This window comes from Vanellus vanellus (genome assembly GCF_965231255.1).
Source record: "Vanellus vanellus genome assembly, chromosome: 12".
Classification (NCBI taxonomy): Eukaryota; Metazoa; Chordata; class Aves; order Charadriiformes; family Charadriidae; genus Vanellus; species Vanellus vanellus.
In genome coordinates this window covers 22,360,268-22,633,121 of record NC_138917.1, presented here as the reverse complement: position 1 = coordinate 22,633,121, position 272,854 = coordinate 22,360,268, and the positions used below count along the sequence as shown (strand labels likewise).

General features: G+C 56.6%; 19 protein-coding genes and 1 long non-coding RNA gene across 27 annotated transcripts in view; 12 read left to right on the top strand and 8 right to left on the bottom strand.

The window, feature by feature from the left end:
- MATCAP1 (microtubule associated tyrosine carboxypeptidase 1) overlaps nucleotides 1-3,736 on the bottom strand; it is a gene marked incomplete at its 5' end in the record, with an annotated part of 14,309 nt that extends 10,573 nt beyond the window's left edge. Inside the window, one exon of the mRNA XM_082489407.1 lies at nucleotides 3,263-3,736. Coding sequence (XP_082345533.1) covers nucleotides 3,263-3,736 — 474 coding nt within the window. The remainder of the gene's footprint in view (nucleotides 1-3,262) is intronic.
- Nucleotides 3,737-4,989: 1,253 nt separating this feature from the next.
- LCAT (lecithin-cholesterol acyltransferase) lies at nucleotides 4,990-28,091 on the bottom strand (the record flags this gene model as incomplete). Its single annotated transcript, XM_082489648.1, has 11 exons — nucleotides 4,990-6,124; nucleotides 7,549-7,773; nucleotides 8,052-8,147; nucleotides 8,488-8,603; nucleotides 9,058-9,214; nucleotides 12,362-12,550; nucleotides 23,740-23,882; nucleotides 24,657-24,742; nucleotides 25,468-25,724; nucleotides 26,681-26,821; nucleotides 28,037-28,091. 11 exons carry the CDS (start codon nucleotides 28,089-28,091, stop codon nucleotides 5,502-5,504), a joined length of 2,088 nt encoding a protein of 695 aa, XP_082345774.1. The 3' UTR covers nucleotides 4,990-5,501.
- A 1,254-nt stretch (nucleotides 28,092-29,345) lies between these two features.
- Nucleotides 29,346-31,784, bottom strand: LOC309676628 (C-signal-like; the record flags this gene model as incomplete). Its single annotated transcript, XM_082489229.1, has 6 exons — nucleotides 29,346-29,459; nucleotides 29,724-29,843; nucleotides 30,191-30,349; nucleotides 30,821-31,008; nucleotides 31,248-31,299; nucleotides 31,638-31,784. The coding sequence occupies 6 exons, from the start codon at nucleotides 31,782-31,784 to the stop codon at nucleotides 29,346-29,348; spliced, it is 780 nt and encodes a 259-aa protein (XP_082345355.1).
- Nucleotides 31,785-32,781: 997 nt separating this feature from the next.
- Nucleotides 32,782-34,986, top strand: LOC309676981 (C-signal-like; the record flags this gene model as incomplete). Its single annotated transcript, XM_082489647.1, has 4 exons — nucleotides 32,782-32,814; nucleotides 33,048-33,206; nucleotides 34,451-34,561; nucleotides 34,873-34,986. 4 exons carry the CDS (start codon nucleotides 32,782-32,784, stop codon nucleotides 34,984-34,986), a joined length of 417 nt encoding a protein of 138 aa, XP_082345773.1.
- Nucleotides 34,987-35,643: 657 nt separating this feature from the next.
- LOC309676627 (C-signal-like) lies at nucleotides 35,644-37,720 on the bottom strand (the record flags this gene model as incomplete). Its single annotated transcript, XM_082489228.1, has 6 exons — nucleotides 35,644-35,843; nucleotides 36,139-36,258; nucleotides 36,383-36,541; nucleotides 36,819-37,006; nucleotides 37,184-37,235; nucleotides 37,574-37,720. 6 exons carry the CDS (start codon nucleotides 37,718-37,720, stop codon nucleotides 35,730-35,732), a joined length of 780 nt encoding a protein of 259 aa, XP_082345354.1. The 3' UTR covers nucleotides 35,644-35,729.
- A 7,583-nt stretch (nucleotides 37,721-45,303) lies between these two features.
- On the top strand, nucleotides 45,304-51,804 carry LOC309676625 (C-signal-like). Of its 2 annotated transcripts, XM_082489225.1 has the most exons (6): nucleotides 45,304-45,457; nucleotides 48,404-48,455; nucleotides 49,325-49,515; nucleotides 49,857-50,015; nucleotides 50,724-50,834; nucleotides 51,535-51,804. In XM_082489225.1, the coding sequence occupies exons 1-6, from the start codon at nucleotides 45,311-45,313 to the stop codon at nucleotides 51,646-51,648; spliced, it is 774 nt and encodes a 257-aa protein (XP_082345351.1). In that variant the 5' UTR covers nucleotides 45,304-45,310; the 3' UTR covers nucleotides 51,649-51,804. The 2 variants fall into 2 exon arrangements, with proteins under 2 accessions (XP_082345351.1, XP_082345352.1); XM_082489226.1 differs by lacking the exon at nucleotides 48,404-48,455.
- A 4,318-nt stretch (nucleotides 51,805-56,122) lies between these two features.
- Nucleotides 56,123-57,525, top strand: LOC309676631. The gene is made up of 3 exons (XR_014269607.1): nucleotides 56,123-56,237; nucleotides 57,014-57,247; nucleotides 57,348-57,525. It is a non-coding gene; the product is annotated as an uncharacterized lncRNA (long non-coding RNA).
- A 7,784-nt stretch (nucleotides 57,526-65,309) lies between these two features.
- On the top strand, nucleotides 65,310-89,615 carry RIPOR1 (RHO family interacting cell polarization regulator 1). Of its 5 annotated transcripts, XM_082489218.1 has the most exons (23): nucleotides 70,474-70,617; nucleotides 76,463-76,589; nucleotides 78,899-79,048; nucleotides 79,364-79,442; nucleotides 79,742-79,765; nucleotides 80,276-80,329; nucleotides 80,438-80,590; nucleotides 80,677-80,740; nucleotides 80,819-80,862; nucleotides 81,092-81,217; nucleotides 81,419-81,567; nucleotides 81,798-81,927; nucleotides 83,083-83,895; nucleotides 84,862-85,001; nucleotides 85,359-85,533; nucleotides 85,699-85,834; nucleotides 85,981-86,142; nucleotides 86,266-86,424; nucleotides 86,784-86,980; nucleotides 87,077-87,160; nucleotides 87,451-87,541; nucleotides 87,776-87,839; nucleotides 88,591-89,615. In XM_082489218.1, exons 1-22 carry the CDS (start codon nucleotides 70,599-70,601, stop codon nucleotides 87,796-87,798), a joined length of 3,099 nt encoding a protein of 1,032 aa, XP_082345344.1. In that variant the 5' UTR covers nucleotides 70,474-70,598; the 3' UTR covers nucleotides 87,799-87,839; nucleotides 88,591-89,615. The 5 variants fall into 5 exon arrangements, with proteins under 5 accessions (XP_082345343.1, XP_082345344.1, XP_082345342.1 ...); XM_082489217.1 differs by lacking the exons at nucleotides 70,474-70,617; nucleotides 87,776-87,839 and adding an exon at nucleotides 65,310-65,339; XM_082489216.1 differs by lacking the exon at nucleotides 87,776-87,839.
- Nucleotides 89,616-96,786: 7,171 nt separating this feature from the next.
- Nucleotides 96,787-135,005, top strand: CTCF (CCCTC-binding factor). 2 transcript variants are annotated; one of them, XM_082489222.1, is made up of 11 exons: nucleotides 96,787-96,858; nucleotides 120,535-121,327; nucleotides 121,996-122,166; nucleotides 123,568-123,701; nucleotides 125,165-125,285; nucleotides 126,120-126,269; nucleotides 127,641-127,801; nucleotides 128,224-128,406; nucleotides 128,856-128,991; nucleotides 132,278-132,445; nucleotides 133,380-135,005. In XM_082489222.1, the coding sequence occupies exons 2-11, from the start codon at nucleotides 120,547-120,549 to the stop codon at nucleotides 133,559-133,561; spliced, it is 2,187 nt and encodes a 728-aa protein (XP_082345348.1). In that variant the 5' UTR covers nucleotides 96,787-96,858; nucleotides 120,535-120,546; the 3' UTR covers nucleotides 133,562-135,005. The 2 variants fall into 2 exon arrangements, with proteins under 2 accessions (XP_082345348.1, XP_082345349.1); XM_082489223.1 differs by having other exon boundaries at nucleotides 96,796-96,858; nucleotides 120,538-121,327.
- A 6,327-nt stretch (nucleotides 135,006-141,332) lies between these two features.
- On the top strand, nucleotides 141,333-164,663 carry CARMIL2 (capping protein regulator and myosin 1 linker 2; the record flags this gene model as incomplete). Its single annotated transcript, XM_082489214.1, has 39 exons — nucleotides 141,333-141,372; nucleotides 142,626-142,717; nucleotides 142,849-142,899; nucleotides 143,158-143,217; nucleotides 144,316-144,437; nucleotides 144,706-144,803; nucleotides 145,408-145,478; nucleotides 146,096-146,169; nucleotides 147,114-147,189; nucleotides 147,266-147,354; nucleotides 147,710-148,017; nucleotides 148,256-148,365; nucleotides 148,720-148,797; nucleotides 149,154-149,230; nucleotides 149,327-149,431; nucleotides 149,673-149,742; nucleotides 149,934-150,015; nucleotides 151,992-152,088; nucleotides 152,376-152,433; nucleotides 152,963-153,135; nucleotides 153,380-153,448; nucleotides 154,121-154,214; nucleotides 154,298-154,393; nucleotides 154,853-154,981; nucleotides 155,938-156,051; nucleotides 156,190-156,365; nucleotides 156,547-156,634; nucleotides 157,097-157,213; nucleotides 157,742-157,808; nucleotides 158,949-159,223; nucleotides 161,265-161,368; nucleotides 161,806-162,214; nucleotides 162,408-162,527; nucleotides 162,859-162,895; nucleotides 163,056-163,124; nucleotides 163,394-163,678; nucleotides 163,871-163,978; nucleotides 164,274-164,384; nucleotides 164,488-164,663. The coding sequence occupies 39 exons, from the start codon at nucleotides 141,333-141,335 to the stop codon at nucleotides 164,661-164,663; spliced, it is 4,575 nt and encodes a 1,524-aa protein (XP_082345340.1).
- A 691-nt stretch (nucleotides 164,664-165,354) lies between these two features.
- On the bottom strand, nucleotides 165,355-174,075 carry ACD (ACD shelterin complex subunit and telomerase recruitment factor; the record flags this gene model as incomplete). Its single annotated transcript, XM_082489646.1, has 14 exons — nucleotides 165,355-165,942; nucleotides 166,113-166,189; nucleotides 166,586-167,286; nucleotides 167,537-167,635; nucleotides 168,208-168,288; nucleotides 168,420-168,507; nucleotides 168,701-168,864; nucleotides 169,538-169,572; nucleotides 170,155-170,199; nucleotides 170,396-170,475; nucleotides 171,045-171,135; nucleotides 171,667-171,791; nucleotides 172,640-172,769; nucleotides 173,972-174,075. 14 exons carry the CDS (start codon nucleotides 174,073-174,075, stop codon nucleotides 165,879-165,881), a joined length of 1,884 nt encoding a protein of 627 aa, XP_082345772.1. The 3' UTR covers nucleotides 165,355-165,878.
- A 2,053-nt stretch (nucleotides 174,076-176,128) lies between these two features.
- Nucleotides 176,129-178,451, top strand: LOC309676626 (C-signal-like; the record flags this gene model as incomplete). Its single annotated transcript, XM_082489227.1, has 6 exons — nucleotides 176,129-176,275; nucleotides 176,614-176,665; nucleotides 176,905-177,092; nucleotides 177,442-177,600; nucleotides 177,837-177,956; nucleotides 178,252-178,451. 6 exons carry the CDS (start codon nucleotides 176,129-176,131, stop codon nucleotides 178,363-178,365), a joined length of 780 nt encoding a protein of 259 aa, XP_082345353.1. The 3' UTR covers nucleotides 178,366-178,451.
- A 664-nt stretch (nucleotides 178,452-179,115) lies between these two features.
- On the bottom strand, nucleotides 179,116-184,818 carry LOC309676629 (C-signal-like; the record flags this gene model as incomplete). The annotated part of the gene is made up of 6 exons (XM_082489230.1): nucleotides 184,550-184,818; nucleotides 183,977-184,028; nucleotides 180,396-180,583; nucleotides 179,880-180,038; nucleotides 179,542-179,652; nucleotides 179,116-179,229 (listed from the first exon to the last, which is right to left on the bottom strand). Exons 1-6 carry the CDS (start codon nucleotides 184,691-184,693, stop codon nucleotides 179,116-179,118), a joined length of 768 nt encoding a protein of 255 aa, XP_082345356.1. The 5' UTR covers nucleotides 184,694-184,818.
- A 3,832-nt stretch (nucleotides 184,819-188,650) lies between these two features.
- AARS1 (alanyl-tRNA synthetase 1) lies at nucleotides 188,651-204,939 on the top strand. 2 transcript variants are annotated; one of them, XM_082489220.1, is made up of 20 exons: nucleotides 188,651-188,855; nucleotides 189,498-189,686; nucleotides 190,338-190,483; nucleotides 191,545-191,736; nucleotides 192,165-192,309; nucleotides 193,574-193,719; nucleotides 194,315-194,423; nucleotides 194,521-194,671; nucleotides 195,060-195,184; nucleotides 195,807-195,951; nucleotides 196,613-196,791; nucleotides 197,321-197,434; nucleotides 198,956-199,162; nucleotides 199,816-200,000; nucleotides 200,426-200,534; nucleotides 201,042-201,155; nucleotides 201,426-201,545; nucleotides 202,066-202,152; nucleotides 203,539-203,652; nucleotides 204,657-204,939. In XM_082489220.1, exons 1-20 carry the CDS (start codon nucleotides 188,712-188,714, stop codon nucleotides 204,840-204,842), a joined length of 2,907 nt encoding a protein of 968 aa, XP_082345346.1. In that variant the 5' UTR covers nucleotides 188,651-188,711; the 3' UTR covers nucleotides 204,843-204,939. The 2 variants fall into 2 exon arrangements, with proteins under 2 accessions (XP_082345346.1, XP_082345347.1); XM_082489221.1 differs by lacking the exons at nucleotides 201,426-201,545; nucleotides 202,066-202,152; nucleotides 203,539-203,652; nucleotides 204,657-204,939 and having other exon boundaries at nucleotides 200,980-201,091.
- Nucleotides 204,940-204,994: 55 nt separating this feature from the next.
- Nucleotides 204,995-206,719, top strand: EXOSC6 (exosome component 6). Its single transcript, XM_082489167.1, has one exon. It carries the CDS (start codon nucleotides 205,068-205,070, stop codon nucleotides 205,911-205,913), a length of 846 nt encoding a protein of 281 aa, XP_082345293.1. The 5' UTR covers nucleotides 204,995-205,067; the 3' UTR covers nucleotides 205,914-206,719.
- A 1,487-nt stretch (nucleotides 206,720-208,206) lies between these two features.
- Nucleotides 208,207-214,262, bottom strand: LOC309676901 (RNA-binding Raly-like protein; the record flags this gene model as incomplete). The annotated part of the gene is made up of 7 exons (XM_082489554.1): nucleotides 208,207-208,245; nucleotides 208,467-208,648; nucleotides 208,862-208,975; nucleotides 209,309-209,460; nucleotides 209,759-209,809; nucleotides 211,827-211,905; nucleotides 214,226-214,262. 7 exons carry the CDS (start codon nucleotides 214,260-214,262, stop codon nucleotides 208,207-208,209), a joined length of 654 nt encoding a protein of 217 aa, XP_082345680.1.
- A 1,844-nt stretch (nucleotides 214,263-216,106) lies between these two features.
- On the bottom strand, nucleotides 216,107-221,536 carry LOC309676865 (C-type lectin domain family 18 member A-like; the record flags this gene model as incomplete). The annotated part of the gene is made up of 12 exons (XM_082489516.1): nucleotides 216,107-216,144; nucleotides 216,308-216,399; nucleotides 216,500-216,596; nucleotides 216,675-216,804; nucleotides 216,951-217,057; nucleotides 217,198-217,290; nucleotides 217,781-217,888; nucleotides 217,987-218,108; nucleotides 218,532-218,629; nucleotides 218,708-218,932; nucleotides 220,300-220,391; nucleotides 221,437-221,536. 12 exons carry the CDS (start codon nucleotides 221,534-221,536, stop codon nucleotides 216,107-216,109), a joined length of 1,302 nt encoding a protein of 433 aa, XP_082345642.1.
- Nucleotides 221,537-223,592: 2,056 nt separating this feature from the next.
- Nucleotides 223,593-226,966, top strand: LOC309676979 (fibulin-7-like; the record flags this gene model as incomplete). Its single annotated transcript, XM_082489645.1, has 8 exons — nucleotides 223,593-223,661; nucleotides 224,089-224,245; nucleotides 224,411-224,581; nucleotides 224,775-224,900; nucleotides 225,057-225,179; nucleotides 225,291-225,428; nucleotides 225,519-225,657; nucleotides 226,606-226,966. The coding sequence occupies 8 exons, from the start codon at nucleotides 223,593-223,595 to the stop codon at nucleotides 226,964-226,966; spliced, it is 1,284 nt and encodes a 427-aa protein (XP_082345771.1).
- Nucleotides 226,967-231,798: 4,832 nt separating this feature from the next.
- ZDHHC1 (zDHHC palmitoyltransferase 1) lies at nucleotides 231,799-248,955 on the top strand (the record flags this gene model as incomplete). The annotated part of the gene is made up of 10 exons (XM_082489444.1): nucleotides 231,799-232,017; nucleotides 234,373-234,548; nucleotides 235,164-235,265; nucleotides 236,100-236,224; nucleotides 236,565-236,723; nucleotides 240,170-240,282; nucleotides 246,029-246,114; nucleotides 246,714-246,807; nucleotides 247,759-247,867; nucleotides 248,234-248,955. 10 exons carry the CDS (start codon nucleotides 231,799-231,801, stop codon nucleotides 248,767-248,769), a joined length of 1,719 nt encoding a protein of 572 aa, XP_082345570.1. The 3' UTR covers nucleotides 248,770-248,955.
- Nucleotides 248,956-256,978: 8,023 nt separating this feature from the next.
- Nucleotides 256,979-261,587, top strand: TPPP3 (tubulin polymerization promoting protein family member 3). The gene is made up of 4 exons (XM_082489264.1): nucleotides 256,979-257,077; nucleotides 258,836-259,027; nucleotides 260,155-260,308; nucleotides 260,531-261,587. The coding sequence occupies exons 2-4, from the start codon at nucleotides 258,840-258,842 to the stop codon at nucleotides 260,717-260,719; spliced, it is 531 nt and encodes a 176-aa protein (XP_082345390.1). The 5' UTR covers nucleotides 256,979-257,077; nucleotides 258,836-258,839; the 3' UTR covers nucleotides 260,720-261,587.
- Nucleotides 261,588-272,854: the final 11,267 nt, after the last annotated feature.

Sequence of the window (272,854 nt, the reverse complement as noted above, 5' to 3'; positions counted from 1 at the left end):
TCCCCTGAGGTCCCATCCCCTAAGCTCACCCTGAAGAGGAGGTCCCATCCCCTAAGCTCACCCTGAAGAGGAGGTCCTGTCCCCTAAGGTCTGCCTGCCGAGGACGTCCCAGCCCCTAAAGTTCCGTTCCCTAAGGTCTCCCTGCTGAGGAGGTCCCGTCCCCTAAGGTCACCTGGGATCAGGAGATGGGTGCTCATTGCCAGTACAAGCGCTCAAACCATCCAACACCCCACAGAGGAGCCTCGTGGGCTGCCTCCGGTGAGCAGCCTCCCCTACACCAACAGAAGGTCCTGATTTTTCCACCCCTGAACAAGTTTTCTCCACTCAGCTGGTTTATATCCTCCACTCACTTATTGTGTCATTCCAGGAGAAGTCATGCAGGGCTTTTGTGTTGTTGTTTTGGTTTTTTTTGTTGTTGTTGTTGTTGTTTGTTTTGTTTGCTGAACCATCAGGACAATTTTTGCAGCACCGCAAGGAACCTCCCGTTGACAGCGGCAGAAAAAGGACTGTTTTTCCTCCCAACCTCTGCTCAACCACTTGCTCTCTCCTCCCAGGGGACCCAAAGCACCGAGCCAAGAGAAACCCAGCGCAGCTGGTGCCCAGGAGCAAGGCGACCAAACAGCACGCTCCCCGCCGACCTCCAGCACCCGCCCCGGCGAGCAAAATTCCTAAAATACCAAGTTTAGTTTCCTGCGAGGCCGCTGAGCATCCCCCGGCCAACCCGAAATCACGCGCCCACCATATGCCGAGGGATAACAAACCCTCCAGCCCCAGCTCCCTGCGGATGCTGCTGGCGTTCCCGCGACAAGCCGGGCGACGTCACCGGTGCGATGAGCCTCCACGGGGGCTGGAAGAATCCTTCTGGGTTTATTATTTCAATTTTCTGTTAAAATGATTAATGCAGATTTTAAAAAAGAAAAGCAGTTTAGAGCTGATAGCTGGCAAGGAAAAAAAAAAAGTTGCCCAAAATGAGGCTGGAAAGAGGTTACTGCAGGGCACGGGCAGAGGAGAGTGTTCACACTGGTTACGAACACTTGATTTCATTCATGCAAAGCAACGCGCAGAGGGAAATAATCTCAATTATTCATCTTTTACTATGTCGTGAGCCAACTGTGCCAAAAGAGAAAGCAAAGGAGGGAAACAGCTCTGAACAACTCATTTTACGGCTTTACTCGGAGAATGAAAAGCGCTTAAACGCAGGAAGAAAACACGGAGAAGCTGGCGAGGTCTCTACAGGAGTCAGACTGTCTCCCCTGCAACAGCATCGCTGGCACCAGTTTATCTGGGGCAGAGGTACTGGAAACGCCTAAGCGCTTAGAAAGCTGTTTACAGAACGAGCCTGAATCAGCGGGATAATAAATCAGGCAGAGATATAGGAATTAATGCGAGAAGAAGTAAACATTCAAAACCCAATACATAAAGCGGTGCAGAAGTTGTTATTCGGAACACCGGACACAAGCTCCCAGCTCGGAGGCGTAAAGAGACGCCCCTGGTGCGCACGTCTGAATTTAAGATAAGAGTTTTCCTGTCCTCGGATGCCGCTACAAAGGGTCCATGTGGCCGAAAGGATGCTCTGGCCCGAGGTGGGATGCCCAGTCCGAGGAGCAAACCGGTTTTGGGGCATCGCTGGGCGCCCGGCTCCGAACCCAGAGCAAAGGGAGGGAGCGGCTCTGTTCCTGCCCTGTTCCTGCCCATTCCCTCCTGCTCCAACGGCCGGGCGCTGGTCACTCACTGCCGTCCACACATCGTTATTCCCTGCGGCAGAGATGGGAATATTTCAGCCGCGTGTGAGCAATGGAAGCGGTTCAGTCAAAATAGCGACTGCCTTAAAGTGGAGTCTACACCAACTATCATCATTCCTGGCCACGCTCGGTGATGTGTTAAGGATGCTGCCACGCAAGAGGACCTTTAGGCCTTCCAGAAAACAAACCAGACTCGGTCATTCAGGCTAAGGACCACTTCCTGTGCGGTCACCCACGCTCTCTGTCTCCTTGTCTGCTATTTCTATGGCAACAAGGGCAAAACCTAATAGCAAGGGTGGACCAGACAACCCCTGAGGTCCCTTCACAGAATGGTAGGTGTTGGAAGGGACCTCTGGAGATCATCTAGTCCAACCCCCCTGCCAGAGCAGGGTCACCTAGAGCAGGATGGACAGGACCACATCCAGGTGGGTTTTAAACATTTCTGGAGAAGGAGACTGCACCGCCTCTCCGGGCAGCCTGTGCCAGTGCTCTGCCACCCGCACAGGAAAGAAGTTCCTCCTCATGTTGAGATGGAATTTCCCATGTTCCAGTTTGTGCCCACTGCCCCTTGTCCTGTCGCTGGGCACCACTGAAAAGAGTCTGGCCCCATCCTCTTGCCACCTGCCCTTTAGCATTGATGAGATCCCCTCTCACCCTTCTCTTCTCCAGGCCGAACAGCCCCAGGGCTCGCAGCCTGTCCTCCGGTCCCTCGATCATCTTCCAACCCGGTATTCTATGAAGGGGTCCCTGATGGAGCCCCAGCTCCCGACCACCACCGTGCGGCCATCAGCAATGACCAGTTTGATGCTGGTAGCATCAGCCGGCACCAGTATGACCATCAACCACAGAGAAGGCGCTATTCCTGCAGGCAGGGCAGGTAACTACAGAAGAGTTTAAGAAATCACAGGGTGAGCGTGCTGAAGGCGGGAGAGAAAAGATGTCGAGCAGAGCAAGATGGGGCAGCAGAATCACAGAATGGTTTAGGTTGGAAGGGACCTTGAAGACCACCCAGTTCCACCCCCTGCCCTGGGCAGGGACACCTCCCACCAGCCCAGGTTGCTCCAAGCCCCGTCCAACCTGGCCTTGAACACCTCCAGGGATGGGGCAGCCACAGCTTCTCCGGGCAACCCAAAGCTGGGAAGGAAAACAGGGCTGCCCGGTTTCACGTGGACCGTGGACCAGCTCTTGGCCAGTGTCACCACGGAGCGGTCCCACCGTGATACATCCCGTTGGCACCAGGCAGGTGACACCGCCCTACATGAGGACACCCACACCTTCACACCGGGAGGGAGCAGGGCCATTGTTCTTCACCCTCCTCCTCTTCTTCATCCTCCTCCTCCCCCCCCCCCCCGCAGCATCCCTCCCCGCAATCCCCGCGATGCTCATCCCCCGCCCGGGCGGGCGGCAGTACCGGTAGGTAACCGGGGGTACCGGCAGGGAACCGGGGACACCGGGAGCGATGCTCACACCCCACCTCCTCCCTCCTCCCCACCCCTCCGCCCCCCGGTGCCCCGCCTCACCTGCGCCACGAAGCGATCGGAGGCGGCCCCGTATTTATCCAGCACGGCGGCGGGCACCGGCTCGGCGTACTCGAACTGAGGGTCGTAGGCGAAGCTGGCGCGGAAGAACCGCTCCCGTTCCGCCTCTACGTTGCGGGGCCGCAGGGCCACCAGCAGGCAGGGGCTCCGCCGCTCCTCCCCTCCGCTGCCGCCGCCGGTGCCGCCGCCGCCGCTCCCCCCCCGCCCCCGCGCGATGTGTGGCAGGGAGGCGGCGGCGCGCATCCCCCCCCCGCTTTCCCTCCGCCGCATTCCGGTGCCGGTTTCCGACAGGCGCCGGGCGCCCCGCCGGCAACGGGGCGCGGAGCCCGGTGGCGGCGGCGGGGCGGACGGGGATGGGCAGGGGCAGAGCGACGGGCCATGGCGGTGGGGCAGGCGCGGGGCGGCGCTGGCCCCCAGCCCTCCGGTCGCCGCCGCCGCCCCCGGGTCCAGCACCATGGCCTCCAGCGCGGCGGCGGCGGCGGCGGCACGTGGGTTACGCCGGGCCGACCCCCCCCCCCCCCACCGCGCCGCCGCCCCGAGCACGCGCCGCGCCCCCGCCAATCGGCGCCGCGCCCGGCGCGCCCGGAGCCAATGGGAGAGGAGGGTTTGGGGAGAGTCCCTCCCCGCCCCGCCCCGCCCCGCGCGGAGCCTGCGCTTGCCCGCGGTGCGGAGCGGAGGGGAGCGGCGGCGGGGCTGTCCCGAATGGGGGTCGCCATCCCCGGCTGTGTCGCCAACCCCAGAAGTGTCACCGGCCCCGGTGGCATCGCCAACCTCATTTGCATCCCCAGTCCCGGCTGTGTCACCGGTCCCGGTTGTGTCACCGGTCCCAGATATGGCACCGGTCCCAGTTGTATCACCACCCCAGTTGCATCCCCAGCCCCAACCGCATCCCCAGCCCCGGCTGTGTCAGCAGCACCAGTTGCATCGCCAGCCCCGGCTGTGTCACTGACCCCAGTTGTGTCGCCAGTCCCAGTTGCATCACAAGCCCTTGGCTGCTTTGCTGCCCCAGTTGCATTGCTGCCCCAGTTGTGCCTCCAGCACCAGTTGCATTGCCATCCCCAGCTATGTCACTGACCCTGGTTGCGTCGCCAGTCCCAGTTGCATCACCAACCCCATTTGCATTGCCAGCCCTGGCTGCATTGTCAGCCCCAGTTGTATTGCGACCCCAGTTGCATCGCAAGCCCTGTTTGCATCACCAGCCCCACTTGCATCGCCATACCAGGCCATGTCACCAACTCTGGTTGCGTCGGCAGTCCCAGTTGCATCACCAGTGCCATTTGCATCACCAAGCCTGGTTACATCGCCATCCCAGTTGCTTTGCCAGCCCCAGTTGCATCACCAAGATGGCTGCATCGCCAGCCCTGGTGGCATCACCAACCCTGGTTGTGTCACCAGTCCCAGTTGCATTGTCATCCCAGTCATGTTGCCCACCCCAGTCACATTGCCAGCCCTGGTTGCATCTCCAGCCCTCATCGTGCCACCAGCCCCAGCCCCATTGTCACCCCCGTCGTGTTGCCAGCCCTAACCATGTCACCAAGCCCAGTTGCATCGCCAACCCTGGTGGCATCGCAGAGCACGTGCCTTTTCCCAAAGCCCTGTCTGCTGGCTGCCGCCTCCGTTTTGGGTTGGGGTTGGCTTTACCAACCCGGCGCGCAAGGACCAGGCAGGCTCAGCGCTCGGAAGCAAAGTGGGTTTATTATTTCGTAAATCTGCTGATTTTGAGTCGGTCTTGCCCGAGGAGCCTAGCTCACCGCCTGCACGCTGGCGGCTGGCAGAGGTGCTCTTGCAAGCCATACCTGCCGTGCCACCCCCCGTGCCACCCCCCGTGCCGCCCCCGGTAAGTCAGAGCCCGCACTCGTTACTCCGTCCCAAGCGAGCAGAGGCTGCGGCACCGCAGGCTCCACAGCCTCTTGAAGTGCCTAAACCTGGTGGCTTGCTAGCGACGAGGGCTTGTGCGTACGCCGTAATTCGCAAGTGTGATGTTAATGAGCTGGCAGTGCGGTTAATTATCCACCCGCTAGTGGGAAGTGACAAGCCTCTGAAGTATAATTAATCGCCATTCCCGAAAGAAAAACCAATCAGCGTGGAAGTGGGTGCCAGCCCATCCACCTCAGCTGGTCTTGCTCCTTTTCCTTCCAAAACTCAGCTCCGAGTCCTTTGCTCCCCTGCATGGCAGCTCGTGGTGGCTACCAGCATGGAGGGAAGCTGGCCCTCATTCCTTTCAGTTCTTTTTCGGCTCCTTAAGGACCTTCTTTCCAGGTAGGATCTTCCCCCTCTTCCCTGCCTCTGGGCTGGACCTCATCTGCCCTGGCTCCCCCTGCTCCTGTGGGCTCCCCAGCAAGATTTCGTTGATGGAACTGAGCGTCAGGTTGCTGAAGACCATGTTGAGGTGGTCGACGCCTGGCAGCTCCTGGACGTGCACCTTCTGCTTTTGCTGGTCGCGCCACCGCTTGCACAACTCCAGACTGCGCGTGTTGACGGAGTCGTCCCCGTCACCATAAATCATGTCCACAGGGTCCTCGTAAGGGAAATGCTCGTCATATATGTAAGTCTCCACGGTGGGGTAGCCTGTGCCATAGAGGCAATAAATGTCCACCCCAGGAGGAGGTAAGCCCTTCAGCAAGTCCTTCATATCCTCCCACATGTACCAGCCATCCTCCAAGTTGACGTCGGTGAAAAAGCGTTTGTAGTCCCGGTAGGTGTAATTGTAGGAGGGCGTGGAGATGAAAACGTGGGTCTCAGGCCAGGCCAGCCTCGTCGGGAACATCCAAGGGCTGGTGGTGGTCATGCGCTGCTCTTCACGCAGCTTGATGTTGGACATGAGCGGGATGCCATGGTTGTCACCTGCAGGACATACAGGAGATCATCAGAAACAGCACCGAAACGTACCCTCGCACATGGTGCCCCTTGGGTGGCTGTGCTGGGATCAGCCCATCCATCAGTGACTCACAGCTGTCTCTGGAGTATGGGTCCACCTCAGATCTTCCCCTGCTTACCCCTGCCCTGCCCATGACCGTATACACGTCCTCTCCTCACCCTTCTGGCTGCAGATATCCAGAGCAACCTTCCAAAATTCTCTCTGGCATAACATCTCTAACTGCTAGGAAGGGCTGAGTGTAGACAAATCTGGATGTGTGACGGCCCTGACCAACCAAGCCTTGGACTTTCCCTGCAACCCCAGCACCTCCACGCCTGCCTGCAGGGACAGGAATGAGCTGAGCCTGATGAGGGTGCTGATAACGGGTGGCCAACCTGCATGCATGCTACAAGCCTCAGCACTTTTGGTGTGTCTGGAGGCCTAAGACCATGCAATGACCTCAGATTACCTTAAAAACGTCTCTGGCCCTCGTGGCAACAGAGAAAAACATGAGGAGATGACTTAAGGGTGATGCAAGGGGCCAGATGTCAAAATCTTCAAGCACATGATTTTAATTCCATGCATTTTTGGAGGCTCAGCTTGTGACTTGTTGGTATTCTGGGCTGTCAGCATTAGGCAAGTGATTGTGGCTTTCTGGGCTGCAAAGAGACTAAAGAGGAACTGGGTGAAGGGAGACTAAAGCCTGAAGATGGCAAAGCTTATGGGGGATGGGCTTGGAGATGTGGGGAGATCCAAGAAAGTGGTGCAGGGGGGCGTGAGCGTCCCTCAGGTGGCCTCCATGTCCTGTGCTGCAGAAGGGCTGCACCGTTTGGAGTGAAGGTCCAGCAACCTGCATGGATGGAGGTGGTGCAGGTATCTGGGCAGGTGGTGAGAAAGGGGTGAGAATGCCCCAAAACTCCTTCTCTGGCCCCAAGATTTTTGGCTGAGCCCTTTTCTTCCTCAAGATGGGTGTTTCGGCTTTCCAGGAGCACCTCTAGTCCAGGAATTGACCTTGGGGCATGGTGCAGGCTGTCTGTCGAGAGCTGGTGCGGAGGAAGGGGGATGGCCAGGCTGCAGGTGGACCCTTCTGACAGAGGTTTTCCAGACACACAAAGCCACCAGCCCCAATCACAGAAACCAGAGGAAGCTCCATGGCATGCCCTGGGCTACCCTCTTGCTACAGGGCTGTGGCAGGAACATCTGCGGTCCTTTCTGCACCGCGGGATGCAGTGGGATGCAGCGGGATGCAGCAGTATCAGCACCACAGCATAAGCGCTGCCTCCACGGACCCCTCAGCCACCTGTCCCTCACCTCTTCCACCACCGTGGCCTTTCCCTACCCACCACCCCCCTTCCATTTCTGCAGGAGGGAAAGAAAGCAAAGAGGTGGCTGCACACAAGGAGTCACCCACCAGACGCCAGGATACGCAGGGGCTTGACGGACCCTCCCCAGGGGGCACCTAGAGAGATGAAACCCCCAATGTACTGATCCTTCCAGGCTTGTGTCTGCTGTAGCAAGAAGTAGAGGACGTTCAGGTTGCCCATGCTGTGCGCGATGAGGAAGACGCGTCGCTGGTACTCATCGTGCATCTCCTCGATCAGTGCCTTCAGGTTCTGGAAATACGTGGGCTGCTCCTCTGTGGACAAGAGGGGCATCAACTCTTGGCCACCTCAGTCATGGCCACAGGGCTCCAAGGCTGACCCTAGGAACCCTGGGTAGAGAGCGGTGTAGGCACAGGGGCCACAAGTGCCACCATGCAATCCCATGAGAGCACCACGAATGGCCGAGCACCCACCGTCATGGGCAGCCCTCCCTGTCCAGGGGTTCCTCCACACCAGCCAGCTCACCCAGCCCGTGAGAGTCATCCTGCTTCCCTCCCTCCATGGGTGGCCTGGCCACAAACCCCAAACTTACGAGGCCCGACCCTCCAGTCATAGGGTGCTGCCCGAACAGTCTGGTCCCTCACGTAGCCGTTGTTCACTAGGTTCTGCACCAGGGTGTGCATGTAACCTACGAGCAGAGAGAATAGGTGGGAATTAGGTCTGTTGTCTTCTCCTGTCAACCTTTATCCATCCTGGTCCTGGTCATGGACAAAATGTTCCCTAGTGGGTCTTGCAGCTTGGTGGCTCCAGCCAGAGGTAGCATCTTCATGCATCCCTTATGCTGGGGTTGAGGATGGGGTGGTCTCTGCTGACTCTTGAAAGGACCGTGTCCTTCAGGCCCATGTCCTTCACTCCCAGGTCACCTGGGCTCTCTGAAGAATGGGTCCCCTCTGGAGAAACAGAGACCCCTCTCCACTTGCAGGGAGCCCATGGGATCCCCGGAAACCCTGCACCTCTCCTCCTCTCACCTGCCAGCTTGCTCTGATCCAGGTATTCCACGGAATAGGTCTTGCCGAAGCCAGGCACGCGGATGTGCACCCCCGGGGCATTGGACATTTTCCGAGAGGTTCGGTTGTACACCACCCTGTGGGGACGGGACAAAAAGTAGCAGGAGAACTATATTCCCAAGGGATGGGGTGGAGGTGACTCGGGTGGCAGCTTGGACCCGGGCGGCTGTTTCCAAGCCTTGTGTGATTGGGGAGGTGGACTGGTGCCAAGCTGGTGTCCACGCCGATTGCCCAGCGTCTCGGGGCAGGAGGCCCTGACGGAGCGGGCTGTGGCGTCCCCCTCACCCTGCGGGCCCCGGGCAGGGTGGCAGCATCTCCAGTGGGTGCTGAGGACGGTCCGACTGGGCACAAGCACATGGTGGGGACATGGGAAGGGGACGGGCGCTCGGAGCAGGAGCCAGCCAGCTGTGTTCCCAAACAGTCCCGTGGTTCTCCACGTGGGCTAGGTTGTGGCCGGGGGGGAGGAGAGCAGAGGGAAGTCCCTGGTAGGTCATTTCCCCGGGGAGCTTCCGAGGCAGGGGTGAGCGGTACCTGGTGTTATCGATCCAGCAGTCAACTCCCACTGGCAGGAAGGTGTTGAGGTTGAGCCAGATGGTGAAATAGTCCTCCGTTTTGCGGTAGCACATCCAGTTCACCACGTCCGGCTTGTCCAGCTTTGCTTCCAGCTGGTTCCCAAGACACCCGGGCACTGGCGGCACCGCAGAGGGAGAGCAGAGCCAGTTACAGACCCCGTCCCACCGGCCCAGTGCTTCTCCCAGCCCCCCAAGCAGGGCTTTCCTGGGGCTGCCCAACTGGGGGACGCTTGGGGACCTGCTGGAGCAGCATCCCTGGAGAACAGCCTGCTCCGCACTGGAGCGAGGATGCTCAGAGCCGGGATGGAAACGGCACTAAATACGCATCCTCGGGGACCCCTCGAGCTGCATTTCCCATGGGGTGACCCCCCAGAGCTGCCACCCTCGGCCCAGAGCTGCCACCCTTGGCCCAAACCTGTCACCCTTGGCCCAAACCTGCCACCCTGGGCCCAAACCTGTCACCCTCGGCCCAAACCTGTCACCCTTGGCCCAAACCTATCACCCTTGGCCCAAACCTGCCACCCTTGGCCCAAACCTGCCACCCTTGGCCCAAACCTGCCACCCTCGGCCCAAACCTGCCAGTCCCCACCAGCACGAAGCATCCCGGATTATTCCCCACGCCTGCCCGGCTTTCCATCCGCCTTTCCTCGCTGCAGCCTGGGGGAAGGGGTCAGTGCTGCTCGGGGCTGTCCGACCCTACCGCACCCCCCCGGCACTTTGTCCTGGGGTAGCAGGACAGCTTGGGGAAGCACGGAGTCCCCGGGGAGGTGAAAGTCATCCCGGTGCTGGCTCCCGAGGCCCACACGCTGTTTTCCTGAACTTTAAACCCTCCGCGCAGGCTGAACAAGGTCTCTGAACTGGTTCGGCACCAAGCGGGACCGTACCCTGCGGGAATTCAGCGTAAATAGCCCCTACGGTAAACACAGCGTGGTTTTAAGTAAGTTCAAACTCTGCCATGCGTGACCTGGGCTCCCTTGATGGAGGGCGACCATCACCGGGGGGTTTGGGCTGCCTATAGAAGCTTCACTGTGGTTCCTGGTAGGGATGGGACACCCATCCCGGTGCCACCCCCATATATGTGCCTGTGCCAGGGGTAGACACAATGGAGAGTGTTCCCAGCCAGTGTGCCGGAGCCAAGAACCAGCTCCTGCTGCCAGCGCTGACCCCGAGGGCGAAGACAAGAGGTGAAAGGACTGCAGGGGACAGAGGCTGGTGGGATGGGATCACTGGGTGATGAATCCCATGCCCTCAGTGTGTCTGAAGACTGGCTGGAGACACATGGCTGGGGATGGCGTGGACCTTCAATGCTGCTGCAGGCACTGGTTGCCACGTGGCTTGTTGCATATCCCATGCGAGCTGATTTGCCCAACGACACCACGAGCTGCTTGGTGGCCTAAAGTCCCTATAGATGCCTGCCCTGTGCTGCTTTGGGACCTGGAGACAGGCTGTGTGGTGGCTGTGGGACCCCACAAGCACTGCGGGGTGGGAGCCATGCTGCCTGGCGCGGGGGCTGAAGGATGCAGGCAAGGAGCATCTTTGACCTGAGAGGGATGTGCCCTATTTCCCCTGGTCTTCACCAGCCTCAGGTGTCCCTGCACCCCAGGGTCCATGGGCACAGGTGTTTGGGGGAGCCACAGCACTGTCCCCATCACAGGGTGCGAGGGCAGCCTGGCCTGGAGATGCTCTACCCCCATCCCACCCACCATGGCCCCCAGTTCCCGCGTCACAGCCAGGGGCACGGCTGCAGCCTCCCAAAGCCTCGTCCCATCGGAGGGGTGAAGGAGATGTAGCAGTTGCCTCCCTCAACCTGCTTCACAGCTCCCTCACCTCTGTGGCATCTCCCCAGGGATACAGGGAGGGTCTAATCCTGCCTCTAAAGCACCAAGTTGGGGATCAGGCCATCCAGTGGACGCGGCTGTAGGAGCGCCCAGGCAGGGAGCGGGCAGAGAGGACCTCCCCGGGCAGCGAGAAGAACGGGACCACAGGTGGTTCTGATGACTCCTCAGGGTGTACAGCCAGCACCCAGCCCCCGGCACGCAGCCCTGAGCTCTGCCTCCCCTTCCAGAGGACATTAGGTAATTATTAAGGGAGTTCCTGTTGGGGCAGAGGGGTTATCAGCGGTCCCAAGGGCACTGGGGGTTTCCGGGACACCCGGCCCAGGGGGATGGGTTACGTGTGGATGCTGAGCCCGCATGAGGCAGCCGGACCCAGCTGGGGACAGGACAGGGGCTGAGGCTGGTACCGGGGGCACAGGGAGATGCTCCGACCATCATGGGTTGTCCTGAGAAGAAGCAACTGGTGACGGCCACCCAAGTCACCAGCACGGCCAAGCAGGACCTGCCCCAGGGCACCGAAGCTCTGGATACCATCCTCTGCTCTCTGATCCTTCCGGGAAGGGATTTTGTTGGGTCAGCCCTCGGCACTGCAGCAGGGATGTTCTGCTTTTTCTCTTCTCTTTTTAAAGGGGAAACTCAGTGTGATTCAAGAAAAAGGAGGAGGAACCCCACCGTGCTCAGCAGAGGTTTCATGGCAAAACCCTAGCTGGAGTCCCCAGCGGTGGCACAGGAGCAAGGGAAGGCAGAGCCGTGCAGGATGGAGGTACCAGCTGGTGGCTGCTGCTCCCACCTCCCCGAGGTGATGCCCAAACCTCTCCTTTCAATCTCCTGGAGCACCTCTGCCTGCCGCCTCGCCCTCCTCCACGCCATCCCCCAGGCAGGGTGGGATGCCAGATGGACACCCTTCTGCAGCTGCAGAGGGTGACTTAACCGTCGCCAGGGAGCGGCAGAAGACATGGGATGGGGTGGCCTTTGGGGGACCAAGGGGTGGCAGATGCTGGCCCACTGCACCGGCAGCAGCAGCTGTGGGAAGCGGCAGATGAGGACGTGCTGCAGCCCCCGTCCCTCTGCCAGATTCCCCCTTCCCCCAGAACCGAGCAAGCCCTAAAACAAACATCCTCTAGTCCAGCTGTGGGATTTTGGAGCCCCATTTGCTTTCTGGGGTGCCCATTTTCCTCCCTCCCCCCCCCCCCCCCCCCAGCTCCAGACAGCTGTGGCCGGGCATGGCCAGCCCTGCATCCCCAACCCAGCGGATGGGAGGAGACCTGGGAGCCGTGTGTCACCCCCCCCCTTTGGTGGCTCAAGCTCCAGACTGCAAAGGGCCACTGGAGCCAAAAGCCACCGAGCTGCCAGCAGCGTGTCACCCCAACCTCACCACCGGCTCCGTCGGTTGCCCACCCGTACCCGGCGTGGTGCCCATGACCTTACCGAGTACCACGGGCGGCGTGCTGTTGGTCGGGGGAGCTTCTGGGGTGGTGGTGGGTGGAAAGAGGACGTTGAAGAGCCAGAACTGGGACGTGGGCTGCAGGAGCAGCGACAGCGTCAGCAACGCCACCCCGCCGCCGCCGCCACCACCGCTGCTCCCCATGGCAAACTCGGCCGGGATCCTCCGGACGTCTCCAAGCAAAACAGCCTTTTATATTTTTGACGCAGGTCCAGCCAAGAGGCACCCGGGCCGCAGGGGAGGGGAGAGCTGCAAGGGGCTGGCCGTGATGGGGAGGAGGGACGGGGAGGGCCGAAGGACTGGCCGTGCGGCCATGCCAAGGCAGCCCAGCGGTGCCCAGGGGCTCTCCGCGCCTCGAGAGCCCTGCCTGGGGGTACCGGCGGAGCGGGCACGGCGTTCCAGCAGCTTCCCCGGTGCACTGGAGTCCCTCCGCTGTGCGCTGGGGTTGTGGATGCCGCACACTTCCCCCCACACCCCGCTTCCCCGGGGTAACCCCGCGGGGCTGCCCGGGGGGGTGCCAGCAGCCTGCCCGCTCCCCGCCGGGGTGGCCGCAGCATCTCTCCCTTCCTCCTGCCCTTGGCATGGGGTGGGGGGGCATTGGTGCTGCTGAGGCGGCCAGGCGGACCCCAAACCTCTGGGAGAAGGCATCGGGGCTGGGACGGGCAAGGACACATGTGGGCAGCTCCTTGTGCCACGTGGCAGCAGCACGACCCCCCCAGTGCCACCCCGGGCACTGCCCCTGCCCTGTGTCCCCCTGCCCCAATGCAGCATCCCCCCCCCCCACCAGCAGGTGCTCGTCCCCAAGGGGATGCAGCATCCCCCTGACAGGCACCAGAGGACCTTGCAGCTCCCGGCCACCGTGGGCTCCATGTCCCCATAGGTGTCCCTTTGGCACCAGCCTCATCTGGGGGGAGCCCCCACAGCCCCCAACCTGCACGGGGCAGGGGTCCAGGTAGCCCTGCCTGCACCGGGGACCCTCGGGGACGGGGAGCCACCCAGGGGAAGGCAGGGTGACCCGGGCCAGCAGCGCCTGGAGAGGCACGGGGTGGAAGGGACCAGGGTGCAGGGCGACTCTCCCCAGTGCCCCTTCCCCAGGAGAGGGGAGCTGATCCCTCCCCGGGTCCCCCTCCGGCCACCCGTCCGTGCTCAGCCCCCCCTGGGGCACTAATAGGGAGCTGCTGGCAGGTCCCCAGGGACCCTGGGGCACAGTCCAGCCCCAGGGGGGGGAAGAAGAGGGTGACATCTTCAGGTGGGCTTTTTTCAGTGGTTTTCGTGATGCACAGCCGCGGTGCCTGCTCTGGAGGGGTATCCATGCTGCTTCTTGGAAGGAGGGTGTTACGAAGCCATGTGAGGATGCAGGAATGGACTCTAGGTGCCCACGCAACCCTCACCTATGTCCTCGGGAGACTCCATCCCCCTGGCACAGCCAGTCTCCTGGTGTCCCCAAGCCTTGCTCTGCCCAAGGAAAGCCTCACCAGCCCCGCAAGCGAGGGCTGGACAAACGGACCGTGCAGACGAGGAGGTCGGATCCGGGGTGTGGGGGCTCCCCATCCCATCTCAGGGGTCAGCATCACCCTTGGGCTGAGCTCGGTGGCACCAGCTGAGCGCGCGGGGCGCAGGGGAGGATCTGGGGACGCACCTCCATCACGTTCCCCTCGGTGGAGAGAAATCTGGGGACACCCCTGGGGCGAGAAAGCAGCGATGAGAAATCTCTGCTCGCCCCGAGTCCTGCCCCGTCCTCTGCCTTCGCCAGGCTCTCTGCCCTGCAGCCCCTCGCTGGGCAGCCCCTCGCTTGGGGGGTGTCTACTTACCCCAGGGCTTCTTCTGGCATAATTTAACTTTTCTCCTTAAAATCACTGCTCTTGGCTTGCAGCCTGGTACGCTGAGCCCAGCGGTGCTGCCTGCACGGGGTCGGAGCCGCAGGTAAGAGGATATGTTCTCGCCGCTCCGGTCTGCCTTGAGGGCCATGTGCCTGGGGAGGGGCTGCAGGATGGGGGAAATCAGGATGTTTGTTTTTTTTAATTTTTATAATGCGCTAGCAGAAAGTCAGCAGGAAGGGCTGTTGGAGTGGCCAGAGGCAAGCGTGTGAGAGGTGAGTGGTGGTGGAGAGGAACCCAACTGCTCATGGGCTTGCTCCAGCCTTCCCAGTGTGCTCCAGCCTTCCCAGTGGGGCAATGGGCCAGTGCACGGCAGTGCGGAGCAGGGGGATGCTGCGGGGGGACTTCAGGCTCGCCTTTTAATCCTCTGGGTGCAAATCCTTCCTACCCAGCATCTTCTCTGGAGCTGCTGCCTCCCATCTCCTCTTGCTCTGCGAGGAAGGGAGGACGGCAGGCAGCCTTTCCAAGGAGGCTTTCCTTCCAGCTTGGCCAGGAAAGGAATAAAGAGGTCCAGCAGAGTGGGTTGACTTCAGAAAAGTCATATTGTTGAAGGGAAGATGTCGTCTTCCTCCCAGGGAAGAGCGAGTTGGGTTTTGTCTATGTGGGGCTGGTGGGGTGGGTTCCCCGTGGAGCAGAACGAGGAGGAAAGGCACGGGAGAAGGAAGGGTGGCCTTGGGGAGGCCCCCCACCCCTGAGCTTGTCGCCCCCTCCTAGGGCACGGGGTTATGGTTTGAGGAACCCATAACAATTAATTGGTGTTTAGAGAATTATTCTCTCACCCCATGACCCCTCCCCACCTGGGTAGGGGAATCGGGGTGAAACAAGGAAATCTGAGGGTTGAAATATGAACAGATTTAATAGAGTAATATTGAATAATCAACATTAATAATAATAAAGAACCAATCTTGATGCTGATGCCAATATAAAATTTGCAAGGATCACCCGTAGAAGCCGTGCGCTCCCCGCAGTGACAGCCCATGTGGGGCCCTGCGAGCGCTGCGGCTGCGGGAGGAAGGGAAGGGCTGAGGGCTCCGGCACGGGGGCGAGGAGCTCTCAGGGTGGCAGTCATCACGGGAGAGAGAGAACTCCTCAGCAAACTTCCTAATTTACAGTGAATGTGCCGTTCATGGTATGAAATAACCCTGTTGGGCAGCGTGGGTCAAGCGCTCAGATCTCGCGCAGAGCACTGACCACGACACGGCCACAGCCGCCCCTCTCCTCCGGCCGTGTTCCCCCGCGGGGAGCGGTGGGGGACAGTGGGGGGTTGGCGGCCGCCCCCACAGCCCCTGCTCACTCTCCCCGCTGGCGCATCCCAGCGGCACCGGCACCTTCCCGGGGCACATTGCCACGCCGGGCTCGGTGCCCCGCTGGGCGGCCAGTCCGGCCCGTGGGCAGGAGCCGGTGCTGAGCCCAGGGTGTGCAGGCAGCGTGGCTGAGCCGGCCGAGGAGCCATCACTGGGCTCCGGAAAGGCTGGTCCACAGCCCACCGCTGCTGGGATATGATGTTCTGCTGCTGGATTATGATTTTCCCAGGCTGATGGGGCTGTACTCCTCCTCCTCCTCCTCACTCGGGCTTTTGGCCATCCCTGGGGGACAGACCTGTTGTTTGTGCATCACCCCCCACCTCGGTGACCCCATCCTCCCCCCAGGAGAGGTGCCAGGGCAGGGTGGAGGTCCTGGTGGTGGTCCTCCTCCTGGGAGAATGCCCTCAGGTGTGGTGTCCTTGTTGGGACAGTGTGGGGGTGGAAGAGGTGAAAGTGAACCCCCTTATTGTCCCTCTGGTGAGACAGTGAAGTGGGGTCCTTAGTGGACATGCTGAACATCCCCCAAGCCCCTAAACATGAGCCTGGATAGCTCAGCTGGGAGAGCATCAGACTTTTAATCTGAGGGTCCAGGGTTCAAGCCCCTGTTCAGGCGATGGATTTATCCTTTAGGAGCCCGAAGGCAGGTTGGGCACTTTCTCTAGGACAAGTCCCTCTCTGGGACAGCTGAGATAGGAATGTCAGAAGCAAGGGACTGTCTCCCCCTGCTGCCTTCCTCACTGCAAAGGTGTTCAAGTGCCTACAACAACCGCCTTCCAGCAGGTCCCTCAGAGGTTGGGTTCCTGGCTGGCACTTGCCTTTTTTTTTCTACATGATGATGATGAAGTGGCTGGAGCATCTCTCCTGGGAGGGAAGCCAGGCTCTTCTCAGCGCTGCACTCGAACGTCAGCAGACGCTGTTTTACTGTGAAGGTGACTGAGCACTGGCACAGGTTGCCCAGGGAGGTTGCGGAGTCTCCATCAGTGGAGGTATTCAGAAGCGGTCTGGTCTCTGGGTGGCCCCGCTTGAGCAGAGGGTTGGACCAGATGACCTTCAGAGGTGCCTCTGACCTCAGCCAGGCTGTGAGTCTGTTGCCTGTCATCCCAAACCCACTCCAACCAAAGCAGAGCCCCGTGTTGGTTTAAAGGAAGATGGTTCATGCGAGAGCAGAGGCTGCGGGGACCCATGGGGCCACCACGTTGCTTCAGCCAAGCCCTGAATTGTACTGTGTAGCTGTATCTACACTTCAGGTTACCTTTCTTTTAGCAGAAAATTGAGTCATTTTGGATGAAAAATATCCCCTTTGAGATTTTGATATTTTTTCAACCCGAACATACATCAGTTACTCAGGCACAGTGCATTATTCTCCAGATAAGCTTAATGGCCTTATACCCCAAAATGACTTTCAGGGGCATGAAAACAAGAGGGATGGAGAAATTATGTATTTCCTTGTGTTTCTGCTTCTGAGCTGTGTAGGAGTGTTCTTCTTAGAAAAGACTTAACTGGAAAGTAAAATTACTGAAAAGAAAATTGGTTCTGTTCTACCTCAAACCAGGACAGAGAGTTACTGCCGTTGCTGAAGGACAACTTCTGTAGCTGTTTTTCTTCTCTTTCTTCTGTATTATCTTTAGAAGGGAAAATGCTTTCTGAGTTTTCTCGGAGTAAAGAAATACGCGTTTTCAGTGAAAGAGTAAATGAAGATCGGAGCAGTGTGAAGCTGTGCAAGTAGCGCGCTGCAAATCCTAAAGGGAAACGCGCAACGAATTTTTGCTCTCTGTTTCTTGCTATGGATAAGGTATGAAAGAGAAGTAATTTATTTTATTTTATGCAATGAAAATGCCTCCCTCTCCCTTTCCCGCACACAAGCCCTGCGGCCCCCTGAGCCAATCTGCCGGGGCGCTGGAAGCCTTCTGCTGCTTTCAGTTATCCCCGTGGTGGTGAATAAATCGAGACCCACTCCTTGGGTAGCGTCTTCTTCACCAGCCGAGCCCCGAATGTGACCTCTGCGATACACTATGCCGCTCATGGCAATTTCATTTTTGAAAGCTGCCGTCCAGACTGAGTTCTGCACAGCTGTCAGGAGAGGGCACCAAGACCAAACAGACAGGGTGTCTCCGTGGTCTCATGGCTCCCAAAGAGTAAAGGCAACAGTTTAAAAGGCTTCCTCAAGCTGAAGCACCTCCTGGTGGACCCCAAAGATCTCCACCTGTTTCTTGGTGCCCATGAGACCTCCGGTTCCCAGACCTGCAGTGTGTCATTGTCATCCCTCAGCGCTGGATGGGTTTTGCCTCTGCTGTAACAGCATCCCTGGAGGTGCTGCAGCCAAAATCCTGTTCCCCAGGAGCCGGGAGCGCCAGCAGCAGGTCTTCGGCAGCTTGACCTTCCTTCTTCTTCAGGTGGTCACTCTGGCAAGTCCTTCCCACCCCGGAGGGCAGGAGGGAGCTCTCTTGGCTCTCCGGAGCTGAGCCTGGGGCAGCAAGCTGCTGCCTCCCACCTCTTCTCACTCTGTTGGGCGGCCACGGTGTCTTCTGGTCCTCTTTTTGCAAAACCGGGAGGGAGGGTGAGGGAGAGGTGGGAAGCTGGGTGATTTCTTCAAAATTCTCAAGCTTTGCCTGGAAAACAGAGAATCTGGAGTGGTTTCCCAGAAGTGTCACTGCAGCCCCACCGCAGGGACCCCGCGCAGTGACTTGCAGGAGGGAAAATCATTGTAGGCGCGAGCCCAGTCGCTCTTAGGGGCACAGAGCACCGCAGAGCTCATGGCTCCCTCCTACGGCACAGCATCTTTGCGAACCAGCTCCCTTGCAGATGCCCCCCTCCCATCTTCAGCCGGGCTTTTCCGTGCGCCAGGCGACTGGCAAAAAAGCCTTGCTGTGACTCGGATTCGAACCGAGGTTGCTGCGGCCACAACGCAGAGTACTGACCACTATACGATCACAGCAGAAGATGTCCTGCCACACGCCGGGACCGCGGGGAGGAGAGTTCCTGCACCATCCCCACCTCTGGAACGGGGCAGCCGGCACGGCCTGGCGAAACAAAACCACGCTGTTTTATTAAGGCGGCTACGAATGGACTCGGCTGCTGCTGCTCGGAGCTTCAACAACCTGGAAAGGGGCCCTAAATTGTGCAAAACGCTGGCAATGCAGGGACAGCATCCAGGGACCGAGGCTGCTGCGAAGGACGGCGCTGTTGGGGGGATATCGTGCCACGGAGGCATCACGCAAGCGGGGGCATCATGCTATAATGCGGCGAATTTAGAGTTATAATAGTTTTAGCTAAGTCTGAGTTATATAAGAGGTACATAATTAAGCAATTTTATGGCATAGTAAGTGTGTGATACGACACGTTTGTGGCAATCCTGTTTGAAATACAACAATTGGCACATGGATCTCCATGGGGAACTGAGTGATGCTGTGGGCAGAGAGGTCCGGGTAACCTGGCGTGTTCCCAGGGCCTCTCATCCAACATCCCCGGGGTCCCACTGCCACCTCGGTCACACGTGGTCCCTGCAGAGAAATCCTTCCCTGGCAGCGTCGCTCAGGGAAGCCCCGGGCAGGTGGCACAGTTGGGCTGAACCTCCCGCCTGGGTGCTCCTCGGTGTGGGTTCTTGTCCCCCAGGCTCATGTCTCCGGCGTTTGTGCTGACACTGAGCTCTGCCTTTCAGCCCTTGGTTTTCACCCTAAACCACCCCTCCAGCTGCTTCTGTGACACTTTTAATCCTCCTCCATCCCGTGTTTGCCCTCTGGTAGCCCAGTTGCTGTGGGGTGTTGGTCAGTGTTGCTTAATTTTTCCTCCTTTAGGCTTTTTCTTCCTGCCTGGTTTGGGGAGAAAACTTAATTTTCTATCCTTTTAGCTTCTTTTTGACTAGGTCTGCACCACAGAGGCGTGAGCAGGTGTTACAAGGTGGCCCAGAGTGGAAACTGGCCAACAGAGATGGATCCAACACCAGTCTGACCCCCTCTTCTTTCACACCCCCATGGGGGCTTTCTCCCCCATTGGGCACACAAAAATGGCCTCAGATCTGGTGAGTTTGGTCTCCCAGAGCCATCTCTCCCTGCCTTTATCTCCTCTGCTGATGCTCACAGGCTCTCCAAACACCCCAGGTGCCCAGACAGGGACATCAGAATGGTCCCGTGTGCCTTTGAACCACCCTCTGCCAAGGTGGAGGGCACAGTTGAGGGTCCTGTGTTCTTCATCCATATATTAAAACACAACCTCTGTATTCATTATGGATGAAAGAATCCTCTCCATGTCCGCCCCCACCAATTTTATGACTCCGAAAGGGTGCTTTGGTGACTCCACATCTGCTTTTGGTGTTTCTGGCCCTGGCGCAGGTTGGGCTCAGTGCTGGTGGAGAGGGAAGGGCTTGGTGGGGGTGAGATCTCCCTGCTCCACGTCCTGGGCAGCCCACAGCCCCCCGGGTACCACCCCACTGCCTCCTCCACCCCATCCCTCCATGCACCACAGGGTACGCTGTGGGTGATCCCTGGTGTCCCCAAGCTCTGCATGGACCCCAGGGCCCCCATGTGCCCATCGGGTCCCTCACCCCACTCCATCAACCCCGTGGTGAGTCCCAGAGCTCCCATGGGCATCTCTGCTCAGCCTGGAGCTCCCAGTGCCACCATGAGCCCCATGGAAGTATACATAGTGCCAGGAGCCCATCTTGGGTCCACACACGAGCTCGGAACGCAGCCACCCAAAAGACAGATGGAGACCGGATTTAATAGGAGTGTAGAAGAGACAGAGACGGGGGGGGCTTCCATGCCTGGGAGGGCTCAGGACCATGTTTACAGACATATTCACGTGTCGTCTGTTCTGCCAGAAATCCAGATACCTTTCCCTTGGATCCTGGAGAGTCATCTGCTTCCCAATGCTGCGGCGTTAAGGAGGAAGAGTTTGGTTTTATCGCCCAGGGACGAGGGCGCAGAAATGGTACAGGCTTAGTTCAGGCTGGATATTATGGGATCTGCTTCCTCTGGCATTCCCATACTTTCTATGATGGGACATAGGTCCTTGTGTTCGAGGCAACGACAAGGTCCCACGTGCAGGCAGTGAGCCAGGGGATAGGTTGGGCAATGGATGAGACTTTGGACCAAATGGGCATCAACCCACAGGGCAAAGCATCTCAGTATCTAGTTAGAAAGCACCGGAGGAATCCTTATCTCTTTGGAACCCCACAACTTTTGGGTCCCACCTAAAAGTCCTACTGGAGTGCCCAACAGCTGGCCCTTGGATGGTGGGGTACCTCATCCCGGGTGCCAACCTCCCAAGCCTGCTGCTGCGCTCCCATAAGAGGTGCCAGCGAGAGACCCTCTTTCCCTGGGTGCTCCTGGTTGTGGAGGGAAGGGCGCTGCAGGGGATGGGGAGACACCATCCATAGCTGGAGAGATTTACCAGAATAACCGATTCTCTTCGTAACTGCTCTGCCGATTCAGCTCTACTCTCCTGCTCCACTCTTCCCGACGCATGTGGTAAGTCTCCAAGAGCTGCAGGGTGTAGTTCGCTCGCACGGAAAGCTGACTGCAAGGCAAAAGTCTCTCTCACCTTCTGGCTGAGACCCTCCTACCTCCCCCAGCCTTCAACTTGGAGGCAGCATGGCGTTGCCTGGCATCAGGGTCTAAGCCAGGTCACGGGGAAGGGGAGGATGCTGTACCCAGCCCCAGAGCTCAGGAGTTGGAGTTCTTCATGCCTCGGACAGCTGCTGCTGCTCAAGTTTCCCAGGCTGAGGTTGGTGGAGATGTTCAGTTTGGGTAGGCCCTGTGGACTCTCCGGCTTCCTCTTCACCATGGCTCTTTGCAGGAAGGTCCTTTCCTCTTTCCCAGTCGGTGGCAGTGGTGAGTGGGGCCAAATCTCTGTCAGTGTTTCATGGGACCACTCAGCCTGTATTGGTACAAGAGGATGGTTGCTAGGAGGCTTCTCACCTCCCTCAGGTGCTCTGAACATTCAGCAGTGGAGATGCCAGCAGCTACAGGGTCCGTGGAGCCATCCAGCATGGTCTGCTCCACCCTCAGAAACCCCCATGAGACAAACTGCCCCGGGCAGGGACCTGCAGCTGTAGCAGAGGAACCGGGAGAATGACTCCAGCACAGCCCTCTGGAAGAAGGGGGACATCAGTTCCCTGCTGGCCCCACACTCTCATGCTGATATCACTTGTGAGGACGTAAATGAGAGGAAGGAATGCCCATTTTTCAGAGCTGGAACCATGAGATGAAATACTCCAGCAGGTCAGAGCACATCACCGAACCAGAAAGATGGCTTGGTTGGAGGAGTTGAAGGCCCTGAGGGCACCAAGAGCCCTCAATGACCGTGTCCAGCGTCCCCTGCCACCACCCCCCACATCCCATTTCAGCCCCTGCCAGATCTGATCCAGACTGTGACCTGTGGACTGGTTTCCTGGTACGACGGGGAGGTCCTCTTCTCGTTTCTCAAAATGGGAAGTGCGGTTTGAGGTCTGACACGGAGAGTTTGCTTGTGCTTGCTGTCCTTTTCCACCACCAAGTTCTCCTGAATTCTTGGCAGAAAGCTGAAAATACCCAAGAGAGTGAGCTGGTGTGAGTACGGGATGAGGATGCCCTCCACCTTGTGCTCATGAGTAGCTCAGTGCCAGCCTCTGCAGCAAACTGCAGTTCTGCTGGAGATTTAAGTGTATTTGGCTACTTGGTTTCATGTCAACAGTGGAGGAAGAAAACCTTGAATTGTAGCACTCACATGAGCTGTATCACCCGTATGTGGTCCCTGTCTTGAGGGAACAAAGAGAACAACAGTGACTTTTGCAATAACCAGAGTCTGGAGGGATCATGACCCTCCTCCTGCAAACGGCACTGTGGTGGTCACACACTAACGGCTGTGTTTTGGGGACACAGGACAGTGCAGGAGAAGGAGGAAGTGTTTGAGGGAGAGAAACAATGCTGGCGATTAGCTCTCTCTGACACTCCTCTGGCCCCTGACCACCAGATCTGGAATTAAATCAGAGTCTTCCTGTTGACTGAATCCAAGGTAGGAAACAGTGAACACAGACACTGCTCTGTCTTGCTAGGGGAAGATGTTAGAATCATAGAATCACAGAATGGTTTGGGTTGGAAGGGACCTTAAAGACCATCCAGTCCCACCCCCCTGCCCTGGGCCGGGACACCTCCCCCCAGCCCAGGTTGCTCCAAGCCCCGTCCAACCTGGCCTTGAACACCTCCAGGGATGGGGCAGCCACAGCTTCTGGGGGCACCCTGCGCCAGGGGCTCACCACCCTCATTGTGAAAATTTTTTTCCTAATATCTCATCTAAATCTCCCCTCTTCCAGTTTGAAGCCATTCCCCCTCATCTGATCAGGTGTTTTGACTTTCTTATTTTTTTTAAAAACAGCATCTTTTACACTGAAATGAGAGGAGGTTCATAGACTTCAAAAAAGAAGGAGAAAAATTTCCTCTGTTTCTGGAGTAATTCTTCACACAAACACCAGTCACCATGACAAATCTAAACAATCCTTCAGAGACAATGCCAACACTGCATACAAAGGGAACAACTCATTCAAGAAACCCAGGACCACAGGGTCACCCTCATCCATTTCTCCATGAGGCTCACCTGCCGGGTGACCTTCTTCCTTTGCCTTTCCGCCCTTTTCCTTTCTTGGGGCCAGATAGTGTGGACGGAGACAGGGACCATCTTTCTTGAGAACGGAGACGTTCAGTAGGACGACTCTCTGGAACTATACAAGACTCTTCAGAAAGCATCTTTGGACCTATTTAACAAGAATGACAGGCGGATCAGCTCCAGCATCTGATAAAACCACCCAGTTCCCTGGATGCCATCATCTCAAAGAGGTCTCCCTCTCTAGGAGGTCTTTGGCACAGCTTAGCAGCCTGTTAAAAGTCATCTCCAGACAATGTTTCTCCTCACATTCAGGTGCATAGGATCTGCAGGGGAGGTAGATCCCTCCACCCTTGGCAGCTCAAGGCAAAGCTTCCTAAAATGAAGGAGCAGCTTGCAATACGTACCAGGGTACAGAGCCCTGGGGGAAAGTGTGTTGCCATGAGGTCTTCTTCTGTGAGGCACAAGAGACACAGCCTTCACTCCCAGGGCACCACAGTTTGTCCTAATCTTCAGCGACCTACTGCTGAGGTCTAAAGGAACGCCCACACTCAAGCATCCCCCACCACACAAACACTCTTTCTCACAAGTCGTATGTGACATTACCATCAGTCTCAATTTGCTTATCACCCTCTTCTTCCTCCTTTTCCTTTTCTTCCTCCTCTACCTCCCTGCCTTCGGTGGCCTTCAGAGGTTCTACAGAGGGACATTCCAGGACTTCTTTCTCAGGGGGAAGCATAAAATCAAACCTGGAAATGAGAAGATGCCAGATGAGAAAAAGGGCCACCACATTCCCTTTGCATCTTCCATTAACAATGCATTCATGAAGAGACTTGAGAAGGTCTCTCAAGGCTGCTGCTTTCTAAAGCAGAACATGCAACGTCCTTGAGAACCCTGTTAGGAAACAGAGTGACACAGTCAAGACCTCCATGGCTTGGGAGCACACAAGAGGTCCCATCAGTCTGCTCCAGGTCTTCCTAATCCTAAGTCTGAAAAATTTGACTCTCTCACTGAAAACCATCTCTCATCTCCTCTTCCTATTCACAGACATGGAGAACAGGCTACTCTACCCAACTGGCCAAGGTTGGTGTGAAAGTCTTACTCTGCCCTGCAGCTCCCTTGCAGACCCTCTCAGGCTCATGTCAGGACATCTGTAATGCATAACCGTGATCCGCATGGCCATTAAGGCCACTACTGGGCAGTCCCAGCTCAGGTCAGAGCTCTGAAGAACCCTACTCAAGCACAGGAGGGGAAATCACTCCTCCTGTCCCCCAGGGACTCAGGAAACAGGCATTTAGGGGCACTTGGGGCCCTCAAGTCTCACCAAAGGCGAGGCTATGTCACAAATTTAGGACTTGTATGAATCTGGTACCCACTCAGGGACGCTTTTCCTGTATACTCCATGTGCAGGAAATTCTGGGATCTTTCCATTTTGAAATTGCACCCAAAAGAAAGAGATGAATCAGGGGAAAACTTATGGAAAATATTGCCTGTGTTCCTCAACCAACAAGAAATGAACGTACCGTGGCAATACAAAGACACCTCCAGGACCCACACGAAAATCAGGACTTTCTCTGCCTGATACCACCAGATGTCTCCTCTCTGGGGTCTAAAACAGAGACAGAGATATGTGAGAGCACTCCAGGGACATTTATACCTTGTTTATAAAGTCTTTCTTCTGTTCAGAGAAGACATGGCCGCTTGGATGTCCTATAACAAAGGGTTTTTTTGGCTAATATGCCTCCTCAGCTTTTCAGGCAGAAACTGCACGGCTCAGAGTTGACAAGGAGCAATAACATTGGCACGTGTCGCCCCACGCAAGCTGCAGTCTTTCAGGTGCACAACAGGAATATGGGGAACTGAAGCTGCTGCACCTGCTGCCCCAGCATCCCAAATGTGGTCCATGAAGTTGATTCAAAAGCAGCAAGGTCAACCCATGGCTGTCAACACGCAGGAAAATGAAACCTTGGCTTTCTATGAGGGGTGAAGTAGAATGGGATGTGCAGTTGGCATGTCCCCATGTGTTGGACTCTTTCTCTAGTCAGTATCTACTTTTGAACACATCAAAGCCTCACCATTATCATTTCTAGGACAGACGGTGGGATGCTGGACTAGGAAGAGCCTTGATCTAACTCTAGGTGACTCTTCCTGGACTCTCCTACACCAGCTGGACCGCTGCATAGGAGAGCAGGACACTACAGAGTTAGCCCTGCTGTAGACCATGACCTCCCCAGTGGCCGTGAAGGTCCAGAAAGGCCACCAGAAATCAGTTCAGTCATCCTTTGACAGGTGTCCAGAAGGATGAGTTGTGGCACAGGGAAGGGATTAACTTACACTGAGAAGGGCTTCCAGCAGCTTTTCAGAGCCAACCACAGTGAGGAGAAAGTCATCAAAAAATCTCATAGTGACTTCCCTGCTTCGTATGGAAAGAATGCCGATGGCTTTGAAGATAAAGTCTGTGTCCTGTCTTTTAGAGGTGGCCCGAAAGAATGATGTCACGGTCTCGTATACACAACATTGCACCGTTGTAAAAGGTAGTTGGGCACAGGCGGAGAGATCCTCGCACCTCAGAGGGACGACTGTTACATCCGCTAGAGAACAGAAAAAGGGGAACAGTCACCTCTGTGGCAGGACAGCCTAGGCTCCAAGAAGGTGTCAGCAGCTTCAGGCAGGACATTGCTCCAGCACAGTCTGTTGAATCCCATGCTAGTGTCTTCTAAGAGTGCCTGGGGGGTGAACACTGTGTGGGAAGGGAGGCGTGTGCAGATCCCACAATGAAGTCCATGGTTCTTGCCCACAAGCGTGCCCACACCCAGTGAGCTCCAGCTAAGTCTCTGCCAGACTCATGGAGAAGCAATGGAGGAGCAAAATGCAAGGACCCCACAGCAGCATACTTCTGTCTCCCTGCCCCTCGTACCCATGCACCCACTTGATGTTTCAACCACATGGAAGGTGGGGTTATGTGATAGAGAAGAACCCCTCCAAACACAGGCCCAAGCTCTTTCTGCCCCATAGTGTCATTCATGTCACGCTGCACCTGCACTGACCAGAATTCATGGCATATTTGGCCATCCACGAGTCCTTCCACAAACTCTCATCCCCATCTTTGGTTCTGGTCTATCTACACATGACTCTTACCCACTTTGCTCCAGAAGGAGCTTGTAAGAGTCAGCAGGAACTCTGGCCTCTGCCCTTACAAGTAGATGTGCAGCGCGATAAAGATGAGCTTTGTCTCGGTCTCATTAGGAAAAGCAGCTCCAATAAATTACAGTCTAAAAGCAGCAGTCCTAATACTGCGTAACCGTGAATGGCATGGAACCAAATGGGAAAGCAATTAAAGAAGAGATCCTCTAGCTGAATGCTTGTCATCAAAAAAGGACACTCAAAAGGTCTTTCTAAGAAATTGCTCCTTGATGGCCTGTTCTGTTTGAACAAGCAGAGGTTGTTCTCAGGACGTATTTAGGCATTCAGTCACACCTTAACAGCGGTTAGCATGTGCCTCAAGGGTGGTGCAAGGGCAGGCAAAGGTTTTAATTCGTCTTCTTACCAGGAACATCTTCTTCAGCGTAGCTGAGGTTGCATTCATCTGCAACCACCTTGGACATATGAAACACGGGTCTCCGAAAAATCGAAACCTCACTGTTCATGGTGCATGTGTTGTCTTTAAGAACATAGAATGTCCCGATTCCTAACAGTTGGACACCCTGAGAACAGTGGGGGTAAAAACAAGGAACAATTGTAAGTATCCAATGACTTGTCAGAGCACGGAGATGCTGCCTCGTGCCTTGCCCACCCCGAGCCTACAAAGGCCAAGGTGGGACACTGAGGAAGCTTTGGAGAAAAAACACATACTCCAGGTCTTTTTTGCTCTTTCTCCTCTGCTCTGCCTGAGAAAGCGATTGGGAAAAGTGGCAGCAGAGTCGACATACCTCCCCTAGCTATAACGGGAGGTGTTTCCAACAGGGATGAACCCTTAAAGAGGTGCCAGGTTATGGTCTTCCCATTCTGGCAGTGGAGCTAAGAGAAGGCCCAGAAAGTGTTTAACACTTTCTTCTACTTCATCTGGACTTTCATTTTTATTGCAGGTGCCAGAGAAGTTGATCTGTGCCATGTTTGTTGACAGCAGTGTCCCCCTGGGTGACCGTTTCCACTTCCAGAGTGGAGAAGCGATGGCACTCGATGGCACAGTGTTGTCCGGACAGGGCAAGTCCTCAGGGTTTCACGAAAGGAAGAAGATGATGCGAGACTCACCCTATCCTGTGCCAAGTGCTGTCTAATGCGTTCAGACACGCTATCCCAAATCATAAGGATCTCTGGAAAGCAAGTGAAAGGTGTGTCACGATCCAAATCAGCAAGTTCACAACCCTTCAGCACACTCTTACCCAGGGAGCTGATGAGTGCGATTGAACGTATTGCCACGCCAATTAAGAACATGTAAGGTGCTCCACATGACAGGAGATGTAGGAAATTGGGAATAGATGTCCACACCAGTGAGAGGATGGTGTGGTGCCCACAGAGGGCCGGGAGGTTCAGCAGACCCCCATGTATCTCCCCTGCAGGGACCGCTGTCCACCCTCTCTGTGCTCATCAACTCCGCACGGCCACCGTGGCTGGGAGCTCCGGGCAGGCAATCCCCTCTGCAAGGCAAGTGGCCACCCTTGGTGCCAGGGGCTTTGACCTGGGGAGCGGGCAGCAGGGCAGGGGCAGAGGAAGGTCCTCAGGAAGAGGACCTAGGAGTCCTGGCTGCCAGACTGATCCTGAACCAGGAAGGGAAGAAGAGACAGGGCTCCTGTTGCACCCACCAGCCCTGTCCAGCCCTCCCCAAAAGCCCCTGTGTTTCCACAGCTACTTTCACAGCTAAAATTGTCTACAATGTCCAGGAACTAACTCCTGCAAGCCTCACCATCAGAGGTGAGATTCTTGAGCGTTGGAAACTCATCTGGCCTCAGGTTTTCCATCTTTGTCCCCCCCTCCCTCTGGGTTAACTCCTGTAGCAGGAGGGTGAGAAGGAAACATCTCCTTCACAATCTCCACCTCCTTCTTTGACTTCACCCAAGCATCTCCAGCATCTCCAGCTCCATCCTGGCATGGAATGTCCCATTGTGACCCCAGGCTGTGTCACAGAGGGGCTGCAAGGGCTCCTCTGATTCCCCCTTAGCCTCCCGCAGATCCTGCCAGGTTTTGCCCTACAAGAGGGAGGGGAGGTGCAGTGGGTGTTGTGGGGTGCTATTCCCGCCTCACTGCCCACTCCCCAAGGAGAACAGAGGGCCACTAAGAGCCGTGGGGGATGTCCCCCGATGGGGGCTCACCTTGTTCACTCCAGATGCTCTGGTTAGCTCGTCGGTCCGAATTAGAGAGGCTGTGCCACCACGGCTGGTGTGGGGCTGAGCACGCAGCAACATTCCGGTTCCTGGGATACAGACAAGGCTTGGAGACCGACACACACAGCCCATTCCTGGGATTCCAGTGAGGCTCAGGGACCATGTTATGGAATTTTCCTTCATGTGAGAGAGCAGCTGGAGTACATGGAGCTCTGCCTGGGGATGGACAACGAGCCAGCTGCGAGCTTGTGTATCAGGGTCAAGAAGAAGACTGGGATGGGTGTCATTGTAGTGGGTGTCTGCTGTAGGCTGCCTGATCAGGAGGAACACGTGCATGAGGCCTTCTACAGACAGCTAGAAGTAGTCTCATGTTTGCAGGTCCTGGTCTCCACGGGGTATTTTAACCACCCTGATATCTGCTGGAGGGACAACTCAGCAGCGCATAGGCAACACAGGAGGTTCCCAGAGAGCATTGGTGATAACTTCCTGGCACATGGGACACAGGAGCCAACGAGGAGCAGTGATCTGCTGGCCCTTGTACCTACAAACAAGGAAAGCTTCACTGGGAGGGGTGCCTGATGCGTTGGATGGTTGTGGTGCCATTCAGAGGGAGAGCTGTGGCATGGGCCCCTCTGTGTTCCCAGGGACCAAAGGCCGCCAGTCAGAGGCGATCAGACATTCTGACCAACCTAGCTCAATTATACGCAGAAATAAGTCTGAGAAGTTCTCTCAAAGTACTAGTGAAGACTCTCACAGTGATAGTTCAAAGGAGACCAAGAGGAAGGCTCAAACAACACCACTACTTGCTTACAGAAACAAATTTATTAAGACACAGACACAACTTGGTGCAGCAGCAAAAGGGACCTGCTGTCAGGATCCTGGACTGGTGTCTCACCAGGGCATAACCTTCCCCTCCCAGTCCAGGAAGGTCCCCGTCTCTTTCTCAGAGAGAGAGGAGAGCACCTTCAGCATCCCTCGCACACTCTCATCCACCGTCAAAAGGGGCTGCAGGGGCAGAAGGAGAAAACAGAGCCACATGTCAGAGGCCTGTCTAAGGTCTGCCCTGGAGCAGATCATTGATCAGGGCTTGGGGCTCTCTGAAAGGCCACCACAGGGCAAGGAGAGTTCCTCGTCTCTCATCTCCTTCCCTAATGTGCCTCCAGCTCAGGGTATCAATCAAAGAGCTCCCCCAGAGCCCAGCATGTCTGGGACTGTTCAATCCACAGCGTTCCCAAATAAAGATGTTCTTCCAGACCTTACCTCTCTTACCTTTTCTGATCCTGAGCTCCCCATGTCGGTTCGCACCCAGCCGGGGTGGAGAGCAACGCAGAGGATGCCATGTGTCCGGTACCCCAGGGACTGGCACTTGGTCAGCATGTTCAGAGCAGCCTGTGGGGAGACAGGGCAGGGACGGCGGTGGGAGGGGAAGGGTGGCTGCGAGGGGACACATCCAGACCCCGTGGCAGGGGCAGGGCAGGTGGAGCCAGCTCCCCAGGGCACACGGCGCTGCTGCACTATGCCCGTGCAGACGCCCAGCCCAGCCGAGGGCCCGTCCCGGCATGTCCCTCTGAGGTGGCACCTGGGGTCAGGCACAGGAATGTGCTGTGTGAGGGACCCAGAGACTGACGGGAGCTCAGGCACAGCTCAGAGAGGCACAGGGACTCACAGGGAGCTTGGAAGGAGATTGTTTGGAGACGAAAATGCCTGGTCTCACACCCGGCAGAGTGTGGCTGTACCTTGCTGCAGCGATATGAGACAACGTGTCCATAATTCCATAAAAAGACTTCCTCAATTGAGCCTGCCGTGCTGGACATATTGACGATGGCTGCCTTGCTGCAGCTCAGTGCCGAGCCCGGGCTCCCCTGGGCAGCCTTCTTCAGCAAGGGCAGGAACGCCTGCGAGGAGAGAAGAAGAGGGAGAGGGAGAAGGAGAAGGAGAGGGAGAGGGAGAGGGAGAGGGAGAGGAAGAGGGAGAGGGAGAGGGAGAGGGAGAGGGAGAGGGAGAGGGAGAGGGAGAGGGAGAGGGAGAGGGAGAGGGAGAGGGAGAGGGAGAGGGAGAGGGAGAGGGAGAGGGAGAGGGAGAAGGAGAGGGAGAGGGAGAGGAGAGGAAATAGGGGTGTGCACAGAGGTAGCACAGGGGAGAGGACCAGCTCATTCCACAGCAGGTGACGTTGGCACCAGCACCAGAGCATCCTCCCTCCTCTTCCCACCGCCACGACCCACCAGGCTCCAGCTCCTGAGCTCCAGCCCACGGCTCCATGAGCTTCTCACTGAGTGAGAGCCCATCGGCACTGGAGTGGAGTCAGGACCCTCTGCCACTGTCCCTTCACATCCCCGGGGTCAGCCCAGCTCAGGTGAGGGTCTCACCTGGCTCATCAGCAGGGGCCCAACCGTGTTGGTGGTGTAAATCTGGGTCATGTTCTCCAGTGTCTCATTATCCAGAGAGTTCATCTTGGCGATTCCAGCGTTGTTGATGAGGAGGTTCAGCCCCGAGCCCCCCAGCTGCTCCCCGACTCTGGCTGCGGCCGCCTTGATGCTGGCGGGATCAGTGACTTCTGCAGAGCCGACACAGTGGAGGTCAGCGTCCCCATGGTGGCTTGGTGTCCCCTGTGTCCCCCCAGGGACATGCCCTCGGGGCTGGCTGTGAGCAGGAGGGACGGCAGCGCTCGGTGTCCCCGCAGGCACCAGCCCGTCGGCACAGCTCCCTCCCGGCACGGGGCACCCCGGGTGTGCGCAGCACCCAGACACGCACCGGGGGAACCGGGGCGAGGGACCCCCACCTGGGGGCACCTACCGAGCGCAATGATGACCAGGTTGGGGTGCTTGGAGGCCAAATTCTGTAACTCCTGCAAGAGAGGCACCGCGTGGGCACGGCGAGGCAGGAGGGGCAGCCCAGAGGCAAAGCCCGTGCGGCTGCGGCTCCGTCCCTGCACGGCCGCACGCCCAGCACCCTGCTCCGGCCGCCCCGCTCCTCTCGGACGGGGCTCCGTGCCTCCCGCACGCGCCACGTGCCACTGTCCCCTCCGCACACGCCAGGCACAGCGGGTCCCACAGCTGTCCCTGTGCCGCGGGTGCCCGGCTGCAGCTCCAGCCCTTTGCAACCCCCTCCCTGCTCCAACCTGCCGCCCCAGCACCGAGCGCTCCCGGCCCCAGCACAACCCGCCGCGTCCCAGCCCAGCCTCACCTGCGCCCGCTGTCCCTTGGGGTCCCGACAACCTGCAAAGACCCACTTGGGTGGGTTTGGCATCACCAGGAAATGCCGGACAAGCCCCAGGCCGATTCCCCGGTTGGCCCCCGTCACCAGGACAGAGCAGACGCGAAGCTCTCCCATATCGCTTCTCCTCCCGCTGCTCCCGTTTGTGGTGTTTGCTCAACTCCTTAATGCTGCTTTATAGCGTGTTCCACGGCCACCCCACCCACTCGGGGCTTGAACAAACTCTTGGCTCCAGGTACAACCTCTCCAGCTCTTCGAACTCCAGGACACAGCTCCTGGCTGGGAGCCAGCCCTCCTTACCAAAGGGCAAAAGTGACTTGGCTTTTTCAGGCAAACTCGGCTGACCTCGGGAAACCTGGCCCTATATTCCAGGAGGTCCTGGCCAGCCTGGCCGGGAGAAGCTGTTGTGGTTGCGGAGGGAGGGAGCAGCATGTGGCAGGGATGTGGGGTGTCCCATGGCTCAGCTGGGCTTGACAGCTTCAGAAGACGGTCTTTCCACATCGTACCCATATAACTCTGGAAACAGGCAGGACTTATCCCCCTTCCCCGGGTCCCATGAGCCACGTTGTGCCTCACATGGCCCCGAGCAGATGCTCTCTGACTCGCTCTTGCCTCTTCCTAGCCAATGCCCATTCACCGGTTGTCCTATGAAAGACCCTTGGAACGGAGCAAACCTGGCATTGTCTGCTGGCAGAAGGCAGTGGACCTGCGTGGCCTGCACATCACGTCTCCACTGTCCATGCACTCTGTCCCTTGGGGTGCTGCCTCACCATGCACTGAGCTCAGTGGCTGCTCTCATGCTGGGGCCATCGCTGCTGTCAGGACCTCCGCTCTCTGCCTTCCCACTTTGCAAATTAACTCAAGGTATTGTGCCTCCCTTTGGCGGCTCTTCTCATGCTTGTTTGGGGAAGGATAAAAGTTTAGGGTTTTGCCCAAAAGCTTGAGTGAGTATACCCAGCCCCAGGCGTCTCTGAAGGTTGTGTGGTCTCATCTGAAGGGACAAGGCCTGAAGCTCCTTGTCAGCAAGACAAGCGTCAGTTCAGGTGGCCTGCTGCCATCTGTGCCCTCACTACAGACAGTGTCACCTCAGCCGGGTGCGTTCTCGCTCTCTCGAATGAGACAGACTGATGGAGACAAGCCCAGGACCGTGGGTCTCCTCTGCCCACACAGAGCTCAGCTCAGCCCCAGCATCTCCCATGCTTCGCTCCTCCTTGGCTGGAGCTCCTGCCCTGGGGAAGGGAAAGGCTGGAGCCCAGCTGGTCCCTGGGGTGTCCTCCCCGTCCCCTGCCCTTCTGCCAGGGGTGTCTGTCCAGCTGCTCAGGCTGTCCTAAAGCCCGAGGTTCGTCACGTATTAACCGAGCGTCGGTGTCTGTGCGTCAGGAATTTCTGCTGCTGCTGGAGAAGGCAGCAAAGGGCGCGGGGAAGGAGGGGCTGAGCTGCAGCAGGGCCGCGGTCATCAACATCTCCACCCAACTGGGGTCCATTCGGCTGTGCCTGAGGGTGCTGGAGGCGCCCATGTACCCGTACCGTGCCAGCAAGGTGAGGTGCCAGGGGAGGTGCTGGGGGTGCTCTGCTGGACACCGTGCCAGTGGAAGGGAGCCCATGGGGACACCCACCTTGGACTGAGCCTTTCAGGCAGGTTGTGCCGATGCTTTACCCTGGGGCAAAGTCCATTTCCCACCTCCACAGCCATTTTCTGGCTGGGAAATGTCCCCGCTCCTGCCCACCCATGCCCTGGATCATGCTGGCATGGCGGTGCCTCTTCCAGGCTGCCCAGAACATGGTGACGAGGTGCATGGCTGCGGAGCTCCGAGACAAGGGCATCTTGTGCGCGGTCATCCATCCTGTCTGGGTGAAAACCGACATGGGGACGGAGAAGGTACTGGGCTGTGCAGGGAAGGGTCAGCAGGACTGGGTCCCCTCACTGTACCCCCAGCTGTCCTCCCTCTCCAGGCAGGCAGGGGCACTTGGTCCTGGAGGCCCAGGATCGGGTCTGAAGCCTGCATCCCTGTGGACGTGGGGCTGGAGGCTCCGGAGCTGCCCAGGGGCAGGGAGGGGGACCACGGGCCATGGCAGCCCTGCCAACACTGGATCCAGGAAGGCATGGAGAAGAACATCACAGCAGCCTGGGGATGTGTCAGTGTGCGGCCAGGCCTCCTGGGCCCCCAGCTGTCCCCATGGGGAGTGCGGTCACCCGGAAAAGCGTCACATCCCCACACCCCCACAGCCCCAACGGCCTGTGGCCCCTCAGCCCGGGGCTGGGCCAGGAGCCCTTCCCCTCCCTCCCACCAGCTGTGCAGCCATGCTGGGCCCGTGCCTGGCCCCTCTCTGGAGGCCGCTGCTTTCCCGCCTGAGCCTCCAACCCTCCCTGGGGAGCCGGGACCACCCTAGGGCCAGGGCTCCTCCAGGCCTCCAGGGCCGCTCCCTGGCAACCCTGTCCTGGGTCAGGTGGGCTGAGGAGAGAGCAGGAGGGGACGGGAGGAGGCGGCCATGACAGGCAGGCCCCAGCCAAGCCCAGCACCCGCTCCCTATGTGCTGTGTGTCTGTCTGTCCAGCCTGCGACCCCGCGTCCCCCGACTGAGAAGGTCCCGCAGCCGGTCCCTGCGACCCCCAGCCCCTCAGGCACCCCGGCCGCAGAGGTGTCTGCATGGACCTGGGGGTGCCTTGCAGTGGGGAGAGGGGTTCTGCCCTGGCTCCTCCACAGCCATTTTCTGGCTGGGAAATGTCCCCCCTCCTGCCCACCCGTGCCCTGGGTCATGCTGGCACAGTGGTGCCTCTTCCAGGCTGCCCAGAACATGGTGACGAGGTGCATGGCTGCGGAGCTCCAAGATGAGGGCATCTTGTGTGCGGCCATCCATCCTGGCTGGGTGAAAACCGACATGGGGACGGAGAAGGTACTGGGCTGTGCAGGGAAGGGTCAGCAGGACCCCCGCTGTAACCCCAGGCCTTGGGGAGGGCAGGGGCACTTGGGGCAGGGGATGGTGTGTGACGCTGTGGCTGGCAGGACCATCTCCTGGGGCAGAGCCGGCAGCGGGCTGCAACGTGCCAAGCGCACGGGGCGGCCGGCCCTGTCCCCCTTGCCTGGCGTGGAGAGCAGGGGGCGGCAGTAAGGAAAAACACCCCTGTGAGCACCGTGGGCGCTGCTCCCCGGGCCCTGCACCCTGTGGCCCATGGCAGCGACGCTGCGCCTCGTCCTCCTCTGCAGGCGCCGCTGACGGTGGAGCACAGCGTGCGGGGCATCCTGACTGTGCTGGCCAGCCTCTCGCAGGACACCTCCGGCGCCTTCCTCGACTGGGAAGGGAACAGCCTGCCCTGGTGATGGACAGACGGATGGACAGACGACGGCGCCTCTCACCCATGCAGCAGCCTCCCCCCTCGCTGGTGCACCCCTCCGCATGGTCACCCCGCTCACCGTCCACCCGCCCTGGGCTGCCAGGAGAGGGGAAGGGCACGGGGAGCCGTGTCTCTCCCCATCCCCATCCCGCATGCGGCCCTGCAGCCCCCCTGTACCCCCGACTCCGTAAACGCTGGGAGCTGACGCCTCTCTGCTCCCTCTCTGCACTCACAGCCTCGAACCCCCCTGGCTGAGCCTGGCACCTGCTCCCCACGTGCTGTGTGTCCGTCTGTCCCGCCTGCCACCCCACGTCCCCTGATTGAGGGGAGAGGGCAGCCGGTCCCTGCGCCCCCCAGCCCCTCGGGCACCCCGGGTTGGGCACAGCCCTGGGGGTGCCCCGCAGCCGGCAGGGGGAACGCCAGCCCTGCGGGTGGTTGGGAGATCCCTCTCCTCCTGGGAGAGGGGCTCTGCCCCGGCTCCGGTGCCTCCCAGAGGGGCCATCTCCGGAGGACAGTCACGGTGCCACAGCACCCACGGGCTGTCACATGTGGGGAGCCAGTGACAGCCGTGGGTGGGCGGGCGGGCAGCTGCGGGCACGGCCACAGCCCGGGATAAGGAGTGGGGCCACGCAGCAGAGCCGGGGGCTCTCGGCCAGGGGTTTATTGAGGCTGTGGGGCTAGTGGGAGCCACGGCACAGGGCCCCCCTGGCAGGAGGCCAGGCTGGCGTCTCACCAGGGCACGACCTTGCCTTCCCAGTCCAGGAAGGTGCCCGTGTCCTTCTCGGAGAGGGAGGAGAGCACCTTCAGCATCCCTCGCACGCTGGCCTCCACCGTCACGGGGGGCTGTGGGGAGAGGGGGAGAGGCAGCCTGTGCCCGAGGGCGGGCGAAGGGCTGCCCCGCAGCAGCTGGGGCCAGGGCGAGGAGCTGCCGGAGGGCCCGGGAAAGCCGCCGGCCCTGGGCCAAGGGGCCAAGCATGGAGACGAGGGGCCGGGGGCAGACGGCACGCAGGGCCAGGGCAGGGGCAGCTGCCCGGGCAGGGATGGGGCAGGCAGGGAGGTGGTGGTCGGGGGCAGAGGGCTGCGACTGCCTCCCCTGGGAAATGAGCCCAGGATGGACCCGCCACGGGGAAATACCTACTGTGTGTCCGGCTGCGCTCCCCATGTCGGTTTGCACCCAGCCGGGGTGGAGAGCAACGCAGAGGATGCCATGTTCCCGGTACCCCAGGGACTGGCACTTGGTCAGCATGTTCAGAGCAGCCTGTGGGGAGACAGGGCAGGGACGGCGGTGGGAGCGGAAGGGTGGCTGCGAGGGGAGCATCCAGATCCCACGGCAGGGACAAGGCTGGGAAAGCAAATCTGTCCCCAGCATGGCATGGCTGTACCTTGCTGCAGCGATATGAGACAACTGGCATCAGATCCCAAACGGCGGGAGAAGTGATGGAGCCTCCAATGCTGGACATGTTGACGATGGCTGCCTTGCTGCAGCTCAGCGCCAAGCCTGGGCTCCCCTGGGCAGCCTTCTTCAGCAAGGGCAGGAACGCCTGCGAGGAGAAAGAGGAGTCAGGGGCACACACAGAGGTGGCACAGGGGAGAGGACCAAGTTCGTTCTGGGGTAATGTTGGCAACAGCACCGGAGCATCCTCCCTCCTCTTCCCAATGCCACAGCCCACCAGGCTCCAGCTCCTGAGCTCCATCCAGCCCACGGCTCCGTGAGCTTCTCACTGAGTGAGAGCCCATCGGCACCAGAATGGAATCAGAACCCTCTGCCACCGTCCCTTCACGTCCCCGGAGTCAGCCCAGCTCAGGTGAGGGTCTCACCTGGCCCATCAGCAGTGGCCCAACCGTGTTGGTGGTGTAAATCTGGGTCATGTCCTCCAGCGTCTCAGTATCCAGAGAGTTCATTTTGGCGATTCCAGCGTTGTTGATGAGGAGGTTCAGCCCTGAGCCCCCCAGCTGCTCCCCGACTCTGGCTGCGGCCTCTTTGATGCTGGCGGGGTCGGAGACTTCTGCAGAGCCGACAAAATAGAGGTCAGCATCCCCATGGTGGTTTGGAGTCCCCTGTGTCCCCCCAGGGATGTGCCCTTGGACATGCTCTCCCGGCACGGGGCTCCCGTGGTGTGCGCAGCGCCCGGGCACACACTGGGGAAACTGAGGCAAGGGACCCCCCACCTGGGGACACCTACCGAGCGCAATGATGACCAGGTTGGGGTGCTTGGAGGCCAAATTCTGTAACTCCTGCAAGAGAGGCACCGCGTGGGCACGGCGAGGCAGGAGGGGCAGCCCAGAGGCAAAGCCCATGTGGCTGCGGCTCCGTCCCTGCACGGCCACACGCCCAGCACCCTGCTCCGGCCGCCCCGCTCCCCTCGGACGGGGCTCCGTGCCTCCCGCACGCGCCACGTGCCACTGTCCCCTCCGCACACGCCAGGCACAGCGGGTCCCACAGCTGTCCCTGTGCCGCGGGTGCCCGGCTGCAGCTCCAGCCCTTTGCAACCCCCTCCCTGCTCCAACCTGCCGCCCCAGCACCGAGCGCTCCCGGCCCCAGCACAACCCGCCGCGTCCCAGCCCAGCCTCACCTGCGCCCGCTGTCCCTTGGGGTCCCGACAACCTGCAAAGACCCACTTGGGTGGGTTTGGCATCTCCAGGAAATGCTGGACAAGCCCCAGGCCGATTCCCCGGTTGGCCCCCGTCACCAGGACAGAGCAGACGCGAAGCTCTCCCATATCGCTTCTCCTCCCGCTGCTCCCGTTTGTGGTGTTTGCTCAACTCCCTAATGCTGCTTTATAGCGTGTTCCACGGCCACCCCACCCACTCGGGGCTTGAACAAACTCTTGGCTCCAGGTACAACCTCTCCAGCTCTTCGAACTCCAGGACACAGCTCCTGGCTGGGAGCCAGCCCTCCTTACCAAAGGGCAAAAGTGACTTGGCTTTTTCAGGCAAACTCGGCTGACCTCGGGAAACCTGGCCCCATAATCCAGGAGGTCCCGGCCAGCCTGGCCGGGAGAAGCTGTTGTGGTTGCGGAGGGAGGGAGCAGCATGTGGCAGGGATGTGGGGTGTCCCATGGCTCAGGTGGGCTTGACAGCTTCACGAGCATCCTGAAGGCTAGATGGGTTTTCCACATTGTACCAGGTCTTGCCTCACATGGCCCCGAGCAGATGTTCTCTGCCTTGGTCTTGCCTCTTCCAAGCCAATGCCCATTCAGTAGTAGCCCCACGGAAGTCCTGTGGAGTGGAGCAACCCCAGCATGGCCTGCTGGCAGAAGGCAGTGGATCTGCATGGCCTGCACATCATGTCTCTGCTGGTTATGCACTCCGTCCCTTTGGATGCAGTCCTATATTGAGTGTTCCCTCTGCCCACAGCCACGGAGGACTCTGGTGCCTGGAACGTTCTCCTGCAAAGAGAAACGTGTGGGTCAAAGCCCCAATCTCCACATCGCTCATTGAAGTGGGGCACAGACAGTTCTGTGCTCTCACCTGTGAAGCCCAGTGCTGTCCACTACCTCAAATGAGGCATTACGGATCTGCAGGGCTGGCACGGACGTGCGTGCACATCATGTGCTCCTGCTTCACTGCTAAGTGAAGCCGTATCCCCCGAAACCTCTTGTCAACCGCTTGCTTTCAGGCGCTGAGTCCCGGAGCCATTGCACAGGCTGCTGGGCATCAGTGGAGACACTGACACTGCTGATGTGTTGTCTTCTCGCCCGGGATGTCTTGGCAGTGGTGTTAACCAGAGATGCTTCCTCCCAGCTGCAGTGCCCAGCGAGTCCTTGTGCTCCAGCAGCAGCTGCTTTCCTCCTCCCCGGTCCTCTCTGCCGGGGCTCGGCTGGCAGACACCGGGAGGGAGGCAGGTCCTCCCTGCAGCCCTGAGATGCTCCTGCCCATGGCACCTTCCCCAAAACCAGTCAGGGGGAACGCGGCTTGGGGTACCGATGCCCGTTTGGTGCACATGTGCCGTAACGATGGCACAGTGGTCCAGCTGTGCCATCCTTAGTCCCTCAGTTGCTTCTGATTTGGTCCTGCTCTGAGACTGCAGCACCTTCACCCTCATACCCCCACTGCGTCCACCTTCCCCTCAAAAACAAAACTACTTCAGAGTACGGATGTGCCAAAGTTTGGTCCCGGGGAGCCCTCTGCACCTCAGGCCAGTCACACAGCCACCACATTGCCACCAAAACAGGCAGTCCTTCCCTGCCTCAACTCCCCATCTCATATTTGGGCAGCCGACTCGAGGGCTCCATCACGGACCTGACCCGTGCCCTGGCGTGGAGGGGGAGGATGCTGCCACCAGCCCCACAGCAGGCAGGGATGAAGCCCTGTTACGCTGGCAGCATCCACTGTGCCTCTTCTGCGTCTGACATGGTGTGACGCAGCTGTAAGAGGCATCCAGCCTTCCACCCCTACCTGCCTTCATCAGGCTCTGCCCCACATCAGGGCTCGGGCGGTCACAGGGCAGGCGTGAGGTTTCCGTCAAATCAGCACAGACCTCATCTACATCTGGACATCATGACCTTGAGAAATATTCTCATTGGTAGCCATCTTCTTTCTGTTGCGTTAAAATACGTTAAATATGGTAAAATATGTTTAAAATTAATTGCATGTATATAAAGCACGTTCCTTTTCCAAAAGACACATTTAGCAAATTGCAGTGTTCTAAGGACTTTTTTTTTTTTTTTTTTGCAAGTCGAGACACGCCACAAATCACAAAATCTCCGCTTTGTTTTTGCTAAGCTCTTAACACAGAAAATTGCGGTTTCTGCTGTGGTGGTGGTGAAATATCCTCCCCGTGTACCTGTTTGAGAGACAACTGAGTATTGCACATCCCATCGCAGCGTCGCAGCGTGAGATACTGCATCCCTTCAATACGCCTGTTCCGCCGGCCGGACCTGAAGCGCACATCTCTCTCCAGCTCTAAGGGGCTTTTGTAATTCCCCCTGAACCCGGGAACACGCAGGTTGGCGACAGCCTCGGCCTTTCCTCCTCTCCCGCAGCCAGCTTTGCCAGCAAGATGTCCATTTGTTTTCATGTCCTCAGAGTAAAATTTACCATTTTGTTGGCGTAAATCCTGAGGCGAAGCCCAGAGCACGTGACAGAAACGCACGCAAACACACTGGGCTTCCTGGCATGGCAAACGGCAAATAATCTTTGTCGGCAGGCGAGAGCCAATGTTTCCTCCTCTGGACCCTGTGGAAAACGTTCCCTGCTAACGGATTTGTTTAGTTCCTCTGTAAGACTTTTACAATATCAGCATGTTGAGCACTCACACATTTCGTTCACTTGGACAACCTCATGGCAACCAAGATTGGGGTTTTATCCTTCTCCTTTCTACTGCCTGGAGCTTTTCTTTCGTGGCAATGTCCCAGTTTGGGTCCTGGAGTACTTTCTGCACCAGCATCCCATGAACCGCCCTTGCTCCCGTGGCCATCTGGCGCTGCGCTGTCCACCTTTTAGGGGAGATAGTCCTCCGCGGGAAGGTGACAGCGGCAATCGGCTCCCGCGCTCCTGCGCACCTGCAGCTTGTACTTGGGAGCCGATGGCAGACCTTCCCTCTTCCCCCTTCCTCGACCCTGCCAAGTCTCAGCCTCTCCTTCAGCTCTGCGCATTTCATTTTTTCCCATTTTCTCTCCCGAGGCCCATCAGACCTCTTTCTGATCCTCCACACTGGGTCGAGACACTTCTTTTGCCTTGCGAATCCCTCCCGCTTACCAGCAGGACAAAGCTCTGGGTCTTCCAGCCACCTGTCTCAGACCGAGGTCTCACCGAGGAACCTGACAATTCTCAGCACACCTCCCAGACCGGCTTTCAGGCTCTGATAGGTCATTTCTACAGCCTTTTCTATATTTTTAGTTTTTAATGACCACAGGCCACAGCTATACTTACCGATTATGCCATTTGCACAAGAGCTCTGCTCCTCCAAACAGCCTCTCAAGGTTTTCTTCTTCTAGGCAGAGGACGAGGCCGTCACCGTCACCGTCTGTCAGAAACCCCCCGTGGCGCCTCAGAACCAGACGGCGTCAGAAGCAAAAAAAATTAACCTTTTAAATCCCCTCTTTTTGCTGTGTCACCACATTTTCGTAGCCCTGTTGCGGAGTCGTAACTTTATGATGTTGACTTTGCTCTGGGGCCCTACGCTGCATCGTTGAGCGTTAAGAGTTTAAACAAGTCTCGCTTCTCCAGGAGTCAGAGTTCAACCTGATGCGAAGAGGCGGAGGAGAAAGCAACCAGCCATGCCTGGCTTCAAGCTACTGCTGTCCCCGAGCCTCCAAAAGGGACCTCGGGCCACCTCCCGGGAAGAGATTTGAATGGTTCTTCTGCTCTGAAACATTCTTGCATGGTCTAAACCTCCAGATGAGCATGCAGGTCCTTGTGTACACCACTCTCTCATAACCCTCAGACAGCTGTATTTCACATCTGGATGCTTTCCACCTCACCGCACCAGGAAGGCTCAGAGACAGCGTTCCGAGACGCAGTCACGCCTCCTCCACTGGCCGTCGCTGAAAGCTCAGGTGGGCTCACGCTCACCTAAGATGTTTGCACAAAGGGCAACCACGGTGCTGCTTACAGAAATATTGAGCAACGCGCTTTTCTCTGCTAGCAGGGGGAATGGGGGTGTGGCACAATTAACCTTAGTACATTTAATCTACTGTGTAAGTGAGAATAAACTTACTATTTTTTATCAAGCCTATTTCCTCCAAGGTGTATTCAGGGCTGCTTCGGGCCATATTAGTCACTTGCTGAAAAATCAATAGATAGTGATGAAGGAACCGCTAATCCAGGGGTGGGGTGGGACCTACCCAGCCCTGTAACTGCTTCTGTGTGAAGCTGGGCAGGTCACGTTCCCCCTCCGTGACTCATTTTCTTTTTGGCTGGAGGGGACCAGTGACACCCCCTTGCGAAGGGATGGCGTAGGAACTGCGGGTGAGAGCCTGAGCTCAAACGCAGCTCCCAGGTGAGGTGAGGAGGTCTCAAGCAAGGCTTCTCCTGGGCCTTTTTCATAGCTTTGCTGTTTTCCCAGCAGGCGGTTCCAGGTGAGAACCGCGGTGTCTCAGAGCTGGCCTTGAGCCCAGGCACCCAAACCGCTGGCAGTGTGGGAAGCAGATGGAAAGCACACAGGACCCTGGCATAGCGAACGGTGTCTTAATGTGAGAAGAAACCAAGGCTGAGGTGGGTCCCCAAGCAGCTTCTGCCCAGTGCAAGGGATGGCTGAGAGAGTTGGAGGCGTTCAGCCTGGAGAACAGAAGGTTCCAAGGAGACCTTAGAGCCCCTTCCAGTGCCTAAAGGGAGTGCCCCCAGGAGAGCTGGGGAGGGACTCTGGATCAGGGAGGGGAGCCATGGGATGAGGGGGAACGGTTTTAAACTGGAAGGAGGGAAACATAGATTAGATATTAGGAAAAAAAAAAAATCACGCTGAGGGTGGTGAGCCCCCGGCGCAGGTTGCCCAGAGAAGCTGTGGCTGCCCCATCCCTGGAGGTGTTCAAGGCCAGGTTGGACGGGGCTTGGAGCAACCTGGGCTGGTGGGAGGTGTCCCTGCCCAGGGCAGGGGGGTGGAACTGGATGATCTTCCAGGTCCCTTCCAACCCAAAACATTCTGTGATTCTATGATTTACAGGGTGAAGTAGTTGGCTGCTGGTCAATAGTATAGGCAAGACAGATGTCTTCGTTTTAGCTTTAGTATCTTGTTCTGTACTTTGGTTATCTTGCATTTTTGGGCTTCGAAATCACCTTTTGAAATAATTTTCCCAGGCATCTTCACTCCCCTGTACGGGACCCAAGAGCCTTCCAGCTTGCAGGGTCACCACAGGGTGTGAGCCCGGCTGCTCCTCAGTCAACCCCAACCAAAGCACAGCTGGGGGCCAAGTGTGTCCGTCACAGCAGGACACCAGTGCCCACCAAGGTTAGGGGGGATGTGAGGGCAGCAAGCCAGCAAACAGGTGGAAAACGCTCATATTTATATGCTCAAGCACTCCAAAATTCGGTAATACCAGAATCTGGTTTACCAGGCAGCAGGAAGTTACCAAGCTGTAGAGAAAATAAACCAATTGGTTTTGTTTACGTGCAGCATTTCTGGTTGTATTTCTCTTTATTACCTGCTGGAAGCCTCCCAACATTTAATTAACAAGGTTTTCAAAACAACTTATAATCCCCTGTTATGTTGACGGGGAACTGAAGCACAAAAGTGGGTCAAGCGATGTCCACGTTGGGAAGGATTCAATTACAGCTGCTTAGAGCCGGCCTTTTCTCACGGTTCACATTTATATTCGGCACAGGCTCCTGTTGACTTCAGCTGGGGCTGCACGTTAACTGTTTCTGCCCAGCAGATCCCAGGAGATCCCTCTATCCAAAGCTTTTTGGAACAAACACCTCGGAACAGTTCATTAATATAGTTTGCCTGCGGGATCTGTGTGGAACAGGCGGCCAAAACCCCACTCCTCGGTGTGATTCACTAGGATGGTTTGTGTCCTTATTTTCTACTTATCTGCCAATCTTTGCAATGGATAGAGCAGCACTCCTGGTGATGAGTAGCCTAATTAATGGCCTGAGCACAGAACAAGGCAGAAAAAGGAGAATGGGACCTTTAATCCAAATATATGCTATGAGGATGTTTTCCGCTTTTCAGTATTTATTGGCATAATCAAAGATTTATTTCTATTAAATTCCAGATTCTCTATTGTTGTTCAAAAGGAAAAGGTCCTCAAAGCATTTTTACGTCCCAAGGCAAACTGGGGAGCAGAGGCTCGGATGTGTATTTGAGCTGCAGCGGAGCGGGACAAAGTTAGCACAAATCACCTCATGCTATCACCAGGTTGATATCATTGTTTATTTTCTGATTTATTCATCTGTATCGGAGATGTTTTGTCTAGTGTTTGACAAACAAGGAAAAAAATAAACGACAGAAATAATTATGCTCATATAAATCAGAGCTGCTCAGTCATTACTTCTACTGTTGAGCTCCTGGTTGTGCGCTCACCATAATGGGATTTTAATGTCATTTGTGCATCTGGTTTTCCATATAAGAGCTGAAAATATGACATCAACACCCACCTTTGGGCTGGCAGCAGAGCTGGTATCTGCAGGTTCCCTCTAGACACAGTCCTCCAGCTGACGCTGATGGTCTCTTTTTTGTTTTTCCTCTTCCCTTATGCCCCGTTTTCCCATCCCTAGATGCCACCAAACCTTTTCCTTGCTTTACTCCTTTCCACACCTTTGGTCCAGCTGTTGAACCAGGTACCTGATGCTTATCAACAAAAGCAACACGAAAATTCCCCACAAACACCTCCATACACTCATAGAATGGTTTGGGTTGGAAGGGACCTTAAAGACCCTTGAAGTCCCACCCCCCCCGCCCTGGGCAGGGGGGGTGGGACACCTCCCACCAGCCCAGGTTGCTCCAAGCCCCGTCCAGCCTGGCCTTGAACACCTCCAGGGATGGGGCAGCCACAGCTTCTCTGGCCAACCTGCGCCAGGGGCTCACCACCGTCACAGGGAAAAATTTCTTCCTTATATCTAAATCTCCCCTCTTCCAGTTTGAAGCATTCCCCCTCTTCCAGTTTGAAGCCATTCCCCCTCATCCTATCACTACATGCCCTTGGAAAAAGTCCCTCTCCAGCTCTCCTGGAGCCCCTTTAGGCACTGGAAAGGGCTCTGAGGTCTCTCTGGAGCCTTCTCTTCTCCAGGTTGAACCCCCCAACTCTCCCAGCCTGTCTTCCCAGCAGAGGGGCTCCAGCCCTTGCAGCATCTCCAGGGCCTCCTCTGGAGCTCCGTGTCCATCCCCACACTGCAGCCCACGTACCCAATTTCTCGTGTCTGACCATCACGGAGAGAGCCACAACCCGTGTGTTTCTGGGCGGGCAATAAAAACAGCTGGGAAGAGGGATTTGGTACCTCCCTGAGATATTGGGTCAACGCTGGCATTTAGGGGGTCTCCCTCCCCCTTCCCCCCCCCCCCCCCCCCCATGTAGGGGAAAAATTGGATTGCTGTGCCAAAGATGCTGAGGACACCACCCCAGAAATGCAGTAACCCTTCTCCCCTGCACCCCAACCTTGGAATGAGGTGGGGGTTCCCTCCCTCCCCGGGGCACATCGCTCCGGGAACGGTCCCTCCTCCTCGGGGGGGATACGGGGGCAGACGGGGGACCGCGGGATGGGGATGCGGTTGGTGTGTTTGCACCGAATATTGGATGGAAAGGGAAAAATACCCCCCCACACCGCCTCACCTCCCCCCTCGGTGACTGGGACAAGCTCCCCCCTCCAGCAGCCCGGGGTCGGGGAGGCGGTGCCGCACCGGTCCCGCCCCGCGGGTCCGGGGGAGGGCGGCGATGGCGGCGGTGCGAGCGCGGACGGTGCTGCTGACCGGTTCCAACCGCGGCATCGGGCTGGAGCTGGTGAAACAACTGCTGGGGGCACCCAGACCCCCAGCATGGATCTTCGCGACCTGCCGGGACCCCGAGGGGCCGCGGGCGCAGGTGGGTGCGGGGCGGGGGTGGCGGCAGCACCCATGGGTGCCGGCAGATGCCGTAAATACTGGCTGGGTTAGCTTCGTCCGCGTGAAAAAGGCGTCGCGGATGCAGGGAATGTCGTGTTGGTGCCGTGTCCTGCCCGGCGTGGAAGTGGGCTGAAGGTTGGCCGGTGCAGCGGGTGAAGAAGTGCCAAGGGCAAGTGGAAGGTCCTGCACGTGGGTCAGGACAACCCCCAGCTCGGCTCCAGGCTGGGGGTGGGGGGGGGGGTGGAATGGCTGGAGAGCAGCCCTGAGGAGGGGGGACCTGGGGGTGGTGGGGGATGAGAAGCTCAACACGACCCGCAGTGTGCGCCGGCAGCCCAGAAAGCCCCCGGCACCCCGGGCTGCATCCCCCGCAGCGTGGCCAGCAGGGCGAGGGGGGGATTGTGCCCCTCTGCTGCGCTCTGCTCTGGGGAGACCCCCCCCCGCAGCGCCGCCTCCAGCTCGGGGGGTGCCCACAGCAGAAGGACACGGACCTGTTGGAGCAGGGCCAGAGGAGGCCCCGGAGATGCTGGGAGGGCTGGAGCCCCTCTGCTGGGAGGACAGGCTGGGAGAGTTGGGGGGGTCAGCCTGGAGAAGAGAAGGCTCCGGGGAGACCTTTGAGCCCCTTCCAGTGCCTAAAGGGGCTCCAGGAGAGCTGGGGAGGGACTCTGGATCAGGCAGGGGAGCCACAGGACAAGGGGTGACAGTTTTACACGGAAAGAGGGCAGATTTAGATGAGATATGAGGAAGAAATTCTTTGCTGTGAAGGCGGTGAGCCCCTGGCTCAGGTTGCCCCCAGAAGCTGTGGCTGCCCCATCCCTGGAGGCGTTCAGGGCCAGGTTGGACGGGGCTTGGAGCAACCTGGGCTGGTGGGAGGTGTCCCTGCCCAGGGCAGGGGGGGTGGAATGAGATGGTCTTTAAGGTCCCTTCCAACCCAAAGCATTCTCTGATTCTATGAATAAGCCATGCTGCCCTTAAATCAGCGCTGCTGGGTTATTTGAGGCTGCGTTGGCTGCCCCCCAGCCGGCTCTCCCGTGCCAAGCCTTTGCCCGTGCACCGCCAACACAGCACCAGCTCACACACCGCGGGGTCTGAGCAGGGTTGGACTCAGTGGTTGTGGCTGGCCAAGCTGGTGGGAATTGCAGCAACACGGCTCTGACCACTTCTGCAACGTGTTACCAGTCTCTGCAGACTCTGGGTGTTCATTAACTGGTGGCCCATGGTGCTGTGGGATCTGCCTTCCGCTGCTTTCCGCTTCAGGAAAATGGGAGAGACTCTCACACGTGTTATCTCAGCAGGAAATCACAGGAGCGAAGCATCACCACCATGCTTCCAGCTTTCCTTAGGTCCAGCTTTGGTTTTCCTTCCACACTGAAACACCAGCGGGGAGACACGTGCTCCCTGACGGATCCTGGATCTGGTGCGTTTGTTTCCTGCATCTTCTCATAGCTTGGCTGTGTGCAGGGGTCATGCCTTAGGAAGTCCTTGAGATGCTTTTCGTGCGCTTGCTGCCGGCGTTATTCTGGCTCAGGAGTGATCCCAGTGCAGTGAGAATCCACCCTGCCACCAGCCCGGGGGTGCTCAGCTCCTCCTGCTGCTGGTGCCCAAACTGGTTGGGTCAAACCTCGCTCAGGTCTCTTATTTTTGCTCCGTTCTTCCCCCCCCCAACTTGCTGGACTCGGGCAATGATGAAATCGGAGGACTTTTTGCAGGGCTGGACTGGAGACAGTTCCCCCCCCAAGGTGGTCCATGCACATCGCTGTCAACCGTGGGATGCTGCTCTAAGCCTTCTCCACCTGTGGTAGGGTGAGGGCAGTGTCTTCAGGGTGTTGCTGCTGAAGTCCGTGACCACAAGAGACCAAGGGCAGAGTGACCCTCCATCAGGCTGGTGCCACATCGCTCCTCCTGCCCCTTTATGCCCCTTTGTGTTGGGGTGGGTGAGGCTGGACTCATGCTGGGATGATGTGAGGCTATAGAGACCAGCAGCTGGGCAAAACAGGGGTGGGGAGAAACATCTGTTGGCCATCACAAACCATTTAGATGGGTTTTCCATCATTTCCTGTGCCCAGGGATAACATGGGAACACGGGGCCTGGTGGGGAAGCTCAGAGGTAGCTGAAGGCGGACCACAGCCAGTGTCAGCAGCTCTCCTGTGCCATGTTGGTCCCCTCACAAGAAGTCACCAACTTGTGTTTCTCCTGTAGCATTCTCTGTGGGCTTGTTTGTAAGAGGTTTTTAGTTCTAAGAGCAATTATTTTGGACATGCTGAACAGGGTGTTTTGGTTTCTGTTGTTTAAAACCTGCTGTGGTTGAAGAAGGCTCAGAGCAAAGAGCTGCTAGGAACCGTGAAGTTGAACGTTTCCTTTTTGGAAAGAGCTTCTGAATCCTCCGTGTTTGGTGAAAATAATCGTTAAAAATGTGCAAAGTGGTTCTTTTCACTTGAGGGGATGAGACATAGTGTCCAGAGCAGAGTGGATCCTGGGATTGGGCTATTTGGATCCAGATGGCACTTCCCCAAGTCTGATGTTGGCACTCAGAGTCATTCCTCTTCCATCACACTTCCAGCAGCCTCTGGGAGACACTCCTGGCTGTGTCCCCAGCCAGTTTGCATCGTTTGCCGGGTGAGCTGGTCCTTAATTGTTTGCTGTCATCCTTTGCTGTGGCTCTAGCTGGGTTGTGCTTGTAGGCCCAGCAGCCTTTGAGAGAGTGGCCCCAGTATCTTGCAGTTGCGTCCGTCTCGCGCTCCAAGCACGTGCACGTTGCTTAGTGGAGCCTAGAAGAAGCCTGAGCGCCCAGGCAGGTCCCCAGTCCAGCCATTCACAAGTGCTGAGTAACGTCGGGAAGATGTTTCCCTCAGGGTGGACCATCTCTGGTGCCCCGGGATCATGCTTGGCATCACCTCATGCTGATTCTTTCCATGTCTCTCTTTGTAGGAGCTGAGAGATCTGGCATCCAAACACCCAAACCTGGTTCTTGTGAAGCTGGGTAGGTGCGTTCTGCTGCCGAGCTGGTAAATTTGTGGCTGCCGACCACACCTGCCCCATTTCTCCTTCCCTCCCTCCTTGCCTTCGGGCTCTACATAGGCATTCAGTTCTTCAAAGATGCTTCAAGTTCTGCTGTGAAAAGCACAGCTTCTCCAGAACTGTCTCAGCCCCAGTACCCCGTTCCCTGGAGCCTCCTTGCCCCATGGCCACAGGACCAGGAGGGTCTTGAGACCCATCCTGGGCAGGGTCAGCTCCCCGAGCTGAGTGGCCATGTCCTTGCTGTGCCACGCAGCTGAGCTGCCTTGATCCCAAGTCCCAGGCGAGACTGGGAGGGCTCCTACCAGAAGGCAGCGCCCGTGGAAACGCTTGTGGGGTCGGCCCAGAGCTTGAGCAGGAGTTGTGGGACCTTTCAGAGACATCCCCCAGCAGGTCCCAGCACAGCCACCGTGTGCATCATCTTCCCCCAAGACTGCCCTGGGTTCTCCAAGCTTCCTCAGGGGTGGACTTTGTCCACTAACAGGAGATGATGACTGCTGGTGCCTGACACAGCGTGGGAGTCAGAGCAGTGCTTGGCCACCACGGGGCTGTCCCCAGAGTGGCTTTGCCTGGTGGGCTGCCCCAGGGCAGAGGCCTTCAGCTGCTGGTGGTGGGGCAGCCTGTGCATGGCGAAGGAGGCAGTTTTGGGATGAGTTGGGGCTTGTGGGTGCTGAGGTGCTCTAAGCTGGTTGCACAGCACCATCTGGTGCCCACAGATGGAAGGCCACACAGGTCGCGATGCGTAGCTGTTCCTCAGCATCTTAACCTCCTTCTTCTCCCCAGGGCCCCGGGGTGGACCCCATAGCTCTCAAACCCTGTTCTCTTCCACTGCAGATGTTGCGAATCCCTCAGCTATTACCGACGCAGTGAAGATCGTGGAGGGGAAGCTGAACGGCACGGGCTTGAACCTGCTAATAAACAACGCTGGCATCTACACCCCGACGGCGTCGCTGGAGACGGTGGACGCTGAAGAGATGATAAGGACGTACAAGACCAATGCGGTGGGACCAATGCTGATGGCCCAGGTACGGATGAAGCTCTGGGGATGGAGTTTACCATGGAGGGGGAATTTAGCCCGGCTTGAGGGTAGCCTGGGCTGGTCGTGGTCATGATGGAGATCTCAGAGGGCTTTGCCAGGTTTCCCAGGGAGGGGAAGGGACAGTGCTAGGGCTGCAGTCCCAGTTCAAGCCCTCTGTAGCCCCTCTACGTTGCGCTGGGCTAACTGGGAGCAGGCAGGGCCACTGCAGCAAAACACCCGAGATTTCTTGGCTCGCTGCTGTTCCTCCTCATCCTCGCTGTTGTAAGCAGTTGCTGTAAGTGGGGCTGGCTCGAGGCACCGGCATCCCACAAGGTTGCTTCTCCCCAGGCTTTTCTGCCCCTGTTGAAGAAAGCTGCCCGGGAGAGCACAGAAAAGGGACTGAGTTGCAGCAAGGCAGCCGTCATCAACATCTCCACCATCATGGGGTCCATCGAGAAAACTCCTGAGTCCTTCTTCAAGCCTGTCATCTCCTACCGCTGCAGCAAGGTACGGAGATGGGGGACCTGCCTGCGCTCCTGAACTCGGTGGGAGTCAGAGCTGTCCCTTGTCAGGGCAGCACCTGAGATTGTGAGATGGAGGGACTTATCATAGAATCATAGTATGGTTTAGGTTGGAAGGGACCTGGAAGACCATCCAGTCCCACCCCCCTGCCCTGGGCAGGGACACCTCCCCCCAGCCCAGGTTGCTCCAAGCCCCGTCCAACCTGGCCTTGAACACCTCCAGGGATGGGGCAGCCACAGCTTCTCTGGCCAACCTGTGCCAGGGGCTCACCACCCTCACAGTGAAAAATTTCTTCCTAATATCCAATCTCAATTTACCTTCTTCCATGCTGAAGCCATTCCCCCTTGTCCTATCGCTACGTGCCCTTCTAAAAAGTCCCTCCCCGGCTCTCCTGGAGCCCCTTTAGGGACTGGAAGGCCGCAATGAGGTCTCCCCGGAGCCTCCTCTTCTCCAGGCTGAACAACCCCAACTCTCTCAGCCTGTCCTCATAGCAGAGGTGCTCCAGCCCTCTTATCCATGCTGATCACTGCCTGAGCTCCCTAGGCATCTCCATGCCCACCTAAGGCAGACACGCACCATCTCTTGAAGACCCGGCATCGCTTTTTCTCCCTTGCCATGAGGCAGCGATGGGAGGGTGACCCTACTGCGTGGAGCTTTCTACTGCCCATGGCTGATGCTTCCTTCCTCCCCCAGGCTGCCCTCAACATGCTCACCAAGTGCCAGGCTCTGACCTACGGAGAAGCCGGGATCCTCTGCGTGGCACTTCACCCCGGCTGGGTGAAAACCGACATGGGCAGCCAGGAGGTGGGTTTCGGATGAGCAGGTCGAGGAGGGGGATCCGTGCGCGGGACCCAAGCTTGCGAACTTGCAGTGGCCTGGGAGGTGACTCGGGTGGCCGGGATGGCTCTTGGAAGGAGGGGGTCCATGTGAGAATGAGTTGCCTCTTGGGCTGCAAGTTGCCCGTGTCAGTGCTGGGCCACTGCAGAACATGTTGGTGCTGCCTGGGAAGTAGCATCGGCATATATCCACGGCGAGCAGGAGGCCTGTTCGGGGGGAAAAAGGCTTTGGGCAGCCCGGAGATGTGCAGAGAACCTGAATCCAAGAGAGCGGGGAGGAGAGGAGCAGCACCATCCCACCCTGCACCCCCTTCCTCAGAGGGCTGCAGGTCCGCGAGGTCTCCGCTCACCCTGCGGGATCCCTGGTGCCTGCAACCCTGGAGTTTTGGGAAGGCTGCACACGGCATCCCGCTTGCAGCAGGGATCTTTGACGTGTCCTGTTGGTTTAAGCCCGTAGCTGGCATCCCAGCCCAAGCCACCTCCATCCGAGCCATCAGTGAGCACGCAGATACCCAACCGTCCTCCCACGTCACGGACCCGTCCCACCTCCCCTGGCTCTCTACTCGCTCTGGGTGGAAGGAGCCTCGCTGCCGGCGTGCCGGAGCTGAGTGGACGGCTGGGAGTGACAGTGGGGTCTCGGTCCTGCTCCTCACTTGTTCCCGTTGCAGGCTGACCTGACGGTGGACACAAGCGTGCGGGGGCTGCTCTCTGTACTGCCGAACCTCTCAGAGAAACACAGCGGGACCCTGCTCAACTGGGAAGGTAAAGCTATTCCTTGGTGACGGCTCTCTGGCCCTGCGAGGGACTCGCCGGGTGGCCTGGAGCACCGGGATGCTCAGCCCTCTGTGGTCTGCGAGGGACCTCCTCGGGGCTCCCCCGGGCGTGCAGGGCAGCCTGTGATCCCTGCCTTCACCTTGCTAATAAATAAAGTCAATTAGTACCTGTGCCTTCTCCCAGCTGCAGTGCCCCCGCCGAGACTCTCTCTGCTCCTGCAAAAACCAACCCGGCCTTCCAGTCCCCAAAGGGGCCTACAGGAAAGATGGAGACAAACTTTTTAGCAAGGCCTGTTGTGACGGGACGAGGGGTAACGGCTTTAAACTGAAAGAGGGGAGATTTAGACTGGATATAAGGAAGACATTTTTCCCTGTGCGGGTGGTGAGCCCCTGGCGCAGGTTGCCCAGAGAAGCTGTGGCTGCCCCATCCCTGGAGGTGTTCAAGGCCAGGTTGGACGGGGCTTGGGGCAACCTGGGCTGGTGGGAGGTGTCCCTGCCCAGGGTAGGGGGGTGGAACTGGATGATCTTCAAGGTCCCTTCCAACCCAAACTATTCTATTCATCTCTGAGCCAAAGGGAGGTCCCAAGGGGCCCGTAACCGGCCCAAAGCCCTGTTGTCCTCCCTGGCCGCTGAGTGTGCCCAGGTCTGACTGGTCTCTGCTGTGCTTCCACCCAAAGCATGGTGTCTTTGCTGCAGACTTCTCGGGGGAACTTTGTACGGGCCACGGTGTCCTTGGGAGCAACCTTGGGGCTGGAATGGGAGGACCAGTAGCACCATAGTCCCGTTCTGCAATCCCAGGCGGTCATCTCTTCCCATGCCCCAAACTGGGCATGGTACCCCTGGGTGGAGGAAATCTGGTCCCATGGGGGAGCACAGCATGGGAACGGCACTTCTGTGGGATGGAGAGGCTGAGAACCTTAATAAGGTGGGCCGGGCAGCCCCGGACTGCCTGAATTTGCCCACAAGGTGGTAACACCCCTAAAGAAAAGGACTTTGGGGTGGTGCTGGGTTATCTCAGGAGGGTTCTGCCCTATCTGGAAAGAGCTTCTCCTTGGGGAACATGGGGAAAAGGAGCCGGGTGCTTCTGCAAAACCAAGCCCAGTCTCAGGTGGGCAGAGGGACCTGGCTTGTGGGGGAGGCAAACCCACTGCTCCTGGTCTCAGAGGCCACCACCTCCTCTTTCTCATCTGGAGGATCAGCTGAAGCACCTCTGTCCCTCTGGATCTGGCCTTTTCTGGGGCTGTACCTCTCCCCTGGAGTGTGGGATCGCCCGGAAGCACCAGCCTTGCTGGGAATCTTGAGGCTTTGCATAGGAACACTGCCCCCCCCCCAGTTCCCAACTGGGAGCACGAATGCCGCCGTCCCCCCAACCTCAGGCATCACCCCCCCAGGCAGACAGACAGAGCATCGGGGCAGTCTACGGGGCTGGGGCCACCTCTGTGCCCCGCCGAGGCGAGCTGTGCCCCAACAAGCTCCAACGAGCCCTGGCACCCGCAGCCTGGGGTGAGTCACAGGCACCAGTGAGTTTTTCTTCCTCACCAGCTCCAGTTTCTCCCAAACCAGTGGCATTTTGGTAGCTGAGACTTTGGAGAAAGGGGGACAGCAGGGAGCGTATGCGACCTGGGTGCCAGCCTGGGCTTGGGGACAGAGTGCGGGTGGCTGGAGGTGGCAGCGCTGCCAGACCTTGTGAGCTTGAACCCCTGGCTCCTTGTACCTCCTTCTTGGGGGTGCCAAGCAGCCCAGGTGCCCAGCCAGGGATAGGAGGAGAGGCAAGATGCCCCTGTGAAGTTCAGGGGTGCTGGGAGCATCCCCAGATGGAGAAGGGGTCCCTTATTCCGCATAATGGACGGACAGGTCCTTTCTGGAGCAATTTTTCAGGAGTGGTCCCACCTGGGACCCACTTCTGTCCTGGAGCTGAGGCTCTGCTGCCCCATCCCTGGCATGGGGCTAATGCCAACCTCCACCTGTGCCAAGCCCCTGGGCTGTTTGGAGCTCCCTCTCTTCTCCGTGCCCGGGCTGACACGCACTTTTCCAAGCCCGTGCTCTGCTTCCCAAGGCCCTCGGGAGACGGCACCGCTGCGGGGAGCCATACCCACGCGAGGCACTCGCTGCCGCACGGGTGCTCCCTGACAGGGAGACGCTGCCCTTGGCTTTCTGCTGCCCCGGCTGAGGGCTGCTTCATCCTCGGGGAAGCTCTGAACCGTCTGGGCTCTTCCCGGCCACACGATTTCCCATGCAAACACTCGCTCGTTTTTGCTCTTTCCGTTCGGTGCCATGATGGCAGCAGGAGGAGAGAAACCTCTTGTGAGGAACGGCTGAGGGACAGGGGCATGGGTGAAGGGCCTGATCCTGCAGCTGTATGGCTGTGCTTAGCCCAGCGCTGGCTCAGAGACACGGCCAAGCCTCCACCGAATGCCCCTCCTGCCCCTTGGCAGAGGTTCTCCTGCCCCAGTTGCTCCACACAAGCCAGTTGGAGCCCACCAGTCACTGTGGGCTCGCTCCATGCCCATCTCTCTCCATGTTCCTCCCTTCTGCCCGATGCCACATGCTGGATCCTGGGGGATGAGCTATGCCAGGGATCCCACCACTACTTGCAGTGCCCCCCGTCATCACTGCCAACCCCATGAGATGGATGCAGATGCTCCCCTGCGAACATGGGGAGAAATAGGACCGCTGAAAGCTGGGACAAGCTCTATCGGCTTAGCTGATGGTCTGCAGTGCTGGTGACATGGGATGGTTGCCCACCTGCTGTGGCAGCAGGGTTTTGGCTGAGCTCAAGAGGTTCCCCGTGATCTTCTCTCTCCATCCCACTGGAAACTGGGACATCACAGCGTGGGCAGGTCACCTGGGACGTGGGTGGGCCTATGTGCTCCAGCTGTACCAAAGGTGATGGGAGGAGGAATGGGAAGCTCTCCAGGTGAAGTCCACTCTGGCTTTACTAGAAGCCCAGCTGCTGGGGATGAGAACAAACCTCGAGGGGCTGCTGGATGTTGAAGCACCATGAGCGTCAGCCCGTAGGAAGCCCAGTGCAATGGTCTTCCCTTCAGGTGCTGGGGCAGCGGGCTAACTGCCGTGCAGAGCTGAGTGGCAGCAGGTCGGTCGATCCCATTTTTCAAGCCAACGGGAGACTGGGGCAGGACGACCCAAGCTTAGACCTCTGCCACGGGGAATCACCCTTGGTGAGTGTTTTGCCACTGCAGGTGAGACCAGCTGCTCCCCAGGAGCCCATCCTTCCACCCGCCAAGACAAGGCTCGTCCCAGGGAGCACACGCTGGAGCTGAGCTACTGGGGACCGTGCCGGCTGTGGTAACTTGAAGGCCAAGGGATGCCTGAGCACCTTAAGGTGCTCCAGGGCACGTGTTCCTCAAGAAGCCTCAGTGTGGGGCCAGATGGGCAGGTCCCCCTGCTCAAATGCTTGCCAAGCAGTGTCGGCTTTTCCTTTGCACAAGTTCCGGGTGTTTGTCCTCAATGCAGCTGATTATCTCCCCATTTCCTCTCCTGCCTGATGTTTCCTGCCTGGCTCGCTCCCGTTGGCCAGCTTTGCCTTTTGTGTCAGGCTTATCTCCTGACTCTGGGCAACGTCAGACCTCAGCATCCTCCCTGCTCACCGTGGTGGCAACCAGCAGCCCTGTGTCCTTTCATTGAGCTGCAGCACAAGGAGACGCTTGAGCTCCGTCTGCCCATCTAGCAGCTCCTTGGGAGCACGGGCAAGCTGGGACAGAGCTAGGATGATTTGGGATCCGTCTGCTTTTAGCAGCTGATCCATCTCGATTCTGAAGCTGGAGGACAGGTGCCAACTGGACCAGCGCATTGCCGCAGGGGGCTGCTGGGTCTGGCAGTAGGGGAAATCTGGACAACCTTCACACAGGGGCTGCACAAGGGCACGGGGACACGTCTGGGGGCTTCCAGGGACCGTGGGTGGGGAGGTGGTCACCCAGAGCAGCTCAGACTGCCTCCACCAGCCCCTGTGGAGCCACAGTAGCGTCTGGGGGGCAAACATATCTCTAGTCTGAGGAGCCCAGCAGCTCTCCAGGCTCCAGGGTTTGACTTCAGTGGTGGGAAAGGCCCATATTTTCCAGGATCTTCCACCAGCTGCCTTCTTTCAGACCAACAGCCCCTGGCAAGGACTTGTTGCACCAGGAGCTGGGGTCAGGCAGGTCTGTGGGTCAGAACAGGAGTGGGGAGGACACGGGGGAGTCCTGGCAGGACTTGCCAGGATCAGGGCAAGACTCATTTTGAGATGCGACCTCCCATGCCCAAGTGGGGACAAACAGCAGCAGGCAGAGCCCCCGTGAAAGGCAAAGCCCGCTCCAGGAGGTCAAAAGAGGAGAGACTGGGAACGGAAAAGGGCTGCTCCTGTGACACAGATGGGGCTGCGGAGGTGGAGCAGCAGGCAGGAGGCAGGTCAGGAACACGAGGAAGCGCTGGGACATCAGCCAGTGCGGCCAGGGCGGGCAGCCGCAGCAGCTCCAGGTGCAGCAGATCTTGGCTGGCCAGGGAAGGACCAGGAGGAGAGGTAACCAGGACTTGAGGTACCTCAGCCAGGACCTGGAGATCCCCTCGGCAGGAGCCTTCTTCCAGCTCTTTGTTCACCCAAGGTGCGGACACTATCCGTGGCATGGGGGGGGGTCGGGGCAGCAGGATGGTTACGGTGGGGACATCTCCATGCCAGGTGGCACTGCGGTCCTGTGGCTCAGAGTCCCGGGTGACCATTCCCAGAGCCACCAGCGGTGGGGTAGACTGATGCTGGGAAGGCTGGATGGTCTGAGGACCTGCAGGTCTCTTGAGGGTGCAATGCCGGGAGGGTGCTGGAGCCCAGGGCTGCCATGAGGGTACCGACACCCAGCCTGGGTGCATGAGAAACGCAGCTCAGGAGGAAGCACATCCCGGTCCCTGCAGCACCAGGGCGGCCAAGGAAACCAAGTGGGGCCAGCAGATAACGCGCCGAGGCTTCCTCCGGCACACCGCAGCTGCAGGGCCGGGGTTGCTCCATCGCTATCTGGCCCTGCAGAGCTCCGTGCATCCCTTCTCCCTCGGTTGTATTATTGTTTAGCGGGGAGGAAGCAGCTCACCGAGTCCCACCTCAAGCTTTTAACCCGTTGCTGCCTGGTCTGCCGCTCTCCGCTCCCATCCAGAGCCGGGATGGCTCCACGGCTGCCCTGGGAGGATGGGTTGGTACCGGGAGCTTGCTGCAGGCTTTACCTCCCTGGGAACCAGCAGCACCCCCCAGCAGGTCTCCACTGAGCCATGTTGGCTCCTACAGTCACCCTTGCAAAGGGCGGACACTGGCATTGTCATCTCTCAGCATGGAGAGAAGGTCCCGAAGGCTTTAGGTGCCGATGATTCCCTCCTTGCTCTCTCTTCCCCCTTTTAGCTGGTCGGATCCTGCCCGGTGCATCCTCTGGAAGTCTCCCCGGGTCTGCTGGGGGAGCACCATGGAGGCAGCAGCTTTACCAGCTTCGCACAGATTTAACCCAAACACCTAATGAGCGGTTTGGAGGAAATCCGTCTTGGAGAAAAAAATTGCAGCGCTTCACCGGCTTCATTTGATGAGCCGGGGTTTAATTGGACCCCAGGGTCTCCGGAGGTGCTACCCGCCACCCCTTGGGTAAGTGGAAACCAGGCGGACATCTTGGCAACCTTCTCCAGATCACCTTCTCGTGCAACTGAACTCGGCCAAATTGTCCCCCCACCTTCTTGTCTGGCAGGGAGGGGACCTCAGTGTCCCGTCGGCACAGGCTGTGTCCTCCCTGACGATGACCACCGCGGGACACCTTTCCTGAGCATCGGTGTCCGTGCGGGAGCAGAGGTAGGTCACCCAGCCGCTGAGCCTGCCGGGGCAATGCAGAGATGCTCCACCCTGTCCTGCAAATACACCACATGCGTTTGACGTGCCCATCACACCCACCGGTGCCCCCTCTGCACCTCCAGCACAAACCAGCCCTGGGCCAGCCTGCTCCGTGCCCTGGGGTCCCGCCACAGGTGGAGCTTCCAAAAAAAACCCCGATGCCACCCGTTTGGGAGCCAAACTCAGCCCGGCAGCGTGCAGGGGTGGGTTGCAGCCGGGCGCTCGCCCTCCCTTCCCGCAGCTGAGCTCCTGCCGGTGCCTTTGCCCCCAGCGGTGCCCGTGAAAACGGGGTGACGCTGCCGGAGCGGGTCCTTGGCCGTAGGACCCCGTCCTGTCTCGAAGGGTCCTGCTGGGGGTTGGGTGCAGGTCAGCCTCTCCCTGCCCGGCCCCCGGCACCGGCCCTGCCTGAATTTCCAGCTGTGGCAGAACAAGTTCCCGGGAGGCTGCGCCCGCAGCTGGCACCGCGCCGAGCCGCCGGCGTGCCCGGCCGGTGCCGTGAGCGTGCCCGTGGCGGGGACTTTGGGGACAACGGATGGGGTTAAGCCACCCAGGGCACGCCATGGGCTTTGGGGGAACCCTCCTGCTGTTCTCAGGCTCAGCCCTGGAGCGGGATGGGGCTCACTGGAGGGGTCGTCCCCCCCTGCGCATCCCCCGCTGCTGTATCCCTCTGTCCCCAGCACGTCGTCACCCAAATGCATCTGTGCAAACGCAGCCAGTGGCACAGGGACTTCGGGGCTGTCCCTGGAGACGAGCGGGTACCCATGCCATCCTCTCCAACCGCGTGGTTTGTGTCCCGGGGATGCAGAGTGACACGGCCAGGGTGTCCACTCAGGTCCCAGCCCTGCTTCCCCGGAGCATCCTTCCCCCCTTGGTGGCTCTAAGGAGAGGGCTGAGCCCCGGTGATGGCAAGAACAAGGATCCAAATTCATTTGGATGAGCTGTCTCCCCAGCATCCCTCTCCTCGGAGCCAGGGAAGTGACGCTGGGGAGGAACTTGGCTCCTCTTGTTTGTTATTATGGGATAAAGTTACCCTTTAAAGCAGAGCCAGTGCTGTCAGGGCTGCATACCACCCGGGAACATCGCTCCTTCCCAACGGCTCCGACACACTTCTTGTTATGGTGCTCGCGCGGAGCCAGCCCGCTCCCAGCCCTGGGCACGGCGAGGGGGGGTCCAAAAAAGAGCCTCGAGGCTTTTTTCCCACCCCGGGAAAGTTGGAAGCAAAGGGAAAAGGCCTCTATCCAGAGAGGGAGAGCTCTCCTGGCTCTGGAATACCGTGGGGAAGAAGGGATGGAAAGCAAGGGCTGGGAGCAACAGAAGGGCAGGGGGACTGGGATGAGGTTGGGGTGCACTGGGGGTGTCTGCTGTCCCCCCCCCCCGGAGAAGGGCCAGGGATGCTGCCCTCACTGTGGCTCGGCTGGGGACCCTTCTGGAGGGAACAGACCGCTGGTGTGTGTCCCACACACACACACACACTGGGGAAACTGGGATGCGTGGGGCAGGGCGGTGGCGTGCGGCTGGCACCCATCTCGCCACCCCACGAGTCCGGTGCCAGCGCTTCGCGGGCGGGAAGAGGGCTGGCTTCTCCTTGGACCTCCAGCCTCTCTTCCCGCTGGTCCCGAAGCCAGGGGGACCCCTACTCTCCTGTGCGCTGCCACCCCAGGAGACACCCCACGGGTGTTGCAGACACGGGGGGGTTCCTCGGCGGCGCCCTGGCCGTCCGTCCCACCCCCTCTAGACCCTCTGGAAGGATCTGGAGGGGGGGGGGGGGTTTGCTTAGGGATTGACCTCCCCCCCGCCCCGCGCTGAGCCGTGACGTGCCGGCGGGGTGGAGGGGAAGGAAGCCAGGCCTGGTGGAGCCCAGCCAAGGAGAGCTTCCTGGCAGCCAGCTGCGGCCTCCAGCGCCTTCCGCGCCGCTGCAGATGGCTCCGCGCGGGGTGGAAAGCGGCGCGAGCCCCTTCGCCAGCCATTCCCCGGCCTCGCGCCGGTGGGGAGGCAAACGCCGGCCGGTGAGGCAGAGCCGGGGCCCCTGACACCGCCGCCCCGGCGGGATGTAGGAGGGGAGCCTGACTCATTCCCGGCGGGAGAATATGAGACTTGCAGATGTAAACAGAGCTGGCCCCGGCGCGCCAGGGCATGTGACGGATACAGGAGAGACCGGCTGGAGCCATGGCCCCGGGGCTGGTGGCATCGGCACATGTGCTGGAGGCATGTGAGAGGGAAGCTTGGCCCGCGGAGAGCCAGAATGGGTCGGCTCCCGCCCCGTCCTGAGGCTCAGGGGAGCATCGCTCCGGTGGGGAGGAGGCAACAGCATCCACGCTATGGGCATGGCTCCCTTCTGCTACCCCCGCCCCACCGGCGGCTTGGAGGAACCAGTTTTACCCCTGGTCTCCCTCCAGGGACACCCTTCCCAGCGGGGACCAATTTGGACCCGCAGCTCAGGACAGGCAGAAGGGGTGGAGGGTGAGGGCAAAGCTCCTGAGATGCCACCTCGTGGTGCTTCACGGAGCTCATGGTGTCAGGAGGTCTCCCTTGCACCTTCTCTTCTACAGGGATGGAGTGAGCATGGAAGGGCCAGGCTCGGGAGCACAGAGGCTCACGGGGTGCCTGTTCCCACCCCAGCAGCAGGGATCACTTGGAAACCTCCTGGTGGTCCGATGCGCTTTCCAGCCCGTGATTTTCCCCTTGGATTTATGTGCGCCTGGCTGTGGGCTCTGGGCTGGGAGAGTGGCAGGCCAGCGGGGACAGGAGGTGATTACAGCCACTTCCCAGCCTTGCTTACCCCGCGCAGCCGGTTTCATTTCCTTAATCCCCATCCCAGCATTTTCTTTGTTGTTTCCTTTGGAGAGGGGAGGGATCATTCTCTGAAGGCCGGTGCTTGCTGCAGGGACCGCTTTCACGCTCCGGGAGACCAACGTGGGTGCCCGCTGCATGCCCCGTGCGCGGAGCCGCGCTCTGCTTTTGGGTGCCGCTCACAAGGGGACCCCACCTTGGTGGTACCCGGGACCACCGTGGGGGCGGATCAGGGTACGCGTGGGGTCCCCTGCACTGCTCGGCGAAGACCATGTTTACGCGCGTTGGCAAAATTTGCAAATTCAGCCCTCGTGCTTCCAATTGCCTTTTCCTCTTGCATCCCCTACGGCACCGGCGTGCCCGGCCTGGGCCAGCTTCGGGGTAAGGTATTCCTGCCACAGCCAACTCCATGGGCTGAGCTTTACCCGGCGCGATGCCGAATCCTCAGGCTGCGGATGCCGCGCCGTGGTCCGGCCGTGCCGGGCCCCCCCCCCCCCAATCCGTGCCGCTGAGCTGGGCTGGTCGCTGGGCTTGCCCATGACCTCAGCTTTCCTGCTTCCAGTGCGTCGGACGGTCCCCGAGGGGCTGCAGGAATCGTGTGAATCATGAATATTTTTAGAGTGATTCCTCCGAGGTGTGGGTGAGACGGTTCCCACCGTGCCGAGGTGGGGACGGCTGCTCCATCGCAGGAGGTGATGTGGTCCCAGGGGAGCTGGGGTCGGGGTTGGAGGTGCTGCCCGCCACCTTCCCGGGGTGGAGAAGGGAATTAGGAGAGAGGACAGCTGGCTGGTGGCCGGAGACTCTCACTAGCCCATGGTGGCATCCATACCTCTTCTGCAGCTCCTTGCCCTCCTCGGCCCATGCTGGGGCTGAAGCCGATGCAGTCGCAGTCCGGATGTTGTGGCTTTGCTTCAAAGCCCAGATTTGGGGTCGCTGCTTGCCGGCCAGTGGGTCTGGGCGAGCTGACCCGCACCCAGCGCCGGCCAACACCGAACAGGTTTGTGGCCACTGCGGGGATGTCCTCACCTCCCTTCTCCCGGTCCCGCGGGCAGGCAAAACGCCGGGACAGGCAGCTCTGCCCCACGGAGAGGGACGGGCTGGGTCAGGGCTGCGCCCCAGACTGCAGCCGCTGCGCGCTGGCCCCGAGCGCGCCGGGGAAAGGTTTCCAACAGAGCTCAGAGGACCCGCTGGCACGGATTTTCCCCGCTGCCGGGCCAGTTCCCGAGCGCGGTCGGGGCCCCGGTGAGTCAGCTGGAGCGACGGCTCAGGCTGCTCACGCTGCAGCGAGCGCCGCCCTGCCTCCCTTAGCTTTTATCCCAGCTTGTGCACCCCAAAAATCTGCGCAGCTGGAGGGATGAGGAGCCCAGTGCTGGGATGCCGGGATGCCGGGATGCTCAGTCCCAAGCAGCCCGCCGCAGGGACGGTGGCAGGCTGCACCAAGCCCAGGCACTTTGGCTGCTCTCGGAGGTGATGTCCGGGCTCCAAGTGTGCTCAGCACTGCGTATGGCTGCGTCGGCACACAGTTTCGGAGCCGTGAAGCTCCGGCCTGTGCTTACTGCCTCGCTCCAACGCTGAGCAGGAATGCTGAGCACGCAGCAGCTCCAGGGCGGCCGTGGAGGGGAGGCAGGCGTGGAGCCAAGGGCTGGCCTGCTGCCCTCTGCGGAGAGGGGAGAGGACGACGTCGGCTCCAAGCCCAGCCTGCAGCGAGAAGAGCGATTTTGGGCAGAGACCCCGCGGCGCGGGGGTCCGCTGGCAGCTCAGTCCTTCCTCTGCGTGGCGGCGGGCAGCAGGTTGCTGAAGCTGCCAGGGAGAGGGCAACGTGCTTAGGGAAGGGGGGTCCTGGGTCACCAGGCTCCGGCACGGTGCCATCCTGCGCTGGGTGATGCCAGTGGGTGCTCCGACAGGGTGATCTCGGGCTCGGGGACTCCCGCCCGCGCCAGTACCTGGATTCCCAACGCAGGCAGGGACCGCCGGGAAGCCTCCTCCGGTGGCCTGGGTCCAGGATTATCCCTGTCCGTGGCTGGGAAGGTGGGCATCATCCCCACTTAAAACCAGGACGGGGGTTTTGGGGGGGCAAGCGGGTTGCTGCGGGGGCTCGGGGATGCCGAGCCTGCCCTCGCTTTTGTTTGCAAAGCTGGTCTGCGCCAAGCAGGCTCCCGGTGACCTAGAATAGCCGGTGCGGTGTGCCAGCCCTGGCAAAGGGAATGTTTAGCTCAACATACCCGGTCTGGCAGGGCGGGCGGGCGGGCGGCTGAAGGGAGGAGCGCTGCAGGCAGCCCTGGTGGCTCCAGTCTCCCCCTGATCCCCTCTCCCGCACGTCTGCAGGGTGACGGAGCGGCTCCCTGGCCGGCCAGCAGGCGGGCACGGCGTTTTACCTTGCAACGGTGGTGCATGGGTCAGCCAAACGTGGTGGTGTGGGTCAGTCTGCCTCCAGGCACCCCAAATCTTTATCAAGAGGGGGGGGTCAAACCCTGTTCCAGGCTTCCTGGAGAGGCGGTCAATTCCCCAAGCCTGGCAGTGCTTAAGAGGCGTTTGGGCAATGCCTTTAATGATATGCTTTGACTTTTGGTCAGCTCTGAAGTGATCAGGCAGTTGGTTGTTGTAGGTCCCTTCCAGCTGAAAATATTCCATTCCATTCCATTCCATTCCATTCCATTCCATTCCATTCCATTCTATCCTGTCCTATCCTATCCTATCCCATTCCATCCCATCCCATCCCATCCCATCCCATCCCATTCTGTTCCATTCCATCCTATCCTATCCTATCCTATCCTATCCTATCCTATCCTATCCTATCCTATCCTATCCCATCCCATCCCATCCCATCCCATCCCATCCCATTCTGTTCCATTCCATCCTATCCTATCCTATCCTATCCTATCCTATCCTATCCTATCCTATCCTATCCTATCCTATCCTATCCTATCCTATCCCATCCCATCCCATCCCATCCTATCCTATCCTATCCTATCCTACCCTATCCTATCCTATCCTATCCTACCCTACCCTATCCCATTCTGTTCCATTCCATTCCATTCCATTCCATTCCATTCCATCCCATCCCATCCCATCCCATTCCCACCTTGCTGCAAGGGAGCAGGTAGGACCAGCTTGGTGGTCTTCAGCTGAGGTGGCTGAGCCCAGGCAAGCTGTGGTGGGCAGTGGGCAGCCCGGCGAGCCAGGCTGGGGGCACGAGGAGGATCAGATGCACCCACACAGAGCCGGGGTGGGTGGGTGCTCCCACGTGCCCGCTTTGCCATGCCGTGCCGGTTCCGGCTGCAGACCGCGTCCCCATGGCCACCTTGGTGGTGTGGTCCAAGTGCTGAGCCAGAGTTGGTATCACTGGAAGGGCTGGGTGAGGGACACCAAAACGCCTCTGTGCACCAAGAGATTCCTTTGGGTGCTGCACAGGGTCAACATCCCCCGGCGTTTTTTTCGGGGGAGCCCTGGCAGGGATGTCGGCAGCATGTCTGCACGGGGCAAGTCCCGAGAGCTCAGCAGAGCACCTCTACTTGCACTTTGACCACCCACCCAACCTGCTAAGCGGGTTCCCCTGGCTAACCTCACCCCCCTGACCACGCAGCAGGATCTGGCTGCCCTTGGAGAGCTTTTGGGGGTGAGCAAAGTGGTGACACCTTGCTGGTGGGATCCAGCCCCCCCCCCCCCCCGGCTTGATCCACGTGGGATGCTGGATCAAGCGATGACAGTGTGGTACAGTGGTGCTGACCGTGCCAGGCGTGTGGTGGACCGTCCTGGTGTGACAGGAACCATAGAATCATGGAATCGTCTAGGTTGGAAGTGACCTTTAAGATCATCGAGTCCAACCATCAACCTAACACTCCCAAACCCACCACTAAACCAGTTCCCTCAGCACCACCACGTGGCGCTGGGACCTGGGTTGATTGATCAACCAGCTGGTTTGATGGATCCACACACCACTGCCTCTGCCTGTCCGTGTTGGCCCTTTGGTTTGGCGTTTCCCAGCTGTGTTGGCCCTTTGGTTTGGCGTTTCCCGGCTGTCCCCTCTCCCATCTTTGCATCGTTTCTCCTCCCACGGAACCAGGCCAGCCTGGGAGCTGGGACGCCCCGGTTCTCGCCGAGTGTCCTTGGCAAGAGTGCTCCGCTCCTCGGTGCAGCCCCAGGAGAACGTCAGTGGTGCAATGACTTCCTTGTCACTGATACTGCCCTACTCTGCTGAGCTCCGAAACTCGGCGACGGTCTAATTAGTGCTTTTGCATCGCAGGGCTGGCTGGAGTTGTCCCGTCCTTACGTGGAGGATGTCTCAGCGGGGCTGCAAAACCATCAGTCCCATTTAAAAGTGGGTCGATTCCATAGGATCTAGGCCAAGTTAGGAGAAAGATGAGTTGGGGAGAAAGGAGAGGAGCAGGGTGCATCGGGAGGGGGAGAGGGGGACGGATGCCCACCCAAGCCAGGCATGGTGCCAGGGAAGCGTAGCTCCATCCTACCCCTCCACCCGCAGCTCCGGGGATGCTCGGAGGTGTCCAGCTTTGGGATACGGACTGACAGGGCAGGGACAGCTGTGCCGCCCCAGGAGGAACCTGTCAGAGGTCGGGGTGGCACCTTAGCTGGGGACACCCTCCTCCGCTCCGTCCCTGTTGGAGGCTGGGGTGCTTTGCTGTCCCCTCAGGGTGCCACTGGGGACGGGCCCTTCTTTCCTCCAGGAAAGGTGATGGAAGAAGGGAGGGAGGTGGGCGGCAAAGCTCCTCTGCCACCGACTCACCGCGTAGCCTCGGTCATGTCACTTCACCCCGCCGCCACCGCCATCACCGCCACCGCCACCGCCGTGGCGGTGGCGGTGGCGGTGATGGCGGTGGCGGCGGGGTGGCTCCTCAAGGGAGGGGAGGGAAGGAGGGAGGGAGCTGCCGGCCGCCATTTCCTGCCGAAATCACATGGCTCCCGCGTTTCCATGGAGAGGGCCGGGGTGGGCGCTGCCAAGAAGGAGCCTGCCCCAACTCTTCCCCGCCGGCTCCCCCCCTCCATGGGAGCGGAACAAAGAGGGGATGAGCCCCGCTCCTCGCCTCCCCCGCTTCTCTTGGGACATGTGAGTGTCACCCGGGGAGGGGGGAACACAAAGGGGGGGGGGGACGGACGGACGGACGGACGACGTGTCGCCGTGTGCCACCCGCCGTCGGGGTGCGGTGGGGACGGGAGGGGGGGACCCGAATCGGGGGGTGACCCGGCTAAGGAACCGCCCCGGCTGAGGGGCTATCAGGGCGAGAAGCCACAAAGCCACCCGCTGTCGCCACCCTGGGATGCGTGGGCTCTTGGGTTTTAGGAGGCGGAGGGGGGGGGGGGGGTGTTGTCGTGCCTGCCCCGTGTCCCCCCCCCCCACCCTCCCGTGTCCCCCGTGGCCATGGGACACCGAGAGCTGTGGGTCCCGGAGGAGAGGCTGCACCCCCATCTTCCCCCCAACACCCCCCACCCCACCATCAGACCCCAGCAGGACCCCGGGGAGGGGTGGGAAGGGGGTGTCCCGGGGGACCTGGGTGCTCCATGTCAGCTGGGTGCTGCCTCCTCCTCCTCCTCCTCCTCCTCCTCCTCCTCCTCCTCCTCCTCCTGGGTGACGGAGGGGAGGAATGCTCTCGGAGGAATTAATGAGACAGATCTGGCTTTGTTGCTGGCCCCATCCTCCTATCTCCCAGCCCTCCCCTGCCTGCCAAGAAGTGCTTGGGAAGGCCTCGCACCATTAACTCCTTCCCCGCCACCCCAGGGCTCCCAAACGGCCTTAGTGGCTTTTACCCTCGCCAGGTTCCCAGAGGAGACTACTGAGGCCACCGAGAAGTCCTGCCCTTCCTACAAATCCCATTTATGGCCGAGGACCTATCTGGTGGCCGGCGGCTGAGGAGACGCCGTGCTGCGTCCCCCCCCCGGGCCGGGCTGGGGCGTAGGGCTATGACGCCGCGCAAAAGCAGGCAGCGCAGGGCTCGGTGCCGGCGGCATTGGCCGCTCCGGGTTGGCGGAGGTCCTCCATGCGGAGAGGAGCTGGTGGTGGGAACTGGTGCGGTGGCGGCCCCAGCGGAGGACACGACGCCACGGGGTCGAGCACGGGAACGCGGGAGGCGATGGGCAGGGCAGGGATGGGGGACGATGAGACGGGTGTTGGGGTGCAACCTGGGGGGGCATAACCGGGTGGTGGGGACAAGGAAGAGATGTTCTTCCCAAACTCTGCCTGAGGCTCCTGGCCAGCGCTCCGGCTTTGCCCAGGAATTTGCAGCCTGGTTTGCCGTGGGGTGCCCGAGGTGGGCATCGTCCAGTGCCCGCTGCTACGGCGAGAAGAGGTGGGCAGGGATGCGGGGGGATGTCCCCTGGGATGCCACCGTGTTTGTGGCCGAGGCTCGGTGGGCGCCTCGGAGCTCCTGCCGTGGCTCTGACTTAAAGGACGGGACCTGGGAGACCCGTGGTGGGCAGGGAGCTGGCATTTGGGGTCCCCAGGGGACGGCGAAGACAGACCGAGCGCTGGCTTTGCGTGGGTTGAGACCATTGCCGGGGCTGGGACGAGCTCCCCGCCTCGTGCTTTGGGGTTATTTATAGGGCTGCCATTTATATCGCTGCTATTTCTGCTGCCGTGTGGGGACGATGCGAGGAAGTGAAGGGGGGGGAAGAGCTTGAGCCTGCCCGGATGCGGGGTGCCCGGCCCCCTCCGGCAAGGGATGCTGCCGGCGGTGGCGGTGCCAGCCTGGCTGTGGGTAGAGCCTGGCTTGGCACAAGGGCTGCTCCTTCTCCAGCCCTCGGGGCATCGACCTGCAGGAAAAAAACTCTGCGTATGATCTGCGGAGTTGGGCTGCCGGGTTTTTTTCGGGGGCTGGCTTTGCCGGTTTCTGCAAAAAATAAAGTCAAGAGGGATCGGTTGTGGCACTGTGGTGGTGGTGACCACCAGCAGCTCTAAGGACGAGAGGAATGGCTCTTGCCTGGCCACAGGTCACTTGGTCACTCACCGTGGTTCTCCTTCAAGCCATGACGGTGGGTCTTCTGGCCAGAATTGTCACCTACTGCCACCTCCTAGGTCTCCCCCATGGCCAGGAGCTCGTTGGCCTCTCACCAGGCTGGTGCCTATGTGCTGGCACTCATCTCCCCAGCATCTTCTGGCCAGCAGTGCCTTCTGTTCGCCTGTGCCCTTTCATGCCATGTTTCCACCTGCAGTGACATTCCCTGTCACAAAAGAGTGTCCATGTCCAGGGAATGCTTGTCCTGGAACAGCCTGAAATAGCTTCTTCATCCCCTTGGCCTTTGGTGCTGGTGCCACCAGGGGCGCGTGCTCCTGGAGCAAGGTGGCTTCTCCAGGGGCTGGGTGATGCTGGGTGGGCACAGCTGGTGGTGCTGGGGCCAGCAGGGAGCAGCTGGGGAACCTCCCCGGGACTCAGTGGTGGCAGGACACGGGGTGTCTGGGGTACCAGTCCCGTATCCCACGGACGGCAGGGAAATGGGAACGTCCTCCTGGGGTGTCTGGATTTTTCTTCTGCCTGGCCATGGTTGTGATGTACACGCGTCTCCGCGCACGGCTGCCCACGGAGGGGTTTGTTAGCACCTCCGGCTGTTGTGGAGATGCTCGGGGCAGCTCCTCAGGCCTGGCGAGAGGAGGGCATGACAGGGGACGCCCCCAAAAAAGGTGTGCTTGGGGTGTTACACCCACATCCCCGCTGCCTGGCAGGGATGGAGGCAGCCGCCCTGGCTGGTGGCGCCGAGCCGGGATGGTGAGCATCCAGGGAAGTCCCCTGAGCTGGTCGGGGTGACCAGCGCCCCGCGGGGCCACGGGGGCCGTCCCCCTTCCCCACGCTTGCTCCCTGTCCCCGGCCAGGCCAGGGACGGAGATTCGTTTAACTCAATTACCGCCCAGGCCCTGGCGGTGTTGGCTGAGCTCGTGCCCTTCCTCTGCCCTCCCTTGGCGAGGTGTCCCCAAGCTGGCAAGCCCTGCTGAGCGCCGCGAGGTGCTCAGAGGAGATGTCGGACGCCACGTGCCCGTGAACTCCGCCGGCGTCCTCTGCCACCTTCTGCGTGCACGACCCCACCTCCTGCCCGCTCCCCGCCGCCATCTCCCCACGGCTGATGCCCAGGATGGTGCGGTGCCACGCGGCTTTGCCGGTGCTGCCCGCGTTACCGGCTGCCCCGCAGCCCTTCACGGGGCCGCAGGCAGGGTCACGGAGAGGCAGAGTCCCCCACGGGTGGCACAGCCTGGTCGTCACCCCTCTGGCAGGGAAGCCCGGCCGTCCCTTCGCTCTGCGTGGCACTGGGGAGCGCCTCTGCGGCGATTCCCGGCGGCTTTAACGTGGTTTTCTTGTTAACCTTTAATGAGAACAAACAAGCTGGCATGGGCCGTCGCTGCGGGCGCCTTGCCTGGCCGTGTGCCGGCCACCGGCTCCGCATGGCTGCCAGCGCGGCAGAGGCTTTGCGGAAGGCTGGTCGGTCCCAGAGCGGCGCTGGGAGCGACGCTTTCCCCCAGCGAGGGGTGACAAACCGGGTGGTGGTCCCCCTGCCCCCCACCCCCCCGGTGGTGACCCCCACCGGGGTCAGGACTCTGCCCATCGGTGGGGAGAGCCGTGGGGATGCGTCCCGTCCCGGCAAGGTAGGAGACATGGTCTTCCTTGCAAGTTCTTGAAGGTCGGGGTGGAGATGGGTCCCTGCGCACCGTGCCTTGTGGCGTGCGGGGCTGTTGGCTCCCCGCCGTGCCGGTGACACTGGCATGGAGGCTGCGGGCAGGTGGGTGACAAGATGTCTCCGTTTGCCAGTCCTGGAGTGTTTTTTCCCTGGGATGCTGCTCGCCGCCAGCCCGGTCTCACCAGCTCGTCCCCCGGCTGCTCTCCCAATAGGGCTGACACTGGGCACCCACCCGGGCACCCCGATGAGAGGGTGCCCTGGGACGCAGCGCTCTTTGGTGGCACCGCTGCAAGCCCCAGCTCGCCAAGCCTGGCTCTGGCTGGCTCCAGAGCCACGACCGTGGGTGCCCACGGTGGGGGAGCTGTGTCACCCTACGAGGAAACCCCAAACACTTCTCCCCCGCAGTGCACTGGCCCCATCCTGCTCAGGGACCAGCAAGGAGGGGAGCAGCTCTGGACTGGGGAAGCTGCCCCACAACTGGCTCACCCTCTAGGGAGGTGTCTGGCTCCCTGCGAGCACCCCCCACCCCAGGACTCTCCCCCAGTGTTTTTCCTCCCAAACCTGTCCTGACCTCCCTCTAAAAGCAGCAGCAAACAGGAAAGGAGCCTGGGAGGGAGGTGTCTTTTCCTGCTCCGGTGATGGTGACGTGGTGATGGCAGCCGGTCCCAGCCTGGATGGAGCTGGCTGCTCCAGCCTCCTCCCTCGGAGCTGGAGCGGGGGGTGCCAGGCTTGGGTGGCACCAGGACCCGTGCAGGGACCTACAGCGCTGGAGGGGGGGTGGGTGGGTGACATCTGTGCCACTGAGTCCCCCTGGTTGTTTAGGACATCCCTCTGCTTTCCACCAGGGAGTTGTGGGGCCGGGAGGTACCGCTGGCATTGGCCTGGAGGGCAGGTGGGTCTGTCACACTGCCCCGTGGGAGCAGGACCCCCCGGGGGGAGTGGGGCATCCTCGGTGCCCGTGTAGGAATGGCACCCAGTCTCTTTGGAGGGCCAGCCCCGCCGAGGCTTTGGAGACCCCGGCAGCACAAGCTGGGGACGTCTCAGCAAGGCAACCCTTTTTCCAGCGGCTCCTGGGTGTTGCGGGGCGCCCACGGGCACGCCACGGGCACGCGTGCCGCGGGAAGCCCACAGCAAAGCCCCGGCGGTTTGATATATCTATCTATCTATCTATATATATCAATATATATATATATATTTAAAAAAAAAAAAAAAGCACAATGCAGAAGTGAGCAGCAGGGCTGCCGGGACTGCTCCCCGCCGTGATGTGAGCATCGCCTCCCGCTCTGCCCATGGCTTTGTGCACCACGGTGACCTGCAGTGCGGTCCCCTCCCCTGTGCCTCAGTTTCCCCAGGGAGGCGGTTGGGGAGGGAATGGTGGGGACCGAGCCGTCCCGTCCCTGCTCCCGGCGCAGCCGGTGCTGGTGGGCTCCCCTCCTTCCCAGAAGGGATGGGCGTCCCTCTGTCCTCCTGTCCTCCTGTCCCCAGCCCTTGAGTCACGGCCGGGGCTGCGGCGCTGGGCAGTGATGTCAGCCCTCGGGCAGGGGAAGCGTGGGAGGAGACTGCTGCCCGGGGGGAACCCTCCGGGCCCCGGCCCCGCACACGGGCGAACAGACGGACAGACGGACGGACGGCATGAGAGAGCAAGAGCCTCCCGCGCCGCACGGGACGCTGACCCCAGCCCGAGGGGGACGTGCTGCCGCAGCCCGCCATGAACGGCAAACCAAAAGGTACCGAGCGCCGGCAGCACCGGGGCCCCCCGGGCAAACACCGTTAATTTGGGGACCCCCAAGTGGTTGAGGCTCCCGGGGTGACAGAGCCGGGCTTGCGGAGGGCTTTTTAGGGTGAGCGGCTTCCCTGGGAGGAGAGGTCTTGCAAGGGACACGGTTGTCACCGCGGCATGCGGTGATGGGGTGTTGGGACAGGACGGGGTGTGCGTGGCAGGATAGGACCCGCCGGCTGCCCAGCTTTGCCGTTGGCCGTGCTGAGACCCGGGCTCTGCATCTCGAGGCAGGAGAGGGGACACGGCTGCCCACCGCTCCTGGGCGATGCGCCCCAGATGTCCCAGCAGCATGGGTTTCCTTGGCAAACTGGTTTTCTCTCCATTGTACCCGCCACATCTTGTCTGCAGCCGTGCTAACGTGGACAAACGGACCTCAGGTCTGGGTTGGGCATCCTTAGTACGGTGGCCCCAGGGAATCTGGGCAGAAGAGGGGGTCCTGGGGCTGCTCTCGAGCACAGGGACCAAGTTGCCCAGGCAGGATTTGGGGGTGGGAGAAGCTACTGGTGCCCAGCAGAGCATCCCGGAGATGAGCAGGTAGGGGTGAAGGTGGCATGTGGGACCTTCGCAAGGTTATGCCCTCTTCAGGAGGATCCTTCCAGAGGATCTCAGCACCTCTGAGAGGGGTGACAGCCCACTCAGGAGCAGGGTCTGGTGCCCCTGGCCAGGCTGCGGTCCCATCTAGGAGGTCATAGAGGTGAGCTATGGCCCCCAGGTGTCCAAAGTCATGAGGATCCTGGCTGGGTGCTCGGTCTGCGTCTTTGGTGGTGGGGGACCCACTTCACTGGGACCGTGGTGGTCCTGGGCTGGTTCTCAGGAGCCATCCTAGAAAACAGGTTGTTCTTGAGCTCAGCCAGGCACTGGGAAACCCCCCGGCCCCAGCAGTGCCCACCTCCCTGGCTCCCAGTTTGGGGCTTTCATCCTCTTCTGGAGGTGAACTGGGATGGATGGCAGGGTGGGAGGCAGCGATCCCCCCCCGCGGCCGAGGGAGCCGGCCGTGAGTGTCTGCCTGCGCCGTGCCCTGCCCTGCCCTTCCTCGGGGATACTCCGCGGGGTAAATAAGCGCTTCCTCCAATTCTTCCCATTTGCAGCTCCTTCCCTTTCCTGCCGCCCTCCCACTCGGCTCGAGGAGCCAGCCGGCCTCCCGCGGCTGCCGGGGCGGATATACAGCCACCGTGTCCCCACCGCCACGGGGCCCAGAGCACCCAGCACCCATCCAGCCCCCTGCCCGCAGCACCCGAACTGCCGTCCCCTGCTCCTTATGGCCGGGAGTTTCTCTCCTGGGTGAGCCATGGGAAGCCGAGATGCTGTTCACTAACTCATCCAACTCCCCAAAAACTCCAATCCCCCTCCTTGCCCAGCAGGAGCGGCGTTTTGAGTGGGGGGTCCTGCCTGCTTGGAGAAGAGGCAGAGCATGGAGGAGGTGAGGGACGGAGGCGTCCCAGGCTCCCTGTGACCAAGGCAGCATGGCGTCGGTCCCCGGATGCTCCGGTCCTGTGTGCCGGGGAGGGACGAGGGGTGATGGGAGGGAAGAACTGCTCCAGCCCACGCTGGGAGCTGGCCAAGGGCCGGAAGGGGCCGCGGGGGGGGGGGTGTCAGGGGTACGCGTTTGGGTTAGGACAGCGGGGACGCAGCTGTGCAAACAAGGATAGAGCCGCTGGGCTGGAGGGAACCGCGCCAACGGGCCGAGTTCGCAGGCTCCCGAGGTCATCCCCGCCGTGCGCCCAAGGGTGCCGGGGCAGGGACGGGGCGGGGGGGTCGTCCCTCTGGCGGAGGGTGGCAGGCCCCCCCGCTTGCCATCGTGGGTGGGATGGACCGGCTCGCGGCCATCGTGCCCTGCCCTCGTTGGGTGACAGTGGGTCCCCCGCTGTGCCCGGGGGAGGTGGCCGCAGTGCCATCAGCGTGGGGACCCCCACCTGGGGACGCCCCTCGGGGGGGCTGTGGGTGCTGCTGGATGGTGGTGGGTGCTGCTCCCCGGGTTTGGGGGTGCTGGGTTGGCCACCCCAGGTACTGCTGGCCTCCAGTAACTGACATTACTGGAGATGGTGGTGGAGCACCCCCAGTTCCCAGGGCTGCGGGGCCAGGAGGGGTCGGGGGGAGCCAGTTTTGGGGCGTCACCGACCAGGGCAGCGTTGATAAACCCGCCGGAGCGACCTGAGGCTGGTGTCTGAGTGTCGGAAACAGAAACCAGCTGGGACCAACCCAGCCGGTCGGACTGCCCCCTCCGCCGCTCCGACCAGCATTCTTGGGATCCCAATCATCTCCAGAGCACCGGGGCGTCGAGAGAAGAGCGAGCCGGCGGCCGGGCTGGAGAGCCCCCGGGGTGGGCTCCAGCACCCCCCCGGCTGTGCCGTCTGCCCAGCTGCTCACATCTGGTGGCTCTGCCCTCTCGGCCACTGCCCACGGGCAGCGCTGGCCGGGGACGGACAGGCAGACGGAGTCCCAGGATTGCGTTTGCTACGACGGGAGAGCTGCGGGCGGTCTGCGGCGCAGGCACAGCAAGGTGAAAAGCTTGGTCGGGAGGTTGCTTCGTTAGCATCGAAGCTCTAATTAAGGGCGGGGGGCGGTGGGGCTGGCAGCGGCTGGACCTTTGGGGCAGGACCTTTGGGGCAGGACCTCTGTGGCTTCTTCTTGGGACAGGGAGGGATGTGCTTTGGGTTCAGCCGGTGGCAGGGACACGAGTGTGCCGGTGCTCTGCCCGGTGCCGTCCTCCCGGTAAGCCTGGCACGGGGCTCAGCATCCTGGGCGAGATGCCGTGGCCGGTGGCCCCTTCCAAGCGTGCCCCGGGCCGTGCTCTGCTTCGGTACCAGGTACCTCTTATCTCGGTAATGTCAGGAATGCACCACGCTGGGGCTTTTTCCTCCGCCCTGAGCCAAGCGTGCCAGGAGCGGAGACCCCACACCCTGCCTGCCCTGCCTCCCGCAGGCAGCGCTGCCCTCCGGCACCCGGCTGCCTGCCCGCCTGTGCCAGGCTCAAGCATCCTCGGGGATCCTGGGGCATGGGTCCTGCAGAGCGGTGGCACGGTGGTCCCCATCCTCGAAGGGGGTTTGGGGTCCTGGCACAAGAGCTGGGCTGCAGGGTGCCAGGCCTGGGGACGCGGGGTGCCACGGCAGACAGGCTGGCGCTGGCAGGACCTGGCAGTGCCCAGGGCCAGGCACTGGGCTGGCTGGCAGCTGCACCATCCCTTCGAGTCACGTCTGTGTACCCACCCTGCCGGCAATCTGGCCTCGCAGTGTGGTGCATCGCAAGGGGTGTTTGGGGGAGAGCCAGGTCCCTGGGCTGGAGCGCAGGGACGTGGTGCTGCCAGCAGCCACCAGCCATGGCACTGCTCCCTGTGCCAGTGCAGGAGCCTCAGGTGCCTCGGGGCACAACCCAGGCGGTGCAGGTGGCTGCTGGAGGCTGTGAGGGGTCCGGGTGAGTGGCTGGGGATCGCTCTGCCTCTCCTGGGACATTGTGCTGGGGCATTGGTCTCCCGTGGCACCTTCAGCATCCTTCCCCCCTGCAGTGCCCTCAGCATCCTTCTCCCCTGTGACACCCTCAGCATCCTTCTCCCCCTGTCATGCCCTCAGCATCCTTCTCCCCCTGTCATGCCCTCAGCATCCTTCTCCTCTTGCAACACCCTCAGCATTCTTTTCCCCCTGTGACACCTTCAGCAACCTTCTGCTCTTGCAATACCCTCAGCATCCTTCTCCCTCTGTGACACCCTCAGCATCCTTCTCCCTCTGTGACACCCTCAGCATCCTTCTCCCCTGCAGCACCCTCAGCATTCTTCTCCCCCTGTGACACCCTCAGCATCCTTCTCCCCTGCAGCACCCTCAGCATCCTTCTCCCCTGCGACACCCTTCTCCCCGGCACAGGCTCCCTCCTGGGTCACCCTCCTTAGAGCTCCCCCAGTGCCCCCAGATGGCAACATGGACCAGACAAGGATGGGCTGGCAGGGCCATGGTCACTTCTTAGGAGCTGTGACCTGCCCCACACGCGGAGGCCCCCATCGTAGGGGTGGTGGACGCTTTCCCTATAGATGAGCGGTGGTAACGCCCAGCTGGGGCAGCAAGCGCGGGTGCCATGGGCCTTGTGTGCTCAGTGGGGAGCAGATTAAAGAGCCCTGCGGAGGGTAATCTGCCCAGGCCTTGCAGGTCAGCTGGGCTGCCAGGGATTACAGCTCCTCCTAATGAGCTTAATTGGGACAGCGTTGTCCTGGAAACTGGAGGGACTGGCACCGAGATTACGCCGAGGCGGTGGGACCCACGGAGTGGCTCTGTTGTCCTGGGCTGGGACCTCAGTGCCGAGAGGGGACCAGATGGACCTGCTGCGTCCTGGCTCTGCTGGGATGGAGGTTATCGGCGGTGGCTGGCTTTGATTCCAAACAGCTCCGTCTCATCCTGAGCGCTGCGAATGCCTGGCCCCAGCCTGGCGTGCGGGGAGGTGATGGCATGGCTGTGGGGTGGCGGGGACCACAGTGCCGGGGAGATGCCCGCAGATGACCAAGCAGGTGCGTGCCACGTCGGGCTGGTTCGAGGCGGGTTCCCGGGCTGCGCCGTGCCGGAGGAAGGAGTGGGGATGGCGGTGAGGCGGTGGGAACCCCAGCCCTGTGCCATTCCTGGTGCTGCTGGGGCAGGAGGAAAGGCAGAGTACGCCCCTTAGGGAACGGGGAGGTGGTTCTGGCTGGGGTTAGCTTGGTCCCATCTGCCAGCCGGGGAAGCTGTGCATCCCTGAGGCGCTGCCTGGCTTTCCCTGGCAGGGTCCATGGCCACCGGGCACCGTGTGGGCTCATCCCTGGCAGCTCCTGGCTCCCCAGCCTGCGGCTCAGCTCTGGGGGCTGGTGGGGACAGTGGGACTGAGTTGGCATCAGCGGTGGCCGGGATGAAGCCGGAGCATCCAGCTGCCTGTGCCCTGCTCCTGCAGGTTGGTCTGCCCCCTGTGCCCAGCTGGCACTGGCGGGGGTGGCAGGGCCAGGAGGACCCCCGGGCTCCCCTGCTTTTGCCTTGTGCTGAGTCCCCAGCGATGTGGGATGGCAGCCGGGTAGGGGCCCCGAAACTCCGAAATCTGCTGTGTCCTGGCTGGCGTCGACTGCAATGGCTGCCACGGGTACAGGCAGTGGGTTTGGGGCTCCCAGCACCCCGTCTCTGGTGCTGCCAGGAGCAGAGGGCATGGCTGTGGCCACTGTGGGGCCGGACACGTGCTGGACTTTCCAGGGTCCGGCAGGGAATGGCTCGGCCTTTCCTTCCCCGACACAGAGCTCCCGGCAGAGCCGGGGACTTTCCAAAGCGCTTTGTTGTCCGTGGGTTTCCCTCCTGGTTGCTGGAGCGAGCGGAAGCGAGTGCGGAGACAGCGAAGGGCTGGGCGGCCAGGTCCGGCCCCGCGCCCTTCCTGCCCCCGCCATGGGGTGGCACGGGTGACAGCGGGCCAGGGGATGAGACGGGGCCAGGCTGGGGCACAGCGGAGGGTTTGCCATGGTCGTGTCCAGGAAGGGCCACCGTAGGCATTGGGCATCAGCCCCTTCCTTTGGCTGAGCTGGGACGTATCCGTCCGTCTGTCCCGGCTGAGTGCTCATGGTGTCCAGAGCTCTGCTGCACCCGGGGCAGAGCACCAACACCATCACTGGGGATACCTGCGTCCCCGGTGCCACTGGGAGGAGCATCTCTGGGCTGAGAGGGAGGGAAGGCTCCTAGCCCGTGGGTGTCGTAGCCACCTTGGCCCATGGGTGCCGTTGCCATCCCAGTCTCGGCGGCAGCTCTGCCTGCGTGTGTTTCCCTACCCTGCTGCTGGTGACCCCGCTCTCTCGTGCCCCCCAGGGAGGCCTTCCAGGTCACACTCGACGATGTCACTGTCTGTGCGCCCGCAGCGCCGAGTCCTCGTCACCAAGATCAATAGGAGCCAGTCCTTCGCCGGAGTGAACTCGACGGCCGACCGGCCCTTCAGGTAGGAGACGGGTGCTCACGCTGCTTGCCACAGGGGACAGGGATGAGGACAGGCTTGGGTGCGGTGGCGGGACCTGCTGTCCATCCCGAGGCACCTTCCCAACCCACTGTCCCTCCATCTCCCTCAGGGATCTTTGTGCTACCCAGGGGATGTCGCAGGGGGTGCTGAAGGGAGCATCGAGGTCAGAGGGGAGAGAGCCCATCACCCCAACCCCACAGCGGGTCATCGGTGACCACCCTGCAGCCCCGTGCCTGCTGCCACCAGAGCAGGGAGGGGGCAGGTGTAGTTCAGGCAGCTCTTAAGAGCTTCCCTGTGACCATCTCGTCCCACTTAATGGGTGCGGTGAAGGAGCTGGGGTGGCTTTGAAGCATTGTGTCTCGACGGCCTTTGACATCCTGCGGCAGTTGGTTTCGGGGTTTGAGGGCTGGCGTGAATCAGGGTTTCCTCCAGGTTCTTTCAAACCTGTTGCGGAAAGGTTTTTATTGGCTGCCCGTCAGCTGCGTGGCGAGGAGCAGCCATTCCCTACTCATCCCCTCTGGCCGCTGGCGATGTTATGGTCCCATCATAGCCTTCCTCCTCCTCTCTGCCGAACCTCACGGTGGTGAGAACCACCCCGTGCACTGCTCATCCCTGCCACCCTCCTCCGCACCGTCCCTAGCTCCTGGCTACCCTCGCACAGGTGGTTCTTGGGATGTGGGCATGCCATGCTCGGGCTTGGGCTTTGGGCTGCAGGACTTTAATGCTTTTAATCCCTTTTCCTAACACCCAGACAGGCTCCTTACCTCCCAGTCCACCCACTGGTGCCAGGGGAGAGACAGCACTCAGCCCAATGGCTGGGGAGAGCAGCGCCAAGCTGCCTTGCCAGGCTATGGTCACCTTCACTGGGTGGGCACAAGCCCAAGTAGAGCCTCCCCATGCCTGGGAGGAGACCTCCAGCCCTGCTCGGCTCTTGTCCCCAGGTCCCATCCAGCCTCTGGGCCAAGTGACATGCTCCAGGCCACCAGCACGTCATTGGACCTAGGGGTGCCAGAAGGGCTCGCTTGGGGACAGGGAAGAGGGAGGACTTTTGGATGCCCGCAGCCAAACAGCTGCTGGAGAGATGCTTGTGGGAGATGCCTCCAGGGGCTCTGGAGGATGGGAATAAGGAGGGATGATGGAAATCAAGCGCTTACCCGTCAAGCGCTTGGGAGGAGGCCAAGACATTCATTTCCCCCCCACCGATGATTCGGGGAAGTCTTTTGGCCACTCCTGCAAAGAGCGGCACAGGATGGGAGGTCCAACCCGGGGCTGGGAACCGAGGAGCCCATGGTGTCTTCTGGGCACCGGTGGCGTGACGATGCATTGGAAGGAGGAAGGGAAGAGCCGGTCTGAGCGGGGCGTTGCTCGCTGGGCTGGGGAACGACTCCCTTGCACAAGGCAGGAAGGGTGGTGTTTAGGTCCCGGGTGCTGGGTCGGTGTCCCTTCAGGTCAGCCGGAGGAGGTTCCCAAGGTGGTGGTGGGGCAGGTGGAAGCAACAGGCAGCCAGCAGCTCCACACGGTGGGTTTGGTGACATCTGGAGAGGCGTAGCATCAGTGCGGATGTCCCTGCCCCATGTTGCTCCTCTGCGTGATGGGGTGACAGGGCTGCTTGTCCCTAGGATGCTCTCGTGCTGCCACCCACTGGGATCTCTGCCTGTCCCTGGGAGCGCATGATGGCAAGGCACGATGGTGGCATGTGTCACCCTGCCACAGTGCCCAGGCCACAGGGTGAATCTCCATGCCCCTGGCAACCTGGGGTGCTGGGGATGGAGCAGAGCATAGCCCCTTTGGAGGGTGGCCAGGGCTGGAGATGTCCCCACAGGCACTCCAGGAACACAGCTTGGCTGCAGCTGGTGCCAGCTCCGTTTGCCTTTGCTCCCACCGACTGGCGTCTGGGACCCCCAGACCTCCACAGAGGCTACCCCACGGCCAGCCTCTTGGACACTGCTGGGTTGAGGTTACCTCCTTGGTCTTCTCCACCACCAGCTTTGTGGGTTTCTCCTTGTCTGGAAGCCAAAGGGGGGCAGCCAAATGCATCGAGGGGGCTGCAGGCACCTGGGGCAGGCAGTGCTGCTCATCCTCACGGCCCCATCTCGTCCGGCCCCGCTGGCCAGTTAGACTGGCTGCCAGGGAGTCCTGGGAGAGGCAGGCAGGTCTGGGCGGACCTGGCCTCCATCCCAGAGCTCCTTCTTGTCTCGAGACCTGGTGCCCGGCAGGCTGGGGCACCCAGGTGGACCCCGGTGCTGCGTGCTGACCCCGGCCAACCCGGGTTTGCCTGCGTCTCTCCACAGGAACCTCTCGCCCTTCACCCCCACCGTCTCCCGCAAGACTGGCTCCAGGGTCAGTAGGATGTTCTCAATGTCCCACAAATCCCCACCACCCAAGGTGCCTCAGCCCAACCGCCTGGACGAGGTGTACGAAGCTCTCAAGAAGGGCCTGACGTAAGTGTCGGGGCTCCCCATGGCTGGGTGGTTGGAGGCGAGGAACCCCCGAGGGACACGGGGACAGCTTGTCCTGTGACTTGGTCTCCGCTCTCACCAGGCAGGGACATGCCAGGTCTCCTGGGCACAGTCCCTCAGGGTCCTGGAGCTGCGTGGGGTTCTGCATCCCACCACGTCCCACGTAGAGGCACATGTGGGCTCCTGAGTGCTGGAGTGGGGATGTGGGGCTAGATGTGCTGGGTTGTGCGGGCTGTGGGTGGCAGGAGCCCTGGGCAAGGTGTCCCAGCCTGACCCAGCGGTGTGGTTGGCCCCCAGAGCCTACCTGGAGGTCCACCAGCTGGAACTGGAGAAGCTCAGCACCCAAATCCGTGAGTCCAAGAGGAATTCGCGCCTGGTGAGTGTTGCTGGGAAGAACCTTACGGGGGAGCGGTGCTTTGGGCAGGCGGCCGGGGTTGTGGGCATGGCTGGGGCAGCTCGTGGTCCATCTGTGCCACGGGGACATCAGGGGCCAGCCCGGGTTCTGGTGTTGGACTATGGGGCTCCTGTCCTACTGTCAGGCACTCCCCAGCCCTGGCTGGGTGCTGCATGTCCCCGCCGACGTGCTACGGGTGGTGGGTGTGCGATGTGCTGGGTCTCCTCGGTTGGGCAGAGCGGGCTTCGTGCTGCATCTTATCCCTCTCCTCTCTCCTCCAGGGCTTTCTCTACGATCTGGATAAGGTAAGCGGGATCAGTGCCCTGTCCCCCTTGCCTCCCCCAGGGAGAGCGCCAGGCATGTGCTCCTGCCAGCCCCTTTCTCGCCTCGCACCGCCCCGCTGCCTGTCCCCCCCTGCCCCCTTGCGCGGCAGAGTGTCTGCGGGGTGGGATCGGGGTCCTGCGGGCAGGGTAGGTCTGGGCAGGGGATGAAGCAGAGGCGCTTGTAGCCCGCTTCTTGCTAAAAAAAGCTGCGGTTGGGGACTGCTGAGCCTGGGTTAGCTCTGAGGTTGGGAGAGGGGCAACCCAGAGCCTGGCTTGTCTCCTGGGCGACCCTGTGGAGCAGGGGAGGCTGGAGGATGCTGCAGCACAGGGGTGGCCAGTCCAGCCGGCTGCCGCCCCGCAGCTCCCGGTCAGGACTGGTGGCCAGGATCCGTCCCAGCCGCAGCACGGGCACGCGGCAGGGCACATCCTGACCTGCGGCTCCTCTCCGGAGGGATTGGGCTGCCTCTCACGCCATCTCCTCTGCTTTTCCAGCAAGTGAAGTCGATCGAGCGCTTCCTGCGTCGCCTGGAGTTTCACGCTAGCAAGGTGAGAGCTGGGGACCGGGGTCATTTTGGAGCTCCCTCCGTGCCACGCTGGGACAGCCGTGCTGTCCCCTGCCCTGCCCCTCAGCACAGCTTGGGCCTGTCCTTCCAGATAGATGAGCTCTACGAGGCTTATTGCATCCAGCGGCGGCTCCGCGATGGAGCCCACAACATGGTCAAGGCTTACAGCACGGGCTCGCCGGGCAGCCGGGAGGCACGTGAGAGCCTGGCAGAGGCCAGCAAGGGCTACAAGGAGTACACGGAGGTGAGGCAGCTGGCTGGGGTGGGCTGGCAGGGTGCTGGGTCCCGCGGGTGGCTGCTGATGGGTGCTGTCTGTCCGTCTGTCTCCAGAACATGTGCCTGTTGGAGAACGAGCTGGAGAGCCAGCTGGGCGAGTTCCATGTCCGGATGAAAGGTAACGCGTCCCGCTCCGTCCCTGCCCTGCTGCCTGCCTGCCTGCTTCCTGCTGACGCCCCTCTGCCTTCTCTTGCAGGACTGGCAGGCTTTGCCCGGCTCTGTGCTGGTGACCAGTACGAGGTTGGTGGGACTTTGTGGGTTGGGATCTGCTCTTCTCCTGCCCTGTGGTCCTTGGGGTGCCTGGGGGGCGTAGGTGGGCGCTGGCGTGGAAGCATGTTGCAGGGTGGTGGTGGGTGGCGTGGGTCCCTGGCCATGCCCGGGGATGCATAGAGAGCACCCACCACCCCAGCACCCGCCACCATCCATCTCCTGGTCCATCTCCCCCATACCCACGCCTCCGTGTCCCCAGATTTTCATGAAGTACGGACGGCAGCGGTGGAAGCTGCGGGGGCGCATCGAGGTGAACAGCAAGCAGGTGTGGGACAGCGAGGAAATGGTTTTCTTGCCCCTCGTCACCGAGTTCCTCTCCATCAAGGTACAGTGCAGAAAGGGGCAAGGGGCAGTGTGGGCCAGCTACCACCTGGGCTTCCCTGCAGGACCTCACCTAAATCTCACTCTCACTGGGGTGGGAGGAGGCCATCTGGTGGTGGTGGCATCTTGGCACACAGCAGGAATGCACACAGCGTCCATGAAGTCCGTGGCTTCATCTTATCCTCTCCTCCCTCTCCTTCCCCAGGTGACGGAGCTAAAAAGCCTGGCCAACCATGTTGTGGTGGGCAACGTGTCCTGCGAGACCAAGGACCTCTTTGCGGCTCTGCCCCAGGTAGTGGCTGTGGATATCAATGACTTGGGCACCCTCAAACTCAGTCTGGAGGTGACCTGGAAGTGAGTACCCCAGCAGGCATTTCTGGTAGTGCATGGCATGGCTTGGGGACACCTGGCATGGTCTGGCAAGAGGTGGCCTGCCCTGGGGTCTCTCCCATCCCAAAACTGGGCTGTGTTATGGGAAGCCAGAACTGGACTGGATGGCGTCGTGGTGTCCTGCTTGCTGCAGAGCGGGGTTGAGACCCCCCTGGACTGGCACACGCCTCTCACCTCCTTGCTCTCCTCCCCAGCCCCTTCGACAAGGACGACCAGCCCTCAGCAGCCAGCACCGTCAACAAGGCCTCCACGGTCAACAAGAGGTTCTCCACCTACAACCAGAGCCCGCCTGACACGCCGTCCCTGCGGGAACAGGCTTTCTATGTAAGTGTGACACTGGACAGGGCTGCTTGGGTGGAGGGGGTCCATGCGGGGACGTGCCCAGGCTTGGGGATGGGGGTGGGCAGCTTTTCTCCAGCTGTACGGCCATGGCCCCCCGGTACCGGCACCTGCTCCTCCCGCACTCACAGCTCCTCTTCTCTCTGCCCAAGAGCCCGGGGCGGGCGGCCGACAAGCACGGTTGGTCCTTGCTGGACATCTTTCGGGAGACACTCTTCGAGAAGCTGTCTCAGAGCTGCTCCTGCGGCGACGTCTCCTCGGCCGAGCTCGGGAGATGGCCCCAGCAGGGCCGCGTAAGTGCGAGGGCTGGAGCCGGCCAGTAGCTTAGCCCAGCGGTGTGGCCGTCCCGCAGTAGCCGTAGCCGCTCCTTGTCTCCTACTCACTAGCCCTCGCTGATGCCCACGGGCCTCATCCTGCCAGGCTGGGGTCAGGGGAGACATTCCCCAAGCTTCGGGGGGGGCCTGGGCTGCCCGGGCCAGCCCCGCTCCTCCGTCCGTGCGCCCTCATGTGAGAGCTGGGCACTAGTGAGTAGAAGGCTTGTCCGTGTCCCTGCACTGGTGGCGTTGGTGTGCTGTGCTGTGGCGTTGGCGTGGTGCTGGTGGGATGGTGTTGAGGTGATGGTGCTGGTGTGACACTGCTGGCGTGGCACTGGCGTGATGCTGTCATGGTGCTGGTGTGACGCTAACATGGCCTTGGCGTGGCACTCGTTCAGTGACAGTGAACCACTGGCGGGATGGCCGGTGCTGCCCCCCCATGAGCTGGCGCCATCCTTGCAGACATGGCGGGTGGTGTCCTTGGCTCCATGTGTCACACCCCGTCGTGGCCAGGATGGAGCTGCCCGCCATGCCGGGGAGCTGCTGGCACCCCGGGACTCCGGGGCGTGCGTGGCTGGGCTGGAGCCGGACTCCCCCCGGCGTGGTGTGAGGTGCAGGGCTGGAAGGGGCAGCCATGGTCTGCCAGGTCCTCGCCGCTCGTCCTGCTGTGCCAGCAGAGCCATGGCGGTGTGGCAACCTCTGCCGAGGGTCGCAGTGGCCTCGGTGTCCTCGGGCTTGGCCGGATCCTGCCCCTGGTTGAAGGGAAGGCAGCCTGAGGAGCAGGAAGGTCTTGCCTGACACCATTTTCCTCCCCCTCCTCCCCCAGAACATGCTGCGGCGCCAGGAGGAGCTGGAGAACGGCACGGCCTGGTCCATCTCCTCCGAGTCCTCCGACGACTCCTCCAGCCCCCAACTCTCCGGCAGCGCCCGCCATGCCGCGCACAAGCCCATCGTGCAGCCCGAGGTGCAGGCCTCTGCCCCCGCCATCGAGATCTCCTTCTCCCATCAGCCGGAGGAGGCTGGAGCCGGGCCCGGGGCCGGTGGCATCAGCGTCCCCCCTACTGGGAGCCAGCCGGAGGAGCCGGCCAGCCGTAAGAAGGATGCGGTGGCCAACGGGCACGTGCCCTACTCCCGGACTCTGAGCCACATCAGCGAGGCCAGCGTGGATGCCACCATGGAGCCCAAGGCTGGGGAGAGCCCCTGGGAGCCCGCGCCCAGCCCGGAGGACACAGGGATGGGCGAGCGGGACGAAGACGCCCTCCCCGGCGCCTCGGTGGCAGCCACTGAGGCAGGGCAGGACAGGGCCACCGAGGCCAAGCCCCGCGCCGCCGTGGCGTGGGCCACCGCCTGCGAGGTGGAGGCCAGCGGGGCGGCGGCGGTGCAGAGCCAGGCACCGGCACAGGGCGGCTGCGGCACCGGGGTGACGGCGGCGCCGGCACAAACCCCCACAGAGGAGAGGCCCATCCCAGCCCCGCCGCTGGCTGCCGGCGTCCCCGAGGTGCCACGGGGGAAGGCGGTGGATTCGGGTCTGGAGGAGGCCATCGGCCTCCTGGGCTCGGCCTTGGATGACTATCGGGGGCAGTTCCCGGAGCTGCAGCCCCTCGAACGGGAGCTCAAGCGCCTGGAGGAGATGCTGCTGGTGAGGGGCTGCCAGCAGTGCCCGGGAACGGGGAGGGACAGGGCTGTCCCTGCTGGCAGTGCCCAGGGACGATGGGGATAGGGCCATCTTTTCTACCAGTGCCAAGGGACGGTGGGGACGGGGTTATCCCTGCTCACAGTGACGATGGGGATGGGGCCATCCCTCATGGCAGTGCCCCAGGACAATGGGGACAGGGCCATCTTTGCTAGCAGTGCCCAAGGACGATGGGGACAGGGCCGTCCCTGCTGGCAGTGCCCAGGGAAAAGGGCGATGGGGCCATCTTTGCTGGCAGTGCCCAGGGACGGTGGGGACAGGGTTATCCCTGCTCATAGTGGCCAGAGACGATGGGGACAGGGCCATCTTGGCTGGCAGTGCCCAGGGATGATGGGGACAGGGCCATCCCTGCTGGCAGTGCCCAGGGATGTGGGGATGTGTCTATCCCTCATGGCAGTGTCTCAGGACGATGGGGACAGGGCCATCCCTGATCGCAGTGCCCAAGGGTGTTGGGGATGGGGCTGTCGCTGCTGGCAGTGCCCAGGGACAGTGGGGACAGGGACGTTCTTGATGGCAGTGCCCAGGGATGATGAGGACAGGGCCATGCCAGCTTGCAGTGCCCAGAGATGATGGTGATGGGGCCATCCCTGCTCGCAGTGCCCAGGGATGAGGGTGGCAGGGCCATCCTAGCTGGCAGAGCCTGGCAACAAGGGGGACAGGATCATCCCTGCTAGCAGCGCCCAGAGATGACGGGGATGGGGCTTTCCTGGCTGGCAGTGCCCAGGGACAATGAGGATGAGGCCATCACTGATGGCAGTCCCTGGGGCCAAGGGTGACAGGTCCATCTCACCTGGCAGTGCCCTGGGACAAGGGGGATGGAGCCATGCCCAATGGCAATGCCCGGGGATGCAGGTGGCAGGGCTATTTTGGCTGGTGAGCCAGGATGTGACCCCGCCATGCCTTCCTCCACAGCAGAAGCAGGGCGTCTTCCTCAGCCGAGCCTCCAGCATCAGCCTGACGGTGGAGCACGCGCTGGAGAGCTTCAGCTTCCTCAACACCTCCGACATGGAGGACTCGGAGGGCTCTGAGGAAGAGCCTCTCCAAGATGAGAGGTGCACAGTGGGGCTCGCGGGACGGGGTGCGGGGCAGGATGCGGCCCTGGGGCAGTTGGGATGGGGGGTGCCCAGCTCTTCCTGGGTGCCCAAGCACCATCACAGCTCAGGGCAGGTCCAGGTCAAGAAGCAGCAGGATATGGCCCTTCTGGTGGCACAGTTCTACCCCGCATCTCTCCATGGGGGCTGGGTTGGGAGGCAGCCCCTATGCCCCTGTGCCCCTGGGACCTGGTCCTTCACCCAGCCCTGATGCCGTGATACTGTAGGTCCTACAAAAACTCTGTCCTGTGGGTGAAGAAGGGCTGGGTCCAATTTTCCTGTGCTGACCTGCTGCCTCGGTCTCTCCCTGACTTGCAGGAGGACTGGCAGACCCCGACGTGGCAGCAGAGCCCCCAGCGCTGGCGAGACGGGGGCAGACGACACCGGCATGTGCAGCGGCTCCGAGGCCAGCACCGACCCCTTAAGCACCGGCAACGAGTTCCTGGATAAGGCCCTGGTGCTTCACCTCAACAACTGCAACCGCCTGCTGCTGGTGAGGACAGGGGCTGGGACATGGTGGCAGGAGACGTCCTGGGGAGGGAAGCCCTGGGGGTGGGCTGTGGGTCTTCCCTCGAGGGGTGTCTTGCCACAGCATGGAGGCTGAGGTGTGGGCGGTGAGCTGCATCCCTGAGGTCCCCGGTATGGCCGTGCCTTGCAGAAACTGGGCACCTTCGGTCCCCTGCGGTGCCAGGAGATGTACGCCCTGGACAGGCTGATGCGGGAGGCGCAAGTGCTGGAGATCGTCTGCCAGCTGACGGAGGAGCGAGCGGGAGCAGCCAGCTCTGCCGCCGAAGGTAAAGGCACGCAGTCAAAGGGGACCGTCCATGCCACCCCAGGGGCTGTGCTGAGTTCGGTCCCCTCTCGCCAGCATGGCTGGGCAGCGTGGGGCTGTACCCGCCGCCGTGCCCCGGGGAGGTTTGACAGCACCCTGTCCCCGCAGTGGTGCAGTTTTCGACGCGGAAGGAGGGGGTGCTGCCCCTTTGGGACTGCTGCGTGGAGGTGCCCAATGTCTACACCTGTCCCGTGGAGCGGTTCCTGCAGGTGCTCAGCGCCCAATACGCAGCGCCCATCAGCGAGCGACACTCTGGCCTGGCCGATGCCGGTGAGCGGGTGCCCAGGGGTGTTCGGGGAGAGGGTCACCAGCCCCACTCGGTGACCATGAGCGGGGTGCCAGGAGCCCCGCAGAGGGGTGTCACGCACCCTGACCCCTGGCCCTTTCCCGCAGTGTGTGTGAAACTGGTGGAGGACGTGCTGAATCGGCGGCTGCCCCGGCGGCCCGGCAGCACCCAGGGCGAACAGGTCACCATCTTCCAGTACTGGAGCCACTTTGAGTCACTGGGCCCCCTGGTGCTCGACACCTACGTGATGGAGCTGGCAGAGGAAGGTGGGTGCTCTCCCACCCTCCCTAGACCCTGGCATGGGATGCAGGACCATCACCGTGGGGGGTCACCCTGTAGCACCGCTGTGATGCCCTGGAGCGTCCCCCAGAGGCTCAGCCATCCTTTAGGTGGGCAAGTAGGTCTGACCCAGGGTACAGCACGCTCCCGCGCTGCCTTCCTGAGCACTGTGGCTCCTTGCCGTAGGTCCCCAGCATCTTGGCTTGGGTGCCCCAGCAGCCCCATGTGCTGGCACCTTGCGTGGAGCCACCTCTGCCCGGCATGGGTGCAGGGTGCCCCGGGATGGGGTGTGTGGGCAGTGCCACTGGGCTCCCCGCACCTCAGCTCAGCCGGCGGTTCCCCGCAGCGCTGCTGGCGCAGAACCTCAACTCGGACGACCAGGACGTGGTGCTGCGTGCCCTGAAGCGCATGCCTGAGGGCCGCCTGAAGAAAGAAGGACTGAAGGCGCTGAGCCTGCTCCTCGTGGAGGGCAACAGCAAGGTGGTGAGCGCTGTGTCGGCCCAGCTCCGCAGCCTGGCAGAAAACCCCCGCTTCCGCCAACGGGTACGTGCCGGGCAAGCCGGGGACCCCGGGGGTGCTGCTCTCCAGCTCTGCATGGATGGTGGCACTGACCCCCGCCATGTGTCACCCCCCTCCCAGGCTCTCGTGTGCTACCTGGAGCAGCTGGAGGATGAGGAGGTGCAGACGCGCGTGGCAGGGTGCGCGGCGTTGGGCTGCTTGAAGGTGAGAGGGACGCGGGGAGGAGGCAGCAGAGCTATATCTTGCAGAGGAAGAGGAATCGCATGTGGCCGGCGAGTCTGGACACACCTGCACAACCTCCTGCTCCTGGGAGAATGGAGCTGGGGGTGTCCCAAATGTGCCGGAGAAGCGGGCAGGGACAGGGGAATGAGGAGGGAAGGGATGGGACGAGGAGCTTTCCTGCACTATGGGGCTGCAGTGCCCTGTGCTGCCGTCCCCTCCGGGCTGTGTCCCTGCTGCCAGCCGTACTCAACCCCTTGTCCCTTGTCCTGCAGGCCAAGGAGAGCATCGAGCAGCTGGTTTACCTGTGCCAAACCGACAAGGAGCCTGTGCGGGAGGCAGCCAAGCAGAGCCTGATGCTGTGTGGTGAGTGTCCCGCTGCTTCTCTCTGCTCTCTTCCCCACCCACCGCATCCCGAGTGGCATCTCCCAGTGCCGGCGGGAGAAAGGGGTCCTGGGGCTGGTGCCTGCCTACCCCGCGCACTCTGGCTCATCGTGCCCCAAGCTCTGCCGGGCAAGAGCAAGCGGGCAGCGGGCAGCGGGGGCCAGGAGTCCAGTGGCCACAGAGCACTAAGCCTGCTTGTTATTTATCATTTGCTAGATGGCACTGAGAGAACCATGTGAGTGGGTTTCTAGGCCTCCAGATCGCGGCAGCTGCTGCACAGGTTGGGACACGTGAGCCGTCCTCGTCCCCCCCTCACCCCGTCCCTGCTCCTGCCGCTTTGCTCACGAATGTCTCCGTCTTAGAGCCTGTCAGCCATGTCACGTTTTGGAGTCTGTGTGTCTTGGTTGTTCATAGAGCCCATCCCCGTGGCACCCCGGCACATGTAGACGCCTCGTGTCCCATGTCCCAGCAGATTGTCCATGTCACCACCTCTTGCTGGGGGATGGCCGCTGGGGGCAGATGTGCGTGCGGGGCTGCCAGGTGAAGATCTCAGAGCCAGCTTGTAGTGTGGATGTGTCCATCCCTCTGTGTGCCCCAGGGGTCCTGGGGAAGCCCTCGGGATCCCCATGCCAGTGCATGCAGATGTGCACAGCTGTTTGAGACGCCGGAGCCGGTGTCCTTGGCCCCTTTGGCCCGAGCTGGGCTGTCCCCAAGCCAGCACTCCCGCAGCCCAAACCGTGGGTGATCCCTGCCCCGTGTGGGCACGGGTACGGCAGGCAGCTGAAGAACAGGATTTGCAACATCTCCATCGGGAGCTCTCGGGGATTTTTGAGCCCAATCCCGACTGGGACCTGCCCAAGGGTGTGCTAAGGAGGACAAGAGAGGTCTCCACGCCATGGGCCGTAGCACACCAGCTCAGCTCTGGCAGGCCTTAGCCACGTTTGCCCGGAAAAGCCGGGGAAGGCAGCTGCAGATGAGCAGGAGACAGAACTTCTGCAGTTCAGTTTACTGACCGCGGCGTGTACTTGCAGGGGAAGACGGTAAATCAGCGCACCGGCGGCTGGAGGAGACCCTGGACAGCCTCCCGAGGATCTTTGCACCAGCCAGCATGGCCAGTACAGCTTTCTGAGTCGCCACGCAAACCCACCTGCCATCCCTTGAGGGCAAAGGCACCGCTGGGCCACCCGGGCTTGAATGGACTACGGCCGGCCGGGACCCGGCAGCTCCCCGCTCTCGGCAGCGCACCACAGTATTCCCCTCGCCGGGCAGCTCGCCATGCGCGGCCGCACACTGCCTTACGGAGCACCGCTTCCCCTGCCACCGGCCCCGCCGGGGTGCCACCTCTGCACCCCTGGGCTGGGGGGGGGATCTCGCTGCACATCCCACCCTCTGATTGCTATTTAAAATACACGGGGGGAGCCCAACCTTCCTGCCCCCCACCTCCCCTCCTCAGCGGCTCCAGCTGCTGGGACCGGAGCGGCAGGGAGACGTTCGGATTTCTCTGCCTCCTCTTGCCTTCCTCTTGCTCGTGGGCACGTGCCCTGTCCTGGAAGGACCTGCACTTTGGAAACCACACCGTTTCTTTCCAGGGGGCTGCGGGGACTGCTGCCCTTTTGCCACCTGGAGTGTCGTCCCCCCCCCTCAGGACTTAAATAAAGTGAAATATGAGATATTAATATATTCTGCTGGCGTTTCTTCTTTCCAGCTCCACATGCTCCTGTCCCTCCCTGGCCGTGGCTGTAGGGAGCGTAGCGAGATGTGGCCCCCCCCTCTCCCCCAGCCCAGAGCCTTTCCTGGTCCGCTGGGAAGTGCCATGGAGGGCAGGGGCAGGAGGAGCAACAGAGGGACAGACAGATGGACAGAAGCTGCCACCTTTGTTTTTTTTTTTTGTTGTTGTCATCGTTGTTTTATTTTATTTTTTATTTACAGATTTTTGCAGAAAAACAAAAGCAAAAAATTCTTTTCTATAATGTCTCTATAAATCTATATATAATGTAATTACAGAGAACAACTAATTTTGATTTTAAACCAGAAATAAAAACAAACCTTTACTGAGTGACAGTGTCGCCGTGCGGGTTTTTCTTCGGCCCCTGCTGCCCCGGGGGCGCAGGGTAAGCTGGGGGTGAGCGTAGCTGGAGGGTGGCAGGGAAGGGATGTCTCACGGGGCATAATTGTGATTTGTGGCATCGCTGAGGCTACACGGTGGGGTTGTCCGACCCAAGGAGCCACCAAAACCAGGGCTGCCCCAGGAACGCTGTCGCTGTTCCCGGGACAGCCCTGGTTTCTACTGTCTTCTGTACCTGTGGTGGGAACACACCACGGCGCCATTCCCCGGCCCATTCCCAGAGAGCCGGGGATGGAGGTTGCCCAGCTGAACCCGTCTTCGTAAAGATTTGGCACCTCTTGGTGCGGGTACCGTCACTGAGCCACAACGGATCAAAGAAAGACTCATGGAATAGTTGAGGTGGGAAGGGACCTTTGAAAATGCTCAAAGCAGGGTCAGCTTAAGCTCAGGGTCACACCTGGTTGGGTTTTGGGTATCTCCAAGGATGGAGATCATAAAATAGTTTGGGTTGGAACAGACCTTTAAAAGTCACAGAGACCAATCCCTCTGCCACGAGCAGGGACATCTTCAACTAGATCAGGTTGCTCAGAGCCCTGTCCAATCTGACCTTGAATGTTTCCAGGGATGGGGCATCTCCCACCTTTCTGGGCAACCTGGGCCAGTGTCTCACCACCCTTCCTTATATCTAATCTAAATCTTCCCTCTTTTAGTTTAAAACCATGACCCCTTGTCCTATCGCAACTCCTCTGGCCAACCTGTGCCAGTGCTTGACCATCCCCATGGAAAAAAAAGCTTTTCTGAAGTTTAACTCTAATCCCTGTACTTAAGTTTCAGTCTGGTGCATGGGGTACCACCCAGGAGCATCTTCTTTACCCCCCACCAAGTATTAATAGACAGGGAGAAGACACACACCCCCACCAGCCTTCATTTTTCCAAGCGTAACAGCCCTACCTCTCTCAGCCTCTTCTTATATGACAGCTGCTCCAATCCCTTAATCATCTTAGTGGCCCTTATGGTCCTGGGAGGGGAGTAGGTTAGAGCGGCAGCGGCAGGGACCCCCATGGCACAGCCCCGTGGCGTGGCCACCTGCGACGGAGCAGGCAGCCGTGACATGGGCACCGCCAGTGCTGGCGGAGTTGGGGATTTATGGTCCCCAGGCTGAGCAGGGTCCATCCACCAGCACTTCCCAGGTTTTCCGAGCAAGTCCCAGCAGGTTACAGCCTCCATGTCCTTCTTCCTCACAGGAGCAGAGCATTTTGGGCTGGCTCAGGCAGAATGCCACTCACAGCCGGACTTGCAGGGCACGGCCAGCACGCATGTCATGGTACGTGGGGTGTCCCGGATGGGGACACCGCCACAGCGTAACCACCTTTGGATGCAGTTTTATCTGCAGACAGGATTGCAGGAAGGGGGGAACCAAGGGACACTTTGCTGCATCACTGTTCGCTTAAGCCTTCCTCCACCTGCTTTGGGGGCTGGACAAGCCCCAGGAGGGAAGCAGTGTTTCTCCCAAAGCACCCCATCACACTCAGCTGTAGGTGGCGAGAGATATGGGTCCCAGCTGGCACATACAGCTGTGGACAAGAGCACCCGAGAGGTGGAAAGTGGCCCGGACATCTTAAACGGTTGGTTTGGTGCTCCAGTGGCCAGAGCCACTGCACTTGGATCACACCAACCCCATGCAGCGCTACAGGCTTGGGGCAGAGTGGCTGGAAAGTGGCGAAGGACCTGGGGGTGTTGGTCAACATCTGGCTGAATATGAGCCAGCAGTATGCCTGGGTGGCCAAGAAGGCCAACAGCATCCTGGCCTGTATCAGCCATAATGTGGCCAGCAGGACTGGGGCAGTGATCATCCCCCTGTGCTCGGCACCAGTGAGGCCCCACCTCCAGTGCTGTGTTCAGTTTTGGGCCCCTCACGACAAGAAAGACACTGAGGTGTCGGAGCGTGTCCAGAGAAGGGCTACAAAGCTGGTGAGGGGTCTGGAGCACATGTCTGAGGAGCGGCTGAGGGTCCTGGGGGCGTTCAGCCTGGGGAAAAGGAGGCTGAGGGGAGACCTTCTCGCTCTCTACAGCTCCCTGAAAGGAGGGGGTAGCGAGGGGGTGTCAGTCTCTTCTCCCAAGGAACAGGCGATGGGACAAGAGGAAATGGCCTCAAGTTGCACCAGGGGAGGTTTAGATTGGATATTAGGGAAAATTTCTTCACCAAAAGGGTTGTCAAGCAGTGGAAGAAGCTGCCCAGGGCAGTGATGGAGTCGCCATCCCTGGAGGGATTTAACAGAGGGGCAGACGTGGTGCTGAGGGACATGGGTTAGTGGTGGGTTTGGCAGTGTCAGGTTGATGGTTGGACTCGATGATCTTAAAGGTCCCTGCCAACGTAGATCATTCTATGATTCAATTCACTCACCTACGTGGGTGTCCTCCTTGCCCTGCCGAAACCCAACCCCATCCTGCAGCACAATCCCACCTTCCAAGAAAAGCTGCACCTTGGCTGTAGAGAGATGGAAGCAGGAAAGCAGCCTTCTGTCGGGGCAGGCAGGGAGCTGCAGGTCAGGACAAAATGACTCTGCTCCTGGAAACGCAAAGAATAATCTCATTATTTATGTGGCTTTAAAAGCATTTGGGAAAAAAAAAAAAAAAACCAGATTAATTTAGGAATCTATTGTCCAGCCCCTTGCTCTGAATGCTGGCATTGCCAAGGACCTCTGCCCCACGGACACTGTCCGGTCACCTGGAATTGCAGGATTGCCATTTTAAGTTGAATAAATTTAAAAAAAAAAAAAAAAAAAAAGTCTTGTTTTTTGGACAGCACTCACTTAAAACATTCCCTGCAATTTGCATCCTGCTTGGTTGTTTTTTTTTTTTTTCATTTGAGGGCTGGGGAGGAGCAGGACAACCATCACAAGGGCCAGTTGTTTGAGAGGAGGCAGGGGACCCAACTTTTCCCTCTGGGATTTAATGTCTCCTCCAACCCTTGTGCAGGAACCGCACCGCTTCAGGGGCTGAAGTCCCTCACAGCGCACGGGGACAGACGCAGCACCGCAGAGCACATTTTGCAGCAGCGGGTTTGCTATTTCAAAGGAGACAGCGTGCCAGCACCGCGTTTGTCAGCCAAATCTGTGTCAGCGCTTAAAGCATCTCCCTCTCGTACGGACGTGCTGGTGCTCAGCAGCTACTTGCTTTTCTGGTAGGAGCTGCAGCCCGTGGGAGGGTGTCTGTGTCGCGGTTACATCACCCACATGCTCTGGCTTTGGAAAGATGTTCCTTTTCCCCATTTACTGCTGTTCTCCTTTTAATTAAAGGGGTGCATATGGATTCTGGAGCGCTTGGAGGTACCGGTTTTCACCTGTGTTCTGAGGAGCTCCTGCAGATCATCAGCACAAAAAAACCTGACCAGCCAACGTACCCTCCTCTTGGACAGCATCAGGGCTGGTGTGGCTGCCCAGGCTGTGACACCAAGAGCACCCACCAGCCAGAATGACTCCAAGCAGATGCTGCCACTTCGGAGTGTCACAAGCTCCCATCTTCCCTCCTGGGTAAGAAATGACACAAGTCTTGACGCCAAGTCATTTTTAGGGAGTTGTAGTTTGGGAATCTTCGGTTTGAACCACCTCAAAGTTGGATCTCTTACTTTATTCCAGGATTGTATGAAATCTAAGGTATTCACTAGGGCACTCAGAAATTATTTGAACAGCTAAGTAGTCTGCGTTGAACCACAGCAAAGGAACAACGTCCTCATGATCATTGACATGTTCCTCGCAGGGCTGTCAGGCACATACGTACGGGCTTGTTCTCCTAGGACCACTCCTAGGGTGACAACTGGGGCCTCATTTCGTACAGAGACCAAAGTGTGCTCCAGGCAGTCTCCAAAACTTAATTTAGTGCTGGCGTTCAAACTCGTCTACTGTCTTCCTTGGAGCTGAGGGGTGGTGACTCCTTGCTCAGGGTTTGTACAGTGTGAGGGTGATGAAAGCACAGAGCTAGAAAGAGCAGGGAACGAGAAAGGTGAGCTCACCCAGGGCCTCAGCAAGGCGGTCAGGAGCTCCTCAACATCATGAGCTGTTCTGCTCATGGGCAAGGTGTCTCTGAGGAAAGGCCTCACTCAGGTGATTTTTCCAGAAGGAACATCTGCCTCCGGGTGTCTAATTTGGACAGGCTTGGAGGCTGATTTCCAGGAGCACCCACAAGGAGGAATGAAGCTGTGAGCTTGAATCCTCTGCAAATCAGCTCAAAGGTGCCTCCAAGTGAGAAACCCAAGATCAATAGCACACACTGACAGATGGTCTGGGACACTTCTGGCTGGAGAAGTCCAAGAATAGGTGTTTGCCAGGACAACTTCTGCTTCCTAAGCAGCGACATTCCTGCTACAAAAGCCAAGAGACCCTTTGTCATAGCAGGGCTACAAACACAAGGCAGAGGGACCATTAGCGCCCCTTTACTCCCAGCCCTGGGTGAGTATTTAAAGGAGCACAAGAAGCTATTTTACATACAGCCAGTGCTCCTCTCCATTTGGATTCGTGCCCTGAACTAAGTTTTGAGCTTGAAGCAGGATTCGTGACTACACACGAAAGTTAGGCCGTCCTCCCCAAAATGACAGCACAAGAACTGATGGTTTGACAGCTTAGAATAAGTGTAAACGACTGTTAAAAAATTCACGCTACAGAATCTTGTTCTCCAGAAATGTTCTTAGCAGATTCTTCATGCTTTACTGACTTGATTTCCTTTTACGACAAGGTTACCCGTGTAGTGGATGAAAGGAAGGCAGAGAATGTGAGGGTTTTTTGGATTTCAGCAAAGTTTTTGGTAGTCCAACAGAAGCTGGACTCGAAGATCCTCGTGGGTTCCTGCCAACTCGGGATATTCTGTTTCTATGATTCAGATTTCGCACACAATGAAGACCCCAGAGGTCATAGTTGTGGGCTATGCTCTGTCACCTCGTAATTAACAGTCACTTTTTGTCATTGCTTTGCAGGTAAATTTTCTCTCCTTCAGCCAAGCCTGAAGAAATAGAGCTACATTCTCAGGACTCAACACAGCTCGTCCCCTCTGGCTGCTCAGTAAGCTACGGTTCCCCCGCTGTAATGAATTAATGGACTCAGCTTGGTGTCATAATACTCAGAAGTTAACTCAGTCTGGGTTGTCAACAGCCCCGAAAGGAGTATGGGTGCTCAAAACGCTGCCCACAGCACTGCCACCGGTGTTCTGCTTCGTTGCGAGGATGGGGAGAGCAGGAGGAACCCATAACACAGCATCAGGAGCTGATCTTCTCCCTCTCCACCACCCCTCAGCCGAACTCCCTCCTGACAGAGCAACAGCGCGGCAGACCCTTCTCCTGCCCACCACACAGCTCAACGAGACATAAGCATTATTCAGTCTAGGATTTGAGGGCCCAGTTTACACACGTTAATGTACGCTCTGTTTGGCTGATGGTGGTGTCACTTGCTAAGCAGGTTGGGGCAAAGCTTGGGCTGTTGAACTGCTTTTCCTCTGCCCTGCAATGACAGCTCAAGAGGTGAAAATTTGGGGTAAGATTTTTACTATCTGTTTCAACAGTAGCGGCCTTATAACTCTTTAGTCCTACTAAAGCACGGGTTTGTGTTGAGGTTTCTTTACATTTAGTCCTCTCTCTGAATTCCCCTCCAGGGACTGATAGGTGAGTAAAAGGAGAAAAAAATGCAGCTCCCTTCTAATGCATCTTATTTTCAAACTATTAATATTTTAACCTATTACACTAGCTCCATTCCACATGTTTTTATGGTAAGAAAATACAAAGAGGATGCAGCATGAGCTCACAGAATTCTCCCCTCCTCTTAGCTCGCCTGTCAATCAGCTACGGGCCTGCACCAGCGCTGCTGGAGATGAGAAAGTATGTTAAACCCAGAAGATTCAGCAATACAGGAAACTGCAGAAAATGAAAGACCCGTGAGCCCCGGTGCTTGCGAATATAAATTCAGGCATCTCACGACGGGTGACATGGCTGTTTCCACCTTCCAGGGGCGGAAAGTCATGGTGCCTAACTCCTGATGGGCAGGATCCAACCTTGTTAACTCCCCTTGCTGAAATACCTGGCACCACATTCCCCATTCCTGCAGCGCTGAAGCTAACTTGATCAGTCTGCCCCACTCGATTACGAGCCTGGCACGCCCAAGGCCCTTTAAAACCACCAGGCAAATACCACCTAATCCCAGCAACTTGTTGGCATTATTAAAATCGCCCTACAACTTTCCTAGCGATTAATTCGCAACAGTATTGACTCCTCTTCCAGCTTAGGAAAAGCTTGGGTCGTTCAACCGGCGAGCCCCCCTCCTCAGCACAGAGGGAGGCATAAATTTCATGGAATCACGGAATTTTCAGCGTTGGAAGGGACCTCTAGAGATCATCTAGTCCAGCTCCCCTGCTAAAGCAGGATTGCCCAGAGCGCATTATCAGGACTTTCAGTGGGGACTTTGGCTTATTCTCTTCAGGAGCTCCTTCCACCGGACCCTCCTGCTCTGGGGAGTTTCGCTGAGGTAATAGGCGGGGCGGGGGGGGAAGAGTTTTAGCTTATATGAAGCTTAGGACAGGCGCGCAGAGCCACAGGCGGGGCAGGGGTGGGGGAGTGGGGGGGAATGTATGTGTTTGGGGGCGCCTGAGGCTCCGGGGTGCCCGTGACAGGGCAGTGGGCCCTCACAGCCATCGGGGCCAGGGAGGCAGAGGCAGGAGCCTTACTGGACTCCACACCCATCCCTCAAGCGATGCCCGCCCCACCGGGCTCCCTTGAGGGGAAGGTGGTGGTGGGGGGGGAAACGACGAGACGTGCTTCAGCCTCCCACCGCCCCCGCCGCCATCACCGGCCCCGCCCTCCGCGACGCGTGACGCACGCACGCACAGTCGCCCGCCCGCGTTTGAAGTTGGCGCGCGATCCGCGCTCCCCCCCACTACCCGCCCGCCTCTCCCAGCCTGCCCCGCGCGGCCGCTTCCCCGCGCGCCCTCCCTCCCTCCTCCCTCCACCCTCCCCCCCCCCCGCTCCGGCCGGCGGCCGCGGCAGCCGCGCTGGCGCATGCGCACTCCGCCCCGCCCGCCGCCATTTTGTGTCCGAAGCGACTGTGGAGCGATTAAACCGCGAGCGGGTGCTGGGCGGGAGCGGCGGCCGCGGCGGGGCGTGCGGGGCGCGGCGGCTCCGCGGGGCCCGTGGGCGGCGCGGGGCGGCGGCGGGAGCCCGGCGGCCGGAGCGAGGCCCGGCGGGGTGCGGGCGCAGGTAAGCGGTGGACGGGGGGTTTGCAGTCGCTTTCTCCGGCCTCTAGGTGTCACGATGGGGCTCCGGTTCGGCTGGGGCCCCGCAGCGGCCGCCGCCGGGGAAGCAGGGGGCTTTGTCTCCCTCTATCGTCCCCAGCGCGGCCGGCGCTCTGCCTGCCACCGCCGCCATTCCCCACAGCGCGGCGCTGGGCTGCGGGCTGGGCGGCGGCGGGAAGGGAGAGGCGGCTTTCGGCCCCCGCCGCCGAACCGCCGGCCCCGACTCCATTTTCTTTCCTTTGTCTCCTCCGCCGCGGCCACCGGGGCTGATTACCGCCCCCTCCCCGCCACGCGAGCCGCCGCCACCCCCCCACACCCCCCCCCGCCTTCCCTTCCCCTCCCGTCCCTTCCTCCTCCCCTCCCCCGCCTTCCCCGCCCCGCCGAGCCGGGCCCGCTCCGCTCCCCACCCGCCGCCGCTTCCCCCCCCCCACCCGCCCTCCCGCCGCCTTCCCCCACCGCCTTCGCGCGAACCTCTGCGGGGCTCGGCCCTCCTCCCGCTGCCTCCCTGCGTGTCCAGCCGGTTTCTTTGACCGTGGCGGCGACCGGCTGCGTCTGTATGTCCCGTTCACTTCCCCCCTCCCCCCCCCCCCCCCCTTGTCCTCTGCCGCCTCCCCGGCCCCGTCCTTGCTCCTGCCGGCCGCCGCCTCGCTGCGCTGCTGGCGTGTGCTGCGGAGTGAGAGGCGCTGCGAGGCGCAGAGCGGGACTCGAGCTCCCTCTGCAAGGCAGGCTGAGCAGCGCCATGCAGCACCGGGAGGCGGGCACGGCTGGGGGGCGCCCGCTCTCGCCGCGCTGCCCGGTCACCAACGCCCCCCCCCCCCCCCCCCCTCCCCCCCCCCCCCCCCTCACCCCCTCCTCCTCCTTCCCCCAACCTCACACCCCCCCCCCCCCATCGCCGCTCCCGGTGTGTCGTGTCCGTGTCCAGTTGCCCCCCCCCCTCCCCCCCCCGGTCCCCATCCCCTCCCCGGGGGCTGCCACCGAGCCGGCGACAAGTTGTGTCACTCGCTTCCGTTTCACCCAGGCCTCCCTCCTCAGCCTCGGGGATGGAGCACCCCACCGCAACCCCCGCGGGTTTTATTCCCTCCCTCGCATAGGTTTGAAGCACAACCGCCCCATTTTTTTAATTTTTTTTTTTTTTATTTTTCTTTTTTGTGATGCAGAAGAGGAAATCGCACGTGCCGTGCGTGCAAGCAGTTTGCGTTCGTGTTGTCTGCATCAACTTTAAATTCGCTTCGCTAGAAACATGTTCACGCCGTGTCTGGTTTGGCCCTGCCTTAGCTTTGCGAAATTATTTCGGCACAGGGGGTTTGTCACGTTGTACGCATCCTTTTCTGTGCGGTGTGATCCTCAGGACTTGCCTGCTGGTGAGAATGAGCTCGTTTTCCTGTTTGTGACTTCCTATTTTTTTTTACCCAGTCTCCCCCCCCCCCTTAAATAAATGCGTGGCTGTTCCTCACCTCCTGCCAGTTATTGAATCCTGGTAATAAACTCCAGAGATGTTATTAGAAGCATCTGAAATGCTGTTTACCATTTCCAGTATATATGGGTTTTTTTGTTTCAGTGGAGGAAGCGTGTAAATATTTTCTCATGTTCTCCAGTTTATTCTGCTTGTGCGGAGCCTGTTGAATTTGCAGGAGCCTGTTGGGTATAAGCTGTAGTTCTTACTTAACCATACCTAGCATTTTACTTTAGTATGGAAGACCTCATTAGTACTGAAGGAAGGAGAAATTTGAGCATAAGGGCAAAGCAGTGCTTTCTCCTTTTATTTTTTTTTTTTTTTAGGTTGCCAGATTTTTTTACTTCCATTTTGCTGTTCTTCTGGATGTATGGGGCTAGCTCAATTTTAATGTCCTCTGTACTTATAGTATGCATGAAGAAGGTTATTAGGATACACCAGCTGGCTTCATTAACGCTCTTGAAACTTTGTGGGATATTTTTAAGGAGTAACGTCTGAGCAAAAGGTGCAAAACTTGGGTTCCAGTAGCCTCAAGTGGCTCAACGAGGCTCATCCAGTTCGGACAGAGCTTGGGGAGCTGTCACTACAGCGTTAAGTTTGCTGGCAACTCGTGCCTGCAGCGTTACTGAGGGAAAGAGCTATTTCAAGAACTGCTTTTCGTATTAGCAGGCTGTATCTTGAATACGAACCGTAGTCAATTTGTGTGTATCGTTACCAGCTCTTGTGGCTGCAGGTTGATACCTGCCTGATGCGGTACCGTTGCCGTTGTCTTGAAAATGCCAGAAGCTGACCTGTGTTGTTCTTGTGATTATTCAGCGTTTACCTGAAAAAAATCTAATCATACGTGACTACTTATTTAGGAATTTCTGTATAGAGCCTTCTCTGGAACTTAATTTCTTCTCTTCCCCTTAGTACTTCATGTCCAAGAACTCCTGCTTTTCTAATGAAGATTTTTGGAAGTCAGATTTTGAGCATTACTCGGCTTATCTGCTCTCTCTGAGAAGAGCCAGCCTATTCCTTGCCCTTATCCCTCGTACTTTGGCAGATTCTTCGTCACTTGTGATGGCAAGCGGTGTTGAGCTCTGACCTCTGGATAGCTCTTTCTGGTCTGTCTGAACAGTTTTTTGTACATTAGCTATTTCGGATATATATATTGATTATATTTGCATAAAACCTCCCAGATTCATCCATCCTGGCACATCTCGCTTCTCTTACCTCTTCTTTGCCAGAGGGGGAATGCTTGAGGGAGTAGTAGAGCATTAGGATCACAAATATTGCTTTTTCCTGTGCTTGTACATGCTCTAGAAATACGTGTAATAAAAGAGAGCCACCCCTGCTACCTGCACATGTGAAGGCGCACACGGGCTTAACAGTGGAGCTGCAAGAAACCAAAGCTTTGACTCAGTAGTTGCTTTGTTTCTGTTAACTTACTGAACTGGACTGATTTGTTTGCTTAACTTTAAACCTCTGCTCATCCCTTTGGTTCTAGTTCATATGCCCAGTTCAGTCTTTGTTGTACTAAACTTTGAAATTTCAATACTGCTCTGCAGTGCGACGTGGTCTTAGAGATGCATGCGGATCCAGGAAATTTCCATTTTTTGTTCAAAGGGTATATTTGCTGGCCATAAAAATGGTTCAGTATGTGGCTTTTTTTTTTTTTTTTTCAGATTTTTTTCTGAAACTTAGAAAGAATCTTTGTCCTGTCCTCACTGTAACTGAAGATGTTGCTTTTTTTTTTTTTTTTTTGTACTGCAGGATATTTGAATTTAATTTAAAACACCCTGTTCCTGCTGCTCCTCCCACTCCTCTCCAACAATCCATCACTCTTCACGAATTAAATGAGATGCTTATTTTAGACAGATATTTGATAAGAAAACTAAATAGCTGCTCACCTGAGTGATCTCAGCACCTTCTGATTAAGAAAAATAACCTTGAAAAGAAGAGTAGAATAAACATGAGGTGGGTAGGGAGTTTTATGTTTCAGGCCATATTAACAACCGGGTAACTGAACATTGAACAACTCAATTTTGGTGTCTAATACAAATTAAAGCTAAAGTGAAATTTTCCTTGTTAGTATTACAAAAATTTGGAAACTGTCAAGTCTTAATATCTTTCCAATATGGTTCTTAACAGGTGAAAATACAGAAGTAGTAGAGAGGCAGCTGTCAAGAACGGTGTGGTTAATGTGCGTTACTTAGGGGAGAGCTGTGATAGAATAATTCTTTGGGAATTCATTCTTTAACTATACCTCCAGATGAAGCTGTGAGTCATAGATGTCTACAGTTGCATTTCCTATGTAAAGATTTGTTTTTAGAGACCTTTCAGTTCCAGCCCTCCCACTCTTTCCCTCTCAGCTACCTGAGGATTTCGGTGTGCTGTATGGAGTTGATAAGAGGTGAGGCCAGGTATGTTTAAAAGCATTTAAAAACACAAGAAGTGCTGTGATCAGTTAGGATGTGCTGACCAGGTAAGGCAGGGGAGGGCTACTGTACTGGTAGCAGTGAAGCAAGCTAGGCTACAGGGTGTTTTCTTTACACCCTGTAGTTCAGGTAGTGTGCCCAAATACGTATTGTTTTGTCAGTCAGCTCTCGGCGTCTGCCTAGAAACAAACCCATGGGGTTCCTAAAGGTTCATGGGTTCCACTGAAAAGCTTCACTCAAATGTAAAGGCTGAGTAAGGAGACTGTGAACTAAGTTCAGCTTATACTGAAAGTCTTGTTTTACCTCTCTTCTTTTTCTCCCCAGAATCTAAAAATTTCTGTTGACATCATTGAACTTGTCAAATTCTAACAAAACAGAAGCCAAATCACAGATTGTTTGGAGCATGAAATACACCTTTGTCTTTATTAATATGCATCATGATTAGAAGCTTGTATGTCTCAAACATCAGCAGGTAAAGTAGCTATCTGTAAAGTAGAGGAGAAAGTAGCTTGGTCCAACTGTGTAAAGAATATTGCTTGCCTTAATTGAGATGTCAAAGTAACCCTTATTCCCTCTTTCAGGTATTTAGAATTAGGTTGCTGTTCTGAAAGCTTCCGAAATTCCTCTCTGGTGTTTTTTGGTTTTGTTTAAAAAAAAAAAAAAAAAACCAACAACCAAACAAAGCAAACCAAAAGAGAAAAACAAACACCAGACAAAACATAAAACGCCAGCAAAGTACATTGGGAGGTGAGAGATGTTTGCCTTGGCCAGTGTATTTTATTTTTTTTTTCCCCTTTTAACACTGGAATATCCCTAGATGTAGTAATGGAGGAATATTGTCTAGCTGATGCACTTTGGAACACTAGGGAAATTCCAGGAGGTCGGAGAAGTGCTGATGTATCGATATTAAAAGGAGATGGAGTGGATGAACGTGGCAGCTAGTAATGTAGTGCTGTGCAGAGACACCTGCATACCTTGGGTAGCACTGCATGGTGTTAATACATATATAATTTACATTATTACCAGCTCTCCCATTTATTCTTAGTACAGAATTTAATTAACAAGGAGAGAAAAGGATGTTATTAATCCAAATAAATAAGGCTTTAAGGAAACTAGAGCTGTTAAATTTATTATTTGACTTTGTTAAAGGTATCTCTCTTGATGTTGAGGACCTTACAGAATATAAAATTTAGTGCTGAATGCCATTCAGTTCAGGAATAGTCCGGGGGTGTACAAGACTGAATAGTTTCCATGGATGTTCAGCAAAATGGTTGTCACACTCTGTTTTCATTACTGATTTTGTTGGTGCAAAATGTCTGTCGATTTAAAACTTCTGCAGGGTAAAGTTGTGGTTCATGCGAAGGCAAACAGCGCTAAGGCAGCCATCGTGATTGTCAGGTGAGGTAGATCCATTCAGATGTGTGTGCTAAGGCTGCTGCAGTAAAGCTGTACACCTGGGAACAAGGCAATCCAGCTGAATTTAAATCAAGGCACGTGGCATCCTAGAAAGCAGTGGTGGCTGAACTGCATTTTGGAGTCATAGTGGATAAACAGCTTAAACATGAGTTTCCAAGGTGATGCTGTGACAAAGAAGCTAATGTAATGCTCAAACGCATTAATGGAATGAGTAGAGATGCGTTTTTGCCTGTGTGGGGTGAAGTCATTACCAAAACACTGTGTATGGTTCTGGCATCGGCACTTAAAAAACAAACAAACAAAAAAATTACTGTCTGCAAGGGGATTAGTTTTCAGTTTGATAGAGAGCTAAGAAGTAATGCCATGCAATGAAGTGTTACGAGTTTACTGTGCAGCTTCTCGGCAAAATGGAGAGGTGACTTAATTAGTGTCCTCAGATATCTCCCTAGCAAGATAACAGTAGATATTAGTGAGCTTTTTCTAATCTTGCTGACAAACACAACAAGAATTTGTAGCCAGGTAAGTTCGAATTAAAAGACTAAGTTTTTCACAGTGAAGGTGATTAATCATTGGATTATGATATGAAGAGCAGTTGTGTATTTCTTCATTTCTTAATGTCTTTGAATCAAGATTGTGGAAAAAATTTGAAAAATGGCTTCAGCCAGCTGCAAGGTACTGAACTTCTTTTGTTTCATATACATTTAGAGAATAGTAATTTGTAGGAGGTCAGACTCGGTGATCAAATGAGAGGTGATCACGCTAAAGAGTAAAGATGGGAAGCAGCTCCTTCTTTCACCAGCTTCCTGCTTTCTGACCGGAGATAGGTTTAGGACTCTTCCTTAGAAATCTAGAACACGATGAAGCCAGTAAACTCTTCTGAACAGGAGAAAGTAAGCAGGTATCGATATACATCGGAGGTGTGTCAAAATAGTGTCCCATATATTTTAGTCCAAGTTTGTGACTAAAAAAAATCCTTATCTATGGCTGTAGCTGTAGTGAGCTGTTGGTAGGACAGATGTTTCTCCTCTGCTGCCAGGGCGTGCTGCTCGCTTGGGTTCAGCGTCCTGTCTACCAGGTAGCCCAAGGACCTTGGCAGTGGTACTGCTGCTGTTCCGCCAACCCCAAGCCTCTATCGCTAAAGGGGTTTTTCCTTCCCAGTTTGTATCGCGGGAAATGCTCAGTGAGGGTGAAGCAAAGTGATTTTTACTGAATCTGCTTCAAAAAATACAGCTTCATAACTTTTTTTTAATGTTAGCTAAAATTATTTATTGAATCATATTTTATATATTGCATTTATATGTATTGTGTGAAATTATTTTATATGCAGTGATCCTAGTATTAAAGTGGATGCTGAGTAAAATACTGAATTAATCAGGAAGGAAACTAGGGAGAGTAATAATGGTGTGGAAGAAGGAGTAAACAACACTTAATAATTTTGAGCTATGATAAATGCATCATGTGTGGAGACTTGACATCAGTGATTGACACTTTCTGAGCTCTCCAGGATGTTACAGTGAGTAGCCTGATGGTGGACTAAGCATGTCTAAGTGGAGATTCCTGAAAGCTCGAAGTCCTATTCATATATTACGTATCTTTAAAAGGTGGGAAGGGGGAACTGTAAGCTTGAGAACTCTCAGCTGCAGAGCTAACTTGCATGTAACCCACGTGCTGCTCTGGATGCTAATTTCAACAGAAGCACCTGATGCACGAGGTTGGCAATTCTGGTTTCCCCTGCCTGTTTGTAAGAAAGAAAACAGGGTCACTCTGCTGCTACCACTCATGTTCTTTGCAGAAATTCAGTCTGCGTCCAGAGTGGTTGCTGTTCTGTGGTGCAGTTCCTAGCACTCGCACAAGACCTTGCACAAACTTTTTAGGTAGATGCAGCAAGTTTTGTGGTGAGCCTGTAGCTCGTAGGAGGAAGAGATGTGGAACGTACCCCACGATTGATGGAAAACCTGTTTTGGTAAGAGACTGTGGAGACACTGCAGGTTCGGAAAGGGATCAGGAGATCCAAAGGCTGAGATCCCTAATCCTGTGGCTGGGTGCTGGAGTGAGGATGGTAAATCACAGACATGACGGATACTGCTCTCCCTGCACAGTGTTTCCTGCGTGAGCTTTTGGAGACAGGCCACTAGACTAGGCGGACACCGATCTGTCCTTGCAGGTTATTTTTTTTTTTATGTTAGTGTTGGAGAAAGGAATTTATCTTCCTTCTTTTCTTCCCAACCTATTGATAAAAGTTATACAAGTGAATTTACAGCTCTTGCTATGTTGGGAGTAATGCCAAAACATTTAGGGAGGTAAAAGCTATGGTTTCCTTGGAAAATCTAGTTGGCTTGCATCAGGACTGTTGTGACCTCATCTCCTTCCACTTGTGTGCTGGCAGTTGCGTCGCCAGGCAGTGAGTTGGTCAGCTGAATTTGCTTCCTGTATATATCCATCCAGACTTCCCCCCCCCTAAATAAAAAAAAAAAGGTGGGGGGCAACTAGATATAACTGGATGTGGTAAAAAACTGCAGCTCTGAGTTTGATTTAAGCCTTTGTGGAACTGTGCCTCAAAATGTTTTGGGGTAAGTAGAGGTAATTGACACCACAAGTACTGATGGCAGCACTTGGGTGTTTGTAAACATTTTTTTTTATTTATTTATTTATTCACTCTTTTGAAATAAACATACAGCAAAGTTTACTGCTCTAAAAGCAGTGTGAAGGGAATTGAATTCTGCCAGTGTTAAATGATGAAAGAGACGTCCTTGCTTTGGATTGGCTCCTGGAAGAGCTTTTCCACTGCTGTAGAACCAGTAGTGATTTTTGGCCAATTACTTCACCTTCTTGTGTGGTTTGTCTGTCTCCTTGTATTCGACTTGCAAAGCTGTTTCCTTGAAACCACCTCTAACATCCAGAGATTCAAAATGAAAGCAGGAAATGCTACTGAATTAAAAATATCGCCCTGGTTTGGCTTGTACATACTTGACATAAATGTAACAATACTACATTTTAAAACAGGAGCCTTCCACTATGTGCTAAACTGTTTGCAGTAGAGGTGTAATATAAACTTTAGTTTTGCCCTCCCAGTATGTACTGCGAGACAACCCTTTCGCTCTCCCTCACTTCAGGAGTTTTCAGATTACAGATTGGAAAAAAATCAAATATTGAAGGCTAGTAGTTTCACTCAAAGCTTGTCAGATTATTAAAACATTTTTTTCTTTTCTTTTCTTTTCTTTTTGGAGGATGGATGGAGTTAGTGTTATCCAGCATTCCTGCTGAGTATATATCTTACTGCCATTTCTGATCTTTGAAGAGAGATTTATCGCTTCCTGTGGCAATACTGAATACTCAAAAGGTACTCATTGATTACTTGATCCTTGCCTACCTTCCGTATTAATGCACCCCTCTCCTTCCTGCTCAGGAATCACTACTGTTGACTCCTACCTACTCCGAGTTCCTGGAGCATTATATGAGCCCAGAGTAGTTTATACTTGGCTCCTGTAGCATGTGTGGAAATAGTTTTGTCCTGTTGAAGCAGCTGCATCCTCTCCCTGTTCTACCAGCGTTTTGACCTACATGAAGAAGAATTTGGCAGCTTCCATGACAGTACGATGGAGCAGACTATCAAATATTCAGATGTCTGACTTGCCTGACGTGACATCTGTAATGTTTTTGGAGACATCTGCTTTGAGTGGCTTTTGCAAACAAATCCTTAGGGATGTTTTCTCCAGCTCCACCAAATTCAGAGAAGGGAGACCGCATTGAATGTTTGTCCTGCCCTGTTATGGGTCTGGCTCTTCCTGGTTAGCAGTACTTGATCCAGTGTAGTTGTTGGTCGGTATGATATTTTACCATTTGTTCTTGGCCCAGAGGTGCTTTTCAAAAAGGCAGTCCCATGTTGGCAGCCAGGGAGCCTTTTCAGCCACCTTCCAACACTCGAGATATAACCTCTTGTTAAGATTCTGGAGAAAAGAGTAGTCCTTGTTTATTCAAAGGCAAATTTCTCTTTTTTTATTAGTTTGGATTTGCTCATTGTGGTCCTAAGTTTTCTCCTGCAAATTAAAAATAAAACAACCAAACAAACTAAACAAAACAGTGAGGTCCCTTGTCAGTACTGCTTCCACCTTTTCTGTCAGAAGTTCACCTAGGAGCCTTGCCTGATGTCGGTCTTTGCACAGCCCTTCTTTGACTTCATGTCACGTGTGGGTTTGTGTCTCCTAAACAATGATAGACTAAGCCTGTGCTCTTCTAATGCTGTTCTCTTAAATTAAATACTAGGTGACTTTGTATATTCAGCACTCTGGAAGTGCAGGTCACTAGTAGATTGCCAAGAATGACTGTGCTTCTGCACATTAGCTAAAGAACTTGTCAGTGTTTGAGACTTGCAGAAGTGTTCCAGGTCCTGTAGAACTTGTGGGGAAGTGTGTGCTGAGACCAATAAATCTCTCCGTCCCAAGAGCATCATAGTTCTAACAGTATAGATGAATAAAACCTCGTTGTTTTTGTGTTTGAAGTTTAAGTATAGCCTTCATTTTATGTAGTGCCAGAGAATGGTAAAATAATTTGGGTCGGAAGGGACTTCTTGTGTGATAGCCTGGTTCAGCCCCTGGCTCAGTGCAGCGCCAGCTTTGAAGCTAGATGAGGTTGTTTAGGGTGGTATTTGGGAGATATTTTCAATAGCTGAAAGACTGGACTTTCTGCAGCATCCCACAGCAAACTGCTCCAATGTTTGACCCCTCTCATTGTAGCAGCTTGCCTGTTGTATCTTGGCCTTTTACTGTGTAGATTCATCTTCTCTTTACCCTCCTGTTAGGTAGTTGAAGGTGGCAGCAAGGTCCCCCCTTAGCCTTCGCACAGCTAACTGTGTCAGTCTGCTCCTGCAGGGCTTGTGCTTTGGCCATCTCATCATTTTGGCAGCCCTCTAATGGGCTCCTTCCGGTGTACGTCAGTGTATTAAGCTCAAAAATGGACTTGTGGAGCCCTTAAATTTCCAGCTTATCCCTGTTTTCCTTCGAGCTTATCAAACTTTGCCCATATGTCAAAGATCTGATGGGAATGTAAATTTAGGCAAAGTATTTTATGCCAGGAAAATATGCTGGTTACTGTAACAGAAGTAGGCTATCTTTCCGGTAAAGGAGGATAGGAGTGGCTTTTCGTCCCTCTGGGACATTACCATGGAGTGGATCAGAACAAGTGTGCCTTGCAATTTTGAAATATGCAACGCTGGGAAACTTTGCTCCTTGGGTTGTACGTGAGTAGGCTGATGTTCCTTGAGCGGTGTCCGAGCTGCTTACTTCAAAACTCCAGTAACCTGGTTCCTTATGGAGAGTCTATACCTTGTGAAAAGTGAGCGGTGATGGCTGTGCTTTGCATTAACCCACCATCAGTTGTAATCTACAGATATCCCTCTAAACTATTCTGAATTTGTGTTGTCTGTAGTGTGGAAAAGAACTACAGTTATTACTGGTTTGTTTCTCTTTTCCTCTACTAAGAGGCTGGGTACAATCTTTATTCTAAACAGATCTCTCCACTGTTAAGTCATTTGCCAGGCAGAAGATTGGGTTTTGAAAATTGGAAGAAAACTATTTCCCGTTTCAAAATTTCAGGAAGTTAGGACAAAAGAATAGCGGTAGATATGCTTCCATTCAGTTAGATGTGCTCTGTTGAAGGGTCCTGGTGTGTTTTGTCCGGTGATGAAACTTCTGAGATGATACAGTTCCACGTGGGGAGGTGTTTGGTTTGCATCTGAATGGAGAAGTCCTTCACTTAAGGCTTTCCTGTGTTAATTTACAAGTTTTTAAGGTTTAGGGAACAGCAGGCTTCTCCAGGGTTACAAGTCAGGAATAAAAACTCGGCTACTGTTTTATATGCCTACCAGCACCGTGTGTGAGCTCTCACCAGCACAGAACCTGGCAAGGATGCAGCTTGCGTCAGCAGTCTTAACATGCCCTTAGCAGTGGGGCGCACCCCACGTGTCCTCTGAGCATCCCCTTTTCTGGTCAGTGAGTGTATACAGCATAGGTGATTTTTACAGAATAAGCATTAAGTGAGGAGAGATCAATTCCAAATGCTTTTTTTAAAAGCTCGCTATCACTGAGCATCCACAGCTCCAACAAACTTCTTATCAGTGGCGCTCTTTGAAGCTGATAAGCAATTAAAAATAGGCTTGCCAAGGAAAAAACGCAGGCAGAACCCAGACTGGAGTGCCTTGTGCTAAATAAATGACGGTAGAATCAGGGAGAGGTGGGGAGGGGGGAGTACTTAAATTCAAAGGGCATAGAACTAGTGTGAAATTCAACACTGCTTGGCCTGCATCACTGAGTGCAGCAAGAACGTGTGCCTCGCTTGAGAATTACTCCTGTGGAGTCGCTTACTCTTCCCAGGGTTTTTAGCATGTATGCACACTGAGGACTGGAAAGGATTACAGATGAGAAATAACGTGCTGTCTTGTAAATATTGTAGTTCTGTATATGTGAATATTTTAAGCTCTTAATTGATTAGGGTAATGAAGCTAGCTTCACAACTCTTCAACAAGCTGAGGCTGCTCTTCCTCGCAGTAACGAGGTTAGAAGACTGTTAGAGCTGATTTTGGTACTTCGTTGATAGTGTTACTTGCTGCATTGACAGTATGTAACAGGTTATACTTGCTCTAATTTACGCCCCTTTAACAATAAAAACTGCTTGTGTGTTGTGATTTGGTATTGCACAGCATAGGAGGAAAAGGACATCTGAAGTAGGCATAACCAGCTCTAAAATGTCATATTGCACTCTTAATTTGACATGAGGCATAGAGAGTTTTAGGTTGTAAGAAGTGCATATGCTAAAGAGTGTGAGAAGAGGTAGAGGGAGGAATTTGTAAAAATGAGCTCATTCTTCCTAGTAAAAAGTATTAAAGCCGATTAAAATACTCTTTTTTGATAAGGGAAGGGGTCCTCAAGCAGTTATCGATGCTGCTGTTTTTAGAGGTGTGGGACTACTCATTTTCTGTTAAAGAAGCATTAAACATTCAAACAGTGCTTTTTTTCCCCCCCCTTCTCTTCCCTTTCTCTTTTACGTAGCTTCACTAGTACGACTCATCTGTTCTGTTCCAGAGTGTGTTCTGACATCAAGAGCTGCATGAAGAATAGCCAGCATGAAGAGAACAAATCAGTCCAGGCAGAAGTGCAGAAGCGTCAAGAACATAAATGTAAATTAAGGGGTTTTAAAGTGTGGTATGCGTTCCATGCCGAGGCAGTAGTTTCCTGAACACTTAAAGCTTACACTGTGCTGGAAGAAACCCTCTTGCCGTGCTTTTCTTTTGGCTGGCCTGAGTGTTTGGGGCACACCAGAGACCTGGTCTGGATGGAAATAAGTGTCTTTTTGGCTGGGTGAGTTCTGGCCTGGATTAGTTTCCTGACCAGTTAGCTGCAGTCCTAGAAATGCTTGCGCTAACGTGAGGAATAGTTGGGGTGATACGGGTGGAAACGAGTGGGCAGTTTAAAGGCAGGGATGGCTTCTCTGGCAGAGTTAGCATGTTTGAAAATGAGGCCTTACTCCCAGTGGAAAGGCTTTTTTCCTCTGAGGTCGAGTGCCTTTATGGGAATTTGCTTTTTGCTTCATCTGTTTTGAAGGTTGATTGTAAAGGCTCAGTGTATGAGAATATTTGGAACATGAGTCCAAAGGAATTAGGTATGTGTATAAAATTGATTGAGCTATTTAAAACTTTAGCATGATGACCACTGTCTAGGGTTTACCTGGGCTTGATTCTGTTTACAGAATCAAATTTCTGTTTTTCTGTTCCAATGTTTATTAATTCATATTAACTCTTCTGTGATTCAAAAGCAAGGATGACTTAATTTAGGCTCTGGGAATTTGTCTTGTTCACCACCCTTCTCCCTCCCATAGGTGTTTCCAAAACTCTCCTGGAATTTCCTGTCCCTGCTGCAACAACAGTGAACTACACCTCTACGTTTGACAGCCTGACATTAAGTTAACGAGCACTGACTTTAGTTTTCCTTTTATGCAGCAGGGTGTAATTTCTCAGGTGACTAATAGTTACTGCATGGGCAGCTGTTGTTGGTGAGGTAGGACCCGTGTTCCATCCCAGGGATGAGCACCTCCTGCTCCTCTGATTCGAAGCCTCAATTCCCATGTCCAGGCAGAGTATCGCTAATGAATGAGTACTTGTGCAAAGGTAAAAGGAGTAGCTGCGCCCCAAAAGTTTGTTGGTGGATACTTGTTCATCTAGATGAAGCCTTAGAGCAAAACAAAATCCAGGTGCTTGTAGCTTATTATGAAGTCTCCAGAATGCCATGAAACTTGTTGCACTGGTCTCTTTTCAGGTGTGGTAGTGTCTGGTGTTGCTGTTTTGATAGCATGCAGGACTGCATCAGATGGCCAAAGAATCCTGCTCTGGTCAGACTGATTTTGAAAGGAAACACCTTTTTTTTTTTTTTTTTTTTTTTTTTTAATTTTACTGTTAGCAGTTTGCTAATAGCCTAAATGAAAGCCTAAATTAACACGTGAGGGGGAAAAATGACCACAAATACTTGTTGATACAACTATTAACCTTTTCCAGTACCTACCTACAATATTAGAGTTATTGTGGTAATGGATTTTACAGGCTGTTTTAACCTGAAATAGTTTTCTGTTGTTCTAGTTATTACCTTCAGGTATTCCTGTGGTCTTTTGTGAGCTCCTTCATCACTTTTATATTACGAAGAACTGTAAAAGGGAGGGACTGATTAGTTTTATGACCCAGCGTGAACTGCAAATGAATTCCCCTGTGACTGCTACTTTTAAAGTGTAAATCTTTCTGTATTTTACACCTGATAAAATTGCGTGTTTGTCCTTCTGAAATGAGCTGTCAGTTTAGCAAAATAGAAAACCTTTCTTAATATATTAAAAAGGCAAACATTTTAAAAAAAAAGTTTGATATGGAAATATTTAAGTCACATTTCCTCACTTTCACTAGAGAATTCTCTGTGTGACTAAAGAATTAGTGTCATCTAGTGAGACTGTGCTAGCGGTTATTGGAAGGAATAAGGAAAATTGAAAACTAACATTTATAAGAATGTTAGATAGGAATGAAAGGAGAAATTAAGGAAGAATGGGACAAGGTTTAAGAACAAGAATGTTTAATAAAATTGTCCCTGCTCACCTTCTCAATAAAACTTCACTTTTGCAAATCTAAAGGAAAAACAAGGGGAAAAAAAAAAATCATACTTCCAGAAACAAAGCTGGAATCTTCCACCAGACTGCTTTCTTCACGAAGGCCTACTAAGTTCAAAGTTGGTTATAGCCCAAGTGACTTGAGTATGTGTGGGGTTTGTCAGTAACTGCATTATTATTATTATTCTTCACAATGCAAGTTTCAAGCAGTTGATGTTACTGTATTATGTGTTTCTCTGTAGGCTACAGCTTGTTACGACAGAATTAGCAGTATTAGCTCTGGAAGAGCCGTGATTCTGGGGCCTTTTGCCACTGTCAGGTGCAAGGATTAAGAGGGAGCTTGTTCTGCAAACAGCTGAGGAAAGATACGGAATTGAGTTTCCTTCTGTCTTTGTGGGGGACCCTGTATATATACACTGTGTTTTCACGTCTTGCACATGTCTCCCCATTAGTTCTTGACCCCCAGTAACAGTTTGAATTTATCCTGGGCAATGGCAAAAAGCCACAGGTGCGTGCGACTCTCTGACTGAAAAATAAGAGTCAGTGCTGACTGAAGGCTCTCATCACTTTGAGTTATTTCATGAGACATGATGAATGTTTGAAAGAGCTCTGCTAAGATCCCTGGGCAGCAGCAGCAATGAGGGATATTACTTTTGTAGGTTACAAAAGGAGGAAAAAAAGAGAAGGGGGGGGGGGAGGCTGGAGGTAGTTGCAGAAATGTCATGGGATGCGTTTGGATCACTTTGATTCTAATTCTACACCAAGCGAGCTGTAGGTAATGAATGTCCTGTAGCCAGGGAGATGGCTTGGCTATGCTCTTGAGAGCTCCTAAGGGTAAAGGTAAAGATTACTTTTGATAACATCTGGCCCAAGTGTGCTACTTTCACATGAGTGTAAGTAAAAGGTAACTTTGGTTCACAATTAACAAGTAATTGAATGAAATAGTAGCGTGTGGGTTTGATCCCAGTTAAATGCTATTGAACTTAAACAGGAAGGCGCCCACAAACTGGCTGTGACCCAGAGCACTGCAGGACGCTTAAGAGAAAGCAATTTCGCTGTAGTGTGTACTTGGTGGATGGCACAAAGTGGAGGGATGCAGCTCAGTGTGGCCACCTAGCTTCTGGGATACAAGGTTCTTAGAGCTTGAAGCTGGCGCTGCTGCTGGAGGTGGCCCTGGTGCTCTTAACCTGCTCCCGGAGCTCAGTGTGCCCAAGTATTCGTGCGGGGAATCGGATCAGGAACTGAACGTGTTCTAACGTAATTAACTGGTTTTCCCTGCATTAGTTTTCAGCTGGAATTAGTTCTTGATCGAGTTCATTATGGTGAGTGAATTATTCTGTCAATGCAAAGGAGGGGACAAGGTGAGAGCAGCTCTTTGGGCAGCAGCGCTGTATTTTCCTGTCTTGCAGGGATTATGAAACCATTATGCAAGTTAAGAATCTGGTCCCCTGTCTGGTTAATGGGGAAGAAAGGTGGGTTCCTGTAGATGCTAATTTAGTGTAGGGATCCACTTAAAAGCTTTGAATCATTCTCTGGAAGAATGTACTCTTCTCCCTGCCCTATTTCGGGAGGCCAGCCTTCCAGCGCAGCCACCTGGGTTGGGTAACCACCAGCAGGACTTCAAACACCACCGAAGCTGGGTGGCTGCATCCGATCCCTTTGCAGGGTCAGTGCTTAAGGAAACCATCCTTCTACAACTATACGTTTGCAATTGCAGGTGTCGTTCCTGTAGCCTTTCTACGTATTTCCTCGGGCTTCACATTGACAGGCCCCTTTTCATACACAGAAAAAGCACAAGCCTTTATTAATCCATGCTAAAATTCACTCTTCTGTTCTAGGCTTCTTGTTTTTCCTTTTCCTTGCCTCTCTCCAAGATGCTAAAATATTTCTCAAAGTAGTTGCTTAATAGTGGATTAATGAGAGGTTTTTTTAATTTAAAGCTGTAATAGATGTTTGTGAAGTAGTGTATTTGATTACCCTTTTAGTTTTTAGTGCCAGTGTTGTAAGTGGCAAGGAGGAAATGAGAAAACAGCTGGAGATGGGTGTAGCAGTAAGAACCAGTGGATATAGAATTTAATGCAGTAGGCAAATGAAAGTTTAAAGTTTCCAGCATGAGAAAATTACTTAATAGAAGAAACTTATACCAGCTTTCTAGTTTCTGCTATTGGTAGTAAGTAAATCTTTCATGTTTTGCGTGTGATAGCACTGTGAAAATATCCCATCCCAAGTTGTTCATGGGATGCTACCTGTTCTTAAAGTTTTGTGAGCTTTGTCAAGTAGTTTCACATTCCTGGGATCATCTTTAGAAGAAAAAAGAGGAAAAAGTTGGTTCCCTCTTACCCCCATTCTTAAAGAATTCAACACAAAATTTTTAAGCTCTTGTACAACTTTGATTTATAATTGGATGCTTAAGTAACTCTACACCTGTTAGTCTGTACTTCTGTGGGCTATTAGCAATAGAAATGAACAAGAGTTGAGTATGAAAATTGAGCCTATGTATATCATCAGAGTTGTGGATAACCTGTGGCTCTTTGGCTTTATGCACAGCTGGCCTGTTTGGATCCAGCTGAGCCTCTTCTCTTGAGTGTCCTGCTGTGGCTGAGCTACTCCTAGAACTACCTTGAGTTCAGAAGTTTTAGAGCCGCGTTCGTGAAGTGCTGAGCCCAGGCTAGCAAACTCTTCTTGGGGGTGCGTGGCCCTGCATCTTCCTACCGCTTTCCCAACTGTGTCAGGGTTTTTTGATTCTAGTGCCACACTGTGTGGAGGACAAGAATTGGTGTGTTTTTAAACCGAGAGAGGGACTCTGAGAAGAGGTTGCACGTACACCTCGGTCATATTTTGGATTTGTTGCCCATCTAGGGTTATTACTGATACACCCAGGAGATTGGGAGCAATTGTAGTGAATAAGAGCGGAACTAGGAAAGGCTATAGTTAATGCTTTGTGTTTTATATATGTTGGGGCAACCCCCAGCACAGCTCCAGGCTGGGGGGGAATGGCTGGAGAGCAGCCTTGAGGAGAGGGACTTGGGGGTGGTGGGGGATGAGAAGCTCAACACGACCCGCAGTGTGCGCCGGCAGCCCAGAAAGCCCCCGGCACCCCGGGCTGCATCCCCCGCAGCGTGGCCAGCAGGGCGAGGGGGGGATTGTGCCCCTCTGCTGCGCTCTGCTCTGGGGAGACCCCCCCGCAGTGCTGCCTCCAGCTCGGGGGGTCCCCACAGCAGAAGGACACGGAGCTGTTGGAGCGGGGCCAGAGGAGGCCCCGGAGATGCTGGGAGGGCTGGAGCCCCTCTGCTGGGAGAGTTGGGGGGGGTCAGCCTGGAGAAGAGAAGGCTTCAGGGAGACCTTTGAGCCCCTTCCAGTCCCCAAAGGGGCTACAGGAGAGCTGGAGAGGGACTCTGGATCAGGGAGGGGAGCGATGGGATGAGGGGGAACAGTCTTCAACTGAAAGAGGGGAGACTTAGATTGGACATAAGGAAGACATTTTTTACCATTACAGTGATGAGCCCCTGGCGCAGGTTGCCCCGAGAAGCTGTGGCTGCCCCATTCCTGGAGGTGTTCAAGGCCAGGTTGGACGGGACTTGGAGCAACATGGGCTGGTGGGAGGTGTCCCTGCCCAGGGCAGGGGGGTGGAATGAGATGGTCTTTAAGGTCCCTTCCAACCCAAACCATTCTGTGATTCTATGTCTATTTGCTTTAGAAGTTACATCTCTTACCCAGGAAGGCCTTTTGGAGGAAACGGAAAGGCTGTCTACCTGTTAACTGCCTTATTTTTGACTCTGCTTAGTTGGAAGGCTTTTTGGAAGAAAGATATGGCTATTTAACGATGGGGAAGGAGGATGCCCAAGCAGTCCTGCAGTTACTTTATATCTGATAATGTCCTTAAATACTTACATAGATTTATATATTGACTGCAAGCAGGAGGAAAAAAAAAAGTCCATTTGTCCATAAACCCAGCTGGGTGTAACTTTTTCTTTTAAATCTTCCTCTTGCTTTAAGTGGCAGAAGTACTGCGTAACTGTAGACTCTTAGGTGAAGTTTTTGCTTATTCCTCTCTTCAGCTTCCAAAGATTCATGGGGCACACAGGAGAAATGTAAGTCTCCCGTGTTGTAACATAATGCTTTACTTCCACTCCTGTATCAATTTTAATAAACGGCTAATCCGTAAGTGTCAAAGCCATGACAATTTTGGAGTGGGACATGTATGTGGATTGACTTGAGTTCAAAGTCTGTATTACAGGGTTGTGGTTTTTTTTGCTTGCACTAATGAAAATTTCAGCAGCCACATTATTTTATGAATGTCAAAAATCTATTGACAGCATTTGGCTTCATTGTTTCTATTGATTGCTTTTTATTATTTTTTTTTCCCAAAGCGATCTGTATCTTACAGCACTAAATCTACTTTTCAATTGCTTTGAATGTCCCACAGTTTTTAATGAAACTGTGCCTTGTTTGGCAAAAAAGAAATATTTTGCTGCTGTTTGGTCCCTGAAGCTTGATGCGGTTCAGGGTTTGTTGTTTTTAACATTGGCTGAGAGGCAGGCAAATGCCTCTTTGCGCCTGTAGTTTTATTATAAATAACCCAGCTAGAAAAACACAGAAGGGCACTAGCCATCTTGATACGTAAATATCTGTCTCTGGGTTTGTGCTGACTGTGTTGACATCTACAGCAAGTTGTCTTTAATCCTTCTGCAATTCAGATTTTGTAGGATTGCATTAATTGAACGTGTGTCTTGGTGTTTTTGGGGCAACGCAAGGAGGTTTATCAGCCTTGCCGTGCTGGAAGCGTTCTTAAATCGTGTTCCTGAATACGAAGAGTTTATACCTTCAAGACAAACACCTTGCTGGTTACATGTGAGGCTTTTGGAAGGGACCTCGAACAGCAAAATGTTGTGTTGCGCTTTGGCCGAGGCTGCAGTCAGCAGGACTAGTTGGCTTTTAAATTACTTTCCCTCAAGCAACCTTGTGATTTCTTCTGATGGAATAAGATGTCAGTCGTATCAAATGCAATACCCCATCTTATTTCTTAGGTGATTTCTTATGTTTTCGGATGAGCGGCCCAGCGGTTATTTGAGAAAGCTTAGGTCTCTTGTTTGGGCGTCACGACTTCTTACCTGGCTAATTGGATTGTGACAGCGCGCTGAGCTGTTGAGTGACGCAGCGTGTCTCACTGGAGTTGGCGGAGCCCGTTGAGCGAGCCCCTGTGTAAAGACTAGCTTGAGCTGTTACCTGGGAATTGTGGTGTTGATTTCGGATGTTCTTTGGTCTTTCCTTGGTCACTCTCCTTCTTCTTGACGTTCTCTTTTGGTTTTATGTTTGGAGGTGGTTTTGGTTTTTTCAGTCTTGGTTTACGAAATCATCTTCTGTTAACCTGCTGCTTTGTTTTCCTTTTTAGATTCAATCATTGTGGAACTAAGCTATTGGTATAAAGTACAGTAACTGGTAGGAAGAGAGCTGAAGATAAAAACCAGAAATAAAAGTTTGGGAGAATGGTAAGAGAAAACACGTTCAGCAGTTTTTATTCCTGGTGTTCTGCTCTAATGGTCTTAGTTGTACCAAATGACAGGTATTCTCTGAAATAGCGGAAACTTTGTCTCGGAACTTGGCCGGGTAATTTTTAGGAGTCTAAATCTGTAAAAAAATGGAGGAAGGTGCGTTTCTGTTGAAATTAGTGGAAATAGAAAATCCTCAGCAAGCTGCAGGGTGGCACCCGGTGAGCTGATGGTACCTTCTGGTGACTCCTCCAGTAAATACAAAACTTTCCTCTAAAGCCCGCTTTGTGAAAAGGTAGGATTAAGTATATTAAAAATAAAAAAATAGGGAAAGTCTAGCGAATATTTGTAAGACGGAGCGATTGAGAGGTGAAGTGGACAGGCAGCACAGAGTCCACCGCAGCAGAGGTAGTGTGGAATGAGTCGGGGAAAGAATTCGTCTGTGTGCTGCTGGGTGGCGGAGGTGGCCGGTGGCGGAGGTGGCCGGTGGCGGAGGTGGCCGGTGGCGGAGGTGGCCGGTGGCGGAGGTGGCCGCAGCCCGTGGTGGCCGCGGCGCTGCAGTGCCAGGCGTTGGCCGCTGGAGGACAGCCGTGCTCCACCAGGCTGGCTGCTGCCGGGGGGGTGGGTGGGTGCCACAGGTGACTCCATAGGGAGAGAGAAGCATCTCTAAAGAAGAAATAAGGGTGTCTTAGTTTCTTTACTGAATGGTTGTAAGAGGCCGCCTACCTATTTCACATGTTTGTGCACCCCTCGTTGTGAGCATCCTTTGAACAAAGTCTTCATAGGATGGTTTAGGTTGGAAGAGACCTTAAAGACCCTTGAAGTCCCACCCCCCTGCCCTGGGCAGGGACACCTCCCACCAGCCCAGGTTGCTCCAAGCCCCATCCAATCTGGCCTTGAACACCTCCAGGGATGGGGCAGCCACAGCTTCTCGGGGCACCCTGCGCCAGGGGCTCACCGCCCTCACAGCAAAGAATTTCTTACAAATATCTCATCTAAATCTCCCCTCTTCCAGTGTAAAACCGTTACCCCTCGTCCTGTGGCTCCCCTCCCTGATCCAGAGTCCCTCCCTAGTTCTCCTGGAGCCCCTTTAGGGACTGGAAGGGGCTCTCATGTCTCCCTGGAGACTTCTCTTCTCCAGGCTGAACAACCCCCACTCTGTCAGCTTGTCCTCGGAGCGGAGAGGCTCCAGCCCTCGCAGCATCTCCATGGCCCTTCTCCCTTTGGTCTCAGCATAAGCCTGCATTTCTAGGCTTGCAAATTTTCCTGACAACATGAGCCATATCCCAAAGTCTTCATGTGAATGAGTGGCTGATCTCTTCCTTGGCGGACGCAGGATTTTCTGGTGTGCAAGTCTGAGGTGAAGCCTTCCTGCCACTCCACTGGAGGACCCGCTTCTGCAGGAGCCTAGAGGATACTGGCAAATCTTGGCTTGCTTTCGGGTGACTTAGCAGGCTTGTTACTTACTTTGATGTTGGCAGTTAATGGGAAGGTCCTCATGAGACCTCCCCCCCCCCCCCTGCTCAGAGCTGCCTGTGCTTGTGTCAAGGTTGCCAACCTCTGCTCTGTTCCTCTACAAGGCACCAAAATGGAATTGCATTCGCTCTGTGGATGGGCTTTTGCCATTTTTTCCCCTCCATCTTAAATCTTTAGTTGCTATCCCCCAGCCATTTGCCACGTTTTTATATCTTGTTTAGCTCTGTCCTTCCTTTACTTGTTCGAAGACTTTTGGTCACCTGAAAAGGCTTCTTCTCCTTTCTCTCTGCAAATACTTGAGATAATTGAAAAACAGTTTGGTCCGATTGCTTCACAGTTGCTGGAGGCCAAAGACCGGCGCTCCGTTCTGATCGCCTGCTGGCTAGTGTTAAGTACTTACATCATCTTGTGTACTTCAGCTGTTTGTCCATATGGATTTGCTCTGGCTTGAAAAGCTGATGGGTGGTAAAGGAGAGGAGAGGCCGGATCCCTGCAGGGAGCGCGCATGAAGCCATATGTCACTATTTCTGGGTATCTGGTGCCCCCTGGAGACTGCTGCTGCCCACGACATAGTGAATATCAAGACTGCACAGTAATAGATGTCCCTAGTCTGAGCAGGCTGAAGAACAATATGAGCTGGATTGTTCTGACAGCATAAGTGGAGGATGCTGGAAAAGGCAGTACGTAAAAGCAAGGACTCTCTGAAAATAACAATTCCATGTCTTGTAATTCTTAGAGCTAATGAAGCCTGTGTTTTGTGTTTATGTATTTCAAAAAAAATGAGTGTGTAAGATTAAGTGTAGATATTTGAAATTAGTACAATGTGAGATTTAAGCGTTGCACTCACAGGACAGGTTAAATAGACTCTGTTAGCCAGTCTCAGAGGCCAGTCAGTCTAACAGGAAAATGTGGAATTCTCGTATCAAATCTGGAATTGGAATCTCAACTTTATCACAAGGTTCGTAAGGAAACTGGCATTTTTGATACTTGTTTCAGCAGTAAAATTGACTTTGGTACCTTTTTAGCAATTAAATGAGGGTTAATAATAAATTGTATCCTGATGCAGGGAATGTATTTGACACGGTTGTGGAATCTGCTCTCATTTTTCCCAAGTAAGCCACCTGAAACAGAGATAAATTTGAGAAATACTCCTTTACTATGATTTTTATTATTTTTGTTTGGGAGAAAAAGACATAGCTGCAAAACGATAATTTCTTTTAGCCGTTATTACTCTTGAAACAACCTTCCTTCAGCATGAGAACACAGGAATTCCGTGTTTTACCCTGAGCGCAGAGAAGAATGCTGGATGGTCCTAGGAGGAAGAATTCAATGTTACGCTTGCATGTTGCTATTTGCGGAGTTACAGTTAAGGCCCACCCAAATACTGAGCTTCAGTATTGTTATTTGTTTATGACTGTGTGAGTGGATTTAACCCAGGTATCACGAGAAATTAGAGTCTACCAGCTGAGTCCGCATCATTTAAATTGAAGTAACATTGTACTTGAGCCTTGGCTGCCTGCCGTGGCTCGTTTGGCCCGAAGAGGGCACCATGTATCATCCTCTGCTCACAGACCAGGCAGTGCCCAGAAGTGGGAGCAGGAATTGAACTCCAGGCTGCTTGCAAGAAATATACTTACTGGATTATGTCCTTTTTATTTTTGTTGTTGTTCAGAGAAGTTTAAACGTATAGGAAATAGTAGTTGTTCGACATGGAACAAGTGAGACTTAAGTTCTTGTGCACAATTCTTAGTGCTTTTTCTTCCTGGAAAAGTTCTGCAGTTCTCAAATGTAATACTTTTCTTTAAGGTTGGCTTTTTGCTTTTAACAGTATGTTATTTTTGTTCCTTTAAAACTTATAGCCAAAGACTGCCTGTGATATTGCTAAGCTATGTGAAGTGACTAAACAAGCTCAATAAGGAATAATACTGCTGTACGTCTTGCCTGTGGGATTTGTGGTCTTTGAGAAACGGGAACATGCATATCACTTAGTCTCTCCTCCTCGCTTTCCTTCCTTTCCAAGAAACTGGTATGGTTGTCTCACTTCAGGCAGTGTTCTGTGATTGCCTAGGCTTACAGTGGCAATAGGCTCGTGGAGACCTACAGCTCTCAAGTCCTGTTTTCTGGATAGGATTGCAATATGTTGCTGCTGTTGAGCTGGTTGTTTCCAGTTAGGCCACTTGTCCCTCTGTGGGGTTTGTGCGTTGTTAAAATACACTGGATGGCATACAGCATTCATTCTCTTGTTTTTACAGCAGGAAGGTGAAATGGAAGGTGAGGCAGTCGAAGCTATTGTGGAGGAATCGGAAACGTTTATTAAGGGGAAAGAGAGAAAAACCTATCAGAGACGCCGCGAAGGTGGGCAGGAGGACGATGCTTGTCACATACCACCAAACCAAGCAGATGGAGGTGAAGTAGTGCAGGATGTCAACAGTGGGGTGCAGATGGTGATGATGGAACAGCTGGATCCAACTCTTCTTCAAATGAAGACTGAAGTAATGGAAGGTGCAGTGCCTCAAGAAACGGAGGCCACGGTGGATGACACGCAGATCATCACACTTCAGGTTGTTAATATGGAAGAGCAGCCTATAAACCTTGGTGAGCTTCAGCTAGTTCAAGTACCTGTACCAGTGACTGTACCTGTTGCCACCACGTCTGTGGAAGAACTTCAGGGAGCTTATGAAAATGAGGTTTCCAAAGGAGGCCTGCAAGAGGGAGAGCCCATGATCTGTCACACCCTCCCTTTACCAGAAGGCTTCCAAGTAGTGAAAGTGGGTGCAAATGGTGAGGTGGAGACACTGGAACAAGGTGAACTTCAGCCACAGGAAGATCCCAATTGGCAAAAAGATCCAGACTATCAGCCACCAGCCAAAAAAACAAAGAAAAACAAAAAGAGTAAGCTTCGCTACACTGAGGAAGGCAAAGATGTGGATGTCTCTGTGTATGACTTTGAAGAGGAGCAGCAGGAAGGTTTGTTGTCTGAGGTCAATGCAGAAAAGGTGGTGGGCAATATGAAGCCACCTAAACCAACGAAAATTAAGAAGAAAGGTAAGCTTCCCATCTGCAAGTGGATTTTGAAAATGTATTTGTTATGGTGGGACCTTGCAGTACGATTGAAGTGACTGAGTAGATGCAAGTGGGAGTAAAGCTCACATGCCCAGTGTCACTTACTCTTTATATAAGGGTACTCAGTCCTATGGTTTCTTGGGCAAACCTCCCATCTCTTCCATCCAGGCTATAAAAGAGCTCATTTTCCTCAAGTGCGATGCTGTGGCATTAGTGTTACCCTATAACTACAATTGAAAAGAGTCTTCTCTTTGCTGTAATACGTATGTAAGAGTTTGTGTACGTGTGGTTTACATCAGGAAGCCAACGTATAATTAGTTCTGTGGGTTTTTCCTAACCAATTGCTGGGTAGGGTAGATGGCGCAAAATACAGCGATAGGTATGTTTGATTTTTCTTAAAACTGTAAATTGAGGACCCCTTCTTAGAGTGGAGAAGGAACGTTGAGTGCTGGCGTACTAATGAAAACTGAAGCCAAGCCAGCCGATAGGCACTGACTGTTCCTGAGGATATGCAGTTGGATTTAATGGTACATGATGGTTCCTTGTAGTAGTTACACCTCCAAGAACCTTTGCTTTTCCCTGCCGATCTCTTACGTTATGCAGTAATCCACAGTACTGTCAGGAGTAAAGCTGATTTCCTTCATGGCTAGGTGTAAAGAAGACATTCCAGTGCGAACTGTGCAGTTACACTTGTCCCCGTCGTTCCAACTTGGACCGCCACATGAAAAGCCACACTGATGAAAGACCACATAAGTGCCATCTCTGTGGCAGGGCTTTCCGGACAGTCACGTTGCTGAGGAACCACCTCAACACTCACACAGGTACTCTTGCTTTTGCCTACATTGTTTTTCGTAGGATCTGTCATTATAACGGGTGTAAAACCAGGATGGATCTATCTTGAATCTAATTCCTCTTACAGAACAAGCTATGAAGGAAGAAACCATGCAGCGCTGCTGTTTGTTTCTCATACAAATGCAGTTGTTTTCTGCCTGGCCAGGTCAGGTGCAGAGCTTGTCCTGTACACAGGTATAATTAAACTGATCCTGGGCTTGATCTGAAATTACCTGAAGTTACAGAAAAGTTCCATTTGTCTTGAACGTTAGTACTTCTGTTCTAAGCTTTGTGTTGCCACTGCTGCTTGCAAAAGAGGAAGATGAGAATGAGGCTTGGAGCTAAACATAAAATAACAAAAGAAAATGTCCTGGTTTCCTCTGGAATAGAGTGAATTTTCTTTCTAATAGCTGCAGTATTTTGGATTTAGTGTGAGAAGAATGCTGATAACACATATTCTTTTAGTTGTTGCTAAGTAATGTTTGCTTTAGTCAAGGACTGTTTTGGCCTCCCGTCGAAGACGAGAGGGAGCATAGACAGGACAGGCTGGCAAAGGGATATTCCATACCATAGACGCCACGCTCGGTATATAAGCGGGGGCTGGCTGGGGGGGGGCAGGAATCTGCAATCGCAACTTGGGATGGGCTGGACAACTGATCACGGGGTGGTGAGAGCAACTTCTGTTGTATCACTTTTTGTATATTATTTTATCATTATTATTATTGTTATTCTCCTCTTCCATTACTGTTCTATTAAACTGTCTTTATCTCAACCCAAGAGGCTATTTTCCCTTTCCCCTCCGTCTCTCCCTCTTCTCCCTACCCCACCAGGCGGGAGTGAGCGGTTGCACGGTCCTAGTTGCTGGCTGGGGTTTAACCGTGACAAAAACCTAACCCCAAGGAATAGATCATAAACTTGACCAATAAAACTTATGGCTAGGAACTGTATCACATTTCTGTTGCTCCTTAATAAAGTTTCTGATATCAAACTACAGCTAATTGAACTGTAACTAAGCTTGTTGTGACCTTTCTACCAAAAAAAAAAAAAAAGCAGAGTTCGTATCTCTCTCTTTCTTTGTGTACTTACCTTATGTCTAACTGGGTGGTTTGAAATTTGTAAATAACCAAGTGATATGAAAATAAGGGAGTCTTTCTTCATTGAAAGGATACTAATTCTGAGCTCTTTAATCCATCAGTTATGAAAAGTTGTGACTCTCATGTATTTCTTGGTGGTCTAATCTAATCTTTCAGAACACGAAAGCAATGTTGCTAATTCACTTTAAAAAAAAAAAAAAAAGGCTCAAAAAACACCACCCCAAAACCTGTCCCATATTTTCTTTTGTCACTAAATCTGAATGTCATTTGTCTTCCTGTTTTGCTGCAAACAATTAGGTACTCGCCCTCACAAGTGCCCAGACTGCGACATGGCCTTTGTGACCAGTGGAGAGTTGGTTCGGCATCGCCGCTACAAACATACCCATGAGAAACCATTCAAATGTTCAATGTGTGACTATGCTAGTGTGGAGGTATGTTAGCTAATTGTTACAGCACTGAATACTTCCTTGTACGCTTCAAAGCCTGTTCGCCATCTGTTAGAAACTCTGTTCTCAGGCATTTCCTCTCTGGCCATTTGTTTAAAAGGCTCTGAGCACAAAAAGTTTTAAATCAGATCTGCTCTTGGAAGAAAATGGTGGGGTTTCCTCGGTTAATGGGAAAACAGTTTGAGAGCGCTTATGCACAGAAATCCTAGGTGATAACCATTTCCTCTTGGGAGACAATAGTTGTTGTCATTGTTTCTTAAATTATTTGGCCTTAAAGGATGATTGCAGGAATTGTAGTGTGCTCCGTGTTGGAGGAGGCAGCCATCTCCTGCTGCAGTGGGGTGTATTTTCAGACGAGAGGTGCCAACCCGTTTTAGAAGAGTGCATTCTGCCCCTTGTCTGTTCATGCCGTTAAGGTGACTGTAGCCAAAACTAATGAGCCTCTGCCTCAATATTGGTGAAAAGCAGCTTTGCTGATATGGGGTGACTGTCTAATTTGCTCAAGTCAATTAAGCTTTCTGGAATGCTCTCCCTTATGCAGTATTGGTACTTATGCTACAGGACAGCTTTTATATTGTGGTAGGAAATTTGAGCAAGATGATGAGCAACATAATGTAAAAAAAAAAAAAAAAAAAAAAAAATGGGATACTTGCAGTGGAAGAAAGCTGTACAGCGGGAGAGGTTGAGTAAGGGGCTTTCGGCTTTTTTCTTCCACCCACGCTGTGGCTGCAGTGCTGTAATTCCAGGCCCTGTGATTTGAGTGCTGAATGAATTGCATGCAGTGGTTTTCATAGTATGAATTAGGAGAGAATAACCAAGTTGGTTCTTACATGAGCTTCTGCTGCATTTTGTAGACGTAGGTTGGTGATTAAGCAGTGTGGTCATGTTTGAGCAGAAAATGCCTTAACGTTTGTGTTCATGCTGACCTTTAAGCTGGGTTTGTGCCTTCTAGATAAAAGCAGGCGAGGAAAGGGATTAAGTCACCTTGTTGATCATAGAACTAGATTTTTTTGTTGTTGTTCTTTGCAAGAAATTGATTTATCTTATCCCAAGTAACTGGAGATGACCCAAGGAAGCACCCTTTGGAGAAAAAATATACTATACGGGGGACACTAACCCCCTGCATTGTTCCTTGGGTGCGTGCTTTCCCCAAACACTGTCTTGTGTCTCTCCAGGATACTTTCAAATTTTAGTGTGTCTTCAGATGCTGAGGTGGTCAATAACAGTAAGGTGAGCGTTGAGCAAGACTGGGAATGCAATTGGGAGGGGAAGTGGAGCGGGCAGGAGTGAGCGGCTATGTGCTGTGTAAAAATGGCATTGAAACATGCTGGTTTAGTGGCAAGATAAAAATAAAAATAATCTGCCTCAAACTCTTGACTGATTTCTTGTACTTTTGGCAATCTGACCTGCTCATCTGTGCTAACCTCAGCCTTGCTTTTGACTTCCAGGTTAGCAAATTGAAACGCCACATTCGTTCTCACACTGGAGAGCGTCCGTTCCAGTGCAGCTTGTGCAGCTATGCCAGCAGGGATACCTACAAACTGAAGAGGCACATGAGGACTCACTCTGGTATTGATGCCACCTTTTTTTAGTGCGTTGTTTATGTTTTAGCGTCAGAGTGCTGAGACTGTGCCCAGTGTGTGCCAACGCTCTGGAACAGCAAAAGAAATACTATTCTGTAGTTTAAAGCCTTCATAAAGTCTGTAGCTGGAGAGAATACACCGTGATTCGTAAGCGCTAGTAAATTCATAACCTGATAGTAATTGCTGCACTGACAAATGAGCTTGGAGGTTTCTGATTTCCAGTTTGACTGTGAGGTGATAAAATACAGGCACTTCTTCTAGTGTGAGCAGAAGAAACTTCTATCGTCAGTGTTCCGCTTCCAGTTGAACTTCATGGGCATTTACTGTTCCATGCTTGAGTGTAGTTGCAAAAGCATCTCATGCATGTTATTTTGTAAAAATGCTAAATCTTTTCTTCAATAGAAAAAGAGATGGTTTTAGCACAGAGCGTTACTGGAGTCATATTGCTAAAGTGGAAGGGGAAAAAAATGCCCTTGCCATGTATATGAGAGTATTCAGAACCCGCACGCCCAAAAAAATCTGATGCCACTTGCTGTCTTCTGACAGCCTGTGTTGGTCTTCCATGCATTTCTCAGAGTAAGGATAGTAATTTCACTTACTTGCTTAAAGATTGAACTCAAGTCTCTTTGTAGAAAGATGTGTACTGGAGCTAAAACTTTTGGAGAAAGAGTTATTGACCTCTCTAGAGTTACTCTTTCTATCAACTAGCTGTCCGTTGCAGGTTTCTGGGATGTTGTTTTGTTTGTGGCTTTTTGGTGAGATTTTGTTTTAATAAAAGTACTCGTGCTATTTTTTTTTTGTTGTCGTTTTGCTACTGAAGGAGAGAAGCCATATGAATGTTACATCTGCCATGCTCGCTTCACTCAGAGTGGTACCATGAAGATGCACATTTTGCAGAAGCACACGGAGAATGTGGCCAAATTTCACTGTCCTCACTGTGATACTGTTATAGCGAGAAAGAGTGACTTGGGTAAGTATCTCACAAAAGTAGCCATTGGGTGAAGATGCTATAAAACACTTTCACAGAATTACAGTTCCTATAACCCAACTGCTGTCCTTTGGGTTTGTTTTTTTTTAACCTAATAGTTCTGGTAACTGTACAACATGCAACACATCTAAGCCTGTGCTTCTGGTAATACTGCTTTTAGCTTACAGTAGTTGCTGTAAACTTTGAGAATTTTCAGTTTCTTTTCGTTATTTGAGAATGCAGCATGTTTTCCAAGTGTACAAGGCAAGTCGCTGTTTTCAGGCCCATAGATGCGAGGCGTTTATTGAACTTGGACTGAGGTTACGACTGCATATGGATTAGGGTCTGAAAATCCAAAAGGTCACTTGGCTTGACATCCTGCACGTTGGAGGCCGTTAGGTTTCATGCAGAGATATTTTCCTCAAGCTAAAAGGTGTGAATTAGACCAAATAGTTTAATTTCTTGGGATGTGGAGCTGTGTGCCACAGACAGGGTAGGAGAGACTGAGACTCCCCTTGCAGTAGGGGAGTTTTGATCTAGTGGGTGGTACCCAGTGTGATTCCGGCAGGCGAGCTGTCTTTTACGTTATACAAGAAGGTGAAAAATAATATCACACCCAGAGCAGCTGAAGAGAAGGAAGAAGCCACAATTTGGCAGAACTTTCTGTCTATAAACAGAATACCACCCAAGTAATGGGAAGGCAGGCTCCCTTCCAATAAAGGCAAGCGTAAAGTGCTACAGGGAGAGGCAGTTTGAGAGGATGGCAGTCAGTTGATGTCAGGAGCAAACGAGCTGATTTACGACAGAGGAAAACTGATGTTAGCTGTGAAGAATTTCTTCTAATAATGCTTTAGTCTACCCTAACTACCCCGTGCAGCTGTGGTATGCTCTTAGTTGGGGGATTTTAAAGAAGTGACTGAAACCTCTGTCGAGGATTATCTGCTGGTATCCCTGTTGTCTTCTAGCCCTGTCCCTCTGACTTCTAATCCTGTTTCCCCACGTGTATTACCTGGCTTCTGGCTGTATCCAGGCAGTCTGCAGCAGTGTTAACCATAACAGTCCACAAGATGCTTTAATTTGACGATCACACGTTATCAAATGCAAACGTACTGCATCAGCACAGATTGCAGCTAATAACCAAATCTAGAATCACGTGGAAAAACTTGATGGCGTTTTTCTGCAAAACCTTTCTGTTTAGAAATTGTTGCTTTTAATCATGAGTCTTTTAGGTTTTTAGTTTAATCCTAAATTAACTGTTTCACTTGTGCCTTGAGCTTAAGAGTATGTGGAGGGAAGAATGCTCAGGGACTGTGGGCTAGTCTCTCATGCCTGGAAAGCCGTGGTGACGAGAGCCTCTGATTCTTTTCCTCCTAGGTGTCCATTTGCGAAAGCAGCATTCCTACATCGAACAAGGCAAGAAATGTCGCTACTGTGACGCTGTGTTTCATGAGCGGTATGCCCTTATACAGCATCAAAAGTCTCACAAGAATGAAAAGCGCTTCAAGTGTGACCAGTGCGATTATGCATGCAGACAGGTAAGCTGGTAGGACTGGCACCCCTTAGGAGTGTTAGAACAGGAACTAGGAATACGAGGTCGAAATCTTAGCTGTTAAGTTTGACCAGCTGTCAAGATCAAATTAGCTCTCTAAATCTTTCGAAGGGTGTGAAGGAAAGTTCAGTGGGCTTTGCTTCTTGATGGTGTAATGCTCCCCTGTGGAGAAGTACCTCCTAAGTCACAACCTTGATGTATCTGTCGACGAAGGGATAAGACTCCATACAGGATGGAAGTAGCTAGGGCTGACTGTGCCATCAATCATGTTCTCACATTCCTGCAGAATCATCCTTTCCTTGATATTAAGGATAAAGTTTTGGCCTCCTTTTAGCTGCAGATCTGCTCTTCTGCATCCATATGTCCGAGTTCTCAAGTTACTTTCCGTGTCTCGCTTGTCCCTGTCAGGAGCGGCACATGGTCATGCATAAACGGACCCATACTGGAGAAAAGCCTTATGCCTGTAGCCATTGCGATAAAACCTTCCGTCAGAAACAGCTCCTCGATATGCACTTCAAACGATACCACGATCCCAACTTTGTCCCTGCTGCCTTTGTCTGTTCCAAGTGTGGCAAAACATTCACTCGCAGGGTAAGGGGGTATACTGTTTTGAATTGGGGGGGGGTTGGGATGGAATGAGGCTTTTAGGCAAGGGGAGGGGAATGTGTTTGCTCAAAAGGAAAGGTGGGTGAGGTACCAGGCAAGGTACTTGATCTTTTAAATAGAGCATTTCTTTCTGAGAGGAAGAGAGAGGGGCAGACCTGGGATAATTCAGAATTAGTACTAGGCTGTATTAGCGCTGATATAATGAACAATGTGAAAACGAAACTTTATGAATAAAAGTTAATGATATTTACCCATTTCCTCTAAGTAGGCTTCCTTTTAAAAAAAAAAAAAAAAAAAAAAAAAAACCCAAAGAAAAAACCCCCACCATAAGTTACCAGAAGTGTGTTGCAAAATACAGAGCCAGAATTTCTGATCTTGAATTCAATGCATGTTGTATTTTTTTTTTGTTGCGTTTTTTCTCTTTCACCGAGTAGAACACAATGGCCAGACACGCTGATAACTGCTCTGGCCTAGATGGTGGAGAAGGAGAGAATGGAGGAGAGACAAAGAAGGGCAAACGTGGCCGAAAGAGAAAGATGCGGTCTAAGAAAGAAGATTCCTCCGATAGTGGTAAGAAACAGCTCAGTACCTTTGAGAATTGCAGGCCTGTGATTCACTGTGTGTGTTAGCTGTTAGTTTGCCCGTTCCGCAGGTTTGTCCTGACACTTGAAGGCTTTTATCTAGCTGGCAAGCAAAAAATGGTAGTACAGGGCCAAGTGCCTGCCTGTGAGGGACAGTATGGATTCTGCTGTGTGGTTCGGTCCTGTCTGTTCTTCTCTGTGTGAAGTTTTTTTGGTAATGTTTTCAGTGTCCCAAAAGAAAGTGTCTTTCTGTGTTGCGCTGCTATGAAATGGCACATGCTGCTGCTTCACTGCTACTGGGTAGCATGTGGCATGTCCAAAAAACCCCGATGCTGAATAGTTGGGCCTCTTCCGTGCAGGAAGGCTGGCAGCATCCAAGAGAATGGTGGAGAAAGTGTTACCAATTTATGGACTGTTGGGACAGGCCTGTTGAGCCAGTTAAAGGGTCAAGGAGCTGGTGGTATCTTCTGCTTCACATGTGTGTTTGCACACATACTGGTGGCCTTTGAGGGGCTCTTGACTTTCTGGACAGTGTGCCATGAAGATGGGTTAGGTGTGCTTTTTAATAGGGTGGTTACTGTCTCTAAGCTTCACTAGCACGGGGAGATGACAAACGGTTGCAGCAGATAGCGATAACCTTCACTGTAGGATTAATTGTGAAGGAAGAACCCATAGTCCTCCATCTTGGTGGAGGAAAAACTTAAGTCATATCTTCAGCAGGAAAATCAAAGTGGAGTCTCAAGACCAACCACTTCAAAGATGATTCGGCAAAAACAGTGTTGCTGATTAGTCTTTTATCTGAAGTGCTTTACGTAATTAGTCAAGGAGCATAGGTTGGGAGAACAGGGATCTTACACACACTCTAGCCAGAATCTGAAATTTTTACGTGGCAAACGGGTTTTACAGGAAAAGAGACAAGTATGGTCAACTTGCTTCGGCAAAGGTTGACTGCAAAAACTCCATAGAAACAAGCGTTTTGAATTCATGTTGATATAGGTATTTGAAGAAGTGTGTTACAATCGGGTCGGTAAACCACGTGTAACTAGTTGTTCATTTAAAACCATGAAAAGATCTTGGAGGCAGAAAGAGTAAAATATAACTGCCTTGATGGAAGGTAATTCAAAACCTGGGATTCTGTAGTATCTAGCCCTTTAACAACTGATTTGTAGGCTTCCAGTGAGTTTAGCCTATTGTAAAAACCTTAATTTTTATTTAGTTGGTATGGTCTGGGGTTCAAAACAGTTTTTGGAGAAGCTGCTCAAGTCATGCTTGTTAGATGAACTGATGAGTGTTGTACGATTGTGACTCGGATTCCGGGACTGAGAGAATCCCTTCAGTCTCAGTCTGGGCTGACTTCCTCAGGAATCGGTTGATAGATGGTGAAGAATTGACTGATGTGAGCTGAGTAGCAGGAAGAAAGGGAGGTCCTAACCACATGCTTGGAGAATTGCATTATTCAGTGTTGTTCTTATCTCTAGATCTGCAGTTTCATGAGTTTCGGCAATACCTAAAAATGGTGAGCAAAGCTGTGGCGAAACAGACACATCTTTTGCTAATGGGAGAAATATCAAATAGGAAATGATGGTTTTGTCTCCCATCTGGCCTGTCTGCCCTAAACTAGACTCTTAGTTGATACTCATCGAGTTGAGGGGGGGGGGAGTAAAGAAGCTCTAAAAAGGTGGGACCTGAGAAATCAAGTAAATGAAGGAAATTTCACTTGGGGAATATACCTTGAGTGACTGTGTAAAAATAATGCAGCATATACATGCCGTGGTGTATGTAAGGGACAGTTTATTTGTGCTTTTTTTTCCCCTTTAGTCAAATATGCCTTATGTAATGGCCCTTTCATTCATGAGTGAAGCTACTCTTCTATGCAGAAGTTTAAGGGCAATCACTTTGCTGTCCAAACGATGTTAACCTATCTGAGATCTTCTACTGCTTATTTTGTCTGCTTGGTTTTGCCCGGGGTGTTCTGAATATGTCAGTCGTTCTAACTTAGTTACTAAGGAGTGTTCTGAAGAGTAAAGTCTAGAGCAATAAGCTCAGTTAACAACAAAAGTTGCTAAGAAAAAAAACCAACCCAAACCACCTCCCAGCTTGCCACAAGGACTACTGGATTGGAATCAGCTCCAAAGCACAATGAGGTGCAAAGAGCTGGTGTGAATGGGAGGTGCCACCATAAATCCCTTGAGTAGATAGGGCCTTGTAAAAAAATACCGTATTAGAGCTGTCCTGTCTCTGAAGAGAGGTCTCAGGGAAGATCATCTTGGTCACTGGTTGGTAAATTGTATGTTGATGACCCTGGAAAGCATGGTGAGTGGTCTGCAGGGCTGTCTTCGCCCGTAACGCCTATGAACGCCCCAGTTTTGTGGGGTTCTGCCACATTCAGTTTGAGATTTTGAGGTCTTGGACATAAGTCCCAGTGTCTGGGAGCTGCTGCCCTGGTTTCCTATCTACTCTGCGGAGAAAGGCTGAAGTATGGCAGCGCCCTTTCTGGCAGGCTGGGAGACTTGCTCTTGAATCCCTCTTGGGCTGTAGCGTTTCACAGAGATACTGCAGTGGTCGCTACCACTATGTGCAACTGGCCTCTCTTATCCTCTTGCCCCTCTATTTTTCCCCACACCTCCAAATCACCTCAGCCACTCCCCGAAGTATCCCATAAGTAGTCCTGTGTGATCCAAAACTGCCTTTCCCCTCAAACCATTGTGTCCCACCCCCAGCCAGCACCACCCCACACACCCCTTAGTCTGAAACTGGAGAGTTGCTCCCTGAGATTCATCATGGGGTTTCATGCCTGGACAATGGGATTGATGGCTCTCTGGGGAGTGGCTGGGACAAGATGGACAAGTCCTTGATTTGGGTTTCCACCTTCCATTGTGCACCCCTGTGCTCCTTTGGGTTGTGCAGGTGGAACTTGATGGGCTGATGGCTCTTCTGATGGCCCTGGGAGTAGCCCAGAACTGTAAAGGCTGGTCCCCTTCCAGCCTTTGTCCCTCTGAGCTCTGTTGTGGATGTTCAGAGGAGCTTTTATCTCATCATCTAACATAATTATGTTTCCTTCTGCTTTCTGAAGGACAGCTTGTTCTCTCTAATGTGAGGGTAACAGACTGACATTCTGTGCCACCAGCTTCTCGACAAAGGCCTTGTTCGCCGCCTTTCTCATCAGAGTTTGACTCCTTTTGGATGAGGATTTGATGGTGGCGCTCTCTCCATAGGTGGATATGTTTTTTTCTTGTTTAAACTGAAAACTTAACCTGATACAACGCTTCTTACAGAGGAAAATGCTGAACCAGATTTGGATGATAATGAAGATGAGGAGGAGACAGCAGTAGAAATTGAGGCTGAACCAGAAGTTGAGCCAGAGGCTCCTGCACCACCTCCCAGTAAGAAACGAAGAGGAAGACCGCCGGGCAAAACTGCCACCCAACCAAAACAATCCCAGCGTAAGTCACTTTTGGACACTTATGTGACACTGCTTGCTTGAGCTGCTTTTTCCTTGGATTTGGTAGTTCTTGCAGGAGAACTGCTCCCCTCGAGTGAGCTTATTTTAAAAGCAGATAACTGCACTTGACTCGACTTTTGCTAAGAACTCACCTTTTGCAAAGATTTCCTGGTCTTGAGGGAGCATAGCTGCGTCAGACTGGGCTAAAAGGAGAGGACAGTATTTTTTCTTTAGTAATATTCCAATTCACTGATGTGCAAACTGCTCGCTTCTTTTTTGCACCAGTTATGGTGTCTCTACTGTAGTACAGTCCCCGGTAAAGCAGCTGTCGGTACAATCACCGTGGTATTCTTACCGACGTAGGCTTCTGGAAGCATTACCACAAACGAACATACTTCAGGCCCGTAGTTCTGAGTGTAGCGTCAGTGCAGGGGTAGTTGCGACTTGACAGAGTTTTCTCCGTAAGAACAGGCAGCGATAACTGCGCAAAGTCTAAGTAAATAAATTCTAGGAACAAAGCAGGAAGGGCAAATTTGTTCCTTCAAGGGGTAAGGGCTTCCCCAGTAGCTTGGCCTGTCTGCTCAGTGCTAGAAGCGTGGTCTCTGTCCTTCCTAGAATTGATGTTGATTACTCTATAAAACCCTTTGTCCGAATCGTGTCTTGATATCAAAAGGCACCCTGGAGCTGTTGTAATGGTAGCGCATCTTCATACAGGGGCCAGGAAACAGATGCTTGATACTGGGGTGAATGCGGCAGGTCAAATCCCTCCCCGCTAGTGTGGGAGTGTGGGTTGAAGGCCCCTCCTTCCCTTTCCATGGAAGAGTCTTAAGTATCTACCGAAAAGTTAGCTGGTGAGGCGTGCAGGCCAGCTCTGGAACCAGTAAAACCCCAAATCTGTCATTTCCCCTCTCCCCCTTTGTTTTCTGCTCTTCTAGCTGCAGCAATCATTCAGGTTGAAGACCAGAACACTGGTGAAATCGAAAATATTATAGTGGAAGTAAAGAAAGAACCTGATGCGGAAACAGTAGAGGAAGAGGAGGAAGCTCAGCCTGCTGTAGTGGAAGCTCCCAACGGAGACCTCACTCCTGAGATGATTCTCAGCATGATGGACCGGTGATGGAGGAGGACCACGCTGGCTGACTGAACTGGCCTGGGCTGTGTTTAAGCGGCTCAAATCTATTTTTCCTTTTACCTTTTTTCTTGGCTTTGGGAAGTGCATCATTTTAGACCATTTTACCAAACATACTGGGAAATAAAAACTTCAAAATGATGTTAGAATGTGATTTAACTAGAAACTTGCTGTTTTATGTTAGCATTACAGGATCATGGAACATTAGGAAATATTTTTGGAGTCCTTGAGGGTTTCCTGCGAGATGCTTGATTTAGATTTTGCTCTGAACTGCATTGTAAAGCTTGGTCCAAGGGCCGCGTTTACATGCACCGAGTTTTAATATACAAAAGTGGAAGCCTTGACTAGAGTACGTGGTAAACCACTCCGGACTTGCCCTTCCAGTTCCCAGAGTCCTCGAGCCTCCTTCTCTCAGTAGTGTTTTTAACTGTAAATGCAGACTTGGGAGGGTTCTAGACTTTTAAAATGTTTTTTGGGTTTTTTTTGTTGGTTTTTTTTTTTTTTTTGCTTTCCCCCCCACTGACTAGCTCCGGTTCTCCAAGTCGGCTGCACACGGTAGTTTTGGCATGCTCCAACTGGTTTCTGTCCTTAATATGCTTTGCTTTCTGCAAAGCATTTCTGTAATGGTCAAGCTTGTAAATAACTTTTTTTTACATTTTAATCTTTTTTCCATTAATTAAGAGGTATGCAAAAATGCAGTTTAAATAAACCCCAGTATTTTAATTCCTTTCAAACTAAGTGACAAGAGAATTGATGGAGTGTAAATGTTGGAAAAGCTGTTGATAACCGATCACATAGAGAAGAGACGTACCCAGACTATTGCTTGCAGAACGAGAGAAACCCACAGGTGAAATCTGGTTTTGAAGCACACACAACTGGCATTTGGAACGTGTATAATTAACCTTTTTTTTTTTTTTTTGAGTTATAATTTCGTGACCACATTTTCTTTGCTCTATCTTGTAGTTGTATTTTGTGTTTATGAATCCTATGTTAAGGCAGAAGTGGTGATTTATAAGTGGGTCACTGCAGCCCTCAAAACCTGGGCCAGGAAATTTTCATAGGTCAGTAATTCTACAATTTTGGAACTCTGATAAAGACAAAAAAAAAAAAAGGAATAATGTGAAATACAAATGATGCCTGTATATGAACTGTCACATGTTAAAATATGTAAGCTTTTTATAGAGCCTCAGTCTTGCTGATTTCAAACAAATTTTTCTTCTATGTATCGCTTTTAAGAGAGCTATCAGTTTAGCTATCAGACTCTAGGTTGATGCATTTTTGTACTTAGCTGTACTGTGTGATATTTTTCATTATTTTAGGAAGCCAACATGGGGAAAAAAAAAATAAAATACTGTTATAAAATATGTAATGGGGTTTGAAAGCTGGGAAGGAGAATATACTGCTGTACAGCTAATAAATAATAATGGATTAACATGTGTGCTCACGGGCTGCTTTCTTTGTGTATGTGAAAGCCCCTCCTAGAAGGATGCTTCAGGCCTGTGAACGGGGACCGGCTCTTCTCTGGCGGTGTCTGTTGTCTCTCCCCTACGCCGCGAAACCGCGCTGTGCCGGCTGCAGGTGGTGAGTGCGCACGGAAGCAAGGGTGGTTAGTGCGGTGCAGCCAGCGCGGGCTCCCTGTTTGGGTACGGCAGCTCCGTTGCGGAGCAGGAGTGTAAGTGTGGAGGGATGGAGAGAGGGGAGGTGATGGAAAACATGCTGGGCTGTCCACTCTCAAACATCAGTGTTTACAGCTTTGAGCTAGAAATAATGCGGGAGTAGTTGTTGCTGTTGGTTGTTTGGGCTGTGAGTTTAAATGATGGTTTAGATAGCAGGAATATGACTTCCATGTCATTCTGGGAAGCGGGACATGATGCTTAGGTGGGGTTCCCATGGTGTGTCTTCTAGTTACCTGTGCAAGCAGCTTGGGGAACCTGCTGAGAGTAAGCAGTCGGGTAGCTGCACGCTGTGTTAGTTCAGGACAGTACCTCTCGCACTGCTGATGTCGGAGCAGCAGTCGCTGCAAGTGGCACAATAAATACTTAGTTTAAAGGAAAACTTGAAAAGTGCACAAAAGTTGTTAGATTTGGTTTTCACTAGATGTTTGGGGACTAGTTATCTGTGGTCCTGGGAGGTGGTGGTTCTTAAACTTGCCAAGGAAGGCTGGAGATCGGTGCCTGGAACCCTGAGCAGGGTGGAGGTATGTCTCAGCAGGTGGGGAGGAGGAGATGTAAGGGCGGCTTCTGTGAGGAGGAGCTGGGTCTGGCTGCAGAAGTGGATAAATCAAGTGCTGTCTCAGTTGGACCAGGAGCTCGTGTACTCACAATCCCGAAGATGCTTCAGGCAGAGGGAGTGCTCTGAAGGAGATGTAATTTTGCGTAAGCCCAGAGCCGGGGAGGCTTTGCGGTGAGCTGGAAAACTGAAGGTGTCTTTGGGATCTGTAAGGAGCTACCACTATCATCTCTTAAATCCTCTGGCTCAACCCACCGCTGGCAAGTGGGGTGTGAAAGATGTTGTGGTGGCTTTGTTTTAACTGGTGACCTGGGATGGTACCCCAAGGAGGCATCACGTGTCTTCTAGCAGAGGATGCCCTTGGTCTGCCGCAAGACCTCTGTGCGCAGCAGCCTGTGCCCTCATACCCAGGTTAGAGTGACCCCATGGCATGTGTTTCCACCTCTCCTGGAGTTCAGGGGAGCTGGAGGAGATGGCTTGATGGTGGGCTGAAAGGGAGAGACCCCAAGAGGTGTCTTTGTCTGAAGACTTACAGGTATGGTTGCTCCCAAGTAGTCTTTGATCTGCTGGTGGCGTGGTGCATTCCTTGGCGGCTCCTGCCCTGCTAGTCACAGTGAGCCTGGGGAGATGAGGCTGATCTCCAAGGGGGACCGCTGGTGGCTTCTGTTGTGCTTACCTGAGGAAACGATATCTAAGCAGCATTGTCTAGTTAATGCAATAGATATATGTAGTTGTCTTGCGTGTAGAGTGGACCTGGTCATTTATTGTGGGCTGCTTCTTGATGCTCCTCCGGAGACCCAAGGAAGGTTTTAGCAGGGATGGGGAGCAGTCACCCTGTGGCCATCCTCCTTTTCTCCTCAGCCTGCTGTGTTACTTTGCAGTCTGCTCGGTTGACCTGGTTTCTTTGTGCTTGCTCAGTCAATAGCCCTGTTACGCCGCCTGGTTTTTGGTTGATTTGAGCCGGGGCTCCTGCCTTGGGCAGGTGTCTCTGCTTGTCTGACTCTCTTGCAGGCTTCTGGTTTGCCCTTGGTGGAGCCACTCTGGAGAGATGCAGAGCAACGTCTCAGCCTGCTCCTGAGGACCTGCATCCAGGGCAGCATCTCAAGCCCAAATGTGGACAGAACATCTCTGCTCAACCCCAGTGCTGTTATCAGTGTTTGAAAAGCTGTGCCCCATGTCCTGGACCATGAGTGAAAAGCCAAGGCTAGCATGGATCCAAGGAGCATCATTGCCTCGGCCAATTACTTGGGCTGCTGTCCTGAGGGCATGCTGGAGAACGCCATCATGGATGGAGAGGGGCTGAGAGCGGCTCTACATAATTAGCGCAGCCTGCCGAAGGCTCATTTGGCTTCCAGAGGTTGAGTGCTCCCCCAGGTTCGAGGGACTAACTCCTCTTGCGTTACCAAGCAGGGGTCTAAGCCTACTTCTTTAGTCATGGGTGTCAGACTGAAGTTTTGTCGTGCTTTCTTCTGCCTCGGAGGAGGAAAAACTGAGATCTCCTACCCTCTCATCTTCACATCGTTGTAGCAGATGATTTTCCAGGTGAGGTGACGACAGATGTAGCTTGGGGACAGCGCAGGGAGGCACCTGTTGGCAGACCCTCTAAGAGGTGGAGGACACGGGGGACACCCTTGCAGAGCAGTTAGTGTTTCCCAAGCCGCCCAACTCCTGCAAGGCTTGTGGAAGGTGGGTGGAATCCAGACTGGTGCTGACGTGACCGGACTTGCGGACTGAACTGTCCTACGTTATCCTAAACTGTGGTGGTGGGAGCAGGGCAAGAGCTGAGCTGGAACTGTTGGTCTGAGCGTGCATTGAAGAGACGGCTTGAAACATGGGCCAGAGCTATCCAAAATCCAAGGAGGTCTTCAGCAGGAAGTCAGGCAGACGTGGTAGGCAGCCAACATGGACAAGCAGGAAGGGGAAAAGGAAACATACAGGAAGTAGAAGGGGGGATAAGCTGCGCAGGAGGAGCAGATGTTGCTTGAGTGTGCAGGGATGGAGTTGGAGAGACAAAGCTCAGCTGGAATTAGACTTGGAGAAACATGTGAAGGACAAAAAGAATGGCTTCTGTGTTAGGAATGGCTTCAGCAGCAGCAGCAGGAAGGCTTTTGAAAAATGCTCTTAATGGAGCAGAGGGCTTGGTGGGAAAGGACATGAAAAAGACTGAGGTACTCGCTGCTGCTCTTGCCTTGATTTTTGGCTGGTGAGGTCTGTCTTCAGACCTCCCAGGGCCCAAGCGTAATAGCAGAGTCTGAGGGAACCATCTGAAGGTGCTGAGGAAAGCAGCCGATGTTCATCGCACTCTCTCACCTTTGAAAAGTCCTGGTGATCTGGGGAGGTTCATGACACCTGGAAAAAGGCAAATGTCCCACCTGTCTTCAAGTAGGGCGAGAAGGAAGGTCTGGGGAACTACCCCATTGTGTCCTCCAAGGAGGTGGCTGGCTGTGTGGACAAGGGGAGAGCAGTGAATGTTCATCTGGACTTTGTCACGGTCTCCTGTAGCCTCCTTTTAGCAGAATTGAAGACTTGGGGACTGGAGAAGAGGGTTATTGGGTGCATGGAAGATTGACTCGGCCACCACGGTCAGCAGTATGTCTGATGCTGGTTGGTCACGTTCCTCGGGGATCACTTGTATGGCCAACTGGTCCCATCTTGGCTCCCCAGTGCAAGAAACGAGTGAGAGGTCGGTGTGAGTGTGGCAGAGGCCCCCAGGACAGTTCCCACTGCAGCATAAGATGGGTGAAGACGACAGCCTCGAGGAGAGAAAGCGAGGGGGGACCTTGCTGCTGTCTGCAAAAAGCTGATGGGAGACCGCAGACAAGATTGAGCCAAACCCTTTTAGGAGGTATCACAAGGAGAGGGAAAGGGCAACAGAGACAAACTGGAGCAGAGGACAACTCCAGCTCAAATTAAGGAAAACCTTTCTCATTGTAAGTGTGGTCAAACATCAGAAAAAGGTACCCAGAGAGGTTGTGGGGTCTCCATCTTTGGAGATGTTCCCATCTCAGCTGGGTACAGCTCTGAGCAGACAAACCGGCCCAGTCTAGAGCAGAGGGTTGGACCCAGAGGTGACCACCAGCTCAAGGAGCCTGTAGTGGTCGAGAGCCATGAGAGAAGTTGTCACTGTGACAACAGACAGGACATGGTCACTCGGAGGACACCTGGATGTCCGTGTCAGCACAATGCTGCAGCATCTGGGCTGGGAGGGGAGCTGTGGGCAGAGAAAAGGATGAAGTAGTCTGCAGCCAGGGGTGAAGAGCTCCTACTATTACCCCCGGAGCATGGTAAGTGCTTCAACCCCTCAGGGGTGATCTAGGGATGGAGAGAAGCACCAGGACCTCTTTCTGGGAAGGTCCTGGTATTCTAGGATAGAGCTGAAAATGCCCAACCCATGTCCTCTTCAGGGGAAGACAGAGGAGGTGGGTTGCTCTGGCCATCCTGACATGTCTGGGCTTGCACAACAGGCGGGGAACGCTTGTGCACATGGACATCTTCCTCTGCCCCACTCCTGGGGTAGGTGTTCTGCTGCACCGATGCTCGGTGTGTTCCAGCACATGGAACCCAGTATTTTGGGGAAGGAGCTTGGAACATGGCTTACCTAGAGCTCCTTTGTGCTTCTAAGCTTCAGTAAAAGCCATCTTCTGATGGGTGCAATGGGACAGCTGCTCTCTCCATGTCCTGAATATCCTTGCATGACAAAGCTGGGACCTGGTGCCCTTTCTGAGAAGTTCAGATACCAGTAGCCTGGTGTCCTGTCATCCTGGAAAAGCCATAGATCCAGCCAGGACTGTCGCTCGTGGATGCTGTCTCGGTTGTGTGGTGAACACCCTGTCTCCTTCCTCTTCCTGGTGTTCACCTGCCCGCTGATGTAGCTCAAGAGGCTTGAGGAGGTGCCTCAGCAGAGATTGGTCCTTGCCCTAAGCCGTGTTCTCCCCAGCCACCTCCTTGAGAAGAGCTGCTGTGTGTTGTGGTTGGGCTCTATGGAGACGCCGTCCCTGCAGGGAGATGGCTTCCTGCCTTTGCTTTCACATTGAAGGTGGTTTCACAAGTGTTGCGGCCTCAGGTTCATGCAGCAGAAGAGCAACATCTCCCGGCCCTTCCAGGGATCACCTTCTCCTGAGTTACTCCACCTCTGGAAAAACTCCTCTGGGAGCCCTCAGTTAGCTGAGCAGCTCTGGCAGCCTGGAACTTGGTGATTTGCGAAAAAAGGGTGATTTAGGGGGACAAGGCAGCTGGCACCCTCCACCTCAGCTAATACTGGTCATGGAATCCCAGGCTGCTACCTGGGACCACCTCTGTTGGCTCCCTCAGCACCTTCTCCTGAGCCTCTGGTAGGGCCTCCTGAACCAACACTGAGAGATGTTGGGTCCAGTGAAGTCCTACCGTGCAGCACGGGGCACAGGACAGCTTTCCACTCCGTCCTGGAGCGCTTCTTGCCTGGTCCAGAACCTTCCTTGGGGAGCGGAGTGGTTGATGTGCTCGCTCCTGTTGCTCCAAGGAGGCCACCTAGCCTCTGCCTCTCCTCTTTTCTTTGGGGCAGCGGTTTTGTCATTTTGACGTGACGCCTGGGGCATTTCTGCTCTGGAGAAGCTCTGCCTGCAGCCCCCTGCAAGTGGGTGCTGGGTGCCCATCTTCTGGAGAAGCCCTCTGCAGTGGGCACCAAGTGCTCATCCTCTGGAGAAGTGCCCATCGTCTGGAGAAATGCTATCCCCTGGAGAAGCACCTTGCAGTGGGCACTGGCTGCCCATCCTCTGGAGAAGGTTTCATCCTCTGGAGAAACCCCCTGCAGTGGGCACCAGGTGCCCATCCTCTGGAGAAGCGCCCATCCTCTGGTGTCCACTGCAGGGGATTTCTTCAGGTGCCCATCCTCTGGAGAAACACTATTCCCTGGAGAAGCCCCCTGCAGTGAGCACCAGCTGCTCATCCTCTGGAGAAGCCCCATGCTCTGGAGAAGCACCTTGCAGTGGGAACCAACACTCATCCCCACTAACCCGCCTTGCAGGTGCCCGGTGTGAGGCGATGGGGCTGCGCTGACCTCCTGGTGGTAGGAAGGGTAGAGCTGCTCTTCTCACGCTCACCAGCCACCTTCAGGTGGAAATAGGTCCCCACAAACCACCTTGGGGGGGGCTGCAGGACGACATCGTGGACCCTCCACCCTTGAAGGCTGGAGCCAAGGCGGGGGGATGATGCCTCTCCTGGCTGGGAGACACCGGTGGGGTGTCCTGCTCCCCCAGGTGAAGCCATGCAGGGAGGAGAAGAGCAGGGCGAGGGATGCCCTCTCCTCCCGGTGGGCCGCGGGCGCCGTCGCTTTCATTTCGCTTCTCTTGCTCAGGCGGTAAATCGGGCCTGACGGGGCAGGAAGAGGCACCGAGTGCCGCCGGGAGGGGGAGGAGGCGCTGAGGCGGTGGCGCTGCCGGTTGGTAACCTCAATGCTTCCTCCCAGCAGGGTGCCTTTCCCGTGGCGCCCGGGGATGCTGCCCTGACACCCGCATCCCCCGGGGAAGGTGACCCTCTCCACCTGGTCCCAACCATGGCCGCCTCCCCCGGCGGGATCCCCGCTGAGCTGCAAGGTAAGCATCACCCGCCCACCGCGCTGCCGGGGCACCGATGCCACATGGGAAGCACCGGTACGGGGCCTGCTCGGCCCCGGTTTGCCGTGCCGGTGGTGGCAGAGCCATTTTTTGGGTTCCTCATCAGCAGGAGCTGTGGTTTGGGGGGGGGGTGAGCAGGATCTGGGGCGCGAGGTCTTCCCTCACCCCCCAAAACCTCGCATGCTTGAGGATGCTGCTCGGGCCAAAAGCATCCCCAGAGAAGAGGCTGCATCTGCAGGGTTGTGGTTCTCCTGCTGGTGCTGCTCAATCCCATGGGCTTGGGGTGCCCCCGGCAGTGCCGGCGATGCCTGGAATACCGCAGCCTTCCCTCTTTTAATTGAAGAAGCAAAACGCCACGGAGGTCTTGGGGTCCTGCAGCCTCCCCGGCCCCACCGAGGCTTGCAGCGGGGTGGGACGGAGCCGGGTCACTGCATCCCCGCAGCCCCAGGTCCGCCGCTCTACCAGGATGGGTCCCCGGGGACGTGATGTGGCTCAAGTCGCTGGAGCTGCGGGGCGCTCGGCAGCCTCAGCAAGGGTCGAAGTGAGCCGTGTCATCACGAAAACCTGGTTGGCTTTGCCTGGCGATGGGCAGTCGCGGTCCTTGTCCCGCTCCTCCGAGGGAGAGGCGGGGAGGCAGCGCGGGCGGGCGATGCTCAAGGCGGGAGCGATGCTCACCCCGGTCCGCTGCGACTGCGGGAGCGACTGGTTTGCACGAGCGGGGAGGTTGGCGCGCTGGTACGACCTCCCGTGCATGTCGTGGGTGAGAGAGTTGCTGGGGGGAAAAAAAAAAAAAAATTAATCTGAAAGCAGAACGCATCCCTGGCTGTGCCGTGGGGAGATGGGACTTGGGGACCGAGTTGCTCCCCAGTGGTTACTGTGGGAAGGAAGGATGAGAAACCAGGATCCAGCTGTTGCTCGACACCGGCTCCCAGGAAGCAAAGCTGTGTTGAAGCTCCTGCAGGGTAAATCAGCGACCCCAAAGCCCTGTGCTTGGTCGAGACTGCAGAAGCTGGTGAGGAGATGGGTTTATCACCCGAGCAGCCAACAAGCCCCAAAGCTGGTGAAGAAGCGCGTGGCTTAGCTGAGAGAGCCACCGGGGTTTCTCTGGATGGAGAAGAGTTGATTCAGGCGGGGACGTGGGGGACGGTGTCCCTGAGGGCAGCGGGGCACGTGGGAGAGGACCAGGGGGTGGCTTCAGCCGCCTCACTTCATGGGGACGTTGGCCTTTTCAGAGGGCATCACCGCCTTCCTGGGGACGAAGAAGGTCCTCCTGGTGCTGAGTGTCCAGCTGCAGGTGAAATCCAAGTATGACGACTATATCTTGGTATGTGCAGAGTCCAGCCCGGTTCCTGCTTCCCCGTTGTCCCTAGGCAGCTGTTTTGTGGCCGCAGTGAGGGACAGGGGTGGTCCCCGTGTCACCCCAGCCCTCTGTCACACCAATGTCCCCCTACCTAGGTGCTGACGCCCTGGCGAGCCTACGTGCTGCCGGTGATGCTGCCGGTGAGGGTAAGTGCCGGGGACCCTGCGCCATGGTGAGCCCCGTGGCTGTGCTACTGGGGGCACTGGGGTGGGTGTCCCATGGGTCACCTGGGCCACCACATCTGGAGAAGTCCCCAGGAGGAGGATGGGGTGAAGGGGAGGGGGCTTGGGGTCAGGGAGGTTCTGAAGGCTGTTGGGGGGCACGGCTGGGGGAGCTGGGGGGGGCACCCTTGGGTGGCCCTTGTCCACCAGTGCCGGGGTTGATGCTGCTCCTCACACCTACAGGTTCACAGCAGCTTCAGCTTCCTGGAGGTGAAGGAGATGACGGTACGAGAGCCCAGCTTGGTGAGTGGCACCAAACACCCGTCCCGGACACCCCACCCGACCCCCCCATGGCAAACCTTGTCCCGGAGCCCACCGCAGGGTCTGGGGGGGTTCTGGTATCCCCCCGTTGCACATTGAGGGTCACCACTGATCCGTAGGAGCTCCACACGGCGTTTGTCCCCTTTGCCACCCCTAAAGAAACCCTCATGGATTGGGGCTGGAGGTGCGGGGTGGCACTGGGGGTGCTGAGCGGGGGCAGCGCCTGGCTGTGACACCTCCCGCTCGGTGGGGACAAGGTGACAAACGGCGGCTGGCTTACCCGGGCCAAGCCAAATTTAGCAGGAGGGTGTTTTAAACCCCGTTAATCCTCTTAGAGAGAGGCGTGCACGTAGGGCAGACGCGGCCGGCAGCGACCCAAGAGGAGAGGAACGGGATGCTCCGGCTCGGATACGTCGGCCGAAACGGGGCCGCCATCCCCGTTAACCTCTTCAGCTGGTTTTTTTTTTTTTTTTTTTTTTTGGAAAGCCCGGGGGTTATTGATCTGCAGGCAGGGTGCAGGCAGAATGCAGGCAGGGCCGGGTCCCGCAGCCCCGGGAGCCGGCGGATGCGCCGTCCTCGTGCAGTGCCGGCAGATAATTGTCATCTCGCTCCCACGCCTCAATCGGTGTGTAATTAAATCAGGGAGCGTGTTGCCATGGGATTTTTTTTTTTTTTTTTTTTTTCCTTCCCCCCTCACCCCACCCCACCCGGTAGGAACCGACTGCTCAAAAAAGCTTCAAAACCCGATTAGATAAACGCAGGGAGGAAAACTCCGTCCTCCAGCTGCGGCTGCTGCGGGCAGAGCTGAGGCTTCTCCCCACCACTCCCCCCACCGCTTCGGGCTCCTTTTGCGTGAGCTTAGCTTGAATTTTTGGGAGGTTTATGCCTTATTCTGGCCCGCCGCGATCCCTTTTAATGCGTTTTTATCCTAAATTCCTGGTGCTCTTCAGCCTTCCCTGCGCTCACGGCGCTCCGGCTGGGTGCTTGCCGCGAGGAGCTGCTGGCTGTCACCGTCGCGTCTGGGGGGTTTGGGGACGCTGCCAGCTCGCTCAGGCGTCTCCCATCCTTTGGACCCCGCAGGTTGTCATAGAAACGGATGCAGCATCTTATGCCTTCCGGTTCATGTGCTTTGATGATTTGGAGCAAGTTGTCATCCACGTCACCATGTCGCTTAAGAAGGTCTTTCCGGACTCCTCCCCTGGGTAAGGGTCTTCTGCTCCTCAGGGGTAGTTGTGTCGGTACCAGAGCGAACTCTTTGCTCAGCAAAGCCCCAAATATGGGAATGGGTTCAAAATTAGCACCTTTTAACAGGAGAAAACCGCACTGATGGTTGGCCAGACCCTGCTCCCCCATCGGGTTGGGAAGGATATTTCTGGCCGCCCTCACGCACAGGGACTGTAGTTAAGCATGAAGTGGTGGGGATACTCTTCTCCCGGCCCACCACCATGCCCGCCTCTGGTCCTTCCCCAGGACGCTGCTCAAGAACTCCCCCCCCAACCTGTACGAGAGGATCCGGCAGGTCACAGACTCGCTGGAGGACATGCTGCAGAGCAGCCCCGGGCCCTGCGGTAAGCCCTTTTATTCCCCCCACACATCTCCTCCAGGATGGACCAGAAGGGTTGAAGCACCCTGGGGCCCATCACAGCCCAGCGTCTGTCAACGCTGGCTCTGCTGACAGCCCCCAGCCCTGCTGGCAGGGCACCCATGGTGGCTTCGGTCAGAAGGAGCTCTCCTAGTGGGGGCTGCTCTCCACCAGCCCACCCCATCCCACGTGGCAGGAGGAGGTTTGAGGAGACGTAGCTCCCTAAAAAGGAGGAGGACGCTCAGTGTCTATCTATGAGAACATGCGGCCGTGGATGCTTCCACCCATCTCATACGGCATCACCGCAGAACCGGGGGCTTTTCCTGTAGCCTGGTTTGGAGCGGGATACCTCCATTATCATCACTCAACGCGCCTTGCCTGGTATCTACGTGGACCAAGCAAAGCCACCCCCAGCCCCTGGCATTGTGTGATCCCTTTTGGGTTGGCAGTAGACCACGCAGGACGTTCCGGCCCCTTTGAGGAGGGAAGGGAGAGCCTCCACTGTCCTCCTCCTGCTTTTTGCCCTCCCTAAAGGTCTTCTCCATGTTCCTGCGGGAAGGTTTGCCACCAAACCTGCCTTCTCTTTGCAGGGGGCTTTTCGGAGACCTACGCTGCTTTATGTGATTACAACGGCTTTGCCTTCCGTGAGGAGATCCAGTGGGTAAGCTGGTCTGGCCCATGGAGGAGAGACAACGGCAGTGTATCACTTGGCAGGCAGGGAAGCAGGATGCTCACAGGGCTGGCGGGGCTGGGGACATCCCAGGGACATCCTGGGGACCGGGGACATCCCAGAGCTTGGAACTGCAGTTTTGCCTGGCTTGAGTGCCCCGTGCTCCTCGGGGGGGGGTGCAATCAAAGTGCAGGTAGGGATGAGATGTCTTGGAGCAGGTTGTTTCCCAGAGCTTGGGACCTTGCTGGGGTGTCCCTTGTTGAGGAGAACCCCGCTGGGACCCAACCACAGCAGGATCAGAAGTTCCCCTCTTCCTCTGGGACACTGACTCCAGCCTGCCTGTCCCCATACCCTCCTTCCCACCAGCCTGGGGGTGCGTTGTCTTCTTCTGGCCAGCCCCTGCAGAAGGGATCCAAGACCCACCAAGCCATCCCACCAATGTGGGACACGAGCCCTGCCAGCCGCAGCACCAGAGGAGGTTTTAGGCTCCGGGTTTTAGGCAAGGGGAGGGTCCTCGTGGCCTCAGCTCCCTCCAGCAGCGCCGGGCAACCAAACCCTCCCCAGGACCAGGTGCTGAGCCTGACCCGTGTGTCCGTCCATCCAAACAGGACGTGGACAACATCTACCACAGCCAGGACTGCCGGGAGTTCAACCTGCTGGACTTCAGCCACCTGGAGAGCCGGTGAGTCCCCCCTGGGCTGTGCCCCGCGTGCGGTGCCACGTGCCCCCATCCTCCCCGTCCGCGGCAGGGGTGGCCTGACGCACTCCTCCGCTCCCGTTAAAAGCTTTTTATCGCTTTGCACGCCCCGGGGACGCCACGTCTGCTGTCTGACGCTCCCCCGCACCAAACATAACGAGCCCCGTCCCACGGGGCGACAGCCCCACGAGGCCGGGCAGCCTCCCCGCTTTGTTTTTAACGCTTAAATAAGCCGGCGAGCTGCTCACGGGGGTGAAAACCGAATGTCAGGGCGGCTTCTGGCAGCTCGTGGCTGTCAGGTGTTTCCCTATGCAAAGCAGGAGACGCTGCTCCCCCTCACATATACAGATATACATAAGAAAGAGCCGTCACGGGGTTATAACCTCGCAGCGGAGCGCTGGCCGTGCCTGGGTTCGTCCCCGCAGGGCTCAGCCACGTCTCCACCCTGAGCAAGATGGAGCGAGGGTTCAGCTCAAACTCGTTTCCAGCGGAGCCAAACCCGTGGTGTTCGTTCCGTGAGAGCTCAGGATTAAAAAGACACAAAAAAAAAAAAAAAAAACCCAAACCAAAACCCAAACAACCCATCCAAGGTTTTGATAGAAGGATGCAAATATTTTGGTGAATTTTATTTCCCCTGAGGGAGTAATCTGGGGAAGATGAGCTGTGTTTGTGGGTCGCTTTAAATGCATGGACCCTGGTCCTGCTCCCTTAGGCGCTGTGGTGGGGCATCCCGGGGCCAGGTGTCGTGGGGCATCCCGGGGCCAGGTGTCGTGGGGCATCCCGGGGCCGGGTGTCGTGGGGCATCCCGGGGCCGGGTGTCGTGGGGCATCCCGGGGCCGGGTGTCGTGGGGCATCCCGGGGCTGGGTGTCTTTGGGACCAGTCTTGGCTCAGCCTGGCCCCTGACTCCCTCATCCTTGTCACCCTGCAGAGACGTGGCACTGAGCGTCGCCGCCTTGTCCTTCAACCTGTGGTTCACCAAGCTCTCCTGCAAGGACTTCAGGCTGGTGAGTGCTGGCGCCACAGCGCTGGCCATGCCAGAGATGGACGGGTTTCCAGAAAGGCTTTCTTCTCCCCTGCCAGAACCAGGAGATTTCGGAGCAGCTGCTCTACATGCTCAGCAAATCGGTGACACTGGAGGAGCTGGCGCTGGAAAACAGCGGGTTGAAAGCGTAAGCAAAGGTGTCGCAGGGCCCTGGCGTGGTGGTCTCAGCAGCCTGGTCCTGATCCCTTCACATGTGTGGAGCAGGGTGGTCCATGGACACCCCCATGGCCAAGGGGGTGTTGGTGCCCTGTCCCCTCCTTCAACATGAAGCTCACAGTGAGCAGAGACCCCCTCCTGTAGCCTGGAGGCCAACAAGCATCACCCACCCTTGGAGATGCTCTGCTTTCTCTTGCTGGCTCCTCGGATGGAGCCAGCTGTGCCATGTGGGCAGGTGGCATGTCCCCGTAAGGCCTCAGGGTTGGCAGCTGTGTCTGCTGGAGGTGGCCGAAGCTTGCTCAGATGGGTGGCCCTTCTCCCCGCAGTGACTTTGCGCAGAGGATGGCCCAGGCACTCAGCAACCATCCCGACTCTGTCCTGCACACCATCAACCTTGCTGGCAACCAGCTGGAAGACAGAGGTACCCAACTTCTGGGCCGGGATGAGTTTCCACCTGTGAAAACTGATGTACAACTCTGGATCCAACTGGGGGCTGCAGCTCGGGATGGGACGTGTGGCCGCTCAGGGCTCTCTGCTCTTTCATCAGGGATCGTTGCCTTCAGCCGGCACGTGGAGAAGAGTCCCAAGGGTCTGCAGAGCCTCAGCTTGGCCAAGACGATGCTCAGTGCCAAAGGTACAGCCCAGCATCCCACTTTCCACCCAGGTGCCCGTTGGTAGGCTGGGCACGGCGGTGCCTGGGGACAAGCTGGCACCAGAAGGCTGCCTGGAGGGGCTGCGGGGACACCTTGGAAAGGGCATCTTCAAGGATGAGATGTCCTGCCGCCCCAGCTGGAGGAAAGTTCCCCTTCTTCGGCTTTCTGGTGCGGGGGTCCCACAGGCATCCATCCTTCCCTCCCCCTCTCCTCGAGCAGGGATGAGCACGTTATGCAAAGCCCTCGCGGATAACAAAGCTGTTGGATCCTCCCTCCGGCACTTGGACCTCTCGGGAAACCCCGGCAGCCTGGCTGGGGAGGACATCAGTGTGAGTGGCTGGGCTGCGGTGGGGTGACACTGCCGGGGCATGGACTCGATGGCTTCGGTCCCCCGGGGTCTGCACCCATTGCAGCACCCTGGGGATGGGGAAGTCACGGCTGCGACACCTCCCTGCCTACCCAGGGGCTTTTGGGGGATGCACGGGGGGACATCCCCATGCATCTCCTCGTGGGAGGGTGGGAGATGCCACCTGGAGCAAGGAGGGCACCCCAGGAGTGATGGGCACGGAGCCGGGTCCCTCCGTGCAGGATTCATCCCTGTGCTCAGCCGGAGGGAGGAGGCATCCCGTGGGGATGGGGTGTCAGGGTCCTGGGCAAAGCTGCTGAGTCCTCTCTGCCCGCAGAACCTGCAGAACCTCCTCCGCCAGTGCCACTGTCTTTCCCACCTCATCCTGGCCGGCACGGACTGCCCGTTGGATGCTGTGAGTACCCGTGCAGGGGGTCCCGGCAGCGAGCTCCTGCCCTCAGCATCCCCCTTCCCAAACCCCTGCTGCACTGCCGGGGGGATGCTGCCACCCCATCCTGGCCGGCACGGGGCAGCCCAGCGATGTCCCACTCCGTTCCCACTCCCGTGGGTGGGTTGGGAGACTTTGGGGTTCAGCAGGAGGAAGAAAGGAGCCCCAGCGCGGGGCAGAGACTCCCTTAGCACCCCCCGCAGCTCATCCCATCCCATCCCATCCCATCCCATCCCATCCCATATCCCTCCCTGGGCTGTGCGAGGGGCTGCAGTGCCAGCTGGGGCCTCTTTGACACCACTCACATCCCCACCCCACGGCAGCTTTTTGGAGCCCTGGTCCACGGATGCCACACCAGCCTCGTCCATCTGGATCTCTCCAAAAATGTGTACTCCCACAAGTAAGCCCCCGGGGCGGCGGGGAGGGGAGCGCGATACCCAAGCGGGTGGCCAACGCCGGGCAGTAGATGATGTCACGTTGTGCCCATCCTTTTCAGGAGGGTGAAAACCATCTCCCCTGACATCAAGGAGTTTTTCAGCCAAGCCTGTGCCCTCAGGCACGTCTCCATGGCGGGTACCAAGCTGCCAGCGGATGCTGTAAGGTGAGGTGGGGCCGTGAGTCCACCGAGGGGAACAGATTTGGAGTGAGCAGGACCTCGCTGAGGGCTCTGCGTGTCGAGAGGGCTGGTGGGGAGGGTGGATGGGGCTGTGAGAGGCAGAGCTCTGGGAAAGATGTCTTCTCCAGCAACCCGCTCCCATTGCCTGGACCACTGCGGGTGCCTCACAGTGGGTGCCGCTGCCCCCGTTGCTCACACCCATGGGTGGCTTTGGTGACTCTTCCAGGGCTCTGCTGCAAGGGCTGGCAGACAACAGTCAAATCAGTGACCTGCGCCTGGATCTTAGCAACTGCGAGGTGAGGGGCCGGCACCCATGGGTGCCATCAGTCCAACCAGGGCATCCCATTGCAGCAGGGGGCTCACTCCCTGGGTGGGAAGGCCCGTGCCACATCCACCGTGGGGCTGGAGTGACCTTCCCGACGGCAGGATCTCGTTTGCAGGGCTCGGCGCCTCCCCCTTGTACTGATGTCTTGCTGTTTCTTCCAAGCTGAGATCAGCGGGGGCCCAAGTCATCCAGGACCTCATCCCCGATGCCAGCTCCATCAGCGACCTGGACTTGTCTGACAACGGTAGGTTGCTTTTTTTTTCCCCAGGCGGGTGAACATCTCCTCCATCTGCAGGTCCAGCCACCGCGGGCTGTTTGGCAGAGGCCAGCTCAGCCCCAGGGTCTCGTGAGCTTGTAGGAGTCCCCCGGGGAGATGGGTAGGGTCTGCTGCGCTTGCCTGCATCTTGATCGTGCTGCCTAACGCAACGTTAAACCACACTTGTCACCTGTAAAAGCCCTTCAGCAGCAGCAGCTGCAGCATCACAGGCCGTGTCTCACGGGGATGAAGGTACCCGATGGCCAACAGTGGGTTCCTGCCTGAGAAATTACCACCTCGTCAGGCTTTATGGACTTTTCCTCCCAAAAGCAACCACCCTTCTTCCCCAAGGCAGGCAGTCCTCACCTGTGCTCTTCTCCCTCTGCTGATGTCCTTCCCAAGCATGTCAGGCCTCTTCCATCACTTTCCAGCCTTGCATCCCATGGTGGGCAGCAGTGGTGGCCCTCATTCAGAAAGAGCATCTCCAGCACGTGGAGCATGGGGTGACTTCTTCATCCCCTCCTGCCTCAGGGCTTGCCAAAACTTCTCATTTCACTTCTTTCTTGGTACAAGCCTCTTCAGCTCGCTGAACCCGAGGCGGTCTCGCATTGCTAGCTCAGGGTTTGAAGCACTGAAAAGGTCTCCCTGGGCTAAAACTCCTCCCACCTCTCTGCAGGAGTTTACAGTCCTGCTGTGGCCACCGAAGCCGGGGGGCGAGCAACCCTAATTATCACAAATATCGCCTCTGCCAGCTCTTAATTTCACCTAAAAGGCCCCAAACCTTAAAGCAGCCTTGCTAAGATCTCACAGCAGACCATGCAGCACCTCAACAGCCAGATGGCTCTGGGAAAGCTGACGTGGTTTGAAGTCATCCAAAAACCTGTTCAGTCCACCAATGCTCCAAAAGCTCACTCTCTTACTCAAAATCTCCGGCCGACCTTTGCCAAAATGTACTTCTATTTTTGGCTTTCCCGGTAGAGCAGCTCTGTGCAGGAGGGATGGTCCCGTAGGTGGGTCTTGGTGCCTCTTGCCCTTGGCTGGCAGAGCGGCTTGGGCCAGCAGGTTCCTGCCCTGTGGGAAGGATGTCACCTTGCCCAATTTCCCTGGGGACGCTTCAGCTGTGAGGATGGGAGTACAGGCAGCTGCCTGCGAGCTACGTGAACTCCTCCCATGTTGTCCAGGGTGGTGGTAGGGTGATGGAGGGCATGTCCCTGCGGGATGGTGGAAAGCAAGTGCCATCTCTAGCTCTGTAAGGGTTCCCTGTGGCTCAGCACAGCCTGGGCACCCCAAATAGTAGGAGTCCTCAGAGCGGGTCCCCCTTCCCTGGGGTTGCCCCCCATAGGTCTTCGATCTCCTTGGGCGAGCCATGAAAAGGAGGAAGATCATAGAATCATAGAATGGTTTGGGTTGGAAGGGACCTTAAAGACCATCCAGTCCCACCCCCCTGCCCTGGACAGGGACACCTCCCACCAGCCCAGGTTGCTCCAAGCCCCGTCCAACCTGGCCTTGAACACCTCCAGGGATGGGGCAGCCACAGCTTCTCTGGGCAACCTGCGCCAGGGGCTCATCACCCTCACAGTGAGAATTTTCTTCCTCATATCTCATCTAAATCTCCCCTCCTCTGCTTTGAAGCCATTCCCCCTCATCCTATCACTACATGCCCTTCTAAAAAGTCCTTCCCCAGCTCTCCTGTAGCCCATTTAGGTACTGGAAGGCCCCTATAAGGTCTTCCTGGAGCCTTCTCTTCTCCAGGCTGAACAACCCCAACTCTCAGCCTGTCCTCCTGGCAGAGGGGCTCCAGCCCAGGAGACACTCAGGAGTTGCCCTGGACATCTCTACCATCCCACCTTGGCAGCTTGGTGGCTCTCCAGGTCACCCTTGGGGGACCACCCTGCCACTTTGATGCCACTTCTGTGGTCCAGGCTGCTTGGACCATCCCAGTGGGTGTCTCCTGTCTCTCGCAGGCTTTGACCCTGACATGGTGACGCTGGTGCTCTCCATCGGCAGAAGCAAGTCCATTAGGCATGTCTCTCTGGGGAAAAACTTCAACATCAAATCCAAGTAAGTGCAAAGTCGTAGCGCCTGGGCCAGGAGCTCTCCTGGCACTGTGCCTCCAGCTGACCTCTCTGCCTCCATCCAAGTCCATGGGCTGGTCTGAGATGCCAGGGATTGCCTGCCCATCCTGCCTGCTCCAACCCAACGGGGAGCCTGGAGCCGTGGTGGGACCATCCCCTGCTCCTGGCACAGTTCCTATGGGATCGCAGGCGCTGTGGGGCCAGGGTGGGAGGACGGAGCTCTGCTGGTGGCCCCGGGGGGTGCGTGCGTAACCCTCCTCACCTCTCCCGCAGGGAGGGACTGCTGGATGTCCTGCACCGCATCGTCCAGCTCACCCAGGAGGACGACTGCGTAAGTCCGGCTTGCTTTCAACCGTCCCACCCATGCCCTCGGTTGCCCTCCGCCGCCACCGTGCCGGGGTGCCGTCCAAATCCCTCCCAGCGCAGTCTGGGAGCAAATCTCTCTCCCTCCCACTGCCATTCAAATCCTTCTGCTCTTATTTTCCTCCGTCTGAAGCAGATGCTCAGGCAGAGAAGCGAGAGCTGTTCCCATTCATCTGGGAAAGCGGGAGCCGGTGTCTGGCTCGAGGTGCGGAGGAGATGCTCGGTGTAACCTGGCTGCAGCCCAGCTTTCCAAAAAAAAACCCCAAAAAACCTCCTCCTTCCTCCCCGCTGCCTGCCGGGGATCTGAGCTAAACCCAGGGTGTTGCCCAAGCACCTGTTGCCCTCCCTTTTTTTTGGGGTTCAGCTTCCCTTGTGCTCCCCAAAGCCAGGACCAGGCAGCCACCAGCCCAGCCAGGGCTGGAGGCTGTGTCTGCCGTGGCGACGCATATCCTGATGTATGTCCCGGCCACCTCTCCCCCTCCTTGTCCCCTTTCCAGCCTCTCCAGTCCCTGTCCCTAGCCGAATCGCGTCTCAAGCTGGGAACCAACGTCCTGCTGAGCGCCCTGGGCAGTAACACCAGCCTCATTGCTCTGGACATCAGCGGCAACGCCATGGGGGACACGGGGGCCAAGATGCTAGCCAAGGCCCTGCAGATCAACACGAAGCTCAGGTAGCAGCAGCTCATGTCACCCTGTGGGTGACGTTCCTGCCTTTGTGCCGGGTTGCCCCGATACGGTGGTCCAGGTTGTGATACTGATGCCATCAGAGGAGGCTTATCATGGCTCCTGGTGGCCATGGGTGCTGCCCTGGACCACTCCTGGGGCCATGACTGTATCTTGCTCTCGTGACAGTCAGGTGGGCGCCCACCTCGGGGCTGCGCGGGTGAAGGCTCACTCCCGCCCTTCTCTTTGCAGGACTGTGGTTTGGGACAGGAACAACACAACTGCCCATGGGCTCCTGGAGGTGGCTCAAGCTTTGGAGAGGTAAGGAAGGGAGCAAGCTTGGTTCTGCTGGTTTGCTGCTGTCATGCGCAAGAGCCTCTAGCATCAGGATGTCACCGTCCCCAGGGCCTCTTGTCCCCTAGAAGCAGCAAGCGCATCACACAGTTGCATGCAGGTCCCAAGGGAGTTGGTCTATGGCTCGGGTCTTGCAGCCAGCAAAGCAACCTGCCACCCATTTGGTGATGGCACCTTTGGTACTGACCTCAAGGTCCCCCCTGGGCTCTGCCTCCCAAACCAGCACAGCCCCACATCCCCCACGGCGGCTCCGGCAAACCTGGGGAGGGGGGTCTGCTGTTGGTGGAGATACGGTGCTCTTCTCCCTCCCCATGAAAGACAGCTAGAAGTTGTCCACCTGCCGAGCGCACCATCAGGTCTGGTGTTTGGCCATGCAGGTTCTCCAGAGGTCTGAAGATGGAGGGGGTGGCCAGAGAGCCTCAGCATGGGGTGGTCGCTGCCGCTCCATTGGGGTTTGCTGCTGGCTGGAGTTTGGCCATCCCCATTTCCAGGGTTGGACATTGGGGCGATGTCCAAGATGTTGTCGGGTGGGCTCTGGCTTGATGTCCTGCCTGTGTGGAAAAGCTTGGTGGGGATGAGCCCTGGGAGGCAGAGGGGCCCACCAGCAACCCCGCTCCAGCAGCACGTGCTGCCTCGCAGGAATTACACCCTCAAGTCCATGCCCTTGCCGATGAGCGACGTGGCGCAGGCGTACCGCAGCAACCCTGAGAAAACGGAGGAGGCAGTGCACAAGGTGTGTGTGTGTGTGTGGAGGACACGGCGGGGCTGGGTGCCACCACCAGCCTGGCTGCTGATGGCTTCTCGCCTGCTGTGCAGCTCCAGTCCTGCCTGACGAGGAACCAGCTGCGGCGCACTCTGCCCGCACAGACCTTCCGCCTGCAGCAGGGCATCCTCACCACCTCTTCCGAACAGGTTTGCCGGCCAAATTGCTGCCTTCCCCTGCCCCAACCCACCCCGGTGAGCTCTTGCATGGAGCACAAATCCCACCCCCCCTTTTTCACCTTTCCCAGTGGAGGGCAGAGCGATCCGGAGGGATGAGAGTGGGGCCGGGCTCAAAGGGATATCTCCAAGGAGAAACCCTCCTGGTTGCATCCATGCGTTGCATGCATACGCACCGCTGGGATATCTCGCACGCTGCCCCACACAACATATTCCCGGCTCCCTGTGCGCAGCAAATCCCCCCCCCCCCCCGCCCCAGTGTGGGGTCCCCAGTTATCAGGCAGGGATGCTCTGGGGGGCTGTAACCTTCCTGTGCCCCGTGGGGCAGCTCCCAGCGCATCCTTCTCCGGGAAAGCGATGGCAAAGAGGGGGGGAACCGGGCAGTGCCGCTCCGGCGCCGCCGGTGTGTGATGCAGCCTCTCCGCGCTCCAGATGGTGAACGAGATCTGCCTGAGCGTGCAGAAGCACGTTGACATCCTCAGCGCCTGCTCGGGCAGGGAGGCGGAGGCGGACATCCTCTGCGCGGAGGAGGCCATCAGGAACGCCAACCTCTCCATCAGCGTGAGTCCGCCCCGCGGGGGGGGGAGGGGGGGAACCCCTGGGCTCGCCCGGCTTCGATTGGGGATCGAAGCGGGTTATTGATTAGTTAATGACATAATTAAGCGGCGGCGGCCGGGGAACAGCGGAATTGTCAATGCAAAGGCTGCACACCACTGAGCTCTTGCAAAATGTTAAAGGACAGCTGCGGATTTCTAAATCCTCTTCTAGATCAAGTCCCAAAATGTTCTTAATCCCCACCCCCCACCCCCTCCACATGCACACCCCCCGGTGAACTGGGGGTTACAAGGGCAGCCCCTACTCGTGGCCCCAACTCCTTGGGGGAGGTGGGTGCTCCAGCTTTGGGCGCAGCCTGCAGCCCAGGGATGCCCACACTGGTGAACAACACCCCCCGTGTCTTTGGGGGGGGTCCCTCCTTGGGGGACCTTCATCCCACCCCAGCCTGATGCAGCCCAGCGATGGGGATGCTCCACCAGCCCATGACGAAGGCCACCACGTTGGCTGGGCAGCTCCTGGCACCGTCAGCCCTGGTTTGATCCTCCTGGTCCCGCTTCTCGCTCCCCATCGCACTTTTCCTCCTCTATTTCTCTTCAAACCACCTCCTTTTCCTTTTTTCCCAGCTCTCTTAGCACTTAATCCGGTGGAGGTAGAATTTAAGAGGGCAGTGCTCATGGTGGAAAGGTGGTGAGAGGGATGGGAAAGGATCTCTCCCAACGTGGGCACCAGCACGGCTGGGTGCAGGGAGGGAAGGAGGGTAACTGAGTGTTGAGGAGCAGTTGAGGGTCTATCTTGGGGGGACACGGGGACCGTGAGGAGCCCAGCAAAGCCAGAAGGTCACTGGGTTTCCCCAAGTGATACTCTTCCATGGGGCAGCCATGGCCAGAGGCTGCGCGGGGAAGGATGGAAAGCAAGGATGAGGTGCCGGGGGATGATCCATGTTGTCTCTCTTCCCATGGCAGATCCTGCCCCTCTTGTACGAAGCGGGAAACACCCCGTACCAGAACGGCAAGCTGCAGCACAAGCTGGAGTGTCTCACGGAAGAAGCGTCACAGACCTGTGGCCGGGAGATCCAGGTTGGGTCCCATGGGGAGTATGGGATGCTCATCAGCCTCAGCCAGAGGATGAGGGACATGGCGTCTCCTGGAAACCATGTGCATCCTGATAGAAAAGACACCACCCCACCCCACCCCCCTTTCCTCCCCAAACTTCAGGCGATCATGCAGGCGGCGCTGGACACGGCACACAGCCTCTGCCCGGCCGTGGTGCAGAAGAGCGGGGTGAGGGACCAGCTGGTCAACGCCATGTCAGAGCGGATCTACCTCCAGGACCACCTCAACCTCAGCACCGTCTTGGACCAGATGGTCACCGATGTCTTCAGCAAGTTGAAGTGGGTGACGTGCTGTGTCCTCCGTAGCCCGGGGCATGTCCTGGTTGCCACGGCTGAGCACTCATCTCCCAAACAAGTGTCTCCCTTGGGGAGGGGTGGGGGGGGCTGGCCCCATAGCTTGCTGGTGGTGGTGGTGGTGGTGGTGGGTGCTGGTCCTCACACCCCCTCTCTCCGCTCCCAGTGAAATCAAGCTGTCCGTCACAGCCGCCGTGGCCGACTGCATCGTGGATGCCGTGCTGGGAGACCTGACCATCGCCCAGTGCAAACTGGTGAGCGCTGGGGGCCGCCAGCCCCTGCTGCGGGATGGGGATGCGGGACTGGGATGCAGGGGGAGGGTCTGGGTACCTTGGCATTGCCCGGGTGCTGGCTACCGCGATGACTGCAGATTTGCCGTCCCGGAAGCAGGACAATTCCCACCCAGGCTGGTTTTTCTCCCAGGTAATCCTCTCCCGGTGCGGTCACCGCAGCATTAAGGTCCTGAGCGAAGTCCGGGAGCTGCCGTGGCGTGGTGGTGGTGATGGGGGGGGGGGAATGTGTGCCGGGGTGAAGCCGGGCACCGGCCGCTCGTGCACCGGGGCAGGCGTGGGGCAGCTGCGCCGGGGCGCTAATCAGGCCTAAATCCCCTTGTAAATCCCGGCCGCGGGTAGGGAGCGGAGCAGAGCGGAGCACGCAGGGCGGCCGGGCACGCTTCAACCCCCGGGGATAATTTAAGCACTTCCTAATGGTTTTAGGCAGAGAGCCTCCCCAAGCTGGGGCTCGACCTCCCGACGCTGCTGCCGGAGCCGGCTGAGGACGATGCCGCCGCACCGGCGAGGGGCAGGAATCCTTCGGACCTCGCTGCGGAGGAGGTAGGGTCCGACCCCGCTGCTGCCGCGTAGTGCCCGCGCTATAACCGCCTTTTATCCGCCTTTACCGGATGATGCCGGGCTTAACGCTCGCTGCCTCTCCGGGTGCGCGCACCCCCCCTCCCCGGCACCCCCCGCTAGGGCAGCGCTAAGGCAATTAATTAGCACTGGGAAACGGGACCGTTAGCCTGCCCGGCCGTGCTGCCCGCCCTGCCGGCACCGGGAGCGTGTTCTTGCGGTGGTCCATGCTGGTCCCGGCCACACGCAGCCCCTCCGGCCGACTGTCGATTTGGGACCTAAGATCCAGGGCAGCGCTGGGGTCCCGGCTGGGAAAGCATCCCATCCGGCGTCGTGGGTGGTTTCAGCTCCGCATCCAAGAGGAAGGGGGAGTTGCAGTCCTGGGGGTGATGGAAGGGTTGCACCCATCGCTGGGTGATGCCTGGTGGGCTCCGGCTGCCGCGGGACGCCGCTCGCCGCGGCCGGCTTGGCGACGCCGGAGCCATCACCGTCCCCGTCCCTCTCTCCCCGCAGTACAAGATGGCCCTGCGGCGGAAAAACAAGCATTTCAGGAGCATTCGGCCCACGCCGACCGTGAGAAGTAAGGTCACCGCCTGTGTGCTGTGCCACCTCCCCCGGGGCATGGCAAGGGACGGGGGGTTTGCCACGGCGATCCGGGGCGGGGGGACACCCCAACAGGCAGAGCCATCGGTGGCGATGCTACAGGCTCCGGGCAGCGCCTGGCAAGGATCTGACCCTTTCGGAGAGCCTCTCCCGGTGCCGTGGTGTGGCTCCGCAGGCAAAGCTCACTTTGAGCTTGCTCTTGTGTTGGTTTTGTGGGTTTGGGGTTTGTTTTTTTTTTTGGGGGGGGGGGGGGGCAGGTATCAGCTGGCTCAGTGCCTATGGGCAGCGGGGTTAATGCCAAGGCGGGGGTGGGAGGTTTGTCGGTGACTCTGGATGCTGCAGTGTGTCCCTCCGTCATCCCCCCGCCATCGCAGGGACCACCCTGTGCGTGGGCATCACCCCCCCACCCCACCCCCACCGGGGACCTGGCACAGGGGAGGAGATGTTGCCCATGGGTGCTGCCGGTGCTGAGCTGCCACTGGTGTCCCTGCCACTGGTGTCACCCCACGGAGCCCAGTGTGACTGGGAAGTAGGGGGGGGGGGATGGAGAGGATCCCGGGGGGGGTCACAGGCAAGGAGCAGCTGATGGGTGACTTCTGCTTTTTGGGGTTTTGCCTTACCCTGCACCCCAGCACCTGGCACCCAGGTGTCCCCAGGGGACCCCTGACGTCCCCGAGCCCAACAGCATCCTGACCCCCCCACCCTGGGGGTAACCGGGGTGGGGGGGGGGGTGGGGGGTGAAGAGCTGCCTGCAGAGCGAAATGGGGTGCGTTTGTGGGTGCCGCTTACCGGGCCAGCGCTGGCAAGAGCTCGTGCCCTACAGTTGCTCCGAGCCGCAGGTCTCGGGGCTTGCTGCGGGGCTCGGCTCGCTCCCTGCCCAAGCATCCCCCCCCCCCCCCCGCAGCATCCCATGCATGCAAACCCCCGGGGACCACGGCAGGATCCGTCCCCGGCTACGCCACAACCGCGCTCCCCTCCCCGTGGCGTGGCACGACGCGGCGCAGCCAGCGCCCCGTTGACCCTCCACGCGTGGGCGAAGGCGGCGATGATGATGATGATGGTGATGGGGAGGCCTGGCAAGGCCGGCTGCCAACCGAGGCCCTCTCGCCCTTCGTAGGTGTCTCGGAGCTGGAGCCGGCGGTGGGAAGAGACGCCAACGGGCTCCGAGCTCACCGGGCGCCACCGTCACTCAGCCTCGCCGCGCCGCCGGCACGCCCTGCCTCCACAAAGGATGCTGAGCCTGCGAGCGGCTCGCTCCCCGCCACGCAGCCTGCCGCCGCCGCTGCCGGATCCCTTATGGACCTGCCGACCGCCGGCGAGAAGCTGGAGCATTGCACCAAAGCCAGGCCCCGGCCCAACCGCCGCCACAAGCAACCGCCCAGCAAACCCAATGTAAGCTGGGGGGGGGGGGGGGGGGGAAGCGGTCGGCAAGACGGTGGCGGTGGGGGATTTGGGGTTTTGCTTTCCTCCCCTTATTTTTTTTTTCCTCCCTTAATTTATTTCCTCTCCCTTATTTTATATTCCTCCCCCTCCTTCTTTTATTTTTTTTTCCTCCCCCTTCTTTTATTTTTTTTTCCTCCCCCTTCTTTTATTTTTTTTCCTCCCCCTTCTTTTATTTTTTTTCCTCCCCCTCTTTTATTTTTTTTCCTCCCCCTTATTTTTATTTTTTTTCCTCCCCCTTCTTTTATTTTTTTTTTCCTCCCCCTTCTTTTATTTTTTTTTTCCTCCCCCTTCTTTTATTTTTTTTTCCTCCCCCTTCTTTTATTCCCCCCCCCCCCATCAATTGGGTGAATTTTTCACAGTCGGGATTCGCGGCGAGGCAGGGAAAGGCGATGCGCGGAGCCGTGGCTGGTTTTATTATCCCGCATTTCAGCTGCTGCCAGAGCCCCCTCGGAGGACGATGGAGGGGGGGGGGAGAGGCAGCCCTAAAGGAATGGGTAGGGGACTTGGGGGGGGTGGGGGGGAGGCAGGGAAATCCTCCATCCCCTTTTCCTGCTGCCTGTTGGGAGATGCCAGGCGGTGGGATCCAAGGTGGGGGGGGGGGAGGGGGGGGGGCAATGAAAAAACCCGCAGAGTTTGGGCGCAGAGGGCTGACGCGTTCGGCAATGGCTCCCCGGCTGCCTCTCTCCTCCTGCGCCCGGTTTGCTCCCCCCCCATCCAAAACCCTTCAGCCCCGAAGTGCCGGTGGCCACCGCGGCTCCTGGTGATGCTGGTGGGGCTCTACCGGCCGCGGTGGGGTGGGTTTTCCCCCTTCATGTTCCTCCCCCCGCCCCCCCCCCCCTCCCCAAAGGGTGAGCACCTGGGGATGCTGCCTTCGCAGCCCCCTCCCTTCCCAAAGGAAAAGTAACTTTTGGGTGGAGAGTCCGGCTCCGTCGCCGTCCCCAGGGCCAGATCCCGCCGGCATCACCTTGTCCCCACGCCACCGTGATGCGGCTGGATCCATCCACCCGCTGGAAAGCTCCAGCTGGCGCGGCCGTGGTGATGCTCGCCCTTGGACCGTGGTGGGACCGGGGCGGCCGTAGGGCTGGAGGAGATTGTAGGAGGTGCCGGAGGTTGGCAGGGACCGGGGCAGGGCCTGGGGACCGTCACGGCAGCGGGATGGGCACCCAGGGTCGGCCAAGACTTGAGCGAGGATGGGCTTTGCTGGATGCGATGTGACAGGGAGAGCAGAGCTCGCGCGGTTGGAACGACTCCTGAGCGGCATCCATCCAGCCGTAATGAAAAGTCGTTACGGATTGAAATGTCACCGATTGGGGAAGCGCCTCCCTCTCCTTGATAGGAAGCCACCGATGCGGTGCCGCATGCCCGGGCGAGGAAGGTGCCATGGAGGAAGGCTTGGCCATGGGGTGGCCTTCGCCCAGGCGGTGGTGGCACTCCAAGTTTGGAGTTGAGGATGGGCACCAGCCTGAAGGATGCAGATGTGGGCCCACGCAGGGCACCCACTCTGTCACCCAGCAGCAGCGCGGGTGTCCCTTCCTCAGGGCTCAGATGGACGAAGCGTCCCTGCCAAAGGCTTCTCCCATGGGGACAGCGGGGTTGGAGACCCGGCCCAGCTCGAGGATTTGTCATCGTGTGTCACTAGGGAGGGTCAGAAGCACCTTACCTGCGTGTAACGCGCCGGTACCGGAGTGTGTATGGATGCCATACCCCGGCCACCGTGCTGGGGAGCCACCAGCACCCCAGACGTGGCACCCAGTGGGGTGCAGGGGTTTGGCAGGAGCCTGGGGTGGGCTTGGAGCTCCTGATGCCCCGGTGATGTGGCGGGAGCAGAGCCGCTAACCCCATGGTTTGGCTTTCGTGCGGGATGTACAGCGAGACGGAGGGTGCCAGCACCCATCCTGCACAGGTGCCCACCTGGAGGCGCTCAAGCACGGGTGGCACGTTGGGGGGTATCTTTGCCCCACGCCGGGCTGATGGCCACGCTTGCTCGCAGGTGCAGCCCGTGGCCTGCGAGAACAGCGAGGACAGGAGCATCACCCGCGTGGACGAGGGGCTGGAGGACTTCTTTGCCAAGAGGCTCATCACAGAGGAGCTGCCGTAAGCCATGGCGGGGGTGGGGTGTCCCCCCTGCACCCACCCAGCACACGCTGCTGGTCCCAGTGCCAAAGGGATGCTGGGGGGAAGCATCCCTTCTTATGGCAGGCACCCAGCTTGGGCATGGCCAAGGGCAAGGCTGGTGGGATAGGGATGGGATGCGGCCACGGGGTGCGGGATGCGGCCGTGGGGTGCGGGATGAGGGCAGCACCCCACTCCCACAAGCCCGGGGAGGGGCTGCGGGGTTCATCCCGTAGCGGGGAAGCAATGGGGTGCTGACCCATGGGGTCCCACACTGGGAACAGCCGGGACAGCATCATCTCCAGTGGGTTGTCTGGGGTCTGGATCCTGGATTTGGGGGGGGAAGGAGGGGGAAAAATGATCCTTAGCTCTTCTGCAGCCCCGGAGCTCACCTTTCCCAACGCTTTGTCTCTCCCCAGCCCCACGGCTCCAGGGACCTGCCCAGGATCGGCCCCTCTGACCCCCTCCGGCTCCCGCACCCTCAAGAAGAAAATCGGGAATTTTTTTGCCTTCAAGAAACCCAAATCCAGCCGGGGCTCGCGGTGTGAGAAGGAGCCCGAGGGGGGTGGCCTCGCCGCCCCCAGGAGCAGGCGCTCGATGCTCAGTGACATTTTACGGGCCCCCAGCAAGGCGGGGGAGGCGAACAAACCGCTGAGTAAATCGGAGGAAGGGGGGCTCGGCGGCGAGCCCCGGGCAGAGCCCGAGCGCTGCCAGACCCCCGAATCTGCCCGCAGGATCCGACCCAAGTACTCGCGGGAGGGCAAATCCCAATCGCTCATATTGCTGCCCGGGGAAGACGAGGATGCGCTGGGGGTCAGGCAGGACAAGGTAAGCGCTGTCACCGAGCCGCCGCTGCCACCCAAGGGCACTGGTGGTGGTGGTGGGGAGGAGGTTCAACCGGCCACCGCGGGGGGATGTAGGGACACCGGAGTGATGGCTGGGGATGTCCCCGCTGGGCTGTGGCCGTGCCTCGGTGTCCCGTGGGTGCTGCGCCCCTGGCAGGGCTGTGTCCGTCCCGCAGAAGAGGCACCCGGAGAAGAGCGAGGGGGAGCTGCCCGGCTCCTTCGAGCAGCGCGTGCAGGTCATGCTCCACCGCATCGGCGTCACCAAGGGTCCGGCCGCCGAGGGCAAGAAGCAGCAGGTGGGGAACGGCTCCGCTTTCGGGACGGATCCCGCACCCAGAGAGTGGGTGGAGGTGGTGGTCCGTGGGGTGGGGGTCCCCCGGCTGGCGCCAGCTCTGTCCCGCCACTGCCCGTGGCCTCTGTCCTGTCACTTAACCCTCTGCAAGAGGACTGCTGTGTGGGCTCCTACACGCTGCACGGTGTCTGTCTGTCCATCCCTCCTTCCCTGGCACCTACCCATCCCCTGCAGCCACCCCGGAGCCTGGCAGCACCCTGCCCTGTGCCACCCATCGTCCCAGAGGGTGCTGCCACCCTGATCCCCCCCCTCACCAGCTTTTTCTCCCCTTGCAGAGCAAAGACAGCGAGATCAAGAAAGCCGGCTCAGACGGTGAGGGGCTGCGTCCTCCCCACCCTGACCCCCACCCGACTGGGCACCCGTGGGGTGGGCACTGTGCTCCCACCGTGCCCCCCCCCCCCACCTCGCTGGGCGCTGGTGGCAGCGGGTGGACCCCAGCGCGCTGATGCTGGCTGGTGGCTTCTGCTTGCAGGGGACATCGTGGACAGCTCTGCGGACTCCCCCCCCTCCCTGAAGGCCCGCACGCACTCCGTGTCCACAGGTGGGTCACCGGTGGGTACCAGTGGGCACCGGAGGGCTCTGTCCCCTCCGCTAGCACCAAGCAGCGCTACGTGGGGACGGTGCCAAAGGGGACTGGTGGGCACGGGCAGCGTCCCTTGCTCTCATGGGTGCCCAGCGACGGCAGATGGCAACCCAGCCCCTTGTCCAGTCCCTGGGGGGCGGCTGCAGGCTGGGTCCCAGCACCAAGAGCCCCATGCCCTGGTGGCATCGCTGCCAGGCGCCCACAGCTCTGCCCTGCCTTCCCCGCAGACGCACCCTTCCGCGGTCCGGCCGCCGCCATGGAGCCCCGGCCAGCCTGGAAAGCCCTGGGGAGGCAGCTGACGGCCGAGCCGCTGGGTACCGCCTCCGACCAGCCCCGGCGATCCTTCATCCTGACCGAACCCAGCGGACTACTGGAGCCCGGTAGCCGGGAGGGCTGGAGCAGCAGCCTGCCGCGGCCGGGGAGGAACGCACCGGTGACGCTGCCGCGGAGGGTCAGCCACGGCGGGGAGGTGGGTGCCACCAGCCCCCTGCCCGCACCACCCGACACCGAAGGTAGGGATGCCGATGGGGTTCCCCCCCTCCCCCTCCCCCCATTCCGCTGCCGGCGTGTTCCCAGAGCCCCTCGGGAATGGAGGGCGGCAGGGACACGAGCACCCAGCGCTGGGGGCTTTTGGGGGGGAGCTGCCGGCTGGTTGGGGTGCCGCAGGCCCCCCCACCCATGGCACCTCCCTGCTGCTTTTGCAGACAACCGGCTGACGCCGCGGCTGGCGGTGCTGTGGGGGACCGGCCGCCGAGCTGTGTCCGTCCACGAGGAGCAGCTCAGGGAGCCCGAGTGCCCGGCGGAGCTGGGAAGTAAGTGGGGAGCTGGAGTGGGACCCCAAATTCCCCTTGCATCCCACACCGGAGGAGGCAGGCGGTGGCACGGTGGCATCCCACGCACTGTCTCAGCCGGCGGGTGGCCGCCCACGGTGCCGGGGTGATGGATGGTGGCATCGCCACACTGGGAAGATCCCAGAGGAGGACGTGGCATTGGGATCGGCTCCGATGGCAGCCGGCCTTCCCTGGGCTGGCAGGCAGAGGGGGGGGGGGGAGCCAGGCGGCTGCGCCCCACCGTAACGTGGGGCTGGGCCGTTGTGTTTCCCCCCAGCGGGCACCGTCCCCCTGCGCCTGCGGCGGTCGCCCGTGTTCAAGCGGAGAACCAAGCACGACTCCCTCCCGGAGCCGGAGGGCGAACCCCGACCGTCCTCGGATGCTGCAGGTGCGCCGCGATGCTCCCTTCCTCTGCATCCCTGCCAACGCGGGTGTCGGGGTACCGGAGGGTTCCCCCCCACGCTCACGCCAGCACTCCGTGACCTCTCTAGGTGCCACGCCGCAGGACTGGCCCCGCGCCGGGCTGGAGGAGCCGCAGGCTGGAACGGGCACCGAAGGCGAGCGGCCGCAAGCCCCGGCACAAACTGTTGTGAATGCACAAGACTCAGCAGCCGTAGACCAAAGACGCCCAGTGCCGGGCCGGGGGGAGCCAGCCCTGGGACAGTGACACCCCTGCATGCCACCGCGCTCTTCCCAATAAAACCCTGCAAGCAAGCGCGCGGTGCCGGGGTGATTGGCCGCCGGGGCGCGGAGAGGAGAGACGGGGCGCAGGGCTGCTCCCCGCCGGGCTGCAGCCGCGGCACCGGCTGACGATGGCATCGGCCACCTTTCGCCGTGGGGACGGCCACCAGCATCGCCCGGGAGGGCTGGGAGCGTGCCGGAGCCCTCGGGATGCACCGAGCGGCATCGTCTTCCCTGGATGGTGTGTGCCGCTGCGGGGGGAAGCTGGAGATTTTAGGCAGGCAGCGGTGGTGCTGGCAGCCAGGCGTTTTTAGGAGGCATCACCAGGGCCCTCTCACCTCTCCGGCTCCTCACCCCGCGGGGTACCGCTCTCTCCAGCCCTCCCCTCCCCCCAAGACGCAGGTTTCCATCAGCAGCACCACCGCCCGCGGCATTTCGGCACGCGGCTCCGCAGCCGCGCCATCCCCGCAGCTCTCCCGACGGCACCAGCGTTACCCCAGCGGCTTTCTCCCGTGTCGACCTCTGCTCTGGACCAAATGCATTCCTTACACGGATGTTTACGACAAAGCAGCAACATGCTTTTTTTGGTTTTTTGTTTGTTTGGTTTTTTTTTTCCCTTTCCTGCCCCCTCCCCCTTTTTTTTTTTTTAACACAAGAGCTGTGTAATTTAAAAAATATACAATTTTTATTTTTAATTTCTACAGCATAACCCTGCGGGATATTTTTTCTAACAAACAGTGCGGGACCCTACCTAAAACCTAATCAATAAAACCTCCAAACTCCTGTGCTGCCTTCGGAGCGGGGATCAGGTTGCGGAGCTTTTTTGCCATCGCTGCTGCTGCCGCCTCCTCCTGCTACGGTGGCACCGGGTCACCTCCGGTCCCCGCTCGCCGGGGCTGGGGCGTTTGGAAAGGATGGAGAGGTGGGAGAGGGATGCCGGCTCACCACGCACGGGCATTCCTGACCGGGTGCTTTCCCCCCCCCCTCTCTCAGTGCTGAAGGTGCTGGCCTCGACCAGGTCATGTCCCCAACGTCTCTGGAGCCAGGGTCTCTGCAGCCAGGCCAACCCACTCAGCGGTCCCCTTGGGGATAGGGGTCCTGATGTCCCCGTCCCCATTCCCCTCCCCCCTCAACTGCTCTGCCCAGGCAGCTCTAAATCGTTTTTTGCTGAACTGGTGGAGAAACGAAGGCCCGGCCGGGCTCAGGAGTTCCCCTCCCTGTCCGTGAGTATCCAACATGCCCACTTCAGCATCGCCTTCGAGATCCTGCGAAACCAGAGTGGGGGTGAGAAGGGACCGGGCTGGGGACACGCCGCCACGCGGCGGGGTAGCCCAGTGACCAGGGGTAAGGCAGAGCTTGGGGACACGTGCCATGCGGCCACCACGGGGAGGGGAGGGGACAAGAGCCAGCCCTAAGAGGCCATGGCTGCACTGACCTGACGGATCTTATCCGCTCGCAGAGCTCGGGGCTCGGCGCCTCGTATCTGTACTGGACCGGCTTCTCCTTCACGTACTGCAGAAGCGAAAGGGAGGGTGAGCAAAACCCACAGCACGGCCCCACCACGCAGCCCCAGACCCCGACACACCAAGGAAAACTCTGGGGTCTTTCCCTCAATCGTTTCCTGCTCTTCCAATCTGTATTTGACACAAAGAGCTGGAAGATGTTCCAGCAGCTGTTGGTTCCCACCCAACGAGGTGCTGGGCTCAATGACATCTTCACCCAGTACCCCGGATCCTCCTTTGGGAGGGTTGGGGCCACCATCTACATTGATACCTGTCTTCAACTGCCCATCCCCACCAGCCAGGTGAGAAAAGGCCTTGGGGAGGGACACCAGCAATGGGGGGAGGACACAGAGAACCTCCCTGGGGACCACCCCTTAGGGGACCCCACCAGTTGCTTCATCTTTACCGGCTGCAGAGCTCTGCGCTGCTCCGGCCTGGAGCTGGGGCCGCTCGCTGGGGATGCTTGCTCCTCCTCGAGCGCCTTTCCACACTGCAGCCCCGTCTCCTCCTTTCGGCTCTTCTTGGCGCGCCGTGTGCTCGGGAGCTCCGGCCTCCTGCCCGTGTCTCTCTCCCTTCCCCACGGGGCACCTCGGGGATGCTGCTGCCCACCGAGGGCCGGCGGCGCGTGGTCATCTCCTGCCAGCAGCTTCCTCTTGGCACCCGCAGCACCTCCTCCCCGGCTCCTGGCACGAGCCGGGCCGCGCTTCAACGTAGCTGGAGGTGAAGCTGTGCCGCTGGAGTCCGCCTGCTCCCTGTGAGGAGTCCCTTCAGGCAGGCATTGCGAGCGGCTGCTGGGTGCGATGGAAAACACCGGAGAAAAAGCTGGCAGGGTGGCTTCAGAGCCCCCCGCTACCTCCGGGCTTCGAGCGGCGCAGGGGCCATCGCGGGTTGCCTCCACAGCTGACGTCGTCTGGGCGGCGGTGGTCTCCACCTCACCGATGTGGCTGTAGGAGCAGAGCAGGGAGGGAGAGGAGGTCTGCACCGGCTCTCCCTGCACCAAACGCTCCGGAGAGTCCTGGCTACACTGTTCCAGTAAGTCCGGGGTGTTGCTGTCAGCAGCCACGTCTTGCTGGGTCTTTGGCGGAACCTCATGTTGAAAGGTCTTCTCTGGTAAGAGAAAATGCACGGTCAGCATGGGCAGGGGGCCAAGTGGTGGGACCCGCCCTAGCACGTTGGGTTGGGCAGGAGAACATCGGAGCTGGAACGATGTTGGGAACGCTACAGCACTATTTTTTTTTTGGCCAGGGGAAAAGCAAGCCCGGTATCCAGGAGGAGCTACACGGTCACCCACTGAGAGGAGAGGGGGTTGTGTCCTGCCGGCGAGGCAGGCGGGACGCCCAGGGGGATGGGCACTCACCATCCGAAGAGTTCAGGGTCAAAGATATTGGGGGAAGCTGGTTCCAGGGGTTGTCCAGGGATCCCTCCGAGCTCTCCGACAAGGCTGTTGACTCGATGGCTGCAACGATCGAGTCGGGGGGGGGGGTGGGTGGGTTGATTTTTAGCAAAGAAAATGGTTGCCCACTCCCAACCCTGCAGTGGATACGCGCATGGGGTCTTGGACAGAGACAGCACTTGAGGGGAGCTCCGAGAGCCCCCTCCAACCAAAACTGGGGTGTACTTCAGCCAAACTCCTTCCACGACCTCAGCCGGCCCTGTGGCAGGCAGGTGGGAGGAAGACCTTCTCCGACAACCCTGCACTGTCCAGGAGAGCAGTTCCCTTCATCTCCTCCACTACGTGGTACTTCTGCAGCAAAGCTTGGTGACACCAAGCCCACTGAGGTGACACAAGCCTGGCAGGTGACTCGGGCTCTGTGATGGCATCAAAGGGACAAAATAACTCCCAGCGCAACGAACCGAAGCTGCTCAGCTTCAGGAGACTGCAGGAATGGGACCATTCCCTGCTTATGGGGTCTCCCAAAGACCTGGCCATGCTGGTACCTCCTCTGCTCAATCCAAGGAGATGGGCTGAGCCAACTTCTGAGGAAACTACTATGGGGCTGGATGGGATCTGGAGGTCCCACTACTCACGGCTGGCTTGGGATATGACACTTGGGTCACCTGGCACCATCATCTCATCACCGCTTTTCCCTGGAGTTGCTTCGCACGTGTCTGCAACGAAAAGGGCACTGCTGGTCCCATCCCAGCACGGTGCACAGCCAGAGCAGAGAAAGTTTTCTCCCCATCCCAGGGAGAACCTTATTCCTCACGTCTGGGACTGCAGATGAAGCCACTGCACTGACCTGCCTTGGAAGCATCGCAAGCGACTGTCTCCTCCTCGGGAGGGATCACCAGGATGTTGGCTGGGACCATGAAGATGTCCTCACCCTGCTGAAATGAGCCACATTACGTGGTTTTCATTGGGCAGTCCCACCCGAGACGCAGGAGCCCACCCATAGCTGGCAGCTGAACGCCATCTCTCTCCCCAGCAAACCTCCAGCTCTGCCCACCGCCCTTCTCCTTCCTTCTCCCACCCCTCTGGAGCAAGGTCCCCACCACGAGCTGTCACAGCAGCCGGACTGACCTCTTTCTTGCGCTCTGCCTCCCACTGGGTAACAGGAACCTCGTCCTTCACCGTCGCTAGGGTCTCCTTGGACATCCGTAAATCCAAGCATTCCTCGGCATTTTCCTTCAAAACCTCCAGCTGGTCCTGTCCCATGGCATCGATCAGCTGAGAGATGGATGGCTCTGGAGCAAGAACACATGAACGTCAGTGGAGAAGACACAGTCATTCAGGAAAGCCTCACTTGCAAATGCTTTTACTCTGCTTCATGACTTGTCACGTGCACTGAAACCTGTGAAGACCTTATAGCAGCTTTCCAGTATCTGAAGAGGGCCTACATGAAAGCCGAGGAGTAGTGATAGGACGAGGGGAAATGGCTTTAAACTGGAAGAGGGGAGATTTAGATGAAATATTAGGAAGAAATTCTTCACTCCGAGGGTGGTGAGCCCCTGGCGCAGGTTGCCCCGAGAAGCTGTGGCTGCCCCATCCCTGGAGGTGTTCAAGGCCAGGTTGGACGGGGCTTGGAGCAACCTGGGCTGGTGGGAGGTGTCCCTGCCCAGGGCAGGGGGGTGGGACTGGATGAACTTTAAGGTCCCTTCCAACCTAAATCATTCTATGGAACACATAAAATTCTGCCTTTCCTCTGCTTCTAGAAACTATCTTTCCTTTCTCCACACAGGTCCTGGAGCAGCAGCGTTGAGCACGGGTGTGCAATGGCTCACGCTGTTTTAGCTGTCACCACCATCAGCAACGTGATGGTCAGGTTTGTGCTACCTCCGCCTACCACAGACCAAGCTGAGGAGAGCCAGGAGCCCCACCAGCCAGCCAGAGCATCGTGTGCTCCCCAAAACCCTTTACCTGAGCTGGGAGCGTTCTTCAGCGCAAGACTCCTCCTGCAGTGACCAAGGAGAAGACAAAGCTAGGTTAGGGACGAGGCACGTGCAGACCAGCAGCCCTTTGCAAGCGCTTGGGCGCAAATTGAGCGCGATGGCTTGGGAAGAAGCAGCTTGTGGAAGTAGCGGATTCCCCGCTGGGTGCTGGATCTGGCCACCAGCCTCTGCTCGGTATCCCGGGAATACCCATCAGGGAGCCCTGTTCCCAGAGATGGACTGATGGAGATCCCTGAGGATCTCCAGAGTTGGGGTGTGAAGTTTGAAGAATGAGCTGTGCAGTGCTCACCCACCCGGCCGTGGTGCCCGCAGCTGGAAGAAGCAGGTTCCCCACGGGTGTTTCCTCCCAGTTCCGCCAGCCCAGAGGAAGAGACTGGGTTGGAGATCCCTCTGTGTCACCAGGATCTCACTTTGCATGGTCTACTCAGCTGTGTCAGGTGCTGGGCCAGGGAGTCCCCCAGGTTAACCAGGAGCTGCCGTAAGGTGTGCCTGCCCTCGCCAGCCTTCTCCAGCCCCACTCAGACCCCGCGCGCTCTCATCACGGTGTCTGGGTACGTTCCCAGTAACGGCCAGTCCCATACTCACAGCCAGAGCTCCTTGATCTTCTGCAGCACAGAGGGCTCCTGGTTCCTGCAGCAAGAGATAAGCCGGTTACCGAGTCCCTCCGCATCTCCGCCTTCCTTCACAGCTCGCGATGGAGACAATTCCTCTTTCAAAGAGCAAAAAGTCTCCACCACGACCAGCTCACTCCAGGACTCCCAGGGTCTTCATCTCTGGGGAGATGAAGAAGCCCCCCGCAGAGCCAAAACCCCCCTGTGGGCCGTACCCGTCAGATGACTCCAACCTCTGCCTCTCCATGGGCAGGACGATGAACCGCTGGGCCGTGAGGTAAAACTCGCAGTCCTCCTGCGGGGGAAAACGGAGCCCGTAAGGCACTTCTGCAGTCCCACCTCCGTTTCCATCTCCCCCGGGGCCAGCGAGCACCCACACGCCCACCCCAGCTCTGCCACCAACCCTCCAACCAAAGTGAGGAACACCCCCCCCCCCCAAAGGACAACTCCCTTCGACGTGGGGTTTGTAACGTCCTGCATCAGCTGATGGCTCTTCAAGAGCCACAGGCCTGGCCCAGACCCCAGGGACACTCCTGAACCCCCGCAAGGGGACAGCAGGCAGCTCTGCCACCAGTTGTCCACACAGGTCTCCCTGCAGCAGGAGGTAACAGTTGGGTGGCCCTGGGGGAGATGCACCACATCTCCATGGAAGGCTCATGTCAACCCCTGCCCCAGCGCCCAGGCCAAGCCATCGTCACCGTAACAGACCCTCCGAGGAGCTGCAGGTGAAGAAGAGAGAAGAAAGGCCACCCTTCATCTGCCTCCAGCTCCTGGGAGCTCCTGGGAGCAGCTCAAAGCAGGGAAGTATGAAGGAAGCAAGACAAGGTCAAGGAACGAGTTGGTTCTTCTCATCAGAGCACTTACCAGCCTGGCCTCCTCCCGGAAACACACCGTGTACTTCTGCAAGACGATAATTCTGCAAATAAGGCTGGAAAGCCGGAGCTGCATGTGGGCGCTAGAAAAAGAGCAGAGCGGGAACCTCTTGGAGAGATGAAGAACGGAGTCGGACCACTCAGACACGTGGTGGGGCTTCCCCCAACAGCTCCGCCAACCACCGCGGGGTGTGCGGGCACGCGTCTCAGCACGAGCGTCAGGGACTGAGGCCTCCTCGTTCCTGCAAGTTATTCCCTGCTGGCTCTGCTACCAGCACACCACCAGTCTGGGGGAGTCCAAATGGGGAAACTGAGGAAAGCACTGAAGGAGCAGCCCAGGCTCCCACAGTTAATGCTCTGGTTCCTTTCGCAAAGTCCTTTCTAATCGCGTCTGCACAGCATCGTACCTTCTGCCGTCGACCCCTACCCATCCTACCCAGCCAAAACCAGAGCACCGGCATTCTGGTTTCCTTCTCTTAGAGGTTTTTCACACAGATTTCCCACCCTGTGGTTGCTTTAGCTTAACACCACCTGAAACAAGACCAGGCAGGAGCCCCACTAGCAGCTGTGGAGAACCGCTGTCCCGGCCACAGCCGAGTCACAGTGGAACCCACTTTTCTTCCGCCTCCAGAGCTTCGGACGTAATGACCACGCGGATGTAGTAGGAGCCATCTGAGACCTGTAGGACGGCATCTTGGGGAACCTCAGGTTGGGCTGGAGCGGTTGAGTCATTCAAAACCTATCAAGAGATGGGGGAGGAGCGGAAAATAAATCTCACTTACAGACTTCCCCCTGAACAAGGACAGGACACCAGGTCTGGCGGAGAAGCTGGACTCTTCTAAGAGAAGGTCACCATTCACCGTGAAGCCAGACGGTAACGCTTACCCCGTGGCCAAGGGGTGGTCCAGTACGCGCTCCTGCCTCCTGGTTGGACCAAGCAGGCTCCACACCAAGATGGAATAAGGGACGCGCCACGTTGTGCGAGAGAGCAATCAAAGGCAAGGTGGGAGAGGAGCCACAACCAAACATTTTTTACACCCAAACCAGCAGCAGGAATTGAGGCAAAAAGGGTCTGGGCAGAACTGGGACATGTGCTCCTCTGCAAAGCAGAGGGAGATGAGAGCAGCAGGATTACTACGGCCGTTCCCTTCTTTTGAATGAAGTTCCTGCTGCAGCAACCCTGAGCCACGTCCATGCTGGGTGAAAACAATCCCCGAGGGAAGGGATAAACTGCTCCTCCAAGTCTCGTACCTGCCTGGTCTGAGCAGGGAGCTGCCCCCATCCCTACAGCCCTGGGCTTCTCCCGTACCACACCTGTGGTTTGGTAACATACGTCGTTCACCTGATTGGTGACGCTGGGACGCGAGGCACAAAGAGGGACGTGAAAAGGCATGTCCAAGGCCACCAGAAATGGGCAAAACAAAGTTTGTCCACCTCAAAAACGACCACAACAACAACAAAAAAAGAATCGGGGACTTTGAGGAGGAAAGGTGAATTCCCACTGAATTGGGAACTGCTGAACGCTTCCAGGAATTTGGATTTCACAGGCTGTTGGAGCACTTTAGGACAGTCCCCCTCGGTACCTACCCGCAGGACCTGCCCGGCCAGGAGATTCTCACTGGCATCCAGCTGCTCATAATTCAGCAAGAGGTTGGTGATCCAAGGCTGAAGGACATAGACTTTAGGAGAAGACATGTTCTTGTCTTCATACACGAACCTACGGGAGAAGAGATGAGGCACCAAACCGTAAGCGTGGGATGTAGCAACGCTCCAGCATCCCAGGAACGGTTTTACATCCCAAACACGGCCACAGCCCAGCCCGCATCCACTCGCTTCCCTGCCGGGACATCCATCCCAAAGGAGCCGTGCCGAGGAAGACGTGCTGGCGGGGACAGGCATGTCCTCCAGCATCCCACTGGTGCCGGGGCCAGCAGTAGGCTCCGGAGCTGCGTGCGGACTGGGACAGGCCTTTTGCAACCCAGTTCAGGACATTTTATTTTATTTTTTTTTTAATCTCTTCCCATGTTGTTTATTATCCCCCAACAATTATTTCCCTGTGGCCAGGACTTAACCATCACTCTCTTCCCTGCAAAAGGGAGAAGGGATCTCTTTGCCGGATAAGGGCCGTGCAGTGGGGTTGGGGACGGCAGGGGTGGGGGAGAAGCTGGGGTTGGGGACAGGCAGGAGTGGGGGACCGGCAGGGGTTGGGGACAAGCTGGGATTGGGGACAGGCAGGGGTGGGGAGAAGCTGGGGTTGGGGACAGGAAGGTTTGGGGACAGGCAGAGGTGGAGGACAGGAAGGTTTGGGGACAGGCAGAGGTGGAGGACAGGAAGGTTTGGGGACAGGCAGGGGTTGGGGACAAGCTGTGATTTGGAACAGGCAGGGGTTGGGGACAGGCAGGGGTGGGGAGAAGCTGGGGTTGGGGACAGGAAGGTTTGGGGACAGGCAGGGGTGGGGGACAGGGTCGGAGACAGGCTGGGGTTGGGGACAGGAAGGTTTTGGCACAGGCAGGGGTGGGGGACAGGTAAGGTTTGGGGACAGTCAGGGTTGGGGACGGATGGGGTTGGGAACAGGAAGGTTTGGGGACAGGCAGGGTTGGGGACAGTCAGGTTTGGGGACAGATGGGGTTGTGGTCAGGCAGGGGTGGAGGACAGAAAGATTTAGGGACAGGCACGGGTGGGTGACAGGGGTTGGGGACGGGTTGGGGACAAGCTGGGGTTTGGGGATAGTCAAGGTTTGGGGACAGGCAGGGTGGGGGACAGATGGGGTGGGGGACAGTGGGGTTTGGGGACAGGCGGGGTGGGGGACAGTGGGGTTTGGGGACAGGCAGGGTGGGGGACAGATGGGGTGGGGGACAGTGGGGTTTGGGGACAGGCGGGGTGGGGGGCAGGCAGAGCTGCCGTCCCAAACCGCCTCACCTGGGTCCTAGCGCCTGCCGCCGCCCTGCCGCCTGCTCCCTCCGGCCCCGCTGCTCCCCGACGCCCGCCCCGCCGTGACAAGCGGCCGCCGCCGCCACCGCCATGGGCCCGGGCAGCCAGGCGAGACGGGGCCGCGACCCAGGAAGAGGAAACGGGCCCGGGCTGCCGGGGATCCGGGGCGGAGCGGCTGGCGGAGCCCGCCCGGCCCCCTTCGTAACACCGTCTGCGTCGACAGCCCCATCCGCATCCCCAGCCCCCTTCCCAGCCCCATTCCTATCTGCATCCCTAGCCCCATTCCCAGCCCCATTCCGAACCCTATCCGTATCTGCATCCACATCCCCATTCTCATCTGCATCGACAACCCCAACCCCATCCGCATCCACAGCCCCCTTCCTAGCCCCATTCCTATCTGCATCCCCATCCGCATCCCCAACCGCAGCCCCATCCCATCTGCATCCCCTTCTGCATCCCTAACCCCAGCCCCATCCCATCTGCATCCCCAGCTTCATCCCCATCCGCAGCCTCAGCCCCAACGTCATCTGCATCCCCATCCCCTTCCCCATCCCCATCCACACCAGGCTCCCCGCTCTCCTCCAGGCTTTTCTCAGACACACACACACACTTTTCCTCATTGATCAACTTTCTCTTACCGCTTCCCGTTCAGTGGATCACACCTGATGACACACCATCACTGAAGCACTACCTTGTTTTCACAGGGTTTCCCTTGGTTTTGGCTCCAACAGCCCTAAGCAGTCCTGGGTTCTCCCTGGGTGGTGGCCCACGGGAAGAAGCATCCTTCCACAACGGGCTTGCGCACGCTTTGCCTCCTCTGAAGGCGTTAAAGCCACTTACCTGCTCAAATCTGGCAAGCGAAGCAGGAAAATTTATTGGGATCTTTGCATTAGGTAGCGCAGGCGCGGAGGATCAAATCCCTTCAGCAGGACGGCTGGTCACTGTCCAGTTGCAAAGGTCCTTGTGGCAGCATCTCCAGCTGGAGCAGGTGAGACTCCCCAAGCTGACACTCACCCGGTCCTGCACAATCACCTGCCTGATCTGTGGTTATTAATTATCTTAAACTACCTACAAAACATCTCTGAACTATCTAATGGGCATCTTCTGCTATTACAAACTACCGGTGCACAGTTTGGGCGACGCTGCGGCAGGATCCACCCGGGGAGGCCGTGGGATGCCCCGATCCTCCCCGCGTGGTGTACACCAGCCCATGGAGACATGCAGGTGGTGCTTCTCCAATGACTTTAGGTGCAGCAGGAGCTCCTGGAAGATCTTCAGTCCTGTCCCAAAGCTCCTTGTATCCACCAGTCAAAGGTTTTCCTTGGAGTTCAGTCCATCGCCTCCATGAGGGTTGGTCCGGTGCCTCACCACTACTGAATGAGCCGGGCAGTACCCGGACCACCCTGGGATTGGATGTCCGTTGTGTGCTGGGTGTGTGTCCGGATGCAGTCCTGATTCCCAGCCATACCGCAGTTATACCCAAAACTGAATTTTATCCTTCTACCATACTTCCAACTTAAATCCATAGCTGTTGTTAGAGCAGACCCTCAGGAAGGGGTTCCTCTGGGCAGCTCTGGAGGGTTTCCAACTGGTCCTGGAGGGTTTCTAGGTATTCCTGGCCATTGTGGTGGCCAAGGGACACTTGCCTGTCCCAGATGCTCCATCCCTGACCCTGGCTTTGGCGTTGCACAAATTAAGGCCAACAAACTGCGCTGCGTAGGGTCAGCAAGTTCACCTTTGCCTGCCTGACCTTGGGCGAGGGGAGGGACAGGAGCCTGGTGTCCCATGAGGGAGGGTGGCAGTGGGAGGGGACATCTTGGTGCGGGACAGGGGTAATGCTGGCCCGGAAAACTGAGCGGCTCAGGTTTGGTGGAGCGGGGAAGGTTACAAAGAGCAGCTCTCCAGACATTCAGCCCAGGGCATTCCCTCCCTGGCCAGAACACTCGGCTCCCCTTGCGTCATTCCTCGGCTGCTGGGAAAGGAGGATCGTGGGGATGGACCACAGCCAAGAGACTGGGACACGGGCAGAGAATTTCCTCGAGCCACGGGCTGATGCAAGCCATCGCGGGAAAATGCGAGATAACTGAGTAGCAAAAAGCACCTGCAGAGTCAGGGCAAGAGCAGTGCAGCGGTGGACGGAGAAGCATGGCAGGGCTTCGGGTCCGCTCCCTTCTGGTCACTGGGGCCAACCGCGGGATCGGCCTGGGGCTTGTCCGGCATTTCCTGGGGATGCCAAACCCACCCAAGTGGGTCTTCGCAGGTTGTCGGGACCCCAAGGGACAGCGGGCGCAGGTGAGGCTGGGCTGGGACGCGGCGGGTTGTGCTGGGGCCGGGAGCGCTCGGTGCTGGGGCGGCAGGTTGGAGCAGGGAGGGGGTTGCAAAGGGCTGGAGCTGCAGCCGGGCACCCGCGGCACAGGGACAGCTGTGGGACCCGCTGTGCCTGGCGTGTGCGGAGGGGACAGTGGCACGTGGCGCGTGCGGGAGGCACGGAGCCCCGTCCGAGGGGAGCGGGGCAGCCGGAGCAGGGTGCTGGGCGCGCGGCCGTGCAGGGACGGAGCCGCAGCCGCACGGGCTTTGCCTCTGGGCTGCCCCTCCTGCCTCGCCGTGCCCACGCGGTGCCTCTCTTGCAGGAGTTACAGAATTTGGCCTCCAAGCACCCCAACCTGGTCATCATTGCGCTCGGTAGGTGCCCCCAGGTGGGGGTCCCTCGCCCCGGTTTCCCCGGTGCGTGTGTGGGTGCTGCGCACACCCGGGGTGCCCCGTGCCGGGAGGGAGCTGTGCCGATGGGCTGGTGCCTGCGGGGACACCGAGCGCTGCCGTCCCTCCTGCTCACGGCCAGCCCCGAGGGCATGTCCCTGGGGGGACACAGGGGACACCAAGCCACCATGGGGACGCTGACCTCCACTGTGTCGGCTCTGCAGAAGTCACCGACCCCGCCAGCATCAAGGCAGCCGCAGCCAGAGTCGGGGAGCAGCTGGGGGGCTCGGGGCTGAACCTCCTCATCAACAACGCTGGAATCGCCAAGATGAACTCTCTGGATAATGAGACGCTGGAGGACATGACCCAGATTTACACCACCAACACGATTGGGCCCCTGCTGATGGGCCAGGTGAGACCCTCACCTGAGCTGGGCTGACTCCGGAGACGTGAAGGGACGGTGGCAGAGGGTCCTGACTCCACTCCAGTGCCGATGGGCTCTCACTCAGTGAGAAGCTCATGGAGCCGTGGGCTGGAGCTCAGGAGCTGGAGCCTGGTGGGTTGTGGCGGTGGGAAGAGGAGGGAGGATGCTCTGGTGCTGGTGCCAACGTCACCTGCTGTGGAATGAGCTGGTCCTCTCCCCTATGCTACCTCTGTGCACACCCCTATTTACTCCCCTCTCCCTCTCCCTCTCCCTCTCCCTCTCCCTCTCCCTCTCCCTCTCCCTCTCCCTTTCCCTCTCCCTCTCCCTCTCCCTGCAGGCGTTCCTGCCCTTGCTGAAGAAGGCTGCCCAGGGGAGCCCAGGCTCGGTGCTGAGCTGCAGCAAGGCAGCCATCGTCAACATGTCCAGCATTGGGGGCTCCATTCAGGAACTCTATTTATGGGATCAGGCAAATGTTGTCTCATACCGCTGCAGCAAGGTATGTGCTGGGCTGAATATGGGTCCAACCTTCTTTGCTCAGCAAACAACTGCCCAACCCCTCCAATATCTCCTCCTCTCAGTCCCTGCACCTCTCTGCACTGTGACTGAGCTCCCGTCAGTCCCTGAGTCCCTCTCACGACACAGTCCCGTGCTGGGTCCCAGGTGGGGTCTGGATGTGTCCCCTCGCAGCCACCCTTCCCCTCCCACCGCCGTCCCTGCCCTGTCTCCCCACAGGCTGCTCTGAACATGCTGACCAAGTGCCAGTCCCTGGGGTACCGGGAACATGGCATCCTCTGCGTTGCTCTCCACCCCGGCTGGGTGCAAACCGACATGGGGAGCGCAGCCGGACACACAGTAGGTATTTCCCCGTGGCGGGTCCATCCTGGGCTCATTTCCCAGGGGAGGCAGTCGCAGCCCTCTGCCCCCAACTACCACCTCCCTGCCTGCCCCATCCCTGCCCGGGCAGCTGCCCCTGCCCTGGCCCCGCATGCCGTCTGCCCCCGGCCCCTCGGCTCCATGCTCGGCCCCTTGGCCCGGGGCCGGTGGCTTTCCCAGGCCCTCCGGCAGCTCCTCGCCCTGGCCCCAGCTGCTGCGGGGCAGCCCTTCGCCCGCCCTCGGGCACAGGCTGCCTCTCCCCCTCTCCCCACAGCCCCCCGTGACGGTGGAGGCCAGCGTGCGAGGGATGCTGAAGGTGCTCTCCTCCCTCTCCGAGAAGGACACGGGCACCTTCCTGGACTGGGAAGGCAAGGTCGTGCCCTGGTGAGACGCCAGCCTGGCCTCCTGCCAGGGGGGCCCTGTGCCGTGGCTCCCACTAGCCCCACAGCCTCAATAAACCCCTGGCCGAGAGCCCCCGGCTCTGCTGCGTGGCCCCACTCCTTATCCCGGGCTGTGGCCGTGCCCGCAGCTGCCCGCCCGCCCACCCACGGCTGTCACTGGCTCCCCACGTGTGACAGCCCGTGGGTGCTGTGGCACCGTGACTGTCCTCCGGAGATGGCCCCTCTGGGAGGCACCGGAGCTGGGGCAGAGCCCCTCTCCCAGGAGGAGAGGGATCTCCCAACCACCCGCAGGGCTGGCGTTCCCCCTGCCGGCTGCGGGGCACCCCCAGGGCTGTGCCCAACCCGGGGTGCCCGAGGGGCTGGGGGGCGGCAGGGACCGGCTGCCCTCTCCCCTCGGTCAGGGGACGTGGGGTGGCAGGCGGGACAGACGGACACACAGCACGTGGGGAGCAGGTGCCAGGCTCAGCCAGGGGGGTTCGAGGCTGTGAGTGCAGAGAGGGAGCAGAGAGGCGTCAGCTCCCAGCGTTTACGGAGTCGGGGGTACAGGGGGGCTGCAGGGCCGCATGCGGGATGGGGATGGGGATGGGGAGAGACACGGCTCCCCGTGCCCTTCCCCTCTCCTGGCAGCCCAGGGCGGGTGGACGGTGAGCGGGGTGACCATGCGGAGGGATGCACCAGCGAGGGGGGAGGCTGCTGCATGGGTGAGAGGCGCCGTCGTCTGTCCGTCCGTCTGTCCATCACCAGGGCAGGCTGTTCCCTTCCCAGTCGAGGAAGGCGCCGGAGGTGTCCTGCGAGAGGCTGGCCAGCACAGTCAGGATGCCCCGCACGCTGTGCTCCACCGTCAGCGGCGCCTGCAGAGGAAGACGAGGCGCAGCATCGCTGCCATGGGCCACAGGGTGCAGGGCCCGGGGAGCAGCGCCCACGGTGCTCACAGGGGTGTTTTTCCTTACTGCCGCCCCCTGCTCTCCACGCCGGGCAAGGGGGACAGGGCCGGCCGCCCTGTGCGCTTGGCACGTTGCAGCCCGCTGCCGGCTCTGCCCCAGGAGATGGTCCTGCCAGCCCACAGCGTCACACACCATCCCCTGCCCCAAGTGCCCCTTCCCTCCCCAAGGCCTGGGGTTACAGCGGGGGTCCTGCTGACCCTTCCCTGCACAGCCCAGTACCTTCTCCGTCCCCATGTCGGTTTTCACCCAGCCAGGATGGATGGCCACACACAAGATGCCCTTGTCGCGGAGCTCCGCAGCCATGCACCTCGTCACCATGTTCTGGGCAGCCTGGAAGAGGCACCACTGTGCCAGCATGACCCAGGGCATGGGTGGGCAGGAGGGGGGATATTTCCCAGCCAGAAACGGCTGTGAAAGTGGGAAATGGACTTTGCCCCAGGGAAAGCATCGGCACAACCTGCCTGAAAGGCTCAGTCCCAGGCGGGTACCCCCATGGGCTCCCCTCCACTGGCACGGTGTCCAGCAGAGCACCCCCAGCACCTCCCCTGGCCCCTCACCTTGCTGGCACGGTACGGGTACATGGGCGCCTCCAGCACCCCCAGGCACAGCCCTATGGAGCCCAGTTTGGTGGAGACGTTGATGACCGCGGCCCTGCTGCAGCTCAGCCCCTCCTTCCCCGCGCCCTTCGCTGCCTTCTCCAGCAGCGGCAGAAATTCCTGACGCACAAGACACCGATGCTTGGTTAATACGTGACGAACCTCGGGCTTTAGGACAGCCTGAGCAGCTGGACAGGCACCCCCGGCAGAAGGGCAGGGGACGGGGAGGACACCCCAGGGACCAGCTGGGCTCCAGCCTTTCCCTTCCCCAGGGCGGGAGCTCCAGCCAAGGAGGAGCGAAGCATGGGAGATGCTGGGGCTGAGCTGAGCTCTGGGTGGGCAGAGGAGACCCACGGTCCTGGGCTTGTCCCCATCAGTGTGTCTCGTTCGAGAGAGCGAGAACGCACCCAGCTGAGGACACCTTTTCCATGGGGAGCATCTCCCCGGGCAGGAGAAACCCAAAAGGTCCACACATACCTTGGCAACCTGGAGTGGCCCGACCACGTTGGTGGCAAACACAGAGAGCATCTCCTGCGAATCCAGGGAGCGCAGCGTGGCGTGCGAGCTGACGCCCGCGTTGTTGATGAGCAGGTTCAAGCCCTGGTCCTTCAGATGAGACCCCACAGCCCGCACGGCCCCTCGGATGCTGGGAATATTCACTGTGTCTGCCGGGGCAAAAAGCAAAGTGGAGGAGACCTCCAGCAGGTCACGCAGCGTCTGCTGGAAAGCGTGCTGTGGCTGGAACGGTTCTTTTTAAACCAGCATTATCCAGAAAGGACCAGGTTTAGCAGGCGAAGGCATTAAGCATGTTAAAATGAGCACCAGTTTGTCCTCACCTCTTGGTTTCACGGCTTTGACTGAATTAAACCTCGATTCAGCTCCTTTTTGGTCACGTGGAGGCTACTGCTAAGAAGAATTTAGCTGTTCTGTATTCAGTAATTTATGATCGCACAAGGGACGCTCGGTTCTTGCACACTGGGGTTCCCAGCTTTATTTCTACCAGAACTCAACGCAGTTGGATGGGCACATTTTAAGGAGACACCGTCTTTGGGGAAACAACCTAACTACGCTCCTCGAGTCCTTCTGTATTGCACCGCAGCTGTGAAATCGGGGGGGACACATTCATTTTACTGTCGAATTACGTGAAGATCTTGCTTTATATCCGTCCTGACTGATCATTTGGAGCTATCTTTGCCTTTTTTTAACAATTTGTTAAATTGATCTTCCACAGTGCAATTTCCCATACCTTTGCTGCTGTTTGTATGCAAAAATCCTTTTTTTCTTTTCTTTTTCTTTTGTTTAGTGGTTTTTTTTTTTTATTATTATTATTTTTTTTGCTTCACGTTGTTACCGAGGAGGATTTGGAGCTGACAGAGGAGGTGAGGCGAGTAGAAGTAATGAAAGTTTTGGGATATAACCTGCAGTATTTGTTTGCGGGCTCTGAGGCTGAACGTCCCCATCTTTACGGATGCTCCAACCAGGCTGTGGGGACAACCCCTCTCAAGCAACCAGAAACAACTGACCTCCCTGACACGGTGCTAACAGGGGTAAGCATTTCCAGCGCCTTTTCCTTCACTGACATACGGGTATCTCCTTGAAAATCCGCCACGCTTTAATTGCGGGAATTTTTTTTTTTTTTTTTTTTTTTTTTTTTTGGCTAGAGCAGTAGGCGGGGGTGTTTTTGAAGTTTTTTGGGTTTGCTTGTCAGGATGCGCATCCCCTAACCGGGTGCTCGCCCCACTGAAGTGGCGGTTGTCGATTTAAAAAAGGGGTCATCTAAATACCTTCAGGGTCTGGAATGGGCCAGTTAGGCCAACGTTAAACTTTATATATTGCCTTTTAATATCCCAAATACACCCCCGAGCTCTTCACGCGGATGGGCATGTCGGAGTGTGCCTTTGCTCCCCGCGCACATTTCTGCACCCATTTTTTTCGCAGGTGCCAATCTATGAACCTGCCGAGGGACTGGGCGGGGGGGGGGGGAATCGCAGAGCTCAATTCCCTTTTTGCAACACTTTGGCCCCCGAGCTGTGTTTCTGTTCTCACGCTTAGACAAGACTGTCTTAGCAAAGGTCCGCAAGGCTGAAGATTCCCTTCTTGGAGCATTTTGTACACCGGTGAGCAGCGGAACAATCAGTTTTCCAGGCATTTTTAACTAGCCTGGTGGCTTTATGGTGGTAAGCGAGGATTTGAGCAGCCCAGGACTTGTACCGCCTCGCCTTGTGCAGCACAGACCTTCGTAGAGGTGTCGTGAAAACATCTGGGGGGAGTTTGGTGAGATAATCTGCTGCGGGGCTGCCCTGCGTGAGGGGATGGAGCCTTGGGATTCGAGAGGACATGCATGGCCAGGCGCAGGACGTGTCACAGGGTGCTGTTTAGTGACTTCTCTTTGGATAACGATCGCACAGAGTTCAAGGTCCCATCACTCCACCATGTGTGAGGGCTCTTTCAGTCGCTTCGGTGAATGATTAATTGCTCTGTTTGGATACCCAAGGGGCCAGGTGTGTGGGACCAGCATGTTTCTGGTGCCAGGCCAGCCATGTTTGCTGAAGGAACAGACTCTAGTCTCCTTGGAAGAAATAAGTCTGGGTTTTGGGGCGTACATGTTTCAGTCCCTTGAGATGTCCCTTTTACGCTGGCCATGCTTTGGTGAGCAAAGTAAGCATGCTCTTCCCATCGGGTACTGCCGGGTGGGGCTCACAGGTCATTTTAAAAATGCTCTTTTTTATTACAAAGAACGCGTTCTACTTTGATAATCTATTTAATAATAAGAGAGAGATTTGCTGCCGCTGTTTAGAAAAGCCTGCCTTCAGGAGGGCTTTCTTTGCCAAGAAAAACTAAAATTTTCTTGAACATTTCAGGTGTTTTTAAACGAATAAATAGGTAGGTTGAGACTTATCTCCCCATGCTTCACTCCAACGCTGTCCTCCCCAGTGAGCCCCCATCCCTGCCCAGCACTCTGGAAGCTTCCTGCCTGCCAACATCCCAACTTTGGGAACATCAGGGGCTGTCCTGGCTGCTCTCCCTTTTCTCCCTCAAGTCCCTGTGCTGTCTAGGTCCATTTGCCACCTTCTCCTGCTGTTCCCCACCGCTGCTGACAAAGGCCACCAAATCTGGCCTGCCTCCACAGAAGCAGGGAAAGGACATCTCCCCAGTCCAGGATCACAGAATCACAGAACGGTTTGGGTTGGAAGGGACCCTTAAGGCCATCCAGTCCCACCCCCCTGCCCTGGGTAGGGACACCTCCCACCAGCCCAGGTTGCTCCAAGCCCTGTCCAACCTGGCCTTGAACACCTCCAGGGATGGGGCAGCCACAGCTTCTCTGGGCAACCTGCGCCAGGGGCTCACCAACCTCACAGGGAAAAATTTCTTCCTGATATCTCATCTAAATTTCCCCTCTTCCAGTTTGAAGCTGTTACTCCTCGTCCTATCACTACATGCCCTTGTGAAAAGTCCCTCTCCAGCTTTCTTGTAGGTCCCAGACGTCCCAAACCGAAGCATGCCTCTGGGGCTCAGCATCAACCTGGGATACCACCACCACCACCACAAGGCCAGATTTCCCATATGCATCCTTTTAGCCTATTTCTTTTCTCCCCTTTTTTACCAGCTGCAAAGGAAACGCTGACCACGGCCACCTCCAAGCAGACCCCAAACCAACCCTCCCACTTAGGAACCACGCGGTAAGTTTGCTTACTGTGCCCTGCCTTGCTTTGCTTTGTGAAACTGCCTGTCCCAGCCCAAAACTCGGGCACTGTGTTTAGCATCTTTGCGAACAGAGGTCATTCCTTTCCCATGAAACTCGCTCAGCCAAGGTATCCGGACCCACCTTTGCCTGGCTCCGAAGCCGGTTTGACTGCTTCCAGCCAGAGGGCAGCTCTGCTTGGAGGGGGAAGCCTGCCCAGATGTGTGCCCATCCCTTCCCGCCTGGCAGGGCTCGGAGCTGCCTGGCTGCCAGCGTTAAAGCAGGCTGCCCGACAAAACTGCCCCCGGTCCCGTCCCCGAAGCCAGCGGAGGTCTAGAAAGCAAAGTTGGGTGCAAGGAGGGAGATTGCTCCATACCTAGCTGGACCAGTTTGATGCTGGGGTGCCGGGCAGCTAATTCTCGCAGGGCCTGGAAACAAAGTGATGGAGCAAGGGAGGAGGTTAGAAGTCACTAGCGGCTTGGCCGGGTCTCCCACCCCTTCTCCCAGGTCACCCCAGCCGGAGCCGATCCAGGTTGGCTTTGCTTTTGCTGGGGAAGGTGTGCGGGGCTGTTCCCAGTGGATAGGGCAGGGTGATGTCCCCACGGCTGGCAGGAGAAGGGGCGCCGCTGGGCTCAGGCACTGCCTCCCTGTCCTGGGTGATCCCAGCACGGAGAAGGGCTTGGCCAGCCATCAGCATGGCCAGGACCGAGCGCCGAGGACATGGGTACCGCGTCTGCCCCTCCAGCCCCATCCCACCCGGCTGGGCCAGGTGCTGCCACAAACGTGGGGTGGGATGCTCTCATAACCCCACCAGAGCACTCCTGCCCCTGCTGCCGGACCACCCAGCCGGGGCCAGATCCAGCAGAGAGCCGGCAGAGCTGCTGGGACCGCGAATTCCCTTTGCCCGCCTGGCTCGGGGACCATCCCCGTGCCCTGTGCCCACACTGACCTTCCCTCTCGGACCCTCGGGGTCACGGCAGGTGGCAAAGATGTGCTGGGGGGGCCGGGGGCTGGCGGCGAGCTGCCTGACGAGCTCCAGCCCGATGCCCCGGTTGGACCCCGTCACTAGGACGCTCCGAGCCAGCGCAGCCATCTCGGCGGCCTCCGCGCCGGGCGGTGACACACGGCAGGATTGCCGCTTGCTCGGCGTGAAGAGGAGCTGGGCACAGCCCAGGGTGTGGCTCCGGGCGCCCACAGGGACAGGGACGGTGCCAGCACCAGCCCTGGCCCCTCGCCTGCCCCAGGCAGAGCCAGGGTCCCAGGGTGGACCAAGGGCTCCCCCGGCATATGGGACCATGTGTCTTCTGCAATCCCCAGTTCCCCACCACTCCATTCCTCTAAAGTCCCCACTCCCAGAGTCCCTATAACTGATAGAGAAGGGTCACCTCCAACACGAGCTTGGAAGACCACTTGGAAACACCTCCAGAAAAAGAAAAACAAGTCCAAATGTGGCTGTGGCCGGCGATCTCCCAGTTTGGGGGGTGAGTTTGGGACGGTTGAACCCAGGGATGCTCATCTGAAGCCCAGCCTGGGACGCGCAGGCAGGGCATGTCTACCACTGCAAGCTCAACTCACGCCAGTGCTTTCACCCAAAGCACCCAGGAGCCAACAGAGAAGACCCCCAGCTCCCTGCAGCCCCATCTGCCCACTGCTGGGCATCACCCTTCTCCTTGCTAGAGGACAGCCCAAGAGGTGCCGGCAAAGCCAAAGCTCCTGCAGCCCAGACCAGCCTGGAGGCATGAATTTTTAGGAGGCAGAAGTGAGTAAGGTGCTAAAAGAAACAAAGAGCTGCCATGTGAAAAGCCTCAACTGAACCGGAAGAATCGGGACAACCTGAATTTAAGGTGGGGGAGGAAATAAGAAGAGGAATATAGTGGGGATGGGTCCATCACATCTGGATGTGCCCAAAGGGACACAACTATTGCCCAGCCTCGCTCAGCCTGGTGGAGGGGACAGAGCTGAACTATTCCCCGAGTAGTTCCAGGTCTGGCAATCACCAAAGAAACACTTGGCTCAGCAGCTGGGGGATGGTGAAGGGACTCCAAATTTGGAAGGTGTGTTGCAGGTGACACAGAGCACGGAGAGGAGGAAGCAGTGATGTTTCCTTACGTCTTGGTGGGTAGACTATGGCCCCCATGAGAGGTAAGGGTGCTGGGTGTGGATTTGGATGGTGTTGGACTCTGACGCACTGTAGCTGGTGTTACGGAAGGTGTAAGCACCCGCATAAGCAATTGCACTGCACAGACTTGCCTGCTCCTGCTGCTATCTGCAAGCAGCATCCAGAGCAGAGTTCCCATTAAGAACCAACAAGACTGGAGTTTCCTCTTTTCCTTCCAGGCTCCTTGAGAAAGAGAGCACAGACACATGCAAAAAGGGCTGCAGGACGAGGAAGGGTGGGAATGGCCACAGGCCGGCCCCAAGCTGGGGAAGGCAAGCAGCGAGTGACCTTTGGAAGCAGCTAACCCATGGCAACCGAGGCCAAGCAGGACAGCAGCACAGATGTGCTTATGGCTCAGGAACCACAGCTTGCGGCCAGAAGGACTGCAATAGTGGCCAGAAGGGATGCTCTGGGGAAGAGATGAGATCCGTCTACAAGACCAGGCTGGATAGAGCTTGGAGCAACCTGATCTAGTGAAAGGTGTCCCTGCCCATGGCACGGGGGTGGAACTAGGTGATCTTTAAGGTGCCTTCCAACCCAAACCATTCTACGATTCTGTGATCTACAAGTGTAGAGGCACGTGGGGACCATTCAGGTTGGACAGGACCTGTAAGGGCTCTAGTCCAAGCCCCGTCAGGAGCAGGGTCAGCAATGACTTCAGACGGAAGGATTATCAAGCGTTGGAACAGGCTGCCCAGAGAAGTGGTGGAGTCACCATCCCTGGAGGTATTCAACAGAGGGGCAGACGTGGTGCTGAGGGACATGGGCTAGTGGTGAGTTTGGCAGTGTTGGGTTGATGGTTGGACTTGATGACTTTAAAAGTCCCTTCCAACCTAGACCATTCTATGATTCTATGCATCTAAGCTCATGTTTAAAACATTTGGGAAGGTTACCTGATTAGCACGCTCACTGTTCACAAAGGGGTGTGTATTTTAGCATTATAATTGCCCACAGTTAGTTTGGGATACACTTTTGGCTCAGATTTGGTCCAGAAGTTATATTTTTTCGCCACCTTGTCTAAGTCAGCAACTGCAAAAGAACATGTGAGACACGTTGTTTCGTTTCCCATCCTATTCAAGGTCAGGTACCTCCTGTGATGCCTCAACCAAAACTTCTCAATAAACCTTTAACTTTGTTCTTTAGATGTCAGCCCCACCCTGTCACCTCCCATGGTCACACCCCCCAACTCTCAGCCATACCCTTGGTCCCCTGAGACCCATGCAAAGGCCTGGTAGCCATTACGCCCACCGTGAAGGAAGCCCACATGGTTTTTCGTCGCCACTCCAGCAGCCACCTCGCCCACCATCCCCTGCCAACTCCCTCTCCCCCACATCCCCTTCTCGGCCTCCGCCTTTTGTAGCCCCCTGTCCCACCACACCAGCGGCCCAAGGCCTCAGGGCCACCTGCTGGGCATGGGGCTGTGCCAAGGTGGACCAAAGCCTCACGGTACTGCAGTGTCATGGCGCCTACAGCGAGATGGGGCAATGAGGAGAGGCTGGAGGGCCCTCACGGTCCCGACCCCCGCGGTCCCCCCGCGCCCCGGGGCAGACCTCCCACCCCAGCCCCGCAGCAAGGTTGCCATTCCTAAAATGGCGCCTCCCTGCCCGGCTTCAGCCCGGCCGCGTCACGTGTCCGCTGTATCCCCCTCATTGCATCAGCCGGCGGGCGGCCCGCCCCTAAGGGCGGGCGAGCGGGAAGGAGGGCGGGGCTAGTGCAGAGCGACGGCCTTGACAGCCAATCGAAAGCCGTCGTGCGGCCTTGCGGAGGGGAGGGGCGGGGCGGAGCGGGCGCTGCAGCGGGGCCGGGTGGTGCGGGGCGAGGGGCGGCGGCGGCGGCGGCGGCGGCCGGGAGGTAGGGCCTGGGGGGGGTCTCCGTCGGGGTCTGAGGGGCCGCCGGCCCTCCGCCTCCTCTGCCTCCCCCCGGGCTGAGGGGAGGCGGCCTGGCGGGACAGGGGGCCGGGGCGGGCTAGCGGTGAGGGGCGGGAGGGTGGCGGTGCGGCGGGCTCCTCTCCTCTCCTCTCCTCAGCCGGGGCGGGGGGGGGGGGGGGGTGCCTGTCAGCCCGGCCCTACGGCGGCCCTCCGTGGGGCTGCCGGGCACCCGCCGTGCCCTCGCCTCTCCTTGGGCACTTGAGAGCGGGTGGTGTCAGGGCAGGGGCCCTGCTCTGCCCGGCAGCTGCTGATGCGACCAGTCCGTCCCTCTCCCTCCGTCCCTCTCCCCCCTTCCCTCCTCCAACGACTCACGGGCCTTACTCATCTGAGGAATTATCGTCCCCCTGCAGCCAGAGCGGGCTGCTGGGAGCTCGGCCCTCTGGAGAACTGCATTGCGCTCCATCGGCAGAGGACAGTTCTGTACCCGTTAGGATCTAGCGGAGGTGCTCACCTCCGAACCATCGCCTGCCCCTGGTGCGCCTAGGTAGGGTGGTGCGGTTCCTCGCAAGGGGAGGTTTCCAGGCATCCCTGGAGTTGACCCTGCTTTGAGCAGGGGAAGGCGGATAAGGAGACACTCGGAGGTCGTTTCTAAACTCAGGCGTTCTATGATCTTATGATTTAATCACCCTGAATGATTTTAGGCGTTGGCAATCCTCCCCCTCCCCTGTGTCCCTGGCAAGGCAGACACAACCTCTGACTAAGTTCAGGATCCGGGTGGACTTGGTGTTTTGAAAACGCATGTTTTCGAAGAACAAGTAATGAGCTCAAGCTCTAGAAATGGGGGAGAGGATATTTGGGTTTGGGTCAGCACCATTTGGGTGGGTGGATGGTTAAACTGAGGAGTCAGTGAGAGTAGTTACCAACGTGGGGAGACCCTTTCAGGAGATGGAGGCGATGATCCTGGTGTTACTGCTTCAGCTGACACCATGTCAGAGCCCCGTTTCTTGTTGTTTCTTCAGACTGCACCAAGGCCTTGCCGCTTTCCCTTCCGCTTGCTTTGGACAGCTGTGACTTGCAGCTTCAAGATGGAAGCTACGCTAACAGCTAGCCAGATCCGGCAACGGTTTATTGACTTCTTCAAGGAAAACAAGCATACCTATGTGCACTCCTCTTCTACAATCCCCCTGGATGACCCCACGCTGCTCTTTGCCAATGCTGGTATGAACCAGGTAGGATTCCCACCATGGTTCTTACAAACATAGCCTGTAGCAGATGAAACCTGTGAAGCTGTGTGGAAAATTATTGTTTTTTTCTCCATCTTCCTTCTGGTGGCGAAGAGGTGGTTGGTGTGTCTGTTGAAGTTATATGTGCTCTGGCAAAATTGTTCAGAGCATTGGGAGAGGTTCCTGTGTTGGCCAGGCTGACTGTGCAGTGATGGGAGCGCTGCCAGTCTCCCTTCCTTGACCCTTTGGACCACAGCTAGTCCTGGCACAAACGACTAATGGCATCTTTAAAGACGAGTTGGGGCTGGGCTGCTGGAAGGGCTCTGCTGGAGATCAGCTCACAGTTTTCACTGAGTTTTTTTTTTCTGGTCAGATGGGAATCTGGCTACTTTCAGTCCCTTTCGAAGTCCTGGGGTCTGGTGGGCTCCAGGAACATGTATGTGTGTGGAGGGGAGAGCTAATTTATAGGCAGTGCTGCAGCCTCCTCACACGCAGAAGAGAGCAGGCTTGTTTCTGAAAGCTGTGTCAGGTACATCCAGGCTAGTGGTATCATGACATAGGTGATGCTTACTGCCTTGCTGTTGCTTGCAACGTTTGAAAACAGACTCTTAGCGCTTTTCTTGATTGCCCTTTTTTCTTTCCTCTCAGTTCAAACCCATCTTCCTCAATACTATTGACCCCTCGCACCCGCTCGCTAAACTGAACAGAGCCACCAACACTCAGAAGTGCATCCGAGCAGGGGGCAAACACAATGACCTGGACGACGTTGGGAAAGATGTCTACCACCACACTTTCTTCGAGATGTTGGGGTCCTGGTCTTTTGGGGATTATTTCAAGGTACAATAGGCTAGTTGCAGCTCTGAATCTCTTGGAAAAAGTTACCTGTCTCTGTGAACTTAGCAGAGCATTTGCCAAGAGGAAGGAGAATATCTTGGCACAGAGTGGTTCGTAAGGTGTGTGTGGCTCCTTTGGAATAAATGGGCTTGGAGGCTACCCCGACCCTGTTGAATATTTTGAGATTAATTACTTAAGGTTTCCAAAGCTGATTATATTAACTCTGCTAGTTTGGAGTCTTCAGGCAGAGGTTTTAGCGGCTGTCCTGGAGCTGTGAGGAGTTGCATGCACTGTGCGAATATGATGGACCTCAAACAGGAGTGATTATAAAATAATGACATCCTTTCCCAAGCTTCTTGAGAGCGTAGTGTTCCAAGTCAGAAAGAGAAAGTTAAGAATACAGAATAACAGGAGAATTAAAAGGCTTTTGGGCGGCAGTGAACATGCTAGGAGTTAACTTGGATGCATGTAGAAAGCCACATGAGATGTTTCTTCTGCCCTGTTCACTGCATATATTAATTTGCTTCTTTCTAATGTTAAAAGTGTGAAAGTTTTTGGCTCTTTAGCTGCTGATACCTTCAGTAGCCAGTAGTCTGCATGTTGAAAAGAAACTCTCTTTGCATTTACTTGCTGACTTCATCTTTCCTTCTGCAGGAACTTGCTTGTAAGCTGGCACTGGACCTTCTCACCAAGGAATTCGGCATCCCTGCTGAAAGACTCTACGTCACTTACTTTGGTGGAAATGAGGCTGCGGGACTGCAGCCAGACCTGGAGTGCAAGCAGATATGGTTGAATTTGGGGTAAGCGCTTTAACTGAGGAAGGTGCGTGTTTTGATGAGCGGTAGTCATTCAGAGGAAGGTGGCACGTGTTATGTGGCAGAGCAGATATAACTAGAGGTTTTAACAAGATTGAAGTGTTGCAAATAATGTTTGCAGGGTGGCGGAGCTGCAAAGCCAAAGGAGAGCACTGGTATTAGATAGAAGAAACTGAGAGTTGTTTCAAAATCTCTGATGTAAGCTTAAGAACATAAGAAGTGTCCTGCTGGGTCAGATCAGTGGTCTGTCCAGCCCAGTGCTGCCTCTGAGAAGCTGCTGTGCAGGGAAAGCAGGCACGCCTGGCTGTGGCCTGCGCTGTTTTCCTCCTCCTCTCCCAGCATCCACGGTCGCTGGATTAGTTTGTTAGAGGGTGATCCATCTATTCCCCTTAGCCTCTGTTTGGGGCTCTGCTCCTTCAGAGTACGTTCGATTCTGTTTTCAACCTGTTGGATTTTTTAAATCTCAATCGTAGTCTCCCACCCAGCCTTGTCCTCTCCAAATTGAAGAGTGCTACTCTCTTCTATACTCTCTTCGTAAGGCAGCTGTTTCCCCCCTAGGTACTTTTAGTTGCCCTTCTCTATACGTTCACTACTTCTACCTCACCTTCGTTGAGATGAGGATGCGAGAACTGCACTCAGCACTCAGGCTGTGGGTGGGCCAAAGCTTGATGTAGCAGTGGAATGATGCCTGTGGTCTTGTGGCTGTAGTCCCCTCTGAAACCTGCTGCTGACCCTGTAACACACCTCTACGCTGTGGGGCCAAACCTGTCTCATGTGTATTGAGGTTGGACATCTTGATGGTGGCTTTGCTGAGATGTTGTGTAGGCCTCTGCCTCCACCTGGGACAAATGCCAGGCGCCACTGTTCACTTGATCCTCCTCAGCGGGCATCCCGAGAGCTGGCTATTGGATTGGTCTGTCTCAAGACTGACAATTTATCTGATCATCCAGGGAATCAGTGAGCTGAGGTTTCTCAAGCGTAGCCTTTAGTTTGGGGAATTCTTGCCTTGCTCTTATTCTCTGTTCAGTAAGAGTTTCTTGTTACAGGCTGGCTGAAGGCCGGATTCTGCCTGGCAATATGAAGGATAACTTCTGGGAAATGGGAGACACGGGCCCCTGTGGCCCTTGCAGCGAGATCCACTATGACCGGATTGGGGACAGAGATGCTTCCCACCTGGTCAATCAGGATGACCCCAACGTCCTGGAGATCTGGAACCTGGTGTTCATACAGTTCAACAGGTGAGCGAGACCTGCTTCCCTCCCCAGCCTGCTCCAGCTCGGCGTGAGGGGTTGCTCAGACTGCGCGCTGTTTTAACTTCCTCTGGTTTGCTCGCCCATTCCCTCTTGTCCAGAAGCTGTAAATTTTGTGATGCTCTGTCACCTCACCCACCTGTACAGAAGAGAGCGGTAACACTGGCGTTGGGGACAGATGGGGGCTGTTTCCTCAATTCATCTGTCAGGAGTTCAGTAGGGAATAAGTGCCATCCTGCACTAAGTTGTCATTAAGGGTCTTGTTATTTATGACAGTTGCCTTGTGTGTGGCTTTGTGTATGGGCCCGTGTCATAAATCTGATGGAACAAAGCTCATGGAGATGAGAGGAAAGATGGGGTTGCCCCTGCAGAGCCTCCATCCATAACAGCTCATCTTTCTTTTCGTGGCTGGGCAGGGAAGCTGATGGGACGCTGAAACCTCTTCCTAAGAAAAGTATTGATACTGGGATGGGCCTGGAGAGGCTGGTCTCTGTGCTGCAGAACAAGATGTCCAACTATGACACTGACCTTTTCCTTCCTTACTTTGAAGCCATCCAAAAGGTATGAACTGGGGACTCCAGGTCTGGGCCTGACCCAGCTGCGTCCATTCCCTGAATCCTTGGGGAGATGTGTGGGACTGGTTGGACGGGGTGGTGATGTCTGCAGGTCTCTGCTTTCCCAGCTGCTGCGAGCCTGCGCATTTGTACTTTGCTGAGGGTAGGAACGCAGGCTGGCACAGTAAGCGCTGCCTTGGGGTATGTTTCTGGGGGAAAACACAGGACAATGGGTGGTGCAGCTTTCCCAGATGTTTCCTGTGGACTGTTCTGATTGCGCGCTCCTTGGTCCTCTCTGAGTGGGAGATGCTCTGCAGTCCCGTATGGCCAAGGGCTGCCTTTTTGCCATGTTGCAGAGAGCATGTGGTGCTGCTAACCCATAATCAGAGTTTGTCCTTCAGTCTCTGACCTGGAACATGCTGATTTGTAGAAAATCCCTTGAGCGAGAAGGTCTTTGCCATAAACCATGACAGTTGCTCGCAGAAGCAGTGTCTGTTGCTGCATCTTCCTGGGTAGGGGCCATGTTACCAGAGCTGGGAGCTCTGTGTGCAAGTCTAAACCTTTTTTTCCTTCACGGAAGCAGCAGAGCTTCCTGGCTGCAGATCATGCTGGAAGAAACACAGGGAGAAGAGCCCAGGCTCAGGCCTCTTGGGGGAGATGAAGTGCAGAGCTTCAGAGTTAGAATTGCAGGGCTGCCTTTCTTCAATGTTAAAGCCACTGGCTAGACACAGCCGCTGTGTCCTTGTCTGCCTTCCTGCAGCCTGCTGGGAGCCCGGCTGTAGGGACTGTGCCCATGGTGTGAGCGCTGCTTTGTTAGAGCACTGTCTTTCCCTTGGGTACGGATAAAACCAACCTAAAAAAGGGAAGGTGGTACTGTTTCCCATGTGGCAGAATTTGAGAAGTTCTTTGGCTGGGCAAGTCATGCCAGGCCAGATTCCTTGAGCTAGTGTGCAAAACAGATGATTTCCCTGCACTCTGTCCCTCTCCCTCTCCTCTCCTCGCCTCTTAATGTTGGGATAAATTGGCTTTTCTTCCCTCTGGTCTTGGAGATCCTTTGGCCCTGGAAATGCAGGCCGTGGCACCGTGCAGAGCCTCGCAGCTCTCTGTCTTCCCTGGCTTCACTGAGTCACCTCTTTCCAAGAGGAGTGTGCCACCTCTGTGGCTGTGGGCAGTGGGATGGGGCTGGCTTCTGAGGTGCTTCCCTGTTGTGTTGCTGGTCCCTGCTGTCCATAACTGTCCTCTGTGCCCACCACCTTCTCCTCTCTGCACAGGGCACAGGTGCCAGGCCGTACATGGGGCAGGTTGGTGCTGAGGATGCTGACGGTATAGACATGGCCTACCGTGTGCTGGCTGACCATGCACGGACCATCACGCTGGCCCTTTCTGATGGGGGCAGACCTGACAACACTGGTAGAGGGTAAGAAGGGAGCTGCCGCTATGTTACCGCTCCCATTCTGTTCAGCACGTCTTTCCTGAGGGGTCTGGGATGTGTCTCTGTGATGTCTTTGAATGCATCATTAAAGCAGTGGATAGCAGAGTGTTTGCTCAGTACATTTGACATTTGAATCTGTGTAGCAAGGTCCGCCCAAAAGGCCAAGATACACAGGTCTGAGGGTTCTCGTGAGTACCAGTCCTGCTGTGTCAGCCCCCAGAAAAGATCGCTGTGGGAAGACAGACACAAAACTCTGCTTGGTTCAGTGCTGCTGTCAAAAAAAAAAAAAACAAAAAACAAAAAACAAACCACGTTATGGCCAGGGGGCTGTGCTGTGGGTGCTGCTGGACTCGCTTTCTGTGTGACATAAGCACACAGTGAGCATGGGTGACAGAGCTGGGGCCTGGCACCTCACCTCTGGCTTGCTGCTGGTGTGAGCAGCTACTGGAGAGAAAATGTGGGGAGAGAAGCCTGTGCTTTTGCTCCTGGGAGGGGGTGCTGGTATAAGTGAATGCTGGTGGATCCTCTGAGAGCAGCTCAGAGGTGTACTGTTTGTATGAGGGACTCTGCTGTTCCGTAGGTATGTGCTGAGGCGGATTCTTCGACGGGCTGTGCGCTACTCCCATGAGAAGCTCAATGCCCCCAAGGGTTTCTTTGCTACTCTGGTTGATGTGGTGGTGCAATCACTGGTAAGTTCTTTCCCCACTCCGCTATGTCTGCTGAAGACTTCCTCTGCTGAGGTGTTTGGCTCTCCATGCTGAAGGACTAATCCTCCTGGGTCTGCAGGGAGATGCCTTTCCTGAGCTGAAGAAAGACCCGGATATGGTGAAGGACATTATCAATGAAGAAGAGGATCAGTTCCTGAAAACACTCAGCAGAGGACGTCGTATCCTGGACAGGAAGATCCAGAGCCTGGGGGACAGTAAAATTATCCCTGGTAAGGCTGTGACTTCTGCCTAGATGCACCAAAAGACATTTATTATCTGGGACCGAGTTAGGGCTCAGCTGGGCTGGGAACTGAGAGAAGGTGGAAGGTGTGAGGGGACAGAGTTGGAGCCAAAAGACCATTGCTCAGAGCTGGGCCACCCATTTCTCTTTTGCTTTGTGTTCACTTGCTCGGGTTTCCAGGCTGCCCAGGCACAACATGCTAGTGTGATCTCTGTGCTATCAGAGAGGAACCTTTTAGATGTTCGTGTTCACCAGACCTGTTCCCTCTCCTGTCATAGCACAGACACAGTTGGGTGGGACAGAGCCAGTTGGAGAGGGGGGAAAGGAGCAGGGTCTCACGGAACAGGAGTGCTGACTGCTCTGCTTTTTCTCTGAAGGTGATACTGCCTGGCTGCTGTATGACACCTATGGTTTTCCTGCTGATCTTACTGGGCTGATTGCAGAGGAGAAGGGCCTTGTTGTGGACATGGAGGGCTTTGAAGAAGAGCGGAAAAATGCGCAGGTAGATAACAGCTCCAGGCGACCTGGTCTGCGAGTGGGCAGGGAGGATTCCCTTCCTTTTAGTTTGCTGTCATGAGTCTCTGCTCCTTTCTTACCAGGACTGCTCACACCCCGCGTGCCCCAGTGCACGTAGTTGTTGTGGGACGTGTCTTTTCTGTGCAGCTGGGGCTGGGTTTGCTCACTAACACTGTGAGCCCTGGGGCCTCGAGCACAGCCTTCATACAGAGTCGGTGGAGTGCTGGGAACACCTCCCCGCCGTCCTGTTCTGGACAGGGAAGTTCTGGACTTCCCAATCCCAGGAGCAATCTCCAGGCAGGCCTGCAGCTTGGGTGCCTCTCCCAGCAGTTTGCTGGAACAGCAGAGTGGCATTGACTAGCTGGCTGGGTGCTTGCCTTGTCCTTGCTGGGCTCAGGGCCACTTTGGCTGCATGCTGGTAGCGCTGGAACAGCCTGCTCCAAAGTCAGAAAAGATGGGAGTACTCCAGCAGCTGGCATACAGCTTCCCAGAGCAAAGCTCTGAACCCAAGAGCTCTCAGGGATGCGTGTGAGGTGTGCGACTAGGCTGGCGTGCACAAGCCGGTGCTGAGGTGGGTTTTCTCAAACTTTGGTGCTTGTCGTTGGCAGCTCAAATCCCAAGGGAAGGGTGCCGGTGGGGAGGACCTCCTCATGCTGGATATCTATGCCATCGAAGAGCTAAGGGCCCGAGGGCTGGAGGCAACTGACGACTCGCCAAAATACAGCTACACTTCAGATCAGAGCGGTGCCTATGGTATGAAAAAAACCTTCTCAGAATCATCTCCTGCTGCCAAACCTTTCCTGGCATGTACCTCAACAAGATCCCCTCTGGGCTCACCTTTCTTGGGACGTGGAGGTGGGAGTGGAAACATGTGCAGGTGAATAGCCTGCTTGTGACAAAGGGAGCAGGGAGAGAAGGGGGAAGACTGTTCAAGGGCTGCCCTACTGTTCAAGTCCGTTGTTGCCAACCTGGTCAGAGTCTTAACGGGGTTCCTGTTCCCTGCAGCATGGTGTCTCCACACTCCTGTGTGTGTATTTCCCAGCTGCCCTTTCACCAGTGTCGCAGGAGACTGCATTTGCTGCTTGGTCTGTCCTCAGCCCGCTTGCTCTGTCTCTTGCTGCGAATTCTTTGATTTGGTGGAGATTCGGGAGGCCCCAGGCTCGTAGCAGTGCACGTGGCTGACTTTTACTGCATAGGTGCGGAAGAAAGTGACAGCCCCTGCCTTGGAGAGCACAGAATGAAATTCCCTCTTATCCAACTAACTGTTGCCCTGATTCTTTCTCCTTACCCCCTGCAAATGTAGCTGCCATGAGCTCCTGCAGTATGTGGGAGGTGTTGCTATGAAGTTCTGCTCCCATGTGGTGTCTACGAGGTTTTCCTGTTTTACTGATACTGCCTGTCGTCCCGGTGACAGATTTTGGGAGCCTCGTGGCCACAGTGAAAGCCATCCGCAGGGAGAAGAAGTTTGTGGAGGAGGTATCCACTGGCCAGGAGTGTGGGATAGTGCTGGACCGGACCTGCTTCTACGCCGAGCAGGGTGGGCAGATCTATGACGAGGGCTACATGGTCAAGGACGACGACGGCAGGGAGGATGTGAGTGGGCCTGAGAGCCTTTGGCTAGACTCAGCCTGACCTGGGGCCTGGGCAGGTGTGGGCAGAGAAGGACAAGGGGCCAAGCAAGCTCCAGCAATTTCCTGACCATGGCAGGTGTCGGGCGTTGCACAGGGTTCTTTTTTGGGTTTGCTGCATTCTTGTTCCCTTTGCTTCTTGGGGAACTAAACTCAGAGCTGCAGCGTCAGGCTGTGGCCAGAACATGAGTGCCTGTGGTGGTGGTGCTGGGATTGCTGTGCAGAAGGACGGTGCTTTCGAGCTGTGATGGGGAGCTGAGATGGGGACCTCTTTCTGCTCTGCTGTGCTCCATAACTGTGCCCCACCTTGGTTCTCTTCTCTGCTTTGCAGCCTTGTGTGCTGTGCCTGGGGACACTCGGCTTTCTCCTATCGCACATATCAATCTGGCTCTCAGCTGAGACCTTTCCAGTTGCAGCTCAGACATTTGATTGCACTGTGTGTCTCCCCTTGGCCTCTCACCCTGCTCACTGGGTGCATTTCCCTCTTTGTACAGAAAACAGAATTCACGGTGAAGAATGTGCAGGTCCGAGGAGGCTACGTGCTTCACATAGGAACTCTATATGGAAGCTTGAAAGTAGGAGATCAGGTCCACCTGTCTATTGATGAGGTAAGACATGGTATGACACAGGGCCTCAACTTTTTTCCCTGGATTTTTGTCTCCTTTGTTTCCATTGGTGCCACTTAAGTGGCCTGGAGTTTGGGGCCTGCTCTCCCTGTGGCACGCAATGCAGCCAAGCAACGTGGCCCTTCCAGTCTGGCTGAGTCAAGGCCTCTTCTGCCTGGCACTGGGCTTTCTCCTACCACGAGGCAGATAATGCCCAGCTGGCTCAGAGCCACACTGCCTGGGTTTTGCTGACCAGCAGCAGAAACACGTTTTGGGTCACGGCCGGGAGGTGGAGCAGGTATTGTGCTCAACTGCGTTGTAGATGACAGCAGAGAGCCTGGGCTGTCTGTCCTGCTCCAGACATGGCTCCTGGGAGCTCAGCCTGCTCAGTGACTGCTGGGTTGGGCCTAGTCTGCGAAATCATAGAATCGTAGAATGGTTTAGGTGGGAAGGAACCTTGAAGATCACTCAGTTCCACCCCCTTGCCATGGGCAGGGACACCTCCCACCAGCCCAGGTTGCTCCAAGCCCCCTCCAACCTGGCCTTAAACACCTCCAGGGATGGAGCTTTCACAGCTTCTCTGGGCAACCTGTTCGGTGCCTTACCACCCTCAGAGCGAAAAAAGTCTTCCTAATATCTCACCTAAATCTACCTTCTTCCATTTTAAAGCCATTCCCCCTCGTCCTATCACTACATGCCCTCATAAAAAAGTGCCCCCTCAGCTTTCCTGTAGCCCCTTTAGGCACTGGAAGGAGCTGTAAGGTCTCCCCGAAGCCTTCTCTTCTCCAGGCTGAACACCCCCAACTCTCTCAGCCTTTCCTCGTAGGAGGTGCTCCAGCCCTCGGAGCATCTTTGTGGTCTCCTCTGGCCCTGCTCTAACAGGTCCATGTCTTTCCAATGTTGGGGGCTCCAGAGCTGGATGCAGTACTCCAGGTGGGGTCTCGCCAGAGCGGAGTAGAGGGGCAGAATTCCCTCCCTTGCCCTGCTGGCCACGCTTCTGATGCAGCCCAGGATACGGTTGGCCTTCTGGGCTGTGATCGCGCATTGCCGGCTCATGTTGAGCTTCTCATCAATCAGCACCCGCAGGTCCTTCTCCTCGGGGCTGCTCTCCATCCATTCTCCACCCAGCCTGTATTTGTGCTTGGGATTGCCCTGACTCAGATGTAGGATCTTGCACTTGACCTTCCCTATAGAGGCAGCACCTTTGGAGCAAGAGAGAAGGCTTCCATCTTGTAGTGCATTTCCCTGCTGAGGAGCGGAGATCAGTGTCTGTGACCTGGTCTGTCCTTGGCCTCTCTCCAGACAGGCCCAACAATGGGACTGCCGGGGAAAAACCATACATGAATTTGGTGGGGAATGTCCTGCTCGCTTAGCAGAGGCTCCAAAGCATGATAAGTTGGTTTTGGTCTCCTGAGCTAGTTAGGTTCCTGTTGGAGCAGCACGTTTAACCTCCACTTCTGCTGCTAGAGGTGGTCTTGGCTCCATAGCATGGGACCCCCATCTAACAGTGTCTTCCTCCATCAGACTAGGCGCAGGCCGGTCATGAGCAACCACACGGCCACCCACATCCTCAACTTCGCCCTGCGCTCAGTGTTGGGAGAAGCTGACCAGAGAGGGTCGCTGGTCGCACCGGACAGGCTGCGGTTTGACTTCACAGCCAAGGGAGCCCTGTCTACCCAGGAAATCAAGAAAGTTGAAGGGATCGCCAACCAGATGATTGAAGAGGCAAAGGTAAGTATGGCTACCGGGTTGGATATACTCAGGAAAAAAATACCTTGAGTCAAGCTTTTGGATGATCTGGGATGCTTGGAGTTTGGCCCAGTGGGAATCTTCTGAGCTCCTGATGCAGTCCTGTGCGCAGGTTGGCATCACCTCAGAAGATTTTGAGTGAGAAAACTCAATGTAGATTGTTCCGTTCATTAATACTTGAGCCCTGTCTTGGGCTGGAGTGTTCCTCTGCCTGCTCTACCATTAGCCACAAGAGCCAAGAAGTTTGGCAGAGTAGTTTTGTGGGCCTGCCTGGATTTACAGTGTACACCCAGACCCCTCAGTGATGTGTCCTCAACAGCGAAGAGAGCTCTTCTGTCTGGTGCCAGCCAGAACAGTCCCTGGAGGACCCTGTGCTTTGCTCAGGAGTTTGTGGCTAGAAATGAACGTACAGGAGCATGGGGGGTCTGAGCAGGCAGTGGTGTCGGGAGTTTTGAAGATGAGGCATCTGTCAATGCCTTTGGGATCCCTGCAGCTCAACAAACGCCAGCTCAGGTGAGGCACATACTTCCCTTTTAGGATCTTTCGGAGGAAGTCAGGATTCCCTGGGAATGTGGACCCTCGGTCACAGCTGACAGGACCGGCTCTTACCTGCATCCCTTTCCTGTCCTCTGCAGACTGTGTACGCCAAGGACTGCCCTCTCGCAGCAGCCAAAGCTATCCAAGGACTGCGGGCAGTTTTTGACGAGACCTACCCCGATCCTGTTCGTGTGGTCTCGATTGGCATCCCCGTGGAGGAGCTGCTGGCTGACCCCTCTGGCCCCGCAGGCTCCGTCACTTCTATTGAGTTCTGCGGAGGGACGTGAGTATCTGCAGAGGCCGGGGAAGGCCGGGGGGTGGCTGAAAATGAATCCTTGGGGAGCCTGAGCTCTGCTGTGTGCCGTGGGCGTATGCTGGGCACAGCCAGGGCAGAGCTGGAGGTGGTGGCAATGATGTGCTTTTCCAGTCCTGAGTCAAGCCACGTTTAAAATCGGCCTTTGCAAGCAGGGAGACTGCCTGTATGCTGTCCCTGCCCACACGCGTAGTCTCTGACAGCGCTGGGAACATAGCCCTTGCCACCCTTTCCTCGCTTATTTGCCTGTAGCGGCTTGGTCGGGTTTTCTGCCTGTCCCCACGCTTGCTGCATCTCCCTGGCAGGGTGGTTTTCTTGTTTCCGTGCTGATTCCTGCTGAGATGAGAGGGCAACTTCTAACTCTTGTCATGGGTCTTTCTGGGTTCTTTCCAAAGGCACTTGCAGAACTCCGGCCACGCTGGCCCCTTTGTGATTGTTTCAGAAGAAGCGATTGCTAAAGGCATCCGGAGGATAGTTGCAGTCACTGGGGCTGAAGCACGGAAGGTAAGGGGAGGCGGGAAAGGTCCTGTCCTGTGGGAAACCATTGGCACATGCATGCGCAGATATTAACCCTATGCCAAGGTCCTCTTTGTTTATGTTTGCCCGGTATCCCTCAGCACCAGGGAGGATTGGTGTGAGTGCCTGAGGGATTTGTGGCTTGGACTCCACCAACACAGTGCGGAGAAGGATTCGAAGGATGCTGCTGTTAGCAAAGGCTGTGCTGGAGACCCCTGGCTGTGCTACAGCCAGAGGCGAGAGCTGGGAGGGAAAGGGGGGAAAGTCTTGGCTGTAGCTGTTGTGTTAGAAGGTCATAGGGTGGGTCCTGGGGGACAGCATCACACCCTGGTTGTGGTCAAGTGCTGCCTGCTTTGGCTCTGCTCCTTCCCGAGGAGTTACTGACCTCCATCCTGGGGCTGCAGTATTTATTCTTCACCCCTTCTCATGACAGTGGCCAAGAGCCCATCCTGGTAAATCTCCCCATGTGACCTAACTCGGATCGTATTCCGCTAGGCGCTCAGGAAAGTCGACAGCCTCAGGAAACTGTTGTCAGCCCTGGAGGCCAAGGTGAAGGTCCAGACAGCTCCCAACAAGGATGTGCAGAAGGAGATCACAGATCTCAGTGAGGTGAGAGACAGTAACAGTGCTTTGCCTTCTCAAAGTGAATGGGGACCTCGATTGCCAGCACCGGGTGGTTTTAACGAGGCCCAAGTTCAGCTTCCTGCTCCTGTCTGAACAGAGGTCCCAGCCCTGTGTCCTGTGGGTGCTCCAGCCACCACCTCGTGCCTGACTTGTGGGGCACTGGGAGGGGAGGTTCATGAGTGTGGTGCAGCATCCCCTGCCTCCTGCTGTGCTCACCAGTACCTCTAACCCTCTCCGCCTGCTCGTGTTTTGCAGACGCTGGCCACTGCTGTTATCCCACAGTGGCAGAAAGATGAACTGCGAGAGGCCGTTAAAGCACTGAAGAAAGTTATGGATGACCTGGACCGAGCAAGCAAAGCCGACATCCAGAAACGAGTGAGCACTGGGTGGGAATACAGGACAGTGTGGGAGGGCAATGGGGGGGGCTCCCTAGGGAGCTCCACTTGTGCCCAGTGTGGAAGGGAGCCGAGCTGTGGGGATGCTCCTCACGCTGTTCAGCGTTCCAGCCTCTCCTGCTCCCTCCCAGGGCATGGCTGCCTCCACGCCTGTTCCTTGGGGTGCAGTGCTGGCAGCATGTCTTGCAAGTTGGGGTGCTCCTGCCCTAACGGTGTCCCTGGGTGCACGGTATGGGTGGTGCGTGGTTCTTCCTCCTGGATCCCCTTGGATTTTCCTGGAGGAGGAATCACGTACAGCACTGCTGCTGCCTTGCAGGCCAGACACTTGCCTGCCAACACATTTTCTTCCTGGCTGTGGAGCGTGGGGCTGCTCGGGGCTGGGCCATAGGTGTGTTGAGGCACCTCTGGGGCCTCTGTACCTGCAGGGAAGATCCAGCTATGGGGTTCTTGTGTCCATACGCAATGTGCGTGCTCTAGCATCTGACCACTGCCATCCTCAGGTGCTGGAGAAGACCAAGCAAGTCATTGAGAGTCACCCTAACCAGCCGTTGGTCATCATGGAAATGGAAAATGGAGCCTCAGCAAAGGTATGGGAGGGCCTGGTCTCCTCCACGACCTTCCTTGTGCCTGAGGAGCAGTTAGGTGGTCTCTGTTCACTTGGGGAGGCGGTGCTGTCTGTCTTAACCACCTTCCAGTCCTGGAGCTAGCGAAGAGGAGGAGGACCGCTGGGATACTCTCTGCGTCCCACCTCCTGGACTAACACATGGGTTTGCAGGGGTGGGATGGGGTCTGGACCATTTGCTGAGCTTCCAGACCTACTGATGGATAGAGACACCAATAGAAATGGCATTGGGCCCCAGGTAAGACTCATCCAGGAGCAGTCACAACACTAAAATGCACTCCGAATGGCAACTTTGCCAAGCCACGGAAGTTGTGATGCTTGTGGCCATTGCAGGTCAGCTCTGGGAATGGTGTCCTGGGCTGCGTGTGTGGACAGGGCCGGGTCAGAGAGCTGCTCCCCAGCTCCTGGGTGCTGTCTGCTGCAGCAAAGTTCAAATTGCTCTCTGGCCAGGGCTGAAAACTGCTCCTCCCCTTCCTCAGAAGTTTCTTTCTGAGCGATTTCTGGTGTGAATAAAAGCTCCCCTGTGTGCGCTGTGCCGCAGTGCTGAGCCCAGCGAGCGCCAGGCAGCGGGCGCCGGTGGTGCCCTGAGGTTGGACCTCTCAGCTTTTCGTGCCCTATTTAAATTTCCGCTCCGGGAGTCTGGGAGCTGATCCTGCTTACAGACACCTGCTCGCTCTCTGGGGCCGTCCCCGTCCCCATGACGCCAGTGCTCCCGCTCGCAGTGGGTGCCAGCGCAGCGTTCTCCCCGGCAGACGGGTACATCCCGGGGGATGGCGGTTCCCTTTCCATGTAGAGCAGTGCCGCTTTGCTCGTAGGAGGGACCGTTCCCGGAGTTCTGTGCTGCGTCGTGCTGTCTATGCGAGCAAAGGATGACGGTCTCCTTGGGAATAACAGGATGCCTGGCAGTCTCCCCGCTTTCTCCAGCGTGCGCGCTGTGTCTGATAACCCTTGCAGCTTCTTCACGCTGCATTGGAGTCCTCCTGACTCGCTGCGCAACAGCTGCTCCCTCCTGCTGGGAGCTCACGTCGCAGGGTAGAGCGTTTTCCCCTCCAGCCAGTACACTCGGGCAAAGGTTCGCTGGCTTTGGGGGTAATTTTGCCGGTTCCCGGATAATTGAACATGGGGGAAATAAAAGCAGCTCCTCGCTCCTGCCTCCTTGTAGCCATGAGGGGACGCGGCCAGGGCTTGTGGCCCCTGCAAGGCTTCTGCACAGCCGAGGATGTGGAGATCGCTCGTGTTCGGGAGAAGGAGCGCTGCGGCGTGCTGCTGGCTGGGTTAATGCAAGTCTCAGGGTGCCGCGGGGGCTGGAGCAGAGCCGATTGCGAGCTGCAATGATTCTGTCCTCTCGCAGGCCCTGAACGAATCTCTGAAGCTCTTCAAGACTTACTCCCCGCAGACTGCCACCATGCTCTTCGCTGTAGATAATGAAGCTGGCAGAATCACCTGCCTGTGTCAAGTACCCCAGGTAGGGCCGAGACTCTACCTTGCTCTGTGCCTCGGTGGTGGGTGTACAGCCTCCAGGCACCTACATGGCCAAAACTCGTTTGGGTTGGCAAGAACCGGGCCCCGTGTGCTGTGGGTTGTTGTCAGGCTGCAGAGGAGTGGGAGAGGCGTTGTGCTCTGCAACAGGGAAGGGGGAAGAGCCAGGACTTAGTGTGGTTGTAGGCATGGGACAGGCAGTCTGGCCGTGGACTGCTGGCCTAGGAGATGCACCTGGAAGAGCTTTGTCCTGTTGTACCATGCTCGTGGACCTTCTTCCCTCACTGCTGGCTGGGCTGAGGTGGTAGAATCACAGAATGGTTTGGGTTGGAAGGGACCTTAAAGACTATCTAGTTCCAACCCCCTTGCCCTGGGCAGGGACACCTCCCACCAGCCCAGGTTGCTCCAAGTCCCGTCCAACCTGGCCTTGAACACCTCCAGGGATGGGGCAGCCGCAGCTTCTCGGGGCAACCTGAGCCAGGGGCTCACTGCCCTTACAGGAAAGAATTTCTTCCTCATATCTCATCTAAATCTGCCCTCTTTCAGTGTAAAACTGTCACCCCTTGTCCTGTGGCTCCCCTCCCTGATCCAGAGTCCCTCCCCAGCTCTCCTGGAGCCCCTTTAGGCACTGGAAAGGGCTCTCAGGTCTCCCCGGAGCCTTCTCTTCTCCAGGCTGAACCCCCCCACCTCTCCCAGCCTGTCCTCCCAGCAGAGGGGCTCCAGCCCTCCCAGCATCTCCAGGGCCTCCTCTGGCCCCACTCCAACAGCTCCGTGTCCTTCTGCTGTGGGCACCCCCCGAGCCGGAGGCGGCACTGCGGGGGGGTCTCCCCAGAGCAGAGCGCAGCAGAGGGGCACAATCCCCCCCTCGCCCTGCTGGCCACGCTGCGGGGGATGCAGCCCGGGGTGCCGGGGGCTTTCTGGGCAGTGAGTGTGAGATGGAGCTGCCTCTTAATATTTTTTGTTTGTTTGTTTGTTTGTTTTCCTCCCCAGGAGACTGCAAACAAGGGCCTGAAGGCCAGCCAGTGGGTGCAGGAGGTGTCTGGCTTGATGGACGGCAAAGGCGGTGGGAAGGACGTCTCGGCGCAGGCCACGGGCAAGAACGTGGGCTGTTTGCAGGAAGCCCTAAAACTGGCCACGGACTTTGCCCGGCTCCGGCTGGGAGAGCTGAAAAACTGATAGGTCGTCCCCCCCACCTCGGCTCCCCCAACTCCCGTCCCCCTCCTGCTGCTGAGCCGCCACCCGCCTTCCCTATGAATAAAGCCAATAAAGCGAATAAAAGGCTGCGTCGGGTCTGCTCGGGGGGGCGGGACGGGTTCCCCTTCCTCCTCCCCTTCCTCCTTTTCCTCCTCCCCTTCCTCCCCCACCTTCCCCACCTCCTCCAGTCCGCCTTCATATCCGGCCATGCCGCTGGACCACCGCCGAGTGCGGGGTCCGGAGGAGTCGCAGCCACCGGAGCTTTGGGGGAGAACCGAGGATGAGGATGCTGATGAAGATGCTGATGGAGCAGCCGCGGCCCCGAGGGACCCCTGCGCCCTGCGGCCCCTCTTCTGCCGGGCCGGGCTGCTGAGCCAGGCGGAGGGTTCAGCCTACGTGGAGCTGAGCGGTGGAACCAAAGTGCTGTGCGCCGCATGGGGCCCGCGGGAGGCGACCGAGCCCGGGGCACCCCCACCGGCTCCGGGGCTGGCAGGGGGGCGGCTGCTCTGCGAATTCCGCCGGGCCCCCTTCGCCGGGCGCGGGGCTCGCTGGCGGCCCGGTTCGGCCACCGAGCGGGAAGCCGAACGGGATGCGGCTTCGGCTTTGAGGGAAGCGCTGGAACCGGCGGTGAGGTTGGCCCGGTACCCGCGGGCACGGTTGGCCGTCAGCGCTCTGCTCTTACAGGACGGCGGCTCGGCGTTGGCAGCCGCCATCAGCGCCGCTGCCTTGGCCTTAGCCGACGCCGGTGTGGAGATGTACGACTTGGCGGTGGGTTGCGCCCTGTGCCGGTCCCCGGCTCCCGCCGCCGCCTGGATGCTGCAACCCGGTGAAGAGGAGGAACGCCGCGCCGTGGCCCGGCTCACTGTGGCTCTGTTGCCCGCTCTCAACCAGGTGTCGGCGGTGCTGGGCGGCGGGCAGGGCAGCCCTCCCGACGCCTGGGCGCAGGCGCTGCGCCTCGGCCTCGACGGCTGCCACCGCCTCTACCCCGTGTTGCGGCAGAGCCTGCTGCGGGCCGCCCGCCGCCGCGATGCCGCCGCGGCCACCACCGCCTGAGCGCTGGTGGCCCTCGGTCTGGTGATGGGGTCGTCTCCCATAGCTGCCCTCGGTGCTGGTGGAGATCCCTAGAGCCTGTCTGATCCACGCTTCATGTTCCTGGAGACCCCCTGGCACCAGCCTGGACCACCCTGGAGCTGCTGGAGACCCCCTGGCACCAGCCTGAACCATCCCTGGAGCTGCTGGAGACCCCCTGGCACCAGTCTGAACCATCCCTGGAGCTGCTGGAGACCCCCTGGCACCAGTCTGAACCATCCCTGGAGCTGCCGGAGATCCACTGGCACCAGCCTGAACCACCCCTGGAGCTGCTGGAGACCGCCTGGAGTCAGCCTGAACCACCCTGGAGCTGCTGGAGACCTCCGGAGCTGCCCACAGAGCCGGAGCCCCAAGAAACCTACCCAAGGACACCAGAGTCTGCATCCCTCCTGCCTCCGGAGAGCCCCCAAAGCAGCCCCCACCCTGCCCAAGCACCCCAGATCCCACCTGAGGACCCCGTTGTGGACCCGTGGGACCCAAGCAGCCTCCCAGCCTGCCGGACAGCCCCCCCCCCCCCAGCAACAAGAACAGCCTCCATCCTGCCTCAACCGCCGGACCCTGTCTGAGACCCCCCCTTCCGAGCAGCCGCCTGCACTGTGGGACCCCACAGCCCACCCCGGGGTGGCCCCAGCAGCGGGGGTGACACCCTCGCACCGAGCTGCCCCCCGCCACCATCCATTGCAGGCAGCAGCGGGCAGGAACCGCGTCCCGGCACAGACTGCGCATCCCTCGGACCTCCTGCCCAGGCAGCACTTCGGGGGGGGGGGGGGGGCGAGATGTGTTCTGTTGGCTTTCTTTTGTAATAAATCGAGTTGGGTTTTTGGTGGGTTTTCTGCCTGCGTGGCACTGCCGGGGCCTCTGCCAGCCGCGGGCAGAGGTGGAAGGATGTGCTTGTGGCGATGGGCTGCCACCGGGGTCACCCCTCTCTGCTCCCGCTGTCCGTCCTGGAGGGGTGCGGAGGCACTGCTTTGAGGTCCAGTTATTCCTGGGGGTGGGAAAGAGCTGGTGCCGTCTGCCCGCCTGCATCATGCCGGGAATATTCTGGGTAAAAGCAGTGATTAACGTTCCCATTGAGAAACAGGGCAGAGCTGCGCTCCTCCTGCCTCCGGGTTGAGTTGCGGGGAAGACGGCATCCTAAAAAACAAAAACGACGACAAAAAAAAAAACCAACACACCCCAGAGCCTGGGGCTGTGTCAGGCTGAACGCAAAATTGGGTATAAAAACTGCACGTGCGCTTCGGGCGGTTAAAAACTGCATCGGAGTCGAATAACCAGAGAAAAGAAATACAAATTCTTTTTCTTTCCGACACAATACACTCTTTTACCCGAGCAAATTAGAAATACAGAACGAGTTCCTACCAGCGAGAGAAGGACAACCTAGAAATGAGGGAGCCCGGACCGAGATGCGACAGTGGGGAGGGTGGTGGTGGGGATGACCGTGGGTTCCTCGGGCGTGGGAACGCTGGTGGAGCTCCTCACGGGAGTTCCTGCTGGCCGCAAACGCGATCCGTGGCCGAGAACAGCCCGTAATAAACCAGTAAGGAAAACCCATTTGGGAGCAGGGATGACTGGGAGCAATTGGGTTTGCGTTGCCCTGCTGCTGGCGTCGGAGCTGGGCTCAGCACCAGCCCAAAATCCCACAGGAGCCCCTCGGGGCTGTCTAGGGGTGGTCCCTTCTTCCTACGGCATCGTGGTGGGATGCTGAGCGGCTCCGGAAGCTGTACCCATGGCTGCTGGACCAATTCCCGGGGGAAGAGGGGGTCTGGAGCGTGGAGACAGCGGGTGGGCTTGCAGTGCCGGAGGCTGGGATGCGACCTGTGCCGTAGGGGTTAAAACCCCCTGGGGTGCTTTCCCTGCGCCCCACAGCACCCTATAGGTGTGTGTGGGGGGGGATGCTGGCACACAAGGCAGCTGGGATTTGGGATGCTCCTTTGGGATACGATCCTTTTATTTTGGCATCTCCCCACCCCGCCCCGGCCGCGTCTGCTTATCCCTAGGTCTGAAAACAGGAGGAAAAAGAAAAAAGGAGTGCGCTCGAACACGATGACTTCTCTCGCCGCGGCGGACCGGCTTCTCGCAGGGGGTGGGACGCGGCGCTGCCGGTACCGGCGGCGGCAAGGGATGCCCGTGCCGAGAGCGGGCACCTCGCGGCGCGCGTGGCGCTAGCTGGAAGCCTCAAAAGAAACGCGAACAGAAGAAGGGCTGCAGCCACGCCGGGGCTGGGGTGGGGGGGACGACCGCGGCATCCCCGGTCCTTCTACTGGCTCCCCTCGGGGTCCGACATGTGGTTTTTCACCTGCGAGGAGAAACATGCAGTGTGGCCGTCCTCTGACGTGCCCGGGAAGCAGGATCGAAGCCAGCGCCCTGTCCGGCATGGAGACCCCCGGCTTCCCGCACCCACCTCGGGGGACAGGGATGAGAAAAGGTATTTCTGCTCTAAGGGGTGGTTTGGTTGTTTTTTTTTTGGTTTTTTTAGGAAAGCACAGAGCCCGGCGTGGGATCTGGCCCTCCTCTTACCGTCTCCTCTGTGTCTGTGCTCTCCTCCTCCTCCTCCTCCTCGGCGCTGTCGATGTTGCGCAGGTCGCTGTGCCCGTCAGCTCCCGTCCCCTCCTTCCCCCGGGGCTCCCGTGACCCCTCTCCCGCTGGGGACGGTGACTCTGCCCCCGTCTCTACCCTCCTCTTCTCGCTCTCCTTGGACCCTGCAAGGACAAGGACAGCAGAAATTTGGGATACCTGTGTGAACATCAGCCCAGGGAAGGGAGAGGATGCAGGGAATGTGCCCATCCAGCTCTGGGTGCCCACGCTGGATGTCCCCGGCACACGGCGAGGGATCCCTTATGGATCGGGCTCCAGGCTCGCCTGCACCGGCACGGACACACGGATGTCAGAGGGTCTACAGCCCGTCCCCTCACCCGCGAGCCGCTCTCTCCGCTGGTCCATGCGGTCCAGGCTCTCCAGCAGACTGTCCACCTGCGCCTTGATCTGGCTCAGCTCCCCCTTGATGGAGTGCAGCTCTTCGGCTCGCACTGCGGGGAGAGGAGCCGTTAGGATCCCACCCTGTCCTACAGCCTGCCCGGAGCCGGGGGAACACGCCGTCCTGCGCTGCCACCTCCAGAGCATCCTCCCCTCTGGAGCATCCTCCCCTCTGGAGCATCCTCCCATCTGGAGCATCCTCAAGGAACTGGGACGGGTCCAGAGGACAACCACCAGCCCGTCGCAGTCCCGGCCGTGTCTGCCGGAGCTGAGGACTCGTAGCCACAAGGTCAGCACCGAGCGGGACCTTCGGGCAGCGGCGCTGCTCTGACGCACCGAGCTGCGAGGGCTGAGCCTCCTCTTCCTCCCAGCCCCACCGCACTTACGCTTCGTCCGTCCCGCCGTGGAGCTGGCGCTGCTCCTCGCTGCGGGCTGAGGGCTCAGGCTGCTTTTGCTCCCTGCTCCCACCACGTGAGTTCGTCTGGCCTTGACCGGGATGCGGTTAATGAGGGGGGGGATCTTCTGGTACTCGTACACCCTGCAAAGGCGCAAGAGCGCGGCAGCGTGAGCACAACCTCGGAGAGGCGGCAGCAGCCAGGAGAGCATCTCTTGAGGTTCCCCTGCAGCAAAGGACTTCTAACCTGGGCATTGCCCAGCCCACACGCTGCCCCTTCCCCAGGTAGCCCCTCCCCAAGGCCGGGGAGGCTGTGCCATCTGTGCCCTTTGAAGGGGACAACGCTGCCGAGCCTCTCGCGGAGGCGAGGGGACGAAAACCCAGGGACACCCCGCTTGGGTGGCTGCTCAGCCCACCCCTGCTCCGGGGATGCTGCGCTCACCGGTACGGGAAGTCATCCCTGTAGAGATCGTAGTCCAGGTCGCAGTTACTGCTGCAGGAGGGGGAGAGAGGAGAACAAGTCACTCACTCAGCGCGGCCGCGGCCGCTGTGGAGCACCCACGGCTGGGCACAGCAAGGCACCCCCCCCCCCATCCTCCATCCTCATCCCCAGGGAGCGGGAGCCATCCCGGTGGGCGCCTGGGCTGCAGCACGGGGCTGTGCCCCCGCAGGGGTTTGGCCCGGAGGCAAACAAGGGTGTCGGGGAGGCTGGAGAGAGCCCCCCGGGGGCAGCATCAGCAGGTCCTGCTCTCAGGAAGGTGCATTTAGGGCGCCCCGATGTTCAATTTCACGGTCCCCGGCTCCACGCGCGCACCTGTGCTGCCGGCTCGCTCGGCTCCAAATTAAGAAGCGATCTGTCAGCGGATCGCCTCCAATGCGGGCAGCCGATGTGCCGGTAATAAATCATGTGCCGTGGACCGGGAGCTGGGAGGAGAAGGAGGAGGAGGAGGAGGAGGAAAGATGCTGAAGCTTATTTTGCTGCTTCAGCTGTTGCGGAGTCGGGGAGCGTAGGATTAAGCCTCACCTGAGGGGAGACAAAGCCACGCTCAGAGCATCGCTGGGAGCGGGGAGCCTTCCCCAGCCACGCTGCCGGGAACGGGGAGGGGGGAGCCAGGACAAGGTCCCCCGGAGCTCCAGATTTTGCTGCAGATGAGCCTGTTGTTGTGGGACCGATGCTGGAGCTCGGGGAGAGCTAAAGGTCGGCTTGGTGTGTGTGGGAGAGGGCTAACGGGGCAACCTGCCTGCGGCTACCAAGGCTGAGCCAGGCTTGCCCAAGCCTGGAAGGCAGCTCGGAGCCCGGCACGGGGCAAAGGCACCCGCAGCCCTGCTGCCACCTTGCCTTATTCAAGAATAATCCGCGTGGGACACAGCCGACACGCGTCAGCCCTCCCAGTAAGGGCGAGCTGGCAGCCCCCGGGGTGCCGGGACCCACCTGCTCCTGCTCTTCTTTGCACCTGGGGATATTTTGGGAGCTTTCGGTCCAGCTTTTCGGTTCATCGCAGCGATGGAGCCGGCAAACATCCCCACCTCCCGCCCCTTACCCGGGGAGGAAGGTCACAACCTGCCTCGAGGAAGGTTGAGCAGCCGGAGAGGAGTCCCAACCCACACGTGGGGCACAGGGAAGGTGCCAGCCCCGATGGCGGCTGCTGCCCCAAGCCACTGCTGAGACGGGACGGGGATGTCACAGGCCACCTTCCTGCCATGGGAGCACCGGTGGCTCCGCAGGAGACTCGGTCTTGGAGTCCGGCACCCAGCTAGGGACACAGCAAGGGGTTTTCTTGGCTCAGCTTTTTGCTCAGAGCATCCCCCGGGGAGAGCAAAAGCGGCGGCTGCCACGCTCCGGCAGCCCGAGGGGGCCGTTGGTCCCTGCCCTGCCAGCGCTGCATCCCGCCGGCGCCATGGCAACGGGCAGAGCAATTAGTTCAATCAGGGCGTTCGCAAAAAGCTCTCTAACGAGACAGACGGAGCCCGGCTCCAGTCCCTTCCTCGCCTCACACCTGCTGAGATGGGGAGCCAAAAGCACCCAGGGATGGGGACCTGCTCTTCTGCTACTGTCAGTGCCACCATCACCATCGCCAGGACCATGGCCACCCCTGTGTGCCTCCGCAGGGCCGTCTGTCCCCCGAGGAACGGCATTTAAAGGCCAGAACTGCAACCGACATCGACACCTGTAACAGGCGTGAAGCCCACGGGGCTTTGCCCTTCTCCCAGTGCCTTCGGATGGGGAAGAGGGGTCTCCACGCCCCACCAGCAACACACACCGGGTGGGACACAGCGAGACCTCCAGCCACCACCGGTGCGGCCAGGCGACGCTCCGAGAGCCCCATCAGGGTGGTGGCAGGGACATCCCACGGATCCATGTCCACCACCGCGGGCAGGCGGCCGGAATAGTTGGAGGAGTGAGCGATGGAGAGCAGGGGGAGGCAGGAGAACCAGGCATGGGACAGTCCCCAGCCCAAACCGTCCTCCCTTTGCCCGGCGCAGCCCCCGGCCCGTGCACCGGCACTCACTGGTACAGGTTGCTGCCGTGCTGCCGCTTCTGGCCCAGCCTGGCCCGGCTCGGCTTGGGTTCCCTGGCCATGTCCAAATCTGCGGGGAGAGAGAGAGGAGGGGAATGAGCAGTGGGAAAAAAAGGGGATGCCAACACCCTACCCCAGGCAGACGCATCTCTGGCACCGGCTTCCCGGGGGCTCCCAGCCACGCTCCTCTCCCGGCTGGAGATGTCCCGCTCCAGAGCATCCACAGGGTGAGCCCAAGGCTGGCAGTTCTCTCTAGATTTAAGTTTTTGGGAAGAGCAGGAGCAGCCCAGGTTTGCGCTGGGACATGGAACGGCTCCATCTGTCCCTGCAGCAGCCCCTTCCCGTGGGTGCCCCATCCCCAGCCGAGGCCGGGCAGGTTCCAATTAGGGTGGCAGAAAGCACCTCTGACGATGAGGGTAATTAACCCCTAGAGGCATTTCGCACCACCGTAGTGAATTCGCACCACCGTGGCGAATCCGCCTTCGCTATCGCTCCTGCTGGGTGGTTGGGCCACTTTCCAGGGAGCCCCGGGCCAGCGGGACGCCGATGAGCGCTGCCCACCATGGACGGGTGCCGGGGTCGGGGGGAAGCCCTGCATGCAACCGCTTCGTACTCCCGAAGGCCACCGAGAGGCGTGTGATGCCGAGATGCAGGGCAGAGGTGTTTCTGGATGCGCAGCCGGGCAATGCCACGTCACACCTCCCCAGCGATGCTCTTCACCCCTTCTTTAGGATTTCAGAGCCAACGTCCGTATAAAAGCCGGCTTGAATCTCTTTTCTGAGTATACGTTTGAGAGCCACCGATGCAAAGCTTTACTAACATCTCCATATATTTAATTTTGTAATTCTAGGGGGGGGGGAGGGGGAGCTCCAAAGCCCCTCTGGCTCCCAGGGTAGGAACTGGTGGGTGAGATGTTGAGGTCTCCCTCTTGCATGCTCCCCCTTGGCCACGGTAAGCGTGACCAGCTGTCCCATGGGTGACATTGTGGACGCCACTGCACCAGGAAACCTCGAGCTGAAGCTTCCCCCATCTTCTGGGAACACACCAGCTCCTCAGAGAGGTCTAAACCTCTCCAGGAGCGTGGACACTGGCCACAGGTCTCTCCAGCCCCACATCCACAGGAGCAAGGTCCCTGCGGAGGAGAGGGCTTCTGAGCAAGATCTGAGTGGAAGGAAACGGGCACTTGTTTGCTTTCCAGGCTGTCACCTTGTGTGACGAAGTCTGCAGGCTGCCTCCGATCTCCCATTTTCTCTGGGTCCCACCACCATCCCCGGGTACGCCCGAGCTCACCGCTCAGGGCCAGAGCCCACCATTACCACCCCTCTCTCCAGCCCATCACACCCGCCCGGCAGACCCACCCGCTCCCCTCCCTGCCAGTGGGACAGAGACCCCAGCAGCCCAGCCAGGGACCCCAGCCGTGGCCAGGCACCCCGGGACAGGCTGCTCACACCGTGGGGACAGTCCTGTTGGAGGAGGGGACCCGGGCCAGCAGGGCTCCATCACCCCACGGTCATCAGCTCTGCATCTGAGCTCCCATCCGTGTAACTACAGAGTGGGGGGGCAGCCCAGTACTGGGAGAATATCCCTGTCCCAGGGGTAATGGTATGGGGGGTTTCCCAGTACTGGAAGGGCATCCCTGTCCTGGGGGTAATGGTATAGGGGCATCCCAGTACCAGGAGGACATCCTTGTCCTGGGGGTAATGGCATGGGGGAGCATCCCAGTACTGGAAGGACATCCCTGTCCTGGGGGTAATGGTATGGGGGGCATCCCAGTATCAGGAGGACATCCCTGTCCTGGGGGTAATGGCATGGGGGGCATCCCAGTACTGGAAGGACATCTCTGTCCTGGGGGTCTAATGGTATGGGGGCTATTCTGACACTGGAAGGACAACCCTGTCCTGGAGTGGGTAGTGGCATGGGGGCATCCCAGTACTGGGAGGACATCCCCATTCTGGGGGTAATGGTATGGGGGAGAAATGGTAGGGGGGGGTAGGGGCATAGGGGGGCATCCCAGTACCAGGAGGACATCCCTGTCCTGGGGGTAATGGCATGAGGGGGCATCCCAGTACCAGGAGGACATCCCTGTCCTGGCCGCGGGGGGTAATGGTATGGGGAGAACGAGGCATGCCAATACTGGGAGGACATCCCAGCCCTGGGGAGTAACTGGTACGGGGGTGGGGGTGCATCCCGGTACCGGGAGGTGGTCCTGCCCGCGGTGCACCAGAAGGTTGGCTGCAGGGGGGCACCCCTGTCCCGGGCAGGGCTGCCGGTGCCCGGTAAGCATCCCGGTGCCCGGTAAGCATCCCGGTACCGGAGCATCTACCGGGGGGGGGGGTGATGGGGGGGGTGGCGGGGGGGGTGAAGAGGGCCGATGCCGGTGGGGTACTCACATCTCCAGCCCGCGTCCCCGCTGCCGAAGAGCGTCATCCCCCCGCAGCCCCGGCGGCCCCGCACCCCCCGCACCCCCCGCACCCTCCGCCGCTCCGGCCCGAGCGCGCCGCCACCGGCCGCTACCACCGCCGGGCTACGGGGGGAGAGGGAGAACGGGCCACACACACACACACACACACACACACACACACACTCCCCAACGGGCCGTACCACCGGGGCACGGCGGAGGGGGGAGGGTGGGGACCACGCCCCGCCACGCCCCGCCACGCCCCGGGCGCAGCGCTGCTTTATTGCAGCGTCGCTGCCTGTCCCTGCCCGTACGCACCGCTGCCCGCAGCGCTGGGCCGGGGGGGGGTGTTGTCGTCTCCCTTCCCCGAGGCTGCAGCTGTGGGGACGTGGTGGCGACCATCCTCATCCTCCCTCCATCCCGCGTCCCCCCCCCCCCCTCCATCCCGCGTCCCCCCCCCCCTCCATCCCGCGTCCCCCCCCCCCTCCATCCCGCGTCCCCCCCCTCCATCCCCATCTCCCATCCTCCACCCCGACGCTTCACCCTCCATCCCCATCCGTCCCCCATCCCCGTCCTCCGTCCTCCATCCCTGTCTCCATCCCCATCCTTGTCCCCACCTTCCACCCTCCATCCTCCTCCTCTATCCTCTATCTCCATCCTCATCCTCCATCTTCCACCCTCATCCCCATCCTCATCCTTCCTGGGCTCCTTCCCCCATCTCCTGCCTCCGGTCCCCTCCAGCCTGTTGGACTCTGCCCTCTTGGCTCGGTTGCCCCCAGTTTGCCCAGCTCACCCCAGAGCCTGGACCCCAGCTTTCCCAGCGGTGATGCAGCTCGTGCCTTCCCTCCGCAGAGCCGGGGCCATGGCACAAACAGCACCCAGCACATGGGGTGTCGCGGCTTGGGGCCACCCTGGGGCTAGAAGAAGCAGCTCTTGCCTAACGCCACCCCCTCCAAAACACCTCCAAGGGCGCTGGAGATACGAGCTCGGCCAGGAGCCAGGCTGGTCCCAGCTCCTCTGACCCCAGCACCCGCTCCTGGGATGGAGCTGGAGGTACCACCCAGCGCGGGCAGGATGTGGGCCATGATAGAGGGAGAGTCTGGTGGAGAAAAAGGAGACAAATGGCTCTTCCCAAGGGAGAGAGGGTCTTTATTAACCACCCGGCAGAGGGTGAGGAACCGAGTGAGGATGAAGGACCAGGTCAGGGTGAGGAACCCACCACAGTGCCCAGCTGGGGGTTCCCACCCAGGTTGGGATGATGGCTCAGAGCTCACCCTGAGCTGTATCAGGGTCTGCACCTCCCCAGAAGCCCCCTTTGGCCCCTCATTGCATCGGGACTGCGGCCCAGACGCAGCCTGGCTGCCAGTTTAGGAGGGTGCTGTTGGACCTGGCTGTTGCTGGGACATCCCCCTGCCCTGGGGGCTGTCAGTGTGATGGTGACAGAAGAAGGCGAGGAGCAGAAGACGACGTTGTTTCGGGGATGCTGACGTGGAGCACGCACCCTTCTCGACAGGTCCCAGCGCTATGAATCCCCTCAGCCCCCTATCCCCTGTGTGTGGGAGCTGTGGGAGGGTCCTCCTGAGCCATGGTGGGGGCTTGGCATGGCAATGGGGTCCTCCTAAGACATGGTCTGGGCTTGGCATGGCAATGGAGTCCTCCTGAGCCATGGTCTGGGCTTGGCATGGCAATGGGGTCCTCCTGAGCCATGGTGGGGGCTTGGCATGGCAATGGGGTCCTCCTAAGCCATGGTCTGGGCTTGGCACGGCAATGGGGTCCTCCTGAGCCGTGGTGGGGGCTTGACACGGCAATGGGGTCCTCCTGAGCCACGGGCTCGGCACAGCAGCCAGCGCTGGCCGGTGCCGCGGTTGCTGGCTCAGGGGTGCCGCTGCCACAGGGAGATGTGCTCCTGGGCTGCGACGGGATGAGGAAAGTCAGTGTCTCCCCCACCGGGGAGGACCTAGGGGTCTGGGCAGGGCTGGCAGCGGGGCACAGACCCGGCAGAGCCGGGGGCCAGCACCACCAGGGCTTGGCAACCCCCAGGAAGGTGCAGGAGGACTCCTGGCTGCTCACTCACCAAACTGGCAGATGTACCGGTTTCGGGTCTTGCAGCGCTGGTCGTTCCAGTTGAAGGCGGCTGCCGCTTGCATCTCCACGCAGTTCCCAAACCTGTGTCCCAGCAGGAAGGCGGTGAGGCCGGCCAGCGCGGTGGCATGGTGGTGACACCCTGCAGAGGGTCGGGTGTCCCCTGGACCCAGCGGGCACTTACCCCTGGTTGTCCGGCTGCCCGAAAGCGAAGCTGGTGAAGGAGGACGGCTCGCCCACGTCCCAGCGGAAGGAAGCCTTGGACGTCTTGTAGGTGAGACCTGGGGGGAGCGGGAGGTGGGGTGGCACGTCCGCCCGCACCTCGGGCACGTCACGCCCTGCCCGCCGCCGTCACTCACCGATCCAGAAGTTCCCGGTCTCGAAATCGGTGTCTGTCACCCTGTTACCAGTCTCCAAGCGGCTGAGGTAGAAAGCCAGGATGTCCTGGACCTTCTGGTTTCCAATCTGGGCCAGCATCGCCCCTTTCTCCTGCGGGGAAGGGAGCGTGTCAGCCCCAAACACGTGGCCCAGTCCCACTCCAGGTGGCAGAGACATGCGTAGGGGGTGGGGTGGCTGTGATCCCGGGTGGCATTTTTCAGCTGCAAAGGGATGCCCGGAGCATCCCGAGGGCTCACCTGGCACTTGATTTTCGCCCCGTAGTAAGTGTCGGCCTCGGGGGACACCATGAAGCAGTCGCCGTCTATCTGCACGTCGCAGGCGTGGAAAGGGAACCGAATCTTCGCTGGGGGCACAGGCAGGTGCGAGTGGGTCCCTGTGCCGGCAGAGCCGGGTCCGCCAGAGGACCCTTAGCCCCCGCTCCGGGGGTCCCTGCCCGCAGGTCCCTGCCGTGCCCCCGAAGGTGCCGCCCCGGCGCAGACTCACCGCCGCACTCGGCGCCGCTGTAGCCCACGTCGCAGAGGCAGGAGCACTCCTCCTTCCTGAACTTTCCGTGGAGGCACTGCCCGCTGCACCTCACTGCGGGCAAAAGCGCTGCCTGAGCTGGCGGGGGGCTCGGCAGCCCCTGCCCGCCCCAGCCCCGCTCACGCTGCGCAGCGGAATGCTGCGCTGAGTTGCCCGTGCGGCACCGGCCACGCACACCTGTGCGGAGCTGATGTGGCACACGGATGGGCTGCACCACTGCGTGCTTGCGGGCACCGAGCGGACGGTGAATGCTGCACCGGCCGTGCCCATGCATGCACTGCGCTGCCCCTGTGCATGCATGTGCTGCACTGACCTTGTGCACGCATGCACTGCACCAGCCACGCACACACACGCGGTGCGCTGACCCCACACGTGCATGTAGTGCACTGTCCACGCACACGCCTGCGCTGCACCTACCCTGTGCATGCATACGCTGCACTGGCCGTGCACGCACATGCGCTGCGCCCACCCTATGCATGCGTGCCCTGCACCGGCCACGCACATGCATTTCGGGAGGCAGGGGTGGCGTGGGTGCCCCTCTCACCTTGGCAGTACCTGCCCGTGTAGCCGGGGGGACAGGCGCACTGGCAGCTGCTCATGTCGAGGCGCCCGCCGTTCCTGCAGCTCATGCGACACGGGTTCCTGGGCACCTCTGGGCACAGCAGAGATGCAGCGCAGGCGTCAAGGGCTGCGGCATGGCCGGGTCGGCGGGGGAGCCGGGATGGGGGGGATGGCGTGGCAGAGACTCACCGCAGAGCCCGCCGCCGTGGTCCCAGGACTTGAAGCAGCCGGAGAGGCCGGCAGTGCAGAGGGAGCACCAGGGCCCCTGCTTGTAGGGCAGGACGGGCGTCCCCGCCACCTCCCAGTTGCCCCTGCGGCCACAGGCAGCTGGAGGTGGCTACCCCGCCTGGCCCCGCCCCACACAGCCAGGCCACGCCCCTGCCTGGTGTTAGACCCCCGCCCACACAACCCGGCACCGCCCACTCTCTGAGCACAGCCCCGCCCACTTCCACACTGCAGCCCCGCCCATATAGCCCAGCCCCGCCCACTCCCAGAGTACAGCTCCGCCCACAGCACCCCCGACAGGGCAAGGCCCCGCCCACACCCCTCACCACACACCCCCATAGGCCCTCCCAGACACACCCCTGTGGAGACCCCGCCCACACCCGGGGGAGGGTCTGCCCCAGCCCCGCCCACCACAGGGCCATCGCACCCTGCTGCCCATTGACAACCCACCCACACTCCCCAGCCCCGCCCCTTCCCGCTCAGGCCCCGCCCCCCCCGCAGCCCCTTACCCCGGGGAGTAGGCGCAGGCGAAGGCTTCGCTGGGGCCATGGCCGCCGGTGCAGAGGTGCCGGCCGCAGCCCAGCCGCCCCGCCGTGGCCCACACCAGCTGCGGGAGAGCATGTGTCACCCCTGTCCCCAACCCTCCGGACCCCCCCTGGGCCCCGCTCAACCTCCCCCTGCCCACCTGGGTGTAATGGTGGCAGGTGGCATTCCCGGCGCAGCGCCCCGTCCTGTAGTCGTAGCGTCGGCTCTCGGCGAACCAGCGCTCCAGCACGGCCCCGAAGCCCCCGGCGCCCGCCGGCAGCAGGGACTCGCTCCAGCCCAGCTGTGGGGCCGGTGGCGGAGCGGGGCTCCGCAGGCAGCTGGCCGCCCGTGCCCCCGCCAGCCGCCCCAGCTCCTCGCTCCACTCCTGTGGGGGACATCAGAGGATCGGCATGGGGGATGCTGCAAGGGACCCCGGGAGACCAATCTTGGTGTGCGCAGGTGTGGGGTGATTGAGGGACATCAGAGGGACATCACAGGATGTGGGAGACACCGAGGAATCAGCCCTGCCCTTGGTTTGTGCAGGTGTGGGGTGACTGAGGGACATGGAAGGCAATCACGGGACGTGGGGGACCCCAGAGGGGATCAGCCCTGACTTTGGTCTGCGCAGGTGTGGGGTGATTGAGGGACATCATGGGACATGAAAGATGCCACGGAACCAGGCCTGCCCTTGGTTTGTGCAGGTGTGGGGTGATTGAGGGACATCAGAGGGACATCATGGGACGTGGGGAACCCCACAAGGGGCCAGCCCTGCCCTTTGTTTGTGCAGGGATGCAGTGATGGGGGGACCATCACAGGACATGGGGGACCCCAGAGGGGACCAGCCCTGACTTTGTGTGCGCAGGTGTGGGGTGATCAGGAGACATCAGAGGGATGTAGGGGATCCCCCAAGGGACCAGCTCTGCCCTTGGTTTGTGCAGGTGTGGGGTGATTGAGGGACTTCAAAGGGTCATCATGGGACATGGAGTATGCTGCAAGGAACCCCAGAGGACCAGCCTTGCCCTTGGTTTGTGCAGGTGTGGGGTGATTGAGGGACATGGGCTGGGGGGGACCCCACAGGGGACCAGCCCTGCCCTTGGTTTGTGCAGGTGTGGGGTGACTGAGGGACATCAAAGGGTCATCATGGGACATGGAGGATGCTGCAAGGGACCCTACGGGACCAGCCTTGCTCTTGGTGTGTGCAGGTATGGGGTGATAGAGGGACATGGAGGGCAATCACGGGACATGGGGGACCCCACAGGAGACCAGCCGTGCCCTTCGTGTGCGCAGGTGTGGGGTGGTTGGGGCCATCATGGGATGTTGGGGACACCACAGAGGACCCCAAGGGACCAGCCTTGTCCTTGGCATGCACAGGTGCGTGGTGACTGAGGGACATTGATGGGCCATCATGGGACATGGGGGTCCCCACTAAGGTCTGTCCCCAAGGGACCAGCCCTGTCCTTGGCGTGTGCAGGTGTGGGGTGATCAGGGGACATCAGAGGGGCATGGGGAACCCCACAAGGGACCCCGAGGGACCATCCCTGCCTTTGGTGTGCGCTGGGTCTGGCAGTGCCAGTGGTGGCATGTCCTTCCCTAGGAGCCAGCTCTTCTGCTTCGTTAGCTTGTTAACGAACTACTGTGTAGCACCCACGGGCTGCCCCTCTCCCTGGGCATGGGGTGGGAGGTGGATGGGACATCTAAAGTTTGGGGGGGGGGGGGGGGACACCACACAACACCTAAGGGTGGGGGGCTCACCAGCTTCTGCATGTTGGCGGCGGGGGGTTGCACTTTGCTCCTCAGCTTGTTGTGCAGCGAGAGCACCAGGAAGGTCTCCTTCATGCTGAGAACTTTGGGGGGGGGGACAGCAGGGGCTGAGGCTGGGGCCAAAGAGGCCATGGGGTCCAAGTGCCTTCCCCGTATCCCCGGCTGCAGCCAGACCCTTCAGGGGGGCCCCACGGCCCCATGGCCCCCCGAAGGGTCCGGCCGCAGCCGGGGATACGGGGAAGGCACCCGAGTCTCCATGGAGACTCGAGGGGAGAGAAGAAAGCGCTTTTGGGCTGGGAGCACAAAAGGGGCAGGGGCTGAGGGGGGGGGGGACAAGCCCGCTGAGCCCCCGTCTCGCACGGGTGGGCTGAGACTGCCAGGAATGTGCCCACTCCCCCCCCCCCTCCCCTCGCCTCTGTCCTACTAGCACCCAGACCCCACTGGGCTGGACCCATCACTGGCCCCAGGATCCCCCTCCCCAGCCCTATCCTATCGCTAGCCCTGGGATCAACCCCTCCCCAGCCCCATCCCATCACCAACTCCATCCCATCACCAACTCCATCACATCCCCAGCCTCAACCCCCCCCCCTCCATCCCATCACTAGCCCTGTCCCATCACCAGCTCCACCTCTGCCCCAGCACCCTCCCATCACCAGCTCCATCCCATCACCTGCCCCAGCCCCCCCAACCCCATCCCATCACCAGCTCCAGAGCCCCCCCAGCTCCATCGCATCCCCAGCCTCAGCCCCCCCCAACCCCATCCCATCATTAGCTCCATCCCATCACCAGCTGCAGAGCCCCCCCAGCTCTATCCCATCACCAGCCCCAGACCCCCCCCCCAGCCCCATCCTACCACCAGCCTCAGCCCCCCCAAGCCCCATCCCATCACCAGCTCCATCCCATTACCAGCCCCAGCCCCATCCCACCACCAGTCTCAGCCCCCCCAAGCTCCATCCCATCACCAGCCCCCGTCACCCAAGACCCCTATTGCCCCCCATCGCCCACCCAGCCCCCTGCCCGCCTGTCCTGGCCCTAGAGAATGGTGCTCAGGGTGCACCCACCCAAACCAGTTGCCCCCCCAGCTCTGCTGCTGGCAGAAACACCCCCGCCAGCCCCTCTCCCGGTTACCTCCTGGAGCCAGCGCGGACAACTTCTCCGGAGCATCCGACCCCGTCTCGCCCACCCTCCACGCCAGGAGGTTGCAAACCAGCAGCGCCAAGAGCTTCATGCGGGTGGCTGGGATTGGGGTGGGGGGACACACACACACCAGAACCCCACGGCTGCGGAGGGAGGATTCGGGAGAGACGAGCCACCCCGCAGCAGCGCTGGCGTCGGGGCGAGCTCGGCCGCGCGCTCCTGTGTGCTTGTGCGTGTGTGTGGGGGGTGTGTGTGTGTGTGTCTGGTTGAAGGATTTGATCCTATTCAGGAGTCCAGACAGGCACCGCTGGTCAGCTCGAACAAAAGGTTGATGGGTGAGTAATAGCGCTGTCAAAACAGTTGCTCGCTGGGGAGAACTCCGGCAGACCGACTCCCGGGATGCCCCGCAGCGGGGTCGGCCCCCCGTACACTGCCCCAACCCCGTTGCCGAACCGGGGTCAGGATGGGGAGACAGGCAGGAGCGGGGATCCCAAGCGGTACCCACTTTGGGGTGCCAGGAGATTGGATACTAAGGGTTCGGGGGGCTAACGGGGGGCCCCCTCCCCCTGCTCTGCTGCCAGTTTTCCTCCTGCCCCATGAATTAAACATGCCGGGGAGGTAACACACACCGCCACGGGGCATGAAGCCAAATACCCGCTCCGGCGAGCTGGGCAGCGTGGTTACGGGGTGGGAGGATGCGAGGGCCGGGGGGCCGGCGGTGGGAGAGATGCTGGGCTGGTGTGGTGGTGGTGGTGGTGGTGGGGGACGACATGTCTCAGCAGGCGTTTGGGGTCGGGTGGGGGTCCCAGAGCCCGCGCTGCTCAGGGGGCTCAGAAGCACCCTGATGGCTCTGCTCCAGCACAGGGGTCCCAGCAGCCATGCCGGGGGGGGGGCTATGGGGGGCTCCCCCAGCACAGAGCAGATGTCTGGGCTTCAGATCACCGTGCTCGGGGGTGGCTGGGGGACAGGCACACGCTGCCATGCCCTTTCTTCTGGGCTGTCACAGGTGGGAGGGACTGGGAGCATCCCCCCCTAACCCCAGCTATCGGGGAGTCATCAGCAGAAATTCAGCTTGGAGTGCCTTCAGTTCCCGCACCCTGAGCCAAACCCTAACCCTGGCCCAAACCCTGGCCCTAATGCCAATGCCAACCCCAACCCTCATCCAAACCCTCCTGTTCGGATGGACCTGAACCTTTGGCACTGGTCCTAACACGAGCCTTAACCCTAACCCTAATACAAAACCTGACCTTAGCACTAATCCCAATCCTAACTCCAATCCTAAATCCAACTCCAATCCTAAATCCAACTCCAACCCTAAATCCAACCCCAACCCTAAATCCAACTCCAACCCTAAATTGCACCCTAAATCCAACCCCAAACCTAAATCCAACCCTAACCCCAAATCCAACCCTAAATCCAACCCTAACTCCAACCCCAGCCCTAAATCCAACCCTAAATCCAAGACCAACCCTAACTCCAACCCCAATGTTAGCCCTAATATTAAGCCTGACCCTAATGTTCATGCTGACCCTAATGCCATCCTGCACTCCAACTCTAGGCTACAGCGGACCCCTGGGGTCCCCCTCTATGCTCCAGCTGTGGCTGAGCTCACCCCAGAAAAGCTGTGCCGAGGCCAGCGGCACTGCCAGGCTGCCATCTCTCGGCAGCCCCAGCCCCACCGGAGAGCCGGACCCCGTCGCCGACCCTAAATCCGTTCCTTTTCCCAGGAGACTTTCCCATGCTTAGCAAACGCACGGGATTAGCCTCATCCTGCACCCCCCAGCGTGCCGGGGAGCCCCGGAGCTGTGGGCTGGCCCTGGGGGGAGCCCGGCACTGCCGGTACTGCGGTGGGTGCCGTGACAGCCACCGCCTGGCCCCGGCATCTGCTGGCCCTGTGACATGAAAGGCCCCAAAGCCTCTGATGTGCGGCGAGGGAAGGGAAGGGAAGGGAGAGGCTGGCGCCAGTGCCAAGGGGAAACTTTCCTACGCCTCGGCCTCGGCCAGGGGAAAAACCAACAAACACACAGGCACGCGCCGCGGATAAATCCCGGCGAGCGCAGGAGCGCGGCTGCGAGCGAGCCCGGGCAGAACCGGAGCGCCGGCGTCTCGTCCCTGCAGCCTGCGCGGCCGGAGCCAGCCCCGGCGCGATGCTCCTCATCCCGCTGCCAGCCTGGCTGGCCCTGGGCATCCTGCAGCTGCCCCTCGGCAGCGCCCAGGTAAGGACCCTCGGGTCCCTTCTCCAGCTCCCTTGCGGACACCTCAGCACCCACCTCGTGCTCCCCAGCGCCCTCCGACCGCCCTGGGGTGGGGGGTACAGCACGGCCACAGCGTCCATGGGGCTGCCCAGGGCCGGGGGGGGGTGGCGGTGGGGCTTTTTGCAGCAGCGAGATGATGCTAAACCCACCCGGGGCATCCGAGTGCCAGGGCAGGACCGGGCGGAGGGGCTGAGGCTGGAGCAGATACGGAGGCAGGGGAAGACCCCGCACTGGGATGGCGAGGAAGGGGGTTTGCCCACGGTGGGGCATCCAAACCAACCCCAAATACGCTGCCTGCTTGGGAGGGTCCCCTCCCTCCCCCCCGGGGCTGCGGCAGGGTGGCGAGGGAGCCCGGCGGGTGACGGGGATGTCCTTGCGTCCCCCCCAGGAGTGCCTGAGCCAGCAGCAGGCGCTCGGGGCGGTGCGGCAGATGCAGAAGCTGCTGGCGGCGCAGGAGGCTGCCCAGCTGCGGGGTATACGCGGGCTCCGGCAGCAGCTCTCCGTCCTCCAGAGCCGCCTCCAGAGACAGGCCACCAAACGCAACGGTAACCCCGGCCGGGTCACCACCGCGGCGGGGGTGACATCCCCACGGGGGCCAGCTCAGACCCCCGGCGAGCAGCCTGGGCAAGGGAACCCCCAGCTCCTTGCCGGGGCTGGCATTGGCTCCAGCCTGGCGATGTCCGTCCTCACTTGTGTCTGTCTGTCCGCAGAGACCTGTCCACAGCTGGCGGTGCCCCTGAACGGACGGATGCTGGGCCGGAGCGTGCGGGTGGGCCACGACGTTCACTTTGTCTGCGACGCCGGCTTTCGGCTGGTGGGCTCGGAGACGCGCACCTGCCGGCAGGACCGCACGTGGAGCGGCACCCAGCCCTTCTGCAGAAGTGAAGTGGAGCGGGGTCGGGGCGTCACGGGCTCAGCCCTGCCCGGGGGCTCCTCCGTCACCCCGAGCTGTGGGGTCCCATCGCTCCGCTCCCCCGGCTGCGGGGAGAGCAGCCCAGGGGCTGCAGCAATGGGTGGCAGGATGGGGCGCGGACGGGCTTCTGCAGCTGGTGTTCATCTGCTCCTTCTCCCCAGGTATCGATGACTGCTCCAGCAACCCATGTGCCAATGGAGGGACCTGCGTGGACGGCAACCAGAGCTACACGTGCCTCTGCGGCCGGGGCTGGTCAGGCCCCAGCTGCCAGAGCCCCATCTATGCCTGTAGGTGCCTGGGTTTGGGCTGCGGAGGACGGGGATGCTCACGGGGACAGCAGCCGGCCACGCTGCACCCGTCTCCCCGTGGTCCCCCGGAACCTCACCCCCCACCCATCTCCTGGTGCCCCCCACCCCGGCGGTGACACCCACTCCTCCCCGCAGACTGGGTGACGCTGAGCAACGCCTCCTTCAGCCGCCAGCCCCGCTGTGCCGAGGGCCGCCCGGGCTCCCGGCGCTGCAGCTGCGACACCGGCTTCCAGATGCGGGCCGGCGGCGTGTGCCACGGTAAAAGGAGGGTGAGGATGGTGGAATGGGGAGAGGCGAGGAGGGTGGGGGGTGGAAACTGAGGCTCGGTGTCGACGGGAGCCCCGGCCATGCACCGCTCTGTCCCCTCAGACGTGGACGAGTGCCAGCTCTTCCAGTCCAGCCCCCAGACCCGGCTCTGCCTCCACGACTGCCTTAACCTCCCCGGCTCCTACCGCTGCCTCTGCCCCCCTGGCTACCTGCTCCACGCCAACCGCAACGCCTGTGAGGGTAAGAGCGGTGGGTGCAGGGCAGGGAGCATCCCGCAGGACCAGAGGTGCGGTGGGGGACGGCCCCGCTCACCCCGTGTCACTGCCGCAGACGTAGACGAGTGCGCCGGGAAGCAGCACAACTGCACCCAGGGCGACCTCTGCATCAACACCTTTGGGGGCCACCGCTGCGTGCGCCCCAAGTGCCCCCCGCCGCGCCACAACACCAGCTACGTCAAGACCTCTGCCTTGTGAGTACTGCGCGTGGCTCAGGCTGCATCGTGCCTTCTCCCCCAGGCAACAGGTCCTATATGTGCCCTGGGGGACCGTATCGTGTCACCCAGGGGCAGCAAGGGAGAGTGTCAGCCAAATTGCCACGTGGGATGTGCTTGGCACGCTCCCCCATGCCCCTTGCCAAAGGTCTCTAGTGGTGTGGGTGGCAGCACCCCAATACATGAAGGTTTTATCCAGGACCCTGACCCCCCCAGAGCCCCAGCCAGGGGAAAACGATGCTGTTTTCCCTCTGCTGCACATCCCCACGGTGCCATCGGCTGCCATCCTGCAGGCAAACCCCCCCGGTCCTGCTCATGAGACTGAACCGCTTTGTGGCTGAGCACAAGTGACCCCAGATAAAGGATATAGGGAAAAATTTCTTCACAGAAAGGGTTCCCAAGCATTGGAAAAGGCTGCCCAGGGAAGTGGCTGTCTCCATCCCTGGGGGTATTTAAAAGACATGTAGACATGGTGCTGAGGGACACAGTTTAGTGGCAACTTGGCAGTTCTGGGTTAACAGTCGGACAAAATGATCTTAAAGGTCTCTTCCAACCTAAATGATTCTATGATTCTAAGAGGAGGAGCATCCCTGCTCCAGCCCGGGGATGTTGCTCTGCAGGAGGCACGTCTGGCTCCATCCCTGGCCTCCAGCTGGGACTGTGGTACCCCTGGTCCCAGCCTCAGAGCATGACCAAGGGCTGTGTCCCTGCAAGGCACAGTGTCTGCCTGGCAGAGGCAGGGATGGGACGGAGATCCGAGGCCAGGCAGGCTCAGATGTGGCTGCCTTGGGTTGCTGTGCTGCAGGACCAGCGGTGGGGCTGGAGATGCTGCCTGCAGCATGGGCTAGGCTTGTTTGCAAGGATGCAGGCAGCTCCCTGAGAGCCAAACCATGGCGCTGAGCGGTGGCACCCCTTCTCTCCTGGCAGCCAGTGCGAGAGGAACCCCTGCCCCATGGAGAGCCGAGCCTGCCGCCTGGCCGCCACCTCCATCTCCTTCCACTACCTGCCGCTCCAGGCCAACCGCACTGTGCCCCATGTCCTCTTCAAGATGTCCACCACCCGCTTTGTGGGCGACAGCCTGCGCTTCACCATCATGGGTGGCCGGGGGCAGGGGGTCTTCGCTGTGCGGCGCTCCGACCGGCAGACGGGAGAGCTGGTGCTCACCAGCCCCGTGGCAGGGCCGGCCACGCTGGAGGTGGAGCTGGAGATGAGCGAGTTCTCCCACAAAGTCCTCCTGGGCAAGCACATCTTCAAGGTCACAGCCTTTGTGTCGCCATATGAGTTTTGACCCCCTTTGGAGGCGGGTGTGGGGCCGAGCCAGGGTGTCTCCTGGGGAGTGATGGAGTGGGTGCAGCTCAGTGACCCCAATTCTTGTCCCGCTGGGGACATCCCTCTCCCGCAATGCTTGCTCATGGCTGGTAGGGTGAAGCCACCACAGCAGAAAGGGTGCCTGTGGCAAAGGCTGCAAGGAAAACCCAAGGGGCTGCACTTCGTATTGCTCTGCAGGCAGGGGGGACCAGCATGGGGGTCCCTGCCTCTGCCATCCCCCTCCCCTATGCCCGCAGGGCACACAGAGGGACACGGCAGAGCGAGCCAACGGCACGTGGCGCGCAGGTCTGGCTCCTTGTATCTTTTAACCTCTAATAAAAGAAAAGCGGCTGCAGTAAGGTTTTCCTCCTCGCTCTGTGCCTGCTGCATGGGAGCAGCCCCACAGGCAAGGCTCCCGGGGACAGCTGGGGGCTGTGGTCATGGCAGGGTCCCCTCGCAGAGCTCAGGGTACCAGTAGAGCTGTCAAGCCCACCCAGGATCACGCAGCGTCCCTGTTCCTCCCAGTGCCACTAATCCCAGGGGCCACGGTGGACATCCATGCCGTGCAGGGCTGGGAGATGGGCTGGACACACTGGCCTGCGCGTCCTGCACAACCAAGGCTTGTCCCCAGCCCCTTCGGCAGGTGCCAGGGAAGAACAGAGGCTGCTCCCTGGCATCAGGCGAGCAGGGCACGGCGACCGGGGACCACGCTTCCTTGCAGCCAGGAGGCTTCCCTCCCTGGCAGGAGATGGACAAAGCCGCAGCTCGCCGAGCGCTCGAGCTGTTCCCCTGCTCCCGACTCGAGGAGGGTGGGCAGTGAGGACAAAAGGGGTGCAGCACCCCCTTAACACTCCTTGGGCAACCCCCTGCCACCACCAGCATGGCCAGAGCCCTGCGCAGGGAGAACCGCCGGCAGCCGGAGGTTGAAAAGGTGACAGGGGCCTTTGGGGACAGCAAGTGAAGGACACGCTGCCCCGGGACAACCCTTCCCTCCGCACACACAGAAGCCTTCTTAGGTGAGTGTCCGGCTGGCCCGTGCCAGTGCCCCCATGCACAAAGCAGCCGCTGTGTGCAGACCGCAGGCGGCTCATAAAGACCTCCTTATGCGGCCGCTGCCGGCGCTGCCGCCGTCTCTGCTCGCCAGCTGCCGGGGCTCGGCACGGCCGCTTCGCTGGAGGAGGAGGAGGACAGCGGGGCTGCGGGCTGGGCTGGCAGGGATGGCCGTGCTGCCTCAGGAGAATCCGTAACTGGCCTGTGCCCACCGCGGGGAGAGGCCGGGATGTGAAGCGGAGCATCACAAGGGCAGATATTTATCGCCGTGAGCGAGGCGTCCCAGCCAAATTGGGCAGACCCAAATGTGGTTTTGCACAGGGTTCTTTATACCCTTCAAACACTGGTGGGATGGAGGGCACCCTCAGCACGTGTGTCGATGACGCAAAGCTGCGTGGAGCGGTTGACGTGCTTGAAGGAGGGGATGCCATCCAGAGGGACCTGGCCAGGATTGAGAGATGGGCTTGTGTGCACCTCATGAAATTCAACAAGGCCAAGTGGAAGGTCCTGCGGGTGGGCTGGGGCAAGCATAGCTCCAGGCTGGGGGGGAATGGCTGGAGAGCAGCCCTGAGGAGAGGGACTTGGGGGTGGTGGGGGATGAGAAGCTCAACACGAGCCGCAGTGTGCGCTGGCAGCCCAGAAAGCCCCCGGCACCCCGGGCTGCATCCCCCGCAGCGTGGCCAGCAGGGCGGGGGGAGATTGTGCCCCTCTGCTGCGCTCTGCTCTGGGGAAACCCCCCCGCAGTGCTGCCTCCAGCTCGGGGGGTCCCCACAGCAGAAGGACACGGAGCTGTTGTGTTGGAGCGGGGCCAGAGGAGGCCCTGGAGATGCTGGGAGGGCTGGAGCCCCTCTGCTGGGAGGACAGGCTGGGAGAGTTGGGAGGGTTCAGCCTGGAGGATGCCCCCATCCCCGTCGCTGGGCTTTCTCCGGGTGTGGGGCCCTCGCTGGGCCCGCAGGCCCCGTGCCCGAGGCTTGTGGGCCCAGCGAAGACCCCACACCCGTGTCCGTGTCCACCCCGCAGCCGCCATTTCGCGCCCGGGGTATTTTGTCCCCTTCGCCCCGCCGTAGCCCCGGCCGTTACCATGGCGACGGGCCCAGCGGCCTGAGGCGGCGGGAGCTGCCGCCACGGCCTCAGCTGGAGGCCCCGTTTCCCGCCGGGGCATGAGGCGGGGACGGGGCCGCTCTCAACCTCCTCTGCGGGGAGAAGGTGAGGAAAAGGCGGTGGGGGAGCCGAGGGAGGGGGTTACCCGGGCCCTCCCCAGGAGCGGAGTCCCGGGATCCCGGCCCGTACGGCCCCGGGGGGTACCGGTTGGTGCTTCCTATTGCCCAGCGCTTGGCTGAACATCCGAAGGGGAGAACCTGATAACTCCCGGCGAACTAGTATAGTTAACAACCAGCGTCAAGTCAGTTACCTCTTCCTCAGTCTATGGTGACCGAGTAAGCCCTGATGGTGGCTTCATACTCTGCTTTTTGTATTCAGTGTTTACTGCAGCTGCATAGGACTGAGTGGCGGGTGTAGGTGTCTCCTGTGAGGACAGGCTGAGAGAGCTGGGGGTGTTCAGCCTGGAGAAAAGAAGGCTCTGGGGAGACCTGAGAGCCCCTTCCAGTGCCTAAAGGGGCTCCAGGAGAGCTGGGGAGGGACTCTGGATCAGGGAGGGGAGCCATAGGACGAGGGGGAATGGTTTTACACTGGAAGAGGGGAAATTTAGATGAGATATGAGGAAGAAATTCTTTGCTGTGAGGGTGGTGAGCCCCTGGCGCAGGTTGCCCTGAGAAGCAGTGGCTGCCCCATCCCTGGAGGTGTTCAAGGCCGGGTTGGACAGGGCTTGGAGCAACCTGGGCTGGGGGGAGGTGTCCCTGCCCAGGGCAGGGGGTTGGAACTAGATTATCTTTAAGGTCCCTTCCAACCCAAACCATTCTGTGATTCTATGATTCTATACTCACAGCGCAGGGCACCCCGTATGGAAGGGGATATGGTGTACCCTCGAGTCCCTTCACATCTAGCTTTGTTTTTCATCAGTGCCGGTGGGTAATCAGTGTATCGGCTACAAGAGAAGCCCTTGAGTCATATGGGAAAGGCAAGAGGAACTTTCCTTGTGGAACAGGACAGACGAAGCCTGACATGCAGCGTTCTTCTTTCTTTGAGGGTCTGTTAGCAGGCAGACGCTGCTGGGGGATGATGGCAGCCTCAGGGGTGGTTCAGCCAGGAGGTAGCTTACCCGAGCTTTAGTTGCAATTAATCACATAAAAAAAAATCTATCAAATTGTCCAAAACTTTAGATGTTAAGTTACATAACTTTCAAAACATCTGGTGTTATAAAACAGCAAAGTCTTGCATGAAAACAGGGATTCCAGGGTCTGGGTGGGCCTGGATCCCCAGGCCAGGCTTTTATTAGGAGAAAGGAGAAACCTGTGGGTTTCTTCAAATATTCTGAGTTGTTTTTGTGACAGGTTGCTCAAAGTGATGCACAAGCAAGTTTTCAACAATCTAATGAGAAAAATATCACATGCTTAGTAACTGTTTCTCATCATTGATGAGCCAGTTGCCCTGTAGCAACTGGAACTGTGAATGCAGGCAGGTACTGCTTATTTCTTCAAAGTCCAAAGTTAGGATTTTAAGATTTTTTTTTTTCCAACCTGCTTGTTGATAAGACTGTGCTGATGAGCATGAATTACATTCTTTTATATTCTCAACCAGTACTTCTCTACCAGTTGACATTTCTAGCCCTTTGCTTGGGACTTGTGCAGGACCGTTGGTGTACCAAGATCTTAATCGTTCTGCTCGCTGTTGTTAACCCTCTGTTGCTAAAAGCTCATCCTTGCTCCGTGGCAAGCGAAAAGCAACAACTAATAATCCAACACAAATTGAAAAAAAAAAAAAAAAGAGAAATTGCTTCTGAGCTCATAGCTTTTGTGAAAACAGGGATCATAAACATCAAGAACTTTCCAGGTTGTGGTTTGTAACTCATCTTCGCAGTTAGATCTTGCTTTCTTCTGCCAGGAGTCCAGACACTGTAGGAGAGCTGAATAATCAAGCTGCTTCCTGCATGGATGTCCTGCATATGTAACTTTCTGTTTTATTCTTCTAGCAACAGTCTGCTTTATACTTGTGTTATGGAGTAACTCCTGTTTCTTTTCCTCTTTTTGTCATTAAATTATCAGTTCACTTTTTCAGTTTCTAGTCTTTCCACTTCCTTTGTGGCTGACAAAGAAGTCTCTGTTTTCTTGGATGCTGTGTAATGCTAAATCACAGTTCCAGACCACATGCTCCAGTGGGGCCACCCGCTCTTGCTACACTTCTCTGCACTAGCTGGAAGGAAAACGTGGCATATCTGAGACAGGTGAAAGCATTTGTTCTGCCATCATCCATTTCTGACATGAACACATCCCCAGACCACAGCGTATCCTACTCCATCTCTGGACTGCCACTGACATACCTACCCACTTTGCTCTTTTTCCTAAATTTAGGTATAGATCCATTCAAAGGCTGACAAAAACCTGCAAGTTTCCCTTAACTGAAAGTCTGGGGTATTGTTGTTTCATGCAGACATCAGCACTTGCTTTTTAAGTCTGTAATTCTTTTTCCCTTTTTATTACTATTGATCACAAATTCCCTGTGCAGAGAGAAGTGTCTCCTCAGATGTGTCGTCGTTTTAGTCTCTTCAAATTTCTGTCCACCTTGGTGCGTATCTCCAGGACCAGAGCCCTGTCAGAATATTTTTGAATCACATTTTTTTTTGGTTTTCATTTTTGATTTCTATAGATGAATATCTGCAATAAACCTCCTAATAAGACAGCTCCAGAGAACTTGAGTGAAGCTGTTCCTGAGGTGCATGTTCAACGCGCTCGAAGGAATGGCTGGAGCTGGCCCCTGCACCTTTTCCAGATTATTGCCTGGTTGCTGTACCTCTTCTTCGCACTGGTTGGTTTTGGAATCCTGGTTCCTCTCCTGCCCCGCCACTGGCTGCCCGCTGGCTATATCGTATCCTTTGGTCAAGAGGAAAACAGGGACCGTAGTAAACTATCAGTGGGATTTTTTTTTTTAAATAGTTGTTAGGTAGCATAGAAAGCATAGCAGCAAGCAGCTGAGCCAGAATCTTTTTCTGAACTGTAAACATAATCTTGATCTTCTTCTGCCTATAAAAAAATTAGTTATTTTGAGATCCTCTCTGCCCTTCCACTTTAGGTAGGTCACTAACTTTCTGCTTGTCTCCTTCATCACTCTCTGCTAAGGTTTCTATCTTTGCCTCTGAAGTTCTTCTGGTGTCTGCTTCTGTCTGTATGTCGTCTTTGCTTTACGTTATTCTTCTATAAGTGTGCTGCAGGGTTTGAGAGAAGTCGTACTAAAAAAGCCCCTTCTGAAACATTCTTGCCACGATGGGCAGCTACACCTCCCTGTGCTGGCTGAATGAGTCTTGAAAGGCAGCTTTATATATTTACGATTCTATGGTGTGGTTGCTTGCGATAGCTGGCAGTGGATCTTCTCCCAGGGCCCTCTCTTGTCCTCTGTAGGAAATCTGTGAGTGAAAGACAAAGTGGTGTAGTGTGAACCTCAGAGGAGAGGTCTGTTGTGCGACAGTCTTGAGCAGCAGTTTAATATGCGTCTAACTGCCCTCTAAATGTGGGCAGTGTCAGAAGATGAGGTGCTTATACTGTGAAGGCATCTTGTCTTGTGTGCTGCCCCTAGAGCTGTGTGCCCTTTCTGCTCCTGCAGCTGGGAAGGAGAGGGACTGGAGATGGGGTGTGCCGGGGAGCAATCCCAATGCTCCCAGTGCCACCAGTGTCACCTGTGCCCAGGGGCCAACCTCTGGCTCCTGGTGGACTAAATTGTCTGGGGAGTGGCGGACTGGAAGAAGGTATCCCAAGGTTTCAATTTAGTACTTACCAAGCTGGTGAAGGTTCATAATTTGTGAGCGTTCGCTTTTGTCATCTCCTTAGTAACATCTTCCTGGTGAAAACAAAATTGACTAAGTGGCTTAGTGCCACTTAGCGCCTAGTGCTTTCTTAGCAGAACCAGATAACCAAGAAATTATTAGAGAGAGAGTGCGGGGAAAAGTTCTGAAGAGGTGGGATGTGCACTTACATCATTTATACTGATTTATGTATGTCAGTGGAGCCTTGGATATGTTTGGGTCGCTTTTGCTTATCATTGTTTTAGTTAACGCCTGTGTGATTTAGGCTTTAATATCATCAGCTCACATCTGCCTATCTTACCCAAATCCTTGGCATTATCACGCTCCAAACCTTGTGAATTTGTCTACCAGATACCTTCATAACTCAATTTAAAGTCACTCTGATTCAACAGATTAATGTATCCCAAAGTTTTACTCCGGGTTAATAAAGCACTAATGTCTCTTTTGTGTCAAAGGCAAATCCCTTACCATTCTGCTACACCAGTCATCAGGGCTCCAGTCAGCTAGACGTCTCAAAGACCTTTTTTTCCTTACTACACTGCTCTGTTTTCCATAGACGTTAGTATGATTAACGAAGTGCACATCTGGATGTATAACAAATAAACCAGGAGGTTAATTTTTGCACACATGCTCATTTAATCACAGTATATTGAGAAGCAAACTCTGGAGCACAGTGGTACTCTAGGCATGCAGGGTTGCTGCTTTGTATTTGTGTATTCTTATGTATTTGTATATTCTTTACAAATATCGGCAGTTGCATCAGGTGTCTGACCAAAAGTACTGCTAAAGCGTATTTGCTCTGACTTGCTACGGTGTTCAGAAGTAAAAATCCAAACAGGTAATATTTCAAGCAACAATGACAAATCCTGGATACTGGCTGGCTGTAAATTGTGTAGGAGTGTACTTTATAGGGGTCATCCTCTTCCTTGGGATTCTGACTAAGGAAAAAGAAAGCAAGGTGATCAGTACTGGTTCCTTCCTTGGTGTGACCTTTTTTTTTTTTCTTCTTTCTCGGAAGTTTGGTCTTGTGAAGGGGCGTGTGCACGGCCTTAACTGACTGTTCCTTTCCAAGGAGTCTGTGTGGACTAAGAAACGTGGACCTATGCCAGCAGTCTGCGCGTGGGGTCAGATTCTGGTAAGTAAAGGTAATTCTTAAAACTCCTGTGCTAGGAGGGACGTTTCTGTGAGGCAGAGTAGTACACAATAAGGAGGGACGTTCCTGCAGATTTAGTTATCTTTTCCCAGAGGATATTTATTACAGTGCAAATGTCTCTGTTAAAAAAGCTCAGATTAATGTGCTGCAGCCAGTTATATAGCGATTTCTGATTCTAAGCCATATATTTCTCATCTATGTGGGCTTTGTGTATTAAGGATAAAAATATATGTATTAAATCACTCATACAATCCTTAACTGTGTACTCCAGTGTCCAGGAGCGTGCTTTATCTACCATTTAGTTGTTCATCTTACTGCAGTCTCCATTGATCCTGCGGATGCAAATGTGCGAGAAAAAAACTATCTAGGGCCTCTGGCCACCTTCAATCGTAATCAACACGCACATGTCATTGAAAACCATCATTGCCATGTCTGTGATGTAGATGTGTAAGTATCTTCTCTTTTCCTTCTACTACTCTGTCTTCTTCACCATTACGCTTCACCATTAGTCTTGAATGTTAGACCATAAGATGGAAGTTGAGCCCTTGAACTCTATAGCACGAGTTAAACTTCATCCTGTGGCAGGGTTCGGTTAATTGGGTAGGTGCCCGCTGTTGGATATGCACATGGTTCTGTGTTTTATTTAATTGCTCAAATGTTGTGTGGAGAGGACTGTCGTGTTCTGTGTTATCTGGATGTTGGTGTTTGACCTAACAAACGTGCGTGTGTGCTTGTATCTGGCTAGATTAATCTGGCAGCTATGGTAGCAGGAAATTCTTGGAGGGCAGACATTAAGATCGAGCTTTATAGAATTGCTAAAGGGTTTCAAATAAGAAATCAGAGATCTCCAAATTAGCAATCACGCAGTGCATTGAAAAGGCAAATTTTGCAGTGTTTGGGATTGTGGTCCAGTGATGGCCGATATGTTTGGGTGTTCCTGATGTAGAAGGTTTTCTCACTATTACTGGGATCTCCACTGCTCTCTCCCCCTGTATTTGTGCCACTGGAAAGTCACGGTAATGAGTTGGTGCTGCCACGCTAACGCCACCCTTTCTTTGGCAGGAGCGCCAAGTCAAAGCACTGTGGAACTTGCAACAAGTGTGTGTGTGGCTTTGATCACCACTGCAAGTGGCTTAACAACTGTGTGGGAGAGAGGAATTACTGGTAAGAGCCTGGCATTGTGACAGGAGCACAAGACTGCATCAATAATGTCGCCCCTTCTCTTCGCAAGATTCTCCTGCATCTCAGTCCAGTCTGTACTCAGCCACACAGAACCACTTTTCTTTCAGACCCTGGCTGAATAAAATCAGTCATGAGAAAACTAGATGGAAAATGCAGGTGTGATTATGACTTTCAAATAACCAGGGATAAAAATCCTACACTTAGAATTTTGTAGCTGAACATCTATGAGTAAAAGCAGAGAACATAATCTTATTATTTGGTATTAGGAAAAGCTTCTGGGATGTTAATTGGGTGTCCTTAATGCTTCTGAGCGCTGGAGTGGGAATAGAACCATGATTGTGCTCTTCCCGTCTCTGAAACAACCTGCATCCAGATTGCATGCTTTCCCTACGAGACTTGCCAATTGGCAGGAGTTACAGCAGCGTATAGGCACCTCTGATCCATGCCAGGTTTAAGATAAAGAATAAGGAAGCTGTTGCTGATTATTGCTTCTCGGTTTACTTCCCCGCACTAAAACCACACGGAAAGCAGAGTTGTTCCTGCTGGGGGCTATGTTACACTGCCTTCAGATTTTGTGCAGGGAGCTCTTTGTCTGTCCTAGATGTACTTGACTGTTTTGTAACCACGGTTGCTCTAAAGGGTTGCAGTTCAGTCCCTCGGGATAACAAATCAAAAGTAAGACTGTTAACCAGTATCTATGATAAGTGTAAGGAATTTGGGATAGCTGTCTGTATCTCCGTCTTTGTTAGAGGTTGGGGTTTTGAACTATAAGTGTGATGTTATTGAAGCCACTCAGACTTCTCACCTTCTTGGCAGGCTCTTTTTGAACAGCGTGCTGTCTGCCATTCTGGGCCTTGGGCTTCTGCTGCTCGTCGCTTGCTACGTCTTTGTGGAGTTCTTCATTGACCCCATGATGCTTCGCTCCGACCAGCACTTTGATGGTACTAGCAGTGCTTCAGTTGAGCAGCCTGTGAAACAGCCAGCGTATCTTGATATGGGATTGTATTCTGTGGGCTCTCCTGCTGAGGAGGAGCTTCCATTCCTTAATCCTTCAATTTTATATTTCTGCAAGAGTATCTCTGCTCAGCTGGACTGAATGTCTTTCCTTCCAGAGCTAACTGCTCTTCCTAAAGGCCTTGCAGACACAAGATTTCTTAGGCCCCCAGTGCATACCGGGTCTGCAGCTACTTTTGAGTTAGCAATGTTTCCAGCTGTAAAGTTTGGTTAGAGATATTTAATACCTGGACAATCTACTTACCTCCAACTCTTTTTGTTTTACAGCTCTGAAGAACCACACGGACCGCTGGTTTGTGTTTCTTCCTGCTGCTCCTGTTGAGACTCGCGCATCTGCCATTTTGGTCACGGCTGGGATTTTTATTCTTCTGAGCCTAATGACCGTGATCCTGCTAGGCCACCTCTTGACCTTTCACATTTATCTCAGTAGGTATTATGTTCCTGTCATCTGCATCCCCGTTTCATTTTCGCTTGGCTGCTTCTACTCATTCTGCATTTGCTGTTTGTTCACCCGTGTCACAAATGTACACACTTTGTGCAAGATTGCCATTGAAAAGGTAGAAAATTTGGATTTAACATTATATTTCCGATTTTTCCCCAGTACCAGGTAGGCTTATCAGTGCATGTGCAATACGGGGCTTGCGTTGGGCCTGTGCATTCGTGTGTCTAAGCTATGTTATCCTGGAACTGAAAGCACGTGGGAGAGCAGTAGAGAGGCCGGGTGGGATGAATGGGTTAATTCCAGCTCAGTGCCAGCGATGGCAGATTCAGATTTGCTCCACGTATGGGCTTTTGTGAATCTCTTCACTGTGTTCCCCACTACTTCTGGTGGGTGAGAGAGCCCGTTTCTCCGTTACCCCAGAGAAACGTGGATGGTATTGATCTGGATTTCTAAGAGGCCCGATGTCCAGGTCAAAGTCACTTTATGGAAGCTGTACCATATTGTCACCAAATGACTAGTCGAATTCAGAGGAAGAGGTTTTCAGAAAGGCTCCTCATTAGATCTTCTTCTTGTTGCTCCGTCAAGAAGGGATATTTATGTTTTTTTATGTACAGATTGGCATCAAAACCCCTTTTTCAGCCATCAGCCAAAATGAAGCCAATGCTATTTGGCTGCCTGACATGTCATGATGAGAAAAGATCTTACACTTGCAGTAGTCAGTGGTGCCAAAACTAGGGAAGAATGGATGTGGTGGAAGAGACAGCAGTTACAGAGGATCCTTGGATGGATTTTTAGGTTGTCGGTTAACAGCGATGCAGATGCCAACACAAACTAGGTCAGCACAAACCAGTGCAGTTCCAGGAGCAAAATAGTTACGCTGCTGAAGTGTAGCGTTTGATGGGTGAGTGTTCCTCCACTGGCATTAACGTTCCAGGCAGTGAGATCATTGACTGTCGTTTTGCTTTTACAGCCTCTTCTGAGCGTAACTTAAATTTGGTCACGCTGCGATTTTGCTTTCTTGGCAAAATTGAAAGTTGACTTTGCTGGGTTAATGGCGATGCTTGGAGGTATCAAAAGTCGATCTAGCGCTGTAGAAATACTAAAAGCATAAAAAAGCTGAGGCAGCTCCAGGAAGATTTCCTTTGGCTGAAAAAAAAAAAAAAGGATTATTTGGTTTAGTACTGAGCTGTATTTGTGTACAACTTCCACAAGAGGGTGCTCCCTCCTTGGGATAGAGACACGCTTTCTCTTATCGGACAGAAACGTGCATGTGTTAAAACCAGTTCTACTCCGGGTTTGGGGTTTATTTTGTTGCTGTTTTCTTGGCGTGATTTTCTTTCCTCTTTCAGAATAAGTGTTGAGCCAAATTAACTTTTATTTCTGGCCCAATTGTAAATCTTTGACTTATATGGAAACAGAATTGAATTATTCTTAATTTTTGTTAACACTTCATTACATTAAAATCTGCTACCCTATTGAAACTGGTTCCAGCTGTGCAGAATTGCAGTGTGTAAGTCCTTAACAGGAGGGATGTTACCATATTGAAGTCTATATTGTGTGTTCCATATGAGTATGCATCACCCTTACAACTGCGATTCAGACAAAGTATGTCTGCTTTAAATTCCTCTTATTTCACATATGTAATTGTCAGTAGTCTCCTCTGAATGCTTTAAGGTAGATAGTGTTGGAATGAACTGTCTAACCCTTTTTGGGACTAGAAGTTGACCAATTAAAACATAATTACTATTCATGAGTATTTCTGTATAAACCTTTTGGTTTTAAATAATTAAATTGCAGAAAGAAAATAGCACCCCTGTGAGTGGTATTGCCTTTAAGTTTCACATAAAAACCCCTGGCTTAAGTCAGGCATGACTATGAACATTTTAGAATCTAGTTTTGTTACAAGCACGGTGAAATTTTCAGAATTACTGTCCTGATTTTAATTACTCACTGCTACCACTCAAAAGGAAGGAAGTAGGTTATTCTCAAAATAGTAGGTCCACGTGTTCAAAATTACCAGTCTGGATTGAGACTCAGTTCTAGAGGCATTCAGTGAAGCACGGCACTTCAGAAGCTTGAAGGGAGGATATTTTTTTCCTTCAATACTCAGAGGCCAATGGTAGAGCATAATAAAAAGAAAAAATTAGTAGGAAATATAGGAAAGGATATGGGGCTCTTCACAAGCTATGATTATATGTTGCACAGGATGTGCTGCGGTGTTATCTGGCCTGACAAATGCAGTATTTTTTAACTAAATGGCTCTATTAAAATATTTTAAAAGTTGCGCTGTTAAGTATGCAGAAACCAACGAACTCTAAACTACAAATGGCTTATAGCCCTTTGCTGATGAAGCCATATTCTGTTTCTCAGATGAAGCATACGGTAGGATTCTAGCAGCATTTGCCAGCGCCCTGCACTGTCCCCATTAAGTGCATTCACTAATCACTTGGCTGCAGGCTCGTTTCATTTTTATGCTCCGTCTTCCTGGCCAAATGGATGTTGAATTCTTATTTCTTCATAAGGTCATTGCTTTAACAGGAGGGGCATCTTCTCCTCTGCTTTTCCCCACTTCCCTGTGTTTAAGGCATGCTTTTGAGAGGTAAGATATGGCTGATACGAATGTCTTCAGGCAGAGGAAGGATTTTAGCCTGCATGTCCCACATTGTAGGCATCTGCTTTAACTACTATGCTTCTGTAAACAGGAAGAATGACTACCAGGCTGTGCACTAAAACCCTTCAGCATCCATTTCTGGGGTTTGTGCTCTAAAAATGCTTACCAGTGTCAGGGTCATTATGGGAGGAACGTCTGAGTTTTGGATCCTCGTAATGTTTTGAGCCTCATGAAGAAACCAAGCTGCTCAGAAACGTCACATGCTTTTGGTCACTCATGGAAGCAGATGTGTTTGTGTGTGGGAGGCCTTAAGAGCACATAAACTCAGGCACATCGAAACTCTGAACACGTCTATTTGACACCAGACAGGTTGAGCATTTAATGCTCGCTGTTTTGGACATTAAGTATCTCAATCTCCTCTATGGGACTCCTCAGGGACACACTAACGTGCTGAATTTCTTTTCTCCCTTTAACATCACATACCTTCTGACTACTCACTGAGCTCTGTACGATGCGGATCTTACCCTTGTTGGGTATGAATAATGGATTTGCTCTGAAATGAGCTGAACAAATTCCTACAGTATAGAAGGCTGTGCCATGTACATGAGGCTTTAGAAGAATAGTGGGACTATGAGAAAGTGTGACGATGACAATAAAGGATATAGTGAGATACACAGTGCAAAGGTACTTTTGGCTTAGAGTATCAGTCTTTTCATGTTTATAGTTACTATTTGATTGTGTAGTTATTCAGACTGTTTGTGTAAGTGTAATCAGGGAGTGGCCTTTCCTGCACTGACAGCTCCTTTTCTTTCCTCCCAGTGTGGAACAAATTGACTACGTACGAGTACATCCTGCAGCAGCGTCCCCAGCAAGAGACGAAAGAGGTAGACAAGCAACAGGAGTCTTGTCCCTCCCAAGTGAGGCCCAGTCAGGTACATGTACTTTCAGTCCATTTCTCAAAAACAGCTTCGCTTGTCCGCAGTGTAAAGTTTGCTTCACTTTTGTGAGCTCCAAATTTTAGAGGCAATTGCTAGAGATAAGACTTCAGAGTTACTTTGGTGGGGTTGAGTAGGATGTGAGAGAGCGTAAGATCTGTAATTCGATGAACACTTTAGGCATGAGCAAGTACTGCTTTCAAAGGAATCAATCCCACCCACTCTCTTCCTCCACCACTTGTTTTGGGCCCTGCACTATTCGTTTCTGCCAGCGCAGCTGTTACAGTCATGCAGTGAACAGGGTGGGGGAGCTCATCTGGGTAAGAATAAACGTTATTAAAAAAAAAAAAAAAGTAGTTGAGCTTGTGTTTAGCTGGCCCAGCTCCCTCCCAATTGGTTTACCAAGCAGTCACATAAACGCCTGTGTCAGCACGAAGGAGGATGATGGAAGAGTGGGAAGGGTCCTGTCACTGGAAAGGACAGGACCATCTGTTTGGGTGGCAGTGCACATCTTACTGGCTTATGTGAGTGGTATCGCAGGTCATGACTGAAAGTGAGACAGGGTCTAAGGCTTGGAGAAACTGGGGCTAATCATCAAGCAGCTAATAATGCCAATAGTTTAACCATTTTGAAAAGGAAAGGCACACCAATCGTGTTCAGAAACAACCCAGATGTCTGCTTTTCTTTGAATCAAGTCTACATAGTGATAAGGGTCCTTGTGATTACCGTGATGTTGATCTGTATCTCTGTAAAAAGAGTTCTACGAGCCCTTTAATGCTGTAACACTCTGCAGTGGCATATATATTCTGCTATGAATTCTGAGGTTCAGTGTAATTTATTTTGCTGCAAGGCAGCTCTGTGCCTCGAGTTACTCAAAATTTGACTGGATAAATTCTGTACTGTCTTTAACAAGGGCTTGGACAAGAAACTTCCTAGTCTAAATTTTTCTGCAATTCTGCTGTCCCGTGTAACTTTTAGTTTTATGCAAGTAAGTTACCTGCTATACAACCAGTTTTATATTTCATAAGAAATTAATTAAATCTAAGCTTCATCCAAGTATTCTGTGTAGAGATACTGGGATCTCTCCAGACTCATTCATAGTTTTTCCCTATCAAAGCAAAGGGGAAAGTGAGCTAATTCCCTTTCGTATAATACAGAGACCCCAGCTTTTCATATGTATGGTTTTTTACTGTCTTGGAAAAGTTGAACTTTCAGTTTAAACAGAGGTTTCCATAACAACAAAAATATTTGGCACTTTGTCTCATAGAGCTTTGCTTACTATGAAAATTAAAACAATAATAAGGCATTAGCTCTAATCATTTCCTGGTTACTGAATTTTGATTGATACTGAAAATATATTTGAACAGGGGTGGACTCTGTGCACATTTCGGATGCAGCCATTCAACAATGTTCTCCTGTCTATGCTGGTGCTTATCTAGATATGTGTGAATATGGTTAATTGGAAGAAGTAAGTTGGGAAGAAGCAGGGTGAAAAGGAGTTCTGTGTTTCAGGACTGCAGTTTGTACCTTGGGGAACAAGAAATACTGGATGATGCCCAGTAACGTTGTTAAGAAAAATGTTAATCCACCAGATTTTCCTTGTTTCTTACATAGCAACCAGAGATAAACACAAACAAATAGATTGGAGTAGGAGTACACCAAGTGACTTGCCTTTTGTAAGCTGTGGTGACTACAGCCTTCTTTAGCTTGAACACAGAAATCCTTTGTAATTGATCCAAGATGTTGGGAGCATAAAATGGAAATCATCCTCTTCCCACTTTTGTCTCAAGTGTCCATTCATTTTAGGGAGTAAGAAGAAACATGCATTTCCCCCTTTAATCCTTGTTTTTGAGCTTTATTCAAGCTTGGGTATTGGTTTTGGCTTCAGTTTGCCGTGTTTGTCTGTGGTTAAGTCTTCGGCCGTGCTCAGCTTAAAGGATTCTTGTTCAGGTTGAAGGAATCTTCTTATGTGCTTGTAGGATCCTTCTCAGAACATGCACAAAGTAAAAGCCCCAATTTTGCACGCTTAAGTGGTTCACATGTCACAAAAGGTGCAAAACGGTTGGACATACACAGCCTTTGCCTCTATTACTATACTGAAAGCAGGATGTGCAAGTAACAGTTTTTTCTGTAGGCAGTTGCATAGCAGTCCAAAGAAACATAAACTAAACCAAAACCAATGCTTTAATGCATAATTGCATTCATACCAGGGAGCTGGCTTTCACAGCGAGGCCAGCTGGGATGTGATCCTTTTCACATTCCTAAAGCTTTGAACTTGCTTTGGACACTGATTCAGGTTGGTGAGATTTGATTTTAAATAATAAACATGGATTTTACTCAGCTGCCCTTACATTTTCAAATATTGTTTCTCTCTTCCAATGCCTGGTTAAGATGAACCTAGTCTTCACTCTCAGCCTCAATACTTGCAACAGACCTACCTGCCCTGGGACCGGAACCATTTGTTCCTGTTCAATTCTGCCTCCCCTCCACCCAGACAACATTTCAGGGCACTTGCTGTGGCTGAAGCGGATGGTAAGAGCAGCTGCAGCGGGCAAGGGAGCTGAATTAATCCTGAAGCTGTGACCATGAAACCTGGGGTGGACACAGCTGGCGTTCAGCCTCTAGAGAAGGTCTGAGCATGGTCAGGATTTGCATGGTGGCAATGAACTTGGGCGATCTGTAGATTTAGCAGTCAGATTTCAGCAAGAGTAAGAGCTGAATCCTAACAACCCCATTGGAAAGGGTAGACCTGTCGTGCTGTCCCAGTTGAAGGGTGCTGGCTGTCCTGCTAACGGCTGTGGGAGCGGAGGGAGGCTGGGACTCTGCTCTGTGGCTATAGGAGAGAGAACATTGTATTTTCTACTGATCGAGTCGTCTTCCATTTGCTTCCACTAGTCAGCTCTAATGGTTTACTTTCTTTTATGTGGCTGCTTTGGTTATACATAATTTATGGAAGGCTGAAATGAACAAAATGGATTTTTAAAAAGCTCTTTCATTCCCTACTGGAAAGAATTCTCTGTGATATTCTCGACATGTATCATTTATTAATCTCCTTTGATGTGCCAGTCCTGCAGTCCTATTTGTATGCTGTGGACATTAAATCCTGATTGTTTTTAGTGTGCACAGTCCTACGAGGAGGTCTCCTGCTGCAGCTCATTTTGGCCACAGTGCGCTTTCCTCTGAAAAGACCTACATCTTCCCACCCGTGCGCTTATGCTGACACGAGATTGTGTGTGGTCTCCTTCATTTGTGACTCAGGTGCATGAGGCTTGAATGTAAATGTTAAGAACTTGGTCCCCAGGGAAATTTGAGGAAACATTTATGCACGTTTGGTGTTCAGTCGATGGTGAGCAATTATCTGACTTGACTTACAAATGCTATTTGAAATATGTGTGGTCAATTCCTGCAGATTATTAATCCTGCACTTGGATAAACCCTGCCTATAATAGCTTCAAGTAGCATAATTCTCAAATTGGAAAGTTCTAATGTTTGGGATTGCTAAACCATTTCCCTTCAAATTTGATGTTACTACCTATAAAGCAGCTGCAAATTTCTTTCCACCTCTTTTTTTTTTTTTTTTTTTTTTTTTTTCTTTACCAGGCCAATTAAACTAAGAGCATATTACAAAAGGCAACAAGCCTGAAGTCTTTCCAGTTTGGCAATTCTCTTATCTAACAATTACATGAGTACTAAGACTCTAGACATTGATGCCAAGATGCTCAAAAGCAGCTAGTAATTCGGGAAGGATCTCTTCTGACGTGTAAAGAAGGCTGGCCAAAGTTGATCAGACCCGCGCGCCGGCTCTGGCGCTGGCCAGTTGTGCATGCTGAGAAAGAGTGTAGGGGTTGTAGTCCCCAGTACCCTCTCCCAGCACTTGGCAATATGTGTTCTGGAGCACAGAGCTTCGAACGGCTCTGTATTTTCTGGTTTTTCATGCAAAGTTTTCTCATTTCTTCTTGAATCTGTGTAACATTTAGCACTTGCAGCATCCTGTGGCAGTCAGTGCTACAGCTTATTTCCACGCTGTGTCAAAAATGCAGCCTGCCTTATGTTTCTTTTGAAACTACGACCTGATTTTTTTCATTTGGTGCTCCCTAAGTGTTGCCTTAGAGAGGTGGTAAACAATTATTCCCCATTTGCTTTCTCCACTCCTGTGTGCCCTGCGTACTTCCTCTGCTGACCGAAGAGCCCTGCCCCGTTAGCTGTTTCTTGTGCAGAAACTGCTCAATACCTTTCATTGGTCCTATCACTCTTCTCTGTACCTTCTTCCTGGTCTTCTGTGGGGGAAGATGCTGGAATACTACAGAGAATCCAGTGTCCAGGCTGCCGATGAATTTATTCAGTATCATGAAACTATTTTCTTTTATTTTTTTTTTATGCCTCTCCTTTTCATTCCTATCAGCTGAAACGATTTCTTGGCTGCCACTGAACGTGCAGCTCCATGAATTCTAGTTCAGAGACCATTGCTTTGTACGTAAAGTTTACACTACCCTTCCCATGTGCATCACTTCACATCTGTACATCTAGCATCATTGATTTTTGTGTGCCATTTTATCACCTCGTAATCCAAGATCGCAAGAATCTTCTGCAACTCTTTGCGGTTGGCTTTCATTTTTATTGCTTTACATAAGGGAGTATCATCACCAGATTTCATCTCACTGTTCTGCTCTTTTGTCGACTGTTTATGAATTTGTTGAAGTGCAGAGGCCCTGGGTCTCTCAGGAGCTCCCTTGTGAGACATCCAACTTTGACTTCATTTTCTCAAGTTTGCTGGTCAGGCTGTTCAGACAAATAGGTCTTCAAGAGCTTGTTTAAGCTTTTTTGGAAGCTAACGCCTAACGCATTTAAAATCCCTCTGTCTTTACCACCTAAAAGTTGCCTTAAAATTTATGTGTGTCTTTATAGTCACTGCACACCAAGATGTTGAAGAGGAAGTTGTCTTGCTAATTATTCAAGTTTAAGAGCAGCTGAAAAGTAGTGTCAAGGTTCTCCTGAGCGTGGTTTATCCTTTAGGACAAGGGGGCTTCATACCCTGCATCACTTGGTACTCTGCTCATCTTAACTGTGTCCTTTTGAGGGAGAACTGGGAGCCCTTTTCTGTAATGCAGACATGTGGATTTAGGAGGCTTATTCATTGAGTCTTCTTAGATGTTGATGAAAGTGTGCCATTTTCAAGTTCAGGGTGGCATTGCTTTGAATTCATCTATACCTGAGGCAAATGAGCAATGTATCACGTTCTTTTTAAAAAACAGCTGTTATTAGTCATACAGGATTCACACAAGAAAGAAAATACTTTTTTCCTGTGTTGCATGCTTTCATTTTCATCACCTCCATTTTGAATTTAAAAGGAGTTTTTTGCCTTCACTGCTTAACTCCTTTGATTGAACTGTATAACTAATGGAGGCTTTAAGTGATATTTTGAATCTGGTCCCAAGAAATGATTAAGCTGGTCTCTGCAAGCGTGCTCTGATTTGATTTTGAGTCACGTGAAATACTGGCTGGACTAAATGAATGAATCAGGGACTTCTAATTGTCTCAGTCTTGGTTTTCCATCTTCTTAAGCAGCAGACTCCTGCTGAGTTTTGGCTGTGCTAGATGTAAGGACAGAAAATGTCTGGCATGTGGCTGAGGAGGGAGGAAAAAGACATCTCTGTAGTGAAAATCCCTCTTCTCCTCCCTGTGTCAATATTGGTCTGAAAATGTTAATTCCTTTTTTATTATTATTATTATTACTGTTTTTCAGGAAGCAGACTTTTTTTCAGGTAACCCTGGCTATACAGACCCTGGTATTCAAGTAGAGGAATTCTCAACAGTAACTTCAGGAAAAGGGTGAGTAAAGTCCTAGATAGGAGGCTCCCAGCAGCGTGTACAGTGAATGGGAAATTGTCCCCAAAGTCACCGATGGACCCTAAGACAAAAGCACTTAGGAGGGTAGGGAGCGCCAATGTTTTGGTCAAGGCACGGTGAAATCTTTGAGTTTCAGGGGGGTAAATACCTGCAGGAGTACTTGCCTCCCCTCCCCTGGGAAAATAATTTTCCTAGAATACTCTGTTTAGGCTGTTTTATGTTAAAATTACTTTAACGCTGCCTGATTTCTCTTGTAAATCCTATATTGAGCTCATTATAGTTATATGATTTCAGGTTGTCGAGAGATGAATCACAACAGCAAGGTTTATAACACAGGCAAACACTCATGGGAAAACGCCATCCTTGTCTCTTAATTAATCCTTGCCTATTAACTCAAGTCCCTGGGGAAAGGAGAGGAAACCCTTCATATTTTGCACAGTTGCACAGGAAAAGTCACCCTGCAGTTTTGCTGGGAATGCTGCGCAAGGCGAGGGATGCTTTGGTCAGGCTGATGTGTATGCGCCAGCAAAGTGGGCATCAGAGTTAAGTCGTGTCTCAGGGAAGCGTTTTGTGTGTTTTAGGTTTTCAAAGCTCTACGTCCACAATGACGAAGCTGACCCCGAGCAGAGCTCCTCTCCTGACCTCCCATCTCTTCACTTTGCGGTCCCTTCTCAGGTAAGCAGGAGAGTTGCTAAGTACCGTAACCTCTGCAGCTGACAGTTCAGCAGGTTGCGTGGGTGCACGCTCACGCTAGTGCAGACTGTGGTTACCTCTTTCATACACGTGCTCCCCCTGTCCTCAGCATGTACCTGCAGGTATGGCTGTGCCCTGCAGTCACTACAGCCAAGTGATGCTCTCCTGTCTCAGCTCACATATGTGATGGAATATATTCTGCAGTTCCTTCGTAAGCTTGCAGCTCAGCTGTAATGCAAAATCTTGCTGCTGGTGGAGTTCAGCGGCTGTATCTATACTACTTTGTTGATGTAACAAGCTGCGCATGTTTCTGTAGAGCAAAATCCATCAGTTTATGCATTCAAATGTTAAAGCATCTGCCCAGGAAAAGATGGTGTGTGTGGATATGAAGCTTGAGTGTGTGAAACAGCTCTCCAACGTCAAGTTTTCCGTGCTCTTGATATTCACATACCTACGTCAAGATGCTCTCCCCCCTTGCTCAAATGGCAGGTGGTGGTGCTCTCCCCCTTTCCTCCAAGCTTATTAATCAAAGTCTTGTTGTGTAGATGATAAGAAAAATGCCTTTTCAACTATAACTGTATTTTGGACAAGCGCTATCATTGTCTTGGGATGTGCTGTGCTATGTGACTTTTGGTCCCCTGTTCTAGTTTGACTACCAGTCTCTCATACATCTTCCGGCTGTTGAGACAACAGCTTAAAGGTACCTACAGTATGTACCTATGCAGTATGCATGTGTTCATTAAATACCTGTTCTCTATCATTGCTTTATAGTAACTCAGCCTTAAACTATAAAATGTTCTTGGTCTTTTGTCATGCCTACTGCTCATTATTAAAAATGGGATGAATTAAAAAGAGGTAGGAATTTTAAAAGGTGTGTCATTACTTTGGGCTGATGAAGTGAGTTCCCTTCTCTTGGACCTCTTGCTTTCGCAGCAACAGAAAAAAAGAAGAAAGAAGACGCATAAAGCTTCTTCCTCAGCAACGGACAGCAGATCTAAAACACACGCAAGACCTTGGCCCTCCTTCCCAGATCCTCAGTCAGGTGAGAGTGTACCAGTCAGCTTCTCTGCTTCTGGACTGGATTTCTCGTTGCTGGCATGTGGAAATGAGTGTGTCATGAAAACTTTGCGCTGACAGAAAGTTAACTTGCCGAAAAAGGGAAAATGAGTGCTTCTGAGTGCTTGGAGATATTCTGAAATGATCAGACTTGAGTACACTGCTGACTGTAGAATTCTGTGCGTTTTCAGATCTAATTTTGCATAAATTTATGTATGATTTTCTTTAACACCGATGGATCAGCCATATCCGAGTTCCTGGGCTTGTTGATGTCTCTGTGGAGCTCAGGGATCTCTCCCTCTCTCTCTCCCTCTTTCCTGAAGCTTTCTTCTCCCTTTCTTTCCATCTGTAGAGTTCCCAGCCGCGGCTGTTGCCACCTCATCTTCCCACAGCCTTCGCCTCTTAGTGCCGGCTTTTCCTCTGAGAGCTGCTGTGCCCCCCAGCAGCATCGGCCTCATCCAGGCGGCGGGACCCCCAGCTGACTATCACTCAGAGTCCGCTGAGTCCATGGATGAGATTCCTGTGGCTCAGACTCGCCTTGGGAGCACGACCCTTCATAGGCCTCTTAAGAATAACTCGAGCAACTCTCAACACTGTCCCTTGTCCACAGACAATCCCAGAGGTGACAGGAAGAAGAATCTGTATTCTGGGCACAAGGTAAAAAGGAAAAGCTGCCAGCAAGACAGACACGTGGAACGGGACCTGGAACTTTTTTCTAAGATTCCTGCCGTGTTTGTAAGTAAGAGCAGTGGAGAACCTCATGTCCCTCAGCCCCAGCCCAGTGAGAGCACATCCGAGCCGCACCACAGAAAATGCACCAGCAAGCAGCACGTGGGCAGACATGACCCGTGCTTTAAGGACATAAGGACAAACACCACAGTGGCCTAGTTAGCTTTCCAAAGCCATAGCCTTTTGGGGACAAGGCAAGAGGTTCTCTTTCTATTTGTATGTCGCTGTTCAACGATCTTGACTCCAATGACTCGTCTTTTTCCCTCGAGGTAGTCCTTTTACCTGATGCTGTCCATCTTCCAGCAGAACTAGCTGAGAGGCAGTAAAAACCCCGCTGCATCACTGTTTCTGGCTGCTGCCTCTTCCTAAGCCAGGAGTGCCCCCGAGCCCAGTTCCGCTCTCCTTGTCAAGGGGGAACAATCCCCTGGTAGGGATGTGCTGAGGGCTGCGACTAGTTAAGTACAATTAGTACTCCGTAGAGTGCTGAGGGATTCACCGCTGCGCTGTGATTGTCTTCAGACTGCAGTGAGGCATTTCTCATGCGTGACCAAAGGCAAGAGGCGATAAGCTGGCAAACCTGAGATAGGCACGTTACTAGAGAGAACTCGAGTGCTTTCCATAGGAAGGGGCTGTACCCACCTGGCCCTCTGCACACTACTGCAGTAAATTTCTGGGAGAGTGCGTGGGGAAGAACAAGGCTGCATCTCCACTGTTCACTACACCCTGAAAACTAAATTTCCCATCTTCCTACACCCTGTCAGTCTTTGGATCATGCTCAGGGGCTTCAGCAGGTGCTCAGGGAGTAGCCTTGGGATTGCCCTGTCCCTCTACCGCTTCCCACTGTGCTCCCTCGAGCCAAGTTCACCAGCATGTGCTCTGCAAGGCAGCGTAGTTTGTCCTGCTCCACCTTCCCAGCAGCCTGGGGTGCAGCTTTCCCACCAGAAACTCTGAGACGCAGCAGGTCCTGAAACCTTTCCATTTCCTGGGCTGTCAGACCCGCATTAGTCCACAGCCAAACCTGGAGTCTCTGTATTGCAGAAAAATCCCGCAGCAGATACCGGGGCGCGTAGCCAGTGCCTCGAGTCACAGCACCCTGTGCTGGTGGTGAGAAGCAGAGAGCTGTCTGGGCTGCCGAGCTACAGCGCCTCGGCTTTCCCTGCCCTCTTGTCTTCCCCAGGCAGCGTGCCCCATTCCAAATTCCTGGCACAGCGCTGAGGCCGGAGCTGCCAGCAAGCCCAGATCTGCCTAGCAGCTGGTTAACCTCAGATCCAGGGATAGCAGCTACACATCCCAATGGGCTTTGCCGCTGGCACGGATGTGCCTGATGCGATTTGTCGCCTGCACAGTCCCTGCCTTGCTGGCACGGACGGTGCCTTAAGCTGTTTCTGTGCAGGCCGCCGGCACTGCACGCTGCTGTCGTGTGTGCGTAGGTGCACCAGCAGAGACGAGGAAGCCTGGGAAGTCTTTTATCACCCTACCAAATGTTCTAATGCATGGAAACCATGAAGAACCCATTCTCCAAACTACAGTGGGTGCAGGTTAGGGAAGGACAATACAAAGTGGGGTGCTACATGAGTCGAGCTAAGCTGTTCCTCCCCTCGCCTAGCTCAGTCTTGCTGAGCTGTTCCTCAGAAATGGTTCACAGCAGGACAGGATATCTGGGGACAAATGCTCTTTTGGGCACAGCCAACACGGGACAGGCAGGCTGGACTCCCAGCTTTGAGGTACGCACTTCCCAGTGCGGCTGTTGCCCGTCACCCCAGTGCTCCCACTGGTTTCTACACTGCTCTGAGGTCCGTGCAAAGTCTGCTTCTCCTGGACCTTTAAGCCCAGACAGTTTTTCTTCAGCAGAGAGAGGCAAGAAGGTACCTGCTGTGTGATGGAAGCCTCAGCCCATTCCAGGAGCACCCCTGAATGCCAGCAGCTGGCCCAGCTCCCTCAGGAAGCACCCCAGCACCATCACCTGGCCAACGCCATGCTGCGTGGTGCTGGTGCAGTGGACATTTCAAGTAGTGCTTGCCTTCGAGGAGACGGCAAACTGCCACGGCTGCTTCTGGAAACACATGATTCTTGGAGAGCTGAAGCTGCAGCAGGGGAGCACTCCCTTTGCTGAAGGGTTTATGGGGCGAGTGTGGCTCAGAGGCAGGACCATCCAGGCTGAGCACTCCCTGGGACCATCCATGGGGAATTGTGGCAAGGCAGCGTAGGTACGGTCGCTGACCCCAGGCTTCTTTAAAGGGTGTCTTCCCATCCTTGTCTCTTGTCTGATTCTTGTCTCCTGAAAGAGCTCGGATGAGGAGCCTGGACTCTTCATCAAATTATGTGATCAGCAAAAGCAAAGTCTCATGTAGCTGTTGAGGTCATTATGTCTAAATCTGCAGGAAGGCTTTGCCTACGGTGTCCTCACAGCTTCCCTTGCTGCTGTGAGCAAGGGGGTGTGACCCTTTGGAAAAGCAGGCATGTGTGGGACCAACCCTTGTGGACCGGCAGACGTGGCACTGCCTGTCTGCAGAGACCAGGCCATCTGCTCACTGATGGAGCCCGGTTAGACAAAATCCTCCCTCGTGTTTCTCCTCACGTCTGCTGTCATCCAAAAGAACTACACCCTGCAGGGATGCTGGGCTCGGGGTTTTCAAAGGCCAGCTGTACCTCCATCCAGAAGGCATTGGTAATTTCTCTCCAAGTGCCCCTGAGCAGACCTCATGTGTTTTCTAACCCTTTGTCCACGCAGAACCGGTTCCAAAGTCATGTATGGAGCTCTTTAGTAGCTCTGTCCACAATAAAATTTTCTATGCCCTTTGCTAAATCGTTTCCTCCTTTTTTGCTGTTGTTCAATTTCTCTGCCCCATTTTGCCTTGCAGCTCTGATGTCCCAGCTGGCCTTAGTGTATGAACAGTAACAGTAGTCCCCTCTCTGGAGGTCTCTGTTAGATGGGACTGCCTTCCCTGAGGGGTAGGGAGCAGACCACCTTCTCCAGGAGGTATGTAACTCCAGCCTGGCCTCTGTGCTGCGGCAGGGTGAGCCCCACAGGGAGGAGGTTGGTCCAGCTGTGCACCACGCTGCAGGACAGCTGCTGCACCCTTTGGGGTCAGCGGAAACGAGTTTCCCGATCTGTCATGTATCCAGGGAGAAAAAGGTCCAGCATGTCCTGAGGTGGCAGGTTCTGATTTGGGAGGCAGGGAAGACATCCTTCTTCTGTCTTCAGCTGAGACATGGAATGTTTTTTCCACTACATCGAGTGCTGGAGGAGGCAGAATAAATCAAGGCTGCAAAACATGCGATGCCTTGTCCGCGCCTGGGGGCAGCTGGATGCTGAGCACAAGAGCCAGGCATCAGCAGGACGGGCTGCCAGAGTTGGACTCCGATCTCCTGAACCTCACGGGTGGCAGGCCGGATTGTGTGTGCCGCATGGTGTTTGATTTTTGGCTGGGTGTTGTGTTTTCACCACAACAGTGTTAAAGGAGGACTGTTGAAGATGGGTATTGGGCACCCAAGAATGAAACTGGTGAGACTGAGATGGTTTTAGCTCCTGGGAGAACCGCGCTCTGCCCCAGATCAGTTCCCAGCAGGGATGAGCTGTCACAAGAGCAGTTGAGCGTCTTGCCTGAGCCGCTTCATGCCAAGAGGGTCTTCTGCAGATGCCACGTTGCAATCTACACGTGCCCGCAGGACCCCGGCTTTGGGTGCTGTGTGCGGTGTCCCACAAAGTCGTGGAAGTTTCCCGTGGGAGGGAGCCGGCAGCATTGCAGTATGGTCACAGCAGGCACAGCCTGGGCTCACTCCTTCCCCACCTCGTTTCTGTCCTTTTTGGGACCCTAATGCTGATACCCTGCGGATTCAGGTGCTGAGGGCATTTGTGCTGCCAGAGGACGACAGTGACCACGAGCTAAGCCCTCGCTGCAGCCCAAGACCATCAGAGAGCTGCGTAAGGCGACAGCAGAACTCCTGGTGCCTTCAGGTCCCCATCGGTGCCATGACATTGAGGTCTGGCATCCCCAGAACCTTCTCCAGCACTAAATGAAAGGTTTTTTGCCAAAGCACGGAGTCTTCCATCAGCAGGAGGCAGGGCCGTGGACTGGCTGTTCCCACCATGAGCCGCTGCAGTTGTTTTATCAGGAACAAGCGACGCATTTGCAGGATGGTGACAGCTTTACGAAGTCCTCTAAAATCATAAATCCTGGTCCCTGGCTGCTCGCCAGCGGCTGTGCCAGGCCTCGCAGCACGTTCCTGTCTCAGCCTTGGTGTGAGACGTACGCCCTGCTCGCTGTCATCTTCAGGCGTGACTCAAGCTTCTTTGTTATCTCTTTGAAGTCAAGGGGACCTTCCTTTGGGAAATGTTTTTTGGGGAGTCTGTTCCCGGGCTCTGCTTTCCACACGTCCTGAGAGCATCTCTAGGGGCTGAGTTGAGTTGTATGGGGGAGGGGAGAAGGAAGCTCCTGCCAGAGGAGGGAGTGCATTTTCCCCCTCCACTCTGCCCTGTGCTGTGTGCATCGTCACTGGGACCCCAGCGCCAGCGGCCGCTCTCCCTCAGCTCTGCGTGCCGCTGGCGCAGCCGGCACGCACACACGCACGCCGCCATCGCCGCCGCTCATCAGCCGCCGCTAAGCCCCGTTAATGCCTTGTGGACACGCTGTTGCTGGGGTTACCGTATACATATTGCACAACCTCCGAAACACTTCCCTCTGTTTTGTAGCAACTTGCACTAGAGAAGCAGCCTTCCCTCATAACCTCATCCCACCCCAGATGCCGACGAGCCAGCGACTCATTCCTGAAATAAGATGACTCCGGGGAGCCTGCGGTGCCCAGCCCCGGGGGAGGCAAGAGGCAAAGAGGACGGAGGGTGAGCGTGGATGGTGCTGCGGGGTTGGGCTTGTGCTCTTGTGCAAGCTCCGAGCCGCATCCCAGGGCGGTCGCAGCACTCCAGGACTTTGTGTGAAGGTAAGGAGACTGGCATGGTCCTAGCAAGGACAAGCCCACGTCTTGGTGACACTGAGCTGTGAGCCTGTGTATCCCAGGAAAGCGCTGGAATTTTGCTGCTCATTAAGCTCCCCAGGGCAGGAGACAGCCTGGGAACATCCTGACCTTATTGGAAATTGCAAGAAGGGAAAGGTCCCTGGGGAGCTGAGCACTGAGCCGTGTCCGTGCTCCTCCACCACATCACAGGACCTGTGCAACCTTGTCCTCGGCTCCTGCCCGTGCCACGGGCTCCGGACCAAGTCACAGCCTCCTCCCGGGCTTCCTTTTCCGGGCTGCATGAGGAACAGCGGGAGCCGGCCAAGGACTGTGCTCCATCCCAACAGGGCTGTCATGGTGACAACAAATGCACAACAAACCCCAGCCCTTAGGAACCGAAACCTGACCTGCTCAACCCGACCCCGTGGGGCAACTCGCCAGCCCTGGCTTGGTGCCCGCCGCTCGCCCGGCTCTCCCCGTGTGCCACCCGCCGCCTCTTGGCTCCTGGGGCTCTGCAGCCCCCGGGATGGGCCGGAGCTCTGGCAGAAGAGCTGCCAACGTGCCCAGCTCCGGCTCAGCTCCTGCCTGCTGCCAGCTCGGTGAACCTGGGCCCTTGCCTGCTGCTGCCAAGCCCTGCCGGAGCTGCTGCGGGCTGGATGCTCCAACCGGCGTTACCTGGGTTCCTCTCCGGAACTGTCGGCTGGAAACAGAGCCCAAGACAGCAGCTTTGGTGAGGAGTTGCAGGGCGAGCTCAGGACAAGGCTGTACCTTCAGCACGACTTACCACCCTCCTCATTACAGCAGCCCCGGTTATTGCCCTCTCCTTAAAGCTGAGAGCAGGCGAGCAGCTCTTCCCCTCTTTCTGCGGGGTGGGACGACAGCCCCAGGTCCTGGCTGGCCTCTGTGGAGGCTGGTGTAAATTCCCACTGTAACCTCTGAGCCTCTGCACTTTGGGACCTGCTGTTATATTTTATGAAGAGCTGGAAGCGTGTCCTCCTGGTGCCACCTCCTCCCTGCAGTGCCCAGGCTCTCTGGCCATGTGTGAGCTCTACCAGGACAAGCCAGGTGGAGGAGAAACACTTGTTGGTGAGGTGTGCCCGGACTCTAGCATCAGACTGGTCCAGCCCTACTTAGATGAGCCCTCCACACCTGTCCTGCCTGCACTTGACTGTCCCTTCCAGGATGTCCTTGCCACCTGGCAGCCATGGGTTGCCACCCTGCCTCCAGCTGGGCTGTGAAACAGCAGCTCCTGCTGATGGAGGGGTCACAAGGCTGGCTGGGGGGACATGACAAAGTGGGGTCCTTCATGTGGCTGTGACCATATGGGGCCACCCACAGTGGCCAGGTGCCGTGGCATGCCTGCGGCCACTGACACCAGCCCTGGTGGGAGCTAAAGGTAGTGATCTCAAATCGTGGACTCGCAGAGTTGGCTACTGGTCACCTCTGGAGGTCTCCGGACCCTGCTCCGAGCCAGGCTCAGTATGAGCCAATGGCTCAGGGCTTTGTCCAGTCAAGAGTTGGCAGCAAGGTCCCAGCAGAGAACATGTGCCCCTTGGCCAAGAAGGGGAGATTGTCACGGGAAGAGGGGGGGCATACCCCAAAGCAAAGAGCTCTGGGTGCAAGAGCAGAGCTGATACCCCTGGGGGCAGCTCAGCCACGGGGACACCCGTGTTTGTCCCTGCCCTGCAGCCCCTCTGCACAGGGACCATGGCGGAGAGCCCACAGGGTGCCAAATGCCGCCTGTGTTGTTGGAGCCGCTGCCCAGCTCTCCAGGCATGCCAATTTACCCGCAGGACCCTTTATGGCAGCAGCAAACCACCCGCTACGTCCCCTGGGTGCGAACACCTCCTGACGATGCTGCGGGTGGCCGTGCGGGAGGACAGGGAGTGCTTGGGGAGCGCCCAGGTCGGAGCGAGCTCCGGGCAAACAGCTGAGGTGGGGCCGTGAGTAAGTGATGTGGGTTGTGTCGGGATTCCCATGGCAACCACAATATTTGGGTGTTGCTTCAGCACCCACAGCACCCACCAGGAGCCCCGTGTGCGGTCGGGTTCCGGGTGAGGGAAACCAGCAGTCACGATGGGCAGCGCTGGCATGCGGCTTGGCTGCTCCCAGGGGTGCTCCAAGGGTGTCCCACTGAGCCGTGCAGAGGGGACAGGCGCTCGCCACACTGCCTGGCACGCCAGGACAGTTGGCATTTGTCCCCATGGCCTGGGCAGTGGCCTTTGGTCCGTGGTGTCACCCACCGAGAGGGGATGGTTCCTCTATGGAGGGGCACACTGGCCGCATGGGGCAAGGGACAGGGCTGCGGGCCAGAGCACGGGGGGGAACCTGAAGGGGTAGGGTGGTGGAGGAAACTTTTGGGGTGATGGAGGGGCCTTGTGGGGTGGTGGAGGGGCCTTGTGGAGTGATGGAGGGGCTTCATAGGGTGATGGTGAGGCTTTCTAGTGATGGAGGGGCTTCGTGGGGTGATGGAGAGGTCTTGTGGGGTGGTGGAGAGGCTTTCTGCAGTGGTGGAGGGGCTTTCTGGTGGTGGAGGGGCTTTCTGGTGGTGGAGGGGCTTCCTGGGGAGGTGGAGGGGCTTTGTGGGATGGAGGAAAGACCTTGTGAGGTGATGGTGGGGCCTTGTGGGTTGGTGGAGAGGCTTTATGGGGTGATGGAGGGGTCTCATGGGGTGGTGATGGGGCTTCCTGGTGGTGGAGGGGCTTCCTGGGGTGGAGGAAAGACCTTGTGGGGTGCTTGGTGGAGCCTCATGGAGCAGTGAAGGGGCTTTCAAGGGGTGATGGAGGGGCTTCCTGGGGTGGAGGAAAGACCTTGTGGGGTGGTGGTGGGACCTCGTGGGGTGATGGAAGGGACCTTATGGGGTGCCAGTGGAGCCTCGTGGGGTGGTGGAGGGGGTCTCGTGGGGTGGTGGAGGGGCTTCGCGGGAGGGCAGAGGGGCTTCCTGGTGGTGGAGAGGCTTCGTGGGGTGATAAAGGGGCCTTGTGGGGTGGTGGTGGGGCTTTCTGGGGTGGAGAAAAGACCTTGTGGGGTGGTGGAGTGGCCTCGTGGAGTGGTGTGGGGGCTTTGGGCTGGTGGAGGGGCTTTGTGGGGTGGTGGAGGGGCTGTGTGGGGTAGGGGAAAGACCTTGTGGGGTGGCAGTGGGACCTCGTGGGGTGATGGAGGGACCTTGTGGGGTGCCGGTGGAGCCCCGTGGGCTGGCGGAGGGGCTTCGTGGGGTGATGGAGGGGTCTTGTGGAGTGGTGGAGGGTCTTCGCGGGGTGGTGGAAGGCGTCCCGGGGGCGGTGGGTGCCGGCTGCCCGGGCTCGGTGTCCCCGCCCCGAGGGCGCTCCGCGGTCGTGCGGCGGCCCGGGAGGAAGGCGGGAGGGGGGAGGGGGGGGGGGGGGGAGGGGAAGCGGGAGAGGGCGGCCCGGAGCCCCGTACGGGCGCGGCCCGCGGCCCCTCCCGTCGCCATGGCGGCGTCTTAAACAGGCGGCGGCGGCCGCCCCCCCCCCGCCTCAGAGCGCGGCGCCGGGAGGTGAGTGACCGACCGACAGACAGACCGACCGACCGACCGAGCGCGGCCGCGGCGGCACCGGGACCCCCCCCCACCCCGCCTCCCCGCACCCCCCACTGCCCGTCCCGGGGCCGGTGCACCGGGGAGGGGGAGGGAAACCGAGCGGCTGCGCGGGGCCGCCGCTGGCCCGGCACTCCCCGCCACCGGGCGGGCTCGGTGCGGTCGGTGCGGGACCGTCGTGTGTCCGTCCGTCCCCACCCCCCCCCTCCCCGGTGGAGCCCGGGGACAGGCGTGGACCAGCGGCATCCCCGCTCCGCCACTCCTCCTTAGCGACGGTCGCCAGGCAACGCCGCTCCTCCCTAGTGACGGTTGCCAGGCAACGCGAAGGTCCATGGCGGCAGCATCTTTCGTGCCCCCATCCCCGGGGCCGGGCACCGGGCGGGGTACCCGCTCTGCACCTCGGGGTGCCGGGGTCGCAACTGGGTACCGCTGCGCCCTGTCCCGGCTGAGGCGCTGCAGGCGCTCAGCGCACGGAGAGGGATGCGGAGGCGGCAGGGCGGGGATGGCGAGGCAATGGCAGGCGGGTGGCCGGCATGAGGCGGTGGCAGCCATGGCACTCAGTGGAGGCGCAGAGACCTCGTGGGGTGATGGAGGGGCCTCATGGGGTTGTGGAGGGGTCTTGTGGGGTGATGGAGGGGCCATTTGGGGTGGTTGAGTGGCCTTGTGGGGTCATGACGGCTTTCTGGGTTGATGGAGGAGCTTCCTGGGGTGGTGGAGAAGCTTCGTGGGGTGATGGAGTGGCCTTGTGGGCTGGTGGAGTTGCCTTGTTGGGGTGGTGGAGAGGCTTTCTGGGTTGATGGAGGGGCCTCTTGGGGTGGTGGAGATGGCTCTTGGGCTGGTGGAGGGGCCTCATGGGGTCATGGGGGGGCTGCATGGGGTGGTTGAGTGGCCACGTGGGGTCGTGGAGAGGCTTTCTGGATTGATGGAGGGGATTCCTGGGGTGGTGGAGAAGCTTCGTGGGGTGATGGAGTGGCCTTGTGGGCTGGTGGAGTCGCCTTGTTGGGGTGGTGGAGAGGCTTTCTGGGTTGATGGAGGGGCCTCTTGGGGTGGTGGAGATGGCTCTTGGGCTGGTGGAGGGGCCTCATGGGGTCATGGGGGGGCTGCATGGGGTGGTTGAGTGGCCACGTGGGGTTGTGGAGAGGCTTTCTGGATTGATGGAGGGGATTCCTGGGGTGGTGGAGGGGCCTCACGGGGTGGTGGAGAGGATTCCTAAGCACACCAGCGCCGCTGGCTGTGGGGCACCGTGTTCGGCCCAGCTCCACACAGGGGGACGCGGCCGTTGGCAGAGGCAGCAGGCAGGGGAGAGGTGGGGCTGGAGGCAGGCAGCGGTGCCGTTTCTCATCATGGGCGAGCGGGAGGAAGGCGGCCGCATTGCGTCATTCCCGGAGAGTGCTCCCGCGGGGCCGGGCTGATGCGCTCACTCCTCGCCGGCCCCGGGAGCCGACAGCCTTGCTGCTGACGGCTCTCCAGCGGGAACCTCCATCCCCCAAAACACATCTTGGCTCTCGGCCTCGGCGCTTGTCCGAGGCTGCTGCCGGCCCTCACCCCCACGCGTGCAGGCGGTGCCAACGCCGCGCTCCTGCCGCGGTCCCTCTGCTCTTGCCAGCCCTTCTCCTCCTGCCCTGGCGGAGCCGAGCCCGGAGCGGCAGAGCTCTGCCGGTGCTGCCAGCCAGAGCCCAGGCATTAACGGGCCCCTCTGCCCCCCACCCCGTCCTGCAGCCCCATGGCCGGGAGCACTGAGATGGCGTCCCTGGAAGAGAGCTTCCGCAAATTCGCCATCTACGGCGACACCAAGGCTACGGGGCAAGAGATGAATGGGAAGAACTGGGCCAAGCTGTGCAAAGACTGCAAAGTCACCGATGGCAAAAGCGTCACCAGCACCGACGTGGACATTGTCTTCTCCAAGGTGAAGTAAGTGACTCGGCTTTTTGGGTTCCTCCGGCCGCTCAGAGGTTGGGGCTGTTCTCACAGCGCGGGCAGGGTGGCGGTGCCTGGGTGCGGCGGTCCCCGGGGAGGTGTGGTACCCCGGCTGTGTGCCCAGGCCATCCGTGGTCCCTCCATCACGGAGCAGCGGGCGCTGCCCCGCGGCGTCCTGCCTTCAGGGAGTTTGTGTGACCGCTTTCGCAAGACCCGATAAGAAATTAATCCAAATCTAGAGGGTGGGAGGCTCAGATTTTGGTGCCGAGGCTGTGCCCTCACTCCGCTCCCGGGCATCGAGGTGGGTCAGGCCGGTTCTGCGCACCCGTCTCGCGAGAAGGTGCCGCAGGGAGCGAAGGAAGGTGGTCAGGGGTGTCCTGCATGCCGTGGCACAGCCCACCCCTGGGTTTGGCCAGCCCTCACCTGAGCTTGGCGAGGACGCTGCTCCTTCCTCCTCAGAGGTCACAGGGGCAGCGGAAGGGCTAAAAGGCATCTGGGGGGCTAATTTTTGGGGTCCCCGAGGATGCGCTGACACCCGATGCTCTGCACCGGGGGGGCAGGAGGAAGGATGGGTGGGGAGCCCGCTCCCTCTGCGCCCTCTGTCCAGGCATCCCCTTCTGCCCCGGTGGGGCCAGGAGGCACTGAGCACCGGGATGTTTTTCGGCGCGTGGGAGGGTGGGTCACAGTGCTGCCCCAGAGACGAGGCAGAGATGGGAGAGATGCTCCGTGAACGTCCTTCCCAATTTGACCCGAGAAGGATCTGTGCCTGCCAGGGGACAGAGGGTCATCCCAGGCAGGCTGGGAGCGGCGGGAATGGATGCGCGTCCCCTCCTGCCACCAGCACCCAAATCCCAGCACACCACCAGGAGGTTTTTAGCATTGAGGACTTTAACAGCACGTGGCTGAAAAGCTGCTGGAGCTCAGCACCGGCAGCGCCTGCCCTGACCCGTTCCGGCCGGTGCTGTGCTGGCCGTAGCCGCGTTTCGGAGTTGGGCGAGTGGCCCGTGGTGGGGGGAGGACGAAGCCGGGGGTGTCGCTGCTGCGGCTCAGCCCCCCTGCAGCCCCGTTTGGAGGCGCAACCTGAGGACGTGCTTACGGCAGCCCGGATTTTGTGCTTGCAGAGGGAAGACAGCCCGTGTCATCAACTACGAGGAGTTCAAGAAGGCGCTGGAGGAGCTGGCCCCCAAGAGGTTTAAGGACAAGAGCAAAGAGGAGGCGTACGAGGCCATCTGCCAGCTGGTGGCAGGGAAGGAGCCCATCAACGTGGGCGTCACGGTGAGTGAAGAGCCCCTCGGCTGCGGGAGGGATGGTCAGGACGGGAGGACGGAGCTCTGCCCGCAGCGCAAACGCTTTCCGGGGCACCCTGGGTGTGCTGGGGGTTGCGCAGGTCCCCAGGGCGCAGCAGGGTCCGCAGTGGGCTTGTGGGGCTTGCGTGGGGCAAGGGAGGAAGGGGATGGGGCACGTTCCTGACTCCCATCGCCTGTCTCCCCACGGCAGAAAGCCAAGACGGTGGGGGCCGTGGAGAGGCTGACGGACACCTCCAAGTACACGGGGTCCCACAAGGAGCGCTTCGACGAGAGCGGCAAGGGCAAGGGCAAGAGCGGGCGGGAGAACATCGTGGACACCAGCGGCTACGTCAGTGCCTACAAGAACGCGGGCACCTACGACGCCAAAGTGAAAAAGTAGGGACGGGTGCCCGTGGCGCCCACCGCCCTGGTCCCTGCGCGTCGGCCGCGGGGCCGGCGCTAAAGTCGGCCGTTGGACGTGCCCGTGTGATGTGGGACCCCCGGGAGGCTGCGCTGGGGCCAGCCCCAGGCTGGCGGGATGTCGGCCGCCCAGCGCGCGTGGGATTGGGAAGCCGCCGGGCCGCAAGCTCTGCCCCAGCGCTACATCTGTGTGTGTCCCCCCAGTCCCTCCTGTCCCCCCTCCCCCCCCGCCAGCTCCCTGCCGCCGGCAGCACCCCCCGTACTAACAGCACTGCTCCTCAGGGCTCCCCTGCCCCGCTGGCACCCAAACCTTCCCTACCTCAGCCCCGGCTCTCGGGGCACCCTCCCTGCCAGTCCCACCGGGGACCACAACCCATCTTCCCCGGGGACCTGCTTTAACCCCGCACCAGTTACACCACCGCCGCCTCCGTCCCTCCCCACCGGTGCCCTTGCCATGGGGATGGAGATCCCCTTTGCCGCTTGCCTGGTGCCGCAGCATGCTCAGACCCTACGGTGCCGTTAGTGCCGGTGCTGCCGGGATGCTCCCGGCGCGGCCCCGGGATGCACCCCGGGAGAGCTTGGTGTTGCCCTGCCGTCGGCAACGGTCTCCGACCTCAACCCCCGTGGCCTCCCGCTGCCTTGGTGAAGCCCGAACCAAAGGATGCTGCAGACCCGCGCTGTATCCCGGCTCTGCAATAAAACCCCCTCCGCACTGATGCCCCCCTCCCCGGGTCTGGTTGTTTTGAGCGGCACCGAGCAGCGCCATCCCCTCTGCCCGCTCGCCCCGGTTGGGAGGCCGGGCTGGCCGGCGTGCCGTGGGCTCGGCCTTGGCCGCCGATGGTTTTGGCAGCTCCCCGGCTGGCCCCGAGTTGCCTGAGCAACCGCAGGCACACAAACACGAGCGCCTGGCTCCCGCTCCCGCCTCTGTTTGCAACCAAACACACGAGCTCCTGGTAACGATCCCTGGGAACAAGCCGGGCTCCGGGATGGGACGGCGGTTCCGGGATGGGACGGCGGTTCCGGGATGGGACGGCAGCTCTGAGATGGGACAACAGCTCTGGGATGGGTCGGCGGCTGCTGTGGGTGTTCAAGGCTGGGTGAAGGTGCTGCCATGCCAGGCTTCCCGGCTAGATACCCACCTCCGCGGTCATCTGCTCGGAGCTGAGCTCTCCCAGTAACCCACTGGGGTTATTTGGTGGGTGCCTCAGCCACGGCGCTGCCGCTGCCCGCCCCACGAGGGACACGCTGGGGGACACACGGGTGGCTTGGGTGGGCTCGCTGCCTGCCGACGCGCGGCTCTGCACCGTGGCCACCCGCTTGTGAAAACACAGGAGGAGGAAGAGGTTGTCTTCTTCTAGGCTGGTTCCAGCCTGACCTTCAGTGAGGGTCTCCCAGTGGCAAACTGGGCTCGGGGCGGGGGGGGGGGGGGGGGGGGGGGGGGGGGCACAGGTGGTCGGTGTTAGCCCTCCTCTGGGCAGGTCATGGGGGGGGGGGGAGGGTTTATGGCTGGCTGTGCCTCTAAATGCTTCACTGGGATCAGATGTTCCTCCTCGCAAAAAGTTGGGGGGGGGGGGGACTTTAACCCTTTGCTGACTCCATTGCCCGGCTGCAAAAATGAGGCCCGAAATTGGCCCGAAATTCCCAGGGCAAGGCTGCCCCCTTCATCGCCTCGTGTGGTCCATGGGGGTGCCACCCGCAGCCCTGTCCCTACACGTCCTTCGGAGGCTTTGTGAAGGAAGAACATTTTGGTGAAGAGGTGAGCAGGTCAGGCCCCCTGGGACTCATTCCCCCGCCTCTACGTGGCTCTGCTGAGGACCTGGTGGTGGAGCAAAGCGGGGTACCCATGTTGGGGCAGCTATGAAGGGGAGTTGTGGGTGCTGACGTGCTTTTGGTACTGGGACATCAAGGCTGGGAAGGGGATTTCTGCCCGGTTTTAAGCTTGCGTGTTGTTAAGAGCAGCAGCTCTGGCATCAGCTCTGGCAGCAGCAGCGCTGGAGGGCACAGGAGCAGCAGTAGTTCCTCCCCCAGTTTCCCCCGTTCCTCTGAGCCTGGAGGCCTCAGCAGCTCAGCCGTCCACCCAGAGTGGTTTCTGAGCCCGCAAGGAAGGTGGATGGATCTTCACTTGGAGATATCTCCCTAAGGTCCTCTCGAAACGAGGGCAGCTGAGCTGCTGCTGCTCGGGTGATGGAGCAGCCAGGGCAGGGACCGCAGGACCCGCCGCTCGGCAGAACCTCGCCACCGATCGGTTGCATCCTGCTCTGAAGCCTCAACAGAAGCAGCTTCTTTGCAGCCTGTGAAGCCGTGGTGGAGGTCAAGCGGTGGCTAGCAGTTCCCACGCACTGCCAAACCGCCCAGCGTAAAGGTGCTCCTTATCCTCTCCAGCTCCTCTTCAGGTTCTCCACTGCTTGCTCCACAGCTTAAGTGGGACTTTCCCCTTGGCCCTTCTCCTTGCTCCCAAGGAGGCAGCTCCTGGGTATGCTGTTCCCTGCGTAGCAATGGCCAGACCATTCTGACCAGGCTGGTTGGCACCATCTAGTCTGGTATCTCTGTCCTACCAAACCAGCCCCAGGACAATCAGTGCTGGTGAAGACCCAACAGGGTCTAAAGGCTCCAAAGTCCCTAAGATCAACCCGAAAATAAGTAATTTCTCCCGAGGTGATGGGAACAGCTTCTTGGGAACAATGGGATATTGATTTGGGTCTTCACCAAAAAAGGAAAACGTTCTAAACACCAGTGCAGTGATCTCCTGGGGAGCTGTGGGCTACGTGTCATCCTTGCAGAAGGGTGTGAAGGTCCTTTAGAAAAAAAGCACGTGAGATACCGCAGCTGGGATCTGCATTAAGGACACATCGTGCAGTCCTGGTGCACGGTTGAAGGCAGGTGGAGACATGGCCTCACAGGGAGGTCAGTGGAAGGAGTACGGCCTTTAAACATCAGCCTGCAGGACTAATATGGACAGGAAAGCAGAGGTCCCCAGGACGGTTGGCACTGGAGCACAGGATGGATGAGGAGAGCCCAAGTTGGGGGTGCTCAGCCCTCGAGAAGACCCCAACCTGAAGGAACTTCCATGGGACCAGCAGCTCTGGCCGTTTTCCCAGCAAAGCTTGAAGTGGTGCCACAGGCTGCTGAGACAGCAGAGACCTGCAAATCCGGGTTGCAGAACTACTCGCGGTGACGAAAAGTGACGGAGCCCAAACAAAAAGGGCTTGTGGCCATTTCCCCTGCGCTAATGTGTTTGCTCTGGCCCAGCGGTCGCTCCGAGGTTGGCTCCGCACCAGCTCAACAAAGACATTTTGCAGCCAGCGCCTAATTCCCTCGCAGCAGAGGAGCCAGCGGGCGGAAGGTGTCTCAGCCAATATTTATGTTCTTCGCATGGATCCAAGCCCCAGACACGAAGCTTTGGTTTATTTTATTTTATTTTATTTTATTTTTCTCCTTTCCATTTGTTTCTTCCCCTTGGCCGCTCTCCGGCCCCGCTCCAGGTGGCGGAGGAGCACTCCAGACCTCGCACCCAACCTGGCCACCACAAGATCCACCATTTCGGACCAACCCAGACCCTCCGACAGGCTGATCTCTGCCAGAGGGACGTGCAGCCCAGAAGGCTCAGCAGAGTGGTTATGATGAATTTAGCTGTAAAATGTGTTCTCTGCCCCTCAAGGTCGCTTCCCTAGAGAGTTTCTAAAATCATCCTGGGGTCAAGCCTGTACTGAAGGAAGCGCTCCACACTGTGACAGCAAGTTGTGTGCTTGGGATTAGGGATCCGGCTCCTCTGAGAGGTCATTTTTCTCTGGGATGAATGGTTTGGCTGCAGATACTGCTGAGGACTGATCACTCTGTTCCACAAGGATGTAGATTCGTTCCTAGAAGAACGAGACAGCGGATGCCAATAAGCCCAGCAGGATTTTATCCTTCCTGTCCCTACGTAGGAGAACCAGGAAACTCATGAGCTCGTTATGAGCACCAGCTCATAAATGTTGCTCTTCCAAAAAAATTCTGGAGAAAAGGAGGCTGAGGGGAGACCTTCTCGCTCTCTACAGCTCCCTGAAAGGAGGGGGTAGCGAGGGGGGGTCGGCTCTGCTCCCATGAACAGGTGATGGGACGAGGGGAAACGGCCTCGGGTTGCGCCAGGGGAGGTTTAGATTGGATATTAGGGAGAATTTCTTCACGGAAAGGGTTGTCAAGCAGTGGAAGAGGCTGCCCAGGGCAGTGGTGGAGTCGCCATCCCTGGAGGGATTTAACAGAGGGGCAGACGCGGTGCTGAGGGACATGGGTTAGTGGTGGGTTTGGCAGTGTTGGGTTGACGGTTGGGCTCGGTGATCTCAAAAGTCCCTTCCAACCCGGACGACGCTGTGATTCTATGAAAAAACTGCTCCCTCAGCGAGCATCCCTCCTCGGCGCGTGTTACGCGGGTACGGGGCAGATCCTTGGTCCCACGCCAGGCCAAACATCTTCCCGGTCGGGCTGTGCCCGCGCCGCCCTCCTCGGTACTTTTCCATTTCGCTGCTGGTCTGGCGGGCCAACGTTTCCCAAACTACTCAGCCTGGGCTGCAAATCGCGTCCAGACAAGATGCAAGAGAGGAGCAGATATCCTGGTGGGTCACGCGCTTTTTCAGAGGTACGCCTCCAAACCCGGGGCTAGAATTTCAAATCCCCCGCAGTCGGTGCCCCGAGATACTGGTTTGACTGGGAGCGTTACATGCAAGGCTCCGTCGCCAGCTGCGTGCTGGCAGTGCCGTGCCGGAATATTGATTCAGTACCATTTCAGAGGGAATTCAATTAACTAAATTACCGTCTTTCCCAGCACGGCACGGTTTCAGCTAAAATTTTATTATACGGGAGTCATCCCCGCTTTTTGTTAACGTAATGACTGCGGCAGAAGCATAAGAATGCAGATGGGAGCGGGAAGATGCTGAGAAATTAAAAAAAAAATAAAATAAATAAATCAAGGATTAGGTTCACCGGCTTTAAACATAGCAATGAGGTTTTGTTCAAGATGAAAACTGAACGCAGTCCATATTTAATGTCTGGTAAGTTGTTTCGCTTCCAGTCTTAGAAATTCTCCCCGGGAGCTCAGGCGGTCGTTTTTCCAAAGCAACGCATCTAAAGGAGCCACGGGGAGAAGGTTGAGCTGACAAATGCTGCTGTGCTGAGCATCTTTCTAAGAGGCAGAGCCGTCCTGGGAGACAGAAGGGGACTGTGGGATCCAGAGGCTGGAGGTTACGCTCAGCAAAAAAATCTCCAGGGCAGCCTGGGGAGGGGTTGTGGAACAGTCTTTTTTTGCCCAAAGTCTTTAAAACTCGGGGCTGGAGGAGCGGGTAAACGCCCTCCGGCAGCGCGGTGCTGCCTTCCTGACCCCGCGGCGTTTGGGGCGCAGAACCGTGCGGGCTCTGCTCCGGGGCTCCACCTTCCTCGGCCACCAAACCTCTGAGCCCGTCTCCGGCGACGCGGCACCTGCGACTCGTGGAAGAGTGCGGGGCAAACGGGGAACAAAGGTCTGGACCGCCGTCAGTTTGTCTGTCTGAGGGCAGGGACAGACTGAAAGCAGCTGATAGTCACACTCGGTTTGCGGCAAAGCATGTTTCGGTCCTTCAGCAGCCCAAATATCCATCCGATGATGTTACCGTTTTCTTATTATGCTACAGAAATCTCCTTCTTCCTGTCCGGCCAACCAACGCTCCCGGCAAAGGCGTCTACGGCACGGCTGGCACTGGCAGAGCGCGCGTACGGTTGCATCGCATCCCTTTCGCGAGCCTTATAAAGCCGCATCAGCCACCGTCTACTCGACGTACCGTCGCCCAGGAGGCTGTAAGGGAACCCCTCCCCCGTACGTGGGAGTTGGATTTCTCGAGATGCAATAATTAGAAGCAGCCGCCTGGTCCGTCTCGGGTCAGGTGGAAGCTGATGCACGGCTCCCCTCCAGCTGCCGCATCACATAATCCCTTTGCGACGAGACAAAGACAATAGAAAACGGCAAAAAAAAAAAAAAAAAAAAAAAAAAAAAAAATCAAATCCCCCCAAATCACCAATGTTAAGAGAAATGCGTCGCTTTCTTTACAGTTTTGCCAGTGCCTGGTAAGTGCGCAGGAGCCGTTCCCGCGACGCTGGTGAGCGCTCCGGAGAGTGAGAAATGCCGATGAGCGCAAGGCGGTGTGAGTTTAAGCGACCCCTTACGTCGCTGCTGCTTTGAAGTGTTTGTTTGCAGCAGGCTGCTAAAGAAAACAGACATTTTCAAAGCGTTCCTGCATAGGTGTGTAGAAAAAAAAAAAAAAAAACAAACCAAAAACCAAACCAAAGAAAAAAACCAAACCACAACACAAAAACTAAACAAACAGTAAAAATCTGACACACAAAAAGATATTCAGGCGTTCTGGCAGGGAGCTCAGGTGATGTCAGAAAACAAATCTAAACAGAAATGTTTCTATGGATTTTTATTTTTGTATATTTTTTTTTTTCTTTGAGACCTAATTGGAAACAGATTTTTTAGCTTTGGATTTAAAGATTTCCCTGCAGCATCTGCGATGCTATCCCGGCGTTACGCGTTTTAGTCTCAAGGAGCAGAGGGAGGGAGGGAGGAAAAACCCAATGTCCTCCTGCTCGCGTTACGGCCACAGGTTTAGCCGGTGGTCTTGGGAAAAGGTCCTGCAACCTGGTTCTCCTGGGGTTCTTAGCCAGTAGACCTCGAGGTAAAGAACAAAATCGAAAGAGACTCCTACCCATGGAGCTCCGTCTTTCTGCCCTCATAAATCCAGTATTTCTTGCTCCACTGAGCCAGAGCTTTGAGGAGGTTGAGGAGCTCCGGGTGGGTTAACGTCACAACTGGGTGAGCTTGGGCTCTCCTCTAGGTGGACCATCTCGGGGAGGGTATGTCACTGAGCACAGGCACCTCATTTCCTCACTCGGCGCGTTAGAGTGAGGTCCGCCGAGAAGAAAACAGACCAGCTTTCCACTGGATCAAGAATCTGACGTGATTTGGTACACCCTACAGCCGGGTGTTTGCCAAACCCAACCTGAGGAAGGGAGCAGGAGCACAGCCGGAGGCAGCGTAGGGGACCGGGACCTGTGACAGGCCGCCGCGCCATCACGTCGCGTAAAACGTAAAACCGCAGCCCGAACGCGTGCGCAACATCTGAGAAACGCAGAAGTTTGAACAAGTTGGCCATGAAGACGGCCCTGAAGATCATCCAGAGGATGGTAAGCGTCGCTGGAAATTTTGCTGACGAGTTGCTGGACCCGGAATCTTTCCAGGGTTGGAGAAAATCGGTGCGAACGTGACGGCGGAGGCGGGCAGAGGAGAGTCTGCTCTTTGCCGGTCCTCCTGGGGAGCAGGAGAAGCCAGCTGACAGCTGAAGAGCTCCTCTGCATGGGGCGGCGGGGGCTTTCCATCTGGGAGGCTCAGCTGGATATCCATAAAACTCCATAGGCACTGTCTGAAGACGGTCTAAAGAAAACCGTCCTTATTTTATGATTTATTTTTCAGAAGGCAAAACCCTTTCCCCCCGCCTTATGCCGAAACGCCGCCCGGCGGCTCTCCCTTCACCCTCCCCCGGTAGATGTCAGCGCGTCCGACGGCGCCGCGAAATCGTTGCGAGTTCGGTTTTGCAAGGCAAGCCCGCCGGCGGAGACGGCAAGGAAGCCAGCAGCTCCAAAAATCAAAAACCTGACGCAACCGTCAGGCCTCGGTAGCAGCCTCCGGATTGCTGTCTGGGGAGGTTATTAACGAAGCGAGTCAATAAAGTTGTCTTCATGCCGGCGGAGGCTTCCAGTAATAACACGCGGGGCTGATAATGGGTGAACCTGAAGACGTTATAATCCCACTGGGGAGGCGTGACAGAGTCCCAGAACGCAGTTATTATTTTTACACATTATTTATACATTAACATTCGACATACGAATTATTAATAGCATAGAATCATATATGTATATATGATTTATAAGTCAACACGTGGAGTTGGCCTGCGTTCATATCGATGCTTTTTTTTTTTGTTAATGCTCACCTTGTCCCCCCCAAAAAGCTTAAAAATATTGATGAGGACTCCCATATCTCTACTTAAAACCTTCCTTAAATTATTTTTTTTTAAAAAAACCTTAAAAGCCCTGCATGCTAACAATGATTAGTCAAGTAACGAGCTGTCGGATTCCAGATCTCCTTGGCTTTTTTTTTATTCTTTAGGTCTTGCCGCTCACCTGTTTCCTATTTTATCTACGAGAAACGACGCAAAGAGCACCCAATTAACAAACCCTGTCCCATTACCGTTGTGTTAATTGGCTGTTCAATTAAATTGTGGCCCAGCCCCTTCCTTTCTGGCTCTCAGAGGCTCAGCCTGTGCAGCGGGATCTGGTCCCTTCCCTTGTAGGGTTGCTCGTTTGGGAGCTTCCCGGTCCTGGCGTTGCCACAGGGGTTACGAACCTCTCATAGCAGGTAAAAAAAATTGATAATGAAGTTAATTCGTGGTGAAAGGATTTAAAAACTGAGCCTCTCCGCAGCTCTGCCACTTTTGTGTTTAAAAGAGCTGCAGATGTGCCACGTTACAGCTAAAAGGGTGAATTTAAGTGGGGTCTGATCGCCGGGTGTACAAACAACCGTGGGTGCTGCGCTTTCACCGACGGGTCTAAAATTAAGGCTCTTTGCTCCCGATGCGCTTCTGAAATTGGGACGGGCTGCGCTCCCCCACGCGGTCCCCTCTTCATGGCATCAGCCTGCCAAGTCAAGCGCGATGAGATGTCGTAACCCTTTTTTTCCCTTCCCTCGCGCCCGCAGGCTGCAAAGCGATGAGCTCGGGAGGAAGGATTAATGAAAAATCCAGCGGGCGGGGAAAAATAGCACCGATGTTCGCATCGTTATTTTCAGTAATCAGCGAAGAAATGAAAAGACGAACGGGGGGTGCAGCTCCCTGAAGATCCCTTCTTTATATTTCGCAAACCTGTTGGGTTTGTGCTCGTTTGTTTCATTTACTGGGTGACGTCCCGCGTTATCCCCGTTGACATCCCGCGTTATCCCTTCCGTTGCTGCTCCCTCTGCAGAGCCGAGGCAGCTGGGAGAGACGCAAGGGCGACCCATCCCGGCGCGTATTTTAACTAATCTTTGAAGCTGTAACTCTTGATGGGAAACCGCACTGAGACAGTAAAAAAAAACAAAACAAAAAAAAAAAACCACAAAAAGAATCTTTTGGGTGTTATTTTATATTTTTTGTGGGTTTTATTGTGCTTTGTAGTACAAGCGGTACTTGAGTTCCTTGAGTAAATACTGCAAGCGGCGCCACACGCTTTTACGGTGAGTCATTCACCAGCGGTAACTACAGGATGACCGCCAATTCCTTGTTGACTTGCTGGCCCAATTAATCTACCCCCTAATGACGGGAAGTTTACGAAGCTCCAACTGTGAGTCCTGTGACGAATTCGTCTTCTCTGGCCTTGACCCCGCCAACGAAGGCAGCTAACGAGCCCCTGGTGGGGCGAGAGGTCTTCCCACAGCAGGTGAGCGCTGCCGGGATAAAGTTGTCGTTGCAATTTGTTTCTTCATTATTTGTTATATGATAATAAACAGCTTCCCCCCTTCCCCTCCATCCTTTTCCAGGTTTCTTTTTGACTCTCTTTTCTGCAGCCACTTGTACGAGAAAGAGCCTAAAAACATCCCAGACATCAGGTATCGTCTTCCACCGCGGTTTTTCCCTCCATCGTCAACGCAAACCCCGTCTCCTCGCCTTTGGAGGGTATTTGCTGTGACAAAGACAGGCAGCCTTTTTTTTTTTTTTTTTTTTTTTATCGTTTTCAGCCCCGAATTGACTTTTCCACCTGTTTTTAGTGGGCCACAGACTAATCCACCTCTCAACGTGATACAATAAAGTGGAAGAAATTGGCTGCAGGTCTTACCTGTGCGTTCTTGTCCTGCTTTGGGTCAATTTTCTCTTTGCTTAGCTGAGAGCCGTGTATGTGCTTACCGAGCATCCTTTCACTGTGGACGTTTGTTTTTGTTTGGTGTTTTTTGTTTTTTTTTTTTCCTGTCTCAGCAAGAGGACTGTGACCTAAATGGTTCTTATTTTAAGACGCGCATATTTATTTCTAACTGTACAGAATGGTGTGTCCATAGAGACGCGGGTTGGGTGGGAGGGCATATGGCACTCGCTTGTATCTTGTTCGTTTTATTTCAATATTTAAGGAAGACTTTTGTCGTATTTCACGTGCTGCTGTGTGTAACAAACTCGGCGGACATATAAACCCCATATTCTATGGGGTTTTCTTAGAATTGTTTGGGTTTTCTTTTCATTCTTGGGTAATGTTGCCCGTAGGAGGATGTCAAGCAGTTTGTGTGTATAACTTTATCAATGCTGGATCAGTATCCAAACAAATAATCGCCGCGTTCAACTCGTCCGCCGCGGTCGGTGAGTACAGAAACCGTTACGGATTTCACGCCTGACCTTTCTGTAAGAGCTCACTCAACAGCCGTGACTTGCCTTTTTCACCGATGTTAAAGCAAGCAGAGGCTTTGATCTGCCGACGGTTGTGCTTGATGACAATTACGCCGGCCGATCGTGTGGAATATGAACCCCATGAATATTGCAGGTCGTTATATCATGGCTCCGTTGCAGTAGCTTTATTTGCCGCTGTTGGATTGTTCTCAATATAAAAACGATGCGGAAAATTACAAGTAAAGCTCAGTAGGTGCAAAAAAAAAAAAAAAAAAAAAGAAAAACAAAAAAGAAAATCAAAACCCAACCTGTTTTTAGGAGAATTTATATTTCCCGACTTGTACTCATTAAAAACATAAAGCAAGGATAAAAAGTTTAGTGAGTTCCTCTCCTTTTGGGTAGGAATTGGCTGGGAGCTTGCCGGCTTCCTCTCACTGAAAATATTTCTGAAATTGAAGAGCTCTGTGCTTATTTGGACAGAAGAGACACCAGGTATGAGCCAGTGAAAGATGCTTTAAAGTGCTGTCTGAAACAGGCGCCAGCAGAGATTCCAGTAAGTCAAGATTTCTCAAGAACTCTTTCATTTTGGAGAAGAATGAGCCCTATTGCCTCAACACAATTAATGAGTTAAGGATTTACATCTACTTTTGAGGGATTGTTCCAGCACAAAACCAACCTGAAGGTCTCGCTGGGTGACGGTGTCTTCCAAAGACTTGCTGTCACCCCGTTGCTTCGTTAACTGGCTGTTGCTGGCCAGTGGGGGCACCGGAGCAGTGACTTTAGGTGAAATATAGAGCAAGTCTACACTAGATTTTGGGTAGTACTCTTCATTTTTTTTGGACAATTTTGCTTGCTAAGCTTGCCAGCCTTATTCATCACCGAACTGATTCGTTGAATCCAGTTCCTTCAAGCTTAGACCATCCAAGTTACTTTCATCAGAACGTGTCCTACCATGAAAAGGTGAGGTTTCTTTTGCTCCCATCTTTCTAATGTGGAACTGTCCTTGCAACTCGTGCTATTACAGTAAGGAATCTATTTCTAACTTCCAGCCTAAGTGCGTTGGCAGCCACATTTAGCTCTTGCTAAAACCGACCTCTAACTTAAATGCTGTTTCCACCATGGTTTATCCCCTCTTTTCTTCTCATGCATTTAGAGACAAATCGTGACGCTTTCTATCAGCCCTTGTTGTGGCCTCTTAACAAGAGTTAATATGATCCCCCGATTAACCTAGTGATTTTTCCTTTCACCTGTCCCAGCTTCCCCATATTCATAGAACTCAGGTCAGAGGAGATCTCTGGAGGTCATTTAGTCCAACTCTCTGCTCTGACCAGGACCAAGTAGGCCAGGATGCTCAGGACCTTGCCAAGAAAAGCTTTGAGTGTCTGCAAGGTTGGAGATCCTGCAGCTTTTCTGGACTCCTCTTCCAATGTTTGACCACCCTTGTGCTAAATAAAGTCATACGTGTAACTTTCTACGTTCCAACTCTTTTCCATTGCCTCTTCGCCAAGAACTTTGTACCTGCAAGAAGAGCCTGGGTCTGTTTTCTCCACGCCCTCCATTAGCTTTAGACAATAAGATCTTCCTTCAACCTGTTCCTCAAGAGGCTGAACACAACCAGCTCTCTCAGCCTCTTCTGCTACGCCATGTGCTCCAGGAAAGATGAATTCGATCGCGCTCTGCACGAGGTATTCCACTTGAAACCTCTTCAG

What these genes read in the sequence shown, in the direction of transcription:
- AARS1 (XM_082489220.1), top strand. Translation starts at nt 188,712, where the DNA reads ATGGAAGCTACGCTAACAGCTAGCCAGATCCGGCAACGGTTTATTGAC. An exon ending in CTTTTGGGGATTATTTCAAG is followed by an intron (nt 189,687 to 190,337) that starts GTACAATAGGCT and finishes TTCCTTCTGCAG; the next exon opens with GAACTTGCTTGTAAGCTGGC. An exon ending in AGATCAGAGCGGTGCCTATG is followed by an intron (nt 195,952 to 196,612) that starts GTATGAAAAAAA and finishes TCCCGGTGACAG; the next exon opens with ATTTTGGGAGCCTCGTGGCC.
- TPPP3 (XM_082489264.1), top strand. Translation starts at nt 258,840, where the DNA reads ATGGCCGGGAGCACTGAGATGGCGTCCCTGGAAGAGAGCTTCCGCAAA. An exon ending in ATTGTCTTCTCCAAGGTGAA is followed by an intron (nt 259,028 to 260,154) that starts GTAAGTGACTCG and finishes TTGTGCTTGCAG; the next exon opens with AGGGAAGACAGCCCGTGTCA. An exon ending in CCATCAACGTGGGCGTCACG is followed by an intron (nt 260,309 to 260,530) that starts GTGAGTGAAGAG and finishes TCCCCACGGCAG; the next exon opens with AAAGCCAAGACGGTGGGGGC.
- RIPOR1 (XM_082489215.1), top strand. An exon ending in TTCTCTACGATCTGGATAAG is followed by an intron (nt 79,766 to 80,275) that starts GTAAGCGGGATC and finishes CTGCTTTTCCAG; the next exon opens with CAAGTGAAGTCGATCGAGCG. An exon ending in GAGCCTCTCCAAGATGAGAG is followed by an intron (nt 85,002 to 85,358) that starts GTGCACAGTGGG and finishes CCTGACTTGCAG; the next exon opens with GAGGACTGGCAGACCCCGAC.
- EXOSC6 (XM_082489167.1), top strand. Translation starts at nt 205,068, where the DNA reads ATGCCGCTGGACCACCGCCGAGTGCGGGGTCCGGAGGAGTCGCAGCCA.
- LOC309676625 (XM_082489225.1), top strand. Translation starts at nt 45,311, where the DNA reads ATGGCGGCGGTGCGAGCGCGGACGGTGCTGCTGACCGGTTCCAACCGC. An exon ending in CCGAGGGGCCGCGGGCGCAG is followed by an intron (nt 45,458 to 48,403) that starts GTGGGTGCGGGG and finishes CTCTCTTTGTAG; the next exon opens with GAGCTGAGAGATCTGGCATC. An exon ending in CCTGGTTCTTGTGAAGCTGG is followed by an intron (nt 48,456 to 49,324) that starts GTAGGTGCGTTC and finishes CTTCCACTGCAG; the next exon opens with ATGTTGCGAATCCCTCAGCT.
- CTCF (XM_082489222.1), top strand. Translation starts at nt 120,547, where the DNA reads ATGGAAGGTGAGGCAGTCGAAGCTATTGTGGAGGAATCGGAAACGTTT. An exon ending in GCACATGAGGACTCACTCTG is followed by an intron (nt 125,286 to 126,119) that starts GTATTGATGCCA and finishes TTGCTACTGAAG; the next exon opens with GAGAGAAGCCATATGAATGT. An exon ending in CCAACCAAAACAATCCCAGC is followed by an intron (nt 132,446 to 133,379) that starts GTAAGTCACTTT and finishes CTGCTCTTCTAG; the next exon opens with CTGCAGCAATCATTCAGGTT.